Source organism: Puma concolor, chromosome B4 (genome assembly GCF_028749965.1).
Source record: "Puma concolor isolate L17-30 chromosome B4, mPumCon1.1.hap2, whole genome shotgun sequence".
Classification (NCBI taxonomy): domain Eukaryota; kingdom Metazoa; phylum Chordata; class Mammalia; order Carnivora; family Felidae; genus Puma; species Puma concolor.
The window spans coordinates 103,390,594-103,662,966 of record NC_141673.1 but is presented as its reverse complement, the minus strand read 5'-3'; the positions used below and the strand labels follow the sequence as shown (position 1 = coordinate 103,662,966).

Below are 272,373 nucleotides of genomic sequence, written 5' to 3'. Positions count from 1 at the left end.
AAAGAAAATTCTGTCAATGTAGAATTTTATATTCAGCAAAATATCTTTTTTGTTTTATTTTATTTTATTTTTATTAATTTTTTAATGTTTATTTATTTTTGAGAGTTAGAAAGACAGACTGTGAGCAGGGGAGGGGCAGAGAGAGAGAGAGGAAGACATGGAATCCAAAGGAGGCTCCAGGCTCTGAGCTGTCAGTACAGAGCCTGATGTGGAGCTCGAACTCACCAACCATGAAATCATGACCTGAGCCGAAGTTGGATGCTTAACCAACTGAGTCACCCAGGTGACCCATCATTTTTATTTTATTTTATTTTTTAAAATATTTATTTATTTTGATAGAGAGAGCACGCAAGAGTGGTGGGGGGGGGCAGAGAGAGAGAGAGATGAAGAAAGAGAATCCTAAGCAGGCTCTGTGCTATCAGTGCAAAGCATAACGTGGGTCTTGATCTAAAACTGCAAGATCATGACCTGAGCTGAAATCAAGAGTCAGACACTTAACCAACTGAGCCACCCAGGTGCCCCCAAAATATCTTTTTTTAAGACAAAATACCATTATTTTCAGCCAACAAAGGCCAAAAGAATTTATTGCTAGCAGACTCATGCTACGAGAAATGTTAAAAGAAGCCCTTATGGAAGAGTAAAAATGATACCAGATGGAGGTATGCATCTACCTAAAGGAAGGAAGAACATCAGAAATGATAAATATGTTGATAAATATATGAAATTTTAAAAATTTTTATTTAAATCTCTTTAAAAGATAACTGAGAGATTAAAATAGTAATAATAACAAGAGAGTGCAGAGTTTATAATAAATGAAGAAATAAAATGTATTACAATATCAGAAAGACCAGGAGGAGAGAAATGGCATAAGATTCTTATGCTAGACACAAAATAGTATATATCACTTTAAGGTAGAGCGTGTCATGTCAAAAATGTACTCTATAAACCCTAAAGCAACCACTAAAAAATAGAACAAAGAGTTATAGCTAATAAGCTAACAAATGAGTTAAAATAGAATCCCCCAAAACATGCAACTAACCCAAAGGAAGGCAAAAAAAAAGCCCCACAAAAAACAAAAACCACAACCAACAAAGCAAAGACAGTAAATAGCAAGTCACTAGATTTAAAACCAAACTGTGGCAGGGATGCCTGGGTGGCTCAGTCAGTTAGGTGTCCAATTCTTGGTTTTGGCTCAGGTCATAGTCTCATGGGTTCATGAGTTTGAGCCCCACATGGTGAGTTCTGGCCTCCTTGGGATTCTCTCTCCCTCTCTCTCTGCCCCTCCCCTGCTCATCCTCTCTCTCTCTCTCTCAAGATAAATAAACAAACTTAAAAAAAAAACTGTGTCAATAATCACATTAATGCAAATAGTCCAAATATGTAAATTAGCAGGGACAGAGTATCATATTGGATAAAAAAGCATGTTAGCTAATAAGCTAACAAATGAGTTAAAATAGAATCCCCCAAAACATGCAGCTAACCCAAAGGAAGGCAAAAAAAAAAAAAAAAAAAAAACCCACAAAAATACTGCCTAGATTAAAATCATTGTAAATGTACTGATGTAAATACATTAAAAATAAAGTAAAATAACTCTTATATGTCTATATTATTATCAGTCAAATAGACTTTATATCAAAGAATAGAATAAAAAACATTTTAAGTTCATTTCATAATGAAGAAGGGACAATTAAGAGGATATAACTGTCCTAAATAATTATGCATCTGATATTAGAATTTCAGAATACATGAAGCAAAACCTGATATAACTACAAACAGCAATAGATAAATCCACAATTACAGTCAGATATTTTAATTCCTTCTGTCAACAATTCACAGAACAAGGAGACTGAAAATAAGTAAGGATAGAGAAGTCCTGAAGAACATTATCAACCAACTTGACCTAGTTGACATTTGTAAAACTATCCACTCAAAAACAGAATATCCATTCTTTTCCAGGGCACATGGTACATTTACCAAGACAGATTATATTATGGGCCAGAAATCCAATATTGATAGAATTCAAGTAGTATGAAGTATGTTCTTTGACAAAAATAGAATTAAAAATCAATAACAGAAAATATCTGGGAAATCTCCAAATGTTTGAAAATGAAATAACCCACTTCTAAATAATCTGCAGGTAACAGAAGAAACCTAAAGGGAAATAATAAGTATTTTGAACTTTGGACACCTGGATGGCTCAGAGTTAAGTGTCCAACTCTTGCTTTCAGCTCAGGTCATGATCTCACAGTTTGTGAGATTGAGCCCTGCATCAGACTCTGTGCTTGAGATTCTTTGTCTCCTTATCTCTCTGTTGCTCTTCTGCTCTCTCTCTCTCATAATAAATAAATACACATTTAAAAAATACTTAAAAAAGTATTTTGAACTAAATGAAAATTATAATACAACTTAGCAAATTTTGTGAAATGCCACTGAAGTAGTATTTAGAGGAAAATTTATAATTCTAAACATCTATATTAGAAAAGAAGAAAGACGTCAAATGAATGTCCTCAGCTTTGATTTTAAGAAACTAGGAAAAAAAAAAATGGGGCACTGGGTGGCTCAGTTGGTTGAGGGTCTGACTCTTGATTTTGGCTCAGGTCATGATCTCATGGTCATGAGATCAAGCCCCATGCTGGGCTTCATGCTGGGCATGGAGACTGCTTAAGATTATCTCTCTCCCTCTCCTCTTCCCCTCACTTCCCCAGTAAATAAATAAATAAATAAATAAATAAATAAATAAAAGAAACTAGAAAAAAGGAATAAATTAAACCTAAAGTAAAAGAAATAATAAAGATTAGAGAGATCAATAAAATAAAAAAATGGGGAAAAAAGAGAACATTAATAAAACCAAAAGCTGAATTTTTAAAGAAGGTCAATAAAATTAATGACCTCTAGCCAGACTGATCAGGAAAAGAAATAGAGAAGATGAAAATTACCAATATTAGGAATGAGAGAAGCAACATCCCTACAGACTCTACAGATATCAAAAGAATAATAAAGGACCATTATGAACAACTCTAAGACAATAAATTTGGTGACTTTACCAAATGAATATACTCTGTGAAAGATCCAGACTACTAAAACTCACTCAAGTAGAAATAAATAACCTGAATAGCTACCTATTAAAGAAATTTATAGTTAAAAACTTTCCCAAGGAGAAAACTTCAGACCCAGATGACTTTACTGGTAAGTTCTATTAAGTATTTAAAGAAGATATAATATCCATTCTCCATCAGCTCTTACAGAAAATTGATGAAAGGGAAACTCATTCAACGAGGCCAGCATTACCACTTACCAAAACCAGATAAAGACATTACAATAGAAAAAAAGAAAGCTCTGTAGATCAATATCCCCATGAGCATAGATGCAAACACTCTCAAGGACATTTTAGGAAATGAATTACAATATGTAAAAATAGTAACTCATTATGATAGTGTGGAATTTATCCTAAGAATGTAATTTTGGTTTACCACTCAGAAATCAATCAGTGTAATTTAACAAACTAAAAAGGATTATAATTGTCTCAAGCAGAAAAAAATATTTGTCAAAATCAATAGCATTTCTGATAAAAATTCAGAAAATCAAGGATAAATTGGAACTTCTTCAACTTGATAAAGGACATCTATGAAAAAATCTATGAAAACTTTATATTTAATACTGAAAGGCTGAAGGCTTTCACCCTAATATCAGGAACAAGTCAGACATGTTTCTTTTCTCCTTGCAGTGGAAGTGTCAACCAGTACAATTAGGCAAGAAAAAGTAAAGGGCAACCAGGTTGGAAAGGAGAAGTAAAACTGTCTTTATTTGCAGATGACATTATATTACAGAGAGAAAATCTCGAAAAGTTAACAACAAAAAAACTATTAAAACTAATAAATGAGTTCAATAAAGTCAACATCAATATACTAAAATCAATTTTATTTTTAAGTACTAACAATAAACAACCTGAAAATGAAATCAAGAAAATAATTCCATTCACACTAGTATCAAAAATAATACAGTACTGAGGAATAAATCTATCTAAAGATGTTCAACTGTAGATTATAAAACATTGCTAAAAGAAATTAAAGAAGGTCTAAATAAATGGATAGACAATCCATGTTCATGGATTTCAAGACTCAACATTATTAAAATGGCAATCCTTCTCAAATTCTAGGTAGATTGAATGTAATCTCTATAAAAATTTCAGCTTTTTAAAAATAGAATTAGGCAATAAAATTCTAACATTTATATGAAAATGAAATGAACCCAAGTAGAAAAAAATGGAGGACTTCTTGATTCTAAAACTAACCATCTTGATTATTAAGATTAAATTTTTAGTAAGTTTTTAATAAATCTTTTACATAAGGATAGAAATACAGATCAATAGAACAGAAATGAGAGTCCAGAAATAAACTTGTACATTTATGATAAGTTGATTTTTAAAAAAAAAATTTTTTTTTTCAACGTTTATTTATTTTTGGGACAGAGAGAGACAGAGCATGAACGGGGGAGGAGCAGAGAGAGAGGGAGACACAGAATCGGAAACAGGCTTCAGGCTCCGAGCCATCAGCCCAGAGCCCGATGCGGGGCTCGAACTCACGGACCGCGAGATCATGACCTGGCTGAAGTCGGACGTTTAACCGACTGCGCCACCCAGGCGCCCCCATGATAAGTTGATTTTAGACAAAACTGCAAAGGAATTAAATGGGACAAAGAATCACTTTTTCAACAAATAGTTCTGAGACAAATGGAAGTCCATATACAAGAACAAGGATTAAGATCGTTGCCTCACACCATACACAAAAATTAACTTTAAAAACTGATACATTAGCTCTTTCCCATCTTGCAAGATGGTGGGCGAAAAATCTGAGAAGATTGATACTAAGGAGAAGAAACTTGAAGCCAAAAAGGCTGATGCTGGTGGCAAGATTATGAAGGGTAACCTCAAGCCTAAAACACCAAAGAAGGGGAAGCCCCACTGCAGCCCAAACCCTGTCCTAGTCGGAGGAATTGGCAGATATTCCCAATCAGCTATGTATTCCAGAAAGGCCACGTATGAGGAAGTGTTCAGCAGCCAAATGCAGGGTTGAAAAAAAGGAGAAGATTCTTGCTACTGTCACAAAACCCATTGGTGGTGAAAAGAATGGTGGTACCAGAGTGATTAAACTTCACAAAATGCCTAGGTATTATCCTATTGAAGATGTGCCTCAAAAGCTATTAAGCCATGGCAAAAACTTGTCAGTCAGCATGTGAGAAAACGGTGAGCTAGCATCACTCCTGGGACCATTCTGATCATCTTCACTGGGCGCCACAGAGGCAAAAAGGTGGTTTTCCTGAAGCAGCTTAGAAGTGGCTTGTTTCTTGTGACTGGACTGCTGGCCCCCAATTGAGTTCCTCTGCATGGAACATACCAGAAATTCATCATTGTTACTTCCACCAAAATTGATATCAGCAGTGTGAAAATCCCCAAACGTCTTCACTGATGTTTACTTCAAGAAGAAGTTGTGTAAACCTAGACATCAGGACAGTGAGATCTTCGACCCAGAGAAAGAGAAGTATGAGATTATAGAGGTTGATCAGGAAGTTATGGATTAAAAAATTCTGCCAAAAATCAAAGCTGTTCCTTAGCTTCAGGGCTACCTCCACTCTGTGTTTTCTCTCACAGATGGAATTTATCCTCACAAAATGGTGTTCTAAATTTCTTATACAGAACCTAATTAAATAACTGATCCACTTCCAAAAACATAAAGCAAACAAATGATAAATAAAAAATTGATAAATTGGACTTCATCAAAATTAAGTGTTTGTGCTTGATTTTGCTTTTATTTTAGAAAGTCAAAGAAGCCACACAATGGAAAAAAATATTTGCAAATCATATATCTGATAACAGACTTATATCCAGAATATACAAAGATCTCTTATGACCCAATTATAAGAAGACAAACAACCCAAGTAAAAAATGGGCAAAATATTTTAATAGACATTTACCAGAGAAGATACATGAGGGGTACCTGGGTGGCCCAGTCAGTTAAGCATCCAACTTCAGGTCAGGTCATGATCTCACAGTTCATGGGTTCAAGCCCTACGTCAGGCTCTGTGCTGACAGCTCAGAGCCTGTAGCCTGCTTCATATTCTGTGTCTCCCTCTCTCTCTCTGCTCCTCCCCCATTCACACTCTGTCTCTCTCTCTCTTTCTCTCAAAAATGAATAAACATTAAAAAAATTAAAAAAGAAGATACATGAATAGCCAATAAACAAATGAAAAAGTGCTCAAAATCATTAATCTTAGGGAGATGCAAATTCAATCTAAAAATAAATATGCTTTCACACCCACTAGGATGACTCTATAATCAAAAATACAGACAAAAACAAGGGGGTGTGAAATTATGGAAAAACTGGAACCCTCATACACTGCTGGTAGGAAATGTAAAATGATGCAGCCTCCAAAAATAGTTTGGCAGGTGCTCAAAAAGTTAAAGAAAAATGAAAATGCAGGTCTATACAAAGATTTATATATGAATGTGCATGGCAGTATCATTCATAGTTACCCCAAAATGGAAACAAGCAAATGTCCATCAAACTGGACATTTTGCATAAACAAAATGTGGTATATTCTTAAGATAGAATACTTTCTGGCAATGAGCTGTTACAGAGTACTGATACATGGTATAAGATAGAACCTCAAAAACATTATGCTACATGAAAGAACCCAGACAAAAAAGATTGCATATTATGATTCTATTTACCTGAAATGTCCCTAAAAGGCAAATCCACAGAGACAGAAGTAGATTAATCATTTCCTAAGGCTAGGAGTGGAAAAAGAGAGTTACTGAAAATGGATGCAAGACCTTTTTAGGATAATTGAAATGTTCTAAAATTGAATTATGGTAATGGTTGTACAAGTCTGTAAATTACTGAAATTCTTTGAATTTTATGCTTACAATGAATAAATTTTATGGTATGCAAATTTCACCTCAATAAAGCTGTTCAAAAAAAATAAATAAACCAAACCAGGATGGCATTTTATAGAAATTGATGATTTGTCTCTAAAATTTATAGGAAATATAAAAGCCTTAGAACAGTCAGAAAAATTTTTGAAAAAGAACAAAGTTAGAAACTTACACTATCTGATTTCAAGATTTCTATAAAGCTACAGAAATCAAGAAGAGGTTATGGTATGGCTTAAGACAGTCAATGGAACTGACTAGAGTCCAGAAATAGATTCACACATATGTAAAAAACAAACAAAACAAAACAAAAACAACAACAACAACAACAAAAACCTGACTTCAGCAAAGATGCCAAGGTAAGTTGGAACAGTCCATGAATGTGGTAGGAAGAATAATAACCCTCACCCCCAAAGATGTCTATGCTCTAATCTCTAGAACCTGGGAATATGTTATCTTCCATCTTCCATGGCAAAAGGGACTGAGTGAAAGATTTGAGGAATTGGGGCGTTTACCCTAGGTAGACCCACTGTAATGATAAGTGTCCTTAAACATGGAAGAGAGGCAGAATAGAGTCAGAGAGTGATGTGACGATGAAAGGAAGATACAGTGCAATGCAATGTTTCTGGCTTTGAAGACGGAGAGAGTAGATCCTAAGTCAAGGAATGTGGGTAGCCTTTGTAAGCTAGAAAGACAAGGAAAGAGATTCTCCTTAGATCCCCCCAGACTTTCCTTGAATGCAGCTCTGCCGACATCTTGATTTTAGCCCAGTGAGACCCGTGTTGGACTTTGAATCTACAGAACTGTAAGATAGTAAGTTTGTGTTGTTGTTGATTTAAATGTTTATTTATTTTGAGAGAGAGAGAGCATGAGCAGGAGAGGGGCAGAGAGAGAATCCCAAGGAGGCTTTGTGCTGACAATGCAGAGTCCCATTTGGGGATCCATCTCACAAATTGTGATATCATGACCTGAGCTGATATCAAGAGTGAGATGCTTAGCCGACTGAGCCACCCAGGTGCCCCATGTTTGTGTTGTTTTAAGCTATTAAATACACAGTAATTTCTTATTGCAGCTACTTTGATCCACACCTCATACCATATATAAAAACTACCTCAAAATAGACCTGAATGTAAAATCTAACACTGTAAATCTTCTAGAAGAAAACATATGAAAAAACACTTGTGACTTTGGTTAGGAAATGATTTCTTAAGCATAACACCAAAAGTGGTATCAATAAAAGAAAATAATTTTAAACTGTATCTCCTCTAATTAAAAACTTCTACTCTTCAAAAAGAATGGTAAGAAAATGAAAAGCTAAGCCACCGCACGGGAGGAAATATTTTCAATACACATATCTGAGAAAGGACTAATAATAAGAATGTATAAAGCATTCTCACTCATCAATAATAAGATAAACATTGTGAGTAAGCAAAAGATTTGAACAGACTCTATGTAAAAAAAAAAGTACGAAAGGGGTCAATACGCACATGAAAAGGTGCTTCACATCATTATATGTCAGGGAAGGGTAAATTGAACCAGAGTGAGATACCACTTCACATCCAGTAGAATGGTAAAATAAAAAGTATCATAATGCCAAGTGGTGGTGAGAATTAGGTGAGTAACTTAAGACTCTCAAACCGGGCTGGTAGAAATGTAAAATGATACCACCACTTGGTAGTTCTTACAAAGTTCAACATACATTTACTGTTCAACTCAGCAATGTCACTCAAACATCTTTACCCATGAGAAATGAAACCATATTCTGTAAAAAATCTATCAACTTGTATGTGAAAACTGTAAACTTACATATGGAAATTCATAGCAGATTTATACATAACTGCCTCAACTGGAAACAACTCAAACGTATATCAACCCAAGAATGATTCACAAACTGGCATATCCGTACAATGGAAAAACACTGAACAATAAGAACTGTTACAACCTGGGTGAATGTCAGAAACAATCTGTGGAGCCCAAGCTAATTTACACAGCAGAGTTTATACCTTATGATTTTATATTTGAAATGAATGCTTTCATAGACAAAAAAATAATAATCTAAAATGACAGAAAGCAGATTAGTGGTGCCCTGAACCAGGAGTGATGGGAATTGGCTGCAAAGGGGCATTCAGGAGCTTTTTGGGAAATGGATATCTTGATTGTGATGGTAGAGGTTGCACATTTTCAGAACTTATTAGATGGTATACTTAAGATGATGATATTTTATTCTATGCAAATTCTATTTTAAGAAAGTTTATTCAAATATAACTCAAAAATTTCTAATCATATAAAAGGAAGGTCATAAAATATTTATTCTAAATTAATAGGAGCTCTGACTCAAGACATAAGAAATAAAGTGATATACAATCTCTTACATCATATCAATTCTGATATTCTATGACTTCATGAAATACACTGAAAGCTCAACAAAAGAAGCTTAATCTTAACATCATGAAGAAATTCGCAGTAAATATAGAATCATTGATTTTGAAAAAAAAAAAAGAATCATTGATTTTGGAGTTAGAAGGGAAATTGGGGGTTGTGTTATGCAAATTTTCCTCCTGTAGAGGAATCCCCATTAGCAAATCGTGTATTGTATTTGTTGAAAATGTGTTTTGCTTGTATTGAATTGGAAGTCTCTCTCCTGGGTCTTAGTTATTCAATTTGGGGTTTTACTGTTATGAGCAAATGTCATTTAGCGGAATGTGCCTCTTCTGAAAGTCATTTTAAGGGCAAGAGAAATACCTATCTACATTGATGGTCAAAGCATGCTAAGGCAGGCCTTGATAAAAGACTCCACTAGTGCTTCCAAAGTTCCTGCTACCAGTGAGGGGCTCAGGGACTGTCTCCTAAATAGGTTGGCCTCAACTTTTTACATTTATTACAATTCTGCACTTTGACCAGAAGCCTCTGTCATATATTCATGAAGCCCAAGCTATTTTACTACAGTGGAAGGAAATCTTGGTATATGGCAATGTTCCCTGGATCTGATAGAAGGGATGCGAGCATTACATGGGAACCAGACTTAGTCATCGCTAAGATCCTGTGGTTCTAAGAAAGTTACAAGTACACTGTTCATATTACTCAGTTCAGAGGGTCACAGCAGTTTTTGTGGCAAGTGGTATTTGCTGGCTACCCAATAGATATTTCTTTCTTTCTGCTTCCACATGCAACTGTGTAAACATGTAATGTGGGCTGTAGCAACCATTTTGTGACCATGAAGGAAAAGCCAAGAAAACCACAGAAAGGTTGAACAAGAACCTGATATTGTTGAGCTACGGAATTAACTAACCCTGAAAATTCCCAACTGTGGACCTTTTCATAAGTGAAATCAATCCTGTGGTTTAAACAACTTGAAGTTGAGTGTTTTGCTCTGTTTTCTTTCTCTAGCCAGATGCATTCTAACTAATACAAATTCCTAGGCCATCTTAATATGCAGATCCTAGACTGGGACCACAGATGCATCTTTTAGTTCTCTCTGTTATTAGGCGGCAGATGGTCAGTCTCTAAGATGGACCTCATTGATCCCTGCTTCCTGGTATTTGCACCCTGGACTAGCCTTCCCTGACATTTAATCAGGGCTGGTCACTGTGACCAGTGAAGTATGGTAGACATCATGGTGTATGACTTCTGATACTGGGTCATGAAAATATTGCACCTTCTGTCTTGGCCTCTTGATTTACTTACTCTGGAGGAAGCCAGCTTCCATGTTGTGAGAACACTCAAACATCTCTGTGGAGAGGCCCATATGGAGAAGAACTGAGGACCCCCACTGAACAGCCAATGCCATCTTATATGAGTAAATCAGGTCCTTCGGGTATAGTCAAGCCTTCAGATAATAGCTGTTCTGGCTGACCTGTCTTTATTTTATGAAAAATCATGAGCCGAAACAGCTGGCCAGACTATTCTTGACTTCCTGATCCACAGAAACAATGAGAGTTGATAAATATTTATTTTTGTCTTAAGTCACTAGGTTTGGGGTTAATTTGTTACACAGAAATGGTTAAGTAATACAGGGTGATAGTCCTTTTATATTAGAACCAAAATTCTACTCTTGAGTACTTGGTCACAACTGCTTTCCTTGCCAGTACTTACAGCCCACTTGAAGATTTCCAAAACAAATGGCTTAAAGAGTTTGTTCTTCCCTTTGCACACAGCCCATAAGTTCAGATGCTCCAAGTTATCTTTATTCTAAAAACAATCATTACCCATTCTTCACCTCTTCCTTTTCTTCCTTTCCTTCTCCATCATTTCTGTCTTTTAGTCTTTACCCTCAAAGTATCGAGATTTTTCTTTTTTTTCTTTTTTAAATATAATTTATTGTTAAGTTAGCTACAATACAGTGTATACAGTGTGCTGTTGGCTTCAGGAGTAGATTCCCATGATTCATCACTTACATACAACAGCCAGTGCTCGTCCTAACAAGTGCCCTCCTCAATGCCCATCATCCATTATCCCCTCCCCCACCATCAACCCTGTTTGTTCTCTGTATTTAAGAGTCTTTTATGGTTTGCCTCCTTCTCTATTTGAAGCTTTTTCCCCTCTTCCCTTCACCCATTGTCTTCTGTTAAGTTTCTCAATTTTCACATATGAGTGAAAGCATATGATATCTGTCTTTCTCTTACTGACTTATTTCACTTAGCATAAAGGCCTCCAGTTCTATCCACGTTGTTGCAAGTGGTAAGATTTTTCAAAACAAAATCCTCATAGTACTAAATCACTCAGTGCGGGAGTCAGCAAACTACCTCCCACTGGCCAAATCTCGCCGTCTGCTATTTTTGTAAATAAATGTTATTGTATGTTATTGGAACATACCCATGCCAAATTGTTTACATATTGTCTAAGTCTGCTTTTTCACTATAGAGCTGAGAAGTTGTAACAGAAATCATATGGCTCATGAAGCCTAAAATATTTACTATTTGGCCCTTCACAGGAAATGTTTGCAACCCAGACTTCGGGTTTCTAATATTTTATTGTGTACCACTTTCCTCAGGGCTTCTAACTTGGGGAGAGCACCAGTCACAACTTATATCCATGCAGAAGCATTCACCTTCACAACCTAGGGAATCTGTTGTTACTCTCAGGTTTTCATCACCTGGACGGTAAGCAATCAGTACATCTCAGCTCAATTCACTTCAGTTTTTCTGCTTTGTTGATACTGGAGTTCTCAATTCACACGTAAAGTTGTGGGGTGAAAAGATGATTCTAATTTCCTTCCCTTCTTACTTCTCTGCCTCCCTTTCCAGTAAGGATGGGTGAAATGGCAAAAGCATTTTTTAAATTAAAATAATTTTTTAATGTTTATTTTTGAGGGGGTGGGAGGGGCAGAGAGAAAGGGGACAGAGAATCCAAAGCAGGCTCTGAGCAGACAGATGTGGGCTCGAGCCCATGAACCGTGAGATCATGACCTGAGCCGAAGTTGGATGCTTAACAGACTGAGCCACCCAGGCACCCCAAAAGCATTTTAATTCATTATTTATGAATTGAAAAACCATGCAGGGATGTGGGGAAATTATGTTCTGGAAGCATGCACACACACACACACACACACACGTTCATGCATGCACACACACGCGCACGCACCACACCAAATCGGGCTGAGCAAGTTTGGCATGGAGATGCCGTACCCTAACACATAATCACAGAGCACTTCTCAGCTCTGGCCCTTCAAAGAGGAAGAGGAACAAGGGTAATTCCAGCTATTACAGGCTCCTGGGCACCAAATGAAACACTCTGCTGTAAATTGTATATAATCACCGAGGAAGACTTTTATTTCTCCGTGGTTACGAATGGGACTTTTCCTTCCTCTTGTCTAGGAGGAAAGGAACGGGTTTAGATCAGTATGGGGGAGTTTCATTTGGCTGAGATGACCAGAACTCTCTCTGGATTCTAACAGGCCCTGGGCCTATATTCAGGACCTGTGTAAACAGAGCTTCTTAGGTCTCTTTTCTTATATCAGAATTTCTCTTCTGATGACGAGATTTCTGCCCTTAGGACCAAGCACATGAACCACGAGGTGGTAGAAATTTTCAGATGCTTGGAAGTGGTAGATACAGAATATAAAGCTCTTGCTTATTCTGTAACATTTCTGAAACTTTTCCCATATAGTCTCTGCTCTCTGGCAGCTCACAGTTTTGTAGGGGAGACCAATTATTTATAGGAAAATGCTGAGTTACAGATGTCTGGATTCTTGAGAAGCAGTAAGGGAAGGGATCATCAGATACTGCATACATTTTTATTGTGCTAGGGCAAGCTAGTTCCCTCCAAGTTGTTTTTAGATTGTTTTCCATGGGTGATTGGTGATGTCCTACAGGATGGTGATACTGGTAGTTGGAGATTGGCATGGCCCTCCTATTCCCACTTCTATACCAGGACTGGCCTCCAACACATTTTCTCTCCTCCTCATACTGGGTGAGATACCAGGAAAGTGGAGAGAGTGATAGACCCACTCCCCCTGGGCACACAGTCTTTTGGAATGGAGACAAGAATTGCATACACAAAACAGTTAGAAAACCAGACTGGGGGCGCCTGGGTGGCGCAGTCGGTTAAGCGTCTGACTTCAGCCAGGTCACGATCTCGCGGTCCGTGAGTTCGAGCCCCGCGTCAGGCCCTGGGCTGATGGCTCGGAGCCTGGAGCCTGTTTCCGATTCTGTGTCTCCCTCTCTCTCTGCCCCTCCCCTGTTCATGCTCTGCCTCTCTCTGTCCCAAAAATAAATAAAAAACGTTGAAAAAAAAATTAAAAAAAAAAAAAAAAAAGAAAACCAGACTGAAGAAGGTAATTTCTGAAGTGTACAGAACAGAGAACAGGAAGTTCCCAGAGGAACATGGTCTAGAAGTCAGAGAAGATGAAGCTAAGCTGTGTGGGAGGGGGTTGGGGTGCAGGGCTAGGCAAGGAGACAGCAGTCTCCTCCATCTCACAGACTGGAGGTCATTGAGTCCATTGTGACTGAGTCCCACCCTCCCTTTCATCTTTCCTTTCTGACCCCGCTTTTTTCCATGTAGCATCTGATGCTACTTTCTACATTTCATTCTGAGTTTATCATCTATCTATATTAGTTGATCCTTCTCAGTTATGTCATCTTATCAGTTACTTTTTCCCACCATTTTTCTACTTCTGTGATGTTTTAATTATGTGATGTATGTATTTCTTAATCTCTTTTTATATCATATCTATCTAATGTCTATCAAATCACCTATTTATTCCTATTTATCTTCATCTATCTGTTTTTATTTCACTTTCCTTTTTCTTTTGTGTCTAAATGGCATTTACTTACCTTAAGTCTTTCATCCTTAATACTGCCTTTTTAAAGTCTTCTTTCCCTCTACTTCTTCCCCCACCCTTATTTCCACTGAATAGTTTTCTTTTATAGGGCAACACTCCTCCCTTCCCCCAACTATTTGTTTCCTTCTTATTAATAATAATAAGCAAACATTTACATAGCTTTTTTATGCGCCAGACAGTATTATAACCGGTTTTAAATCTGTCCATTCATGTAACCCTCACAACAACACTATGAGATAGTTGATTGTCATTAGCATTAGTCTGAAGAAATCCTACAGCTAATAGATCACAGTGTGAGGCTTAATCCCAGAGAGTTGGTTTCTAGAATCTGTTCGAATAACCCGTATGTTCAACTACCTCTCAAGAAGGTCCCCAGTACTTTAACTTTTCTACCTGTGACTCTGAACCTGCCAAGCTGGCATTTAATGCAGTTTCCATCATTGTTGGGGCTCCTCATGTCCCAGGAGAGGGCAAAATCCCAGGAATTTTTTGCTGAATAGAATGCTTACCAGGAAACTCTTCTAGTCTTTAGTCCACTTTGTCAGAATTGATATCCTCACTGTACCACACATGGGCGCAGGAGTACTTTATGAGGCTGGTACCCCTGGAGCTCTGGGACCTGGGGTCAAGCATTCTGTCACCCACTCTGAGGTCCCTATGCCTTTCAGAACCAGAAATCACTGGTTCTTCACAGTTTGGGGGATTTCCCTCTCTGCTCTGTTCTCTGCTTTCTCAGCTTCAGCTCCCACTGCCCCCAAAGGGTCTCTTATCTCTCCTCCCCCAACACAATCCCAATATTGAGTTCAGAACTTCTAAAACAGAAGTCAGGAAGGGTGGCTGTCCACAGGCAATTTGCTTTTAGCTTCGCTCCCAAAACTGCTTAAGCTAAGGAATACAAATATCTGCTATCTTCTTGGAACAAGGGAGGGAAAATAAAAGAAGAAAAAGACATAGATTATTATCTCAGTAAATTATCCTGCTGTCAACCTCACCATCCTGGGTGGAGTGAGAAGCCCATAGACAGGCTGTGGCACTATGACCTATTCTGGTCTAGATCTCCAAGCTTCTGAACCTCTTAGCTTGTCTTTGTGTCTAGTTTCTTTCCACACAATCATTCCTGCTCCTGTAGCTGGGTTAATCTGCTTGAAATGCAAATTTATCCCATGAATTCTCTGTTCAGAAATATTCAAAAGAATATTGTCTGTTCTGGAATTCGATAATGGTGATCATTGTATAATTTTGTGAATATACTAAAATACCATTGAATTTTATGGTATGTGAATTACAACTCAAAGAAAAGAAGAAGGATGTTATCTTCCCACTTCAAGTTAAATGTCCAGTCTTCAGGGTTTTCCACCACAACCCTTCATTTTTCCTCCAGCCTTATTTCCCACTCCTCACCTCTCCTCCCCACTCTTGACACTCAGTTCTCTTCCTCACCTCTGGCCATGTCATCTCCTCTAGCTGAAATTTTCTCTTTCCATTCATAAATCTGTACCCCACACTTTCCTCAAGACTAGTTCAAGTTCCACCTCCTTGATGGAACTTTCTCTGACAACTTTAGCCTTTATTGATATCTTTAACTCTAAACCCCATTCATATTATATATTCCTACTGGAAATTGTAGTAGATGGAGAGTATCCTTGAATGAACTTTTTGTCTCTGTGACTTAGCATCCCACACAGTGACTGGCATTGAGTAGGCACTTTAAAAAGTGAGTAAGTAAATAAATACATGCATTTTACTAATCTCTAAATGGTTCAAACATACCTATCTTATTTTTTTCAAATGAATTATAAGGTTCTGTGGGAAGGGCCCACGTCTTTGCCTGAGATTTAGCAATAGTTGAGAGTAGGACACATGGTTGATCCCTGAGATACTTAATTACCTGATGGCTTGGCAGAGAAAGTTGCCCTTTTCCCACTTTATTGGTAATGGGCTGAAAAGGGAAGACACTGAACAGGCAGGGAGAGTCCCCAGGATGCCTGGCTGAATGGTGGTTGCTCCACCCTTAACCACAAATGGTTCATTGTCCACCGCCTTTGGCATCTACAACAGCCTTTGGAAAGAGATGTAGCAATTTACCCCCTCGGGGCTTATTTTTAAAATCAGTGGCTGAGAATGCTTGCCGAAAGTGGGGTCAGATGGCTCTGAGCTGCCTGGTAGATGGGATGGGTGCTGTCTGAGAGGAGATACAGTGGCTGGTCCTTAATTTTGGACCTCTTTTCCCTGGGAGAAGTCAGGCCAAAGGAAAGGGATGGCTTGCCCAAAACAGATCACAGCTTCTATGGAGATACAACCATCGAGTTAGGCAGTATTTTCCCTGCCCTGAAGTTTTAAGACAGGGGCTGGGTCAGCCAGAGAGCTATTGGCCTTCCCTTCACTGAATAGAAAAACTGAAAGTTTTATTGAATGCTTGTATGTGCCAAGTATTCTGCTAGGTACTAGGGATTAAAATGTGGACACGACGTAGTTTCTGCCCTCCAGAAGCTTATAGACAAGTGGGAGAAGACAGACAAGGAAACAGGTAAATATATCAGTAGGTAAATATATTAATGTGGTATGTGCAATGTAGAGGAATAGGGAGTCTAGGAAAGAATTTGATGAAGTGGCATCCAGGTTGATACCTGGTGATGGAAAGTAGCCAGACAAAGGAGAGAAGCATTCCAAACAGACAGTATATTGTGCAGTACTCAAGAGCTAAAAAAAAATGCCATGTCCACAGATTTGTAGGTAGTTTAATTGTCTAAAGCAGGGGTCACCACATAATGGCCCATGGGCCAAATCCAGGCAGACACTTGTTTTTATAGTTAAGGTTTTATTTGCAAATAATTCTACCCATTTATTTACATATTGTGTATGGATGCTTTTCCATTACAACTACAGAGTTAAGTAATTGCACCAGAGAGCATAAGGACTTTAAAACCTAAAATGTTTACTATGCTAGTCTAGGGAATATAGTTAGGGGGAGAGATTAGAGAGTGGCAAGAAATGAGACTAGAGAGATGATCAGGAAGCATGCTATGAAAAGCCTTTTAACCAGGCTAAAGAATTCACTATTTTAAAAGCACTGAGGGAGGAATTTATGTTTTAAGCCAAAATATATAATGACATTTGAATTTTAGGTAATTGGAGTGAGATGAAGAAAGAAGTAGGAGGCAAAACTGGAGTTAGGGAGACAATTTGGGGGAATGGTATATAGATCAGAAATGATGCCCTGGACTATGAAGGGCCCATCAGAATGGAGAGAAATATTTGAGATTTGAAAAAAGGAAGGAGGCTTCAGTGATTGTTTACATATGGGGGTATGTGAAAGGACTGAGGAATGAGGCAAAATTTCCATTTGGAATCTTTCTCACATGAGGAAGAAGCAGTCAAGAGCCAATGGCCCTTTGGTACTGTTTGACTTCTTATATATTTGAATGCATTAGACACATTTCTTGTCTCAGAATTTTCACTTATTTATTTATTTGCTTGATTATTTTCATGGCCTACTTAAGGCTTAATGTTGCCACTTCGGTGGAATGTAGAAACCTGATCAACATATAGGCCTCTTTACTCCCTCTCTTTATTTTGTAGTTGCTAGGTAGTTCCGTCTACATACACTGAAATCCTCATTAGACAATGTTATAATTTTTGCTTCTAACTGTCCAGTATAGTTTAAAGAACTCAAGAAAAAAACAATCTATTATATTTACACAGACATTTACCATTTCTGTTGCTCTTCCTTCATTGTTGACATTCCAGTTTTCTTCCTGGAAGTCATCTTCTTATGTCTGAAGAACTTCCTTTAGCAGTACTTTAAATTCTCTTACTTTTCCTTCAGCAGAAAATGTCTTTATTTCATCTTCATTCTTGAATCTGTTTTCACAGGATTCTGGGTTGATGGTCCTTTTTAGCACTTAAAAAGTGTTTTCTACTTCCTTCTGGCATCTACAATTTCTGACGAGAAATCTGCTGCCATTCAAATTGGTGTTCTCTATAGTAATGCATTGGTTTCCTCTGGCTGCTTTCAAGACTCTTTTCTTTGTCTTTAGTTTTCAGCAATTTGATTAGGATGTGTTTTAGTGTAAGTTTCACTGAGTTTATCCTGTTTGGGATTTGCTGAACTTCTTGGATTTATAAGTTTATATTATTCACTAACTTTGGGAAGTTTTCAGACAATATTTCTTCAAATACTGTTTCAGCACCATATCCTTTCTCTTCTTGGGACTCCAATGACATGAATGTCAGAATTTTTGTCAATATTTCCTAGGTCCCTGAGTCTCAGCCCAATTTTTTTCTTCCATTTTTTTTCTCTCTGTTGTTTAGCATGGAGAATGTCCATTGAGCTATCTTCAAGTTCAACAACTCTTTGTCACCTCTATGATGTTTCTGATTCTTACCTAGTGATTTTTTTTAAAATTTTAGAGATGGAATTTTTTAGCTCTAAAATTTTCATGAGATTCTTCTTTATATCAATTCCTTTGCTAAGAATTTCTATTTTTTATTCATTTCAAGAGAGTTTGTACTTAGTTCATGAAGCATTTTTATAATAGGTGTTTTTTAAGTCTTTGTTATATAAACCTGACATCTGTGTAATCTCAGAATTAGCATTTGTTCATTATCTTTTGGGAGTTGAGATTTTTCTTGTTCTGTGTATGACAGATATTTTTAGATTGCATCTAGGGCATTCAAAATATTATGTTATAAAATCATGGATTTTGTTTAAATCTTATGAAGAATGTTGATATTTTCTCTAATCTGGCAGTCAACTGAATTTCTTTCAGTCCATACATTCAAAACAAACTTTTGTTAGTTATGGTTTCAATGTCAGGTCCATCTTCAAAGTCTTTTCAGTGCTATTTAAATTTTTCTCACATGTATGCTGGTCAGTGGACAGTCTAGAATCTGCATAGTGGTTTATCTCATGGTGGATCCATGCCGACACATCCCTGGAGTAAGCCCAGGAGTTCATAAACAACTTTATGGGGTATTAAATCTCTCACATTCTATGGTTTCCCTGTGTCTCCCTATTTTTAATCTTCTAGTCAGAAATATGAGGCTTTAGTTCTTCACTCAGTTGTGTACTTCCTGAAGCTGCTGAATTTTTATTTTTAATTTTATTTGTTCTTTGTTTTATTTCCTCAGCATAGGAAAGCCTCTTCCTCAACTCTTCATCTGGATAATTACTATTAACTGTACAGGTCTTAGCTTAGATGTCATTTCTTCCTAAAAGCCTTCCTGTATTTCCATATCAACTATATTCTTCTTATAATTTTCTCATAGGAGTCCTAATAATTTATAATTACGTATGTGTTTACCTCTTGATTTATTACATCTCAAATACTAGGCAGGGTATGGGATCATAGATATCTTTTTTACCAGTATGTAATATTTCTAGCATTTAAAATAATGTATGACATGGAACAGATACTCAATAAATATTTAATGGATAATTTTAGTTTTTCTTCTGTCCAGCAATCCCCTATAAGAAATAAGATTCTCATATTCAAATGTGGTCCTGGTTTTTAAGAATCAAATTAAATCTTACCCTTTTTTTTAAACTTTATAATTTTTAAAGCATTCTCTCATCTCATTTTTTTCTTGCCTGATTGTATGAAGTTGAGAGGGAAAAAGGTATTAATTGTACTTTCTAGACAAGTAAACTGAAAGTCAAAAAGATAAGCAACTTAACTTTCACCTCAAAGAACTAAAAAAAAAAAAAAAAAGGAACAATCTAAGCTCAAAGTTAGTAGAAGGAAGGCATTAACAAAGATTAAAGGAGAAATAAAGAAAACAGATACTAAAAGGACAATAAAAAACTCCAATAAAACTAAGAGATAGTCTTTTTAAAAATATAAACAAATAAAAAAAAACTTCAGCTAGACCTACCAAGAAAAAAAGAGGACTCAAATAAATAAAATTAAAAAATTAAAGAGGAGACATTACAACTGATACCACCAAAAATCATAAGAGACTACTATGAAAAATATGCCAAAAATTTGGATAACCTATAATAAATGGATAAATTCCTAAAAACATGCAGGGTACCAAGACTGAATCATGAAGAAATAGAAAACCCGAATGGACCAATTATTGGTCCTGAATGGACCAATGTAAGGACATTGAATCAGTAATAAAAAAAAATCTCCCAAGAAAGAAAAGTTCAGGACCAGATGGCTTTACTGTTGAATTCCACCAAACATTTAAAGAATTAACACCAATTCTCAAATTCTTCCAAAACACAGAAGAGGAGGGAATACTTTCAAACTAATTTTACAAGGCCAGCATGACCCTGATACCCAACCAGACAAGGACAATACAAGAAAAGAAAGTGATAAGACAACATTATTGATGAACATAGGTGCAAAAATATTTAACAAGATATTAGCAAACCAAATTCAACAATATACTAAAAAGGTCATACATTATGATAAAGTGAGATGAAGGGATTAAAGGATGGCTTAACATCCAAAAATCAATGTTACACACTACATTAGCAAAATAAAGGATAAAAATTATATGCTTATCTCTGTAAATGCAGAAAGAAAAGCGTCTGACAAAATTCAATACCCATTCATGATACCCACAACAAACTGGGTATAGAGAGAATGCCTCACAAGATAATAAGGGCTATACATTACAAGCTCATAGATAACTTCATACTCAATGGTGAAAAGCTGAAAGCTTTTTCTCTAAGATCAGGAGCAAAACAAGGATGCCCATTCTTCCCACTTCTATTCAACATCGTACTGGAAGTCCTAGCCAGAGCAATTAAGCAAGACAAAGATATAAATTTAATCCAAATTAGAAAGGAAGAAATAAAACTGTGTTTGTAGATGACATGGTATTATATATAGAAAACCCTAAAGACTCAACACACACACACACACACACACACACACACACACACACACACCCCTGTTAGGACTAATAAATTCAGTAAAGTTTCAAGATACAAAATCAATACACAAAAACCAGTTGCATTTATATATACTAACCATGAACTATCAGAAAGAGAAATTAAGAAAACAATCTCATTTACAATTGCATAAAAAGGAATAAAAGACCTAGGGATAAATCTAACCAAAGAGGTGAATGATCTCTACACTGAAAATTATAAGACAATGATGAAAGAAATTGAAGAAGATAAAAATAAATGATAAGGTATTCCCATGCTCATGGATTGGAAGAATTAATATTGTTAAAATCCCCTCACTGCTGTCTTTGGTTAGGTTTATTCCTAGGTATCCTGCACTCTGAAAACTATAAAACACTGAAGAAGAAATGGAAAGACATTCCATGCTCATGGATTGGAGGAAAAAACAGTGTTAAAATGTCTATACTATCCAAAAACAATCTACACATTTAATGCAACCTCTGTCAAAATACCAAAAGCATTTTTCACAGAGCTAAAACAAACAATCCTAAAATTTGTATGGAACCACTAAAGACCCCAAATAGCCAAAGCAACCTTGGAAAAGCAAAGCAAAGCCAGAGGCATCACAATTCCGGACTTCAAGCTATATTACAAAGCTGTAGTCATCAAGACAGTATGTTATTGCCACAAAAACAGACACATAGATCAATGGAACAGAATAGAAAACCCAGAAATGGACCCACAACTATACAACTATATGGTCAACTAATCTTCAACAAAGCAGGAAAGAATACCCATGGGAAAAGATAGTTTATTCAACAAATGATATTCGGAAAACTGGATAGTAATGTGCAGAAAAATGAAACTGGACCACTTTCTTACATCATACACAAAAATAAATTCAAAATAGATGAAAGCCCTAAATATGAGACAAAAAAACCATCAAAATCCTAGAGAACACAGGCAGCAACCTCTTTGACATCAGCCATAACAACTTCTTATTAGACATGTTTCTAGAGGCAAGGGAAAAAAAAAGCAAAAATGAACTTCATCAGGATGGGACTTCATCAAGATAAAAAGCTGCTTCACAGTGAAAGAAACAATAAAACTAAAAGGCAACCTATGGAATAGGAGAAGATATTTGCAAATGACATATCAGATAAAGGGTTGGTATCCAAAATCTATAAAGAAGTTATCAAACTCAACACCCAAAAAACAAATAACCCAGTTAAAACATGAATATACATTTTTCCAAATAAGACATACAGATGACTAACAGACACATGAAAAGATGCTCAACATCACTCTTCATCAGGAAAATACAAATCAAAACTACAATGAGATATCACTTTACACCTGTCAGAATGCCTAAAATTAACAACATAGGAAACAACAGATGTTGGTGAGGATGTGGAGAAAGGGGAACCCTCTTACACAGTTGGTGGGAACGCAGACTGGTGCAGCCACTCTGGAAAACAGTATGGAGGTTTCTCAAAAGTTAAAAATAGAACTACCCTATGACCTAGCAATTGCATTGCTAGGCATTTACCCAAAGGATACAAAAGTACTGATTCAAAGGGACACATGCACCCGGATGTATAGCAGCATTACCAACAATAGCCAAATTATGGAAAGAGCCAAAATGTCCATCAACTGATGAATGGATAAAGAAGATGTGGTATATATACACAATGGAATATTACTCAGGCATAAATAAAAATGAAATCTTGCCATTTGTAACGATGTGTATGGAGCTGAAGTGTATTATGCTAAGCAAAATAAGTCAGAGAAAAACAAATACCATATGATTTCACTCATAAAACAGACTCTTAACTGTATATAGAGAACAAACTGAAGGTTGCTGGAGGGGTGGTGGATGGGGGGACAGACTAAATGGGTGATGGGTATTAAGGAGAGTACTTGTGATGAGCACTGGGTGTTATATGTAAGTGATGAATCACTAAATTCTACACCTGAAACTAATATTACACTGTCTGCTAACTGGAATTTAAATAAGAACTTAAAAGAAATGAAAATTAAAATATCTACACTACCAAAAGCAATCCATAGATTCAATGCAATCCCTATCAAAATTCCAGTGGCATTTTTTTTACAGAAATAGAAATAATAATCCTAAAATTTGTGTTGAATTACAAAGCCTCCAAATGGCATAATCCATTTTGAGAAAGAAAAACAAAGCTGGAAGCACCATACTTCCTGATTTCAAACTATAGTACAAAGATACAGTAATCAAAATAGTATGGTATTGGCATAAAAACATAGATCAATAGAACAGAAGAGAGTACAGAAATAAACCCACACTTATATGGTCAATTGATTTATGATAAAGAGCCAAAAATAGGCAATGGGGCAGTTGAAGGACAATATCTTCAATATATGGTGTGGGAAAAACTGGATAGCCACATGCAAAAGAAAGACACTGGACCACTATCTTACAGCATACACAAAAATCCACTCAACATGGATTAAAGACTTGAACATGACACCTGAAACCATAAAACTTTTAGAAGAGAACATAGTTCCATGGCAATTTTTTGGGGGGGGAGAGGTTGACACCAAAAGAAAGGCAACTAAAGCAAAAATAAAGAAGAGGAACTACATCAAACTAAAAAGCTTCCACACAGCAAAGGAAACCAACAAAATGAAAAGGAAACCTATGGAATGTGAGAAAATATTTGCAAATCATGTATCTGGTAAGAGGTTAATATCCAAAACATGTGAAGAACTTACACAACTCAATAGAAAAAAAAAAAAAAAAAAAGAAAACAATCTGATTAAATATGGGCAGGAACTATACAGGACTTTTCCCAAGAAGACATACAAATAGCCTACAGGTACATGAAAAGGTGCTGAATATCACCAATTATCAGGGAAATGCAAATCAAAACCACAATGAGATATCACCTCAGACCTGTTTGAATGGCTATTGTCAAAAAGACAAGAGATAACAAATATTTGTGAGGCTGTGGGGAAAAGGAAACTATCGTGCACTGTTGGTGGGAACGTAAATTAGGCAGCCGCTATGGAAAACAATATGGAGGTTCCTCAAAAAATTAATCAAACTATGATATGATCCAGCAATTACACTTCTGGGTATATATCTGAAGGAAATGAAATTGTGATATTGAAGGGATATCTGCATCTCAATGTTCATTGCAGCATTATTTACAGTAGCCTATATATAAAAACAACCTAAGTATCCATTGACAGATAAACAGATAAAGAAAATGTGATATGTATATGTGTGTATACATACAGTATAAAAGGAACCCTGTGTACTCTTGGTAGGAATGTAAATTTGTGCAGCCACTGTGGAAAACAGTATGGAGGTTTCTCAAAAAATTAAAAATAGAACTATCATATGATCCAGCAGTCTCACTTCTAGGTATATATCCAAATGAGAAGAAAACAGGTCGAAGAGTTATCTCCATTCCCATGATCACTGCAGCATAATTCACAATAGCCAAGATATGGAAACAACATAAATGTCTGTCAACAGATTAATGAATAAAGGAGATGTATGTATGTATATAAACACACATGTGCACACACACACACACACACACACACACACACACACTAATTTCAGCTATGAGAAAGAAGGAAATCCTGTCAATTTGCAACAACATGGATAGAACTTGAGGGTATTATGCTATGTGAAATAAGCTAGACTAAGATGAATTCTGCATGGCATCGATTATACCTGGAATCTTAAAAATAGCCAAACTCTGAGGGGTTGGGGGAAATAGGGAGAGGTTGGTAAAAGGATACAAACTTCCATAAAATATATTAAGTTTTATGCATCTTATCACCATGTAATGTAAAACATAGTGACTATAGTTAATAACAATGTATTATATAATTGAAATTTGCTGAGAGAATGTAAATTTTTTCACCAAAAAATAATAGTCATAATAATAGTAATAGTAATAATAATTGAGTGGTCTGATAAATATATATAATAAATATATCTCAAATGATTAAAGTCATAGAATATAAAATATAAGAATAAGACACTACAAAAAAATACCAGGCAGATTTACAAAGAATTTTTAGAAATGAAAATAATGTAGAATTTCTATATAAAAAATACATGGTCCTTGACACTGAAGTTAAATGAAATCAAAATAAACAGTAAGTTAGATACAAACTGAGAGAAAAAGTGAACAGATAACAGATAAAAGGTATTGACTTACAGTGTAGCATAGGTGGAAAGTATGAAATAAAAGTTTAGGGATGGAGAAATTCTGTAAGGGAAATGGTATCTTGATTGAATAAGGTGTATATCACAACAGAAGGACACTGGAAGGCATTACACGGAGACAGCCTGCCATGCTCCATGGCTAAACTCTCAAGGCATTTCAGAAAATCCATAAATAACTAAATATTTTTGTTGATTACCTGGTCAACTTTATCTTGGCCCTTTGCTTTTTATTTAAATAAACCATATGTTCTCTCATTTGAAATATTCTCCCTTCCTTTGAAGATAAGTTTCCTTTTTTCTGAAGTAAAGCAGTTTCCTTGAGATTTTTTAGAGTTCTGCTAACACATATGCACCACAATACCTGTGTAAGAATGTGGTTACTGCAGCACAATACAAAATGGCACAAATGTGAAAGTAACCTCATTGTGCATCAATAGGAGAATGAATAAATAAACTGGGTTGCAAGTGTATAATTTAGAGCATTCAAAATAATATATAGCAGCTAGAATTAATGAACTAGTTCTATTCTGTATCAACATAAACTTAAATGTGTTTATGTAGATGTATGTCTTGAACGATAGTTTAGTTGGGTATAAAACTTTTAGGTAGTGGTTATTTTCTCTTACTCTTTCATCATATTCTGTTGTTGTATCTGTATCTGTTGTATCTGTTGTTGCTGCTGAGGAGTCTGCTCTTTTTGAGATTGTAATTCAAATCTCTCTTTGCTTGGTTTTAATTTAAAAAATTAAAATACTTTTGGGATGTCTGGGTGGCTCAGTCAGTTGGGTGACCAATTTCAGCTCAGGTCATGATCTCACAGTTCATGGGTTCAAGCCCTGCATTGGGCTCTGTGCTGACAGCTCAGAGCCTGGAGCTTGCTTCGGATTCTGTGTCTCCCTCTCTCTCTGCCCTTCCCCCACTCTCTCTGTCTTTCTCTCTCTCAAAAATGAATAAACACTCAAAAAATTTTTTAAAAAATTAGAATACTTTTAAAATTTTCATTTTCATTTTGAGTGTCCTACAGTTTTACCATGAAGGGTCTAGATGTAGATTTATTTTTGCTTTTCCACTCAGATCTCAGAGTGATAAATTATATTATTAAAATTTAAAACTGTGTGGAAAATAAAATATAAAAAAAGTGAAAAGAAAACTATAAAGTGGGAAAAACATGTGCAAGAATAATTTATAAAGGTTTAGTGTTCAAAATATGAAAAAAAAGTCTAAAAATCAATATGAAAAAGACAACACAATAGAAAAAATAGACATAGTATTCACACAGGCAACTCATCATCACTAGTAGCCACAGAAATGTAAAACAAAAGAGCAATGAGATGCTATTTCATACTTATCAAAATAACAAAAGTTAAGATTTCTGAAAATTATTGCCTAGGTTATATGGGATATGGAGAAAAGGGGATAAGGATATACTGCCAGTAGAAGGAGAATTTGGTACTACTTTGGGAGTAATATTTGGAATTATGAAATTTGAAGATGTCAACACTCTATAATCCAGCAGTTCCATTCATAGATACATACTCTGGAGAAACTAACACATATGCACAACACCTGTGTGAGAATGTGGTTACTGCAGCACAGTACAAAATGGCACAAATGTGAAAGTAACCTCATTGTGCATCAATAGGAGAATGAATAAACTGGGCTGCAAGTGTATAGTTTAGAGTATTCAAAAATAATATATAGCAGCTAAAATTAACAAACTAGCTCTATCTGTATCAATATGATTAAATCTCAAAAACATGATGTTGGATTTTTAAAAAGCAAGTTGTTGAATGATATGTAGAAAATAAAGCTTTCCATATGATCTTTTGGCACATTTCAATATGACACCTTTTATGGCTATACTGTATAGACAAGGCTACACTACACAGATACGAGTTGAAACTATAAATAAACCAATAAGAATGAAAAACAACAACATCAAGAAAGTGGTTATAGGAGAGAGTGATACATTAATAGCAAAAATATTCCCAATTCTTTTCCCCATCCTATGTCCATGTTCTTTACAATGTGACTCCTATAGCCCTTCTCATCAAAATGTGGAGTCTACTACCTCACTCCTTGAATAGGAGATGGCTTTGTGACTTGTGTTAACCAGTAGAATGTGGTGGCAGTGTTAGTGTATCAATTCCAAGTCTCAAGAGTCATTACATGATTCCACTCTCTTTTCTAACTTCGCTACTGTTACGTGAAAAATTCTGGGGTAGCCTCCTGGAGGACGAGACCCAGTGAAGGCATGTCCAGTTGCCCTAGCTGAGATCATTCAATTGCAGCCTCAGAACTGACTATTTGACCTACTGAAGTAGGTCTGAAGACTCATGAATGAGTCCAGGTAAGATAAGAAGAATTATAGAGGTGACCCATAGAGCTATGACTAGAAACTGCTTACTGTTTCAGCCAGTAAATTTCAGAGAGGTTTGCTATTCTGTTAGCCAAGATGATTTTTAAAATAAAGAGATGTATTTATTACCCCTTCCCCTGTCACTGCCACCACACGCACAAAGTAGACTAAGTAAACGAGTGATGTCTAAGTTCTAATCCTCTCATCCTCAGGACCTTTTCCCTGTAGCTTTCTAGCATTTAGTCCTTTGCCAGCACTTAATCCTCTGGCTTCAGTCATCTGTAATATAGGAAACTTCTGGTCATCTCACTGACAAGAGAATCATAAGAGATGAACCAGAGAAGCATTATAGGAGCTCTATATGGCTGCTACAGGGCTAGGAGAGTTTAAGTTTTATAACTACTTTATACCATTGCTGTCTAAAATCTAGATTCACCTGATAAAAATGTAATAGTACTTCCTGCTTCACTCAAATACAGGGTTACTTACCTACCTTGTGACTTCCTCCTGACATTATAACCTGCACTGTCCTTTGTTTCTGAAGTTGTTGCTGCCACTGGCACAGGTGGTGTTCTGTCTGCCTGCCAGAAGGATTTGTGCTTGACCTATTGAGTGTAACAAGGGCTCCCAGAGGATACTTACTCAATGCCAGAGAAAGGCAGGGCTAAGCAGCTCTCAAGGGGCTCAACATCCTTCTCAGCCCAATGTATTGCTCATGTTTCTATTTTGACTTCCACAGTACTCTGTGTACACTCTATTTGGCACTGACTGTATACCCTTACTATATGCTGGATAATACTGTGAGTTACTATGTGTTCCTTTCTCAACTCAGTAAGGCTGTAAAGTACTTGAGGACATGATGTTTTAAGTGACTTAGTATCACTACTATCTAGTGAAAGGAAGGAAGGAAAGGAGAAAGGTCAGACAGGAAGGAAGAAAGGAAGGAAGGGGAGACAGGAAGGCATGAAGGAAGGATAATAGCAGCAAATATTTATAGAATGACTATATGCCAGGTAGTATGTGCTTTCTTACTTCATCCTTCCAACTACTCAATGAGGTAGATACTATTATTAATTTTTCAGAGCTTACAGACAAGGAAACATGCTTACGGGTGTTAGGTAATATGCTCAATGTGAGAAGCCACAGCATGTCAATCAGGGAGTTGGCACTTGAACCAGCTTTGTTTAACTCTAGAGACTGTGCTCCCCCTCTCTGATGCCATACTGTCATTCTGAGTAGTTTTGAGCACATATTTGCTAATAAAGAAACTAGGAATTCATTATAAAGAAAAAAAAAGGAGCAAAGGATAGAAAGCAGGAGAGAATGAAAGAGGGCAGGAGAAACCCACAAATACAATCTCCTCCTGCAGATATCATATCTAATCTGTGACAGCAGCTTCTGCTTAATTCCTAAACACCCCCAGAAAAGATCTGTTTGCTTCTCTGGTAATACGTTCCATGTTTCATTCCCCATGTGCCAAAGATATCCACAGGTAGCTCTTTACGTGCTCTGGCCTGGGAGAGAACACACACATACAATTGATTCTAGCACTGTGAACACTAAAGGAGGAAATATCGAGCCATTGCTCCTAGAAATACAGGTTCAGGTTCCTGCAAGCCTCGCATTACATTTTTGTGAGTTAATAAACATAAAACCTTTTAAAATGTTTCTTTTTAAAGACACCTTATTTAATATAGATTATTGATGCATTAACAATGAACTCACGACCAACAGTGTTGTAGCTTATGCCTGGACAAAGCTTATGGAACACACACATTTCCTCCATTAGGTACATCACAACCTTTTTAGGCTTGGGAACACTAGATAGTACTTCAGCACTGCACTTGGGGGCCACTGAACAGCAAAATCAGCAGCAAAATGCATAAAGGTGTGAAAAACATGACACTAAATAGACCATGAAAAGGACACTTGTTTACGTAATGAGAGCTGACACCAGAAGGCAGAGTGTTAGTGGCCTTGTTCCTCTCAGCTGGGAAGGTGTGTGTCTACTCGAATTTTTCACTCGAGTGCTGCTCAAGTGCTGCCGAACGTTCTCCCTTTCATTGTGTGGGCCAGTTACAACAGCCACATGACTTGGATTTGATAAAAACCATTGTTTTTGTAAATGACTATGTGCCTTGGCAAGTGCTGTTAATTTTAGAGTTACAAATTTGAGCAAGCAGGTGAAATCATATAGAATCCATGATTAACGATGAGTGGCATGAAATTCAGCCAAATCTTACATTTAGATAGATCAGGAAAAGGACAGCAGGAGAGATCTGGATTGTACTGCACTAACTAGCTGTGTATACTGAAAGGACATGAGCCAGTATTCTTAGTTCTGTAGGTCATTTCAGGAGGCTACTCATCCCTTCGGCTTCACTTGGGATTTCGGCTTGGTCATAGGCATCATCACGGATCACAGAAAAGCTTGCAAAGTCTTATTACCTTAATCAAATAGTTCCTCAAGTCCCACAGCCTTTGTATAGCCTTCTAGAGGCTGAATCTTGCTTAGCACCATGCCTTTGTGTATGGGAGAAACTCAGTAAACACTTGGCATTTATTGAATGGGATTCTTGGGTCAATCTGTCACTCATGTTGCCCTTATCTCTGCCCTCCCTTTGCAATGCACTCATGTAAATATTTCTGCCCAAAGTTGTGGTTCTCAGCTTGAGGTTCTTGGAATTAGTGGTCCTTTGTGATGTTATTGAGCTATAAAACAAAAAACAAAAAACCTCTCCAAAATACATTTCACTGGGATGAGACCTAACAGGTTAAATAAAACAGCAAGGTTTTTTTGTTTTGTTTTGTTTTTGTGAATTTGCCTGGAACTACACGATAATTCTATGTATTCTATGTGAAAAAAGTATGTATGGGAATTATACAATGATACCTATGTGGGAACACTATGTGTTGCTTGCTAATACTATCACTCAGCTCCACAGATCTGTCTGTTACAACAACAAAGACTACTGCTCAGATGACTTTGTTTGCTAAGTAAACATTTTCAAAACATTTCAGAGAAATATGGGGGAGCTAATGGAAAGGTTCTTTGATGGTTAAAGGATAGAAAACCAGTGATCTCAGTGGTTCTGAATACATGGCACTTTTGGTAAACAGGTGTAAAACATGTTCTATTCCGTAATAAAACAATTTCTATTTCTGTAACTACTTTTGAGCAAAGCAATCCAGTTTCATCTAAATGGGAGAATGAAGTAACAGAAAAGTAATCGTTTTCACCTAGAAACTGAGAAATTGCCAAGACTCCACTCTCTAGGTTGTATCTGTTCTTTTGGACACAGCTCTGCTGATTCTCCTTGGGGCCTCTAGAACAGGAATGTTGCCATGAGTTCATCCTTCCTTTGTGGAACATTTTTTCTCCTTGTGAGAATGAGCCAGCATCTAACCAAAGTGGCACAAATGATGTGTGTACTGTGCCAGTAAGAGATCTGCCAGCTCCCAGGCAAGTGAAGTTGGGTTTCTGTTGAAATTCTTTTTCATGCATTTCTTCCATTCCGGTCACATGGTCGTGCTGAGAACATGACCACAATCAATGGTGAGGTTATAGCTTTACTTGGTTTTGTGCTTTGAGAACAAAAATTGGGGAAGGGGAAGAGCAGTATGGAATGGAGACACCAGGCTCAATGCCTCTGAGTGATTTCCAAAGCATATTTTTAAGGCCTTGAGGCCCATGTTGTCCATCTGTCTTAGGAATACTTAGCTGTTTATGCAAATAGAAAGCTTCATGCTCACTGGAACACTCCTCGCCCATGTTTGTGTTGAGGCCCTCCACCCCTACCCCTAAAAGGCTCTTGTGGTCAGCTTCTCTCAATTTACTGGCCATTTATCAGTGCCTCCCTCATTCTGTTTCTGTTCTTATCTTATCTTAGATCTAGAATTCCCCTTCCATTCTCAACCTAAGGTACTTTCTTCACATCACTCAGGAAGTGCCTGAAACCCCTCCTCTCCACAAAGCTCTCTAGAACACTCAGAAAAAGATCATGATGTCACCTTTCCTGGTCCAAACACAAAACTCCAGACTCTCACCCACAGTTTCACTAAAATCCCCAATAATTAGTACTTTGAATTATATATTTGTTATTAGCTTAGGACTTGGTATGTCTTCATAGCAGTAGTGTATAACATCATAAGCATTTTCCCAATCTTAACCACTTCCATATATATCAAATTACAGTACAGATGAGAAAAGGATACTTAATATATTTATCTTGATTTCACAGGCCAAATATTACCTTTAATTGTCCTGGGGTGAAAGCCACTACATTATATGGTGGAAAAGGAATAAGTGGGCATTAGCATTCACCAAGTTTCCATAAATGAACACTTACTCCTACCCCCTGACCTCTGGCTGCGCCCCTGTTAGCTGTCCACTTAGCTTAGTTACAGGACTACAATAGAAAGATTCTCAGTTCCTCTTTTTGAATGCCTTTTATTGATCCGACTCCACCCACCTCCAATTTGACCTTTGATATTATGAACTAAAACAGTCTCTGATACTGCTCTAACACACCTCTATTTTCCACCCCTGCCTACCTTGCTTTGCATTAGAATCAGTCTCAGTGATACCAGTGGCGCCTGGAACACAATTTTTTGCTGTGAAAGCAGAATTCCTACCTTTTTCTTGGTGGGATCATCAGGTTCCCTGAAAAATGTGGAAGGATGTTAGTGTGTAATGGACAGTCTGGAGTGGGTGTTCTTAGCGTTGTTACTTGGGCAGTCATTTCCTTGAGTAGAAAATCAAGACACATTCCATGTTATGGGAAAGCATTTTGTGTGTCAGAAGAGTTTCTGTAAGTTACTACATTTAGGTCTTTAGGTATACTAACAAGAGTGCTTTATGTTCCTTGGAATCAAGATATACCATCTTATCATGATGTCAAACATCCTCCATTTCATTTCACTGGCCGGTTACAACATCCATATAACTTGGATTTGAGGAAACTATTGCTTTTGTAATTGTCTTTGCTTAATGTAGCCACTACTCATAGCAAATGTGTTACAGATGTTATAAAAATGTTGTAGATGGGAGAAATAAGTGACATGTGGCATCTAAGCAGGTAGGAAAGACAACAGAAAAGGAAGACAGAGCAGAGAAAGAAATGGGCATATAGTTATCAAAAATGGAATGCAGGAAGTAGAATGGTTAAGGAAGCTGAGAATGCAGGAAGCAGGATGGAGAAATAAAAATGATCCTTGTTGTCTGTCATAATGTTGATGAGCACTAAAATCCTGCCAGGTGCTGGTTTAGACTAACTTTCTATTAGGCTTGCAAATAAGCATACTATTTTCCTAGCACATGAAATGTTATTAATAGACAAGGGCAAGGTCAATAATATAGAGAAGATGAGACAGAGGTAAAGAATCCAAAGTCTTTTTCTGACTCATTTCTTTTTCTTCTGAATCTTGTAAAACTTTAGGAAGAGTACAATAAAAAGTTTTACAAACAGGAGAATTTAAAAGAATAAGCATGTCTGTTTCATAGGCTTGTGTTTCCACAAAGATTTTCATGAGAAATCCATACTTGAAATGTGTATCTCAATGTCTTTTAATTTTCACTTGGCAAATAAGGTAAAGGGAAGATTTTATTTATATGGCTGATTAAGTCTTGCACTAGATAGGATTCAAACCTTTTGGAAAAGTCAAATGTCTTCATGAAAATGTAATCAACAATCTCCTACATCAAGTGTCCAGATATGATATATAGGATGTTTTAACTTACTAATATTCACAGAGAGGACATAACAGTAGAAAGAAAGATTTCTTTCAAAAAGGCATTTTAAGAGTAAATATATAAGTAAAATGCTGATCACTAGACTATACAGTATATGAATTTTTGGAAGGTTTCACAGACATACATCATGATTTGATTTGTGGCTTGGATTGCAAGTTCTCTTTCCGGGCATCTTTTGCTTGACAGAAGCCCAGCACAGCTCAGGTTCCTGGAGAGTTTGGCAGTCTTCTGCCAGAGTGTCAGTCTCTAAGGGTTCAGTGCTTGGACGTCAGAGTAAGCGTTGATGACACTCGGAAGATCTGGGGGAGCATGTTACTAAGTTGATAGAACATTTCTTCAGAAATACTCTAAGAGGTAAAAAGAAAAGTTCACATCTGTTAAATCATCACTTTTAAAAAAAATTTTAAAGTAACTTAAAATATGGAACTAATCTTGGATATGGAGAGAGATATACGAAAATTCTCTTTCATGACTGAGTTAACCACAGGGTCATGGGGCAGGGGGTGTTTTTCTGGCTCAATCTTCTGAGAATCTATGTTGTTTCTGTCAAATAATAAGTTTGATTGCCAGAAAAATTCCTAGATAGCTCTAGTGTAATCAGTAACAAAAGTACCACTACCTTTGCTAAGCTCAGTACAGAATACAGAATCATTTTCTGCTAATGCCCTTTTACATGGACTCTTCAAGATCTATATAACATAAATGTGGGGAAAAAAAACAAAAGATGAGTCAAATACATTTTTGGCATTAAATAAAAGATCCCTTGAGTGGTAGATGCTGACATCCCTGACAATAAACTAAATGCCTTTATGGCATCCAAACACTTCTCTTAACAAATAGAAAGCTGTTAGTGTTTTTATATTATGTTGAGTTTAGGGCAGTGTGCCTAGCTATATCTAGGAGCAATACTATAGCAAAGATCTATTCACATAACACACCTGTGGTACCAGAAACTGCACCGTCCTGGAAATACCTCCATCCCAAGAAGCCATTTCCATCATGAAACCTAAAATAGAACAACACTTTGCTGAATTATGAATTTTGGTCTTCAAACCTACAAGTCCCTTATGGAAATAAACTGAATTATCATTGTGGGGCTTTGTGTCCTTCTTTTTCAGGTAGCCACTTGTGTGTAGGCGAGCCAAGATCCAAAGACCAGATAAATTTCTACAATCCTTAATTCTCCATGCCAGAGAGGTTTAACATAATTTTGTCAACGTATTCTCATTTAGGATTTCTCAAGTCCTATTTAATCTCCATACAATGAAGCTAAAGCAGGTTATTAAAGATTAATTGAAGATGTGGTTCTATTTTTTTCTTTTTAAGAAAATAAAAAGGCAATAGAGAGCAAGCTATAATCAGAGCAAAATATAAATAACATCCAAATATTCCTGTATTTCAAGAGGGCCAGAGATTTGTTTATTTTATGACTGGAAAAAGATAAGTAAAACATATTTGTTTGTTAAACCACTTTTAACTGAGGTACGAGATGACAGAGGTAATGTTCATTCTTTCTCCTGGGTTGATCTTGTTTCAATATTTGGGAGTAAGAAATACAGATCATGTTGTTAAATATAAGGTTATGCTCACCTTTGACACACTTGAACACCAGTTCTGCTCTCCTTAAGCACCATGGTATAGTCATTTCCTAAAAACAGAACCAAAACATATCATATGTTTTTAACAGAACTCGGTAAGAAAAAAAAAATCAGATATTAATTTGTCTATAACATTGACCATTTACTTTACGAACAGGATCAGGCAACTTTTGGCTAACGTAAGCTGGATTTCTTCTGGTCTTTAGGTATATAACTCCTTATGGCTGTTAGACTATATCTGTGGAATACAAACCAATTTAATTATCCTAGTAAGTGTAATTAAAAAAATTAAACATACCCTTAAAACTTTCTAGAGAATTAATTTTATTTATTTATTTATTTTTTTAAATTTTTTTTTTTTCAACGTTTATTTATTTTTGGGACAGAGAGAGACAGAGCATGAACGGGGGAGGGGCAGAGAGAGAGGGAGACACAGAATCGGAAACAGGCTCCAGGCTCCGAGCCATCAGCCCAGAGCCCGACGCGGGGCTCGAACTCACGGACCGCGAGATCGTGACCTGGCTGAAGTCGGCCGCTTAACCGACTGCGCCACCCAGGCGCCCCGAGAATTAATTTTAAAGACAAATATAAATGACATAAGAACTCCAACTACTCTGAACTTTAGCACGAATAACTCCATTAAATTGTATTAATATTTGAACAGTGCATTAAAATGCTTTTATTGTATACATATGAAAGTAACAGAAATAAACATCCCATTCCAGCCACCTACCAAACCAAATGCATCCATTTTTCTAAAAAAAGCCCCCACCCCACGGCTCCATTTTAACAACCGACATGAAAAGACATTTTACTGAGAGAACCTATGACTTTATTTTGAAATGTTTCCTGACCAAATATGGGCTTTCCCCCCTATCATTTAAGGAACTGGATGAATTAGAAGCCTTAAAGAGAGGCAGCTATAGAATCTGATCTTCCAAATACCCCATGTACCTTTATTGAATTTAATCATAATGCTGTCAAATTGTCATGATCTCAAAAGGATTTTTATTTGCTGTCAGTTCAAAATAAACCCTGAATACATTTTTAATCTTTCTACTGGGTGCATTAAATGCAGTACAATAAACAAATAATTTAATAACAAAAAAAAAAAAGAGAAAGAATCATTATTGATACCTTATTATTAACTAAAGTTCACAGTTTATGCAGATTTCCTTTGTTTTTACCTAAGATGTTTTCTGTTCCAGGATCACATCCAGCATACTACCATATATTGAGTTATTATGTCACCTTAGGCCTGTGAGTTTCTCAGACTTCCCTTGTTTTTGAGGAGTCCTGGTCAGGTAATTTATAGGATGTTTTCTACTGGGATTTGTTTGACATTTTTCTCATGGTCAAAATGAAGCTATTGGTTTTGGTGGAAAGACAACAGAGGTAAGGTGCCATTTTCATAACATAATTATGTTACGATCTCAGAGTTTGTGGGTTCAAGCCCCGTGTCTGAGCTGTCAGCTCAGAGCCTGGAGGCTGTTTTGGATTCTGTGTTTCCCTCTCTCTTTCTGTCCCTCCTCTGCTTGTGTTCTCTCTCTCTCTCTCTCAAAAACAAATAAATAAACATTAAAAAAAAAAAAAAAAAGGAAACAATCCCATTTGCACCACAAACTGTAAGATACCTCGGAATAAAGCTAACCAAAGAGGTAAAAGACCTGTGCTCTGAAAACTAGAAAACACTGCTGAAAGAAATTGAAGAAGACACAAAGAAATGGAAAGATATTCCATACTCATGGATCAGAAGAACAAATACTGCTAAAATGTCTATACTACCCAAAGCAATCTACACATTTAATGTAATCCCTACCAAAATACCACCAGCATTTTTCACAGAGCTAGAACAAACAATTCTAAAATTTATATGTATACATATATGTAATGAAACATTCCTCAGCCATAAAAAAAGAATAAAATCTTGCCATTTGCAACAACATGGATGGAGTCAGAGAAAGACAGTCAGAGAAAGACAAATACCATATGTTTTCACTCATATGTGGAATTTAAGAAACAAAACAAATAATCATAAGGGAAGAAAAGAGGCAAACCCATAAACGACTTTTTAAAATAATTTTTTTAAGTTTTATTTATTTATTTTGAGAAAGAGATAGCATGAGTGGGGCAGGGGGAGAGAGAGAGAGAGGGAGAGAGAGAATCCCAAGCAGGCTCCACACTGTCAGCACAGAGCCTGATGTGGGGGTCAAACTCATGAAATCATGAGATCATGAAACCAAGAGTTGGAGTCACCCAGGCACTCCTCTTTTTTCTTTTTTTTTTAAAGTTTATTTATTTGTTTTGAGACAGAGAGATCGGGGGAGAGAAGGGGAGGAAGGGGAAGAGAGAGTGAGTCCCAAGCAGGTTCTGCACTATCAGCTCAGAGCCCAACATGGGGCTCGAACCCATGAACCTTGAGATTGTGGCCTGAGGCAACACCAACAGTCGGATGCTCAACTGAATGAGCCACCCAGGTGCCCCAAGAAAGACTGTTAACTATAGAGAACAAACTGATGGTTACCAGAAGAAAGGTGCGGGGGGATGGGTTAACTGGGTGATGGGTATTAAGGAGAGCACTTGTTGTTATGAACACTGGGTGTTGTATGTAAGTGTTGAATCACTAAATTGTACACCTGACTAATATAACACTGCCTGTTAACTAGAATTTAATAAAAACTTAAAAAATTTAGAAAAAGGAAACAAAATTCCAACAGCATTTCTCACAGAGCTAAAATAAACAATCCTAAAATTTGTATGGAACCACAAAAGGCCCTGAATAGCCAAAGCAATATTGAAAAAAGAAAAACAAAACTGGAGGTATCACAATTCTAGACTTCAAGTTATATTACAAAGCTGTAGTGGTTCAAGACAGTATGGTATTGACACAAAAACAGACACATAGATCAATGGGACAAAATAGAAAGCCCAGAAATAAACCCACAACTATATGGACAATTAGTCTTTAGCAAAGTAGGAAAGAATATCCAATGGGAAACAGACAGTCTTTTAAACAAATGGTGTTGGGAAAACTGGACAGCTACATGTGAAAGAATGAAACTACACCACTTTCTTACACCAATATGCAAAAATAAACTCAAAATGGATTAAGGAACTAAATGTGAGACCTGAAACCAAAAAATCCGAGAAGAGAGCTCAGGCAGTAATGTCTCTGACATCGGCCATAGCAACATCTTTCTAGATATGTCTCCTGAGGCAAGGGAAAGAAAAGCAAAAATAAACTATTGGGACCACATGAAAATATAAAGCTTCTGCACAGCAAAGGAAGTAACCAACAAAACTAAAAGACAACCTATTAAATGGAAGAAGATATTTGCAAATGACATATCAGATAGAGGGTTAGTATCCAAAATATATAAAAAACTGATATAACCCAGCACCCCAAAGAACCAATAATCCAATTACAAAAGGGGCAGAAGACACAAATCGATATTTCTCCAAAGAACACACACAGATGGCCAGCAGACACGTGAAAAGATGCTCAACATCACTAATCACCAGGGAAACGCAAATCAAAATCACAATGATACCAACTCACACTTGTCAGAATGACTAAAATTAAGTTCAAGAAACAAGTGTTGGTGAATAGATGGAGAAAAAGGAACCGTCGTGCACTGTTGGTGAGAATGTATGCTGGTGCAGTCATTGTGGAAGACAGTATGGAGATTTCTCAAAAAATTAACAATAGAATTATCACATGATCCAGTAATCACACTACTGGGTATTTACCCAAAGAATACAAAAACACCAATCCTAAGGATATATGTATCCTTATGTTTACTGCAGCATTATTTACAATAGCCAAGCTATGGAAACAGCTCAAGAGTCCATTGATTGATGAATGGGTAAAGAAGAAGTGGTATATATACACAATGGAATATTATTTAGCCAAAAAAAGAATGAAATCTTGCCATTTTCAATAACATGGATTGATCTAGAGAGTATAATGCTAAGTGAAATAAGTCATAGAAAGACAAATACAATATGATTTCACTCATATGGAATTTAAGAAACAAAACAAATGAAAAAAGGAAAAAAAAAAACCCAGACAAACCGAGAAACAGACTCTTTAACTATAGAGAACAAAGAGATGTTTACCAGAGGGGAAGGCAGTGGGGGTGAAATAGGTGAAGGTGATTAAGAGTACTTATCATGATGAGCACTGAGTAATGTATAGAGCTGCTGAATCACTATATTGTACACCTGAAACTAATACAACACTGTATGTTAACTCTGCTGCAATTAAGATAACAAAATGTCAACTGTGGTTACAATTACAGACAATACTTTCTAAAAAGAAAATGGCCATACTTCGACTACTCAACTTGAATCTTCTGATTAGGATAAGGTTGAACTGCAATGGTGATTAAGATTTAGTTGGTAGATGTCTTGAAAGTTAGATATCAGAAATATTTTCTGAGTTTATGCACCCATGGGAGAAACTGAAAAACTATTCTTTACTCTCAAGTATGTGCCTCTGAGGTATCTGACCTACTCCTATTAATCAGTTTCTCAGCCATTACCTGAAGGTGAGGAACAGTCTGGCTATCTCATTTTTCGCATTCAAAAACAATCACTTTGGGAAACTATTTGGTTGTATATACCAAAGATAAACATATGCATGCCATGACATCTAACAATTCCATCCCTAAGTATATATCTAACAGAAATATATGTACTAGAATGTTCATAGCAGCATTAGTAATAATAATCAAAACCTAGAATCTAACCAAATGTCCATAAATAGTAGAATGGCTAAATAATTGTCTAGTCACACAGTGGAATAATATATAACAGTGTGAATGAACAATCTATAACCACAGACAATAATATGAGTAAATTTCACAAACATAATTATTGAGCGAAAGAAGCCAGATACAGCAGTATGTACTACAGAAACAAGCCTAAGTAATCTATGCTTTTCAAAATGAAAAAAATGGTTACCCTCATGGAAAGAGTGTGGTTTATGTGACTGGAAGGCGGCATGAAGGTGGCTTTTTGGGTGGTGTAATGTTCTGTTTTATGATCTGGGTATTGGTTACATGGGTGTTTAGTTTGTGAAAATTTGAGCTATATGCTTATGTATACTTTTCTATATGTGTACTATATTCCAATACAAATTTAAAAACAACACCTTCATCAACCACAGTTATAATAACTAAACCCTAAGTCCCAAATTATTCAACTGGTTAACAGTAAAAAATAAAAGGAAATCAGGAACTCTGGATTCTTGGCCTGCAGATTCATTGTACATCTATTAGGTTAGATTGGTTCCAGTACCTTCAGATCACAAAGATCTACAGAGATAAACTGGTGAAATCAGGATGTCTTTCTTCCCACTGATAGAATATTTGTTCTTTTCCTTTTTTTCTTTTTTGAACACTGCAATTAATTTCTACAGCTCTACCACAGAACATGGGCTGTGGCAGACATCATCCTCATTCCTGTGCACACACTAAAATGTGGTAACTGAGTGTCTAGAAACTGTTTTGTTAGAGGAAGTAAACAACACTTGAAAATGCTCTGGGGCCCTTGCATGAAAGCTAAAGCAAAGATTAACTGTATATCCTGTGCAGTGTTGTCTGAGTTCGTAGAATAAACCTCCTGACCCGAATGGATGTTTAAATACAACAAATGGGAGGATCGTGGCTCAATATACTTTTGTGAATTAAAATGGACACTTTGGAAACAAACTTAATGTCCTGCAGCTGGCTGTCCCGATTTAAAACATGTAACTTTTGTAACATTGTGGGAGAGGGAATGCTAGTAGTATCAGATGTCTGGAAGTAAATCCAAACTTAGTGACTTTAGGAAATACTGTTTTTGAGGTTGTTTCCCACCTACATATAACCATTTTTATAAACTGGTTAACCAGGAGTCCAGCTGCAGGAATGTTTGGATGTTTCCTTGCAGCTGGAATTCATCACAAACTTTTTGTTATTCTCCAAAGACTTTTATAGATGGACTAGTTAGTGACGATAACTTAACAGTGGCTAAAAATTCCTGATGGAATTAAAGCTTTATAAAGTGACAGTCGAAAAAATCCCAAACAAACCACGTTTGTCAATCTCTCCTGATACCATATTAGGTATAACTGAGGCTACAGAAGTGAGCGGAATGAGAAGTTAGGCAGTCTGATGCAGCTCTCAGGATGGAGCCAGAATTCTCTTCATCGAAACAATGTGTCTGATGAAAATAAAAATGGGCTGAAAGGGGAAAATCATGTAAAATCACCTCATCTTACCTGGAATTGATTTTGTGTGCTTACATAGGGTATTGCATCTAAAATGAAGCCTTTGCTAATGAGTCTAAGTGTTTTGCTCTAAAAAGTAGCATTTATACATACCCTTTACTTTGGGAAATACCTTTTAATAATCAATGGCCAAACTTCCTTCCTGGCATTCAGGATTTGCATTAAGCCATTTTGCTTAAAAAAAAAAAAAAAAAAGAAGCCACCTCAAAACCAGCAGGCACCAAGTTGATGACATGGGCCTTTCATCACCAGGTTGACCACTGGCTCTCCGTGAAGGACTTGCCTACATCCACTGTGCTGAAGCTACTTTGTTTCTCCACACTATTGAAAGTTGACCTTTTAGTCTTTGTATTATCTCTTCAGCTTATCCCCTCTAACCAGTTTGTATGTGGATGAGAAGGAAAACCGGAGAGAAAGCAAACAGTCATGGAAAGATTTTTTTTTTTCAAAATATACAATAATGCACAGTACATAATAAAACGAGTGAATGGTTATGCCACATTTTAATTGTAGAAGCCAATACTTGAACTGCCCAAAGAGCATCCTTGGGAGAATGTTAAAACGAGGCTGGCTTCTTCTTGTCATCTAGCATCTCCTTCTATTGCCTATTAACGCATACTCAGAGAATGCAAACTAACTTTTTAAAATTTATTTATTTTGAGAAAAATAGGGAGAGTGGGAGGAGCAGAAAGGGAAAGAGAATCTCAAGCAGGCTTTGCACTGTCAGCGCAGAGCCCGACATGGGGCTTGAACTCACACACCAACTGTGAGATCATGACCTGAGCCAAAATCAAGAGTTGGACACTTAACCAACGGAGCCAGTCAGGCGCTGCAACCCCCACCCCCAAGAATGCAGACTAATTTTAATCTTAGTGTAAGCCAAATATAAATGTGGAGAGAAATCTAATGCCACCTAAGACAAAAATGGAGGAGGAGGGAGAGAAGGGGGAGGAGTAAGGGCATATGCCTTATCCAAAGCTAAAGATGACTTTATTTTCTCGTTTGTGTACTGTAGGATAAACCCAGAATTCTCTGAACATAAATGGTTAAGGATTATTCATTGGTTTGTATCATCTGTCACTCAATGCTATTAACCAGATAGGAGATACAAAAGTGCATTAGTTTTTAAAAAGTGCTTTTAAAATATAAAGTGGATTTTATTATTATTACATATTAAGGGTTAACATATTTATAAAATTATGGTATTTTTGTATCTGCTTACCTCTGACATATCATGCACCAGCAAGAGAGGTATGCTTATTGTTGTGATGTCATGGGTACAGCAAACCTTGAGTATATTTCGGAGTCCCATAATGGCAGGATCTCGAGCAGTGATGTTTCCCGATTTCACATTGTCATCCACACAAAGGTGGAAAGCAACATGTATTTCAGAGAGATTAGAATGCCGTGTAATATAAAATTCTCCTGTGAACACCAAATGCAATCATGATTTTCAAATGCATCAATCGCTTTCAGCAATAGGGTTTATAAATAACTATAATTAGGGAAGTCAATGAGCTGAACTAGTAGAGATATATCAGGAACCTATATGTTGAGCTCAGGAAACAAATATGGCCATTGCTCCTTAATTCTTGGAAAGAAGGTGATAAAAAAAAAAGAGACAATAGCCAATTTTGCATAGGTTCATAAACTGGTATGAAGTGATCACCAAGTAGTAAGTAAATCAAATGAGTACTCACATCTATTTTGATGTAAATGCTCAAAATGTCCTACTTAACTCAAAGTGAATATGTAAAAACAGGTTGATTACCTGTCTTGCACATACCCTAAAGCAGCAATTCTCCATCTCAGTTTATGGATCTAACCTCCCTCCAGTTAGTGGCACGGAACAGAAACATAGAAATTGCCCTTAACTACTTTATCTCAGTATCTATTCCCTAATCCACAATACACTTCACCATCAACTACTTTCAGTAATACCTCCAACAATTTTCTCAAATCTGGGATACTCAATTTATTGCTATTACCCTAGCTCGAGCTACCATCATCTCTCACCTAGGTTTTTGTCATAGCCTCTTAATTAATCTCTCTGCTCTCAGTCTTGCCTACCTACAAACCATTTCCACATTTGCGGCCAAAACAATTTCAGTAGAAATCAGATTATATCGCTCATCTACTTCAAATCATCCAACAGGCTCACACTTCATTCAGAAAACAAGCCAAGCCCCTTACTGTGATCTGCACAGCCTATATGATCTGAACACTGCCCATCTTTCTGACATCTATTGTCTCACCCTCTCTTCCTGCCCAGCCACACAGGCTTTTGTAAAGTTCTTCAAACACATAGAACTTGTTCCCAAATCAGGGCTACCTCATCGAAGTTTTCCCCCAAGATTCTTATATGGCTGACTTCTTTTCACCAAAGATGCCTCAGATCAAAGATCACCTCCTCAGAAAGATCTTCTTTGACAATCCTATCTGATAGGATACTTCTCACATATTCTCCTTTACATTGTTCTGTTTAATTTTCTTCTCAGCACTGAAATTCTTTATTTGTTTGAGATTAAAGAGACCATTGTTTATGCTCAACAACTACAGGGATTTTGTCTATCTTGTTTAATGTTCTATCTCCAGCACATAGAATGGTTCCTGGTACATAGGAGGTACCTAATAAACAATTGTTGAATGGCTGGATGAACAAATGATTATAGACTGAATGCTGGAGCAGCATTTATCAAACCTTAGAATTCATGCTTCCTATAATTACTCCATTTTGTATGGAGCCACACTAGCCATCAGCCTGTACATTCTGCAGTTTCTGTCAAAATAAATATATAAAATATACAAGCATATGAAGAATATGTTTTTACAAATACACATGCTTCCTTGGAAACTCTGATATGAAAATTCTAGGAAAGCTTTGCTCTTCTAAGTACTACACTTTCATCACTAACCCATGCCTTCACAAATTCTGCTTCCACTTGCTTCAAAGTCATTACCTTAGGATTTTATTTATAAATACATGTATGCTTAAAAGTATTTGATATACTTTAGCATAGTGTTAATTCATTTGTAGTTACCAGTGTTGGTAAGCTATACCTATAGATGCTAGTGACAGGTCCCATGCAAAGGTCTTTTTTTTTTTTTTGACTTAACTAGACAAAAAAATAAATAAATAAAAAATTTAAAAAAGGAAAATTGTGTGGTGGCAAGTATAGTTGTGATTTCCTTGGAAGGTAATATAAGAGGCAGACTGTTTATCAGAAACCTGGCAGACTGTATGAGACAATATCCTTCCGGGCCCAGTGAAGTGCATTACCCCCTCAACTCCTACTGATAATTTAGATGAGGGAAGTCACAGCATTAAATATGGGCTGCGGTCCAGCAGTGAGGCAGATGACTTAGTGAACAAGTCAGGTGCTCCTAATCCCCAAATTGGCACTGCTTTGTTTGACCTTACATGACTTGTCTCTTGGCCTCATTTTACCCAGTACTGAAATGGGGGTCATGGAGCGGGCAATGGTAATCAAAATAAGATGATATAGAAGAAAAAGGACTAGACTGGGTATTAAGAAGATCGGATCTCTAGCCTTTATTGGCTGAGTTGATCTTGGGCAAATAAATTCAATTTCAACTCTGTACTTTGTATAAGAAATGCAAAAAATTATGCCTGACTGCTTTCCTTATAAAGTTGTTGTGAGAATTAGAGGATATAAACTGTAAATACTTAGGTAATGATCAAGTAAACCTACTGGTGAAAATATATATAAATAAAACTATTTTCCTTTGCAACTTAAAAACTTAAAAGCATTTGTGACTTGGGTCTTTCTTCATCTCCTGTAAACTTTCTGGCTGTGCAGGCATCCCCTAACTACATGGAAATTCAGATGCTGTTAGCATATCTAACTGAATAGTTTGATACCCGTTTCTAATGCGGACTATGACATAGTCTCCTGATTTGGTAGTAATAATGCAATACTAACTTATAGGCTTTTCCCAAAAAGGAGCAATGAAGGAAATAAATATAGCAAGAAAGAAGTAAGTTGAAAAAACCCCCACACATCAGTACCTCCGGAATAGATAATAAGATTGGCACATTTTAAGAAAGCCACAAAATATGGATGATTTAAATTAGGGATCTGTGAAGAGAAATATAATAAATCCTGTCTCAATGAAGGTATTTTTAGATAGAGAGGAGGACAGTTTCCTGTTCCACAAAGTGGAGGAAACAGCGTGTGGTGATGCAATCCTGCCTCTAACATTACCCACGAAGGTAGGATATCTGAAGGTGGGAGGAAATTCGGAAGCTGATGACCACAAGCTAACTGCCTGGGACTGACAAGACGAATACCAGAAAGGGGCGTGCTACCTGCTTACATTAAATGGAATGTGACCTACATGGGAGAAAATCTGGGGCAGAAAATGTGAGGAAACAACCTATTGAGGAAAATGCAAGCTTGAAATGATGAAAAGCTTACAAGATTTCATGCTTGTGAACAGATACGTCTTCCTTGTCATACCCTGTCATATAAACACCACTAAGCATCATCAGAATGAATTCAATCTGGAAGAGGGCCTGAATTTCCAGTTGATAAACAATATGCCAAAAAATAATAAAGGAAATCAAAGAAATGGGAAACAGGAAAATTTATGGGGAAGTGGAAATAAGAAATTATATGACTCATGTTCTGTCTACAAGTTCAACTCTTTATATCTCTAGTATTGTTTGTATTTCAGAATAAAAATGACTTCTTGGTTCATTTAAGGAACAATATATAACAGAAGAAAAAAATAGCAAATATGAGTAAACTTTTGCAACTTTGAAAAATTTTTCTTGTATGGATCTAGCAAGTCAGTACTAGTATGAGAATAAAGATTTAAATTGCAGAACATCTGTGAAAGCATATTATGTAGATACAATGTTGTTTCAAAGTAACACATTGACAAACTTTTTATAAGAACTTAAATTTCAGAACTTGTATTTCAAATCTACGATCTCCATGTATGTGATTCTTAGAAAACTGCAATTTCAAGTAAAATACCACTTACCAGGTAAAATATTTAAATAGTTCCTGTCAGAATTTTTAGCCTTATCGTCACTTCCTCCATTTCGGTTTCCAGAATCTATTCATAAGATAATGCAACATGAAAGAACATACAACATATGAGAACACATTACTTCTAGTACTCCCCAATCAATCACAATAACAGCAAAAATGTTCTAAGGATAGCTAGTTGCCAGGCATTCTGACATACGTTTTACATGCACAGTCTCATTTAATTCTTACAAAACCCCTAAAACCACAGCCTTACAAGGTAGGTACTATTACTGTCTTCATTGTATATGTGAAGGAACAGAGGCTTACATAAGTTAAGTAACTTAGCCAAAGATTCACAGTTAAGTGGTAGAACCAGGTCTTGAACTCATATACCCAGAGTCCAAATCCTATGGTCTTAACCACATTATACTTGCCAGGGCACTAAATTTTTCATCGGGAGGTTCAGGGCACTAAATTAACTACACATAAAACAACTTCGTTAAATAGTTGTAGTGTGGCCATCTTTATTTTTAGATTCTGAGTCACTGTTGTTGATATAACTTGTCCAGGACTCCAAGCAAATGGCGAGTAGTACCAGGAATCACTTGATATATAGCCCATTCTGCAATCTGGGGTTACTTCTTATCCACACCATATACAATGTATTTCAAACAGATATGTGAGACTTTGTTTCAAATGGAACATTTTTTAAAATATAATTTATTGTCAAATTGGCTAACACACAGTGTGTAAAGTGTGCTCTTGGTTTTTGGGGTAGATTCCCGTGGTTTATCGCTTACATACGACACCTAGTGCTCATCCCAACAAGTGCCCTCCTCAATGCCCAAATGGAAGATTGTTTATTAGGTATTCAATAGTTAATCTTTTTTTCTAGAAGGCATGATATTATTTAGAAGGATAAATATTGGTAAAATAAGACATTGCAATTGACCGTACATTATTATACTTGGACACACATTATTTTATACACGTACATCTATTTTTAACAGATTTCTTATAAAATTCAGGGCACCTGGGTGGCTCAGTCAGTTAGGCGTCTGACTTTGGCCCAGGTCATGATCTAGCAGTCTGTGAGTTCGAGCCTAGCCTCAGGCTCTGTGCTGACAGCTCAGAGTCTGGAGCCTGCTTCCGATTCTGTGTCTCCATCTCTCTCTGCCCCTCTCCCTCTCACACTCGCGCTGTCTCTCAAAAATAAATAAACATTAAAAAAAATTTTTTTAAAGATTCAGATGTATCTTCTACCAAAACTTGAAAATGCAGAATCAATATTAGCATTCAAAGCAGCTATCTTTAAGAAGGTATCTGTGTATTTCAATTAAATACAAAACTATTTTGGAAAGGCTGTCAGCATCAGAAAATCACTTGAAAACAGAACTTCAAAAGGGTAACTGAAAATATCAAGGGGAATTATGCTTTCAAAAGTGTTCTGAATGAAAGTAACTTCATATAATCAGTAATGAATAATTGGCCCAGAAAACAAATGATAAAAAAGGACTCTAATAATTTTGTTCACATGGGGTATGAACAGACAGAATTCCTACTAAGTGAATAAGAGAGAACAGTTCATAGTCTATTCCCCCTCCATGTTTTCACTAACACCTTGCAATACTAAGAAAATGACTTTTTCACTTAAAAAAATGTACATAAAATGTGCACAGAAAACTAAATTGCTTTTGGCTTGTTATAATGGACTGCAGAAACACAAAGATTCTAATATAATGAACACAGTAAAAACAAGTGATGGAGTGCCTTAGAATAAACAAGTACTTGAGTATCGGGATGTAAATGGGTAGAACAAATATGTGGGCATGCACAGAAAAGGAAAAGATGGAGAAAGCATTTTCACAGAACTCTTCTATGACAACATGTGGGTTCCTTTAAGAAAGTTGTGTTTTATAAACCTACTTGTTTCACTGACTCACTTAAACCACAAAATAGTTGCTTGAACAAGAGCAAAATAATACCATGATTTACACACAGTGCCTTAACCGTATGTGGTTTGAAAACTTCCTGTCATTTGCTACACACTTTGTATCTCTCATAAATATACTTAGAATCCTCCTCCTTCTCCCACACCTGTCATGATCTCAATCTTCATGCTTTTAGTCACTACTAAGAATAATATTAAAATGTTTCTGATCACATCACTGCTAGTTTGAATGAGATAGAGGAAGAAGATGGTAGAAGAATAAGAGGACATACTGGAACTTTCTGAAAGGTCCTTTGTTAGGATACATTTCTGTATGATTTCCTGACACGTGTCATATGTAACACACAGTGCCACAGCAAAGCTACAGTTATCTGGAGTGGGAATATAAGCTGGTGGCACTGTTATGGAGGGCAACTGCGAACACTATCAATATTATTATAAATGCATGTCTCCTTTAACACAGTAATTTCTCTTAGAAGTCTATTCCTAGAGATAGGTTCACACATGCGTGGCACTATATGTGTAACATGATTCATGCATTATTTGTTATAATAGAAAAAATGTTGGGATGGATTAAGTGTCATTACAGAACTGGTTAATAACTGGATACCTTGCAATGGACTACTACACAGCAGAAGGTATAAGGATGCTCTTTATGCACTGATACAACATGATGGCCAAGATAAATATTCAGTAAAAAAAGTCAAGTGTGGAAAAGTGTGCAGAGAAGGATGCCACTTGTGTAAAAGGGAAAATTAAATAAATACACACACACATGCACTGATGTGTACATAAACATATGTCTGGAGGATACTGGGCAGCACTGGCTGTCTCTGGGGTGGGAAATGAGTGCCTGGTGGACAATTATGAAGACTTTCACTGTATGCTCTTTTATACAGTTTGAATTGGGAATCTTGAGACTGTTTTACCTATTTAAGAAATGATTAAAAAATAAAACTTTTTTAAAAAAAGGTCTATTGAATAAATACGGAAACTATAGTGAATGCTTACCAAGGTTAAGTCTAGAAAGCTACATTCTAGCATCAGGAGAAAGTGAGAAATTCTACAATTAATACGGGAAGAGGAACAAAGACAGCAAGCAAAGATAAAATAGTATCTCTTTGCTCACTACAAAACACAAAACATAGGAACCAAAAGTACTATCAAATGGTTTCTTTTAAACACTGCAGTTGCAAAATAAACCAACAAAAAAGACATCCAAGTACATAAGCTGATTTAAAAGTTTGACCAGCCGTACTTTAAAAACCTGCCATATTTTGGGGCGCCTGGGTGGTTCAGTCGGTTGAGCGGCTGACTTCGGCTCAGGTCATGATCTCGTGGTCCGTGGGTTCGAGCCCCGTGTCAGGCTCTGTGCTGACAGCTCAGAGCCTGGAGCCTGTTTCGGATTCTGTGTCTCCCTCTCTCTGACCCTCCCCCGTTCATGCTCTGTCTCTCTCTGTCTCAAAAATAAATAAACGTTAAAAAAAAATTAAAAAAAAAAAAAACCTGCCATATTTTATTTCCTGGGCAAGACATCAAGTTTTTATAAAAAAAAATAAATTAAAATGCTGACTATGCATTCCAGCCATATGAGAACGTGCATTGTTATTTCCAGCCTGTTACATAATATGAAATGTCTGAAAAATAAGAAAAATGGAGCTTACGTATATTTCTTATGAATATTACCCTTATATTTAGCTCTTAACTAAACGAACTTATGATGCCAATTTAACTTATAAAGAAACCACTTTTAAAACTTATATTTTTCAATTAAAAAAACAGAATTACTCTGTAATTTGAGTTAAAGATTTTTCTTTTACCTCTATCTTCCCTTAAGTCTACGAATAGAGATCTTACACAGAAAGATGTCGTGAATGTTTTCTATAGTTTTAAAAATAATTTCCCAAAGAGTTAGAAAGGATGTTTAAATTGTGGATAAATATGAAAAAAGCAGGACATAGTTCTGGACATAGTGATTTTTTTAAAGAACAATCAAAAACAATTCTTATAATTGACATCCTGCTACCTAGGAGGAATCAAGATGAAATGTATAAAAAGTGTGTATTTTGTGCTACTATTAATTCTATGACTTCAAAACATAGTAATTATGTCCATTTTAGAGATATAGAACTCAGACCAAAAGATCACTGGGGCCTCTCTGTGGCTCAGTCGGTTAAGATCCGACTTCAGCTCAGGTCATGATTTCAGGTTCGTGAGTTTGAGCCCTGCATTAGGCTCCCTGCCGTTAGCACAGAGCCTTCTTGGCTTTCCCTTCTCTCTCTGCCCCTTCTCTGCCCCTGTGTGCTCTCTCTCTGTCTCAAAAAATAATCTTAAGAAAAAAAAAATCATCAACTTTACATTGAGTGCCTACCTCAAGTATAATTATAGAATTTAAATTTAAAAAGTTTTTGCTAAGGCTATTAAACAAAATCATGCAAAAAAGAAAATTTAGAACAGAATTCAACCTTCTAAAGATCCTGAGTTTTTTCCTTAATTTCTTTCCTCCACTTTTCCACCAACACAACTTTCTATTTTAATAACGGTCCATATGCTATTAGAGTGCTTAGGGACAAAATACACTGAAAGTGAAACTTTGAAAAGTTTGAGTTTTACTGACCATGTGATTCTTTCAACTTACTCCTTCGTTGGGTTCTAGCATAAAGTACCACCTGCTGGACAACTTCCAGTTGCTCTTCGATCCGGGGAAAATGGAAGTCAGTACATTCTTGGCAAACTGTGGCAAAATCTAAGGGACCCAAAACATTTACAAACTTTTAAAGGTGGGCTATCAAATATTTAGTATTTACTTAAGGATAATGAGAGCTAGCAGAAATAAAATACAAAATTCACAAGAATGATTTCTTATACTTTTCCTTTTAATAATTATGTCTTAAGTTAGGGTATATCAATTTTGTTTGAATCAGAAACTTAATCTATCACTCAAAAGAGTAAATAATTAATAAACACGGAAATTTTTATATAATTCCAAACCTGCTTTAAGTAATAGATACTTTAATCATAATCAAGTCCCAGAAAGTGTTAAAAAATACAAGAAAGTTCTCATATTTATGGTGGGAAATAAACTCTATTCAAGCTTCTTTAAAAAGTTACACAATTCAATATACTTTATATATTTAAAATTTTTAAAAAAATCATAAAAAGTGAGATTTACAGAGGGAACATAGATTATTACCTAGCACATTTAAGAAATAGGCTATCTAAAAAAAACAAGGAAGAAAGGACAAAAGGATGAGCTAAAATTCACTGAGCCAGGATCTGCTTCTGAACTGAATACATTTACATCTTGATTATTCTTTTTGTTATGCCTTGAAGCAAGAATCCTATAAGAGCATTACTTATGAGATAACACAATTTTAAGAAACAGTAAATATCCTGAAGCACTTTACCCATGCTGAAGTATGACAGAAATCTAAAATAGCCAAGGCTGGGGATGTGTGTTGCTTGGCTACCAGAATACTAGGGTTAACTAAAATTTTTGTTTTTCTATAATCCCTTTCTTTGTAAGAATGGTATTCAAAGGAGAAATTTAACGAAATAAATATGTAATGTTAACTTACCTCTTTTAATACCACTATATGAATTGATTCGATTGTCTACAAGTAAAACCAGGCCACAGAGAGAGGTGGAATAAAGTGACAGTGCAGTCTGGAGTCGATGGAGTTTCACGCCACTTCGGTGATTTCTTTTGTGCTTACAGAAGTCCAGCATATCTGCTCTCAGCAATCTCAAATTATGCATGGTCTTCAACTGGGCTCCTAGGGGGTGGGCAACAGTCCCAGAAAGAAACTTAGACAGCTGCAAAAATCGAGTATAACAGGATGTAAATCTCTATGGCAGGAATTCAGATAAATCTGTGCTACAAATAATTAGAAATAGGTTTTGCAATTTCCCAACCTAATAACTACTCAGATTTCACCTTTATTTTTTTAATTATTTTTTTCAAGTTTATTTATTTATTTCAGGCAGGGAGGAGGAGTAGAGAGGAAGAGAGAGGAGAGAGGAGAGAGGGAGAGAGAGTCTAAGCAGGCTCTGTGCTGTCAGTGTGGAGCCTGACACGGAGCTCGATCTCACGAAGTGTGAGATTGTGACCTGAACCAAAATCAAGAGTCAGACACTTAACTGACTGAGCCACTCAGGCACCTCTCAGATTTCACTTTTCTATTTGTAAAAGATAATATATTAGCGAATACAGAAAGCATACAGCCAACAAACTTCAGGAGCAGGACATTGTTCGTAATTAAAAATAACATGGGTACAGTCTACTCATATGCTGGGGATTTTTCTCTTACAACATAAAAAAAAGCTTCAGAAGTTACAATAAATTACGCCTACAAAAAAATGAGTCCACTTACCTAAGTGAATGGTAAAACTTTCTTCCAACTTTCTCTGCTCCTCATAAATCCTTCCATTTGCTTCTACGGATTCTCTGAACTGACTCGGTTGAACTTTAATTTCCTCACTGCAATTAATAAAATTATTCATATGCTTTTTTCGTCTCTTTGTCAAGAACTTTTCTTGAAGGAAAGAAAGCTTTATAATGAAATGAGGCAAAGTGAAGTCTGTAAGTACCACTTAACTATTCCTAAACTTATCCTTAATCTATGGTAACAAGTAAGAATCATATACACCAATAGGTTTTAAAATTCCTACTTGTTCTTTCATTTCCTCACAGCAAGTAATGCATATTATTCTTTCCAGTCATTGCAATATCAGCTCATATATTACCATTTAGTATTTCTTAGTGGTCTAAGAAAATGATTAAATGAAGTGATTAACTTACTACTTTAAAATGGCATAATGAAAAAATATATAATATATCCTGTATCAGGGTTGGCTCTAAGCAAAACTAAAAAAGGTGACGTGATAGAAATAAAAATTGAAAATTAAAAAGTCAAATAAAAGGAATAATAAAAAAATAGAAAGATCATTTTGATGTATTCATATCCTCTATTTTTTTAAAACCATTTCCTGCTTTTTTTCCGTCAACAGCCTCCTCCCATTGAAAGACTTCTCTCTTTGCTCTACTCCATTCTTGTGTTTGCTGAAAAGGTTTCCATGGAGGCATTCAACAACTGTACAATTGTAAATTCAAATTTCATGGTATGTGGAAGATGATATAAGTCTATAATAGTCATTCTGGACTACATTTTTGGGGTTGTTCCAAACAGTCTCTTAGTCTCACTGATTGACTTCATTAGTATATACGGCAAATTTAAACCTAAAAAATTGATATTAACAAAACATCCTCACTTTAGGATGTGAAAAGCCACAAGAGACTGTTGCTCCCACTCTAACAACAAGAAAAAGCCAGATAATCTATAAAATCATAACTTTCCTGAAATTTGAGGTAACGAGGCAACCAATCAATTCTAAAGTGCAACACACCCCTCAAGGACAGACAGGAGACACAGTTTTCATCTTTGGCAGAGCTTGGTGGAAATGAGTTGCTGCAATGTAAGGAGATAGGAAGAAATGGCTAAAAGTTTAACAATCCTTAAAGGACAAGTGTGGGTTAGCATGTAAATTTAGAATAGCTATGAGCCTCAGGCACAAGGGAAATTTGCATGTACTTACAAAATCTCTTTCATCAGCCTCCACCAGGTGTTTCCAAGAAAACACCGGAGGCTGTGCAGGAGACAAGAGAGCCTCCTTTGTGGCACAGGTAGAAATGCTAAGAATGCCCCAAACCCAAGCCCTAGATATATATGGCCTGCACACAACTGAAGCTGGACAAAGACAACGGAGACCTATTTCCCACCCCCAATATGAGCCTAGCATCACATCACAAACAACCATGGTCTACTCCTGAGGGGTAGAGCAACAGCATAGAGACCTCATGCTTGGCACAGGACTGCAAACACTGAAAGCTGAGGATGGAGCAGAATGACAGGGAAAAACCCTCTAGAACCCAAAGCCCCACTCTAAATACAAAGTGGCAGCAGCTTACTATGGTAGAAAATGCAGCCTGTGGTATCATTGAAGGAAAAAACCAAACTCTGCTCAACTGCTGACTAGGTTGGCATGACATTCACAATAATGGCCTGTTCGTTTCTGGACATAAATATTATCTACCTTAGTCTCTTCTTTACAAACACACACAATGCCCAGCATTTATCTTTTTAAAAAGAGAGAGAGACACAAAAAAAGCAAGCAAAAGAAACAAATAACCCATTGTCAAGAGATAAAGCAATCAACAAACACAGACTGAGAGATGACCCTGGTACTGGGCCTAAAGGAAAAAGACTTTCAGGGCACCTGGGCTCAGCTGGGTAAGCATCCTATTCTTGATTTTGGCTCAGGTCATGATCTCATGGTTTGTGAGATAAGCCCTGCACTAGACTCTGCACTGACAGCACGGAGGCTGCTTGGGACTCCTCTCTCTCTCTCTCTCTCTCTCTCTCTCTCTCTCTGCCCCTCCCCTGTGCTTGCTCATGTGTTCCTTGTCTCTCTCTCAAAATAAATTAATTTAAAAAAAAGACTTTCACATAACAATGACCAATATGAAAGATCTACTGGAAAACAACACACAGGATGCACAAAGAATTTCAGCAAAGAGAGAAAAGAAATGAAAAGTGCTAGAAATAAAAACATGATACAGATTGATGATCACAGATACCAATTCCTTTGACAGGCTCATAGGCAGACCACCAACTTATTTTATGCTGTCATTACCCAGATGCCAAAACCAAATGAATATATTATAACAAAACTATACACATATATATACACATATACATATACTTATTCATTATCTTATAGTAGACATATTCACTTATATTTTCATATATAATGTGTATGAAATAATACATTATGACTCATACATATACATTATAACTATAAAATTTCTAGAATACAACTGAGCAATAAAAAGAAAACTACTCACAAATGAAGCAACATGCATAAGTCACAAATGCATTGTAAGTAAAAGAAGCAAGACACCAAACTGCTACATAACAGTTTGATTTTATTGATAAGACATTCTGAAAAGAATAAAAACTGCAGGGACAGAAATCAGAGCAGGTTGACAGGAGAAGGGAAAGAGAAAGGAATGGGTTATAAAAGTATACAAGTGAAATGCTGTATCTTGGTTGCGGTGATGGTTTCATGACCAGTTAAGTTTGTCAAAACTCATCAAAATGTAAACTTAAAAGACGTAAATTTTAATTTATATAATTTACCCTTCAACAGACTTTTTTTTTAAAGAGAGAGAGAGAAAGTGTGAGCAGGGGAGGGGCAGAGAGAGAGAGGGAGAGAGAATCTCAAGCAGGCTCCATGCCCAGTGTGGAGCCCAATGAGGGGCTTGATCTCACAACTGTGAGATCATGACCTAAGCCTAAATCAAGAGTCAGATGCTTAACTGACTGAGGCACCCCAAGAGAAATAACTTATTTATTTATTTATTTATTTATTTATTTATTTATTTATTTTTTAATGTTTATTTATTTTTTTTGAGACAGAGAGAGACAGAGCATGAACGGGGGAGGGTCAGAGAGAGGGAGACAGAATCCAAAACAGGCTCCAGGCTCCGAGCTGTCAGCACAGAGCCCAACGTGGGGCTTGAACCCATGGACCGCGAGATCATGACCTGAGCTGAAGTAGGCTGCTTAACCGACTGAGCCACCCAGGCACCCCGAGAAATAGCTTTTTTAAAAACACAAAAATAATGACTAAAAAAGATACCACTTTAATCAATTTCTTGTAGGAAATCTATAGGGAATTGTGTTGAAAACAGGTTTCTGCTGCCCAAGGAAACCCCTACTGGAAAGAAAAGCAAACTAACAAAGTCACATTAAAAACATTTTTCCTAGGAATATTTAGTTTTTAAAAGCAGCACCAGCTAGAAGCCAACAGGTACACAATGGAACTGATTCTATAGATTGAACTTCTGAAACTATAGTAGCAAAATGAGAGATAATGTTTATAATAAGGGGCTTTCTCAGCTTCCTGAAATCAGTGACTCTCCACTTTTCTGACCACAACATACAGTATATACTTTACATTTTGGCTTAATACACACATTTATTTATAGGAAGCTTCATGTATGATGTGCTCTCATATTTTCCACCTATTCTACTCTAGTCTCTTCCATTCCAATTCATTCCATTCCATTTTATTGTTATTTTTAAAAGTCTGAGTGGAAAGTAAAGAATCTAGAATGATCCTAACAGATTGAAACCAACAGTTTGAGAAACACCATTTACATTACGGTAAACAGATGTTCCCAACCCATCTTTCCACCCACCCCTCCCTTTGTATTGTGTTAATATTTTTATTTGAAATGAGGACTATAGTCAAATATGTAAAATATGTTAGTGCCAAGGATGCTATCCCATTTCTAATCATAAAAATTGTTTAAGTATTTCTAAGGTGTTGTCTTGGGGAAAATAAGGCAAATGAAATATTATGTATATGGATAAAAGGTGATACAGGTATCAGGTTAAGAGTTTAATGACAATCCATCCACCTGCCTATTTGTCCACCCATCCCATCAATATGTATTGAGTATGTTTTATGTGCCAGTGTTAAGAGCTAGACACTTGGCAACGATCAGGGTATACAACAATAGAAAAAACAAACATGGCTTTTGTCTTCAAAGCGAGAATAGTAGGGGAGACTGACATTATACAAATAAAATGCTATTTCTAACTGTTTATACCAAATAACAGGCAAAAGCTGAGAATAAGATTATTATACTGTACTAAGTACATTTCCAGTTGAATATACTTTAAGATTGGAAAGAAAGAAATTCTCAAACACACAAGTACACAGCCAGGAAATAACACAGGTACTGTCAAAGCTCTAGGGCAATATATGAAATACATCAGGTACTGTACAACTTACAAATTGTAGACAAATTGTAGACAAATAGACTATTTTTGTACCTGGTACATGCTTATATTACTGCATGTATCATTCTATACAGTACTGTTTTATTTATAGGTCAGTCTCTCTAGAATATAAGCTCCACATGGGTAGGCATCTTCTTTGTTTTTCTGCTTAGAGAGTGCTTGGCATTTAAGATGCATTCAATCAATGCATATTGCACTGAACAGAAACCAATTTAAAAAAACAAGAGATACACAGTGCCTGGGTGGCTCAGTTAGTTAAGCATCTGACTCCTGATTCTGACTCAGGTCATGATCTCTGAGCTGACGGTGTAGAGCCTGCTTGGGATACTCTTTCTCTCCCTCTCTCTCTCTGTCCCTCCCCCACTCACATGTGCATGCATGTGCATGCTCTCACTCTCAATATAAATAAAAACCCCAAGAGGTAGTAGTTGGGGTATTTAGATATACACACCTAAGAGATTTATAGCTAAATTTTAGGGGGGGTAGGAATCACTATTTTAGGCCAACCAATTAACCCCCCTCCCTAAATAATCCACATAAATCCAAATTACACCAAAGGTGTTAGAAGCATAAAATTATCTTGAACTGTCATTGCTAACTTAAAAATATCTACAACTGAAGGGGGACCTGGGTGGTTAGGTCGGTTATACATCTGACTTTGGCTCAGGTAATGATCTCACAGTTCATGGGTTTGAGCCCCAAGTTGGGCTCTGTGCTGACAGCTCAGAGCCTGGAGACTGCTTCAGATTCTGTGTATCCCTCTCTCTCTGCCCCTCCCCCACTCATGCTCTTTCTCTCTCTCAAAAATAATAAACAGTAAAAAAATTTTTTAAATATCTACAACTAAAAATGTTCAATTTTACAACAAATACAAACTCATACCCACAACGAACTTTCATCTAATAAGAACCATACATGATTAATACCTGAGGGAGCTGTTGTTGGGGTTTTTTAGGTCTTGATGAAGTTTTATCACCCATTCCTGATATTCTTGTTTTTGGATGGCAGTTGATTGTTTTAATTCATTTGACCATTTATTTTCTAAGTCCTAAAAAGAGAGAGTACACCAAGTGGTTAATTTTTTTACAAAAATAAATAAGCAAAAGAAAATGCAATTGTGTATCTAAAAGTCATTCTACTTCACTTACTTGCTGGGATTCAAAATGCTGAGCAGCCAGTGAATTTACATCTTGATCTGTCAGTGATTTCCCCAATTCCTGCATCACTTTTTCCATTTCAATACCTTGTCTAAAACATAAATAAGAAGATAAAATATGGTCATAAAATCTTTAAGGTATATGGCCACTCCAGAATCACTGAACAATCTCTATAAAGCAAAAATAAAATTTTTATTTTGGGGCGCCTAGGTGGCTCAGTCAGTTAAGCGTCTGATTTCTGCTCACGTCATGATCTCGCAGTTTGTGAGTTCGAGCCCCGCCTCAGGCTCTGTGCTGACAGCTAGGAGCCTGGAGCCTGCTTCAGATTCTGTCTCCCTCTATATCTGTCCCTCCCTGACTCTTTCTCACGCGCACTCTTTCTCCCTCTCAAAAATAAATACACATTAAATTTTTTTTAAATAATAAAAAAAAAAGAAAAGAAGAAATTTATTTTAAAGGAGTATGTCCAGGAATGGCAACTATAATACCAGGAAAGCACTTTGAAGCCTTGGAAATGCAGATGTGGAAATAATGATAATGTCATATAATACCAACGTCATTTGTACAGCTAAATTTTAATCTAAATTTAACCCATAAGTGAATGTGGTCAAAATCTAGGTAATCTTTCAATTTCTATGGCTAATGTTTAAAGTCAAGACTCCTTTCCATTTGCAGATTTCCTCAAAGATGATACTCTGCAACTCCAGCTTTAACATATTTTCTACTTCTATTTACATGAGTTAAAGTGACTTCAAGGTTTGGAAGTCAGCTTATATAGTATTGCCCAAAGCTACCAATTAGGTTCTAAGAATAAAACCGGTATTAAGTCATAAAGCTCTCATTACAGAGGAATATAAGATACATTCTAAAGATACGTTTTAGTTATACCTTCTTCATTTATCTAAATAAACAATATGCATAAATTAAACATGGTTTTCCCACAGGAAAAACTAATCAATGGTGTTAGAAGTTCAGATAACTGAAGTTTCTTATGGGAGAGATGGGTTGTGACCAGCTGCGCCCGAGGGAGCCTTCTGCAGTGCTGGAAATATTCCATTTCTTGATCTGAGTGATGATTATATGGTGTGCGTACTTTAACTGTACACCTACAGTTTGTTGTCTTTTATGTGTGTATATTTTAATAAATAAGTTCGTTGAACATTTTCGAATCTAAAAATTATTTTCTAATACAATCATATTTTAAAAGTTTGCTCTAAAATATATTGCAAACACATGTGGAAAGAATAAAGATGTGAACCAAAAGGATTTTACTATCATTCTCATTAATTTAATTGCTCTTAAAAGAGAATTTATACTTACTTATAACAACTGATTAAGACACTTACATGTATATGGTAAATAAAACACATATATATTATACATTTATACATTTCTATATATACTTTCTAGTATTAAATATGCAATATCATTTAGTCTCCCCCTAATTCTAATGCAGGTGACCCCAGTAACTTTTTGTAACTACTGGGGGCCATGTGCTTGCAAGTAAGATTTTATTTAAAACATAAATAATTGCTAAACATTTATAAATATAAAGTTCAATATAAATAGATTAATATTAGGGGCGCCTGGGTGGCGCAGTCGGTTAAGCGTCCGACTTCAGCCAGGTCATGATCTCGCGGTCCGTGAGTTCGAGCCCCGCGTCGGGCTCTGGGCTGATGGCTCAGAGCCTGGAGCCTGTTTCCGATTCTGTGTCTCCCTCTCTCTCTGCCCCTCCCCCGTTCATGCTCTGTCTCTGTCTGTCCCAAAAATAAATAAACGTTGAAAAAAAAAATTAAAAAAAAAAAAAAAGATTAATATTTTACATTACACATGTTCCCTCTAGTGGATAAAAAGTATCATTGCCATTTTTAAGTTTTAGGGATTCAGTATCTTTAAATATCAATATATGAATATTTTTAAATATTTATATTTTATATCTGGTTTGCTAACAACAGCAAATTAACAGCGAGGAAAAAAAAGACAAATAATTCAACAAATGAAATTTCATGAACATTTATTTCATTCTAAATGTGTCAGAAATGCAAGTAGCTAATGATACAGTTAATGATACAATATACATTTTCTATGATTAAGATAAAAGGAAATTTCATTATATTTCTAGCTATACCTAACTAGATATTGGCTTAGTATGTCAGGTGTGACAATTCTAACAATGTGAACATTATCTTGAAGACATTTAGAAATAAAGGATTATAACAGTCTTGATGCTGTGGTGAGAAACTGTCTTTTAAAGATGTAAAGTGGAATTAAAATGAAGACAGAAATAAGAAAATGTGTCACTTCTGCTCATGAATTGGGTAAGTGAATTGGGTGAACTTCCAGATACCAGTGAATTCCAACTTGCCTTAAGTTACACTGTTCACCTTTACACTATTTACCTACCTCAGGAGGAACACAGCTTGTTTTTCCTTTCCAGCTAACAGTTTGGATATGTGGAGAATAAATTGCAAAGCTGTTGTCAAAATAAATGTATTCCAATATTGTTTATGTTTAGAAAGAAAAAAAGAAAGCAAAACTCTATCAAGAAATTTGTCCAAAGGACATTTCAAAAAATAACATTAACCCAAACAAACTCCTACTAAAAAAACTATTACACAAAAGAAAAAAAAATGTATGAAGTATCAGTAAATGCAGATAATTAGTAAGTTAATTCAGCTTCCCAAAAGGTGAAGAATCATGTGGAATAGGAATCTTCTTCTGACTTAGAAAAAAAAAAAAAAAGACGGAATGCTGGTGGCCAGATGTGGGATTTTCTGTGAGGTGTAGTGAGCAGATAGCAAAGTCACAATTCAGAGTAGCTTACCACCTGAATGAAAGTCCTACTCATAGCTATTGATATGGACTATAGAATACATTGATACTGACTATAGCCAAGCTGGGATTTTTTTTAATATACCTAAATAGGAGAATGAGGATAGTCCCAGAAAACCTGAGAACCAAGAGCAGATTCAGAGTGAGCTGAAGGTTATATTATTTGAAGCCTTGGTAGGAAAAAAATCAAATAAATGAAGTTCAACAGAAAGTAATCAATTAGTATTAGGTAATTATACTTTCATATATTTATATAAATTGAATCTATTTCGTTAATTCTAAAAATATATTTACAGTTTTACTGGCTACATCATAAAAGACTGGGAAAAAAAAAACCCATCAAATTTTCATCTCCTTTGGGAGACAGCTTCAACTATCTACCTGATGGCAACTACCTATACTGCAGGTATCCTGTCTATAAAGGAATAAACTGCCTCAAAACAGCTAATTACATACAGAGTAACAAATGTCAAGACATCAAGTTCTTTTCGACAGGGACAGTTCTAATATTTTATTAGATAGGGGAAAAAAAGGCTGAGTGGTGTAGAATTGTTACAAAAATGTACAAATCTATGCAATACAGTAAAAATGCTGATCTGGTACACAAAAGAGTATTTCTCAGGAAGAATTATTAAATTCAGTTGCTTATGATTTTTGTGTTTTACATATTCTTAACTATGACAATCATCAAAATAACAGTTTATTCTCATCTTGCTAGTCCCAACATTTTCTAATACAAAGCAAATGAGAGCCAGGAGCAAACCAGTATACGTTATTTTAAATTTACTACTTTGGGACAGATTATGAAATTAGTCACACAAAATACATGTGATTTGGTTCTAATATACTTTCACAATCAAGGAAATTTCACATCAGCAACACTGAAAAAATTATCTTAATGCCATGTATACCTAAAGTCTTAAGTATATATTTTAAGGTAATAAATTTTATTAGATTCTGCTAGATCAAAATGGATTATCTAGAAAAAGCATGTCTTGATTATTACATTTTATGAACTGCCAGGAAGCAATCTGGAAAGTCATGTTTTAAAATAAATAATGGTAGCAATTTTTTACTTACTTACTCTGAAGAAAAAAATGAAAGACAAAAAGACTGCTTGCATACTGCTTGCAATGAATTAAAATCTAATTAAAATTTCTTGGAATAAGACTAGTGTTATTTTTTACTTCATGTAAATAAACTTACAAAATGAACTGAGAGAGACCATGAACATAGTAATGGCAGGGTTTTAAAGAGGTTCTGAACAGGGAGAGAGCATTGTACAGTGGTTAAGAGCTTTGGAGTCAGACTCCCTAGTTTCAAATTCCAGCTTGTCCTTAGACAAATTACTTAACTTATTTAAGCCTCAGTTTCCTCATCTGTAAAAGGTGGTAATAATAGGATTCTGGTAAGAATTAAATGAGATAGGGCATCAGTTACTGACTGCATGTTTGTGTCCCCCAATTCATATGTTGAAATCCTAATCCCCAATGCGATATTTGGAGGTGGGGCCTTGGGAAGTACTTACGTTTAGATGAAGCCATGAGGTTGGAGCCTTCATGACAGAATTAGTGTCTAGAGCTCTCTCTCTAAAAGATATGCACCAGGAGGGCACACTGAGGAAAGGCCATGGCAGCACACATCAAGGCATGGTGTAGAAGCAGATGGGTCTGCCAGATACCAAATCTGCTGGCACCTTGATCTTGAACTACCTAGCCTCCAGAACTGGGAGAAATAAATCTCTCTTGTGTAAGCCACCCAGTCTATGGTATTTTGTTATAGCAGTCTGAACGGATTAAGACATCATCTAAAGCACTTTGCACTGTGCCTAGAATAAAGCCTTTGACAAGAGGTGCCTTCAACAAGATGTAAGCTATTCCTCTTACTAGAAATAATATATGAAGCTACCATAATTTATTCAGGTAGATCACTTGAGAAGTTTTATAAACCTATGAGGACTTCCTAGTTGAAATTACAGATTGAAACACACAAAAGACTAATTTCTAATATTAGAGAATTTTTTCTATTTTATTTTTCAATTTTACAATTGAATGAAAATTGTTCTGCAGCCATCATACCTGACAATGTAACATTTAATTATGATAACGCAAGAAATCTGAAATACCTCTCTCGTAACTTTTTCAGCTCCACGTCTCTTTCACCAATCAGTTCTGAGATACTAACAAAGTAATTATGTTCCAAATTTAGAAGAGTTTCAGAGGCCGGAGAATGGATTAGGTCATGGTATACATCTGCAAAATCTTCATCCCAGCTGGGCTCTTCAGGCCTCGCATGCTCTAATGTGGTCTACAAGATGATACACAGACATTTATGATACGGTAAATCATACGCACATAAATCATGATACAGTATTTTTATTTAATACACTCTAGGTACATATAATATGATTCCATTTTTGTACATCAGACAAGGAGAGAAAGACCTATTTATGTATGTGCATATATGGGTTATATAGGATTATTTTAGTATACAAAAAATATGGGAAGATACAAACTAAGTTGTAATAGCAGTTACCTGGAGGCAGGGATGAGGAGGGGGTGCTAACATGAAGGAAGGGATAGGAGGTACCCACGATGGAAAAAAAACTAAGGATGCTATGATCTCATTTCTGTAAAACCACACACACACACACACACACGAAGGGATGATGAGCAAAACGCTAATGGTGGCAATTTCGCAAGAGTGGCATTTCCGATAATCTTTACTTATATTATAATGTATTATTATAATCAGAAAAAACTACTCATTATAAATAATACATTGCTAAAAAAGGATATACATTTGGAAAATGAGGTTATGTATGTAGTTACCTATTTAGTGATGCAATGACTCTGAAAACCCAATTCATGCATAGGATTTTATATCAAGATAAACATGTGATTTCCTTATTTTGACCTTTTCTAGTATTTTAGTATTCTTCTTAAAATGTAAGCATGCTCAAGGGCCCCTAGGTGGCTCAGTTGGTTGTGTGTCCGACTTCAGCTCAGGTCATGATCTCACGGTTTGTGAGTTCAAGCCCCGCATCGGGCTCTGTGCTGACAGCTCAGAGCCTGGAGTCTGCTTCAGATTCTGTGTCCCCCCCCTGCCTCTGCCCCTCCTCCACTTGAGCTCTGTCTCTCAAAAATAAATAAATGTTAAAAAAAAAAAAAAACTTAAAAAAATGTAAGCATGCTTTTAAGATTAGGAAAACAGCAATCAAAATGATAAGGGACCAAGTAAACACTGATAAACAAGAAAAACAGAAACAAGGAGAGGCAAAATGGGGATACCCTCAGCACATGCACAGATACATCCAGGGAAGTATACACACAAATCCAGGGAGGTACAGATGCCTGTCCCAGGGACCTGTGGATATGTCAACACATCAGACAGATACAGCGCTTTATAGGTGAGAAAACTAGCTGATCAGTCCCTTGTCAAAGATCATACAATTTAATGGCAAAGGTGGAAATAACACAAAGAATTCAATATTTTTTCCTTTATTGATCTTTGTAGACAGACATCTGTGAAAAAAGAACAATCTGAATTCTTCCCTTTTCTTACCAATATTAAAAACTAATCAATGACATAACTCCAAGTAATAAATTACCTAAAATAAAACAAATGGACAAATCTCAGAGACAGGTATCTTGAATCCAGTCAATCAATACGTAAAGTTTTCCCCCTTGTTTTCTTTCACCTATATTCCAATCAATTGCCAGATCACAAGGGAAGAATTTAAGGTGACTAAAACATGGATTTCATCTGTTCTAATGACTCTGAAAACTTGAAAGCACATTCTGATAACTGCTGTAGGAATTATAACCAGCCCACATGACTTAAGCTCCATTCAAAATTCACTTCAAGTTCAGGCTAAAATTTTGTAGAAAGGAGCTAGTGAGAGATCGTAGGGATCTGTTTGCCCATACATAATACCGGACATCCAGTCACCCCACTAACCAGATTGGTTACTACAATAACTGGCAACATCAATTTAAAAATCGGCCTAGAGCAAGCCTTATGAATAGGCAGAAACTACCTACATGAGAAACACTAAACAGAGTTTTCCCTTAACCTAACTCATACCACTCCCTCAGGAGAGACCATACTAGAAAGGGAACTGTGACAGGTGAAGGGAATGGGGCACTGAGGAAAGGCCTACAGAGAGAAAACTAATGTCCCGGCCATTATTTTTCCACTTCCACCTTCCCACATAAAACTTTGGTGCTGAGTTCACAGACTTCCTCTCATTTCCACCTCCTGTCATCAACCTGAGTCACTTGGATGTCCATGTGGATAACCCAACCCGATGCCCTGCCTTCTTACTTCCCCGAATCCTTGTCTTTACTCAGTCCTCCGCCATTGTCTAACCACTGTCTTGCCAAAATCCTCAACTACCTTGACTCATGTTCCTTCTCTTGCCCACCTAACAAAACTCTAATCTTATTCCTTTTCTTTATGCCTGCAGTTGGGCTATAGAATGCTGCAGCAGGAAAACTACAAAACTGTAAAGTTTATGGTGGCAGACTGGTGTCAGTCTAATCTTTCCCTTCAATGATGCAATGCTATCTTTCTCTGGTCAGTTCTCTCCTCAAACATCCAACTATGTTATCAGTTCCCCACCTCATCTACAAGTGGTCTGTCCTTATTATTTCCCAGATAAACCAGAAGCAGTTAGAAGAGAATGTCCTCAACTTCCTGCTACCAAAGTAGTACAATTTTCAGAATCTATGTCCACCCTTTCCTTCCTCCTTTCTGCCATAACAGAAGGGTCCCTCTTCCCAGTTAAGATTAACTCTCTACTTGAGTTCTGAATTCTGTACCTTCTAGACTTCCTCTCTGCCACTGTAAATAAATCTTGGACCCTGTGCTCTCATTTTGCAAATGCCTTGTCTCTCTTCTCCATGCAAACAAGCTTCTTGAGTTATCTATTTCCACTCAATCTATTTCCACACTTCCACACATTCTTAAAGTCATTGAAATCTAGTTTTGGCCCCCACCAATCCATTGAAACTGATCTTGCCACAGATAAGATTACCTGATAAACCCAATGGATATTTTTGAGTCTTTTTCTTACTACATTTTCTTGGCAGAATCTGACACTACTGACCATTCCCTCCTTCTTGGCACCTCTCTTTTCTCAACTTTCATGAAACCATAATCTTCTGTCTTCCTTCCACTTCCTGGGCCAGTTCCTCTCTTTCCTTTGCAGGTTCTTCTTCTGCCGTTCATCCTCAAGTGTTAGTGTCTTCATTTACTTGTATATTCACCCATCTTTTTTTTTTTTTCTTCCATCCATCTACCCCATCTATCCAACCCATACCAAAGCCCTGTTCTTTTCAGAGACTGGGCTAGGTACCAGAGTTATAATAGAGAAAAAACTAAACATTTCCAAGTGGCTATCCATAAGTAAGAGATATAGATAAGTCAATAGATAATTATATACAGGGTTTCATTGGGATTCTGTGCAGGCATCTACTCTTCTCATTCTACACAGTCACCTTGAACAATTTCATTCCTTCTATGACTTCAAAATTCATCTATGTACAAGTGACTCCAAAACCTTTATCTCCAATCCAATAATCTTTCCTGAGTGCCAGGTGTAGATAGCTAAGTGCTTATGAGACATCTCCACATGGATGTCTTGTAAGCACTTCACATGTAATAGATATAAAACTGAAGCCATCACTTTTATGCCAAACCTTGCTTCTCAAGTGAAGGGAGCCACTCTTCTACTGTTCCTCCAGTTGTCCAAGCCAGAAATCTGGGCCAAGTGATCTTTTATCTTTCAAGTCTCAGCTTAAATGTTACCTCCTTAGAGAGGAGATCTCTAACCCCATACAAACAGGTCTTCCCATCCCACTTCTCCCCCTCCTCCTATGATGGTACCCTATTTATTTCCTTTATTACATGTTTATGATTATAATTTATATACTTGTTTATTAACTGTCTTCTTCACTACCATTAGTGAAGGTAACACGGACCAGATTTGTTCTTTTGATATATCTTCAATGCCTAGCACAGGATCCACAACAGTATTTGTTGAATAAACAAATGCATGAATGAAAAGTCATTTGTTATCTTCTCTTCAACTCCATTACTGCTATTCCAGACAAACCTTTCATCATTTCTTCCCTAAATAGTCTTCCAACTTATTCGAATTTTTCCCCTTTGCAGTATAAATTCTTTACACTAATGCACTGAACTGATGTTCCTGAAGTGCAAATATGATCATCTCACTCTGCTAAACTCTTTCAAAGCTGCTCATTACCTTTAGCATAAAGACAAAACTCAAGGAAGGGGACTGTCCTCTCCCAAGGCGCCCCTGAGATTGATACTGAGCCCTGGGGCTGGCTCCCTCCCCCACAGGCAGCAGCTCCAGTCTGGAGAAAGTCGAGCAACCCTGAAAACTCTGATATTCACTCCTAAGGCTATTTGCAAAGTAGACACTGGCTCTCTCTGTATTTTTTGTTCCCCAGTCTGTGGTCCAGGGAGGTTTTTCTCTTGTCCAAATACAATCCCACACTGCCACAGCCTCTTTCTCTTCCTTTTGTTTCTCTACCAAAGGGGTTCCCCCACTCCTCTGTGCCTACACCGCCTGTTTTATGTCTCCCAATTCACAAATACACACCTCTGTCCTGCCAGGTTGTCTCTTTCCACCTGTGGATATTTTTCTGTCACTCTATAGCCTGGATTCCTGGTATCCCAAGTGTTCTGACCTCAATACTGCTGTGTTTGAGTTGAGGGTTAAGGGACATTCCGACCCCTCTCTCTCCACCATCTTAACTCACACCCAAATTGGCAAAGAAGTCAAACTTCCAGTTTTCACAGGTGACATGATACTCTACATGGAAAACCCAAAAGACAACAAAAAACTGCTAGAACTGATACATGAATTCAGCAAAGTTACAGGATATAAAATTAATGTACAGAAATAAGTTGCATTTCTATACACCAATAATGAAGCAACAGAAAGAGATATCAAGGAATTGAGCCCATTTACAATTGCACCAAGAACCATAAAATACCTAGGAATAAACCTAACCAATGAGGTAAAAGATATGTGTGCTGAAAACTAAAGGACGCTTATGAAAGAAATTGAAAAAGACACAAAGAAATGTAAAAACATTCCATACTCATGGATTGGAAGAACAAATATTGTTAAAATATCAATACTACCAAAAGCAATATACACATGCAATGCAATCCCAATCAAAATAGCACCAGCATTCTTCACAGAGCTAGAACAAACAATCCCAAAATCTGTATGGAACCACAAAAGACCCCAAATAGCCAAAGCAATGTTGAAAAAGAAAACCAAAGCTGGAGGCATCATAATTCTGGACTTCAAGCTATATTACAAAGCTGTTATCATCAAGACAGTATGGTATTGACACAAAAACAGACTCACAGACCAATGAAATAGAATAGAGAACCGAGAATTTGAACCACAAATATATGGCCAACTAATCTTTGACAAAGCAGGAAAGAGTATCCACTAGAAAAAAGACAAGTCTCTTTGCAAATGGTGCTGGGAGAACTGGACAGCAACATGCAGAAGAAATGAACCTGGACCACTTTCTTACACCATACACAAAAACAAATTCAAAATGGATGAAAGACCTAAATGTGAGACAGGAAACAAAATTCTGGAAAACAGGCAACAACCTCTTTGACGTCAGCCACAGCAACCTCTCACCTGACACATCTCCAAAGGCAGGGGAAATAAAAGCAAAAACAAACTATTGGGACCTCATCAAGATAAAAAGCTTCTGCACAGTGAAGGAAAAAAATCAACAAAAATAAGAGGCAACCAATGGAATGGGAGAAAATATTTGCAAATGACATATTGGATAAAGGGTTGTATCAAAAATCTGTAAAGAACTTACCAAACTCAACACCCAAAAAACAAATAATCCAGTGAAGAAATGGGCAGGAGACATGAATAGACACTTTTCCAAAGAAGACATCCAAATGGCCAACAGACACATGAAAAGATGCTCAACATTGCTCATTATCAGGGAAATACAAATCAAAACCACACTGAGATACCATCTCACACTGGTCAGCGTGGCTAAAATGAACAACTCAGGAAACAACAGATGTTGGCGAGGATGTGAAAAAACAGGAACCCTCTTGCACTGTGGTGGGAATGCAAACTGGTGCAGCCACTCTGGAAAACAGTGTGGAGGTTCCTCAAAAAATTAAAAATAGAATTACCCTACAACCCAGCAACAGCACTACTAGGAATTTATCCAAAGGATACAGGAGCGCTGATTTGTGGAGGCCTATGTACCCCAATGTTTATAGCAGCACTTTCAACAATAGCCATATTATGGAAAGAGCCCAAATGTCCATCAACTGATGAATGGATAAAGAAGATGGGGTATAATACAATGGAATACTACTTGGCAATGAAAAAGAATGAAATCTTGCCATTTGCAACAACGTGGATGGAACTGGTATTATGCTAAGTGAAATGAGTCAGTCAGAAAAAGACAGATATCATGTTTTCACTCATATGTGGAATTTGAGAAACTTAATAGAAGACCATAGAGGAAGGGAAGGAAAAATAAGTTACAAACAGAAAGGGAGGCAAACCATAAGAGATTTTTGAATATAGAAGACAAACTGAGGGTTGATGGGGGTGGGGAGTTGGGGGGCGGGGAAAATGGGTGATGGGCATTGAGGAGGGCATTGTTGGGATAAGCACTGGGTGTTGTATATAAGTGATGAATCATGGGAATCTAGTCCCGAAGCCAAGACTACACTGTATACATGGTATGTTAACTAACTTGACAATAAATTATTAAAAAAAAAAAGACAAAACTCAAGATGCCTTGTAAGACTCTTTCCTAGCCATTCTGAACTTCAGTTTTTCTTTAAAAAAAATTTAAAAAAATTTTTTTGAACATTTAATTTTTGAGAGACAGAGCATGAGCAGGGGAGGGGCAGAGAGAGGGAGACACAATCTGGAGCAGGATCCAGGCTCTGAGCTGTCAGTACAGAGCCCAATGTAGGGCTTGAACTCATGAACTGAGAGATCATGACCTGAGTTGAAGTTGGACACTTAACTGACTGAGCTACCCAAGCGCCTGCCCCCCCCACTTTTTTTTAATGTTTATGGGGGGGGGGGCATGAGCCGGGGAGGGGGAGAGAGAAGAGACACAGAATCTGATACAGGCTCCAGACTCCAAGCTGTCAGCACAGAGCCTGATGTGGAGCTCGAACCCATGAACCGCGATATCGTGACCCGAGCCGAAGTTGGATGCTCAACTGACTTAGCCACCCAGGTGCCCCTCTTCCAGTTTTTTTAATGTGCCATGGGCTCCCTCACCTCCAGGACTTTATGTTTTACCTTCTTCCCAGGACATTCTTTCTCCACTCTCCCACCATATACCTTTCACCCACCTATTTCTAACTAATCTTTCAGGTCTTAACTCAGTTTCTCTTTCCTGTGGGAAGCTTTCCTGAAGTTCTGTAGACTAAAATAGGTGTACCTGCTTTGTGCTTTCCTCACATTCTGCCCCCTACCATAGCACTTAATATATTCCACTCCTTTTAATTTTACATATCTATCTGTCTGCTGTCAGCCTGTAAACTCTATGAAGGTAAGAATTGTGTCTATGTCTATTTTGTTTTTGCTAACCCCAAGTGCCTAACACAGTATCTGATATCTAACAGATGCTCAGTACACATTTGATGAATGGATGAATACAAAGAGACTTAAGAAGAGAATACTGAAATGGAAGATAGGGCACCACCAAAAATAGCCAACTGTACAATTTTGTCAACAGTTTGCTCTGTTTGGCTTTCCTGATCTATCCAGGCTTACTTCCCATTATTTAAAAAATTAATGCAATAGCAAAAGATGCTGCAGTGATTAGGAAAAGCAATATAATAAGATGTTTGGAGGCTGGAAGGAGAACAAGATGACCAGGAACTAATCCTGACAGTAGATAAGAAAAGGAAACACAGAAGAAAATAGAATTACTGTATAAAGTAGGACTTACAGTCACACACATTTTGGTAGACCATCAGAACCTCCTCTACCAGGTAAGTACATATGAAAGCACAGCTGTGTTATCAGGGGCAATGGTCCCCACTGTGAAAATTCCTTTTATAACAGCAGCATGTTCAGTACATCTGTGCTGTGATAGGACACACAGTCCTCTCTTGCAGCAATGCCTCATGGTATTCCCTACAGGGAATTACTTACATTTATAATGATGACTCAGAGTCAACAAGAAGTTAGAGCTGAATTTTATATACTGTGCTTAAGAAAGCACAAGGAAATGTGTACTACGCTTTTTATTAAAAATTTTTTTAAGTTTATTTTTTTAGTAATCTCTACACCCAAAATGGGCCTCAAACTCATGACCATGAGATCAAAAGTCACATGCTCTACCGATTGAGCCCACCAGGCACCCTTGTACTACATTTTTTAAAGATCTTTGTCAAAAGGTGGTTAATGTAAAAGTCTCATGATTTAAATATCTCCGCAACTGAAATATCTAGTAAATCCATTCACAGTAAATGCAGTTCATTCCTTCATAAACCAAAGTAACTGGTATTACCATAAACATTTGGCCACTTTATCTCTTTATTGATGGTCCAGTTATTCTTCTCAGGTTACTGAAATAGTGTTTACCCATATATGGCAGAGATGCATTAGCCCCCATCTGTCCCGTCCTCTACTCCATTCTGCTTCCACTATCAGAGTCACGCTGTGATCCTTCTGGTCTCCACAGTACTGAGGCTTCTAACCTCTGCAGGCCCTTCGGCAATCTGCAACATAGTTCCCCTTTCATTTTCAGTTCCTTCTTTTTCCTTGCTGATACCCACATTTCTTGAGCTTGTATTGAGCTGTTTGGCTTATAATTTTCACAGCTAGTGACAGCCCAAATACATCCAGTGGGTATAACAATATTTGGGTCTTCTCACTTTCCTGTCAATACTTCCTTTTTTTTTCTTCTTTTTTTACTGTTAGAATTAGCTTCTTTTCTCTATCTTTCCTTAATTCTTTAAAAACAGGGGCGCCTGGGTGGCTCAGTCAGTTAAGCATCCTACTTTGGCTCAGGTCATGATCTCACAGTTCGTGGGTTTGAGCCCCGTGGTCAGGCTCTGTGCTGACAGCTCAGAGCCTGGAGCCTGCTTCAGATTGTGTCTCTCTCTCACTCTGCTCCTTCCCTGCTCACACACTCCCTCTCTCAAAAATAAACATAAAAAAAATAAAAATTAAAAAATAAAAACAAGCAACTATACTTCTGGAAGTTTGGCATTGCTAGAAAGCTGAACTCTATATAACAAGAGGTGCTAGGTATCTACTCAATTTGCACAGGGGGAGAACAGAGTACTTGCTCAGTTGAGGCTTGTTGATTTTAATTCAATGTAAATCTGAACTCTTGTGATTAAATGAGTCAGTATAAACTGTTCTTATTTTCTTATATTAATATTACTGTTGTTATGATCATTCACCTGGAAGATAGTCAAATTCCTGTTTTTAGAATGGCTAATGTGCAGAAGAATAAGATTAAACCATAAATTAGTAAATATGGTAATTTTTAAAAATAGTAATATAAATTTCAGGGCACCGAAGTGGCTCAGTCGGTTAAGTGTCTGACTCTCAATTTCAGTTCAGGTCAGGATCTCACAGTTCATGGCACTGAGCCCTGCCTCAGGCTCCACGTTGATAGCACAGAGCCTGCTTAGGATTCTCTCTCTCCCTCTCTGCCCCTCCACCGATCATGCTCTCTCCCTCTCTCTCAAAATAAATAAAAATAAACTTTAAAAAAATAGTAAGATAAACTTCAACACATAAGCCTATTGACTGACCATTGGGAAGTTTTCTCTTTAGTTACACAAAATCAGGGATAGAAGAGGATCTGCTTCCAGATTTTGTATCAAACCAATAGTAATCCTAGTGGAGAGATTGACTGCTTTCTTCAAGAACTCTTGACCACTCATTCCTCCCCTAACTTCCACACATGCTCTCACAGTATTTATCCTAACACTGACTGCACAGCGTTATAGGCTAGAGATTTCTTTGTCTCTTCTTACTAGATTGTAAGCTCCTTGAAGGCAAAGACTTATCCTCAGCTGTGTATCCAACACATTTCAGACATACAAAAAATACAGCTTGAACAAGTTTAGTGGGACTACTCTTTTTATTTCTTTTTTTCCTTAAAAGTTTTTTTTAAATGTTTATCTTTTTTTGAGAGAGAGAGAGAGAGAGAGAGAGAGAAAGAGAGCATGCAAGCGAGGGAGAGGCAGAGAGAGAGGGTCACATAACCTGAAGCAAGCTCCAGGCTCCAAGCTGTCAGCACAGAGCCTGATGCGGGGCTTGGACCCACAAACTGCGAGATCATGACCTAAGTTGAAGTTGGACACTTAACTGACTGAGCCACCCAAGCGCCCCGAAATTATTCTCTAAAAAAAAATTTTTTTTAATATTTATTTTTGAGACAGAGAGGCAGAGTGTGAGTGGAGGAGGGGCAGAAAGGGAGGGAGACACAGAATCTGAAACAGGCTCCAGGCTCTGAACTGTCAGCATAGAGTCCAACGTGGGACTCAAACTCACAAACAATGAGATCATGATCTCAGCTGAAGCTGGACACCCAACTGACTGAGCCACCCAGGCGCCCCCAGAATTACTCTTTTAATACACCTTACAGCTTTATCCTTTCATCAGCAGAAAGATTAGGTTTCTTTAAATAATACTTATTACTGGGGCGCCTGGGTGGCGCAGTCGGTTAAGCGTCCGACTTCAGCCAGGTCACGATCTCGCGGTCCGTGAGTTCGAGCCCCGCGTCAGGCTCTGGACTGATGGCTCAGAGCCTGGAGCCTGTTTCCGATTCTGTGTCTCCCTCTCTCTCTGCCCCTCCCCCGTTCATGCTCTGTCTCTCTCTGTCCCAAAAATAAATAAACGTTGAAAAAAAAAATTTAAAAGTAAATAATACTTATTACATGCATATCTTTTTATTTTTTATTTAAAAAATATTTTTTTTTAACGTTTATTTATTTTTGAGACAGAGAGAGACAGAGCATGAACGGGGCAGGGTCAGAGAGAGAGAGGGAGACACAGAATCTGAAACAGGCTCCAGGCTCTGAGCTGTCAGCACAGAGCCCGACGTGGGGCTTGAACTCCCGGACCGCGAGATCATGACCTGAGCCAAAGTCGGCCGCTTAACCGACTGAGCCACCCAGGCGCCCCTGCATATATTTTTTTAATGGAACAATTCTTAACATTTAAAATAATACATGTAAATAGCGTCATCTTTTAAGTAAATTAGGACACCATAATGGGCATGAAGCAAACTGGTTTGAGTAACAAAACATGACCCCATAAAACTGATTTTCAAATTCTCATAGACCACATTACTTACACTGGGATGTAATTCACTCATTATACTTTACAATTATTGAATTTATCTATATACATAGTTGTTTCTGGCTCTCTAACTAAAACAGAAATTTCATTTTGTGTCTGCCTTGTGCACTGTTTTATGTCTGATAGCTGGCACAGCACCTGGCATAGGGTAGGTTCTCAACATACTATACCTCATCAACTCCAAGGTGCATATGTTTTCACATTACCACTCTCAGAAATCAGAATGCATCTTGCACTGATGGTATGTTGTTACCCTATCATAGTGTAAGTGGTCCTGGTGTTCTTTCTCAGTAGTAAAGAAGATAATAGTGCGTGCTATGATCCGTGGCATCTTAAGACTTTATGAAAATAAGATATATTATTTAAATGGAAAATGATGACGTTATGTAACACAACAGTGAGGATAAATGAAAAGACAAAAGTAAATCAAAGCTTAAAAAAAAAAAGTAAATCAAAGCTTAAAATGAGCTACCCCTGTTAGTTTAAGGTTGCCAGATAAAATACAGGTTACCTCTGTTAAATTAGAATTTCAGATAAGCAAAGAATAAATTTTACTGTAAGTATGTTCCATATATTAATGGGATATACTTATACTAAAAAGTAATTCATTCTTTGAGATTCTGATTTAATTGGGTGCCCTATATTTTTTTTAATTTATTCTTTTAAAATTTACAAGTTGGGGGGCACCTGGGTGGCTCAGTCGGTTGAGCGGCCGACTTCAGCTCAGGTCATGAGCTCGCGGTCCGTGGGTTCGAGCCCCGCGTCGGGCTCTGTGCTGACAGCTCAGAGCCTGGAGCCTGTTTCAGATTCTGTGTCTCCCTCTCTCTGACCCTCCCCCGTTCATGCTCTCTCTCTCTCTGTCTCAAAAATGAATAAATGAAAAAAAAAAAAAAATTTACAAGTTGGCATATAGTGCAACAATGATTTCAGTAGTAGATTCCTTAACGCCCCTTATCCATTTAGCCCATCCCCCCTCCCACAACCCCTCCAGTAACCCTGTTTGTTTCTCCATATTTAAGAGTGTCTTATGTTTTGTCCCCCTCCCTGTTTTTATATTATTTTTGCTTCTCTTCCCTTATATTCATCTGTTTTGTATCTTAAATTCCTCATACAAGTGAAGTCATATGATATTTGTCTCTCTCTAATTTTGCTTAGCATAATACCCTCTAGTTCCATCCATGTAGTTGCAAATGGCAAGATTTCGTTCTTTTTCACTGCCATGTAATACTCCATTACACACATATACCACATCTTCTTTATCCATTCATCCATCTATGAACATGTGAGTGCCCTGTATTTTTAATCACTAACTCTGCCAACCCTGTGCTGGTTAGAAATACAAAAGTAGTTCCTCTTTTACAAAGGCATTACATAAAGTATTGTGTCATAAGTGCTCACCTGATACAGAGAAGAGGCACATGACCATCAATTTATATTGTACATTATGAAATAAAGTGTTGTATATAGAGATAAAAGGATTCTACAATTGTTTCAGTATTACTTTAGCAATTTAATAATCTTCATCAAAGTCCAGATAATCCCTGAAATTTGCAATCTGATCTATTTTCTCACCTCAGCATAAGCTTTGGCCCACGTACTGGCCAGCTGATGTAAATCAACTTCACCTGATTTCACAGCTTCCAGGGATGCTTCAGCATCTCTATCATAATCTCTGAGGGATTCTTCTTCTATAAACTGGCTCAGAGCTTCTTTTAAGTCTGCAACATGGACAAAAAATACCAACATAAGCAAAATCCAGACATGAACAGGGAACATTTTACTTGGTTAGGTGTTCCAACATGAAATTTTCTTTTATCAAGCTTGCATCTGAAACCAAGCAGGTAAAAGCATATAAAGGAAAATCTACAGATTTTGAGGGTCTGAAGGCTACTGTATTTAAATGAAAAACATTTATATCCTATATAGTTATATTATTTGAAAGAGAAATTGAATGATTAGCATATTAAAACTAATTTAATTGGGATGATCTGTAATTTCAATTTTAGAGACACTACTTAGAGATAATATAATGGAAACGGAACAGGGATAGAAATCAGGATACCTGTGTTCTGGTCTTGACTCTGTCATTACGTTTGTAACTGTAGACCAGTGGTTCTCAATTTTTAGCACGCATCAGAATTCCCTGGAGGGCTTACTGAAATAGACTGCTGCATGCCACCCCCAGAGTGTCTGATTCTACAAGAATGGGGTGAGGCCCAAGAATGTGCATTTGTAACAAGGTTCCAGGTGATGCTGTAGATTCTGATCAGGTAACAGCTTTTGAGAACTACTGCCTTAGGCAAACAATTTAACATTTCAATGCACCAGATTCCTTATTTGTACAATGAGCCTGTGCTAGATAGTTCCTAGGTTTCCTTTTAAGTCTAACTTTTCATGATTCAACATATTCTCAATTTAAAATTTTTTCCTCATCTGTGAGATAGAACACAGACCTTTTAAAATGGTTTAATACTGATGGCTATGGGATTAATTTAGGTAAGTACAAATTATTCAAAGATTAGTATATCTTCTCTCCCAAGACATCTCAGGAACTGAGGACCAGATCATTAAAAGGGCAATGCATTTGGGAATACAGTTCTATATTATAATCAGGGATAGCTGAAATGAATCCACCCAACTAAATTAAGATGTGAAGCATTCTAACCCAGACTTTGTAACTGTGTTTTCATTATATTATTTTTTTTAATTAAGAAAAAATGTTTAATGTTTTATTTTTGACAGAAATAGAGAGGGACAGAGAGAGCAAGCAAGGAGAGGTGCAGAGAGAGAGGGAGACACAGAATCTGAAGCAGGCTCAGGCTCCACACTGTCAGCACAGAGCCCGATGCGGGGCTTTATTAACTCATGAACCCTGAGATCATGACCTAAGCCGAAGTCGGATGCTTAAGAGACTGAGCTACACAGGTGCCCCTTAATTTTTTTTAAATATTTATTTATTTTAGAGAGAGAGAGACATGGCATGAGCAGGGGAGGGGCAGAGACAGAAGGAGACACAGAATCTGAAGCAGGCTCCAGGCTCTGAGCTGTTAGCACAGAGCCCGATGAGGGGCCAGAACTCACCAATCGCAAGATCATGACCTGAGATCATGACCTGAGACAAAGCTGGACACTCAACAGACTGAACCATCCAGACACCCCTGTAAATTAATTTTTATACTAAACTGCCTTTTAAACAACTCAAGGGGTACAGAAAAAAACAATAAAACAAAGATCTGGGGAATATTCTTATTCTTAGAAGCAGTTAAACACTTCATATTTTATTGCGGTTTCAAGCTTCTCAGGCTTATTCTTTCTAATATGAAATGTCAAAGGAAAGAGATAATAGGAAAATAAAGTTTTATTACAAAAATCAGTCCTCACCTTTTTCTATAAAGCATGGTAAACTGTGCAGCAGCATCAGACGTCCATGTAAATGACTCGCATTCTCTTGAACAGGAAATTTGAGAGGTACCCTCAGTTCTAAGCATTGAGTTCCTACTTTGAATTTATACGCAAATTCCCTCTCTCTGTTGTAGACTCTTTCTCTGGTTTTCTTCATCTTCTTTCGCAGGGTTTCTATAGAACAAACAAACCAAAATCCATCAGATTGTAAATCACAAAAATCATGTTTCATTATATCATACTACCTCTAAGAAAATATTCCACCACTCACTAATTATGTTTGTGTTACTTGGAGCTTATTATTCTAGGTTTTCCTACCTTTATTCCTGCATTTTCATCTTCATGAAGAAAATGATGTGTTTCTTTTTTTTTTTTTTTTTTAAGGAAAAAAAGCTCCTTTTAAACTTCACTTAGGGGGATAAAACCATTATGCCAATAAAGTATTTTTCATTCTGAGGCAGGGTTCTCAAGAATAAGGGAAGAACATGGAGAGAAGAGCAGAGAAGATGCTTAGAAAGAGATGAATGGGTAGACAGAGAGCTTATGAAACAAGGGGAATACCAAGTCAAAGAAATAGATCAGGGACTAAGAAGTGATCTTGAAGATCTTAGATATGTGATCTTATTGGACATAGAAGAAAGATGGTGTTGCAAAGATTTCCATGTAGAAAAGACATACAAAAAAAAAAAAAAAAGGTACAGGATATCCCAAAAGGCAAACTGGACACTTTTCAAAAAGAAGAAAATCTGGCCAAAAAAAGTAAGAATCAACACCAATTAAAGATTTCTTTATCAGCCTCCTTACTAGGCTCCCTATCTCTAGGCTATTCACCATCAGAACAATTTTCACACTATCTCTATGCTAAAGTTACAGTAATTTTTCCAAAGCGCCTATCTGATTGTGTTGCTCATCTGCTTAACACCCTTTGATCATATTCTATTGCTCTCAGGATAAAATTCAAACTCTTTGGGGCGCCTGGGTAGCTCACTCGGGGGAGCAGCTCTTAGTTTTCGCTCAGACCATGATCTCCCTGTTCCCAGGATCAAGCCCTACCACCCAAGGGTTCTCTGCAGATAGCGAGGACCCTGCTTGGGATTCTTTCTCCCCCCTCTCTCTACTCCTACTCCACTCGCATGGTCGCTCTCAGAATAAATAATTACATTAAAAAATGCAAACTCCTTAATCCAGTTTACCATGTCTCTGCTTATATCTCCAGACTTTTTCTCCCAGCACCTGTACCCCTCCTCACCAACACACAAATTCACAATTTTCCAGTCATACTGAACTCCTTTCAATACTAAACCTCTCCTTCCACTTCCAACCTTTTTGAAGTGGAAAAAGTGACACCAGAGCACTCTTACCGCTTTTCTTTCCTTGGATAACAACTAATCATTCTTCAGATCTCATCTTGGGCACTGAGGAGGCTTTTAATTCGTAGATTATAAGGATTAATCTAACAATAAATACGAAGCATCTGATAAACATAGGATGATCAGCAGATGAAAACTAGTAATAATAAAAGAAATTCTTCACGAGCATGTTAATAAAAACAAAAACAAACACAGGTTGCTAACTGAATACACACGATGAAGACAAAGAGTAAAGGAACACTGTAGCAGGGAACTGAAAGTTACAGAAATAGGTTTACGGCCTAATCTTATTTAAATTCAATATTTTCGGTAAACAAAAACCATTAGCTCTGGTATCAATCGGCTCAACATTTAAACTCATTATGTTTCAACAAACCGATAATTTAGTTCTCTTTCCTCACTTAAAAAATTTTTTTTAAATCAGGGGTGAAACTAAGGAAGGCTTCCGAGGCAAAACTGAAATGGGAAAATGTGGGCTGGACCGAACTCCTGCCGCCAGAGTGGAGGTTCTGAGGCTCAAATTAGGGAAAGGAAGGGGCTGTGGGCACCAGAAGCTCCAGACGAGTAAGGAAAACACCCTCTTCATTAGCCGCTTTCAGTCTGAACACTTTCCGTCCCTCCCTCTTTGTGTGGGCTCACCTACCCTAGTGCCTAACTCCCGAGCAGTCCACACACCGGAGATATCAACGAGCTGGGGCGCCGGCAACATCAGCTGACTTACAGACCTGTTTTTACAGCCAGCAGATCTGCATGAGCAGATTCGTCCATACCTTTTCCTCTTCCTCGACACTCTATAAGAAAATTCCAGGTCTAAGTGCCCCATTTTCCCATATCGCTTCAATTTAACCATTTAAAAATGTAAAAAAGCGTATTTCTACTATTATTGTGAATTTCAGAGAAGGCTCAAAAAAAAAAAAAAAAAAAAAAAAATCCACTGTCGTGACGAAAGTGCATTGGCAAAGCTTGTGCTCCGCTTTGGTAGACCGGATGCGGAAGGGCAATATCTTGGGAACTGCGAGAGCCAGCAGTTCTTCTCAGTGCGCATGCGCCGCAGCAAGGATGGCTGGTAATCATTGGAGGGCTGGTGGCAGGGGGCGGAGAGCTCTAGTGTCTGGTTTTGGGCGGGAATTGAAACAGCCACTGCTGCCAACAAGAATTTGAAAGCTGCAAACTTTCAGCCTTGGAGGGGGCCATGGTGCGGCCTGTGAGGTGGGTAGTTCATGACATCTGCGGGGATGGGAAGAAGCAGGAAGACGCCGTAGGCAACTTGGCCTGCACACGATTGACGGGAAAGGGCCGAATAGAACGGTGGGTAGCGAAGGTGGGATGGACGGTTTCTGTGGAGCTCTCCAGCCTCCACTGAGAGCCGCCCATTCCACAGCAGTATCCTAGCATCCTACCTTTATCCTTCTATGCCTTCCTTTGCAGCAATTGCCGATTCTTTTACTGCCCCCCACCCAGCCATTTAAATAAGCCTTTGGTCTGTTAGCATTCGAACAGCGCTTTACATTTCAACCATCTCCTACTCACGTGTTACTTATTTATTTTATCACTATAGTTCTTTGATATAGCAGTCTAGATATTCCTGTTTTATCGATTTAAACTCCCAGGCATAAAGGCCAAGTTAACGGAGTCACACAGCTAGTGAGTGGCAGGATAACGCTCAAACCTAAATCGTACTGGTTCCAGAGCCTCTGTGTTTTCCATTATGCTATTTGAAACTATTGCTCTACTTAACCACAGTGGAGTGCTATGGAGGCCTACAGTCAGCCATTTATTTAGAAAGTTATTGTAATAAGGATTAATATATCCCACTAGGTGTGGGAGGTTACAGGGGTGAGGGTAGGGGGCCACAAATACCGCAAAGTGATACTGAGAAGGAGGAAAGTCTTTCTGTAAGTACTGTAGTTAGGATGTGCCTCTTTGCGGAGATAATACATGATCTGAGACATGAGTGATGAGAAAGAGCTAGCCAGCGAAAATCAGGGGCAATCCATGTAGAGGGGACAAAAGCCAAGGCCCTGAGCTTGACTTTGTTTGAGGAAGAGAAAGAAGGCCTCTAAAGCTGTAGCATTAACAAGCAGTGGGGAGAATTGTAGGGGATTAAGGCAGAGAAATAGGCAGAGGCCAGAGTAGGTAGGACCTTGCAGGCTTTAAAAAGGAGTTTGGATTGTATTCTACGAACAATGGGAAGTCAACAGAGAGTTTTAGATAGGGCAGGAAAATCTAATTTTGGTTTTATAAAGTTCACTGGCTGCTGGTGGAGAAAGAATGGGAGATAAGGTGACCAGAATGCAACAAGGAAACCACTGCATCATTAGATAGCGGTTTGGAGTAGGATGTTATCATTGGACATGGAATGGGATAGATGGATTTGGGGTATATGTTGGAGATACTGCTGACAGAACTTGCTGATGGAATAGATGTGGAGGTTAAGGGGAAAAAAGGATGATTTCACAGTGTTTTTGGCCTGAGCTACTGAATGGTCGGTCTTTGTACTAACCAAGATGAGGAAGACTAGGAAAGGGAACAGGTTCAGGAGGTGTGGGGGATCAGGAGTTCCATTTTGAACATATGAAGTCTGAAATGGATTTTCAGTATGTCCACCCAAGTAACGAGGACATAATCCCTTTGTCTGGAACAGCAGTTGTCAAAGTATGGTCTGAAGACCCCCAGGGTTCCCTGAGGCCTTCTGAGGAGGCCCATGAGGTCAAAACTATTTTCACAATAATCCTAAGACATTGCTCACTTTTTTCATTGTTCTATCATCTGCACTGCAATGGTGGTGTAACTGCTGACACCTTAGCATGAATCAAGGCAGTGGCACCATATTGCACAAGTGTCATTGTATTCTTTCCTGCTGCACATTCAGGGTACAAAAAAAAAAAAAAATACCAGTTTCACTTAAGAATGTGCTTGATGAAGCAGTAAAAATTGTCATCCTCACTGTAGCTCAATTACTGAGCATATTCTTTTTTTAAGAGTTTTTATTTTTACTATGACTCAGTTTCAGAATTTCTAAAGAGGCTTTCATATTTTATTCAGCATTTAAAATTCGTTAACTCCAAAGAGTAGGAGAATAACAAGAGTATTCTTCATTTTAATATTCTACATGAGGAAATGAAATACATACATAAAGTACTTCTATGGTGGTTGTCTTCAGGCAAAGCACTTGTGAGATTGTTTGAGTTGGGAGCTGACCTGACCTCTTTTTCGTAGAATACCCATTTTCCTTGAAAGAACAACTGACCTACTAGGTTATTCACACTTGGGTGTTTGGTGGAAGGTAGAAAAGAAAACTACAAGGCCATTTCATTTAGTGCTTAGAGGAAGAAGGAAGAAAGTGAATTTATTTTTTTTTCACTTTGAATATCACTTTCTTCTAATGGTTTTCTAAAGTAGTATGAAGATACATTTGAGGTGGTAGGTACAAAGTCACCATTGTTTCAACGTCCGTTGCATAAAGAACATTATTTAGTATTGTGGGGAGATTAAAAAGAGAGAGAAAATATCTTTAAGTGTCAAGTTTATAATCTAGTAAGAAGACAATGCATATATAAAACAAAAGAATAAATACAACAGGAACTTATAAATGCCCCACAGCAATTAAACAGTATATAAATTGTGCTAATGATATTATTTTTACTTTGAGGGTTATCTGAATTATTTTTTTTCCTTATCAGGTATATCAAGTATAGTTATAACTATTTTAGCTAATGCTAAGTCCCTACTGTAAAATCCAACTTCTTTTTTAAAAAAATTTTTTTAATGTTTATTTTTGAGAAAGAGAGACAAAGAGCACGATCAGTTGGGGAGGGGCAGAGAATGAGGGAGACAAAGAATCAGAAGCAGGCTCCAGGTTCTGAGCTGTCAGCACAGACCCCGATGCGGGGCTTGAACTAATGAACCATGAGATCATGACCAGACCCAAAGTTGGTTGCTCAACTGACTGAGCCACCCAGGTGCCCTGTCAAGTTGAAGTACTCTTAAGAGAATCGAAACACATTTTCATTTACTCAGACTGTCAATGGTCTTAAGGATTAGAGGTGGGAAATTAGCATTTGTGTAATTAAAAAATTGTCTTGCTCATAGGCATAAGAAATCGGTCAATTACTCACAGTTTGAGGACTCTGACAGTGATGGTAAGTAGAGATTCATATTTTTGCTTTAAAAACTTGGAAATTTATTTTCTCAGAATTCATATGACATATAGAACTCTAATATTGAACATATTACCCAATTGTATATGAGCTAGGGCTGCAAAAGTAATTTTCTAAGCATTTGGGATAATTCTACTGATAATTACACTGACAAGAATTATGTAGGTAAGTGATAAATGAACAGGACCTAGTGAAATGGCTCTTTAGATCTAAACTACTCTAGGTCCATGTTTCTCATAGTGTGGTTTGTCTCCTCCTATCTCTTTCCCTAAGAAGGAACACATTGTCTTTTGAAACACAAATGTGTTACAGAATATAATGTGAAATCCTCATTAACTGTACAATAAAATGAGACCTTCTATACCACTTTTTTCTTTCTTTTTAATGTTTATTTATTTTTGAGTGAGAGAGAGAGAGAGAGTGTGAGCGGGGAGGGTCAGAGAGGGGGGAGACACAGAATCTGAAGCAGGCTGCAGGCTCTGAGCTGTCACCACAGAGCCTGACGCAGGGCTCGAGCTCATGAACTGTGAGATCATGACCTGAGCCGAAGTTGGACGCGCAACCAACTGTGCCACCCAGGCGCCCCAACCTTCTATACCACTTCTTTATCCAGTCATCCGTCGATAGACATTTGGTGCTTTCCATAGTTTGGCTATTGTAAATAATGTTGTTATAAAAATTGGGGTGCATGTGTCCCTTCCAATTAGTATTATTGTATCCTTTGGGTAAATACCTAGTAGTGCAATTGCTAGATCGTATATTACTCAGCCATAAAAAAGAGTGAAATCTTACCATTGGCAACAATGTGGATGGAGCTAGAGGATAAGTGAAATAAGTCAGTCAGAGAAAGACAAAGACCATATGATTTCACTCACAGGTGAAATTTAAGAAGCAAAATGAACATGGGGTGGGGGAAGAGAGGCAAACCAAGAAACTGAGTCTTAACTATAGAGAACTGATGATTATAGAAGGAAGTGGAGGGGGGGTAAGTTAAATAAGTGGTGGGAATTAAGGAGGGTACCACTTGTGATGAGTACTGTGTGTTGTATGTAAGTGTAGAGTCACTAAATTGTACACCTGAAACTAATAAATTAATATTACACTGTGTGTTAACAGGAATTTAAATAAAAACTTGGAAAGGAAAAAAGAAACAAAAACAAGACCTTGAAGAAAGGTTGGGCATAGGCTATAGTCTATTGGGTTATATATTTCTTTGTCTCTGCTGTTAAGGAAACTTTGGTCAAAAAGTGTGAGAAACATTTAGTTAGATTACATCATATTTCGAAATAGGTTTTGTATTTCTCAGAGCTTTCTGTGAGTCAAATGTTCAGTTATCCAGAGGTTTGAAGGAACCTGTTTTTTGCATTGGGCTCAACTGTAAATGTGTCTAAGACTTGGGAGAAAATAGTGTAGACTCTGACCTGTAGCTTTTTATTACTGTTATCAGTATGTCACCAAATATTTATAAATTGACAGTAGTGTTCTAGACATTATGGGGTGGACGTGGGGGTAAGTCACAAGTTAACATATTCCAACATGGGGAAACTTGGCAGAGACAACATGTGTTAATAAATGCTAACGCTGCAATCAAGACTACGTGTACCCTGAGGGTATTCATCCATGTGCTGCACATGTGTGTAAAAACTATCGCAGCAAGGGGGCGCCTGGGTGGCTCTGTCGGTTGAGTATCTGACTTCGGCTCAGGTCATGATCTCACAGCTCGTGAGTTCAAGCCCTGCGTCAGGCCGTGTGCTGACAGCTCAGAGCCCGGAGCCTGCTTCTGATTCTGTGTCTCCCTCTCTCTCTGCCCCTCCCCCAGTCATGCTGTCTCTGTCTCAGAAATAAATAAACATAAAAAAAAAAACTACCACAGCAGGTTTATGTTGAGTGTCAATGGAACTAGATCACATTTTGTAGTGAATTGGCTTTTGATAGACTTATATTTTAATAAACAAAGGCCACTAAAACAAAGTTGAAAAGCATGAGTGAGAATAAAGACAAATAATACGCCAACATTTTTTAAATGATGGCAATTAAACAACTTTCTTAACGTTTAAACCTTGAACACACACTGTAGTGAATTTCAGCTGCTAAGAAAATGTTTTTATTTCTTAGGAAAAGCAGTTTCATATTTTATTTTGTTTAATTAATTTATTTTTTATATATTCTTTTATTTTTGATTCACACACGAATAGATGACTTTATTTCTGCAACTGCACCTTTAAATAAAAAACCCAGAACAACACCAAAGGAGTTAAAACTAGAAACAAGGAAACCTAAACTGAAGAATCTCCAGAAAGAAGATATCCCATTGCAAGAGAAAACCCCTAAAAAAAGGTGAGAGGTAAGACATACAGTAAATATACATTCAATGTGTTAACTTAAAAGAGGGACAGGGGTGCCTGGGTGGCGCAGTCGGTTAAGCGTCCGACTTCAGCCAGGTCACGATCTCGCGGTCCGTGAGTTCGAGCCCCGCGTCGGGCTCTGGGCTGACGGCTCAGAGCCTGGAGCCTGTTTCCGATTCTGTGTCTCCCTCTCTCTCTGCCCCTCCCCCGTTCATGCTCTGTCTCTCTCTGTCCCAAAAATAAATAAACGTTGAAAAAAAAAAAATTTAAAAGAGGGACAAATTTGAACTCTTGGTTTAATTTTTTTTAATGCTTATTTATTTATTTATTTGAGAGAGAGAGAGAGAGAGAGACAAAGCATGAGCAGAGGAGGAGCAGAGAGAGAGTGAGACACAGAATGTGAAGCAGGCTTGAGGCTCTGAGCTGCCAGCACAGAGCCCGACATGGGGCTCAAACCCACCAGCCACGAGATCGTGACCTGAGCCAATGTCAGACACTTAACCGACTGAGCCCCCTGGGCGTCCCTTGAACTCTTCATTTAAATTAGAACTTGAGCCCAGTCGTAGGTATAATTTTAGTTAGTGCATGTAGGAGAACAGGGATGTACCATTAATCCCCTTCTGACTTTCTGCCTTAAAAAAGAAATTCACAAACATGTTAGGAAATATTCATTTAAGTATTAAGACAATCATTAAAGACAATTACAAAGTTTAGGAGGTACAGCTTACTTTATAGGACTGTATTTCTGTCTCTAAAGTCTTCAAGTCTTACAAGACTACTTTGTTTAAAATTACAATCTGTAAAGATAGTTTTATAAAAATTGAAACCATGTATTTTTCTGCAGATAAAAGATATTTTTTCTTTATATTGTTTAGACTGGTCCAGCACTGAAAAGGTCCTATAGTTTCTAGACGAATTCTGGATTTCCACTAGTTCCAAGAGAGAAGAGAGAATGAGGGAAGGAAGTCCTGAGAGGCCCCAAACCTGAAGTATGGAGAGGAGATTGGCAGAAGGGGACTATTAACAAATGGAACATGGGGGATGGTGTGGTTCACTGCTGCAAGCTGGAGAAAAGCTCATTAACACAGAGAAAGTTACCCCATGTCCTGCTCTTTACTTTTTTCTCTTTTTTTGTTTTTGGTTTTGAGATTCTTGTGCTAGGTTTAAGTACGGTGGAAAAAAAAAAAAACAAAACACCGACAAATGAGAGAGAATATTTGCAAATCATATAATTGATGAAGGATTTGTATTCAGAACATATAAAGAAGTCTTACAATTCAACAGTAAATAGATTAATAACTCAATTTACAAAATGGGCAAAGGATTTGAGTAGACATTTCTCCAAAGAACATCTCCAAATTAATAATAAGCACATAAAAGATGCTCAGCATCCTTAGCCATCAAGGAAATGCAAATCAAAACCATGGTGAGATAATACTTCACACCCTTTGGGATGGCCATAAACAAAAAGACAGACAATAACCAATGTTAATGAGGATGTGGAGAAACTGGAATTCTCGTACATTGTTGCTGGGAATGTAAAATGGTACAGCCACATTGGAAAGCAGAGTAGCAGTTCCTCAAAATGTTGAACATGGGGTTATTTTATGACCCTGCCTAGGTATGTACTCAAGAGAAATGAAAACATACACCCACACAAAAACTTGGACACAAAGCTTCACAGCATTATTCACAATAGCCAGAAAATGGTAGCAGTCCAAATGTCTGTCCAACTCATGAGTGGATAAATAAAATGTGGTCTGTCTATACACTGGAATATCATTCAGCAGTAAAAGAAGTACTAATACATGCTACAACATGGATGAACCTTGAAAACATGCTGAGCAAAAGAAGCCAGACATAAAAGTCCGCATGTATGATTCCATCGACTTGAGATGTCTAAAATAGGTGAGTCCATAGAAACAGGAAGTAGATTAGTGTTGCCAGGTGCTAGGGGCGGGTAAGCAGGGAGTGACTGCTAATGGATATAGGGTCTCTTTGGGGGTGATGAAAATATTCTGAAAGTAGGTAGTGGTGATGGTTTCTCAACTCTGAATATACTTAAAGACTGCTGAATTGTACAATTTAAAAGGGTGAGTTTAATGCTGTGTGAATTATATCTCAATAAAACTTATTTTTAAAAAATAAATCCTTCAAGGTGCATCTCAGTATTTCGTCCTTTATATAACTTTTTTCTTAAATCTGTCTTTGATTTCTTTTCTTACACACCCTAACACTCTGACCACCTTTAATAGGAGACATAATAATCTGCTCATATAGGAAAATTATCAGTACGTCTTATTTCCCTACCCTCCTCATTAATTGCAGACTCCTTCAGGGTACTTTTAGTATTCTATTTAGTGCAGTGCCTCATACACAGTAAGTACTTGGTGACATATTTGTTAAAGTCTAGATTGGGAGGAACAGTTTAATAAAAGAGCTATAATACCTGTCTAAGGAGGTGTGAGTGAGGTCAAGGAAGATTTCTAAGTGGATTTTTGAGGAAAGTCTTTATTCTAGGTTGAGCAGGCGCTTGGCATTGGTAACAAGGACTGACATTACCCTGAAAGGAGGCAATACGTACAACAGCACAGACTGCTGCTCTTTCAATCTCGTATGCACCTGTAACATGACATTACTTCACATTAGCAGTCTTAACCATTAAAGTCAGTTATGATCACGATTACTGTTTAGAAAACATTTTTGTGAGGTTAGCAGCTCTTAAATAGTGATTCAGAAAAATCTCATTTTGCTGTTTGGTTGAGATTGATATTTTTAAAAACTCATTTTTATTTTTTTGCCTCCCTTTAGGATAGCTTTAGATGACAAGCTCTACCAGCGAGACTTAGAAGTCGCACTTGCTTTATCAGTGAAGGAACTTCCAACAGTCACCACTGATGCGGAAGAGGCTCAAGATAAAAGTAACTTTACTTTCTATATATTTCTTTTTGTAACCTCATTGCTTTTGTAATTGTGTCTCCGGATGAGCCTTCATAGAGGAAACAATAAGAGTTTAATACTTAGGATAGCAAATGGAGCAACTGGCATAATTAGATTCCGTGCTTTATTCTGCATGAATGTCGTTCATGCACACACATCTCTCTGCTTAACACCTGATGCCAACTCTGGACTAAGTCATGGACTATGAGCTTGGATGCAAGTCACTTTTGTTTACAGTGGAAATTTAATTTCTTAAGCAAATGAATTAGTCTATACAGTCCTAATAACCCATCTCTTTTCTCTCAAAATTCAAATTAGTTAAACATGATCTGGTGAGGGTAATTTTTATTATTTATGAAGGCTGAAGGTACTAGTTTGGTTAGCAGGCTCAGTGGACTTACAAGATGTAGGACTTCTGGATTTCTCTGGGTTTTCCTCCTTCGATTTTTCTAGCAACTGTGTAGCAGATGGCAATATTGATACTCTGGAGAGGCAGAAATCATTATTCTTGGAAAAGACATTCAAACTGTTAGCGTGCTTTTTGGATGAAATTGTTTTGACTTAGCTTCTTTTATGTTGGAGGATATTTTTAACTCATTAGCTCATTTAGGGGTATAGATGTTTCAGTCATTATTGCCTCCTATTTGACAGTAAATAAAACACTGTTGATTGATTAGGGAGCCATTTACTAATCAGGAAATCAAAGAAACAGAATTATCTTATATCCAAAACTGAGAAAATGGAACTCATCTCTCTCCTGTAAGAGCTGGTAGAATATATAGCAGGATTTCCTTGGAAGTACCACTTCTCATAGATTAATATACTTTATAGCACTGGGATTTAATAGTACAGTTACCATGACTCAAAGTCCTCTTGAAATACTTTAGATCATTTTAACGTTATTATAATGATTGAAAAGTCTTTGTTAGTAAAAGCATGTATCTATTACACAGAAATGATAGTTAGTATTTATTGACTGTTTCCTATGTGCTGGGCGCTACAGTAAGCAATTTCTACATGTGACCCACTTTGATCCCCCACAATACACCTAATTAGTCCACGCTCTATTTTTTCTCTCCACAATATAGATGAGGACATTAAGTCTTAGGATAAGCCATATTCCCATACTCGTGTAGCCAGTTGGAGGGGTAGAGCCTGAATTTCAACTTAAGTCTAAGTGTGTTTGATTTCAGAGCCCAACTCCTAAACCGTATGCTGACCTTTCCAAGGTAAGTCATACTAGCTTGAGCTTGGATCATGCATCTGTATCCGAATGCTTTTACATTTGAACACCAGTTTTCCTATTTCTACCCATTGACTAAGGTGCATCTGTATCTTTTTCCTTCTTCCTTATCTTTAGGCATTGAAAAGTGTGACAGTCGTGGAAGTGAAACAATGAGTAAGGCCCCTCATATCTCCAATTGCAGTGTAGCCAGTGATTATTTAGGTAAGCTTTGATATTAATAATAATACTAATTTTTTCTATCAACAAGCTATTTTTCTAACTTCTATTTCAATACCTGACACTGTAGCTAGAACCAAGATATTTAAATTTGTCAAGGTTCTCTTCACCTCCTCTCCTTTGTTTCTTTGTGTTTTAGTCTTTTTCTCTTTTACTGCAGACCAATTTTCCTTTTCTTCCCTGGTGGAAGGTCATGACTACCTGTGGCTTCTAGTTGATAGCTGTTGACCACTGAAGAAAGGGGCTGCATCTTCCCTGCTCCACTTTTCAGATTTCTTGGGGAAAGCCTCCTCAGTTGGGTCTCACACTTATCCTTAAACTGGACTCTGTTGTCAGGATACTGACATTTATCATGGTTGTGCCATATTGGACTATGTGATCTATTAGAAGCAGCGGAGGAATGAAGCTGGGCAGATAAAAACAACGGATGTGATAGAAGTCTATTTTGCAGTTCTTTCAATATTATCTGTCACAAAAAGTTTTCTGTTGGTTTTTATGCCTCTCCTGAAGATTTGGATAAGATTACTGAGGAAGATGATTTTCCTGGTGTTCAAGGGAAAAGAAAAGCAGCATCAAAGGCTATGGTACAACAGAGGAAGATTCTTCTGGAAGGCAGTGATGGCGATAGTGCTAATGACTCTGAACCAGACTTTGCAACTGGTGAGTTATATCCTACCTCCAAATTAAGCCTATGGAAATTCAGTAAAAAGTTCTTAAAGACCATTAGTGGATGCAAAGCACTGTGCTAAATGTTTGGTATATGCAAACTTGAACTTACCGGACAGTTACATCCAGCTCTGCCATTTGGGGAAAAAGCTTCATGTGGAGGTGACCTTTAAGCTGTACCTTGAAAAATAAGTAGTATTTACACAAACTAAAAGGGTAAAATAGCGTTCCTGACTGATAGAAAAAAGCATCAACAATGGCATAGACAAGCACACATAGAAGAAAGTGATCAGGAAGCCTGGGGCAGAGAATGTTCTAGAAGAGGCTAAGGAGGCAGGCTGGCACTTTCTAAGAAGTGTACACTTCTTTCTATAATACTAGAAATCCATGAAATATCTTGGGGATGAAGTGATATGAAACCTATATTTTTATTTGTGACTTTGTTTTTCAGATTCATTCAGAAATTAGGACAAATGGGAAGCATAGTGACCTGGACAGAGCATCATAATATATTAATTAAAAATTAAAATGAATAAATCCATAAATTTGTGCCAAATCGGATGCTATATTTTTTTTTTTTTAATTTTTTTTTTTTTCAACGTTTATTTATTTTTGGGACAGAGAGAGACAGAGCATGAACGGGGGAGGGGCAGAGAGAGAGGGAGACACAGAATCGGAAACAGGCTCCAGGCTCTGAGCCATCAGCCCAGAGCCCGACGCGGGGCTCGAACTCACGGACCGCGAGATCGTGACCTGGCTGAAGTCGGACGCTTAACCGACTGCGCCACCCAGGCGCCCCGGATGCTATATTTTGATAGATTTTAACATGCTATTGACAAATGGATTTGTTCATCAACATTTTATAAATATTTGAGCATCTGTTATGTACATTATATTGAAGACACTACAAATATAGCAGTGAACAAAACAGAGCTCCCTTAAGAAGCTTAAAGTTGAGTGAGGGGACACAGACAGTAATGAAATGTAGAATGTATCAAGTGTCATCGTAGAAGAGCTATGTAGAATCCCCAGACGTCTGCCTTTTGAACCAGTACCTGCCCCTTTATATGACCTGGGTCATCCTAAAGCAGACAGTCTAGGGATCTTACTTTGAGAAACACTGATGTAACTGGAGCACCGGAAAGTAGGAGCCACGGAAAGAAAATGCCCTGAAGAAGCATAGTAGAGCATGGACTGAATGTTTCCCAACTTAAGGTTACTTAATACAAAAAAAGCCCAAAATAAGAAAATAACTCCTTGTCAGTTTAATTGTTTCTTCGGGGATATGATTGTAGCACTTCCAGAATGTCAGTATCGTTATTTGACACATGCTTGTCAGAAAAATCAGTCAACAATTTTAAAGTTATAAATTGCAAGTCTACTTAACATGCCAATGAAATTAATTTGTCTTTAATAGTGGTTAAAAATGTTTGTGTGGAAATGAAATCACTTGCTTTGTTTGCTGGGTTTATGTAATTAATGGGTTATGTTTCTAGAGGTATGATAGAATTTAAAAAGAATAATATTCTCTTATTTGCATTCCAACCTCATATATTCTCTCTCTAATAATTTTATAAAAGTAAGTTTTTATCGAGATTATAATTTGGATAGTGACTTTAAAGTCGCCTCTATGCCTTTGAAAGGAAGTTGTTAAAATCTCCAAAAACACAAATGGCCAAAAAGCATATGAAAAGATGCTCAATATCAGTATCATTAGGGAAATACAAATCAAAATCCCAATGAGGTGTCATCTTACACCCATTAGGATGTCAAAAAAACAGAAAATAACTAGTGTGGTAAGGATGTGGAGAAATTAGAACCCTTGTTCACTCTTAGTGGGATTTCCGCCATGGAAAGCAGGGTGGCATCTCCTCAGAACATTAAAAATAGAAGTATCATGTGATCTAGCAATCCCACTTCTGGGTATATATTCAAAAGAATTGAAGCAGGGTCTCAGATATTTGCACACCCATATGTATAGCAGTGTTATTCACAGTAGCTAAGGGGTGAGCAACTCAAGTGCCCATCAACAGTTTAATGGATAAACACCATGTGGTCTATACATACAATAGAATTTCAGCGTTCAAAGGGAAGGAAATCCTATCATGCGCTACAACTTGGTTGAACCGTGAAAACTTTATGCTAAGCAAAATAAGCCAGTCACAAAAGACAAATGGTGGGTGGTTCCACTTATAAGAGGTATCTAAAATAGCCAAATTCATAGAAACAAAATAGAATGGTAGTTAGATGAAAAGAGAAAGGATCATTTGTGACCTTCAGCACGGAAAGAAAAATGAAAATTGGAGAGAACATAGACTTTTCTTAAGGACATCTAAAGATTCACAGAATCCGTAACCCATTGTTTGGGCCTTTCAGCTTCACCAATTTGGTATGCTAATGACTTGGAATTCTGGGAGCTCCACTTACCACCACCAGATGATTTAACTGCTTTCTCTGTTGACTGATGATGGTCAGTTGGACCTTACCATTAGATAAGTTTGATAAGTAGAGTTTAGCCAGTTGCTACCATTTATCCTCTCAGGCCAAGAAAAGAACACATGCACTACCAGAACTGTGGGATACATAGGAAGTTTTGTCCTTCTAGAGTCTATATTATGAAACTTTGGAGAAACTCCACTACTTGCCCTCCCTGAACCTAGGTCCTTTTGGGACTCCAGAAATAATTATTTGATTTTTCTTTTTTCTTTTTTTTTAATCTTTATTTATTTTTGAGACAGAGAGAGACAGAGCATGAATGGGGGAGGGTCAGAGAGAGAGGAAGACACAGAATCCGAAGCAGGCTCCAGGCTCTGAGCACAGGCTTTGAGCCTCAGTACAGAGCCCGACATGGGGCTCGAACTCACGGACCGTGAGATCATGACCTGAGCTGAAGTCGGACACTTAACCGACTGAGCCACCCAGGTGCCCCAATTATTTGATTTTTCAAAGTACTATATATAGCAGCCTTCGTGTGGTCTGCTGGCATTATATAACCCAGTAATCATCATGTGAATATGTGGGTTGATTACTCTCATGTGTTTTTAAGTTTTTATTTGTATGGAAAGACAGAATAAGGAAATAGTAATTTGAAGATCATAATGACATTGTTAATTTAGGCAAAGGCCATCAATGGAAAGCTGACGAGGATCTTCACGATGAGAATTCAGGCTGGCAGCAACTGTGCCAACCAAGAGTGGGACAACCATATGTTCTATGCTTTCTGATCTAATAGGAAGTACAGAGCATTCTTATGAAGTACATTCTTACAAAAAAATAACAAGGTGAGCCTGATTCTAATTGGGCCTTGAGAAAATTCCAGCTCACAGAATAAGCAAAACGCCATGAGGAAGAAAGCAGACAACAAATGCAGAATGTCAGAAGTTCTATAGGACAACTGACTTGGTTACTTCAATAGCTCTATTTTAAAGTGATTAAACGGTACCTGGGTGGCTCAGTCAGTTAAGTGTCCGACTCTTGGTCCCAGCTCAAGTCTTGATTTTGGGGTCATGAGTTCAAGGCCCCATGTTGGGGGCTTAAAAAAAAAGTGGTTAATGTGGACTGGATAGAAGATTATACCAAGAAACTATCGTGGATACTGTAAGATATGATAATGACATTGTTGTGTTTTTTTAAAAAAAGCTCATGTTTTCTAGAGATGCAGTGTGAAGTATGTACAATTGTAATGACCTGATGCCTCAGACTTATTTTAACATACTTCCAGAAGAAAAGGAAGAAGATGAGAGAGAGAGAGAGAGAGAGATGAAACAGATGTAGCAAAGTATTGATGAATATTGAATCTGAGTGCTGTGTTACTGTTTCAGGTTGTGTATGCTTGAAAAACTTTATGGATATTTATTTTTATATAAAATATTTCCTACAGATAGGTAGATATTATATGTGGTGGGCATAACAGTTATCTCTGAGTGGTGAGATTAGGAGATTTTCTTTTGCCTTAATACTTTTTTGTTGTGGTCTACATTTCCTGCAATAAGCATATACTGCTTTTATAATTAAAAAAAAAGTAAAGTTTTTATGAATATAGTACTAATAATCCTTATTTACACTTAGCATTCAGAATTTATTATTTACAAGACATGGTTTTCTGACCCCCTCCCCCACCTTGGCCCTCCCCCACCCAAAATAGAAGAATCGTTGCTTGATTATCAGCTATTCTTTGTGCTTATTCCCAGAGCAGCTGTAGCTCCTTAATCTATTACTTCTCTGGCTTGTAGCATCGCAGTACAGAGAAGGGTTTGTGGGAAATAACAGGTGTGCCCAAATGAAATCATATGTAGGATTCTAAGTTAAGATGTTGTGGTATGGTTAGTCTGTTCTAGATTCCCATTGGGTTTCTATTCTAGAATGTTGAAGTTTCCGTGATTAAGGGAAGGTATAATGTTACTATCACCATCAAGGTCATTGTTTTGAAAGAGTTGGTAACGTTGTACCCTATCATTCTTTCTGAAAGTCACTGAATTAAACTGGAAATATTGGAAGCAAAGATTACTGATGGGAACTATAATGATAATAGTAAGAGCAAACAATTCTGTTTTGCTTGTTGTCTGCCAGATGTCATTCTAAAGGCTTTGCCTCTATTAACTCATTGAATCCACACAGCAACCCTATGATGTAGGTTTTATGGTGATCCTCATTTTATAGATAGAAAACTTAAGCCGAGTGAAGTGAGCGCCCTAGGGTCACACAAAGTGTGAGCCGAGGGGCCAGGATTCAAACCCAGGTGACCTCAGTGACTGCAGTGGCATAGCATAGCAGGAGGCGCACAAGACTCTAGTGCAAAGGCTGTAAATTCAAGGCCATAGAAGCCCATTTTTTGTTTAATTGAAGTAAATTGACAAGCAATGTTGTGTTAGTTTCAGGTATACATGAAAGCCTCACTTTTTAGAGCAAAGATCAAGTATATGCAATCCTCTTGTTTTAGGTGAAGAGTCCGAGGATGACTCTGATTTTAGTGAGAGTGAAGATAATGATGAAGACTTCACTGTGAGAAAAAATAAAGTGAAAGAAATTAAAAAGAAAGAAGTGAAGGTCAAATCCCCAGTTGAAAAGAAGGAGAAGAAACCTAAATCCAAATGTAATACTTTGGGTAAGCTTAATCCAAAACACTAACTTTATAAAACATATTTGGTTTATTTGTGTTTTTCTTACCTTTGCCTTTGTTCTCCGTAACATTTTGCCAGTGTTCATTTCTAGCTAAGATATGTAGATGGAAGGAGGGATGGGGAAGGGAGAAAAGCAGACAAGTTCTGCCCACTGTCTACTGCCTACCAGCTCTTACTAGAATTACCCTCCACTAGCACTGATGGCCACCCTCTGAGGTAGCTATTATCACCTGCATTTGATAGTGAGAAAACTGAGGCTCAGACAGGTTAAATAATTTGTAGGAATTCTTACAGCTAATTAAATGAGGAGCTAGAATTTGCACCTAGTTTTGTCCATTTAGAGCCCAAGTTGTAGCCACTGGACCACATTTTTTCCAGGCAGTTAACAGGGAAGTTTACATGATTCTAATTTCTTGCTTTCATGCTGGACTTAGTCTTTGATTTGAGAACCCTTTTGCTATGTGTTTTAGGGCTTTTTTGGTTTTTCTTGAGTTCATAATATATAATAGATTATTATAAACTATAACTTACATTAACTTGATTTTTCTTTACTTATCGATATATATATATTTTTTTTAATTTTTTTTTTTTCAACGTTTTTTTATTTATTTTTGGGACAGAGAGAGACAGAGCATGAACGGGGGAGGGGCAGAGAGAGAGGGAGACACAGAATCGGAAACAGGCTCCAGGCTCTGAGCCATCAGCCCAGAGCCCGACGCGGGGCTCGAAGTCACGGACCGCGAGATCGTGACCTGGCTGAAGTCGGACGCTTAACCGACTGCGCCACCCAGGCGCCCCTCGATATATATTTTTCTGTCTTCATTGTTTGAAACTAAGATTTCCATTATTCAGACTCCATTTATTGGTGCTGGGAGCTGCTGTCACCTTAACTAGTGTGGTGCTGAGTACTTACTGAGAAATAAGGACTAAATACTGATTCATATTCCTCCCTCTACTGTATTCTGAATTAATAAGGTTTTAATTAGTGTCTTTTTAAATTGACAAATTCATCTGGTTTTCAGAAATTAGGTTTTAAGTGCAGTGAGTTTTAGACATAAAACTGTATATTAGTTTCCAATTGCTGCCATGACAAATAACCACAAACATAGTGGATTAAAACCACAAATTTATAATTTTATAATTGAGGAGGCCACAAGTTCAAAGTGCTTCTCACTGCACTACAATCAAGCTAGTAGCAGGACTGTGTTCCTTTGTGGAGGCTCTGGGGGAAAATTCCTTTTCTTGACTTTTCTGGCATTTAGAGTCTGCCTGTGCCCTTTGACTGGTGGTCCACAGGGGTCCATTTCCACCTTCAAGGCCAGAAAAGGCAGGGACTTTCTCACATCACATCACTGATTCTCTCTCTCTCTCTTTCTCCTGGTTCTCACTTTCATTTATAAGGACCCTTGTGAGTACATTGGGCCATCCAGATAATTCAAGATAGTCTCCCCTCTCAAGATCCTTAACTTACTGACATCTGCCAAGTCCTTTGCTGTGGAAGGTGACATACACATGTCCTGGGAATTAGGATATAGACATCTTTGAGGGTCCATCCTTCTGCCTACCACAAACTGATATGAAAAAGTCATTGACAGTATGAATGTATTTTATATTTTCTTTGGATGCTTGTTTATGCTTCTTCACCAAGACATACTAAAAATTAAGAATAAAATGTTAGTTTACACATTGGAATTTACCATTTCAGGTCTACTGGATTGGAGCAAGTTGTTTCACAAGGAAGCTTAAAATATAATTTTAGTAGTGAAATTTAACTGCCAAATAATGGGGTTATGAATTAGGAAATATGGAATATATTACTAGTCCCACTAGTAACATATGGAATAACCATTGAGAGTCTTTTCATCAGGCACATGTTACAATTTTTCCCTTGATAGAGAAAATTTTTGAGAGCTGTGCTGTCCAATATGATAGCCACTGGCTGTATACAGCTATATTAGACTTAATTAAAATTAAATAAACTTTAAAAGTGAATTCAGGTTTTGCTAACCCCATTTCAAGTGCTTAATAACAACATGTGGCTAGTGGCTATCACACGGATAGTACAGAATTTCCATCACAGCAAAAAAGCTTCTGTTGGACAGTGCTGATCTAGGGAATATAGAGGTTAACATTAAGAAGAGTATATAGTGAAAATGTTCATCTTCAAATACCTTTAGATATCCTGAGGTATATCACAGCAAGCATTATCTCAGAAGTGAATTTATATTCTACCTCTCCTCCCTTCATTTCCAGCACATCCCTCTCTCCCCCTACCCCAGACACCAAAACCTAGTCTCATTCTTGTGTTCATCTCTGGGTAAATGATACCATCCAGCAGTGTGCCCATGACAGGAACTTGCAAGTTATGATTATTTCTTCATCTCCATCGCTACCTCCCCCCCATCTAATTCCTAAAAGATCTCCAACTGCTGTTCTTTCCTTCATGCTCCCTGGGTTCAGGCCTTTATCACCTCCCACCTCTTTATAACCTGAAGAGCCTTCTGGGTGGTCTGCTTGCCATACGCTACCATCAGAAAGATGTGTTCAGAACACAAGTGTTCCCAAGAAAAACCAGTACATGACTGTGACTAGCCAGACACCTTCACTGGTGCACACAGCTCTTCATCAGTGATGTGCATCCTGTCCGTGTCTCTCTCCTTGACCTTCCTGCTCCAGCCATACTGAACCAGAGGCCGGTCCTGGGACCTGCTGCATTCTCCAGCTTTGCATGCTCTACTCCCGCTGCCAGGAAAACTTCCCTCTGACTCATCTTTCCTCTTCAGCCTTGATTTGGCTCAAACTATCTTCAAACAACTTCCTTGTAACTTTTACCCCATGCAGGTATGCATACAGATTGTAGGTTCCCTCCTGTGTATACCTCTAGACTTTGTCTTATCTCTTATCCCCACTGCATTATACACATGTCTTTACTTTTTTCCCCTTTCTACTAGAGTCTAGTGACCAAACCGTAAATTCCTTGGCAGCAGGATCTGTGAGCTCTTTGTAACCCTAGAGCCTAATATATTGTCTCACTGACACATACTGATGAGACGCCATTATATAATGTATGGACTATGGAGCCAGACCTGGCTCCTAATCCTGGCTTAGGGACGCACCAGCTGGCATACTGCAGGCAGACTGCTCAGCCTGTCTGTTTCCTTATCTGGCAGTGGGGCTAGGAATATCGGTATGAGAGCTGCTCTAAGGGTTAAAAGTGATATATATGGCATGCTTACCACACTGCCTGGCATATAAATGCTCATTAAAGATGGCTGTTCTTAGGCTCTCAATAAATGTTTGTGTATAATTAGAGTTTCTCTAATTGATAATCTTGCCTTTTTAATTTTTATGAGATTATGTAACTTTATAATTTTTATACCTACCTGCCAGACTTATCCTTCCTCTGTGAAAACCTTTTTCTATGTATATTTTTTAAAGTGACTTCAGGAGACTCTGCTCCAGCTTCTGTGAAATCAGAACTTCAGCCTTCACCAAAAAAGGTTTCTGGTTCTTCGGAGGTCACTAGGAAACCATTACAAATACGCAGTCCTTTGGCTGAAAACAAAAAACCTAAGTGGGTCCCACCAGGTATGGTATATTTATTGATTAAGGGCAGAGGCTTGGAAAATTATCACTGTCAGCTTTTTTTCCTAGTTGCAAATGTTATACCATATTATTATGTATTCTTCAAAACCAAGGTTTTTAGTTGCTGCATTTATTTGTCATTTATCATTCCCTTATACTGAGCATCCAGATTGCTTATTGTTTTTTCAGTGTCATAAATAAGGTTACAAGAAGCACAGACATCCTTATTTTAGAAATCTGTGGGCACATCCTTGATTATTTTCTTAGGATAAATTTCTAGTAGTGGAATTACAGTGTCAAAGAGTGTCCACATTTTAAATTCCTGATATTTATTTTTGGCAACAAGTCTGTTTGCTCAAGATCCATTGATCATAGTCTGACTGAAGCCTCAGGACCTGTACGTGGGACTTCTAGCATTTCACAAATGCCCTAGCAGACTTGACTTCTCTTCCCTTTGTGTTCTTTTGTTCCACAGCCAAGCCTTGCTGATCCTTCAAGAATTCTTTGGCTTTCACCCTTCCTGACATTACCAAAACCCTAGTCCAGGCCCCATTCATTTCATGCCCAAGCTACCTGTGGCTTCATAACTGGTCCTGTGTCCACTTCCTAGTCAGTGAAACTGATACAGTTTTTCTTCCTTAAACACAATGTATATCTTCTCTAAGAGCCTCTCTGTATACAGTTTCCTCTGTCTGGTATGTCTCTCCCCCTTTGTCCCCTTTCCTTTTCTAAGTCCTTCCAAATCTACTCAGGTTTGGTTTACTTCTTTTCACTGACATTTCTTTTTTCTTTTTTCTTTTTTTTTGAGAGATTGGGGGAGGGGCAGAGGGAGAAGGAAAGAGAGAATCTTAAGCTGGCTTCACACTCTGCTTGGAGCCCAAGGTGGGGCTCAATCTTATGACTGTGAGATCATATCTGAGCTGAAATCGAGAGTGGGATACTTAAATGACTGAGGCACCCAGGTGCCCCTTACTGACATTTCTTGATTGGTCCATAGTGGTCACTCCCTGATAACTAGATATTAATAGACAGATTTCAGTCTGAGTCAGTATTTTTGTATCCTTTGGGTAAATGCTGATTCAAAGGGGCATGTGTACCCCAAGTTTATAGCAGCATTATCAACAATATCCAAGCTATGGAAAGAGCCTAAATGTCCAGTGACTGATGAATGAATAAAGAAGATGTGGTGTTCACACACACACAATGGAGTATTACTCAGCCATGAAAAAGAATGAAATCTTGTCATTTGCAGTGATGTGGATGGAGCTAAATGAAATAAATAAGAGAAAGACAAATGCCATATGATTTTACTCATATGTGGAGTTTAAGGGAAAAAAAACGGAGCAAGGCAAATCATAAGAGACTCTTACTATAGAGAAGAAACTGGGGGTTGCTGGAGGGGAGGTGGTGGGTAGGGGGATGGGCTACATGGGTGATGGGCATTAAGGAGGGCACTTGTTGGGATTAGCACTGGGTGTTATATGTAAGTGATGAATCACTAAATTCTACTCCTGAAATTAATATTACACTATATGTTACTTACTAGAATTTAAATAAAAGCTTGAAATATTAAAAAAAAAAAAGCATTAAAAGGAAAGGGTTTCAGTCTGAGACTCCATAATTACTTAATGTCTCTTAATTACTTCATCTTCTGAAATATCAGGCATATCTTAATTCAACAATTCCATACATTACTCAGTGCTCACCATGATAAGTGTAGTCACCATCTGTCAACAAACAACATTATTATAATATTACTGACTATATTCTCTGTGCTATACTTTTCATCTCTGGGACATTTCTTTTATAACTGGAAGTTTGTACCTCTTAATCTCCTTTATCCCCCCCTTATCTATTTCACTCACCCACCCCAGCCCCAGTCAGAGAAGGCAAATACTATACGATGTCACTTAAAAGAACTAGTATAAATAAGTAAAAAGAGTATTGGTCGTGTTTACAGTTATTTAATATTTGAAAAAAAATAGATTCAAGGAGTATTTGGAAAAATATGGGATTTTTAAAAAATGCATTAGATTTTTCTACTACTAGAAATTATAACCGCATGCATTTCTTTATTCTCTATGCCTCTGCAACCAATGTTATTTGCTCCCAACTTACCAACTTCAGCTTTCATGCTTAAAGTTTTGGTGTCGTTACCTTGCCTTCGGAGCATGTTTGAAAATAGGCAGTACTATATTCTTTCTAATCTTTAATACTGTTCATTCTTTTGATCTTGTTTGTAGCTTGAATAGAGCTTGTATACCAGAGTAATCTCTACCTACCTTTTTTTGCATCTTCTGTTTTGTAAGTTGATCTTTGTTAGGAGATTTCTAACATCATCAGCATCAGGTGCTATGTTTTCTTTCAGCGATGTCCGGAAGCAGCAGCATCAGGAGCCCACTGGCAGGCGTGTCTGTTAAGTCTCCAAATCAGAGTCTCCGCCTGGGTTTGTCCAGATTAGCACGAGTTAAACCTTTGCATCCAAATGCCGCTAGTAGCTGAGTGTGATAGTAAACACATGTTTGATTAAGAGAATCACAGTTTTACAAGTGTGTTTATATTTCATGTGTGTTTATATTTAAGGAGGGTATCATAAGATAAAGGAATCCTTTAATGTCCTATAAATTGCCTCTACCCATTCCATGATGATGTTCTCTGAAGCTATTCAAGATTTCAATAAGGGGTTTGTTTATCAGAATTATCTTGTAATGCCCTTTCCTTCTGGAGAATGTGTTCTATTTTTCCTGTGTATAATAAGTCATTGTCATTCAGTGGTTGTCAGTTTGACATGGAGAAAGTCCATGTTGCATGCTATTCTTTCCTAGAAACATGATGCTCCTTTCTAGCTTTGTCTAATTTATGGCACCTTAACTGTAACTATTCAGAGTTTAAAAGGAAACATTCCCACTTTTTCCAGGAGACATTTCTGAAATCTTACTTAAGCTACATTGTCAGTTTAATTGCAAAAATGTTTCATATTTTAGTCAAATACTAAGAATTCAGAATTCATTTACCCATTAAAATGGTTGCTATAATGACTTATGTCGCCTACTCAGAAATAGATGTTTATTGTATAGCAAATAGAATTTCATGACATTTTATGAAGTTCCCATCAAAGCCTTTAATAAAAGTGAAAAAGTTTTGATATGCTCTTTCCTTGAGCCCATTGCACCTGTCTACATTTGTCTACATTTCATTAGGTTGTCTATATTTCATTAGATTAAATGAATCCTTTATGAAAAAAAAAAAACTTAGTCTGTTTGTTGTGAATATAAGGGGTGGGGGCTGGAGGGAGCTGTTTCTTCAAATCATCACTTTATGTTAAGCCGGTACCTTAGACGATGGCTGTCAAGTATCTGGTCATCTCTATTATGATATTAGATAATCCAGCTTTTCAGGAAGCTTAGCTCTGAACTTGTTATGAATAAAAGTAGTTATGGATATTTTACATTTTGTGGTGAGAGTTTCAGCCAGCTCCTGATCACTTTTTAATAAAAGCTCTTCAAATCATGTCAACCATTTAAACATGTATAATATTACTAGTTCAGTTTTACATGTTTGTAGAAACATCTATGTTAATGTGAAAATAAGTAATTTAGAATTATGACTGAAGTGAGCATTTGCCTGTTGCTATTATACATTTTTTTTCTTGCATATGTTTTTACACTGTCATGTACCTCCTAACCTACCCCGCGACATCCACTTCTGAAAACATATATTCAGGTACAACATATTGAGATGCATGCTGTCTGGTGCTGTTCAACAGGAAACATTTATTAAGAGCCTGCCATGTATGAGGTACTGATGTCACTGATCAGTCATCCAGAGGCACCAGCGTGATGAACCTGTTTTCTCTGTGTCATTCAGAGTAATAGTTTGTATTGAAAACGACTTTAAATTATGTTTAAACTGGCCTTGCAGACAGCACTAATGGCCTTTCATTGTCAAATGCAGTGTACATTTTTCTTACCTAGTCTTATAGGCCCTATTCATCACATTTTATTTCCTGGTCCCACGTGACACTATTCTCGTATAATTTTCTCCCCACATCTCTGCCTGTTCTTCATTGTTTTTCAGCTTTCCAATGTTTTCTGTCCCCTACACTCACTCTTCCCACCATAATGTCCTATTTTGTGTGATTCCATTCTTTTCCCCTGCCTTTCGTTTTTTTTAAAGCTTAGGTGACTTCAAAGTCCAGTGGTAGACTGTGTCAGTAGTTTTAGCCCAGATCTTGTTCTACACAAGAGCCTACCTAGTCCTTTGATAATTTGATGCAATAAGGCATCACTGGATCAGTAACTTCCCCCTGCCCCCCAGCGTTTCCCCTCCTGTATTTTCTGTTAGTGGCACCACCATCAACTGGAGGGCCTCAGGCACATCCACCCCTCACACTGGTCACTGAGCTTCTTCCATTCCATAAATTACGCAGAGCTGTCCTCTCTGAAATGTCACTTACTGCTTCTCACAGGCATCCTTGCCTTGATTTTTAACCTCCTCTGGCCTATCCTTCATACCATATTGCCAGAAAGTTTTCTAAAATCTGAGCATGGACATTCAGTTCGCAAGATGTTTCCCATTTGGCTGTTCCCTGCCTGCTTCTTCAACCTGGTCTCCTGCTCCGGACTGTGCCAGCACCTAAGATACCATGTTGTTACCCCTCGCTCTGGGCTTTTACCCTGGCTCTTGTTTGCCTGCTTGACATTGCTAATTCCTATTTGGCCTTGAAGAATCCAGTTCAACTCTGCTCTTTCAAAAAGCTTTTTTTGAATGTTTCCTCTATGAAGCAGACTGTATTCTTCCAGGCCCTGCTACTGTCATTCAACTATAACTTACCTTAGTTTTCATGCACTTAAAACCTGATGCAGAGCAAATGCTCAAGAAGTGTTCATCTGAATATATTATATCCAGAACTTTTGCTGTGAGCTTCTGGTAACCACAGACTTTTGAAGAGGGAGAAAGTAGGGATACTTTCAGGAGCCTAGGGCAATTGGGTGAACTCTAATCTCCCCATCCTTGGGATGTCCTTCAACTCTGGGGCGATTGAATTGGAGCAAAGGGAAGAGAGGTGTCCTCTAGGATCTGGTGTGAAAGGTGGTTTGGACCGGTCCAGAGCCCAAGTCCTTTCAGGTCCGGAGTCACAAAAAGAGTGGACAGAGTTTCCCTAGCGACGGGAGGAGGGCGTGGTCCCCGGCCCGCGCGGGCGGGCCTGCGGGCGGGGTGTTGGAGTGAGTGTCCCGAAGCGGCCGCCCGGCAAGTCTGCGCTAGCCCGATGCAGCTCCTCCCACCTTCTGCCCGCGTGGGGACCAAGTAAGGCCGGGGTGGGGGTGGGGGTGGACGCTGGCGGGCCAAAGGCTCTGGGGCTGTGGGGAAAGAATGTGGTGCGGAGCGGGGTCAAGGGAGGTGCAGAGCAGAGAATGCATGTAGTAAGTGTGGTCAGAGGAGAGAGAGAGGCTGAGTGTGAGCGCGGACTGGAGGAAAGTGCTCTGAACCGCTCTGTCCTCACAACCCAACGTGGATACAGCTTCCTCCTAACAGAATGTTGCATCGCTGACCTCGGCTGAATGCGTGGTGGAGAGAGGTGGATTTTAGGGAGGTCATAAGACCTCTCCTGAAATCGCTTCCAGCCCTGGCCTCAACAACGTGGGGCACAAAATTTCTTCCCCTTTTATTTATCTTCACGTCCTGGCTGGTCCTCCTGGAGGTCAAAAGTGAGCCCACGACCCCACGCCTCACGTGGACGCCCTAGGATCTGGCTGACACGAGCCTATTCTGACCCTGCACGCCTCCGTGTTCAGCCAGAGCCCAATGCGGGGCGACTCAAAGCGGTGGGTGGATCGTACGTCCAGAGCAACGCTTTCCTTTTGGTGATACTTGCCACTCCAGGGTGATGCTCCTTTTAGCAAATATTTTCCCCAAAAGAGGGATGAAGAATACAAAATTTGGGTTTTTAAAAAATCTGATTTAAGTTGATTTGTGCTACTTGCTACGTTTGAAATGTCCATCAGTCAATTCAGGGCTTAAGTAACTTGTGAACCCTCAGACCTGTTTTAAAATGACTGATGGTCAAAAGTGCAAGGCCATTTATAGAAAGTTCAGACTATGAAAGGACAAATGGGTCCTTTGTTGCCAGTCTTGCTTGAGGGACTTCATCATTTATGTGTGTTGGGTACGTAAAATCGAGAAGTTCTAAGGAATTCTCCAAACCTGGACTCTGCTAATTGGTCTGTTATTTCCCTTGTCTGTTTTAGTCCTTACCGAGAGGGTAATGATAAACCCGAAGGCAGTCTCTAGTAGTGTGCCAGCCATTCTTTGACTTCGCCTTCCCCGACTCCGTACTGTTGTCAGGAACTTGGCTGGAAAGATACTTCTCAAACCTGCCGAGGACCCAGTCCTGGGAGTCATTGGTTTTAGCTGATGCCAAATCCAACATGAGTGTGTTGTGATGGCTAAAAAGGGAAAATACTGGTCTAGGCTTCATTAATAGAAATATAGCAAACAGATGAATGATGTAAAGGTCTTCCTGCCTGAGTTAGCACTGATCAGTCCATAACCTAGACTCTAGAAAACCGTAGCCTCTTAAAGCAAGGTCATCAAAAAACTAGACAGTAGAGAGGAATAGTTACAATATAGGTTCTCTCCATCATGCCTGGATGCTGTATCATATGAAGAGGCGTTTGAAATAAGACTCCAGAATGCCTGGAGATGAGTAGGTTCCAGAGAAGCAAAAGCCACTGTTTTGAATAGTCAAGAACTCTTGAGTAGAAGAGAGGGTAGATGTGATCTTTGTTGTTCTGCAGAAGATAACAAGTATCGGTGGAGGGTATGTTGTTCAATATCATTTCTTCCAACCAACATTTGCTGGGCACCAATCATATGTATCAGCAGCTGGATGAGAAATGAGTTGCCTGGAAGAACAGTGAGCTCTGTCAGAAATATTCAAGCAGAGACTGAGTGATTGCCAGGGATACCCTAAGGAGGATTTCTCCCAGGCAGGAAATGGATGAATGGCCTCTAAAATCCCTTCCAGCTGTGAGAGTCCACAGACCATGAAGGGTTTCAAGGATAATTGCAAAGGGACCCAAGGAGTTTTCTTTGCAGAAGTGACAGTAAGTTAAATGCATTAAATACATTGTCTCTTGTTCACAGAAATGCAAAGGGAGTCCCTGCAAAGTTCTTCACTGCCACAATTTCTGCCCCAAAGGTAGCTCTCCAGGGCATAAAGAACTAGCTGCTGAACAGCTACAGTAAAAATACTAAAACCATACCAGGTAAATCTCAAAAGATATATATCCTTTCTGGGCATCGAAGATTGGTGTACATAGATAATGCATTATGTATAAAATACTGTGTCTGCAGTCCACTGTTTATGGGTCTGTCATGCCCACAAGACTGAACTCCATGAAAGCAAGGATTCTGTTCTATTTATCTCTCAATCCCCCATGCTTAGCACAGTTTCTGACATTCAGATGGTGATTTCAATTTTTTTTGATGAATTAATCTAAACTGTCTTAGATTTCTCTTTCTTCAGAACATTTGTACAAAGGCCTTTCAGTAGACAAGTCATTGTCCATGCCCCTATGAAAAATATAAAAAATAAAATAAAGTAAAATAAAACAAAATCCAAGTTCATCATTCCTGCCCCCAAGAGATTCACAATCAAGATGAGATGAAGTGTCTACCCCTAAAATAATTAACAATAAAGTTGTTGATCAAGTAACACAAGCAAAAATGCTGAAATCCAGAGGAAAGAGATGGGTATATAAGCTGGAGAGGTAGGGAAACTGATCTTCATGTAAAATAATAGGAGTAATTTTTAAGTCTTAGTTTCAGTTTTCAAAGCAATATTTACTCTAGCTCTGAGATGAATTTATTTGTTTTCTCTAATCCTTCATGCAACAGTTATAAACAAGCTATAAAACATACTCTACATAGTTCACCACTTATTTTGAGGATAAAACGTGGTATTTGTGAAGCTTTGAGTGTGGACTAAGTGTCATGGATTAAATGGAAGTTAGATTGAATGCATTCTTAGGGGAAAAATGGCACAAAATAGTCTTTGAGAACCACAGAATTATCCAAAGTCACAATAGAATTTTTCCCCCAATGTGACAATATTTAATAAAGTTAGAATCAAAGAAGCTTAGAACTGAAAGGGACATCAGAAGTCATCTGGTCCAGTTTTACAAATCTTACAAATGGGGAAACTGAGTCTCGAGAAGGCACATGACTTGCTCAGAATCTGTCTGGGGGCAGCACTGAGATGAGACTCCAAGATCCCTCAGCATCTTCTTCAGGTCTTTGTGTAGCCTTCACCGACAGGGCACCTGAAGCTGAAATGAAGAAAAAGCTCCACTTGCCAGGAAAGAGGCACGTGGACTTGTATGGTGTCCCACATCCTTGGGAAGTAGATGGAGGGAACATTTGATACAGAGCCCTGGCAGAAAGAATTATATTCATTCTTCCCCAGTGTTCAGATTTTACAACCTCCACATCAGATTGATGGCCCAAATTCTACCGGTTCTGTCCCCCAAATTATCCCAGGTTCCCACTTGCACTCTGTCCTACTATCATTGCCTTGGTTGAGGCCCGCATCATGTCTTGCGTTAGATGCTCCAGACAGCTTCCTACTTGAGCTCCTCCAAACCTTGCTCCATGGCATTGCCAGAGAGATGATCCTAAAGTACAAGTCTGATTTTTTCAGGCTTAGAATAAACCATGCGACCCTTTCTTTACAGTCTAACCAGCTCTCTGGTCCTCCACCAGCAATGTCCATGTACTCACACTTTCTGGAGAAGGCACTGCTCTTTCATACTTTTTGTGCCTACACAGTCTTCTCCAACTGCCCTCGACTCCATTCCTGTCCTGTTTATTCTGCAAGGACAATTCTACTCTGCTTAAGTGCAGAGGCTTCCTCAGCTCTTCCAACAGACGTTAGTCATCCCTGGAAGTGTGCTCCACTAGCTCTTTGCACAGGCCTCTATTAATGCCATGATCACGTGCATTGTAATGATCATGTACGTTGTAATGTCCATGTGTCTCCCCTCCTAGATTACAAACTCTCCTTGAGGGCAGAGGCCATGTCTGGTTTGTCAGAGGAATTATCTCAGCAATGTTTGTAGAAATGAAAGAAGGAAGGGAAGAAAGAAGGGACATTATGATCATTTGAAGAGAAGCAACTATTACTTTTTGTTTGCTTTTGCATAGGACTTTTAAATCAATTAATTAATTAATTAATTACATGCAAGTTAGTTAGCATATAGTGCAATAATGGTTTCAGGAGTAGATTCCAGTGATTCATCCCCTATGTATAACACCCAGTGCTCACACCAACAAGTGTCTTCCTTAATGCCCCTTACCCATTTAGCCATTCCCCCCACCCCCAACCCCTCCAGGAACACTCAGTTTGTTCTCTGTATTTAAGAGTCTATTATGTTATGTCCCCCTCCTTGTTTTTATATTATTTTTGCTTCCCTTCCCTTATGTTCATCTGTTTTGTATCTTAAAGTCCTCATATGAGTGAAGTCATATGATATCTGTCTTTCTCTGACTAATTTTGCTTAGCATAATATCCTCTAGTTCTATCCAAATGGCAAGATTTCATTCTTTTTGATTTGATCTAGTTGCAAATGGCAAGATTTCATTCTTTTTGACTGCTGAGTAATACTCCATTGTGTATATATATATGCCACATCTTCTTTATCGCTTCATCCATCGATGGACATTTGGGCTCTTTCCATACTTTGGCTATTGTCGATAGTGCTGCTATAAACATTGGGGTACCTGTGCCCCTTCAAAATAGCACACCTGTATCGCTTAGGTAAATACCTAGTAGTGCAATTGCTGGGTCATAGGGTAGTTCTATTTTTAATTTTTTGAGGAGCCTCCATACTGTTTGCATAGGGCTTTATTTATTTATTTATTTATTTATTTATTTATTTAATTTATTGGCAAATTGGTTTCCATACAACACCCAGTGCTCATCCCAACAAGTGCCCTCCTCAGTGCCCGTCACCCACTTTCCCCTCTCCCCCATCCCCCATCAACCCTTAGTTTGTTCTCAGTATCCAAGAATCTCTTATGGTTTGCCTCCCTCCCTCTCTGTACCTTTCTCTCCCCCTTTTCCTCCCCCATGGTCTTCTGTTAAATTTCTCAAGATCCACATATGAGTGAAAACATATATAGTATCTGTCTTTCTCTCACTGACTTATTTCACTTAGCATAACACTCTCCAGTTCCATCCATGTTGCTGCAAATGGCCAGATTTCATTCTTTCTCATTACCAATTAGTATTCCATTGTATATATAAACCACATCTTCTTTATCCATTCGTCAGTTGGTGGACATTTAGGCTCTTTCCATAATTTGGCTATTGTTGGAAGTGCCACTATAAACATGGGGGCACAAAACAGGAACCCTCTTGCACTGTTGGGGGGAAGGACTTTTTTTATAGTGTGTGTGTGTGTGTGTGTGTGTGTGTGTGTGTGTGTGTTAAAATTAAAGTCCCCACTCCCCTCTCTCAGCTCTGTCCCTCAAAGGTAATTAACTTTATGGTTTAATTATCTATATTCCTCAATATGCCTGTGTAAAGTCATGCAGACATCTTGGTTTTCCTTAAATAAATATGGAATCATTCATATTATTCTGTTTTATTCAATATATTACAGGCATACATAGAAATTTGCTTCATTTTTTAAATGATCGCATCATAGTCTATAATACATATTGCTGCATTTTTAAACTTCTCCTTATATAGAGACAAGTAATTTCTGATTTTCCAACATTATGCTGCAAGAACAGTGGACGTGACTTGTCTTCAGTCCTCTGAATAATTTCAAAATTGTGATGCTGTCAGTATTATAGTGTCTGTAAGAACCTAAACAATGGAATGGTAGGCAGAAGCCAGGATAACATTTGCACTGATTCCCTTTCTGTCCTTATTCATATATTCCCGATTCCCTTGGCTCTTGCTAGAGTTGGAGGCTGACAAGGGACTTCCAAGGGACACAAAGCAGAGTTCCAGCATCCATCTGCTTGTGGAACAGGTGTGTAGCAGTGGCATGAGAGCCTCTAAGACTCTTCCACTCACATAAATCACCACTTTGACTAGATGCCATAAACTTAAGTTGAATTAGTTCTTCCTCTTGCAGCGAGTTCATTATTCATGGAGCTGTGCCCTGAGTAAAGAAGGTGCAAAAATGGCTAAATGAGATCCAGGGAAAGCATTTCTACCAATTGTCCTTTTTTTCTCTTTCTATAGGCATTCAGCTACCAAGTAACTGCTAATGTATGTATCTTTCAGAGTGTAAGGTGTGTGTGGCAAGAGAATGTTTTGCTTTGCAGTGAGCTAGAGGAAATGGGTCTTTTTGTTTGGTGTCCTAAACTGCTGGCCACATTATTAGCTCATCTTTCTTCCTTGGCTGCCGTCTCCCTCTGCTCTGAGCACCCAAAGTCTCATGCCAAGACGCCCCCTCTCCTGACATCATCAGTCACCAGAAGGGAAACAAAAGGAGTAACAGAGACTCAGTCACTGTTTCAGGCCCGCCACCTACTTCTGTCTCCAAGCCTGCCCTGTGTTCTTCCCGCCTTGGGTGTTGGGGCCGTTACCGACACTTTGCTCCTACTGCCAATTTTCTTTCTACCCTTCCTCCTGTAGGACTACAATGGATGCTCAAAAGCCAAGGAAATGCAGTTTAACATCCTTCCCGGTTTTGAAAACAAGAAAGAAACAGGATGTCAACCCTGTGAAGGTAAAGATCCTTGAATTTCATTTGGGGAGTAGGGGTATCATTATGAAGACTTGGGGACCCTGGACCCAGTGGTGACCACTGTGCCCCAAGCACCTCTGATGACAGTGTGAGGGGAAGGGAACTGTGGGGGGACCAGGCTGGTTGGTAGAGCCAGGTCTGGGCGGGCTTGGAGGGAAATTGGCTACAGGGCCAGAGTGTAGTGTCATGAACTCCAGAACTGCAGGGCCTTCATTGAACAGGTAGCCTGAGGCTATGTCTCTTCTACAGTGCCTTGTATTGCGCTCCGTATTTCTGGAACCACACTAGAAGTGTCCCAGAATGTTCCAAACATGTATGCAAGAAATTTCCAGAAAACGTCTGTGTGTGTGTGTGTGTGTGTGTGTGTGTGTGTGTGTGTGTTCCCTAACACAGACATGGTGCCTTCCTTTTTACCTCAAAACTAGTAAAATGCCACAGCACTGAAGGTAATTTTGTGATGTGGTGACTTTGTGATCACAAGATCTACTTCTAAATCAGGCATACTTTTTCATCTAATGCCCTCAGTTTGAATTTCACACTTTCCTCAAAAGATCGTATTATTTGGGGTCCTTGCTCTGAAAATTCTGTGGCAAACTTGAGTCCGGGGCATTAGGCTTGACCTTGAGTCCTGCTCGTGCAATGCTTTGAAGAACTGGAGTTCAGCAGCCTATCTGAGGCCTGGTGAAAGTTTTCCTCCCTGTAGATCACACACCACCTCCTTAAAATTATGACTATTAGGTCACCTCCTCCAAGCAGTGTCTGATTTAACCCTGGCCTTCTCCCCCTCAGGGTTATAACTCATAAAAATGAATCCTGATGTCCGTTGTTCCCCATCCCTATCCCTGCCATTATCACATTCAACAAAACCATTATTTTATAATTCATAGGTACAAAAATTTATTAATACCTAAAACATTTCTTTTGACAAAGCAAAAATTAATATTTAATTTAAAATAGTAAATCTACATCAAACAGGATAATAAAGACAACATTCTGTTCACATTTAAAACTATTATACAAACAAAATGGTCTTGGTCATGACTTAGAAAAATCACCATGAGTTTTGCAACTTACATTTGTTTTAATCTGCTTGAGCTCCTGTTTACTGAGTGCTTGGATGACTCTCACATGAATCTTAGAGGCAAGTACAATTATTATCCCGATTTCTGAGATTCAAGTGAAGTTAATTAGCCATGGCCATAAACCATTGAGTGGCAGATGGAATTCAAATCCATATTCTTTTTTTTAATGTTTATTTATTTTGAGAGAGACAGAGCATGAGTGGGGGAAGGGCAGAGAGAGAGAGGGAGAGAGAGAATCCCAAGCAGGCTCCAGGCTACCAGTTTGGAGTCCAGTGTGGCTCTTGAACTCACAAACTGTGAGATCATGACCTGAGCCAAAGTTGGACCCTTAATCCACCGAGCCACCCAGAGCCCCAAACCCATATTCTTAACCACTCTATTCATTGCCTCTTTGCTGAGTCAGGTCAACTCTGTTAAATGTTGTCCTATAAAATTCCTTCATATATTTATATTAATTTTACGGAAAACCTATTCTGCTATAGTTGCCACAACAAGAATTGTCAAAAAAAATTTAAAAATCATGCTGAATAAAAATTCATTTATGTTGTATTTTTTGTAACTGCCAGCAATTGACAATACCATTTAGAAATACTGTCTAGGGGCACCTGGGTGGCTCAGTCTGTTAAGTGTCCAACTCTTGATCTCAGCTCAGATCTTGATCTCAGGGTCATATAAGTTCAAGCCCTACATTGAGCTCCATGTTGGGCTCTGCGCTGGGCATGAAGCCTACTTTAAAAAAAATCAATAATAAAAAATACCATCTAAACTTATAACTATTGTCTTTACATTGGTAATTATTCTTATGGGCCATAAATAAATGTCATTTCACCATCTGTTCATTTCCCCCAATGGACTTCTTATCCAGTTGAGCTGAATAGGCTTAAGTAAGGAAATGAAAACAAGTCAATAACCATCCACAGCATGTGAAATCTTGGGTTTCAGTGGATAATCATATTAATTGGAGGAGGAAAAGAAGGAATTATAATCTCTTGACCTAAAAACACATGGAAGATGAGAAGAGTGCTCTGAATCTCAGCCTATCAACTGCCCCAAGCAAGTGTTGGAAAAAATATTTTGAATTTTTGAATGAATTGATAATAATGTATATTTTTTTCACAATATTTAATCTTCTAAGTTATAACTATAATATTTATAAAAATAATTAAATATTTATTTTAAATATGGATCTTGGTAGTATTTCAGCTAAGGGAGTTTTTTTTTTTTTTAGTTTATTTATTTTGAGAGAGAGAGCATGAGTGAGAAAGCAGGGAAGGGACAGAGAGAGAGAGAGAGAGAGAGAATCTGCAGTCAGCACAGAGCCTGATGCAAGGCTCAAACTCACGAACCTTTTGAGATCATAATCGAAACCAAGAGTCGAGCGCTTAACGGACTGAGCCACCCAGGTGCCCCAGCTAAGAGAGTTTTAAAATGTTGTTTTTAATAATTGATTTCACCTGGATTTAAGACAACAGGGTGATCATTGGATAGTAATGTAGGATGCTTTAAAAAATGCCCCCATTCATTTGACTAAATATTAAAGAGCCATCTGCCACAGAGAGATCTCTGCAGGAAGTCATTTGCCTTGGATGCCTGTGGAGAGTCCCTGTCCTCTCCACTTAGCTGGCAAAGGTCCCAGGGCTCTCACAGTGGCTTCCAATGACACAGGATCTCTCCGCACTTGAGGAAAATGCTCCTGTATTATAGTTTGTCCTGACTGCTAGCAGAGGGAACATCCTCTCTTCTGGACCACAGTTATCTCAGCTAGTAGGTTGGATGATATCTGGCTCTTCCGTAACTCTGTTCATAGAAAACGTGTTGCCTAACGGCCAGCTTCTGGGCCTGGAGGACCTAGCAGCACTCCGGGGTCTCTCTTAGACCATTTAGGAGTAGAACCTGGGAGAAGTCTGGGGAAGGGAACTCTGTTAATATAGAGTGTTACTTTACAGCTTTTCTGACAGTTGATGAATTGGAGCTACAAAGGACTTCCTAACTAAGCCCTCTAAAGATACATTTTCTATTTTCAGCACTGGAAGAACAGGTTCTGTTATTTATCCTCTATCCTTCCAGTCACTTGATTTCTGAGTACCACCTCCTTAGATAAGCCTTTCTCAACACCCTTTCTAATTGTATTCTGTATTTGTTTGTGTACTTGTTTACTGTCTGCCTCGCCCTGTGGAACTACACTGACCAATAGTGCAGCCACTGGCCATGTAAGGCTACGGAGCCCTTGACATGGGTCTTGTCCAATTGGAGGTATGCTGCCATTGTGAATGATACACACCATGTTTCACAGACTTGGTGTGAGGAAATGAATGTAAAGTAACTTACTGATAACTTTTTATAATTGGGTGGGTTTTGTAGCATGTTAACACCTTGATAACACTGTAAAAATTTTTATACTGATTACATGTTAAGGTAGTGTTCTGCAAATGATGTGTCAAATAAAATACATAACAATTAATTTCACCTGTTTCTTTTTATTTTTTTAAATGTGGCTACCAGAAAATTTAAAATTTCACACGTGGCTTGCATGATGTTTCTATTGAATAGTGCTGTTCTCGAACAGAAGTGCCGTAACAGCATAGACATTGTCTGGTTCAGTGCTAAATTCCTGGAACCTAGGACAGTGCCTCACACAGATTAAAACTCAATGTGTACTTGTGGAATAGAAACCAGGAAAGTGTTTATTTATTTTTTCTCTCTACAATTATTTATGGAGTGCCTACTCATTCCAGGCACTGTTCTAGGTGCTGGGGATGTGGAGAACAAAACAGATCAAAACAAAACAAAACAAAACAAAAAAACAAAACAATCCCATCTCTCCTGAAGCTTAAAATTGGAATTCTTTATAGAAAGGTCAGATGTTGCAGGTTAATGCCGAGAATGGTACAGACCAGCCCTTATTTTCCTCATCAGTGAGAGCTGAGATGGAATTAGACCAGTGGTTCTCAATGTTGATTGGATATTTAAAATCATTTGGGAAAGGTTTTTTTTTTTTAATTTTTTTTAACGTTTATTTATTTTTGAGACAGAGAGAGACAGAGCATGAATGGGGGAGGGACAGAGAGAGAGGGAGACACAGAATCGGAAGCAGGCTCCAGGCTCCAAGCCATCAGCCCAGAGCCTGACGCGGGGCTCGAACTCACGGACCGCAAGATCGTGACCTGAGCTGAAGTCGGATGCTCAACCGACTGAGCCGCCCAGGCGCCCCACTTGGGAAAGGTTTTAAAGGCCACTGAAATCAGAATCTCTTGGGATCATGAACACTTTTTTTTTTAAAGTTCTTTTCTATCATGTGGGGACAGATGTCTATTTAGACACCAGCTATGAGACCTTGGTTAGATTGTTAAGGCTCTTTCTTGGTTGTGAAACTTGGTATAGTTATTCCTACAAACCCCCTCTCCCGTTGCGGTGGAAATTAATGAGATAAGAGGATGAGCTTGCCGGCGGAGGGCCATTCAGTATTGATTTCTTTTACCTTCCCTCCTCTTCATTGAACAGAAAGGGGTTTCATGTAGCAGACAGACTTAGTAATGAGTCTTCCACAGTGAAAAAAGATCTGAGGGTTTACACCATCTCATTTCTTTATTGGTGCTCCATAGGAAAAACAAGCATTCTGACCATTGGGTATTGTAAAGAAACAGAAGTCACAGTCAATTATAGCTGAAGAGAGAAAGAAAGCCAACACATCCATTCCCAAAGGAGAGTGCTTACTTACTTTTTCCCATTTTCTCATTGGGACCCATGCTTCCTTCTGAGATCTACATAATAAGTACCAGTTCCTTTGTTTTGCATTCCCATTGGTGCTCTTGGTTTGGAGAGAGAAAGACTGCAGATTGCCTTCTGTTGCTGTGACAAGGAAGTGAAACAGACAGACATGGAGAGTTTCTCTGAGTATCAGAATTAATCAGACTGAATAGGCAACTTCCATTGAAAGTGACATTGGAGGTGGAGATATGGATATGTTAGAAATACGACCTCCTCCCCTATGTATGTTTAGCCTTTTACCTTTGCTTCTTTCAGCAATATTGAGGCAGTTATCACCCCCACTTTATAGAGGAGGAAACTGAGATACAAAGAGATTAGATTAAGCAAGTTACCTAAAACCATTCTACTAATAAAAACTGAAATCGGGATTCAGATTTTATCTATAATTCATTAATGCTTTTTAAAAATTATTATTAAGTATTGAATATCTAAAAGAATATTTAAGTATGTGTGTAGGGTGTAAAGAATAATAATGCAATGAACACCCTTGTGGGTATATATTACACAGTTTAAGGAAGTTTAAGGAAGAAGTCTCCTATGTGTCTCTCCCCATCTTACGTTACATTGACCCCTCTGAGGTAACCACTCTTTTACATGTTATTTCATTTCTTTCTCTACATGTTTATAATCCTTCTAAACTATGTATTGTTTAATTTTGCATGTTTTTGGATTTATATACATGGAATCGTGCTGTTCATTTTTTGTTCTACAGTCACTTCTCAGGCCGAGTACTAAGTCAGCATACCCTGGTACAGCATCTGGCTTGGATTGATCAGGTCTCCGTTCTGATTGCTCAGTGCCTATGTCCCTTAGGTACTGTCCATATCAATCCTTCTGTTCACAGGAACCTGTTTATAAATCAGTTTCACTGCTGTATTCAATTGTATGGGCATATCACACTTCTTGAAGTTTTGCAGGTGATGGCATGTGGTTATTTGCTGGTTTCTGCTATCAAAAATGGTGCTGCTATGAATGTTGTTGTGCACATCTGCTAGTGCATATATGTAGGGTTTCTAGAGTAGACACTAAGAGGGAAATTGCTGGGTATTAGGGTATGTAGATGCTTAACGTTACTGGATAACGCCAAACTCTTTTCTAAAACATTGGTATCAAAGTACTTTGCGGCCAGCAGTATGTGTGAGTTCTAATGGTTCCTCATCCTTTCTATCACTTGTTATTGTATGGCTTTCTATGTGCTAGTTTGGTAGATGGGTACCAATATCTTAATGTATTTTGATTTGCATTTTGATGATGATTAATGAGATTGAGTCTTTTTTTGTATGTTAATTGGCATTTGTGTTTCCTCTTCTGTGAAGTGCCTGGTTCTGCCTTTTTTGCTTAAATATTTTTTATTAAGTCCATTCATCAAGGTTTAAGTTTCAATTTTTATATATATTTTTTATTTTTCCAAGTTCTAATTTATTTATTTTTAAATCTGGTTATTTGCATGGTAGCTTATATTTTAGTTTTTTTTTATTTCTTTAAGCGTATCACACATGATTGTTTTTCAGCTTTTACCTGATAATTTCAGTTTTTGGAGCTTTTGAGGGGGAAGGTTTCTGATTCTGGTATCTATAGTCTCTGCTAGTTCTTACAGTACCTTATTTTTGTGTGTGTCTGTGTGCATGCGTGCTTTGTTTTTGTTTTTAGTTTTACTGTAAGGTTACTAGTCTTATTTTACAGAAAAGGAAACTGAGCCTGAGAGAAGACAAATCGCTTGCCAAGGTCACACTATTGGCAAGTAGCAGAGTAAGAATTCCAGTGAATATCTGACTTTAGAGTCAAGTACTTTTTTTCTCTTCTGTGAAGCTTTAAAGACCTTTGATGGATGAATTCTTTCATAAACCATCCCACAAGTGTTTATTGAGAGCTAACTTTGGGCCAAGCATTATCCTCAGTGCTAGGACACAAAAATAAACATGTATATCTCCTTTTTGTGTGTGCATAGTATAGTGAGGGACATAAACATGTAAAAAGATACATGACAATAGGGCATGGTTAGTGTAGTCACTAAAGTAGAAACAAAATTCTATGAGGGCCTAGAGAAAGTTTTCTTAAGATGTTGTTACTGCCCAGGTACATGATCGTGCTTCAATGGCATGCCAATCAGCTACAGTCCCATCAAGGGGTACAAGTTATAGGGCTCATTATTCACATTTTTTTTCAAAGTGAATGATGTCCTGCTGGGGTTATGCAAAGAGGCTGTGTGGTGAGTTGGAAGGCAGGCATTTCAGGCAGAAGGAATAACTTTTGCAAATGCATTGGATGAATCTGAATCAATGGGAATAGAACCTTAGAAATCAGCTACTCTAACTCTTAGAGGATGCATAAATCTACTTTTTATTGGCAAGAATTTAGTGTCTAATTTATAGAATAAATTCTTGCTTTCTGAATGTTTCTATCTATTGGCAACTTTATCCAGGCACCATCAGAATAAAGGCATAATCTTATTTTGTATTTAGAGACCTTTGGAGGGGAAATGCTTTATAATCTCTTCCCATTCAGTTTCATGGCAGAACACAAAAGAGGTCAGACATCATCTGATGGCAGCATGGTACAGTAAAAAGGCACTTGGTGGCATAGATTCTTGGCTCAGGTTTGCTACTGCTGTGTTATCTTGGACAGGTCACTTGGATAGCCTCCTTAACTTCCCTTTCTCCATTTGTGAAATGAGGGCATTTGATTACAGATTCCTAAGGTGGCTTCCAGCACCATAAGTGTCCAAACTTCATTTATCAGAAGATCAGAAGGGATATGTCTCCCCCTAGGCCATGCACTAAGTCCATTAGAAAAGGGCACCAAGCATCTGGGCTTTCAGACTCAAGCTCTTGCCCCTCCCTCAAGCCCTAAGGATGCCAAGGCTCTCCTTCCTCCACCTTCACCAGGGACACAGCCTGGTGGGCAGGACTCCAGAGAGGATACTGGATCAGTGAGATCAAAGTCTGGCCCTCCCAAGTGGTTGGCTGTGTTCACTCTTCTAATGGGTCTCCTGAGTCCAGGCTTGGCTGTGAGTATAAGCAAGAGGCTACTCTTTTCTGTCCAGGCATCCTGGGCTTCTTCACACACCAAAGGGGCTTTCAGGGCAGAAGCTTAGCTAGAAGTAGCCAGCCATGGGAGAGATGCTGCAATTTGCCTAAGCTCTGTGCAGTGATAGTAGCTTAATGCCTTAGCTGGGGATGTGAGGAGCCTAGCAACCGCCTCTTTCTCCCAGCTCTCATGGTGCTCTGATGGGCCTAATTGTCAAACTTGTCGTGCTCTATATAGAATCCCCAAAGATTTTTTTTTCTCTCTTCTCATCACACCCTTTCTCTGCATTAATGCATTTGTTTTGAATTCTCAGTTGTTCTGGCTTCTGGGAAGGGATTATGGAGTCTGCAAGGAGGAAGCTGTGATTTGATATCATCAAACTTGAGCTTCATCCAACCCTGGCCATGCACTGGGGGATTTTTTTTTTTTTTTTTTTTTTTAAGTAACAGGGAAGAGGAAGAGACAAGGAGGAGCCAGCTGAGAAAATAGAAAAATAGCCTGTGAGGTATGATCAAGGTGGGGTGGTATGATGGAAGTGTGCCTTTCGGCAAAGGCTGGGTGGCCCAGGGGCAGGAGACCAGGGTGGCCTTGATGCCTGCTGAGAGTCCAGTTGCATTCTCCCCTGAACTTTGCCAATGAGGGGGACACCCAGGGCCCTGTCCAAGGTAATAAGATGAGACAGTGAGCCTTGAGGTTCTGTTCTAATGAGCCCTGTAAAGGGACCTGACCTATTATCCTTTAGCTATCTATAAAGGGGCAGAAAATATACTCCCCTGTGATGGAGGGGTAAACCACACATGTTGTTGTGGGGGCTTGGCTTGAGGAGAATGCAAAGTAGAGAAGAGGAAGGCACAGTGCCACCAGGGAGAGGGCACTGATGCAGGACATGGGATTTCTCTTTCATCTAGTTCCCCAGCACCAGGAAGTCTTCTGTGAATAGAGATTCATTCATTTGCACCAAAATATGTTCTTTTCTAGGCTTTCTCTTTGAAAATGAAACTACCTTTGAGAAGAGGGTATGGACAGGGGAATTCTCTTGTGTGCATTTGCTGACTAGGAGGCATTCCTTCCAAAAGGAAGTGCCAGGGAGCAGGAGAGCACTGGCCCCTGGTGGGAGAGGAAGCCACTAGGAGAAGGAATGTGGTGACATGGGGGAGAGAGTGGACTATCAACAAGGCAGAGACGCTGACATCCAAGCTCAACTGCCTCCCTGATGGGGTTTTGGGGTGATGGTGGGATTTGGAGCCAATGGCCAAGAAAGAATTCTTGAAGACATCTTTGGTGCAAAAAAAGGTGATTTTCTTAAAGCACAGGGACGGGACCCATGGACAGAAAGAGCTGCACTGGGGTTTTGAAGAGTGATTATATACCTTCAGGATGGGGGGGGGGGGTTAGGGACAGCATAATTATCTAAGGAATTTTGGAAGCAAGGTTTCCAGGACCTTGAGGGGCTAGCTGTTGTTAGAAAGACGTCATTTATTACTGTTTAGTAAAACCTCCATCATGGGATCCTTCAGATGTATATCAGGGGGCTATAAGCTTGGAATATGATTCTCAGCATAAATCTTGGGGGAGTTGAGATAAAAGAAGTTTCCAAAGGAATTTGTATATGTTAAAGTAGATTTACAGGATCCTGAGGGGGTGGGGTGTCAGGATAATATTAAGCCAAGGTTCCCTTTTGCCCCTAGCAAAGCGTCATCATCGAGTCAGCTGAGCTCCTAGAGGAAGGTCACTCTGCTTGTTTCAAGAACTTGTCCATAGGCTGTAGGCAGTAAGGAAATTTAATTTTTCATTTGTCTTTGTTTCCCATATCACTATGGCAAGCACTTAACCCCCCCTTACCTCTTGATGAGGGTGATATTAGGGCTCCAGGAAACAGAGTCTATAGGTTTCTGGATATTAGGCTATGGATAAAATTGCCTTTTTCTTGCAGTTTACTGAGTTATCTGTAAACAAAGGAGACTCCCATCCTGCATGACTGTGATCTCTGTCAGTCAACCATTTACTTTCCTTTCCCCTATTCTTGGGAAGCCATGGGTGTTTGAGGAATATCACATACATCTCACCTGGGTGTGGAAGGGTGCTGTTAGCCTGTACTTTGTCCTCAGCTCGTCTTATTCTCCCTCATCATCCCAGGTGACTGAGAGTCAGCTCAAGTCTTTGAGAACAAGTACTAGGGATTTCCTGCTCCTTCAGTCTGCCCCTTCTCCTTCCCTTCCTTCCTTTAGCAAATATTTAAGTGACTACTATGTGTGAGATGCCATGTTAGGCTTGGGATTCTGAAATAAGACTCAGATTTTTTATTAAAGGGTCTCATAGTCTGGCAGAAGAAGGCAGATGTAAGACAACCTTGTGTAACAAACCTTTGCAGGTGCTGTGGTCAGAGCAAGTATGAAGCATGGGGTAGTGGGAAAGTTACACATGCAGTGGCTATGGAGGCTTCATGGAGAATGTGGCACTTTGGCTGGGACTTGAACTTGGAAGTTCAAGGACAATGACAAAGTTCAATGACAAGGACTTGGAATGGAGGAAGGTGACAACTGGGCAATGAGAGAATATTCCAAGCAGAAACAGCAGGAGCAGAAGTGCTGAGATGTGAACCAACAAAGTGTTTGAGAACTGCAAGGCATTCATTATTTCTGGAGTCAAAAGGTTAGGGCCAAGGCCATGACAAGGGATGAAGCTGGGAAGGTTTCTATGCCAGGACATCCATGCCCTGGGAAGTCATTGGGGAAGTTTAAGGAGTGCAGCAACAAGATCAGAGGTTCATGTTTAATTTATGAGGTCTTAGGCAGTAGAGGATGGATTGGGAAAGGGGCAGGGTAGTGCTTAGGAGACCATTACAACAGGTGCCTAAACTAGGGATATGGTGGGCAGAGTCTTGGAGGGATATCTCCATTCTCACACAATTATGCCACCCATGGTAGGAAATCATAAATGATAATTTGCAAGTTTCTGAAAATATTTTCATTCAGTCCTGCAAGTGGGAGGTTGTGCTTACTGCAGTCAGCTTGTGTTGAATAATCCACATTTATAACAAAGGCACGCCCCTGTGACAACATACGAAGAGGCAGCCTTCATTAGAAGCAGCCTATAGCTAATCCCACTGTACCAGCAAGGAAGATGACATGCGCTGCCCCCATCCCAGACACCCAGCAAATGCAAGATTGTCTCTGCAGGTGGTCTCCGCTCAGTCCAGGCTCTTGTGACTATGGGTGCCATGGATGTTAACAGATGGCTAGGCACTGTGGGGACCCCCTACACGAACCATCCAGAGGGAAAACTCTTGAGGGGCCTCATGTTTGTTGCCGTACACTCTTGCTGAGGGGAGATAAGAATTCACAAAAAATAAGGAAGGAAACATAAACATCAAGGACATAAAAGAAAGCCAACTTCAAGGCAGGAAGAGATGACTTCCCAAGGAGGGGATGGCATTAGATTGTGGCTCCCGTTCTGGCTGCACATTACTCACTTGGGAAACTTTTTAAAAAATACAGGTTTCTAGGCCCCACCACTGAGGAGTCTGGGGTCAGGATGGAGATTCTACATTTTAAGAGCTTTTCAGTAAATTTGAAACCTCTGGACTGTGTGATCTGTGCTTAGCACACTGCCTGACACATAGATACGCTCAGTAAATATGTTAAAAATGAATGCATCAGTAAAGTCCACCCCAACTCTGTGATTCTGTATATCCTCCTGGCCTGGGAGGCAGGACCTAGGTGTTCCTGGAAGAATCCTTGAGAGCAAGTCACAGGAATAAGCAACTGGAATGGTTTAGCACCTGTTACCTCTTTTGCCTGAATGTTGGGGATGTGGGTGGGGGGTGGAGCTTTCAGCTGGGTTTCAGCTTTCCCACCTTCCTCGAATTAGCTTTTAAGCCAAACTCAGCTTTTATTTGAGAAAGGTGAGGTGGCTTTTGCAAAGTAGTGAGATAGAACTTGCCTTTTTCTTTTGCTGAGAAAACAAAAGAAGTGTGAGAACCTAAGAGTCTCTAGCTCAGAAGACAGAGACACAAGAGAGGTAGAGGAGGGGCCCAGGGTCAGGATTTGAGACTCCAGGCTTCTGATCGACCAGCCTTCTCACCATGCATGTTGGGGCAGTGCCTAGACCCTCTGGATCATCACCCAGTGACAGCAAGAATAGCTGGAGACCCCAGGAGAATCCCAAGATTTGAATATGGGCCTAGACGTGGGGGAATCTTAGCAACCTGAGCCCACTTGTGAACACAGGGGTCTCCTAGCAACTTGAGCCCACTTGTGAACACGGGGGTTCCCCTCCCTTCTTTCGATCTATACAGTGCAGTGTCCATGCTCTGAGGCTCTGAGTCCAGGTTCCTTGACAGTGTCTTCTCAGGTCTGATTCTGTTTCAGGCTCTCACGGAAAGAGTGCCCCCTGCCATTGTCACTGCCTTTCCCTGCTAGTGTTGCAATGAACCATTTAGAGTTCTTTGTTATAATATTGTTTTTAAATAACGGTATTTTTAAATTATAAAAGCAGTACATGTTTGTATAAGAAATTTGGAAAATAGAGGAGCTTCATAGTTCAATCCTGGCTGTTGAGAAGGCCTCCAAAAACAGTGATGCTCATAACAAGAAGCCGTGAAAGGGCCCTGGTGGCATCCTCAGATATCTTGTCTTTTTATCTCCTGGCTCCTCCAGAGGCTTCTCTAGTTTTGGGCCAGTGCCCAGGTTTTAGACAGCATAGGAGTCACTGCCTATGCTATGTACCCTGTGAATAAAACATTTTTTACACTGAGAACGCTAAATTTGGAGATAGATCTCATGACTGTTAGAGATTCCTGTTACATTGGCTCAGAGATTAGTCAGGGATCATAGAACAGTGCCACAAAGCTCATGGTCTTAAAGGAAAAATTCTGCTTTGCCACTGTGAATATGGGAGATCACACCCTCTTCTTCCTGCCTCCTGGGGATACCACGATAGAATGAAATGTTGTTATGGGCCATCATGTGTCTCTTGAGGAAGCTGCTGGAGACAAACAAGCAGAAAGTTTGTAAACTTGTGGGACACACTGGTAGAGGTGTGCACAGTTGTAGAGATCAGCAGCCCTCAGGGCAGATGAGCCTGAGGCAGCTGGAACCCTGTGTTGGTAGCGTCTGTCTATGAGCTGCCCCCTCTTTTTGCCCCAGAGTGTCACACAAATATAATTTTTTATGTGTGGTGTGGTATGACAAAGTTGGGAAACATTGTTCTATACGATGGTCCTCAACGTTGGTTCCATGAGAGGATGACGGGTGCACTCAAGATGCACTCCTAGGGGTCACTTGAATGAGTCTTGAGACAGATAGGACTTTGGAGGTTACATCTTGCCCACTCATCGAGTCCATGCACATTTCTCACAGGTGCTCATTAGGTGGACTTGGCACTTCCAGTGATGGAGAACTCACTACCTCATAAGAACTCCCGTTCCATTTAAGCTCTAGAAAATCCTTCTTTTTATTGAACTCGAAACTACCTCTCTATAAATCCCACACTTTGACCTCATTCCATCCTTCAGATCACGTAGAGCAAGTTCATACTGAGTCATAAGCAATAGCCCTTCTGATATCACCCCTCCCCTCAGGGGTTTTGTTTGTTTTATTAATATACTTATTTAAGATCAGTTTTAGACTTGCAGAAAAGCTGAGAAGCTACTACAGAGTTCCCTTATACCACTCCATACCTCACACCCAGTTTCCCCTACTATTAAAAATCTTGTATTTGTGTGGTATTTTAGTTACAACAATGAACTGACAGCGATACATTTTTAACTAAACTCCACACTTTAGGCAGATTTCCTTAATTGTCACTTAATGTCCTTTATCCATGTTCCTATGCAGGATGTCACATTACATTTCACTGTCATGTCCCCTTAAGCTCCTCTTGGCTGTGATAGTTTCTCAGACTTTGGTTGTTTTCAATGACCTTGCGAGTTTTGAGGAATACTGACCACGTATATTGTGGGTTGCCTTTCTATCAGAATTTGTCTGTTTTTCTCATGATGTGATTGGGGTTGTAGGCTTTGGGAAGAAGACCACTAAAGCAAAATGCCATTTCATCAAATTATATCAATGACACCTACTATCTACATGCTTCATGGTTGCTGATGTTGACTAGATTACCTGGCCAAGGTAGTGTTTGTCTGGTTTCTCCTGTAAAGTTGCTTTTGTTCTCTTCTTTCCTTGTTATGCTTTTGGGAAACCAGCCACTATGCACAGCTTAAGAAGTGGGGAGTTGTGCTCCCACCCTCTGTGGTGGAGTATCTGTATAATATATTAGGTACTCTTCTGCATGGAAGATTTGTTTCTTTTCTTCTGCCAATTTCTTTATTAAATCATTCATTTATATCTGTATGGATTCATAGATATTTGCTTTAAAGTTTGTGTTACAAACCAACACTATTTTGTTGCTACAATTGTTCCAGCTTTGGCCATTGGGAACTTTTTCAGCTGGTTCCTATGCCCCTTTGACACACTCTCATCAATGTGTTTTTTTGTTTTGTTATTGTTTTTGTGTTTTTTTTACTCCTTCCTTACTTTATGTCACTAGAAGATACTCCAGGCTCATCTTGTACATTTTTTCAGTCCTAGAACCAATCATTTCTCTAAGGAGCTTGGTTCCTTTTACTGGAGAATGGTATTAAAAACCAAGCTGTGAGTGTTAGGTTCCCTTGTTTCTACTGGGGTGTTATTTCTTTTAGGACCTCTCAAGCTAATAAAACAAAGAAATGTGTGTGCATGTGTGTGTGTCTGCACACACACACGCACACACACGCACATGTATTAACCCTTGCATATACACATATTTATAAATATAACTATGTGTAACCATTTGTATGTACATTGAGTTAAACATGAGTTCCTACTTATGTCTCCAACTCTAATCTATTATCACATAGTGATAATGTTGATGTTGATCTTGATTATCTATAAATTCCAGTCCACCATTGGGAAACCTGGTTCCTGTCATCTGTAGTCCATTTATTTAGTCATCTGATTCCAGTGTATATGATGGCAGTATCAGAATTGTTAAACTCCCAGATATTTTATTTTATCTTCTCTCATGTTAAACACCTTCAATTCCTTTAACCATTTTAAGTTCAGCATCATCTTGCTCATTCTCCATCATTTCTAAGTCCATGATTTTCTTGTTTCATGAGAAATAACCAAAATCACTCTTCATTTTACAAAAGAGGAGAATGAGGTCTAGCACACACTTACCCTTGGCTTATACAAGGCACTGGTTTAAGCACTTTATGCATATGAACTCATTTAATACTTACAACAACCCTAGGAAGATGGTACTGTTATTATCTCCATATTACATGAAAAAAAGGTTAATAACTTGCCCCAGGTTAAACAACTAATCAGTAGTGGAGCTGGGATTTAAAACTAAGGTCTGATTTCAGAGTTTGTCTAATCGTTATTTTATGCCACATTGCTGCTAGAAGGGTCTTTCTGAAATACTGCTCTGCATATGTAACTCCCAGCCTTGCAAACTGTCAGTGATTCACTATTGCCCATTAGATAAAGATCACATATCTTACCTTAGCATTCAGTGCCTTCCACAATCCAGTGTACCCTCTGCTCCAGCTTACCCAGCATGAGCAGTGGAAACCCTCAGAGCATTCCCAGATATTGTCTCACCTAATGAACATGCTCTCTACCCTTCCTCCCAGTTAAAGCCCAGGCCAAGTGACACCCTTTCCACAAAGCCTCCTCACATCCACTTGGGAAGACTTTATTTACAGTGATCTCTTCCTTCTTTGTTGACACTCAATCTTCATGCCCTTTGTTTGGTATTTAGTTGTGTTTTGTTAATATATTTTTTTCTGTCCAGTCTCCCCAACTTGTTCTCAATGCTAGCTTGTCATTGTTGGTGATTGTTATAAGTTTTAGTCCCACAAACTTATTTGATGAGAAGTTGGGACTCTGAGATTTGTGACTGCAGTATTTTCTCAGATAGCATCATTGCCTTTTCAATAGACAATCAAATCCTGCATTAGTATATGTTAACGAATCAAATTAGTTTGGTGTAAGGCTATGCAGCCCATTCTCCCTCAGAGCATGTCCCTATTCTAGGAGGTCAAGATGTACTATTCTAAATGGTTCCCTTCATTATAGCTCTGTAGAGTGCTTAGCTATGCTGGATGATATTAAAGTACTATACCCAGTTCCTATTTCAATGTGGCCAGTATACCAAATTTTGTAGAAGTGGATCTGGCACCAGCTTGTCTCAGCTTTGGGTAAGTGTCATTCAGTTCCCTAAGAGACGGCTGGAAGGAGGGAACCCATGAGTTCTGCTTCAAAGAGCAGAACCTAGATTCAAACTGTAGCCTGTTTTTGCCAAACTTTAGTCATTTCAGTGCCACCTTCATGGTTTTTGCCATATCTCCATAACACTCACACTTTGTTTTTGTTTTTGTCTTTGCCTTAAAGTTTAATATCATTTTACATAGTAACAACTACAATATTACAGGTTTAATGTGCTATAGTTTTTACGTGGATACTAAAATAAATGCATAACCATTAGATAACTGTTATCTTGTATTATATACAATTATGTCACACACTTTCCTTGTGTGCTTGCCACCCTTTGGGGGACACAGCTCTGCTGTTTTGGTCTTTTTCCTCCAGACCCCTTTCTAGATGTGAAGTCTCTTCTGATCAATTACTGGTGTTCAGGCTGGTCTTCTGTATTCTAGTGGGTTCCACTAGGGCACCTTCAGAGCCACTCTGAGGGCATAAAGAGTCCCTTGGCAAGACTATGGGCATTTCCTTCTCTGTAGAAAGAACCGCTCAGCTTTTACTTCTTCCCCTATCCAGGGTGCCTAATTAAGATTTTATTTGAAGAAAGGCTTCTATGGATTTTTTTAAAAAGTATGAAGACCATAGTAAAATTCAATCCAGGATAAGCACTGTGAGAAAGAACACTTGTTTCTATATGCATTCATTCGTACATTCATTCAGTACTTCTTGAGCCTCTCTTAGCTCTTCCTAGCTTTGGGGTCAGGAGAGCTGGCTTCAAGTGTATCTTGATTGTGATAATGAAGCAAAACATATGTCTCAACAGCTTGAGGTAATAGCATGCTAAGCACTATTCCAATACTGTTGTACTTGATCTAGGTTGAGTGTAAGCCTTTGGTTCAAGTCCAGAAGCCACCTCCCAAGATCAAGAACCTCAGAATGACTCGACTCTTGCCTAAGGTAGGAAGTGATACTTAGTGTGTTTTCTCTAGGGAAGGATGAGGATAGGTAGGATAGCTTCCCAGCTACAGGGTAGCTTTTCAGAGGCATTTTTGGTCACCTCAGCATAATATGATGCATATGCTCTATCCACATCACCATTGCCTCATCTCCACACAGTTTTAAATGTTGCTATTCACTAGATAGATAGATAGATAGATAGATAGATAGATAGATAGACTACCTCTCATAATCAGTAAATCAGTCAGTCAATGCATGGGGGCAGGGGTCCAAGTGAGGTCAAATCAATAATGCAGAGGAGGTGGGAGCTTATGTTATACCAAGGAAGATGTAAATTATATAGCAGGAAGAACTGCCCCATATTATGGTGGTAAGATATTGAAATGATGATAATAATGGCTAACACTTATGGAATACTCTACATGAGTTGCCTCATTTACCTCACAAAACCCTTATGAGGTAGATCCCATTTTTGTCCCCATGGTAGTGAAGAGATAACTAAAACTTAAAGGAAGAGTTGTGTCACCCATTCAAGGTCTACAGCTGTACGTGATGGAGAAGGGATTCAAACCCACAGCCCATATGCTTTTCCACTCTATTTTCTCCACAAGAGCTTTGAAAATAGATTTAGGCCTGTATTTGGTTTAGGCTCATTCTTGCTCTGGTGGGAAACCTGGGAGAAATGACTCCCTGAAGACATAGATTTCTTGCCTGAGGCGTCTGTACCTTATCCACTTCCTTCTTATATAGAATACAAACACCAGCATTACTTCACTCCCTTTTGTGGATACCAAGGGGAAGAAGAACATGGTTAACCTCCCACACATCAGCAACAAAATCTTGCTAAAGCCACCCTTGCTGTATCAGGTAAGTACAGGGCAATGGACCTGGCCCTGAGCAGGCAGGTTAAAGATGTGACTTCAGTCTACAACCAAGTTTATGAAGGCCTAGGATGGTGGGGAAAGCACAATGGCACCTGAATATTTGGGCTCTAGTCCTGTTCTCACCCCTTACGATAAATGCAAACCTTATCGAATAAATCACTGACCTTCTTTAATCAAAATGGGCTCTCTATAGGATTGTCATGAGGATTCTTTGTGGAAAGGAAGAATGAAATGTCTGATGTACAAATGGTAGAAGAATACAGAATAATTGTTTTCCTCCAGTGTCCCCTTTTTTTATGTAAGGGCCAAATGAGATGTGAGAAAGTGCCAAGTTAAAGAGGTATTATAGACACATAAGTTCACGTGTTCGTGCCCTTGGTCAAGTCACTTTATCTAGTTAGGAACTGGCCTTCTCCAGAGCAGCAGTAAAAAAAAAAAAAAAAGCAACAACAAAAAAACTATTCCATTTCTTCCTGCAGTAAGATGTCACTGGGGTAGTCAACTACACATGGTAATGTGCATGGGCCTCACAGAGAATCATGAGATTGATTCCTTTGAGAGGAAGATTGAGAAAACCTAATGTCTCATAATTACCATTTTCTCCATGGGAAGGAAGGAGAAGAGTCTGGCTGGATGTGGGTGTCCTTGGTCTGATAAATGGTTTGTGACACCCCGGAGAAGTCTAAGCAGTCCTTTATTTCAAGTCTCTTTGTCTGGACAGGAGAATCAGACTCACAATCAGATGTCAGCTTCTGAGCTCAAGACTTCAGAAATGCCTTTCCATTCAAGCATTAAAACCCAAGATCCCAAGCCAGAGGAGAAACCACCAAGAAAGCACAAGGTGCCTCTGACAGCAGCAGGTATGTCTCTGGAGTGGTAGCAGAGTATAGTGGGGGCTTGTTCTAGATGGCCAAGGTGTCACAAGATGAACTGGGTGGGGAGGGCTAAGCTTCCAGGTGTTGGGCCAGAAAAATCACACATCAGTTTTTGGCCAGGAGCCTCACTTCTCACAAGGTTCAGAGATTCATCCTCTATTAGAATTCAAAGGAGGAGAACCAATATCCACTATGCCGACACTATCCAATGCTTAGAGCTCTTTACTTGCAGCTTTGAAATTATTGTCCTTCTTCTTAAACAATCTCGGGAACCATCCATGACCACATCACTTCAGTTCTGAGCTAGTTCTGCCTTTACAGAGCTGATATCTGCTCCTAGTGCTCTTAGGTCATGGTTCTGTCTTCTGAGCTAAGAATATGCCATTTTCAGCTTTCACATGACTGCCCTTCACACAGGTTTTCTCTCTCATGTCTTGTTTCCTTCCAGCAGTTCCCTCTCCTACCCCACCTGCCCTCAGACCAAACACCAAACACCTGATGGGGTTTGGCAATCAGTGAGGGTTAGAGAAGAGTGAACACACATTCCTTCCTTGTAGTTGGAGGTACTCATTGGCTTAGCTGCAGATTTGAGTGGGAATATCTCCTGGGCCCCTTTAAAGTGGCATTTAAACTACCTGTCGGGTCCTTGAAGTCATTATAGTTTGCAAACCCTTCCAGGATAAACCATTTGTGTAGCCCCAAACCATATTAACTTGGAAACTGCTGCCATAACTACATACTATTATTGACACTAGGTTTATGTCTGGAATTTTTACCATGCTGCTGCAACTCATAGCTTTTTGAGGTCTAAATTCTCCCTTTCCCTTCCCTTGTGTTTCCCTCCTGATTTGTTGAAATGAATATGACACCTTAGCATTTATCCTTTACATTTTTATCCTGTGAGATTAAAGACACATGATCCTTAGTAAGCCATCTAGTTGAGGAAAAGGATGACTGACTCATGAGCTGGAAGGGGTGCCATCATCAGCCCTCTGGGAAAATCCCCTTGTTGCCTCAACTGACAATGATAGTGTCTTTCACACAGAGGCCCTAAAGTTTTTTAAGAACCAGCTGTCTTCTTATGAACAAAGTGAGATCCTGGGCTACACGGAGCTGTGGTTCCTGGGGCTGGAAGCAAAGAAGCTCCACGTGACTCCTGAGTTCAGCAAAACGAGTTTTGATGATGAACATGGCTCCTATATGAAGGTGACAGGGGAGTAGATCATGGTATCTCCAGGGGCCTAGGGCTTGGGGACAAGAGGTAATCTGGAAAGGAAAAAAGTGTGGGGTATTTTATAGCATTTGGTGCCAATATACCTTGGACTAGGCATCCTGAAGGATTCTAGTAGGTTCTAAACCAAAGAAATGCCATGTTTAAAAATGGGAAATGGGAACATGCCATGTTTAAAAATGGGAAAACATGCAATTAATATAACAACTACTCTGCTAACAATACTGATTTCTCCAAGAGTATTTGGGGTAACAGATTTGCATCCTTGGCAAATTCCCACAGGCTCTTCTTGTGCACAAACCTGGACCCATTGGAAAGGCCAGACTCCATGGAATAAGATGCATTCTTCCCAGCATTCTCTTTTTTGGGTCTTTCATACAAGTCCACACATGGACCTCTTTCAATTTTATTTTAATTGCCATTTACTCTCAACCAAAAAAAAAAAAAAAAAAAAGTTCTTGTCACTGTAGCCCCTGGTCCCTAATGCTCAACTTTCTTCAGTTTTCCAAAGATGGATCCTAGCAAAGATGAATCTCTCCTCCTTTCTGATTGTATCTGAGAATTCCTCAGGACAGTGCCTCTTACCAGCCTGAAGGTGAAATCTGGGCGGTGAAAAGTGTCTCTTTTGCTTTGGAAAGAAATGTCCACTTCCAAAATGTCCAGATGTGTGTGATACTTAGTCCATTAGGTTTTTGGGCTGCTGGGAATTTCCTTCTCTGGTCATTTTTTCACAACTCATTTACATTTAAAGGAGACAAGATTGGTCTGTGAGGCTTCATAGAAGAGACATACTTCTTAAGAGTATTTAGAGCTGTGTTTCTCAAACTTTACTATGTACACAAATTACCTAGGGATCTTGTGAAAAATGTGGGCTCTTATCCAGCAGGTGTGGGATGGGACCTGAGATTTTGCCTTTCTCAAAATCTGCCAGGTGATGTCCATGCTGCTGGTTCTTGGGCCACACTCTGAAAAGGATGGATTTAGTTTCTAGCACACATCCTCTATCTAGTGCCCTGGTTCTCAACATTTTTAGGCAAAGGATCCCTTTAGGAGTCTGACAAAAGCTATCAGTCCTCATCCCAGAAGAGGCACCCTGAACACACACAAAGTTTCAAAGAGGGATAGGTTAATAATGGATCCTTGGTCAAGAATCACCAATGTAAACCTTACCTCCAATTCATCCAGATATCCTCAACCCCTTCCCTGCCCACCCTCCTACCCGGGCATAGAATCTCTGGGAAATTCCCCAGCAATGCCAGCACTACCTTTAAGTTAATTCACTGAAACTCAGTTCCTCAGTCTTAAATCTTAGGCAGCTATGTTACTGGTGGAGGCAGGAAGGGGGATAACATATGCTCACTGTACACTCAAAATCTCCATCTTCATTACATTCTGCACATACAAATAGACAATTCACTGAACCAAATTCTGAAACAAGCAGCCCACTGCATTCTCATTTCTATTCTGTCAGCAAGTGTTAATTTAATACCTATTTATTGAGAGAGAAACTACCATGCTGGGGCATCTGCTAGACTCTGGAAATATGAAGGGAACAATAAAAATGAGTACAACTTGATCCTTGGCCTCAAGTGATGACAATCATTGTCAAAGTTGACATGTAGACAAATAATTATGATATATCCAAACTGGTGGCCTGTGTAAAATATATACCAAATACCTTTACACCAGCATGTGCAGAACCTGTCCCTTTCCCTTTCCCTGTACATTTTTATGACAGACCTTTATAGGTGGAGTAGTCCACTTCCACATATTAGTAAAGTTGTACCTGTTCATATTCATGATCTTGATTCCTGCTGTATGAACAAATCACCACCACAGAATCACAAGCACATCCTGAGAACTTGTACACAAACATTTGTCTTTCACCTCTCCCAAATTCATGAATATAAAACTAGGAATCAGGGATTCTCAGAGCCTTAGAAGTTCTTTTTTATAAATAAATAAATAAATAAATAAATAAATAAATAAATTTTTAAATTTACATCCAAGTTAGTTAGCATATAGTGCAACAATGATTTTAGGAGTAGATTCCTTAATGCCCCTTACCCATTTAGCCATTCCCCCTCCCACAACCCCTCCAACAGCCCTCTGTTTGTTCTCTATATTTAAGAGTCTCTTATGTTTTGTCCACCTCTCTGTTTTTATATTATTTTTGCTTCCCTTCCCTTATGTTCATCTATTTTGTATCTTAAATTCCTCATATGAGTGAAGACATATGATATTTGTCCTTTCCTGACTAATTTCACTTAACATAATACCCTCTAGTTCCATCCATGTAGTTGCAAATGGCACGATTTCATTCTTTTTTGATTGCCCAGAAATACTCCATTGTGTGTGTGTGTGTGTGTGTGTGTGTGTGTGTGTGTGTGTGTACCACATCTTCTTTATCCATTCATCTGTTGATGGACATTTAGGCTTTTTCCATACATGCCTATTGTCAATAGCACTGCTATAAACATTGGGATGCATGTGCCCCTTCAAAACAGCACACCTGTATCCCTTGGATAAATACCTAGTAGTGCAATTGCTGGGTCATTGAGTAGTCCTATTTTTAATTTTTTGAAGAACCTCCATACTATTTTCCAGAGTGAGCCTTAGAGGTTCTTATCCAGAACCTTCAGTTACAGATGAGGGCACTCAGCTCAGAGTGAGTAAGTGACTTGTCTGAAGACACACAGATAAAGTCTTTTTAATTGAAGGTTTCCTGTTGCTGTGAATAAATACCTGTTCTCTAGTTTGCAGCCCATGAAGGGACATGGGTGATTCTGGGTCTTGGAAAATGCTCCTCCTCTTAGTTGAGAAAGAGTCTAGTTCTGTACTGCTAACTCCAAGTTAGAATTAAATCTGGATGAATCAAGAGGAGAACCAGATCTGACCAGAAGGAGGCAGAGCAGACATGAAGCCTTCTCTGATTGGTGGAGACACATCAGGGGAAAGAAAGAGAACTTCCTCCACACTGAAGCTGCTGCTCAACTGCATTCAAGAATCAGGAAATGTCTAAACTGGAAGCGACCTTAGAGCCACTTTGTTTAATCCTCTTGCTTTATAGGTTTCCACACATGTGGAAAACTAGAGGTGGTAGCAGGACTGGGACTAGAACCCAAGTTTTCTGAAGACCATCCAATGTTCTTTGCACTGTATGACAGATAGAACCTGTGGGATTTTCCTGGCACCACATGTGGAGCCTGGGATCTAGGCAACAACCTAACCACTGCAGCAGCAATGAGAGGAGGGTGGGAGTTGCACCAATGCCTGGCAGTTCAGAAAGTTCCCTCTAGGAGTCAGCCCTTAGCTGACTCAGGGGCCCCAGTGTGAGGGAAGTCCCAGAGTTTATGGCTCTGTTCCTCACTCTGGCCTGGCTTCTGCAGGTCCTGCATGACCACATTGCCTACCGCTATGAGGTTTTGGAGATGATCGGGAAAGGGTCCTTTGGACAGGTGGCCAAGTGCTTGGATCACAAAAATAATGAGTTGGTGGCCTTGAAAATCATCAGGAACAAGAAGAGGTGTGGCTTGGCAGATGGCATAGACCATGGTGGGCGGGGGTGGGGGGGTTGCCTGCATGACTCTGGCCCCTTCATAATGCCAACCCTTCCTGACTCTGCCTTTTCTTCTGATCTTCCTCATCTTTTTCCTCTTTCTCTCTCTACCTATCTGATTCCACGATGGGGCAAAGAGGGGGCAAGAGTGTGGAGCTTTTAGTGCTTTCTGCCCCTCTGGACAGTCTTGCTGGGGAGATGGGGAGAGGCTCGGGAAAGGGGCTTACTGCTGCAGCATGACATAACACTGTGTCCTCTGTCCCCATTGTCTGCCCTCCTTGCCACTCCCTGACCCCTTCAGATTTCACCACCAGGCACTGGTGGAGCTGAAGATCCTGGAGGCTCTCAGAAGGAAGGACAAAGACAACACCTACAATGTGGTGCACATGAAAGACTTTTTCTATTTTCGCAATCATCTCTGCATCACCTTTGAACTCTTGGGGTCAGCTGCTTTTCATCTTTAATTCATTTTCTTTTGAAAAGTTGCTTAAATTGACAGAAGAAAAACTTTGAGGTCAGAACACTAGATTTTTCTGGGTGTGAATATTTAATGACTAGAGTGGACACAATGGCCACTCAGTTATCTAGAAAGCCAAGGAGCAAAGAGCTGGACCTAAAGCTACCCATCTCACCCTATCCCTCAGTCATGCCTGTCAACTGCCAGCATACCCTGGCTGTGCTGCACAAGCTCTGGGTGACAAACTGGGTGACATAACCAATACAAGGTCTCTGCCCTCAAGACTGAAACTTAGATATGTTGGAAGGGACTGTCCTTGTCCATGTCTCCACTCACTGGCTTTATAATTCTGTGGTGCAGTTGTTGGAAACCAAGGGGACAGGCAGCTAGCTTCTCAGCATAGGGAAAGAACTATGATTTTGAGAAAATAAGGATACGAGCAGATATTTTGGGGCAGGGAACAGAACCTGACTGAAATAGACTGGCATCACCTTGCTGAATATTGGAACTGGAAGGGTGTGCTAATTGGAAGGGCATGCTAGTTTGATTACTTTTCTCTCTGAGAAGACCGTATTTCACAATCTGAACAAAATCAGAAACCCAGAGTGCATTTAGCAAAAGGGGATAATTGGGGTAGGCTCTCAGAGGCCCAGTGTTATGGGATTCACTGAGCTGGTAGCCTGGGGCTCCCAGGACACCATTGCTGTCAGTGAAATTCTGGGAACCAGCTAAATTTGAGTCGGAAGGATGACACCCTTCTCACCATCTCTGATGAGTGCAGAATGTGCTCTGCTTTCCAGTAGGCAGAGATGAGTTATCTTCCATGCGTCAAAATGGACAAGCCAGGCTGCCTAGAAAGGCACAGTACACAGTTAGATGCCATTGTTCTTAAAAGAGCCCTGAGAGGTCGGGAGGGGCAGGTGTGCAAAGGGAGAATCCAAAGACCAAAGGGGCTGGGAGTTTCCCAGGGTCACACAGCCAGTCAGGATGAGGCTGGAGCTTCACATCTTCTCTGTACCCCTCAAGAATGAACAGCTTCCTAAATCCTGCCAGTGTTAGAGAAGGCTTAGGAATGGAAGATTGGAAACTAGGAAGAAGTTGATGCAGAGTTGTTTCTGGATCATGCCCTTTCTTTCCCACCTCTCCCCAAATCACTGAGGTTTGCAGAGTCACAAACTAGCAGCCCGTGGATACTCTTTTCTTGTTAAAATGCTTTGCATTTGTTTCCAACATTTGTAAGTCAGCATATTTCATATAATAGAGCAGACTTCCATACAGTAGTGCAGGCTTCTGCCTGTCTAAAAACTTTAGGGTAATCTAGCAAGACTAAACCCTGTCAGATGGGACCAAGCAGCCAGGCTCACTTTAGATGGGGTCGGGCTTCTCCATTTTGCCTCAGCCCCCATCTGCCCACTCTCTTTTTCCCTTACTTGTCAGGAACCTGATGTCTTTAGATAGCCTTGTCAATTTGGGGCAGGAGTGGCCACTTTGTTGGGTGTTGGACTTTCTAGATCCCTTCCAAGGGCCTAAGAAGCTATGAATATTTCAGAAGTTTGGTCCAACCTTTTAACACCCACATGTGTAACAAAGTGGTTTAATGACCTTGCCACATGAGAAACAAGGGGGCATCAGAGAGGCCAGCACAGTTGGGCTTCACATTGGATCCACCATGAATCAAAGGGAAAATTGAGGTTATACGACACAAAAGTCTTGCCTCCTGGTCTGAGACTTGCCTACTACCAGAGGAAATCAAGTGATATGGGATGGTTTGTGGGTTCAAAGTAAGTATTAGACCTTTTGCACTGATACATACACATCACTCTCTCTCTTTTCCAGAATCAACTTGTATGAGCTGATGAAGAATAATAGCTTTCAAGGCTTCAGTCTGTCAATAGTTCGGCGCTTCACCCTCTCTGTTTTGAAGTGTTTGCAAATGCTTTATGTAGAGAAAATCATTCACTGTGATCTCAAGCCTGTGAGTACAAGCTCTGTCCTGTCGAGGGAGCTGTTTCCCACCCTCAGAAACTTCCCTGTTCTATTCTCCAGTGGAAACTGGGAAGCTGTTTGGCCAAGGTTTCAGGGTGGAAGCCAAGTAGTTATGTTTATACATTATGTAAACCAAGAATGATGCAGTAAAGATTAAGGGACAGGTATCAAGGCAATGCAGAGAGATGTGGCATCACTGAGACAGGAAGGAACAGGAAGGTCTGAGGGCTTTCCTATGAAAGGCTTAAGGGTGTACAGAGATGTTTTATGCAGAGAGATGGAGCACTGCTGTACTAAATCCTGACTCTGTCCCTTCTAGTCTGAAGTGGTCTTAAGGGTACAGCAAATCTCTGACCACTTCCTCCGTTCCAAAAGGATATGCCCTTCTCACAGGTCCTGCTGGTATTCTGTACTTAGCTCTACTATTGCACTGGTTGCTATGTAGGAATGGTTTCTTTATCTTCCACTGACTGCAAGCTCCCCCAAGGTCAGGGACCATGTCTTCTCACCATTTTATTCCCAGGCTCTGACATGGTACCTGACAATAATAATGGTAGGCAACAAATTAATGCTTGTTAGAAGAATTAATGATTGCAAACTGGAGGAGTACAGGTAGCTAGGGGAAAGGTATAAGAGTGTGAAAATGTGGGGTCAGGAACTGGTTCCAGAAACAGCATGACCCTCACAAATATTTAAATATCCCTTAACTTTTCCTCATTCCCTTCTCCTCACCCACCCCAAAAATTTTTGAGTTTTTAATTTTAATGCCAGTATAGTTAACATACAGTGGTATATTAGTTTCAAATATACAATGTATTGATTCAACAATTCTATATATTACTCAGTGCTTATCATGATAATTGTGCTCTTTAATCCCCATCCCCTATTTCACCCATCCCCCTCCACCTCCTCTCTGGTAACCTTCAGTATGTTCTCTATAGTTAACAGCCTGTTTCTTGGTTTCTCTCTCTCTCTCTCTCTCTCTCTCTCTCTCTCTCTCTCTCTCTCTCTCCTTTCCCTTTGCTCATTGGTTTTGTTTCGTAAATTCCACATATGAGTGAAATCATATGATATATGTCTTTCTCTAACTGACTTATTTCACTTAGCATTTTACTTTCTAGTTCCATCTATGTTGTTGCAAATGGCAAGATTTCATTCCTTTTTATAGCTGAATAATATTGTATTGCTTATATATACACATCTTCTTTATCCACTCAGCTTCCATAATTTGACTGTTGTGAATGATGCTGCTATAAACATAGGGGTGCATGTATCCCTTTGAATTAGTGTTTTTGTATTTTGGGGGTAAATACACAGTAGTGCAATTAGTGGATCATAAAGCAGTTCTATCTTTAACTCTTTGGAGAAACTCATCAGGTAAATGTGAGATATTTTTAAAATTAAATATTGACAAGATAGGGTTGTTCTTTCAGGGTTTACTGGTGGAGTCTCACAGGATAGTGATACATTGATTTATTCTCCATATTCAAGCTTTGCAGCTTCAAAGGGTTACAACATCCATGGTCTTTGGGCTTAGGGTACTGACGCTTACTAACGAAATTGACATGACATAATAGGTTTACTTGAGAAATAGTAACCTAGAATATATGTGCCCAGTAGAAAAGTACACATGCAACCAGGAGAGTGCTTGGTGTGTGTAGATCAAGAATCAGGGAGTTAATTCTTATGTACTCAAAGGTTAGTTTCAATGACCTGTGATGCATCCATCCCTTATATAGAGCTGTTTCTGTCAATATGGTAGGAAGGCCTGCCCCATTTAGTTAAGGAGACTTTCCATTGGGATGCAGACACACTGGAAATGTCTGCTTCTTAAACACTTGCTGATTGAATTCTTCAAGTTATATAGATATTGTCTAGAAAAGATATTATGGACTAAGTTTGTACTTTCTTAATTTGTGGTGCCAGAGGCTTTAGACCAAGCCTGCTATGCCATATCAATAAAGTTAAGGAACTCAGTAAGCAAGCAATTAATCTGATATTCATAATCATCAATCCATCTGATATTGAGAGCCATGAAGCCATGACTGGGACTTTAATCTTCTAGCCTTTAGGTAGTACATCCTCATGTTCTAAGAGTCCATGAGCTCTGCTTGCTTAACCATGACTATCCTGGGATGTTGGTTTCACATTGCCCCCGAAGTTAGCAAAAGAATCACAACTCGAATTAAATTATTGCCCTTTTTTTTTGTCCATTACTGACATATCAGTATGTTGGTGGAGCACTTAATGGAAACATTAAATTGTCAGTGATATTTCTAAGACCTTATGCAAGCAAGGGATAGAAGCAGGTGCCAAGGAGAGAAAAATAAACCACAGTGTTCAGGAATTACACATTCTATATGCAGAAAGAGACAAAATCTATGCAAAAGAAATACTTCAAAGCAGCAAATACTGAGTCCAAACAAGAGGTGCAGACCACAAATTGAATAGGAAGTCAGAGGAATACGGAGAACATGGTGTTTGGAGAAGGCATGGGAGGAGGCCCACTTGGAGGTGGTCACATTTTGAACTGGGTCCCAGAAGATGGCAGGCATTCAGGTAAACAGAGTGTGTAGAGCAAGGTTTTTAAAACCTAACTATGTCTTTCTTCTTCTCTCTAGGAGAATATAGTGTTATACCAAAAGGGCCAAGTCTCTGTTAAGGTCATTGACTTTGGATCAAGTTGTTATGAACACCAGAAAGGTAAGCCCATTCTGGCCCCTTTGTCTGAATTTTTCTAATGTGAGTTCTTTCCCTTACTGAAACAGTACTTCCCATGCGAGGTCACCTGGGCTCTAGTCTGGGCTCAGTCACAACAATTGCAAGAATGATTTTGGACAAGGTGCTTCACTTCTCTAAGTTTCCTGATATACAAAATGAGAAGATCGGACTCAAATACCGTAAGGGTCCTTTGCAGCACTCAGATTCTGTGAATCTGGAATTATCCTAGTGCCTTGGGTCCCCAAACTAACCAGATGTATATCTGAATCACTTGAGGCCTCTAAAAAATTACAGCTCCCAGGGCCTCACCTCAGATGCACCGAACCTAAGTTTCTGGGGGAACACCCAGGGGTCTGCATTTTAGAGTACACAGCCATTCTGAGGTTTGGGATTCACTGCCCTAGGCTCTGTAGACTATATATTTTCCAGGTTAGAATCCAGAAAGCATCCCTGGAGCACATTTGCATAAACTTCACTGAACTTGATTTAAGTGTCTCTTCTTTTGACTTTTATCAAATTTGATGGCAAGAACATGTACCATTTAACAAACACTTAGAGTATCTTCTATGTGTCTGTTACTGTTCTGGACACAGGAACAACAAAATAAACCCAACATGTTCTGTGCTCTGCTTGCTTACAGTTCAACGGAAGAAACAAAGATACAGGTAATATGACAGGTGCAGTGATTACAAATATGTACAGACTGGGTTAAGGGCCCACCAAAGAGGGACTTTGGGACCAGCTTTCATGGTGGCAGGGGATATCAGAGGACCCTCTTCATCAGAGGCTGAAAAAAAACCCTGAAAGATGGCTGTTTCCAAATATTTTGCAGCACTACTTTTGAAGACACATGTTCTTTACAATTTATGTATGGAACCCCAAAGAAATTCCAGCTAGAAAACAATATGCCTCCCACAAAGCACTCATCTGCTTACTCTTCTCAGCTACAAAAGCATGCAACCTCTTGTCTTGGCTGCCAGGATGCTCCAAATGGAATTTATAATGATCCTATCCTTATTTCAGATAGTCATTTCCCCTTTACATATTTTCTGACTTCCTTTTATCTTTATTTTAGCCAGTATAGACTCAAACATCCCGAGCTCAAATCCCAGCTCTGCCACTTACAGCTTACTGACTCTAATTATTTCTTGAATCTTTGTATGCCTCAGTTTTCTCATTTTTAGATGGGAACAATAATAGTATCTGCTTCATAGGGTTGTTGTAAGGACTGAAAGGGTTCTCTGTACAAAGCACTTGGAATAGTGCCTGGCACATGTTAAGGATTATATAACTGTTCATTAAATCAATTTTTAAAGAACTATGCTGTGCATATATGTACTTTGATTGCAAATTACATCAAATCCATTTTGGAAGCAGGCAGAGTATAAAAGTCATTTTTATTATGTATTTATTTTGTTTATTTTTTATTTTTATTTTTATTTTTTTTTAATTTTTTTTTCAACGTTTTTTATTTATTTTTGGGACAGAGAGAGACAGAGCATGAACGGGGGAGGGGCAGAGAGAGAGGGAGACACAGAATCGGAAACAGGCTCCAGGCTCTGAGCCATCAGCCCAGAGCCTGACGCGGGGCTCGAACTCACGGACCGCGAGATCGTGACCTGGCTGAAGTCGGACGCTTAACCGACTGCGCCACCCAGGCGCCCCTGTTTATTTATTTTTTAATGGCTATTTACTTATTTTTGAGAGAGAGAGAGAGAGAGAGAGAGCACAAATGGAGGGGCACAGAGAAAGGGAGACAGAGAATCCCAAGCAGGCTCTGCACTGTCAGCACAGAGCCTGATGTGGGGCTCAAACCCACGAACTATGAGATCATGACCTGAGCTGAAACCAAGAGTTGGATGCTTAACCAACTGAGCCACCCAGGCACCCCTATCTTTATTGTATTTTAAATCACAAAATTATTACCTGTTTTCTCTAACCAATGCAAACAACAGAGAAGTGACTGCAGAATCCCTGTCCCACCCCTATAACAGCATGTGGAAATCACTATAACATCCCATTTCTCCTACCACTGTAAAATCTAGGCTTCCCACAGTACTGTCTTCTTCTGCTGGCTTCATTTGCTCAGATTTTGTTGGGGTCTTCCTTCTATACTTTATGCAATGCACATAATATATTCAATACACATTAGAAGAGTCTGCATTTTGTATTTCTTTTTCCATTTTAATATGCCTCTTCCCTTGCCAAATCACAATACTTTCAGAAAGTTTCTACCCCAGGGGCACCTGGGTGGCTCAGTCGATTGGGTGTCCAACTTCAGCTCAGGTCATGATCTCACAATTCATGGGTTTGAGCCCCACGTCGGGCTTTGTGCTGGCAACTCAGAGCCTGGAGCCTCCTTCGGATTCTGTGTCTCCCTCTCTCTCTCCCCTCCTCCGCTCATGCTCTGTCTCTCTCTGTCTCAAAAATAATAAACATTTTTTAAAAATAAAAAAAAAAGAAAGTTTCTACCCCAAATTCACATGATAGTTGAAAATTTAGCTTTATATTAATTTTAAGTTTATTTATTTATTTTGAGAGATGAGATTAAATATGCAGTGTGACTCAGATGTGCTGGTTGGCTGTCCTTCCATCTCCCTGCCAAGCTGAGAGAGTGAAAAGTGGTAGGGAGTGTTAGTTATCCTGGGCCCTCACATGAGAAGGTGCCCTGGAGGAGCGTGTTTTGGAGAGGAGGATTTTACATGGTGGCTCTCTTTCTTTCCTCACAGTATATACCTATATCCAAAGCCGGTTCTACAGATCCCCAGAAGTGATTCTAGGCCATCCCTACAACATGGCCATTGATATGTGGAGCCTGGGCTGCATCATGGCTGAGTTGTACACGGGCTACCCTCTGTTTCCTGGGGAGAATGAAGTAGAGCAGCTAGCCTGCATCATGGAGGTGAGGAGGAGGACTGAGGTCCCACAGGGTGGTCAGCTTACACTCTGAAACATGGGGCTGCATCAGACTCGCTGTAGGGCAGTGGCCTGAATACTTCCTATTGCTGTTGCATGTTCTCTAAAATATTTGTGGAATTACGTGCCCCTCTGTACATTTTTGAGTTGACACCTAGCATTTTTATCATAAATTTAAATAGTTGCAGAGAATGAAATTTCCAGCATATTGTGAATAGTGACATTTTATTTATGTATGTATTTATTTATTTATTTATTTATTTATTTATTTATCATTAACACTTTTTTAAATTCCAGTATAATTAACATACAGTGCTATATTAGTTACAGGTATACAATGTAGTGATTCAACATATTTCTTAGTGTTCACCATGATAAGTGTATTCTTAATCCCCTTCACCTATTTCATCCATTCCCCTTCCCACCTCCCCTCTGGTAGCCATCAATTTATCCTCTATAGTTAAGAGTCTGTTTTTGTTTTTTGTTTTTGTTTTGTCTCTACTTTCTTTGTTAATTTGTTTTGATTTTTAAATTCCAAAAATAAGTGAAATCATATTGTATTTGTCTTTCTCTAATTTATTTCACTTAGCATTATACTCTCTAGCTCCATCTATGTTGTTGCAAATGTCAAGATTTCATTCTTTTTATGGCTGAATAATATTCCATTATACACACACACACACACACACACACACACACACACACACATATATATATATATATATATATATATATATATATATATGTATATATCTCACATCTTTATCCATTCATCTATTGATGGACACTTGGGCTGCTTCCATAATTTGGCTGTTGTAAATAATGCTGCAATAATCATCAAAGGGGTGCATGTATCCCTTTGAATTAGTATCTTTGTATTCTTTGGGTAAGTACCCAGTAGTGGAAATACTGGATCTGTGGTAATTCTATTGTTAATGTTTTGGGGAATCTTCAAACTGTTTTCCACAGTGGCTCCACCAGCTTACATTCCCACCAATAGGGCATGGTGGTTCCTATTTTCTCAACATCCTTGTCCACACCTATTGTTCCTTGAGTTTTTCATTTTAGCCATTCTAACAGGTATGGGTGATATCTCATTGTGGTTTTGATTTGCATTTCCTTGATGATAAGTGATGTTGAGCATCTTTTCATGTGTCTGTTGGCCACCTATAGGTCTTCTTTGTTGAAATGTCTGTTCATGTCTTCTGCCCATTTTTAATTGGATTATTTAGTTTTTGGGGGTTGAGTTGTAAAAATTTTTTATATATTTTTGGATACTAACTCTTTATCAGATATGTCATTTGCAAATATCTTTTCCCATTCAGTACATTATTTTTTAGTTGTTGTAGTCCCAATATTTTATGTTTGCTTTTGTTTCCCTTGCCTCAGGAGACATATCTAGAAAAATGTTGCTATAGCTGATGTCAGAGAAATTATTGCCTGTGCTCTCTTCTAGGATTTTTATGGTTATAGGTCTCCCATTTAGGTCTTTTATCCATTTTGAGTTTATTTTTGTGTATGGTGTAAGAAAGTGGTCCAGTCTCATTCTTTTGTATGTTGCTGTCCAGTTTTCCCGATTCCATTTGTTGAAATGACTTTTTCTCATTACATATTCTTTCCTACTTTCTCAAAGACTAATTGATCATATAGTTGTGGATTTACCTCTGGGCTTTCTATTTGGTTCTATTGATCCATGTGTCTATGTTTGTGCCTGTACCATACTGTTTCGATTACTACAGTTTTGTAGTATATCTTGAAATCTGGGATTGTGATACCTCCAGGTTCATTCTGCTTTTTCAAGATTGCTTTGGCTATTCAGGGTCTTCTGTGAGTTCCCATACAAATTTTAGGATTATTTGTTGTAATTCTGTGAAAAATGCTGTTGATGTTTTGATAGGAATTACATTCTGTACATTGCTTTGGGTAGTATGGACATTTTAACAATATTTATTCTCCCAATCCATGAACATGGAATATCTTTTTTGTGTCATCTTCAATTTCTTTCATCAATGTTTTATAGTTTTTAGAGTACAGGCCTTCCACCTCCTTGGTTAAGTTTATTCCTAGGTATTTTATTATTTTTGGTGCAATTGTAATTGCAACTGTTTTCTTAATTTCTCTTTCAGCTAGAATAGTGACATTTTAAAATTAAACTGTTATATCAGCCTTTCAAATATGCTCGGAAGAATCTAAAAACCAAAGATGACACCTATCCAAATCTATATATTTTTCAGTCATTAGTCATTCATTATCCTAACTTTCTGGGAAGAATATCTTCCAATAAGAAGGCTTTACTAAGGCTCATTGTATATTATTTATCGTATATTTTTCTTAAAGTCTTCTTGTTATGGAAGATAAAACAGGAGAAAATAACCCTAAAAAATGGAAATTTCACATTTTACTATTATATCAGTAAACAAAGATATTTTGACTGTGAACAAAGATCTATCTAATTTACCTGTTTGTTTTTTCTGTCTCTGTTCTCTCTCTCTCTCTCTCTCTCTCTCTCCATGTATATATTTATGTTACTCTATTTAATTATCTGTCTGTCTACCCATTAATCCAAAAATTCTATTTTCTAGATTGCCTCAAAGTTATAGGTGCTCAGAGGGATACACACACACCCTTGAGAATTAGTAAACATAGTTTCATTTCATGATTGAAAATAATAAGTATTAAAATAATTTAGGTAATTGGGGCACCTGGATGGCTCAGTCAGTTAAGTGTTCGACTCTTGATTTCGGCTCAAGTCATGATCTCATAGTTTGTGAGTTCAAGCCCTACATTGGTGTCTGTGCTGACAGTGTGGAGCCTGCTTGGGACTCTCTCTCTCTCCCTCTGTCTCTGCCCCTCCCCTGGTCGTTCTCTCTCTCTCTCTCTTTCAAAATTAATAAACATTAAAAAATAATTTAGGTAATAATAACGTTTACACTTTTCTTTTCAAGAAGATATTTTGTCAAATAGTAGACTGATGCCCATCTGGTGATTTCCACCTCTTTTTCTCCTCCTCCCTTCCCAGGGAGGTCATTCCTTAATTCAAGGGTGGCTAGCATGTACACTGGTTTATTTATTCTGACAATGAGATCTGGCTGCCATCTAGAGTGGCCTACCTCTAGTTGGTGCTAATGCTTATTTAGAATAACATGGCTAATATTGATCCTCAGGATACTGAAACAGCCCTAAATTAGGAGTCAGAAGATCCATGCTCTGGGCCTTTTTGCCACTGACTTGAGGTTATCACTTAATATCCTCGGGTCCTTGTCTGTAGAAGCAAAGTTTGGCCAAAGTCCCACCAGCTCTAATGTGTGAGTCCACAAGAGTGAACCCACTGCATTGTATTTGTTGAAGGTGCTGGGCCTGCCGCCAACCCACTTCATTCAGACAGCCTCCAGGAGACAGACATTTTTTGGTAAGTCCCCAGGTCTAAATCTCTTTCTCCCATTGTGATGATGAGCTTTTACAGACCTTGAAGATATCTTCCATACTCTAAACCCCATTTAGTTCTCTTCCCATGGCTCCATCCGAAAGGGCAAGCTGTGATTGGGAGTTTCTGTTAGAAAAGTAAAAAGATGCTGAGAAGTGGTACCAGAAAGCATGATGGAGATAGGATGGGGCAGTCACATTGCAAAGGAGGTCTTGGCATAAAAATAACCAGGTTCCTGTTCAGAAAATCTATCAGCAGATCTTGAAAACTTGAAATATTATAATTATGTCATCTCCTGTAAATTCTCCTTATGTCTGCAAGCAGTTTCCCCTTTCATACTATGTACTGTTCAGGGAAATCAAAGAGCAGAAGTTTCTTTTCCAGAAGAGTGGGAAATTTCTTTGTTATATAAATAATGGAGCATTTCTTTCCTGCTGAAATTCTCTTAAATCCCCATATCTTTACTATGCCAGGATCATTGAAACTTGGCTATGAAATGGGTAAATAAAGGTTGTCAGAACAGTTTGGCTGTGGGTATGTTGTGGCTTGCCAGTTATGTGGAGGACATCTGCCTAATTGTTGGAATTAAGCCTCATCGATAGCCCCATGCTGTTTCCAGGCTCTGGATTTTCTGACCCTCTGCCTTTCTATTTGATTGGTGCTGTACAATGTGGACAGGTAGATCAATGATCTACCTCAGGTCCAACTGAGGCAGGGTTTCCAGGGCACTATGCACCACAAAGATGAACTCAGTCCCATATCTAAAATCCTTTTAAAGAATCACAAGAACCTAAGGGATTCTTATGAAAAAAAAAAAAAAAAAGCCATAGTGAAATGGAAGTTCAGCCACATGGAACGAAGCCAGATGTGAGGGAAAAGGGACTCCACAATTAGGGGCTCTGCGCCATCTGGAATGACATTTCTGATGAGCCATTCTTGTCAGGTCAATTTACAGGCTTATATTGGCTGTGGAATCTCCATCACTCTTAGCCATCTCACATCTTATTTCCACCCAAGAGGGCCCCCCAAAATTTGGGGGGGAATCCTCTACTTTCTTTAACTTGCCCCATCAACAAAAGAGTTAAAGATACCCTAATGGGGGATCCTTCTGGACTAAAATGTTTTAGTCATGTTAGTGATGAGTCATATACACTGGTTCAATCATGTGGGGGGTTAAAATGTAGCCTCCATCTGCACAATTTGGTAAAAAACCACTGCCACAGCTACAGGCTCCCTGGCCCCTTTTCCAGGACTCATTGGACTCTGTGATCCAGAAACTAAAATTTTAAGGCCTGGCAAGCAGACCTCATGATCTTGTTTCAGTGCCAAAGATGTCATCCTTTCTGATCGGTCAGTCCCATGCCACTCCAATGGTTAAATCGTTGAGATGTCACCTTGTAGTCAGAGCTTTGAAGACCTTCCCTTTGGGCATGATCAGTGTCCTGGTTGCTTTAGAACAGTGCCCATGCACTAACACTTCTTCTAGAGCAGTCTGATGGCTAGGTAGGAAGATCTGGCTGGCTTGTTTGTATAACTTATACATAGAGCAATGGAATTGGTCTTTTAACCCCAAATATATTTTTCCTATCCACCATATTTAATTCAGCCTTTTGGATTTCAAAGGATTTAGGGAAAGAAAAGTAGGGATAGTGGTGTTCCCTGAAGTCAAAATTATAGTGGGGGGCACTAAAAGGAAAGTAATATAAGGCATGGTAAGAGGGTCTGGTTCATAGAGTACTGATTTTTACCATCAGTATTGAGGCTTTAAAATAATGATGTGTTTTTGGTGGCAACATCCACAGATCTTCACTTCCTGCATAAGAAAAGGCTTTATTGGGAGCTGCATCCTCTTCAGTGTTTCCCGAACTTTATCTGATTATAAGAATCAGAGCTGGAGAGGAGAGCCTGGGTGGCTCAGTCCGTTGAGCATCTGACTCTTGATTTCTGCTCAGATCATGATCTCATGGTTCATGAGATTGAGCCCCACATGGGGCACTGTGCTGACAGCATGGGGTCTGCTTGGGATTCTCTCTTCCCTCTCTCTCTGTGTCCCCTTACATCCTAAAAATAAACTTAAAAAAGAAAAGAATCAGTTAGGAACTTGGCAAAAATGCTAATTCCCATTATCTTCCGATATAACCTATGATATAGCAGATTTGAGGTGGAACTCAAGAGTCAGTTTCTAACAACAGCTCTTTGTGATTCTTATGATAAAGTAAGTTGGAGAAACAATATGTTCACCTCAATTCTTGGCTCTCCCTTGCCCATATTTGGGCTGCCAAAAGCTCCTCAAACCCCAGCAACTTGTAGTTTATATGTTTGATTAGCAGAAAGTGATGTTGCCTCAAGGGTAGTAAGCTACTTAGATGCTCCAGGCTGCAAAAAGGAGATGGAGATAATAATTAAATATTGGGGAGTGTCAGAGCAATGAGAAAAACTTGAACAAGAAAAACAATTACATACTGACAACTTCATGAACTGTTATTTTTATAAGCCTGTGAGCCTGATTCTTCGGTCATTTGTAAAAAGAGAAATATAAGATCAAATGGGAGTACTAGTGCCACAGTAAAAAAGGAAATGGGGTTTGAACAAAGGAAATGGGGTTTATATGAGTTCACAAGACCTATATACCCTGTGCAATGTCCCCAATTTATTTTTATGTCTGTAGATACACATGCCCACGTATGTGTATATACACATTTGTGGTTTCTTCTAGGAATTCAGTATGAGCAGATGTTCTTTTTGAGGACCCACAAATTGTATTGATTACAAAAGTAATAGAAGGGCTTCACTATACACCTTCCAGAATGCCCATCATGTGAACCCCACTGAGTTTTTGTGAGAGTTCAGTTTAGTATGCAAAGTGTATGTATCTGTTCATGTCCATCCTTATGCAGATTTACAAGGTATGAGCAAAAGTGGTCTTTTCTGAACATGCACACCAGAGTATAGATATCCAGATGAGTGGCCTCACCTTCAAAGCACTGCACAGAGCATTTTAGGGAAACCTCTGGAGATGTCTTCAGGGCTTCTTTTCAGGCATGACAAATACCTTTGGTAAGGGTTTTAATCAGTGAAAAATGACTGAAGAAAAGAGACTTCCAGACTGTGTCTTAAGCAACAAACCAAGTTTGGTGATTCCAATTTATGGAGAAAATTTTGATGTGACTATAGAAAGTAATGCGATTTATTTGCTTGTGTGGCTTGTAAATGAGTTCTGAAAGCAGATGATTCTCCTACAATAACTTTCTTGTTATACTTTAGGCATATCCCAAATTCTCATTTTATTGGGCTAGTGAGAAAGGAGAGAGGGCATAGAAAATCCAAGAATAGACAACATCTTTTTCTGTTCAGAGCTGATGTTTTTGTCACTTTAGATTTATTATTATTGTATTATCATTATCATTATTATTTTACCTTGGTTAATGTTAAACCATTTAAGTCATTTGATTTGGGGAGGAGGAGGCAGGAAGGAGGCTCAGAACATACTGGATAGTAGGGAGTATTGTTTGTAAAGGTTAATTGCATTCACTGGATAATCTACATGTGGCTCTTTCTGTCTGACTGAGACTGAGGGCATGTTCGTGTGTATGGGAGGGGTATGGTATAGGACTGAGATAGAGCTGCAAAGACCATTCCAAGAAGCAGCATGGTTGAGTAAAAAGCTGTGATGTGACCAATGGATATTAACACCTGGAACTAAACACAGAATGTTGTATCTCCAAAGATTCCAAAGGTTTTCCTAAAAATATGACCAACAACAGGGGGAGAAAAAGATACCCAGATTCCAAGGATCTCACGATGGTGCTGAAAACCTACGATGCCAGCTTCCTGGACTTTCTCAGAAGATGTTTGGTGTGAGTTTGTCATGGTGTCTTTGCCTCTAGGTGTCCTCTTAAACACTGTACTTTCCCACTCATTTGCTGGTGAAAGTCTGGGACTTGGACACAGTTATAAAAATAATAATAAATACTGACCATAGAGCTTGAAGTCTATATAATGCTTTCCCTCATCAGACTGCTCTCTTCCCTTCCTGTGTGATTAGCAAGTAGATGATTTGCTTAATTTTGAGATGTGGAGTCTGAGGCTCAAACAGTGACTTGCCCTGGATTACAGTGTGTGGGTAGAACTTGCCTTCTTGGCCTCAAACTGCCGGGCAGCAAGGTGTAGGCAAGTTCTGAATAGCTTTTGCTTCATGAACTGAAGTCAACCTCCTCTATGTTGTAACTGTTTACATACATACCCAGTGTATGTCTCTGGTTCCCTCCCTATTTCCCTAGGAAATAAAGCCTAAATCCTCTTTGTATTGAGGAATTAGGGAAGGGGTTATCTATAAACCATTTGTTTTGTACAGCTTTTACAAACCTATATGCTTATTTTGACTCTGAGAAATTAGGTTCTGTACTTCAGTCAAGTCACAGTGAAAAAAAGACCAGTAAAAAAAGCACTCAGAGCAGTGCCTAATTTAGAAGGTGTTTAGAACATGTTAGCTCTTGTCATTATTTTAAAAGAAGTTTTGCAAGTGTGTTTCCACTGAATGGCAAATAGATTAGCTGCATGATATTTGATAAGTCATTGTCTCTCTGTGGGCTTCAGTTTCCTTTTCTGTATAATACGGGTATTCCTAAGGTGCCTTCTAGTTATATCAGTCCTATAAGTGTTTAGCATTTTTAGAGACCATAGGTCTATGGCCTCTCATTCTTCCAGTGGGATGGAGTAGTTTTAGCAAAATACTCTTCTGGCATTTGTGCACTAGCTCAGCGGATAAGCCGTCAAGTACTTCTGAAGGTTGGGGGTCATGCTACTCATCTGTAGAATGGAGATAGAGAAGGATCCTGTACTCCATCATTATCTCCATGTCACCACCCACTGCCAGCTTCTTGCTGAGGCTATAAAATGAATGTGCTTTAACAAATGACAAAAACTCACTACTGAGACTGAGGTGAATTATCCATAAACCCCAGCCATCCAGAACACAGCTCAGAACCAAGAAAGAAATTATTTTCTTTTTTAGAGCAAAGGGCTGGCTGTTCACAACTTGCAAGAAGCAGTCACGCTAATGGGCCCATTATCTGAGCATTCCTTTTTCTTTCCCTTCTTCTTCTTCTTCTTTTTACTAATTAGCAAATTTTTGGAATGAGAGACTAGAAGTTTTGAGTCAAATTTAAGAGAGGTAAATGTAAAGTCCTGTGGGGAGTTGTAGCTTAACAGCAGTTCATTTGAAAAAGAACTGGGAGATTGAGTTGTTTATGAGCTTGATGAGTCTACAATATTAATGCCATCTACCTGCAGTTAAAAGCTATCCCCAGCATGGTGGACACCAGTAAGACAATAGCTGGAATCTCCTATGCAGGAAGGTGGCAACCATATCATATGAGCAACACTTAGTAGCAATGTAAGTGTTTTTGGATAGTTGGAGGATTGTACCATAAAATACAGGTGGGTTGTCCCATTCTCTATACAGTGGCTCCCCCTTACCCGCGGTTTCACTTTCCGTGGTTTCAGTTACTCACAGTCAATCGTGGTCCAGAAGCAGATGATCCTCCTTCTGACATCTCGTCAGAAGGTCATTGGTAGCCTAGCACTACATCACACTGCCTGTGTCATTCACCTCACTTAATCCCATCACATATGCATTTTATCATCTCACATCATAAGAAGGGTGAGTATGACACTAGAAGATGTTTTGAGAGGAAGAGACCACATTCACATAATTTTTCTTATAGTATATTATTATACTTATTCTATTTTATTATTAGTTATTGTTGTGAATCTCTTACTGTGCCTAATTTATAAATTAAGTTTTATCATAGGTATGTATATAGGAAAACACATAGTATATACAGATGTTTGTGCTGTCCAGTTTCACGCATCCATTGGGGGTGGAATGTATTACCCTATGGAGAAGGGGGGGACTACTGTAATGTTAGTAGGTAGAATTAGAACCTGGGTCTGTTATTAGTGTGCAAGTTCCTGGGAAGTGTAAATTTAGGCTCAATTAAAATGAAGAATTTTTAAAGAATTAGTTTTATCAATACTGGAATAGCTAATTATGTGAGTAAGTGCCTTGTCACTAAAAATACTCAAGAATAGCAAGATGAACCCATAACCAGCGAATAAATTGAATCAGTTATCAAAAATATCCAAACAAATAAGAGTCCAGGACCAGATGGCTTCCCAGGAGAGTTCTACCAGATGTTTAAAGCAGAGATAATACCTATCCTTCTCAAGCTATTCCAAACAATAGAAAGGGAAGGAAAACTTCCAGACTCATTCTATGAAGGCAGTATTATTTTGATCCCTAAACCAGACAGAGACCCAGTAAAAAAAGAGAACTACAGGCCAATATCCCTGATGAATATGGATGCAAAAATTCTCAATAAGATACTAGCAAATTGAATTCAACAGCATATAAAAAGAATTATTCACCATGATCAAGTGGGATTCATTCCTGGGATGCAGGGCTGGTTCAACATTCACAAATCAATCAACGTGATACATCACATTAGTAAAAGAAAAGAGAAGAACCATATGATCCTGTCAATTGATGCAGAAAAAGCATTTGACAAAATTCAGCATCCTTTCTTAATAAAAACCCTTGAGAAAGTTGGGATAGAAGGAACATACTTAAACATCACAAGAGCCATTTATTAAAAGCCCACAGCTAACATCATCCTCACTGGTGAAAAACTGAGAGCTTTTTCCCTAAGATCAGGAACAAGACAGGGATGTCCACTCTCATCACTGTTGTTTAACATAGTGTTGGAAGTTCTAGCATCAGCAATCAGACAACAAAAGGAAATCAAAGGCATCAAAATTGGCAAAGATGAAGTCAAGCTTTCACTTTTTGCAGATGACATGATACTATACATGGAAAATCCGATAGACTCCACCAAAAGTCTGCTAGAACTGATACATGAATTCAGCAAAGTTGCAGGATACAAAATCAATGTACAGAAATCAGTTGCATTCTTATACACTAATAATGAAGAAACAGAAAGACAAATAAAGAAATTGATCCCATTCACAATTGCATCAAGAGCATAAAATACCTAGGAATAAATCTAACCAAAGATGTAAAAGATGTGTTTGCTGAAAACTATAGAAAGCTTATGAAGGAAATTGAAGATGTAAAGAAGTGGAAAAAACATTCCGTGCTCATGGATTGGAAGAATAAATATTGTTAAAATGTCAATACTACCCAAAGCTATCTACACATTCAATGCAATCCCAATCAAAATTGCACCAGCATTCTTCTTGAAGCTAGAACAAGCAATCCTAAAATTCACATGGAACCACAAAAGGCCCTGAATAGCCAAAGTAATTTTGAAGATGGCCAAAGCAGGAGGCAGGAGGTAAAGTAGAGACGTTAGCCTCTACTACAAAGCTGTAATCATCAAGACAGCATGGTATTGGCACAAAACCAGACACATAGACCAATGGAATGGAATAGAAATCCCAGAACTAGACCCACAAAAGTATGGCCAACTAATCTTTGACAAAGCAGGAAAGAATATCCAATGGAAAAAAGACAGTCTCTTTAGCAAATGGTGCTGGGAAAACTGGACAGCAACATGCAGAAGAATGAAACTAGACCACTTTCTTACACCATTCACAAAAATAAACTCAAAATGGATAAAGGACCTGAATGTGAGACAGGAAACCATCAAAACCCTAGACGAGAAAGCAGGAAAAGACCTCTCTGACTTCAGCCACAGCAATTTCTTACTTGACACATCCCCAAAGGCAAGGGAATTAAAAGCAAAAATGAACTATTGGGACCTCATGAAGATAAAAAGCTTCTGCACTGCAAAGGAAACAATCAACAAAGCTAAAAGGCAACCAACGGAATGGGAAAAGATATTTGCAAATGACATATCGGACAAAGGGCTAGTATCCAAAATCTATAAAGAGCTCATCAAACTCCACACCTGAAAAACAAATAATCCAGTGAAGAAATGGGCAGAAAACATGAATAGACACTTCTCTAAAGAAGGCATCCAGATGGCCAACAGGCTCATGAAAAGATGCTCAACGTCACTCCTCATCAGGGAAATGCAAATCAAAACCACACTCAGGCATCACCTCACACCAGTCAGAGTGGCCAAAATGAACAAATCAGGAGACTATAGATGCTGGAGAGGATGTGGAGAAACAGGAACCCTCTTGCACTGTTGGTGGGAATGCAAACTGGTGCAGCCACTCTGGAAAACAGTGTGGAGGTTCCTCAAAAAATTAAAAATAGACCTACCCTATGACCCAGCAGTAGCACTGCTAGGAATCTACCCAAGGGATACAGGAGTACTGATGCATAGGGGCACTTGTACCCCAATGTTTATAGCAGCACTCTCAACAATAGGCAAATTATGGAAAGAGCCTAAATGTCCATCAACTGATGAATGGATAAAGAAATTGTGGTTTATATACACAATGGAATACTACGTGGCAATGAGAAAGAATGAAATATGGCCTTTTGTAGCAATGTGGATGGAACTGGAGAGTGTGGTGCTAAGTGAAATAAGTCATACAGAGAAAGACAGATACCATATGTGTTCACTCTTGTGTGGATCCTGAGAAACTTAACAGAAACCCATGGGGGAGGGGAAGGAAAAAAAAAAGAGGTTAGAGTGGGAGAGAGCCAAAGTATAAGAGACTCTTAAAAACTGAGAACAAACTGAGGGTTGATGGGGGGTGGGAGGGAGGGGAGGGTAGGTGAGGGCATTGAAGATGGCATCTTTTGGGATGAGCACTGGGTGTTGTATGGAAACCAATTTGACAATAAATTTCATATATTAAAAAAATAAAGACAAGAATATTATAGCTAAAAAAAAAAAAAGAATAGCAAGATGATTCTGTGTTGAAGTTTCTGTCAGATGCTTTGTCACTGCATTGGAGGTTTGACTAGATTATACCCAAATCTCCTTATAAGCTTAATATTCTAGCATTCTATAATGTTCTGTGTGATATAATTGAAGTCCCAAGTTTTGGGAATTGAAATTAAGCATCTCTTTGTTTTGATCTTAGTTTACTGAACCCTAAATCCCAAGCAGTTAAGATTTTCTATAATATTATAATATTTCTTTTGAGGGAATTTCCAGGAAGTCTGGAAGATTTGGGCTCTCATATGTTCCCTGGTTTGTCATGCAAATTTCCTAAAAAGATTATTTTCATAGTTGTTTCCAGGTACTTTATATGTTGTTATCTTTGATATCTTTGATATCTATGATATCTTTGAGGTATAACGCAGCTTAGATTGGTTAAGAACGAACTACTTTTATTATACCTTATTGAGGTTGTCAGGGTCTTTTTAAATATTTTCAACATTAGAAAGGGAAGCAAAACAATAACCCATGCTGGGCTTTGTTGGTGTCTAGATGGGAACCTTCTCTTCGCATGACCCCTGACCAGGCCCTCAAGCATGCTTGGATTCATGAGCCACGGAATTTCAAACCACGGTCCAGGCCCCAGACCCTGAGGAAACCCAGTCTCTGTTTCCCCTCTGAGGCTCGGAAGGAAAAGGTTCAAGGGCATCATCCCTTGGGCAAAAAAGGTACAGTCAGTCCTCTTCCTATAGTCCAGGGATCGGGTACCTCTGGAGAATTGTATGTCAATTTCTCTGACCTCCACCTTGGATAATTATTCTGACTACATCACCAGGAGCCTGCCATTTCTCACTTTTGAGTATAACCTCTTTCAGGAGTCTTGCTTCTAGCTGGATTTGCCCCCCTTTTTGCCCTGTTATCATTAGGATTTTCCATTTTTCTCTGTCTTCAATTCTTTTCTTGTCCTTTCCTTTTCTTTCACTGTGTCCTCCTCTGGCTTGCCTATAATTAGCTTTTGAATTTTTATCAGACTGATTATGGCATTATGCAGATATCTTTTATATGCAATATAGCCTCATGGTTATGTACATCATCCCTGGGGTCAGGTTGCCTGGGATTAATTCTGGTTCTACCATTTACCAGGTGTAGGCCCTTGGGCAATTTAGTTAACTTCCCTGTGTCTCAGTTTCTTCATTTATGAGAATGAGAATAATGCCTATTCTCTATGGTTGTGAAAAGGCTCAAAGAAATTAATAAATGTAAAGTGCTTAGAATAATGCCTGACACAGAGAATGCTCTTTACAAATGAATTGTTTTTATATCATTACTACCAGGATTTTCCCAAAGTGATTTATGGTCTAATAGAATATAATTCACATTTGAACACTTATTCCTTCTGTCTTCTCTCTCCTTTGGCAGAGGTGACCATCAAAGAAGAGACCATAGACAAAATAAAAGGTGGCACTGCTAAGCAGGTTCAGAATTCAGGTGATCAGCAGGGCATTCTCCAGCACACATCTGAAGTTGTCCAGTTGCCTCAGCTAACAGAAGCTTCCAGAAAGCCAGAGGCATTTGTTGGACCAGAGGAGTCCAAAACCTCCCCAGGGCATCAAAGTAAAAACTCCTCATCCAAAAACATGAATATTTTACCACCTATTTTATGACCTTTGCTGAAGGTGTGTCCTGTTCCTTTCCACCAAGGATTTTTATTAGAGACAGCACTTATATTGTACAATATTACAGAGATTGTTGTTTTTTAATGCATAAAGGTTTTTTTTTTAAAAAAAAAAAACTTTATTCATATGGCTAGTTAAGCATGATTCCTATTATGAGAGATGCGGGAAAATGTCCTTGCACCTACACTCCCTTCTTATGCCCTCAATCAGATAAAACAATGTATGTGTGGGGTGGGGGGGAGGGGTAAGTATTCAATGGTATAGTATCACTAATAGAACTCTAAATAAAAGAATTTTTTTTCTTTTCCCCACAAGACAGCTAACCTGTTAGGACTCTTATTTGAAAATGAAAATGAAAAACTAGTTTGAATTCAGCTATTAACTAGTTTAAGCAACAAAGGACATCTATTGGCTTATGTAATTGGGGAATCAGGAGGTGTAAGTAAGTGTAGTTTCAGGCACAGCAGAATCTAAAAGTTCAGACAAGGTCATAGGGCTCAGACTCCCTCATCACCTGTTAGTTTTGCTTCTTTTTGTGGTTTTCATTCTAAAGACAAGCTCTGCCAAGATGTTAAAGTAACCACCATTATCCAGTCAAAAGATGCAGTGCTGGCAGGAAAATCTCAGAAATTATTGGATTTGAACCAAGCACTATGTCTGAGATATTGGGATCCTGTGGTTGGCCAGCCTGGGTCACAAGCCTATACTGTGATGGTGGTAGCACCATGACTGATGCCTCTCTTGGAATGTGGAGTAGGGGACAGAATATTTCCCAAAGGAAGGGAAGTCGAGTAAACAACAGGATATGTTCATTCATCCAGCATCCTCAAAATCTAATCAGGTTCTTTTGGTTTACTAGTCCTTATCTACATGAATACATAATCTTTATATGATTGTAATTATAGAACAGATACAATTTTACAAGAAACTTAAGATCATAACCTCATAAACAACATAGAAAATATACCTGACTTTATAGTTTTCCTTTTAATCACTGTGTCATATTCCATGAAGGGAGACACCTTTTACCCAGGAAAGGTGAAACAGAATGAGAATAGCAGAGGGTCCAAAGGAAATAGGAAAGATAAATATTCCAGGGGTTGACAGAATTGAGTAGAGCCCCCAAGAGATGGAATTAATACAGAAATTAGGAACCAAAGGAGAAAGTTTCTAGCAAGATCAAAAATATAAAATTTCACAGAAAGTTGAGGGTAAGAACAGAGAATGCCTTAGGTGGGAGAAATGTCCTAACAGGTGACTTGTCCCAGGTCCTATAGCCAGAAAAGTATAGACGTGGCAATAGAACTCAGGTCTTCTGACACCAACTATGAATAAAATTGAGGAAGACCATTGTTCTACAGAGATAGGAGAAGAAGCCAAGTCCTCCATATCATAATGAGAATGATTCAGGTTGAATAGAAGATACTTTGTGATTTGCATGATTATAAAGGCTAAATAGTCTTATTCTTAGGGAACATTTTAAGGCCAGAGATCTGCAAGTTGTAGCACAGACAAGATACATAGAAACACCTTAGCAGGCCTCTCAGTCCAGCACTATTTTTCTTCTTGTTATCCATCTGATTATTTTTTAATTCCTGAAATTTCTTGACCTTATTGTCCATTGGATCCCAAGGAAACCAAACACCTGGAGTCCTTTCATTGTAATCTTTTTAATTTTGTGTCCTTGCTTGCATGGACGGGAAAATCTGCAAAATCCAGTGACTAGCATAAGATGACGTGTCTTTGATGTGAGTGGTATGATAGGGCTCTGTAAGGATATGGAGAGGAGAGCTGTGGAAGTAAGAAGGGATGGGGAGAAGGGAAAGCAGTGGGTGGGCGCCGATCACAGGTTCACCATCAGCCAGTCCAGCAGCTGCAGCCGTGTAACATTTCCCACCGCCTCGTCCAGCTGTCGCTCCTTCTCGTAGCGCAGCACCGACTGCAGGACCTCACCTACACTACGTCCTTTGTCCACAGCAGCAGCCGAGAGCTGAAGTAGCTGTGGAAAGGAAAGAAAGCAGTAGTGTAAGGACAGAGCATCCCAGGGGACCAGAAAGGGCCTGACAAGGCTGGAACAAAGAGGCTGGGCAGAACTTGGAAAACTTCGGAAGAAGGGGCTCCAATTAGATGCTGAGAAGACTTCCATAATTGGAAAGAAGAGATGTTAGCATCCACCTTACATCATATGGAAAGTACAATCTCCCACTAAGACTAAATCTTGCTTCCTCCAGTAGGTATTTGGTCAAGAGTGATCTTGTTTTCTAAGACTTTTAAAGTTCTTAAGCTCACTGTAATATCATAAAACAGTCTTCCACCATTGTCCTAAGACCGACAAGGGCAGGGGTGAAATAACCAGAGGACAAACGGACATGTTGCTTTCCATGTCCCACAAAACAGAGAGCCTAGAATGCTAGAGCACAAGAGCAACTCAGAGATCCATTCAACCCTCATGAAGACATGGCTCAGAGAGGTGGTGAGACTTGTCAGTAATACAGTGCTAGAAATTAGCAGAAGCAACATGCATATCCAGATCTCTGAACCCCATGTTCCTCTCTCTTTCCAAGCTCGAAATGAGAAAAATTAGCCAAAGCAATAATTCTGACCATATGAACACAGTACATCACCATTCATCTAAAGTAACCAGAGTTTTGGGCACCCGGGTGGCTCAGTTGGTTAAGCGTCTGACTCTTGGTTTCAGTTCAGGTCATGATCTCACACGGCTTCTTCATGGGTTCGAGCCCTGAATTGGGTTCTGTGCTGGGAGGGTGGTGCTTGCTTGGGATTCTCTCTCTGCCCCTCCCCCACTTGCACTGTTTCTGTCAAATAAAAACAACCAGATTTTTATTTTGTGTATTCTGCATCTGACTCTCTGAGAAAGAGTTAAAAGGAAAATAAATAGGCCAAGTATCAGGAGCTTTTCCAAAGGGGGAAATTTCCATGAGAGAGAATAAAGTAACATATGGATATTCTTAAAACAAATGGAAGGACCAAGTCAACAGAGAGAAGCTATAATTTTAGAACTAAAAACATAAAATCTAAATGAAAACTTGTCAGATGGGCTAAATTGAATGAAAATGAGAGAGAAAAGTTAGTTAAAGATGGATTCATAGAAATAAACTGCATTGAACAACATAAGAAATTGATTAAACTTTCTTCAATAAAACCTCTTTGAAAAAAATAAAGTGAGCTCAGGGACCTGTGGAATAATGCCAAAGGCCTTGCTTTTATGTCATTAGAGTTCCAAGAGAGGAATAAAGAGTTTGCAGAAAAAATGCTGCAAGAAACAATGGATGAAAGTTTCCCCAACTTGCCAAGAGATATAACTGACAAATTCAAAAAGCTCAGTGAGCCTAAAATAAGATAAACCTAATGAAATTCACTTTAGGACCTGTCAAAATCAAATTGCTGAAAATTAAAGAAAAATCTGAAAGCAGTCAGAGAAAATGCTGAATTATTTTTAAAAGAATAATTCAAATGACAGCATATTTTGGTCAAAAACCAAAAATGTCAGAAGGAAATGGCACAACACTTTTAAGCACTAAAAAGAACTGCCAAATCAGAATCCTGTATCAAAAATTATACATCAGGAATAAGGTAAAAAATGTTTATTTATTTATTTGAGAGAGACAGAGTGCACACAAGCCAGGGAGGGGCAGAGAGAAAAGGAGGGAGAGAGAGAGAGAATCCCAAGCAGGCTCCATGCTGGCAGTGTAAAGCCTGATGTGGGGCTTGATCCCACGAACTGTGAGATCATGACCTGTGCTGACAGCTGAGCCTGGAGCCTGCTTTGGTTCTGTGTCTCGCTCTCTCTCTGCCCCTCCCCTGCTTGCACTCTGTCTCTCTTTCTCAAAAATAAATAAAACATTTTTTAAAAACTTAAAAAAAAAACCACAAAAGAAGTCATGGCCAGAAATTGTGTTCTAATTCTTCAGGCAAAAGGAAAATTATGTCAGAAGGAAACTGGGAACATCAGGAATGAATGATGAACAACAGAAACAGTAAAAATCTCAATAATAAATTTTCTCTGTTCTTTAAAATACTGGCATACCTTGAAGATATTGTGGGTTCAGTTCAAGACCACCATAATAAAGTGATATCACACTTTATATAAAGTGAGTCAATTTTTTTATCACAATAAAGTGAGTCAAACCAAAAAAATATAATAGTATTGTTTACACTATTAAGTGTGCAACAGCATATGTCCAGAAAACAATGTACATAATTAAAAAATACTTTATTGCTAAAAAATGTCAACCATTATTTGAGTTTTCAGTGAATTTTTATCACTGATTACAGATCATCATAACAAATATAATAGTGAAAAAGTTTGAAATATTTTGAGAATTACCCAAATGAGACACAGACACACAGAGTGAGCAAATACTGCTGGGAAAATGGCACCAACAGACTTGGCAGATATAGGGTTGCTACAAACCTTTGAATTTGTGAAAAATGCAATACCTGCAAAGCACAATAAAGTGAGGCACAATAAAATGAGGTGTGACTTTATTTTTTATAATTGAAAGTAAAAATAACATTGTCTAAGGATTTTTCTAATATATGTAGATTACATTAAATAACTACAACGTAAGGGAGAAGGTAATGAGACCTATAAAGTAGTAAGATTTCTACACCACAGTTTAAGTGGCAACTATTGATTCTACATAGACTCTAAAAAGTATGTATATTGTAATCCTTAGGGAAACTACTTAAAAAACAACACAGAGATATAGTCAAAAACACAATAAATTAAAACAGAATACTAACAAAAAAAATTAAATAATCCAAAAGGTGGCAACAAATGGGGGAAAAGGAGGTAAATTAGAACAGTTGACCCAAATCCAAACATATCAATAATTAGGCTAAATGTAAATGATGTAAACATACCAACTGTCAGAATGGATTTAAAAAAAAACATGACTAGACTATATGTTACCTACAAAAAAGAAAAAACCTCTTCAAATGATATAGGTAAGTTAAAAGTAAAAATATTGAAAAAAATGTATCATTGAAACATCAATTGAAAAAAAGTTAGAATCTCAACATTTATGGACAAGTGATTTTTTAAAAAGGGGAAAGATAATTCATAAGGGCCAGCTCTCCATTTGTCTTTTCAACAAATGATACTGAGACAACTCATATCCACATGCAACAGGTGAATTTCGATGCCTTCCTCACATTATACACAAAAATGAACTCAATGTGGATCACAGACCAAAATATAAGAGCTGAAATTATCCAAGAAAACAAAGGAGAAAATCTTCATGGCTGGGTTAGGTCAGGGTTTCTCAATCTGGTCCTATTTACGTGATGGGCCAGGTAATTCTGTGTTGTGGGCTGTACTGTGCATTCTAGGATGTTTAGCAGCATCCCTGGCCTCTTCTACTAGACCCAAGTAGCAACTCCCTCTCAGCTGATGACACAACAAAATATATCTCTAGATACTGCCAAATGTCCCCTGGGGGCAAAACTGCTTCCATTTGAGAACCACTGGGGTAGGCAAGGATTTATTAGATATAACATCAAAAAGCACAAGCAATATGTTTTCATTCTTATGTGGATCCTGAGAAACTTAACAGAAGACCATGGAGGAGGGGAAGGAAAAAAAAAGTTAGAGAGGGAGGGAGTCAAACCATAAGAGACTCTTAAAAACTGAGAATAAACTGAGGGTTGATAGGGGGTGGGAGGGAGGGGAAAGTGGGTGATGGGCATTGAGGAGGGCACCTTTTGGGATGAGCACTGGGTGTTGTATGGAAACCAATTTGACAATAAATTTCTATTAAAAAAAAACCACAAGCAATAAAGGCAAAAAATAAATTAGATTTTATAATTGAAAACTTTTGCTCTTCAAAAGACTCCATTGAGTAAGAAGACAAACTGTAGACTGATAGAAAATATGTGCAAATCATTTCTATCTGATAAAGGACTCGTATCCAGAATATATAAGGAATTCTTATAACTTGGTTAAGAAGAAACCAACCCAGTCAAAATATGTGCAAAAGAGGGGCACCTTGGTGGCTCAGTTGGTTAAGTGTCCAACTTCAGCTCAGGTTATGATCTCACGGTTCATGAGTTCAAGCCCTGCATCAGGCTCTGTGCTGACAGCTCAGAGCCTGCTTAGAATTCTCTGTCTCCCTCTCTCTCTGCCCCTCCCCTGCTTGTGCTCTCTAAAATAAATAAACATTAACAAAAATATATGGGTAAAAGATTCACGCAGACAACTCACCAAAAAATATATATGAATGGTTAATGAGCACATAAAATGATGTTTATCAAATTAAATCTACAGTGAAATACCATTATAACAACTATAAAAAAATAATGTTGACAAAAATATGGAGAAACTGAAACCCACATACACCACTGGTGGGAATGTAAAATGGTACAGCTATCTTGGAAAACAGTTTGGAAGTTTCTTAAGAATTATGCTAACCATAACATGTAGCAATCCCACTCCTTGTTACCCAAGAGAAATGAGAACATGTGTCCACACAAAGACTTGTATGTGAGTATTCATAATAGCATTATTCATAATAGCAAAAAAGTGAAAATAATCCAAATTTCCAGTAGCTAATGAATGGATAAACAAAATGCATTATATATCCATTTCATGAAATTCAGCAATAAAGAGAAATGAACTACTGATACATACTACAACATGGATAAACCTCAAAAATATTATGCTTAGTGTGTGTAGTCTTTTACAGATGTAAAAGACTGCATATTTTATGGCTCCATTATAGAAAATGAAAGAAAGGTAAACCTATGATGATGGAAAACATAAATGTTTACATGTGGCTGGGGGACAGAAACAGAAATGTACCCTAGAAAGTTCTGAGATAGAGAAGTAAGGAGTTCCTAGACTTATCAGATACTAAAACACATTACTGAATAGCAGTAATTAAAACAATATGCTAGTAAAATACTAGGAATGGACAATTCAATGTAACAGAACAGAACATTCAAGAAAAGAACCAACAACCTGTAGCACCTAGAAAAAAATAAGAGATTGCATTCCTACCTCATACCTTATGTACAAATGAATTGAAAATGGATCAAAGTCTTAAATATTTTTAAAAATCATGAAAGTACTAGAGAAAAACATTGGTAATTTTTGTTAACATCCTGTAGTGAGCATGTTTTCCAAAATATGACATGAAACTCAGAAACAAAATTTTAAAATGCCTTATATTTGACTACATAAACATTTAAAAAATTTTATATGGCAAAACAAACTAAAACAAAACAAAAACACCAATCAAAAGACAAGTGACAAAAAATGTATTTAATATCATAAAGGCTAATCTTCTTGCATATATAAAACTCTTATAGGTCAATAAGAAAGGGAGTAGCAGCCAAGTAGAAAAATGGGCAGAGGTTATGAACAAAATTCATCCATGAAAAAGGAAATTCAAGTGGCTCTCAAATTTTTCTAATGAGAAAAGTGCAAAGCAAGGCAACATTTGGCAAAGATGAGAAGTTTGGCACTTACTATCGGTTAAAGCATGGGAAATGGGCACTCTCATATTGTTTTAATAGGAGTGCAAATTGGTACAAGCTCTATAGAGGCAATTTGGAAATATATATCTAATATACAAATACATTTCTCTGAGACATCTTGAAATTCCTTTCCTAGGTATTTAGCACATACAGATACATTTGAATCTGTATGTTTAGCATTATTTTTGGACAAAATATTAGCAACTGAAATGTCCATATATAGGAGAGTGGTTAAATATCCTTATACAATAATATATAGCCACTAAGAGAATGTGGCAGGTAATATGTTGTGGAAGAGAATATATATATATATATATATATATATATATATATATATATATACACACTGACTTAAGGAAAAGATATATACCTATAAGCATTTGCTTGTATATGCATATGTATTTCTGGAAGGATAAAGAAGAAATTAATCAGAAAGGTTTTCTCCAGGGAGGGCAATGGGTTGGGAGATAAGGATAGAAAAAAATCCTTAATTTCACTGTGCCTTTTGTGACTTTGGATGTAGTACTATACACATATTATCTATTCAAATATGGATACAAATTTGTTTAAAGAAATTGGGTTCATGGGCATCACAGTGTTACAGCATTAGCATGGGAGTATTTCCATATCTCCCCTTCTGCCAAAAAAAAAATCTCAAATAATTTTCAGGTAGTTTCTTTGATGTATACTTCATCCAACTGTTACTAAAAATATACTGATATTCAATGCAAACCTACTTATTAGTTGAGATTTGGACATGCTGTTGCCCATCCTTTCCATTCTTTCCCTTTAATAAAATAGATGATCATCTTTATCTTTACACTGGGCAAAGATGTATGTATGTGTGTAGGTGTTTGTGTGTATAAGAGGAATGCAAGTATGTTGCCTTCATTTTAATTAAGTATATTACAGACATTCTAATTCAAAATAATATAAAACCAAAATGTGTTATGTATGTTATGTATAATGGGTTTGACTTACAATATGGCTATAGAACAAAAGCATTTCACATATCATACACATGAAACCTATGCTCCTTTTTAGATTTTTTTCTTCAGTCTAAAGCTTTTGTGAATATAGGCCCCTCTACTAATTGTTGTGTATCAAAATAGCTGTCTTTATAGACTGGAAAAACTGTAAAGAGACAGAATCTGCCAAGAACTCTTAGGGATATATCTAGGATTAGAACCCCATGTTATATCCTCTAGCCCAAACTTAAATGTACACACATATGACCCGGGGATTTTGCTAAAATTGAGTTTCTAATTCAGTAGGGCAAGAATATAGCCTGAGATTCTGTACTTATAACAAGCTCCCAGGTGATGCCAGTGCTGTTGGTCCACAGACACACTTTAGTTCCAAGTTTATAAATCACAGAGTTTCTTATATAGTATAGCCTCTTCTGTATGTTATACAATCCTGTGTCTTCTCAGTAATCAGATAAACAAAGTAACCCAGTTACAAGGGTTACCAATACCACTTATTCTTCCACATCCTCTGGTTTCTATGAGGATGAATTATTTTTATAAATAATTCCAACCTCTTGTGCCATGCTTACTACTTACTTGGTGCTATTCTATTTCTCTCAACTGAAATGAAATTATCAAAAGCCCTAAGTGTGTGGTGTGTGTGTATGTGTATATGTGTGGTAGGGATGGTCTCTATTCCTTAATTCCTCTACATTACCATGAAGCAGCAACTTGAATAAGTATTCATGCTTTCCAGCCTCAAAATTTGATTTCAGGGAAGGATTCCAGATAACAGCATGAAAAGATCCTGAACTCACCTCTGCCCACAAACACAACAAATCTATAGCTACATATGGAATAAGTCCCTCTGAAAAGGACCCCAAAGCTAGCTGAACAGTGCTTCCACAAGAGAATATAGAAGAACCACATCAAGATGGGTAGGAGAGGCAGTTAGACATGGTCTAGCAAGAAAATGCACAGTGAGTTACACTCAGGAGGAATCTCATAATATGAAGATTGTCCCTGAGAAGTGAGGGGTTTGTGCCCCATATCAGACACCCAACCCTAATGAACTGTGCTAGAGAGGTAAGATCTTAACATGTCTGGCCTTAAAAACCAACAGTGTTTACTCCCAGGAGAACCAAATGGCTATAGGGAATGAAAAATCTGCTCTTAAATGGTTTGTATACAAACCCACTCATCCTGGAACACAGCACAAAAGCAACAGTTTGAAAGGCTCCTAGACTATATGCAAAGGAGACTCATTTCTTAATCTTAAAGCATCTGCCACAGAAGCAGAAACCTACTGGGACTCTCAGGATGAAGGCAGGTGCTATTTTTGTGTTTTCCTTCTGCCTTGTTGGTGCCAATACTGGCAGATATCATTTTCACACCACCCACAGGCCTGCTAGCTCCAGTGAGAGCACGCTGTTCCTGCACACTGCAGCCATGGCTCACCATGCCACAGCCAATGGATAGGCACAAACCACAAAAGGGATGCTCGTTGAGCACCTGGATCTTGGGGCCAAGGGGAATTGCATTTCTGGGCCCTATGGGTCTGCCACAGTTTGTTGATATCTCCTAAAAAGGAGCTTGAGCACATGTCTAAATACATGAATTTTGCAACTATTGCCCAGGAAGACCTCCAGATCTCCTGGTCTGGAAGTCTTCAGGGATTACAACTGTGGGTATATTTACATACCTTAAAAGTTGCTGCCTGAGGATCTGGCTTACAATTAACCTGAAACTAGGCAATGTCTGAGATCCCTCCCTTTGGAACACTGACAGATGTGGGCACACCCTCAACAACTGGGACCTATTAAGAACAATTCAAGTGAGGTTCCAGTCCACATGGTGGTGAAATAGGGGAACCCGAAGTTCCCTCATCCCTCAAACACAGCACTGTTGAGGCCAGAGGACTTGGAATTCCAAGAGTACAGGCTGTGGAGTGGCGGACATCTCCAAGAGCCCACGGGGACAACTTGGCAGACCATAGGTATGTGATTGCAAACTGGGAGAGAGAAAATGGGTGGCATAGGAACAGAGGGGAGGGATCCCCTTCTGTGGAGAGACAAAAGGAAGAGAGAGGCTGTGGAAGTGTAGGATTGTATTTGGATAAGAGAAAACCACGGACCAGGGAATGGACAAAATGGAGAAAGAATCAATTTCTAACGGCAGGGCTTTCTCTGGACTGGGGCCAGCAGCCCTGTTCATGCACCTGGGGAGGAGGGGAGCCAGTCCCAGGCTTGGTAACTAGCTTAGAGGTGCAGTCTGCAGTCAGAGAAAGCAATTCCCTCCCTTAAGTGCTGTGGGAAGAAGGCACAGAGCCATTCCAAGGACAAAAGACCCTGCAGGTGCCCGCCAACCAGAGGCCTTTGTTGGCTGGCTGAGTGGAGTGGCACTACCCTGGAACGGGGGCATGCAGAGTGGGATCCTTTAAGACACTGGGGTTTGAATCCAAGCCGAGCACCTGGGAGGTACAGGAGACTGCAGACTGGAACAAAACAGCCCGCTCACACACACATGGCACTGTGAGGAGCCAGAGGCCCTTTGTTGGCTGGCTGGCTGGAGTACTACTTCCCTGAAACCAGGGTGTGCAGAGCAAGATCCTTTAATACATTGGGGTTTGAATCCCAGCCAAGCACCTGGGGGGCACAGGAGACTGTGGAATGGAACAAACTGTCCTGCTCCTGCCTGCATGGCACTGTAAAGATGGTCTGAACAGAGTGGTTTGGGACACCCAGTCTGGGGAGGAGAGAATGGGGTTTTGCCATTTTTCTCCCCATCACCAACAAGGTGGGATTTCAGGGAATGGACAAGGGGCCCACAGTGGAGGTGGGACATGCCTATGTCACACCACACCCATCCATGCCTGGTAACTGTGTACCCACCAGAGCAAGATTGACACTGACTGAACCAGACGGCCCCTCGTCCAGACTAGGGCAGCCACTGGTCCCAAGGGTTATGTCAATGAACAAATCAAAGCACACCTGGTGGAAGGTCCAAACCACCACTACAAGTAGGGAGATAAAGCAATCAGAGTCACAACAACAGCTAGCATGTAACACACTCCAAAAACACCTCCTGAAGGGCCAGGCCCTGGACATCACATGACCCCTCTTTAATATAGTAGTGCTTGCAGGTACAGGACACCTAAGAAGCTACTTAAACACATAAGGGACAGAAAACTAGCCAAAATGATGAAACAGAAGAATTCTGAAAAGAAATTCCAGGAAGAAATGACAGCTAGAGAATTGCTTAAAACAGACATAAACAATACATCTGATCAAGAATTTAGAATAATAGCCATAAGAATAATCACTGGTTTTGAAAAAAACATAGAAGACAGCAGAGAATCTATTGCTGCAGAGTTCAAGGAACTAAAAAACAGTCACGATGAATTAAGAAATGTTGTAAATAAGGTGCAAAATAAACTAGATTCAGTGACAGCAAGGATGGAAGAAGCAGAGGGGAGAATATGTGAAGCAGAAGATAAAATTATGGAAAATGATGAAGCTGAGAAAAAGAGATAAGAAAGTACTAGACCATGAGGGGAAAATTAGAGAACTAAGTAGTTCAATGAAACATAGTAATATCTGTATCATAGGAGTGCCAGAAGAAGAAGAAGAGAGAGAAAGGGGCAGAAGGTTTATTGAACAAATTATAGCTGAGAACTTCCCTAATCTGGGGAAGGGAGCAGACATCCAAATCCAGGAGGCACAGAGAACTCCCTTCAGATTTAACAGGAATAGGTCTTCTCCACAGCATATCATAATGCAACTGGAAAAATACAAAGATAAAGAGAGAATTCTGAAAGCAGCTAGGGACACACGGGCCTTAACCTACAAGGGTAGACACATCAAGGGTAGTAGCAGACCTGTCCACTAAAACTCGGCAGAAGGGAGTGGAAGGAAATATTCAATGTGCTGAATAGGAAAAATATGCAGCCAAGAATCCTTTATCCAGCAAGACTGTCATTCAGAATAGAAGGAGAGATAAAGGATTTCCCAGACAAACAAAAACTAAAGGAGTTTATGACCACTAAACCAGCCCTACAAGAGATCCTAAGGGAGAAGTTGTGAGTGGAATGCTGCAAAGACTACAAAGGACCAGAGACACCACCACAAGCATGAAACCTACAGATAATACAATGACATTAAATCCATATCTTTCAATAATAATGCTGAATGTAAATAGACTAAATGCTCTAATCAAAAGACATAGGGTATCAGAATGGATAAAAAAAACAAGATCCATCTATATGCTGTCTACAGGAGACCCATTTTAGACCTGACGACACCTTCAGATTGAAAGTGAGGGGATGGAGAACCATCTATCATGCTATTGGAGGTCAAAAGAAAGCTGGAGTAGCCATATTTGTATCAGACAAACTAGATTATAAACTAAAGGTTGTAACAAGATATGAAGAAGGGGATTATATCATAATTACAGGGTCTATCCATCAAGAAGAGCTAACAATTATAAATTTTTATGCCCCCAACTTGGTGACTTCCAAATATATAAATCAATTAATCACAAATATAAACAACCTTTTGGATAAGAATCTGGTAACTGCAGGTAGCTTTAATACTCCACTTAGAGCAATGGACAGATCATCTAGGCAGAAAATCAATAAAGAAACAATGGCCCTGAATGATACACTGGACCAGATGGACTTGACAGATATACTCAGAACTTTTTATCCAACAGCTGCAGAATACACATTCTTCTCAAGTGCACATGGAACATTCTCCAAGATAGATCACATACTGGGTCACAAAACAGCCCTCAAAAAATAGAAAAGAATTGAGATCATACTGTGCATATTTTCAGATCACAATGCTATGAAACTTGAGATCAACCACAAGAAAAAAATTTGGAAAATCTCCAAATGCATGGAGGTTAAAGAACGTCCTACTAAAGAATGAATGGGTCAACCAGGCAATTAGAGAAGAAATTTAAAAATATATGGAAGCAAATTAAAATGAAAACACAACAATCCGAACCCTTTGGGATGCAGCAAAGGAGTCCTAAGAAGAAAATACATTGCAACCCAGGCCTATCACAAGAAACAAGAAAAATCCTAAATATAAAATATAACTTCACACCTAAAGGAACTAGAAGCAGAACAGCAAATGAACTCCAAGGCCAGTAGAAGAAGAGAAATAATAAAGATTAGAACAGAAATAAACAATATAGAATCCAAAAAAAAAAAAAAAACCCAACCCAACCAGTAGAACAGATAAATGAATCTAAGAGCTGTTTTTTTGAAAAAATAAAGTTGATAAATCTCTAGCCAGACTTCTCAAAAAGGAAACAGAGAGGATCCAAATAGATAAAATCACAAATGAAAAAGGACAGATCACAGCCAACACCACAGAAATACAAACAATTATTAAAGAATACTATGAAAAATTATATGCCAACAAACTGGAAAACCTGGAAGAAATGGACAAGTTCCTAGACACCCACACACTACCAAAACTCAAACAGGGAGAAACAGAAAATTCGAACAGACCCATAACCATCCAAGGAATTGAATCAGTTATCAAAAATCTCCCAACAAATAAGAGACCTGGGCCAGATGGCTTCCCAGGGGAATTCTCCCAGACATTTAAAACAGAGTTAATACCGATCTTCTCAAGCTGTTCCAAAAAATAGAAATGGAAGGAAAGCTTCCAGACTCATTCTATGAAACCAGCATTACCTTGATTCCCAAACTAGACAGAGACTCCACAAAAAAGGAGAGTTACAGGCCAATATTCCTGAGAACACAGATGCAAAAATTCTCAACAAGATACTAGCAAATTGAATTCAAGTGTATTAAAAGAATTATTCACCATGATCAAGTGGGATTCATTCCTGGGTTGCAAGGTTGGTTCAAAATTTGCAAATCAATCAATGTGTATAGCACATTAATAGAAGAAAGGATAATAACCATATGATCCTGTCAATAGATGCAGAAAAAGCATTTGACAAAATACAGCATCCTTTCTTAATAAAAACCTTCAAGAAAACCGGGATAGAAGGAACATACCTTAACATCATGAAAGACATATATGAAAAGTCCACAGCTAATATCATCCTCAATGGGGAAAAACTGAGAGCTTTCCCTCTGAGATCAGGAACATGGCAGGGATGTCCACTCTCACCACTGTTGTTTAACATAGTGTTGGAAGTCCTAGCTTCAGCAATCGGATGACAAAATAAAAGCCATCCAAATTGGCAAAGAAGTCAAACTTTCACTTTTTGCAGATGACATGATACTCTACATGGAAAACCCAAAAGACTCCACCAAAAAGCCACTAGAACTGATACATGAACTCAGCAAAGTTGCAGGATACAAAAATCAATGCACAGAAATCGGTTGCATTTCTATACGTCAATAATGAAGCAACAGAAAACCAAGAAATTGATCCCATTTACAATGCACTAAGAACCATAAAATAACAAGGAATAAACCTAACCAAAGATGTAAAATATCTGTATGCTGAAAACTATAGAAAACTTATGAAAGAAATTGAAGAAGACACAAAGAAATGGAAAAACATTCCATGCTAATGGATTGGAAGAACAAATATTATTAAAATGTCAAGGGGCGCCTGGGTGGCTTAGTCGGTTAAGTGGCCGACTTCGGCTCAGGTCATGATCTCGCGGTCCATGAGTTCAAGCCCCGTGTCGGGTTCTGTGCTGACAGCTCAGAGCCTGGAGCCTGTTTCAGACTCTGTGTCTCCCTCTCTCTACTCCTCCCCTGTTCATGCTCTGTCTCTCTCTGTCTCAAAAATAAATAAACGTTAAAAAAAATTAAAAATAAAATAAAATGTCAATACTACCCAAAGCAATCTACACATTCAATGCAATCCCAATCAAAACTGCACTGGTATTATTCTCAAAGCTAGAAAAAACAATCCTAAAATTAGTATGGAACCACAAAAGACCCCAAATAGCCAAAGCAATGTTGAAAAAGAAAACCAAAGCAGAGGCATCACAATGCTGGACTTTAGCCTCTACTACAAAGCTGTAATCATCAAGGCAGTATGGTATTGGCACAAAAACAGACATATATAATAGAGAAACCAGAACTGGACACACAAATATATGGACAACTAATCTTTGACAAAGCAGGAAAGAGTATCCATTGGAAAACAGTCTCTTTAGCAAATGGTGCTGAGAGAACTGGACAAGCAACATGCAGAAGAATGAAACTGGACCACTTTCTTACACTACACACAAAAATAAATTCAAAATGAATGAAATACCTAAATGTGAGACAGTAAACCATCAAACCCTAGAGGAGAAAACAGGCAACAATCTCTTTAATCTCAGCCACAGCAATTTCTTGCTCGACATGTCTCTGAAGGCAAGGGAAATCAAAGCAAAAATGAACTATTGGGACCTCTTCAAAAAAAAAGCTTCTGCACAGGGAAGGAAGCAACAAAACTAAAAGGCAACTGATGGAATAGGAGAAGATATTTGCAAATGACATATCAGATAAAGGGTTAGTGTCCAAAATCTACAAAGAACTTACCAAACTCAACACCCGAAAAACAAATAACCTGATGAGGAAATGGGCAGAATGGAATGTCACTTTTCCAAATAAGACATTCAGATGGCTAACAGACACATGAAAAGATGCTCAACATCACTCATCATCAGGGAAATACAAATCAAAACCACACTGAGATACCACCACACACTGGTCAGAGTGGCTAAAATGGACAACTCAGGAAACAACAGATGTTAGTGAGGATGTAGAGAAACAGGAACCCTCTTGCACTGTGGGAATGCAAACTGGTGCAGTCACTCTGGGAAACAGTGTGGAGGTTCCTAAAGAGATTAAAAATAGAACTACCTTATGATCCAGCAATAGTACTACTAGGAATTTATCCAAAGAATAAAGGAGTGCTGATTCATAGGGGCACATGTACTCCAATGTTTATAGCAGTGATTTCAACAATAGCCAAATTATGGAAAGAGCCCAACTGATGAATGGCTAAAGAAGATGTGGTTTATATATACAATGGAATACTACTTGGCAATGAGAAAGAATAAAATCCTCCCATTTGCAACAACGTGGATGGAACTGGAGGGTATTATGCTAAGTGAAATAAGTCAGTCAGAGAAGGACAGATATCATATGTTTTCACTCATCTGTTGAACTTGAGAAACTTAACAGAAGAATATGGGGGAAGGGAAGGGGGAAAATAGTTGCAAACAGAGAGGGAAGTAAACCTATAAGAGACTCTTAAATACAAAGAACAAACTGAGGATTGATGGGAGGGGCAGGGGAGAGGAGAAAATGGGTGATGGGCATTGAGGAGGGCACTTGTTGGAATGAGCACTGGGTGTTGTATATAAGTGATGAATCACAGGAATGTACCCCCAAAACCAAGAGCACACTGTATACACTGTATGTTAGCTAACTTGACAATACATTATATTAAAAAAAAGAACAAATCAAGCTAATCAGAAAATCACTAAGATCTGAGAAACAGCCAAAAGCTAGGATACAGCTGAATAATAAGTTTCATCTCCTATATAAGGCCACTCCTTCAAGGCTAGGAAAGAGCTGTTTCACCTAATACATAGAAACAAACAAAGAGTTAAACAAGATGAGAAGACAGAGTAATATATTCCAAACAAAAGAATAAGACAAAACTTCAAAAAAGAGACCTTAATGAAATGGAGATAAGTAATTTACCTGATAAAGAGTTCAAAGTAGTGGTCAGAAAGATGCTCACCAAACTCAGGAGAAGAATAGATAAACATGGTGAGAACGAACAATGAGATGGAAAAGATAAGAAAGTACCGTACAGAAGTCACAGATCTGAAGAATACAATAGTTAAACTGAATAAAGCACTAGAGAGGTTCAATAGAAGACTAGATAGAGTAGAAGAACAGATCAGTGACCCAGAGACAGCAGTGGAAATGACCCAAACAGAGCAGCAAAAAGAAAAATGAAGTTTTTAGTGTAGGAAAACTTCAAACAGAAGTTTGCATTATAGGAGCCCAGAAGAGAAGACAGTAGAAAATTTATTTGAATAAATAATGGCTAAAAACATTCCTAACCTGGGGAAGTAAACAGACATCCACCTCCAGGAAACAATGAAAGTTCCACATAAAATGAACCCAAAGAGATTATTTAATTTATAATTGAGATGTTAAAAGTTAAAGATAAAAAGAGAATATTAAAAGCAGCAAGAGAAAAACAACTTGTCCTATAGAAGGGAACCTCCATAAGACTATCAGGAGATTTTTCAGCAAAAATTTTGCAAGCCAGAAGGAAGTGGTATGATAAATTCAAAGGGCTGGGGGAAAAAAAATCTTCCAGTTGAGAAGAGTCTACTGGCAAGGTTATCAATCAAAATTGAAGGAGAGATAAAAAGTTTCCCAGAAAAGCAAAAGCTAAAAAAGTACATTATTATTATTCTACCCTTATAAGAAATGTTAAAGGAACTTCTTTAAGCTAAAAACAAAAGGCACTAACTAGTAACAAGAAAACATATGAAAGTAAAAATCTCTTTGGTGAATGCAAATGTTAGTAAAGGTAGTGAATTAGCCACTTATAAAGCTAGTATAAAGGTTAAAAGACAAAAGTAGCAAAATCCAGTGTAACTATAATAACAGTTAAGGGAATACAAAATAAAAAGATATAAACTAGGACATTAAAAATACAGAACATGGGGGAGGTGCAAAAATGTAGAATTTTAAAAATGTGCTCAAACTTAAGATGCTATCAACTTAAATAGACTGTTGTAAATATAGGATGTTATATGTAAACCTTATGGTAACCATAAAGCAATAATCTAGATACACATAAGACAATGAAAAAGAATTCTAAATGTAACGCTAAAAAAAATCACCAAACCACAAGAGAAGAAAGCAAGAGAAGAAAGGAACAGAGAGGAACAACAAAAACAGAAAATAATCATGAAATTGGATTTAAAAAGCCCACAAGACCCATTTGTTTGTTGCCTGCAAGAGATTTACCTCAGATCTAAGGACACACACACCGGGCTCAAATAAAATCAGAAATGAAAGAGGAGAAGTTTACAACTGATACTACAGAAATACCAAGGGTTATAAGAGTGTACTATGAAAAACTACATGCCAGAAAATTGGACAACCTAGAAGAAATGTATAAATTCCTAGAAACATATACTCTTTCAAGGCTGGATCATGAAGAAAATCTGAATAGACCGATTTCTAGCAAAGAGATTGAGTCAGTAATCTGATTCAACAAACAAAAGTCCAGGACCAGATGGCTTCACTGGTGAATTCTACCAGACATTCAAAGAAGATTTAATACCTGTCTTTCTCAAACTATTCCAAAAAAATTGAAGAGGAGAGAACACTTCCAAACTCATTGTACAGGTCAGGCATTACCTTGATACCAAAACCATATAAGGACACCAGAAAAACAAATCAGAGGCCAACATCCCTAAATGAACATAGATACAACATCCTCTACAAAATATTAGCAAACCAAATTCAACATTACAATAGAAGAATCATACACCATGCTCAAGTGGCATTTATTCCAAGGATGCAAGGATGGCTCAACATTTACCAATGAATCAGTATGATATACCACATTAACAAAATAAAAGATTAAAATTATATGATCATCTCAATAAATGCAGAAAGAAGCATGTGACAAAATTTAATACCCACTTATGATAAAAAGCACTCAACAAAGTGGGTATAGAAGGAACCTACGTCAATACAATGAAGGCTTTATATGACAAAGCCACAGCTAATATCATACTCAATGGTGAATAGTTGAAAGCTTTTCCTCTGAGATCAGGAACAAGACAAGAATGCTCTAGCCACTTTTATTCAACATATTATTGGAAGTCCTAGTCACAGAAATTAAGCAAGAAAAGGAAATGAAGGGCATCCAAATCAGAAAGGAAGAAGCAAAATTCTCTCTAATTACAGATGACATGAATATATATATATATCCCTAAAGACACCATCAAAAACCTGTCAGAACTAATTTATGAAATTAAGTAAAGTTGCAGGAAAAAAATCAATATACAGATATCTGTTTTGTTTCTATACAATAATAACAAATTACTAAAAAGAGAAATTAAAACAATCCTATTTACAATTGCATCAAAAGGATAAAATACCTAGAAATAAATTTAACCAAAAAAGTGAAAGTACTGTGAAATGAAAATTGTAAGACACTGATAAAAGAAATTGAAGATGACACAAATAAATGTAAAGGTATCCTGTGCTCATGGATTGGAAGAACTAACATTGTTAAAATGTCCATACTACCCAAAACAATCTACAGATTCAATGCAATATGTATCAAAATCCAGTGGCATTTTTCACAGAACTAAAACAAATAATTCTAAAATTTGTAAGGAACCACAAAAGGCCCCACATAGCCAAAGCAGTCTTGAGAAGGAAAAAACAAACCTGAATGTACCATGCTTGCTGATTTTAAACTGCGCTACAAAGCTATACTAATCAAAAAAGTATGGTTTTGCCACTAAAAACAGACACATAAGTCAATGGAACAGAATGGAGAGCCCAGAAATAAGCCCACACATATATAGTCAATTAATTTACAAAAAGGAGCCTAGAATATGCAACAAGGAAAGAACAGTTTATTCAATAAATGGTGCTCAGTAAACTGGACAGCTACATGCAAAAGTATGAAACTAGGCCACTACCTTACATCATATAAAAAATTAACTCAAATGGATTAAATACTTGAATAGAAGACCTGAAACCATAAAATTCCTAGATGACACAAGTGGTAAGTTCCATGACACTGGTCTTAGTGATTTTTTTTTGAGTCTGACTCCAAAGGCAAGGGAAATGAAAGCAGAAACAAATAGGGACTACATCAAACTAAACAGCTTCTGCAGAACAATAGAACCATCAACAAAATGAAAAGGCAGCCTATTGAATGGGAGAAAATATTTACACATTACACATCTGATCAGGGGTTAATATTCAAAATATATGACTCCTACAACTTAACAACAAAACACAAGCAACCTGATTAAAAAATAATTTAGAGAAAGACAAATATTGCATGATTTCATTTATATATGGAATCTAAAAAACAAAACAAATTAATAAACAAACAGACAAAAACAGACTCTTAAATACAGAGAACAAACTAGGGGTTGCCAGAGGGAAGGAGTGTGGAGGGTGGCAAAACTGGTGAAAGAGATGAAAAGGTATAAGGTTTTAGTTATACAATAAATAAGTCATGGAGATGAAAAGTCCAGCATGGGGAATGAAGTCAATAACATTGTAATAACCTTGTATGGTGAAAGATGGTGACTACACTTATTGTGGTGAGCACTGAGTAATGTGTAGAGTTATAAAATTACTACTTTGTACATCTGAAACTAATACATTGTATGCCAACCTTATTTCAATAAATTTTAAGAATAATGCAACAAAAAATGGGCAGAAGATCTGAATAGATATTTTTTGAAAGAAGACAGATGTTCAATATCTAATTGAAGTAATTATCAGGGAAAAGCAAATCAAAACCGCAATAAAATATCACTTCATACCTGTTAGAATGGCTATTATAAAAAAGACAAGAAATAACAAGAATTGGAGAAGATGTGGAGAAGAGGAAATCCTCACACACTGTTGGTGGAAATGTAAATTGGTATAGGCACTGTGGCAAGTGATATGGAAATTCTTCAAAAAATGAAAAATAGAACTACCCTATAATCCAGCAATTCCACATCTGAGTATTTATCTGAAGAATACAAAAACACAAATTTGAAAAGCTATATGCACCTGTATGTTCATTGCAGCATTTTTTACAGTAGTCAAGATATGGAAACAACCCAAGTGTCCTTCAACGGGTAAATGGATAAAGAAGGTATGGGGTGTGTGTGTGTGTGTGTGTGTGTGTGTGTGTGTGTGTGTGTGTGTGTGTGTGTGTGATGGAACAGTACTCAGCCATAAAAAAGGAGGAAACCTTGTCAGTTGTGACAACTTGAGGGTGGAACTCGAGGGTGTAATGCTAAGTGGAATAAGTCAGAGAAAGACAAATACTATATGATTTCCAGATTTATATCTTGAATCTAAATAACAGAACAAAAACAAACTCATAGAGATAGAAAACAGACTGGTAGTTATCAGAGGGAAACTGGGTTAGGAGTGAGTGAAATAGGTGAAAGAGTTGAATCATGTGGTGATGGATGGTAACTAGACTTACGGTGAAAATCACTTTATAGTATATCCAGATATTGAATTATAATGTTGTATACCTGAAACAGATATGCAGGTATACTAGTTTTATTATACTTTGCTTTATTGTGCTTTGCAGATATTGTGTTTTTAACAAAGTGAAATTTGTGACAACCCTGCATTAAGCAAATCTATTGGTGCCATTTTCCAACAGAATTTGTTCACTCTGTCTCTGTGTTATATTTTGGTGATTTCGCAATATTTCAAACTTTTTCATTATTATTATATTTGTTGTAGTGATCTTGACTAGTGATTATACTTGCTAAGAGCTCAAAAATGGTTAACATTTTTAGCAATAAAGCATTTTTTAAAGTATGTACTTTTTAAAGAAATAATGCTAGTGCACACTTAATAGACTACACTATAATGCAAGCATAACTTTTATATGCACTGGGAAACCAAAAAAATTTGACTTTATTGCAGTGGTGTGGAACAGAACCCACAATGTCTTTGAGGTCTGCCTGTAGTGTTTGTTATATACCAGTTCTACCACACACACACACACACACACACACACACACACACACACACACACACACATTTCTTCAGTAAGCAGTTCCAAGGCCTATACGTGGAGAAGCAAGGAGTTTGAAGGCACAAGGCACTCTTACCTTTACCAGTAATAACAGTGAAAACTTGGGTTTCCCATCTGCCTTATTCTTTACTCTTATTTCTCAATTGAACTTAGAGTATGGGGAAGAGGGATGTTATTTATTGAATCCCTTCAAATCCCCAATACTTCCTAGACAATCAGCTGAGAGAATAATCACAGGTTTGAAAGGGTATGAGCCTGGATTCTTTACCCCACTCCCAACTCCCTTAACACATCCCCGGCATGCCTCCAAGCAGCTCCTTCTCATACTTTGGGAAATATGCTGTCTTATCCAAACTTCAGCCTGAGGCCCAGACCTTTATCTGACTCTTGCTAAACCTCTTAGAGGTTTTTTACCTGTGCATTCCCAACAATACATGCAGAAAAATACATGTATATATATATAGACACACACATACACACATACATATCACATACATGATATGTGATGAATATAAAACTTATCCCACTTATATATGTGATTATATAAGATCTATCCCTCTTTTCCCCATTTGATATGCTTCCTATTGGGCAAAATCTAATTTTACTTTATCCGTTATTTCTTCCAAGAGGCATCTTCAAATTCTTGCTGTCCCCATTCTACCCTTCTTGTGGCTATCTTCCCATTCAGAAAGAAAACAGAACTTAAAACCCTAGTTAACCCTTAATAGATCTCTCCAAATTCCTCTGACTCTACTTCCTTACCTTCTCCTGGATTCCTTCATCATCACCAGCAAAGTACAAAATGGGGACATTGAGTTCAGAGGCGGCTACCCACTGAAGTACAGCTTGGAGTTGCTTGTTCTGAACTGTGTCAGTTAGGTTATGATTGCTGACAATCACTTTGGGTGCTGCATACCCTTCAGGGGGCTGTCCTGATATACCTCTCAATTCATTATGGATAGCTTGATAGGCATTCTGCAGGACAGCCTCTGCTGTCCCTGTGCCCTTGACTGGTAAACACTCATATAAATTATCTGGGAAGGCTGAAGTTGGCCTGCTTGCATCCCCAGACTTATCATCGCCCAGCTCTGCCAAGGGAGAGTCACAGGACTTGGCAATAATGAGACATAATTTCATCACTGAATCCATCAGATATTCTACCATCTGCCCATTCATGTGGCCATCTAGTTGGTTAACAACCATCTTGGTCAGCCCAGCAAAGGTACCACCAGCCTCATCACCTTCACTTAATTTGATGGAAGAAGGGGTTACAGGTCTTTCACACTGGTAGTTATATTCTTCCTTAACTGGCTGTTCTGGTACCTTGGGTTCAGAGCTATGGTCACTCTTGAAAATGGTCTCACCAAGTAAATTCCGGATAAAGTTAAAGAAAACACTCTTTAGATCCTTCTTTTCTGCTTCATCTTGGTCACCTCCCATATGAGGAGACTTAAGGCTGGACTCATCAGAAACTTCAGGGGACTTGTTGGCAGGCAGGTTGGTGCTGCCAGCAGCTTCAAGGAAGCTCTGTGCATCCATGCTTCCTCCCTGTGCCAGGTGGTACTGAATCAGAAGTAAGGCTGATACGATCAGGTCCTTGGCCAAGGAGTCTGAATCACACATAAAATTCTCAGGTTTCTCTCGGCATTGTATAGGGGGGCTGAGGTTGCAAGTATCCAGAGGATATCCCAGGGGAATGTCTGGTACAGGCTTATACTGTTTGTTGGGAGCTGCAAATGTTGCCTGTTGGAAACCCAGAGATTTTCCTTCTTTTTGCTGATTTTTATGCCAAAAGCTCAATCCCTCTTTGATAATGTGTTCACCCAGAGTTTCGGCACAAGTCTTCTTTTCTGGTTTGGATGCGGGAGAGTACATTTTTTCCCTCAATTTACCTTCAGATTTCATTGATGCAAAGTTTACATTTTGTTTCTTAGGGTCACCCATTCCTTTCATGGAGACAAGGGAGTAACTCTCAGACTTGTCCTTGGTTTTCCTGATAATTTCTGGAGGTTTCTTTGCAAACATCACAGTGTATAGCTTACCCAGCATGGCATCCATGATATCTGTGGCCTTCTGGCTTCCGTGAGAGAATAAACTTCTTTTCACAGCTGAGACAAAATCTGAATCAGTCATGAGGGTCCCTGTGACACTGTGGAGGTTCTTCATGAAGGAATCAATGAGATCTGAGACGACCTCTTTTGCATGCTTGAGCAGTACCTTCTTTAGCAGGATGGTGGCAATAGTTGTGTCCTTCACTTGGATCTTCAGTGTCTTCATAATGGAAACCATCATATCAGAAACCACACTGTTAGCATAGGTCATTATCCCTTGACTAACAGAAGCTGTAAAGTCATCGGGCCTTTCTTGCCCTCTGAACATCTTTCTCTCCCCAGATAACCTTCCACCCTCTTTGGCATCACCTGCGTTACGAGATTCAAACACCTCCTTATAGAAGAAAGACTTCTTAGAAGCAGGCTTGTCATCTGGACCCTTGCTTTCTTTGGTGCTCTCCTTCATCTTCAGAGTGGTCTTATATTTCAAATGTGGGGGACTCCGTAATAATCCTGAGGCTCTGTCACCAGAGCCAGGAGTCTTATCTGAGGTAGCATTCTTGGAACATGCAGAGACTGTCTTGTTCACCAGATCTGATGCCACCTTACTCAAGCTTTTGTTGGGTATGGGCTCATCTCCTATGTACAATGACTGGTGGACACATTTGTTTTCAGAGCCATCTATCCTCTCATTGATCTCCTTGCGGGCCATGGCTATGACTAGATTTGTGAGGCGATTAGCATAGAAGGAAACTTCATCTACTGAACTCCCATTACCAAGTGGGACACTGGGGCCCTGGACAGGGTTTTCTCTGTGCATCATCTCAAAATGCAATCTTCCTGGACTGCCCTTGGTTGTGGTATTGTAATAGTCCACAGAAAAACCACTGTGGGGGTCTCCTCCTGGGTTGCTCATTTCCCCGCCAAGTGAGGATTCTCCAGGCTTGAACCTAGCATCTTGGAACCCTGCTGTACTTTTTTCCAGGTCTCTGCGGAGCCAGCTGAGCACTCTGATAGGATCAGTTGAGGCTTCCTTAAAAATAGACAAGGATTCATCCGACTATAACAGAGCAAAGATATGGGACATTCAGAACAACCTCAAAGATTAGTTACAAAAATGGTCACCTCTCTCAAGCCTTAACTGCTGCATCATCACAATAAAAGTAACCAACATTTATGGAGTACTTAGTATGTATCAGGCACTGTTATAAGTATTTTAATACTATTATCTCATTTAACATTATTTTGCAGTGAACTTAAATGTTAGCTCTCTTATTATCTGCATTTTACAGAGGAGGGAATTGAAGAACTGAGAGATTCAGTTAGTTACTTATCTGAGGTTATACAGCTAATCACTGATGGAGCAGGAATTCCAACCTAGGCAGTCTGACTCTTGAGTCCCTACTGTCAGCCACTACATGATATTGCTTTTAACAACATACATCCTTAAGATCTGAAAAGTCAACAGCTACCCAACAGAGTTAGCATTGGAACTGAATCCAGTTTTTATTATATTTATATTACTTGCTATTTCCTATGGTTTATCTATTTTTATTTAGGTCTCTTACCACAACTATAGTCTTCAGAAAATTAGAGAATTCAAGGACAATTGTACATAATTGATCACTCTGCCAGGTACACAAGCACAATTTTTATATGTTAAATGGCTTCCAGTGAACTATTTGATATCACTGAAGTGAACAATCTAATTTATAATAGAGGAATTAATATCTGTGGATAATTTATCAGTTTTGAATGAATACAGATTCTTTAATGCACACTAGCTGTGATAAGCACATGTACATATAGTATATGTTTACATATTGTAATCTATAATTTTCACTTGGACACAGGCTAAAATAATATGTGAAAGTGTCCTATTTACTATCAAATGTAAAGGAGCAGTGTAATAGAGTAATGTCTGTCTAGGAATGACTACAAGTATCACCCATCTTTAAAGAATGATTTGGTTCATAGTAGTAACCACAGAAAGGTAGAAATATGAGTGATCTAAACATTTTCCTTTTTTGACATACCTTTTGTTATTTGTTTTGTTGTGTTTTTAACTAACTCTATTAAAGTTTCTTAAGTTGGATACTTTATTATCTGAGTTTCCAGTTTCTTATCTGTCAAATGGGAATAACAGCAAACTCTTCATAGTATTATTATGAGGATTAAATGAGATAATTTATAACCATCAAAAAAAATAATGATTTGTCATTTTAATTACCAAGTGTCATATAGTTACTAGATACTATTTCTTAAATACTTGTGTTTTCCGGGCACTGGACTAGGTGCTTTACACACATTATTTCACTTAATCTACATATATGCTCTACACTGGCTGTATTACTATTCTAGTTTCATAGGTGACAAAATTGTAGCTTAGAGAAGATACATAAATTGGCTAGTATCTCAGAGCTACCATATGATGGAGTTTAGTATCCAAATACAGTTCTGACTCCAGAATTGGCTCTCCACACCTACAGTACACCGCTGTGTTTTAATGACTTGGAAAGAAGAGAAAAGCAGTTGTATCAGTCTGCTATGGGGCTGGTTTAAGGGATCCATGGGCCATGGCAGTTGGTGTAAAGTCCTCCTAGATGGTTCTCCTAATTTGAATAATAGCTGTTTCAGGGAAATTTTGTACTTCAGTGGAAAACTATGCATAATCTTATAGCATAGTCTTCCACATCTTCTGATCCTCTTGGAGCTATTTTGCAACTCTGTAGATAAGTGATAGCAATTCAATAGAATCCTTATTTACACACGTTAATTCTCAGAGAAGGTTCCACTGACTTCCTCCCCCACTGTGGAAAAGGTCAGTTTTGCTTACATTTGCACCTTCACTTCAATATCCCTGATCCATATATGTGGTTCTTTTCTTTGATTTTCCTTTGAACCTCACCAGTTCCTTGTCAATGATTAAAGAAACCTTTAATGTGAGTTTATTTTTATACATATATGAAGCTTATTAATTCACCCTTCTCTGAAAATGATATTTTAATAGTTTTGGAAGTCTTTGCCAAGATGTCCAAAAGATTCATCTTTAGAGAATATTGAGGGAAGTATACCAGGTACATTTTTTCTTTGACCCCAGAGATGAATTCAAGGTGGCAATAGAACTTTGCAGACATTTTCTTTTTTCTAGTTTTAATTTTCCTATGTACTGATTTTGCTTTTGGTTTTCATTTTGGTTCTTTTATGGCCAATAACCATTGGTGGCAGCAATGATCAAGAACTTGGTTTTATTGCTTAACCATTTTGTGATTCTTTAATGGAATAATTGTTATAGAGATTTATTTTCTATTGGGCAATAGACAACGTATTTTTTTGCTCCTCTCAAGCTCAAAGTAATTAAGAATTTTGTGCCCACTTGGAAGGAGAAGAGCTCTTTGATTTATGCACATGTGATTTTTGTGTTTCTGTTTACTTTTGATGCATGGCCGAAAGTTCATTATTTTTTATTGAGATTTAATTGACATATAACATTATATTAGTTTCAGATTCAAATTATAATGATCCAATATTTGCATTATTGCAAAATGATCACCACCATAAGTCTAGTTAACATCCCTCACCATGCATAGTTCAAAATATTTTTCTTGTGACGAGAACTTTTAAGATCTACTCTCTTTGCAACTTTCAGATATACAACATAGTATTATTAACTATGGTCACCATGCTATACATTAAATCCCCAGGATTTATTTATTTTATAGTTGGAAGTTTATACCTTTTGACCCTCTTCACCCATTTTGCTCACTCTCACAACACCCACCTCTGGCAGCCACCCACCTGTTCTCTGCATCTATGAGTCCCTTTTTTTTTTTTTTTTAAGATTCTACATATAAGTGAGATCATATGGTATTTGTCTTTCTCTGTCTTATTTCACTTAGCTTAATACCCTCTAGATCCATCCATGTTATTGCAAATGGCAAGGCTCCCTTCTTTTTATGGCTGGATAATATTCTGTTGTGTATTTTCTTAGGACACTTAGGACACTTAGGTTGCTTTCATGTATTGGTTATTGTAAATAATGCTGCAATAAACACAGGGGTGCAGCTATCTCTTAAAAATAGTGATTTTGGGGGCGCCTGGGTGGCTCAGTCGGTTAAGCCGCCGAGACTTTGGCTCAGGTCATGATCTCACAGTCTGTGGGTTCAAGCCCCACATCAGGCTCTGTCCTGACAGCTCAGAGCCTGGAGCCTGCTTCGGAGTCTGTGTCTCCCTCTCTCTCTGCCCCTCCCCTGCTCATGCTGTCTCTCTCTGTTGAAAAAAAAAAATTAAAAAAAAATAGTGATTTTGTTTCCTTCAGATATACAAAGGAATTGCTGGATCATATGAAAATTATTAATTTTAATAATTTCCTCGTGTGGTTACAATTAGTATTAAATGACATAATATGCACAAAACTGTGTAATCTTATGGTGGTGGATATGATTAATACTACTCCAACATTTCATGTTGAGATTAGATTTCAGAAGAGATAAGAGAAGATTAAGAGAAGTCAATAAGCTTGATAATACAGTGAAACATAGCTGGCCATCTATGGGAGTACTAGGGAATAAAACTTGACTTCCTGGGGTGCCTGGGTGGCTCACTCGGTTAGGCGTCTGACTTCGGTTCAGGTCATGATCTCACGGTTTGTGAATTAGAGCCCCATGTCCAGCTCTGTGCTGACAGCTCAGAGCCTGGAGCCTGCTTCAGATTGTGTCTCCTCCTCTCTCTGCCCCTCCCCTACTCATGCTCTGTTTCTGTCTCTCAATAATAAACATTAAAAAAATTGAAAAAAACCCCTAACTTGACTTCCTGTATATATGGGAAGTACTGCCCTGGATGAAAAGCGAAGTACTGGAAGACAGTATGGCTAGGGATGTGTACTGTGATTCATTCCTATCAGACCAGGTAGGAGCTATGGGAGATTCATTCCTATCAGACCAGGTAGGAGTTCAGCTACTTGCTGAGCTTCTGTGATGAATTTTTTTTAACATTTTTTTTCTGGGGTGCCTGGGTCACTCCGCTGGTTAAGTGTCTGACTCTTGATTTCAGCTCAGGTCATGATCTTACAGTTTGTTAGTTCAAGCCCCACGTCAGGCTCTGTGCTGACAGTGCAGAGCCTGCTTGGGATTCTCTCTCTCTCTCTCTCTCTCTCTCTCTCTCTCTCTCTCTGCCCCTCACCCACTCGTGCTCTCTCTCAAATAAACTTACAAAAATTGTTTTTCTGAACCAAAGATCAGTAAAAAGTGGGAAATTCTATATGGACATAATTTAGCTTTAAGAAGAAGTTTTAAGAAAGAGTGCTGCCTATAGGCATGTCCAAGAAAGGGACAGAGAAAAGGTGGTGGAGTCAGAGAGAGATAGCATTCAAGAATGGAAAAATCAGGTTCCAATACACAAACTATCCACCAGTAGGACCAACTTGATGGCCTTCTACTGCAGAGGTGATTTAGGGATTTAGGGGAGATGATGTGTAATACAAACTATCCGCATAATTCAATATGTATACAGTGTTTGTGTACAACACACTCTACTAGAAACTGTGGGACATGTAAAGATGAAATAAATATGATCTTGCCTTTTGGAAGCATAAAGTCCACTGTAGAGACAAAATATGAACACAAATATTACTAAATACTATGTGATCAGTGTTATAAAAGAATAAAAAGAGAGATGCTTAATGTTACACAAGGGGCAGATAATTTGGGGTGGGTGACTAGAAAAAGTATTGGCATTTGAGATGGACTTTTAAACATTTTGGTAGTCAGATATAACAGGGTGGGCGTGGCAACAAAATGACATATGCAAAGTATAGTATTTGGGATAATGCTAGGTTTAAATCAAATAGCCTCTGAAGTGTCAGTGGTAGAAGAAAGTAGAGGTTTATTTCTCAATCACTTTGCTTACAGAGGACATTCAATGAGAAGCTTTCTTTGCAGTGATTCAGGGACCTAGGCTCTGCTTTTGCATAGTTTCACTCTCCTCAAAATCTATTCTTCAGGTTTATGGGGAAATATCAAGATCACAGAGAACTGAATGGGAGACTTTTGTGGTCCAGGCCTGGAAATGTCAAACATCACTTCTACCGATATTCCTTTTGTCTTTGTCTTTTGAAAGTTTGATTGTAATGTGTCTCAGCATGGGTTGCTTTGAGTTCATTTTTCTTGGAGTTTATTGAACTTTTTGGATGTTTATATTCATGCCTTTCTTCATATTTGCAAAGCTTTAAGCCATTATTTTCTCAAATATCCTCTCTGCCCTTTCTCTTTCTCTTCTCCTACTGGGACTCCCACAATGTGCTGTTTGTTTGATGGTGTCCTGCAGGTTCCTTTGGCTCTGTTCACTTTTCTTCAATCTTTTTTCTTTCTGTTCCTTAGAGTTGATAATTTCCATTATCCTGTTCTCAAGTTTTCTGATTCCTTCTTCTGCCTGCTCAAACCTGCCTTTGAATCCCTTTCGTGAAATTTTCAATTCAGTTATTATACTTCTCATCTCCAGAATTTCTTTTAGGTTATCTCTAGGTTTTCTATCTCTTTTTGATATTTGCATTTTGTTCACACATTGTTTTCTCAGTTTTCTCCACATGTTTCTTTTAGTTCTTTGGGCATCTTTTAGACAGCTGTTTTATATATAGTCTTTGTCCAGTGGACCTGCCATCGTGTCTTTTTCAGACACAGTTTCTGTTGACCTACTTTTTTTCCTTTGAGTGAGCCACACTACTCTGTTTCTTTGTATGCCTTGTGATTTTTGTTGAAAACTGGGCATTTGAATCTAATGGCTGCAAGTTTAGAATTGAGGCTATAAACTATCAGTATTTGTCATTCAAAAGAGCATTAAGTGTAAGCAGTAGTATCTTCATACTCCACATGATGCTATATTAGATTATAAGGTCTTAAATTAAAGGATCTCTATTCTGATTGGAAAAAGTATTCTTATAAAGGAATCTTAATCAGGTTAAGATTTTAGGAGCTTAAGTTCACATAAGTTAGGATAATCTTTGACAAACAAATTGAATTAAATAATTTTGAATTCATAAAAACAGCTATGTCTTTTATGACTCCTCAGTATTAAGTATAATGGAAGTATGCATTTTTATTTTACTTTGATATGTTATTCATAAACTTATACAGGTTATAAAAATCCAATAAGCTATATTACTTCTACTTAATGTTTAAGATCATGAAAAATATAAATTTGTGTTTAATCAAATTGAATGATTATTCTGACAAACTTTATTACAACAGTTATTATATTTTATGGTATTGTTGGCTTGATTGTAAATTTCCAGCATCTTTAATGTAACTTAAAACATTGGTATTAAATTGAGTTAATTCATGGATATTAATTGGATACCTTGCTCATTTCTTTTTTTTAATTTTTTTCAATATATGAAATTTATTGTCAAATTGGTTTCCATACAACACCCAGTGCTCATCCCAAAAGGTGCCCTCCTCAATACCCATCACCCACCTTCCCCTCCCTCCCACCCCCCATCAACCCTCAGTTTGTTCTCAGTTTTTTTTGTTTTTTTTTTTAAACGTTTATTTATTTTTGAGACAGAGAGAGACAGAGCATGAGCAGGGGAGGGCCAGAGAGAGAGGAAGACACAGAATCCGAAGCAGGCTCTAGGCTCTGAGCGGTCAGCACAGAGCCCGACGCGGGGCTCGAACTCACAGACTGTGAGATCATGACCTGAGCCGAAGTCGGACGCTTAACGGACTGAGCCACCCAGGCGCCCCTGTTCTCAGTTTTTAACGGTCTCTTATGCTTTGGCTCTCTCCCACTCTAACCTCTTTTTTTTTTTCCTTCCCCTCCCCCATGGGTTTCTGTTAAGTTTCTCAGGATCCACATAAGAGTGAACACATATGGTATCTGTCTTTCTCTGTATGGCTTATTTCACTTAGCATCACACTCTCCAGTTCCATCCACATTGCTACAAAGGGCCATATTTCGTTCTTTCTCATTGCCCTGTAGTACTCCATTGTGTATATAAACCACAATTTCTTTATCCATTCATCAGTTGATGGACATTTAGGCTCTTTCCATAATTTGGCTATTGTTGAGAGTGCTGCTATAAACATTGGGGTACAAGTGCCCCTATGCATCAGTACTCCTGTGTCCCTTGGGTAAATTCCTAGCAGTGCTACTGCTGGGTCATAGGGTAGGTCTATTTTTAATTTTCTGAGGAACCTCCACACTGTTTTCCAGAGTGGCTGCACCAATTTGCATTCCCACCAACAGTACAAGAGGGTTCCCATTTCTCCACATCCTCTCCAGCATCTATAGTCTCCTGATTTGTTCATTTTGGCCACTCTGACTGGCGTGAGGTGACATCTGAGTGTGGTTTTGATTTGTATTTCCCTGATAAGGAGCGACGTTGAGCATCTTTTCATGTGCCTGTTGGCCATCCGGATGTCTTCTCTAGAGAAGTGTCTATTCATGTTTTCTGCCCATTTCTTCACTGGGTTATTTGTTTTTCAGGTGTGGAGTTTGGTGAGCTCTTTATAGATTTTGGATACTAGCCCTTTGTCCGATATGTCATTTGCAAATATCTTTTCCTATTCCGTTGGTTGCCTTTTAGTTTTATTGGTTGTTTCCTTTGCTGTGCAGAAGCTTTTTATCTTCATAAGGTCCCAGTAATTCATTTTTGCTTTTAATTCCCTTGCCTTTGGGGATGTGTCGAGTAAGAGATTGCTACAGCTGAGGTCAGAGAGGTCTTTTCCTGCTTTCTCCTCTAGGGTTTTGATGGTTTCCTGTCTCACATTCAGGTCCTTTATCCATTTTGAGTTTATTTTTGTGAATGGTGTAAGAAAGTGGTATAGTTTCAACCTTCTGCATGTTGCTGTCCAGTTTTCCCAGCACCATTTGTTAAAGAGACTTTTTTCCACTGGATGTTCTTTCCTGCTTTGTCAAAGATTAATTGGCCATACATTTGTGGGTCTAGTTCTGGGGTTTCTATTCTATTCCATTGGTCTATGTGCCTGTTTTTGTGCCAATACCATGCTGTCTTGATGATTACAGCTTTGTAGTAGAGGCTAAAGTCTGGGATTGTGATGCCTCCTGCTTTGGTCTTCTTCCTCAAAATTACTTTGGCTATTCAGGGCCTTTTGTGGTTCCATGTGAATTTTAGGATTGCTTGTTCTAGTTTCGAGAAGAATGCTGGTGCAATTTTGATTGGGATTGCATTGAATGTGTAGATAGCTTTGGGTAGTATTGACATTTTGACAATATTTATTCTTCCCATCCATGAGCAGGGAATGTCTTTCCAATTCTTTATATCTTCTTTAATTACCTTCATAAGCTTTCTATAGTTTTCAGCATACACATCTTTTACATCTTTGGTTAGATTTATTCCTAGGTTTTTTATGCTTCTTGGTGCAATTGTGAATGGGATCAGTTTCTTTATTTGTCTTTCCGTTGCTTCATTGTTAGTGTATAAGAATGCAACTGGTTTCTGTACATTGATTTTGTATCCTGCAACTTTGTTGAATTCATGTATCAGTTCTAGCAGACTTTTGGTGGAGTCTATCGGATTTTCCATGTATAATATCATGTCATCTGCAAAAAGCGAAAGCTTGACTTCATCTTTGCCAATTTTGATGCCTTTGATTTCCTTTTGTTGTCTGATTGCTGATGCTAGAACTTCCAACACTATGTTAAACAACAGCGGTGAGAGTGGGCATCCCTGTCGTGTTCCTGATCTCAGGGAAAAAGCTCTCAGTTTTTCCCCATTAAGGATAATGTTAGCTGTGGGCTTTTCATAAATGGCTTTTATGATCTTTAAGTATGTTCCTTCTATCCCGACTTTCTCAAGGGTTTTTATTAAGAAAGGGTGCTGGGGGTGCCTGGGTGGCGCAGTCGGTTAAGCGTCCGACTTCAGCCAGGTCACGATCTCGCGGTCCGTGAGTTCGAGCCCCGCGTCAGGCTCTGGGCTGATGGCTCAGAGCCTGGGGCCTGTTTCCAATTCTGTGTCTCCCTCTCTCTCTGCCCCTCCCCCATTCATGCTCTGTCTCTCTCTGTCCCAAAAATAAATAAACGTTGAAAAAAAAATTAAAAAAAAAAGGGTGCTGGATTTTGTCAAAGGCCTTTTCTGCATCGATTGACAGGATCATATGGTTCTTATCTTTTCTTTTATTAATGTGATGTATCACGTTGATTGATTTGTGAATGTTGAACCAGCCCTGCATCCCAGAAATGAATCCCACTTGATCATGGTGAATAATTCTTTTTATATGCTGTTGAATTCGATTTGCTAGTATCTTATTGAGAATTTTTGCATCCATATTCATCAGGGATATTGGCCTGTAGTTCTCTTTTTTTATTGGGTCTCTGTCTGGTTTAGGAATCAAAGTAATACTGGCTTCATAGAATGAGTCTGGAAGTTTTCCTTCCCTTTCTATTTCTTGGAATAGCTTGAGAAGGATAGGTATTATTTCTGCTTTAAACGTCTGGTAGAACTCCCCTGGGAAGCCATCTGGTCCTGGACTCTTATTTGTTGGGAGATTTTTGATAACCGATTCAATTTCTTCGCTGGTTATGGGTCTGTTCAAGCTTTCTATTTCCTCCTGATTGAGTTTTGGAAGAGTGTGGGTGTTTAGGAATTTGTCCATTTCTTCCAGGTTGTCCAATTTGTTGGCATATAATTTTTCATAGTATTCCCTGATAATTGTTTGTATCTCTGAGGGATTGGTTGTAATAATTCCATTTTCATTCATGATTTTATCTATTTGGGTCATCTCCCTTTTCTTTTTGAGAAGTCTGGCTAGAGGTTTGTCAATTTGTTTATTTTTTCAAAAAACCAACTCTTGGTTTCGTTGATCTGCTCTACAGTTTTTTTAGATTCTATATTGTTTATTTCTGCTCTGATCTTTATTATTTCTCTTCTTCTGCTGGGTTTAGGCTGCCTTTGCTGTTCTGCTTCTATTTCCTTTAGGTGTGCTGTTAGATTTTGTATTTGGGATTTTTCTTGTTTCTTGAGATAGGCCTGGATTGCAATGTATTTTCCTCTCAGGATTGCCTTCGCTGCATCCCAAAGCGTTTGGATTATTGTATTTTCATTTTCGTTTGTTTCCATATATTTTTAAATTTCTTCTCTAATTGCCTGGTTGACCCACTCATTCGTTAGTAGGGTGTTCTTTAACCTCCATGCTTTTGGAGGTTTTCCAGACTTTTTCCTGTGGTTGATTTCAAGCTTCATATAGCATTGTGGTCTGAAAGTATGCATGGTATAATTTCAATTCTTGTATACTTATGAAGGGCTGTTTTGTGACACAGTATATGATCTATCTTGGAGAATGTTCCATGTGCACTCGAGAAGAAAGTATATTCTGTTGCTTTGGGATGCAGAGTTCTAACTATATCTGTCAAGTCCATCTGATCCAATGTCTCATTCAGGGCCCTTGTTTCTTTATTGACCGTGCATCTAGATGATCTATCCATTTCTGTAAGTGGAGTGTTAAAGTCCCCTGCAATCACCACATTCTTATCAATAAGGTTATGTTTATGAGTAATTGTTTTATATATTTGGGGGCTCCCGTATTCAGCGCATAGACATTTATAACTGTTAGCTCTTCCTGATGGATAGACCCTGTAATTATTATATAATGCCCTTCTTCATTTCTTGTTACAGCCTTTAATTTAAAGTCTAGTTTGTCTGATATAAGTATGGGTACTCCAGCTTTCTTTTGGCTTCCAGTAGCATGTAAATAGTTCTCCATCCCCTCACTCTCAATCTAAAGGTGTCCTCAGGTCTAAAATGAGTCTCTTGTAGACAGCAAATAGATGGGTCTTGTTTTTTTATCCATTCTGATACCCTATGTCTTTTGGTTGGTGCATTTAGTCCATTTACATTCAGTGTTATTATAGAAAGATATGGGTTTAGAGTCATTGTGATGTCTGTATGTTTTATGCTTGTAGCGATGTCTCTGATACTTTGTCTCACAGGATTCCCCTTAGGATCTCTTGTAGGGCTGGTTTAGTGGTGACGAATTCCTTCAGTTTTTGTTTGTTTGGGAAGACCTTTCTCTCTCCTTCTATTCTAAATGACAGACTTGCTGGATAAAGGATTCTCGGCTGCATATTTTTCCTGTTTATCACATTGAAGATCTCCTGCCATGCCTTTCTGGCCTGCCAAGTTTCAAAAGAGAGATCAGTCACGAGTCTTATAGGTCTCCCTTTATATGTTAGGGCACGTTTATCCCTTGCTGCTTTCAGAATTTTCTCTTTATCCTTGTATTTTGCCAGTTTCACTATGATATGTCATGCAGAAGATCGATTCAAGTTATGTCTGAAGGGAGTTCTCTGTGCCTCTTGGATTTCAATGCCTTTTTCCTTCCCCAGTTCAGGGAAGTTCTCAGCTATTATTTCTTCAAGTACACCTTCAACACCTTTCCCTCTCTCTTCCTCCTCTGGGATACCAATTATGTGTATATTATTTCTTTCTAGTGTATCACTTAGTTCTCTAATTTTCCCCTCATACTCCTGGATTTTTTTATCTCTCTTTTTCTCAGCTTCCTCTTTTTCCATAATTTTATCTTCTAGTTCACCTATTCTCTCCTCTGCCTCTTCAATCTGAGCCGTGGTCATTTCCATTTTATTTTGCATGTCGTTTAAGGCGTTTTTCAGCTCCTCCTGACTGTTCCTTAGTCCCTTGATCTCTGTAGCAAGAGATTCTCTGCTGTCCTCTATACTGTTTTCAATCCCAGCGATTAATTTTATGACTATTATTCTAAATTCACTTTCTGTTATATTGTTTAAATCCTTTTTGATCAGTTCATTAGCTGTTATTTCCTGGAGATTCTTTTGAGGGGAATTCTTCTGTTTGGTCATTTTGGATAGTCCCTGGAGTGGTGCGGACCTGCAGGGCACTTCCACTGTGCTGTGGTGTATAACTGGAGTTGGTGGGCGGGGCCGCAGTCAGACCTGATGTCTGCCCCCAGCCCACCACTGGGGCCACAGTCAGACTGGTGGGTGCCTTCTCTTCCCGTCTCCTAGGGGTGGGATTCACTGTGGGGTGGCATGGCCCGTCTGGGCTACTTGCACACTGCCAGGCTTGTGGTGCTGGGGATCTGGCGTATTAGCTGGGGTGGGTAGGCAAGGTGCACGGGGGCAGGAGGGGCAGGCTTAGCTTGCTTCTCCTTAGGTGATCCACTTCAGGAGGGGCCCTGTGGCAGCGGGAGGGAGTCAGACCGGCTGCCGGAGGGGTGGCTCCACAGAAACCCAGCGTTGGGTGTTTGTGGGGAGCAAGCAAGTTCCCTGGCAGGAACTGGTTCCCTTTGGGATTTTGGCTTGGGGATGGGCGAGGGAGATGGCGCTGGTGAGCACCTTTGTTCCCCGCCAAACTGAGCTCTGTTGTCGCGGGGCTCAGTAACTCTCCCTCCCTTTGTCCTTCAGCCTTCCCACTTTCCGAGCAGAGCTGTTAACTTATGACCTCCTAGATGCTAAGTCCCGCTTGCTGTTGGAACACACTCCCTCTGGCCCCTCCGCTTTTGCAAGCCAGACTTGGGGGCTCTGCTTGGCCGGCAGGCTGCCCCTCTGCCCTGGCTCCCTCCCACCAGTCCGTGGAGTGCGCACCGCTTCGCCGCCCTTCCTACCCTCTTCCGTGGGCCTCTCGTCTGCGCTTGGCTCCGGAGACTCCTTTCTGCTAATCCTCTGGTGGTTTTCTGGGTTATTTAGGCAGGTGTAGGTGGAATCTAAGTGATCAGCAGGACGCACGGTGAGCGCAGCGTCCTCCTATGCTGCCATCTTCCGACGATCCCCCCCTACCTTGCTCATTTCTAAGATAGAATACTGAAACATTGATGGCTAAAAATAGTTTGAATGCTTTTGTTTCTTATTTTTTATTATGATAGAGAGGCTATATCTTTGGGTCTGTTAATGTGTCTACTTCTGCCACTTGGTTATGTGAGGGATGTAAATGGCTGTGAAAGTTGTCTTATGTGTGTTCATGAGTTTGGCTAGTCTGCACTTTAGCTTGTGTGTAACGGTTCACAATTATATACCTACCCCTCCCCACATTTTGTGTGTGTGTGTGTGTGTGTGTGTGTGTGTGTGTGTGTGTGTGATAGAAAAAAATGGAAAGTACTTGGCCTAAACATTTTTATTAGTATCACTTAAATATTTTTATGAACAATGGTTTCACGGAAATCCAGCTGTGTACAGGTGAGTTTTTCTAGGAACTACAGGTGAAACCTGGTAGGAAGAGTTTGTTAGTCTCGACTTCCTAGTCTCAGGATATCAAATGATGGAGGTCTTTAAAAGTCCAACCTGAGATTCCTTATGAAAACTTCCATTAAAGCAAACTTAAGGCCTATCTGGTTGCTATACCTATGTAAATAATCAGACCAAATCTGGTGAAATTAGCCTTGTTTTGTGAGCAAAAGTTACCTTATTTTGAGATTTATCAAAATGTAGGCAACTAAGGTAAAAAAATTTGTCCTCCAGTAGAAAATGATGCATTCCCTATAGTCTATAGTTTATAGACTAAGCATTGTTTACAGCCCTCCACATAATCTGATTCTGATCCTATGGGAGCTATTTTACAACTGTGAGCTGTAGGTAGTTGAACGACAATGCAGAATAATTCTACATGTCTGTGGACACATAAATTCTGTCTAGTGGAGGTTCAGCTGATTTCCCTTCTGCACTGTGGAACAGGCCAGTTTTGCTATTCATTTCAATATTTCTGATCTATAATACATCTCTTTTTTTAATTCTCCTTTGAACTGGTTGTAACACCTCACCAATTTCCTCATTAATGAGTTAAATAAAATCTTTAACATGTGTTCATTTAAAATTTTTTTTTTCAACGTTTATTTATTTTTGGGACAGAGAGAGACAGAGCATGAACGGGGGAGGGGCAGAGAGAGAGGGAGACACAGAATCGGAAACAGGCTCCAGGCTCTGAGCCATCAGCCCAGAGCCTGACGCGGGGCTCGAACTCACGGACCGTGAGATCGTGACCTGGCTGAAGTCGGACGCTTAACCGACTGCGCCACCCAGGCGCCCCAACATGTGTTCATTTTAATATCTGATTGGGAGTCCTGATTTTACCTTTTGAAAATTATCCTTCAATATTACCTACTTATTTAAAGATAGGCACACTATCTGCAAATAGACATGCTCCATAATTGGGCTGTAACATGTACAGGGAAGTCTTATAATGCAGATGTAAAGTTTATTTCTCTTATCTTTTTCAATTCTTTTCACAGAACATTGAAAAAATTATAGCATAGCATACAACTTTATGATAGAGTATAAAGAACTGTTAGCTGGCTGTGTTTATAGGTTTTTATTGCCTATTTACATTTTTAAACCTAAAAAGTGTGCACCTTATATCTATTATTCCACTCTATCCAGAACTTTGCAAAAGTGGTTGATGAGGCCATAATGACTGACTGAAAGACTAATCACATGACTTTTTCTATCAATGAAGTCTACAATCAAACATCTATATCTTCCAAACCCCATTGCACTCTTGCAACCTTTAATTCTTTCTCTTCTTATACAATAGTATCATGAACAGGTGGGAAGGTGGATGCCAAATTATTTCTGAGTCTTTCTTTTAAAAAAATTTTTTTAAAGATTTATTTATATTTGAGAGAGAGAGAGAGAGAGAGAGAGAGAGCAGGGGGAAAGGCAAAAAGAGAGGGAGACACAGAATCCGAAACAGGCTCCTGGCTTTTGAGCTGTTAGCACAAAGCCCAATGCAGGGCTTGAACTCACAAACTGTGAGATCATGACCTAAGCCAAAGTCAAATGCTTAACCAACTGAGACACCCAGGTGTCTCATTTCTGAGTCTTTCTTTTTTTTTTTTTTTAACGTTTATTTATTTTTGAGACAGAGAGAGAGCATGAACGGGGGAGGGTCAGAGAGAGGGAGACACAGAATCTGAAACAGGCTCCAGGCTCTGAGCTGTAAGCACAGAGCCCGACGCGGGGCTCGAACTCACGGAGTGCGAGATCATGACCTGAGCCGAAGTCGGCCGCTTAACCGACTAAGCCACCCAGGCGCCCCTCTGAGTCTTTCTTAATCAAGGCCAGGGAAAATTTTCACATCCATGAAAGAGAACATAAAAAGGGTTAAGGGTTTTAACTTTCTCTCCTCAGCCATCTTCTGCTCCAGTACTTTAGTTTGAAGTTAACATATATAGCTCCCATTCTATTCTTCTTCACCTCTAGCTCTGCTAAGCATACTTTATGAAATTTTCCTTGACAACCTCCGACTTGGATCTATTCTTTAAAAACCTATAGCAATTACTGCCAGAAAATCCATTTGGCAAATGGATAATTTGGGTCTACTGGTTATTTAGATATAATTAGGGGCTACTGGTTATTTAGAACTTTTATATTATATTTATATTTCACATGTATAGTTTTTATTTCCCCAAATTAATGGCAAGGTCTATGAGGGCAGAAACTGTTTTTATTTATTTATTGTTGCATACCCCAGAGTGTTCCTTCCTTAATGATAAATTGTGACTGTTTTTTTAATTTGATTTAGTATTAAAATTGATGTATCTTTTGTTTTTCTACAGGAAAGAGCAAAGGTAAAGAAAAGATCTAATAGAAGCAGTTTTGATTGGCACTTACTCTATAGTAACTGGATATTCATTATCTATATGTCTTAATGTTTTGTGCATATTTGTTAGTGTTTTCTCTCTTAGGCTATATAAGATAGACCAAATAGATTTTGAATAAATAGATGGGTCATGCAACATTACATGCAAATAGGTGTTTGATAAATATTAATACTAAGGATGAGAATCACCATAGTGATTCCATTAGATTATGAAACCCTTAAATTAAGAAAAAGAATTCTGTCTAACCTGTTTTTATATCTCTGACCCTAGGACTAAGCACAGAGTCTGTGCCAGTTATCCACACTGTCTCTCAACTCCAAGTCTACTATCCTTTGCCTTGCTCTGTGACACTGGAATTGGACCCCTTTTACCATTTTTTCTTTGGCAACTGGCTTTGTTAGTAGAGGGCACTGGAGAGACACTGAACTTCTGGCCCACTTGCACCTTCTGGCAAATGTATTCTGCACCAGCAGGCTAGTGCTCCTGTGGCAGCCACACTCTGTCCAAAGAAATCTGAAGCTGCCTTGGTTGAAGGAGAAGGAGCTTCTGTGAGTTCTTAGTCTCTTCCTGTTCACTCTCTTGCAGCCTAGGGGTAGTGGTTTCTCTCTACACTTGCTACTTCTGGAACTCTTAGACAGTTTTCTTTTACAGCTTTTAGTGGTTAACTTAGTTAATTACCTTTCATTAAATTAAAAAAAATTAATGTTTACTTATTTTGGGAGGTGAGGGGCAGAGAGAGAGAGAGAAATGGAGGATCTGAAGCAGGCTCTGTGCTGACAGCAAGATCACAACCTGAGCCGAAGTCAGATGCTCAACCAACTGAGCACCCAGGAACCCCTCACTAAATTTTTTAATATCAAATTACTTGATATGGTTTCCATCTTCTAACTAAACCCTGATTTATAGTGCCTGACACTAAGTACTTAATAAATGTTTGTTGGCTGATGAAGGCAGAATGATAATGTTACTTAGATGAGAATTTATGCTTTTGAGAATTTTGAGGTGTTCTACATTTCGGAAAATAGTTTGTGAACTTTTGAGACATTTCTGTTTGAAATCCAATCCCTTTCTGTTTAAAAACTAACAAAATTTTACAGCTGTAATATATGTTTTGCATTAATTATATTTCTTCTATGAAATTACCATATTATAGAATTTACCCCCAAAACAATATGGATGGTAACTTTTTGTTCTACAGGAATTCATATTTTTCCCCAAGAATTTCACCGTTGAAAATAAGAGGTGGGGGGGCGCCTGGGTGGTTCAGTCGGTTAAGCGGCCGACTTCGGCTCAGGTCATGATCTCGCAGTCTGTGAGTTCGAGCCCCGCGTGGGGCTCTGTGCTGACAGCTCGGAGCCTGTAGCCTGTTTCAGATTCTGTGTCTCCCTCTCTCTGACCCTCCCCTGTTCATGCTCTGTCTCTCTCTGTCTCAAAAATAAATAAATGTTAAAAACAAAAATTTAAAAAAAGAAAGAAAATAAGAGGTGGGGTAGCGGTGGTAGAGAGAGTAAGCCTACTCTTAATAGCACTCCACTTATTCCTAATTTAGTATCTATAAAAAGTGGTTGACCCTTACCATTTTCCAGTCTTGGGCTTGGCTGTCTCCAGGAGTATAAACATCAACTTTGCATACTCCATTTTGGCTTTGTAGCCAGTCAACCCTATCCGACATCTGGAAGTAGAAAAAAAATGAGAAAGGGTCATCAAAGGGACAGGTTACATGAACATAAAGAGAAATAGGCAAATGGCTGAGGTGTGGAAAACAGCAATGCTTTCAATAGAGAGACCTATCCCAAAAGCTACTTCAACCCACCGAACTCTGGATCTCTTCATCCTCAGCTGTCAACTGCAGGAAGATTTCTTAAATATATGTGTCTCTAGTACGGAAGCTGGTGCTTGGTATATGTAGACGTGCTTAATACAGATTTGTTCATAAATGAACCTATGTAGCCATGTGTTCTGCTCTATGTGTTCTTGCTTGATAACCCTTCCACATCCTGGATTTTCAGTAGACACTCAAAACTCAATGTGATCAAAATAGAATTAATTTGTGTCTTTCTGCCTGTTGTTGTCCCACCAACTTTTTTTTTTTGCCCACCAGCTTATTTTTAAAGTAATATATGCTTAATTTTCATTAATTTCTAGAGCACTAGCTTAACTTACATTAACAATAAGTCTAGTAGATCCTCCTTAAGACCAATCTCTCCTCCAAGTAGCCAAGGATCCTAGGGGAATTCTTAGTTTCCATAGTTCAGCCAATATTCTTGAGGCCGAGAGAAAAGAGATACCACATGCACCATCCAATGGGCCTTTGCGTGGATGCCCTTGCTGATACTGACTGTACTATAGCTCTCCCAATACTTTGCTCTACTCCCTAATCTCAATAATGGCACTGCGATCTAGCTAGTCTTCCAAACCAGAAAGCTGATAATCATTTTAGTTGTTTTCTCCCACCACAAGCCTCCATCTAGCTGCTACGACTGTCTTCTTTCATTTGTTGCCATTTGTCATGAAAGAATTGCTTATACTTGCTTTTGGCTCACCTCAAAATTTAATGTAATAGCCCCTATTCTTATATTCCTTGCCGTAGTCTTGTCCACTTTCCATACCATTGCATCTTATTTGATAGTCTTCAAAAATATGGCCAATTATCATAATATTTGTCCACTGCTAATCTACAAGTATGAGAAGCTTATCTTTGACCTCTTTTTCCATGCCGGATTTCCATTACCAGGCTTCCATACTGAAGTTCCCTGCTTTCATTACAAAGTTTGCTTACATCTATACTTCTCAATAAGGTATAATAAGCCAATATTTCCTCTCTAATGTGCCTAAAAATTTTTATTAAGCAGATATACAGATTCATATTTGATTTGCACAAAGCAAAGCAAGTATTTAAAATTGTTATAAGTTGTTTTAAACTGTTACAGTAAAGTCCAAAAGCTCATCCTAATTTTTTTTACAGTGAAATTGCATTTTATAAAAATTTGCTTGAAATAAGCATTATTAGGGGTTGAATAGCTTGTTAATTGGAAATATTTGTTTTAAAGGACTTTGGGCAGTGGTGGGGGTTGACATCCTCCCTCAAAATTAAACCAACACAAATAAAATACAGATTACACACATGACTTAAGCTTACTTATAAATGGATTTATTATTATTGTCATATAGAATATTATGGGTAATTATTAAAAAGAAAATAGGGGTCCCTGGGTGGCTCAGTTGGTTAAGCGTCCAACTTCTGCTCAGGTTATGATCTCGTGGTTCAGGAGTTCGAGCTCTGCATCGGGCTCTCTGCTGATAGCTCAGAGCCTGGAGCCTGCTTCAGATCCTCTGTTCCCCCCTGCCCCCCACCGCCCCTCCCCAGCTCATTCTCTCTTTCTCTCTCTCTCTCTCTCAAATAAATAAATAAATAAATAAATAAATAAATAAATAAATAATAAAACAGAAGACCTTTTAAGAGCTACTTGTCTTTTGCTCCCACAAGGATTTGTACGTATTTTGATACCCCAATCACTAATTCAGATTCCTGAGTTAGGGACACAGTTTCTCTTACTCTTCCTGACACTGTAATACAATAGATTCCTTGGGTAAGCAATGGGTTCTCCACCCTGATTAGACCTTAGAATCACTCAGAGAGCTGTTTAAAGATACTGACACACATACTACCTTCCAAAGAATCTTATTTCCTTTTTTAAGAAACATTTTTAAAATGTTTATTTATTTTTGAGAGAGAGAACACAAGCAGGGGAGGGGCAGAGAGAGAGGAGGGACATAGGATCCAAAGCGGGCCCTGCACTGACATCAGAGAACCTGATGAGGGGCTTGAACCCACAAACCGTGAGATAATGACCTGAGCCAAAGTCGGATGCTCAACTGACTGAGCCACCCAGGCAACCCCCAAAAATCTTATTTCAATGGTTTTGGGGTGGGGAAACTTAGACATTGAATTTTGTAAAAGCTCGCTGGATGATTCTAATATACATCTGCATAAGAATGAGAATCCCTGGGCCTGGGTTTATCTGGAGAGATTCTCTCTGAGAAAGACTGGCCAGCTCCAGAAAGATAAATATTTATTCTTTTCGTTAAAAATTTCTACAATTTCCTAAAGTTCTTTGGTATCTCATTTTAATAGTTTTCTTTTAACCCTAACAAGGGAGTTTTTAAAGTCTATGAAGTTAAGCCTAGTATGGTCTCTCAGCAGCTATTATATGCTAATATCCTTATGCTTGAGTCATTACCACGAATAAAGGAATGGATATTACTATTACTTGGACAAATAATGAGAAGACTTAGAAACAGGTTGCTCTGGACTGTTGACAGAACAAGTGAGAGTCAATAGCTTACCTCTCAATCTCCAGTTGATATTTCATCCTAATGAATTGCTTTTAATAGAAAATGACAAACTCAACAGGATCTCCTAACTTATTTAAGCTATATGTCACAATTAAAAAGTAAGAGTGAAAATTAAGTGCAAAAGCAAGGAAATTATGTGATCACTTACTCTTACTGATGACAGGTTCTGAGATACGAGGAAAGCTCTTGACTAATTTGTTGTCTTCACTATCCCTAAATTTACCCACCCCTCCTGCCATGAAATATAAGGGATCTGCAATGGAAAGACACAGATAAAAATGACTAATTTTACATATGAACCCAATTGCCCTTATTACCAAATAATGATTTTGACTTGCACATTATTTTTCACATGTAGCACACAAGTCATGAGCACAAAATGACATTCAAATTTCAAGTCCAGATCTTATTCTGGGTGCAGTCTGATGGTTCCCAGATGACAAAAAAAGGTTCTATCTTTTGGCCAACAGTTCCTGAAATGACTATTATTATTCTCCACTTCCAAATCAGTGATTTATAGCCTTAAATAACAATGACGAAACTAAAAGTTTTTAGGTTAATCTCAAACTTGCTTGATTAGTAAGTCAAAAAATAAATAGCTAGAATGAAGAATAAGTGCCCTGAATTAATTCATGGATCTCAAAACACTCTGTAAATATTCTTTTGAGGACTTAAGAGAAATATACATCTTCATGTTGTAAAGGGGATTTATAGTTAGTTAGATATAACTTCCAGATCAATGATCTTCCTTACACTACCTCTTATAAGACATTTAAATTAGGACATTAGGGCACTGTACTTTAAGACATTAGGGCATTGTACTCTCATACTGGAATATCCACCCAACCTCCTAGTGATGTCTCTCTAAATACCACCCTTGCTTGATAGTTCAGGACAAAGCTTACCCCATCTATGAAATATTTCCTAAATACCTAATTCAATGTGATTGGTCCTCCATCAAGGTTTACGTCATATTTTGCTTCAACCTTTACATCCCATCTAGTTTTTTAATTGCTCACATATAGTTCATCTCCTTTATTAGATGGCTAAGGGCAGATGCATTTTCTTACTCATCTTGGTATCCCTCATAACTAGTGTATTAAAGTTGGTGCTTAATAATTGTCTGCTGAAAGAATGAATATATGAATAGTGCCCATTTCTAATTCCAGATAGTGTCAACTGTTCTTTCTTTAATAGGAGAATCTGAGAATAACTCTCTATCCCTCTCTCTCTTCATATATATATTTACACATATATATGTATATATATTTACACATATATATGTATATATATTTACACATATATATGTGTATATATATATATATATATATATATATATATATATATATAGTGGTTTATTAACAGACTCTCCTATCCCAATAATACAAATAAATCAGCACTTCAAAAGTGCTCTTGAACTTCTTTCACAAACAGAAAGAACATATTTTAGTCACATGTATCCAGCAAACACTTCCACCTAGATGTACTAGCATTTTTTATTGTATTTTCTATGTCTTCTTCCGTGTTTATCTGCATCCATGGACCTTTAGACTATATATATAGTACTAAATATATTACTATATATAGTATACATATATACATGTATATATGCATACATATATACATAGTATACACATATGCATAGTATACATATACAATAAGTACATTATATTACTATATACACAGTGCTATATATATATGTATAGTGTATATATATGTATAGTATTACTATATATATAGTACTATGTATATAATAATATATATGGTACTTAAATATCTTTTGATGGTAATATTCAGACTTCTAAATCTGTATATATTTTTCATAATAAGATGGAAAAGAGGGAAGGAAACTCTAGAATTTTTTTTTTTTCAACGTTTATTTATTTTTGGGACAGAGAGAGACAGAGCATGAACGGGGGAGGGGCAGAGAGAGAGGGAGACACAGAATTGGAAACAGGCTCCAGGCTCTGAGCCATCAGCCCAGAGCCTGACGTGGGGCTCGAACTCCCGAACCGCGAGATCGTGACCTGGCTGAAGTCGGACGCTCAACCGACTGCGCCACCCAGGCGCCCCAGGAAACTCTAGAATTTAATGGAGCCAATGAATGGTGTCATAAATTTCTTACGCTTAAAGTTGGTGAACAATACCCTGGAGTTAGGGTAGGATGTAAAAGACAAAACGAATGCTTTGTATTATCTATTAAATTTGATGAGGAAAGAAAGATAACTGTATACAATGTATAGACAAATGGACCCTAGAAACCATTCTAACAACCTCATTTTACAGATTAGGAAACTGAGGCTCAGAAAGGGAGTGTTAAAAACAATGGACATACTACTTTAAATTATACAGGTTAGCATCCTGCAAGCTGTGAAATTTTTCTATGGCCAATAGAGGGATCCTGCAGCCAATAGAAGGGATTTTTCTTAAAAGTGCCAATGTGATTGCTACCTCAATACTAATTGAGAAGGAATGCAAATCATGAATACCAGCCAGAGAGGGCATAACACAGGGGTTTGGTTATGGTTGCTGTACTCCAGACCATAACTCTATCTCAAGACTGTTTTCTTCTGTATCCATCATAAGCAAGAGGCTCCTGTTTACTCAAGGTTCTTAAAGTCACAGAAAAGCCCAAACTACAGACAACATATATGAAGCAGGGCTGATACATATCATATTAGGTTTTAAAGTTCATTCAACCAAGTTTCGTAACTAGTTTTAAAAAGGAATATATTCAATTATATATATTCTCTTTTTCTGTCTTGCTGCCTTCCTCTAAGTGCCTGGTGCATTATACACACTCAATAAATTTGGTTATTGTTGACATCAGTTACAATTGATTTTGTTTAAGGATAAGAAGTATGTGTGTGTGTGTGTGTGTGTGTGTGTGTGTGTGTGTGTGTGTGTCTTTTTCCCTTGGTGATACCATTCAGTGTTAAGCTTCTCTGTGAATCTCCTCCACTTTCATTTTCCCTTAGTTTCTTCCTCTATTGCACCATAAAGTACAGACACTTCCTCCACATGGCTACATATTGTCTAGCCAAGGCTTCAGAAATAATAGTAGAGAGAATGAAAGTAGAGGAGATTCGGGACTCAGAGCTACACCAGTCTGATTTTGCTATTAGAGCACTGGGGTTAAAAAACAAAAAACAAAAAACTTTTGGAACAGCTACACAATGAAAATAAGGCAGCAGGTAGTCAAGCTTCCAGTCTCATTGTCAAATTGGGAAGCAGGGAGTAAGAGCCCCTCATGATCCCAAAAAGATGGCCAAGGAGATCTGGTCAAATCTGCAACAAAATAAAAATTTCAGCAGTAAAGATGGTAGCTTTAGCTGTAATGCTACTGAGTGAGAGGCTTATTTATTCCCAGAAAACTGATGCAAAAATTAAAACTGTGCAAAGAAGGAGGCTGGGTTGAATACTAAAAGTTAACCATCGCTTGTCACTGAATTCTCCTTTTTAACCACAGAGGCTCAGAAAATGGGCTGTTTTATCAGTCCAGTGGAATTTCTTACCTCTGTAGCACTGGAATAGTGAACCACAGAAGACTCCAGTGATGCCCAGTGAAGATGCTGGGATGTTCTTGCTCAGCTCAAGATCTTGTTTCCTCCCCCAGCCTTCCATGTACCTCCCCCTTGTTGGGACTGAAGAGTGACATCAGAATCACAACTGGTGATATCATTGTCTCTATAGCAACAGTAGTGAAGCTACCAGAAACTGAGTTGTCAAAGGACAAGGGGGATAGGTGAAGATACACTTCAAGGCTCTGATGCTTAGTTTGGAAGGACTGGGCTGGCTTGCTTCCAATTATTTTTCTCCTTTAAGTATCTAATTTAGGAAGGGAATACGGGACGGGGAATTTTACCAATGGGTTGCACTTAAAACAACAGTGTTATGTACAAACAAATTCAGATGGGTACAGAGAAGAAATAAAAACTGAGCATCTGCTAATTTTTTTATACAAAGCCCATGGAATCATTTCATTTTGTGGACTCAGCCTTAACTCTAAGCATCTTACCTTTTGTAATAATAATAATAAATTTGCAGATATTTTGCCCAAACTGACCATTTCTGGGTTATAATTTTGTTTTTGATGGTCAGATACAATAGCACTAATCCTTTCTCTACAATGCCTTGACCTGAGAATGAGCTGGGATAAATCAGACCAAGAGGCATTTGATTGGCAATTTCTTTCCTTGAGGAGGACTTTATTTTTAGTACATCCCCTTTAGAAATGTTATCCTAGGTACTCTTAATTAATGACTCCATATAGGACTGATATGTAGTTTCTATGAAACAAGAAGAATCTTGATCAAGGTCACAAGATAAAGTTTACAATTGTTAACAAATTCAAAAGTGACTGACTTGTTTGTTACAGGCTTTCTTCAACAAGGTTATTTATCTATTGATGATTTTTTTATACTGCCTCAGTTTTTTCATCTTTAAAATAAAGAAATTGGGCTTACTCATGTCTTACATCCCTTCAAGTTCTAACAGTCTAGGATTTTGATACTTCAGTGATATTTAAATAGAACTTCATTTACATGCATACAGTATTCTGCAGTTGAGAAAGTACCTTCACACCCATTATGTCATCTGATCCTCACAATAACCTTTTGAGGTAATAGGGCAGGTATTACTTTCCCTGTTTGACAGGTGTAGAAACTTGCCCAGGTCACAACTATTAACTGGTAAAGCTAGGACTGGGATCTAACATTCCAAGTTTTAAGTCAGTGCTTTTTGAAAAATATGCCACCTTGAAACTAGTATTGAGAACATCAATCAGTGTTTGACTTGGAAATGTAAAATACCATACTTGGCATGTTACACAGGTGTTAGGAGGATGGTGATGATAATGGGGTCTGTCAACTTTTCAGAACCAGTTTTTTATAATCATATTCACCCCAGAATCAAATATCAGAAAATTTTAAGCGCTGGGTGAAAACTGGACAAGGCCAAGAGATTTAAGACTGTGTAGCATTTTTAAACTTCTCTGATTTTCTTCAAAAGTTTCTTTCCTCTTGCAATTCAATTTGGTAGATTGAATTTTACAACCAATTTTACAAGCCTAATAACCTCTGCTCATTATGGGACTTTTGTCCATCCAAGCAACTCACACTGCTTTCTTCCTAAACACACACACACACACACACACACACACACACACACACACCAAAAAACAAACAAAACCCCAAAACACTGAAAGAATTACCAATCTAGAAAGATCCCCCAACTAGTTTGTTCTGATAAGCCCAAGGCAGATGTCTCACAGCAGTTTGCTGTCTCCTACTCTGAGATCTTGAACGACCAAAATAGACTAGTTAAAAAAGCCAAGTACTTAATCTTTCTGGAATCTCCTTGGGATCTAGATACCTCTTTCTAAAACAGTGCAGATTCTCAAATTGGTCCACAGTTAAAAAAAAAAAGAACCACTGTTCTAGAGTCATCTTGAGTTTCCTTCTAGAAAAATGTGCAGTGGCATACGTACCCACTAGATTTTACTTAATATTTCAGGAGGTTCACAGACTTCCTTAAGTCCACTCATGAATCATACACCAGGATAAGGATACCTGGATTCACATGTCAGTTGGTGGTAAGTGCTTTCATATATAAAATAGCAACGAAGAGACTGATGGAGTGATGACCACCTTGGGTGTCTGAGAAGTTTTCTTCAAGCAGAAACTTGAGCTGGAGTAGACATCTAAGTGAGCCTGCCAGGCAAAGGGTACAACAAGAGCTAAGTCTCCGGGGAGAGAATGTGCACGAGTTCGACGTGCGCATCCTCATTTCTATTTTAATTCCTCCCTTTCTCTTCGTCCCTGCTTCACTCCTTTCTTTTCTGACTTCTCCTCTAGACCCTGGTTCTCTCCTTCGAGAACTTCCCGAGGGCAGGGGCCGCGCCTCTACTTTCCCCTAGTCTCACCAGAACTTCTCTATCTGACATTTTCAGGAAATAATGAACTGAACTGAGTCAGGAAAGCTTGGCTCAGGCAGCTCGGGTTGTGCCATTTTGCATGCCCTCGAGCCAGTCACTGGCAGACTCTGAACTTCACATTCCTTGGTAATGAGATTATCTTTACGGTCGGCTCCAGATCTGAGATTCTGACCCCAAAATTCTTCACTTTCTATTTCCCCTTTTTGCCCTCTTTTCCACGTACCCTCCCCTGTACCTTGCTCTCCTCCCCAGTTCCCTCCAGTTTACACCCTATCCTAATCTCTGACCCGCCCCTTCTTTTTCCGTTGGCGCCTGCGCAGCAAGGCGTGGAAGATTACTTTTGGCCCAGCTTAGTAGCCGTAGCCAGAGCGCCGGTTGCGGGGGATTGTGGGAGAAGATGGCGGCCGCCTTCCACCCTAGGGTTGTCCGAGCCCTGCCAATGTCACGTAAGTGTCACCGGGAGCTGGGGCTCCCTATCGGGATTCCGAGAAGGGGATCCGAAGTGTTGGGAGTGGTGCCGTGCTGCAGCGTTCATGCCTACTCCCAAGGCACCTCGGTTTTTCTAGGTCCGGAACTGCCTGTAGTTTCTGCTTTCCTTTTCCCCTCCCCGGCTCACATATTAAATTGTACACTTGGAAAGGGGTCTGTGCTGAGCGAACATGAGCAACGGGAAGGGAAAAGGAGAACGTGGCGGGGGGGGGGGGGTTGTAAAGGATCGAAAGAATGAGTTCTGGTAGAGTTGGAACGGTTTGAGGTTATGAGACAAGTGTGTGTGGCCGGCAGCGGGCCTTTTGGGCCCCCGTGGGGTGAAGAATCAGAAAAAGATGGGGGGAAAAAGATAGTGAGAGAATGTTCTTAATGGATTGACTGTATGATCTTGTGCAAACCCTTAATCTCTCTCAAGTTGAGATTCTTCCTGTTACAGTGGCGGTAATACCACAACGTCAGGGAGTTTCTGAAACGGTTAAAGTAACATTTATAAAAGCATTTTCTAAGTCCGAGGCATTTCTGCGGATGTAGAGTGTGTTAGGTCGAGGCACTGAGGTCTGGGGGAGCGAGGGATGCTGGAGAGAGAACCAACAGTCAGGAGTTTAATGAAAAGAAAAGGGAAGAAGAGTAAAGGATATCTAGTGTTTGTCTAAGCGTTGTTTATTTTTCCTTCTATTCTGATTGGATCTGCTGTCACCGTCCTCAGTTTGAGAATACAGTATATATTTGCTCTTACACACACAAAAGGAGGCAAGAAAAGCAAGGAAATTGGAAATACAGTTACGGTTCATTATCATTCTTCTGCCTCCATCCTTTCACAAATTTGACCCAATCAGCCTCCAAAAGTTGTATTTTTTCGTAGTGTATTCTAGTCATTGCCAAATATTGTTTGTTCTCAAAATTAGCTGCATGTTAGAATAATTTTTAATGCTTTTAGAAAAAATAGAAATGGGGACTCATTGCAGAGGTATTAAATCAGAATTTTTGAGATCGGCTCCTTGCACCTTAAATTTTAAAAAGCTACACAAGTAGTTCTGATGTTTAGGCTGAGAAGCAAGTCAGAAGTATTTGGAGGACTTTTTTAGTTTTACATCTTGGGTAGGGCTTCTGCATACTACTGGGAGGGAAGGTAATTGGTTCACATCATTTATAGTGATGGTTTTGTAGTCATGACTTCTTTGCAAGACATTTGTTGGTTCTTGTCAAAGTATTACATTGGTGTGACATAATGTAGATCATGCATGATAATAACTGCTATTGGTTGAGTATCTGCTACCTGCTATCCACAATCCTAAATATTTCCATAAACATTTTCACTGTAACGTACCCCTTTTAAATTGAAGCCATTGCTTGTGCTCTTAACCAGTATGCTTTATTGTCTCTGGTAAAATAAGCTTTTTTTTTTTTTTTTTTTTTTTTTAAATTTTTTTTTTCAAACGTTTTTTATTTATTTTTGGGACAGAGAGAGACAGAGCATGAACGGGGGAGGGGCAGAGAGAGAGGGAGACACAGAATCAGAAACAGGCTCCAGGCTCTGAGCCATCAGCCCAGAGCCCGACGCGGGGCTCGAACTCACGGACCGCGAGATCATGACCTGGCTGAAGTCGGACGCTTAACCGACTGCGCCACCCAGGCGCCCCTAAAATAAGCTTTTGCATAAACTCTGGAGAGGCAAGTCTAGTGTGTAACATAATCAAAACACTATAGAACAGAACTGTGTAATACATTATATATGGTGAAATGTGGAGAGACTATTAAGTACCATAGGAAATCAGAAAAGGGAAATATTGTATCATTTGAAGTAATTAGATTGGAAGACCAGTAGAGAATTGCAAAGCTTCCACCGATTTTTTAGGGTTGTTACAATCTAGAAAGTCAGAGAAGCTGGGTATTTTCCCCGCACGGGCATAGGCAAGGACAAGGTGGAATCACAAGAATTCACAAGAATGGAATCACAAAGTACTTAGAAGGGAGTGAAATGACTACCTATAGATCCGGAGTAGTAGAAAAGAAAGTTGAATACATTAGATGGGTTTAAATAATGGAGGCCTTTGGAAGTCCAGCAGTTTAGACCAGTGGTCTCCAAAGTGGGTTTTGTAAGAGGAATCAGTGGCATACAAAAAAGTGGTTTCACAGGATGCCTGGGTGGCTCCAGTTGACTAAACATCTGACTTCTGATTTTGGCCCAGGTTATGATCACATGTTTTGTGAGATTGAACCCCGTGTCAGGCTCTATGCTGATGGTGCAGAGCTTGCTTGGGATTCTCTCTCCATCTCTCTCTGCCCCTCTGTGGCTCCCAGGCGTGCTCTCTCTCTCTCAAAATAAATAAACATAAAAAAAAAAAAATATGGTATCAGAACTTAAGAAACATATTTAGTAATAATAACAACAATAGCTAACATTTCTGTAGTTCAAACTATATACCAGCTACTATTCTAAGTGCTTTAGTATGTTTTATAATGTACACAACATATTGGTACTACATAGAATGTATATGTAATTTATAAATAAATAAACCAATGCAGTGTGCAAGCAAATGTGTTTGGAAAGATTGGTTTAATATTACAGTAATTTAAATATTACAGTAAGAAACCAATATAGGTTTTTGAGCAAAGGAATATAATGGATAAAGGATATTACTCTCCTAATGGTGTTCATAATATGTGGAAGAAAATAGGCTGGAGCCAAACAACTTATATTTACTTATTGAGCACCTATTAGTGCAAAGCACTGTGACAGGTACTTACTCATATATTAATTTTCATGTCAACCCTCTAAAATGTAATCTCCCTGAGGCCAGGCACTTTGTCTTTTTTACTGTGCTAGTTACAGTTTAGAATAGTGCTTGGTCCATAATTTTTGGAGAAAAAAACCCCAAATAATTAGATGAGGTTACTGTAATATCACCTCAGGGATTTTGAAGTAATAACAAATGAAAGCATCTGTTACTCATAGAGAGCTTAACATGTGCTAGATAATGTTCTAAATACTTTATATACATTACTCTAATCCTCATAACAACCATTTGAGGCATTATTAATTCCTTGGCTGCAGTCATTTTTCACAATTTATTAACTGTCCTTTGTCCAGTGTCCTCATTTCCTTCCTTACTCATCATTTTAATCATTCCCTTTTATAAATTCTCAACTTCCCAGTGCATCTGCCTGTGGCATTAAAAAAAACAAAAAAACAAAAAAAACAAGCTTACCACATATTTCTTGCTTACCCCTGAGCAGTAGAGAACTGAACTAGGGAAAACTCCAAACTGACTTATTTTAAATTCATGAATACAAACATCAAGTAGATTTTCAGTACTACATTTTTTCAAAGACATTTGCTTTCCCTTTCTCTGTAATGATTATTTACCATTGCCAATCTCCTAAAACTTCTAACATGTGCTTCTCTCTCATTCTCAACTTAACCTAGAAATCAGCAGTGTCAGGGGCATGGGGTGGCTCATTCGGTTGAGCATCTGACTCTCCATCTTGGCTCAGGTCATGACCCCAGGGTCGAGGGATCGAGCCTCATGTTGGGGCTCACACTCAGCATGGAGCCTGCTTGGGATTCTCTCCTTTCCCTCTGCACCTTTCCCCTATTCTCTATCTCTCAAATAAAAAAAAATAAAAAGGAATTAGATGAGAACAATCTTTTTCTCCATCATAAAAATCTAATAGCTGAGCTGCAATAATTTGCAACTTTCCTTCCTGTTAAAGTGGATGAGCGCCTTTCGTTTTGATCTGAGGCTAGTTCCTTTGCTTTGCAATCCATCCCATCCTCAATTACCTGTGCATTTCCTCCCCTGAATCATTAATGTTTCCCCTCTACCAGCTCATTTCCATCAGCGTGTAAATATGTTATAATAGCTCATATTTAAAAAAAAAATCCTTCCTTGTCCTCATGTTCTAGTCCTTTTTTCCCCATATCTCCTCAGAAGAATCATCGATACTCTTTTTCCCACTCCCTTGCCTTTCATTCTCTCTTGCCCTCTCCAGTAGACTGTCATCCCCACTGCAATAAAATTGCTCTTATTAAGGCCATTCAGAACCAACATCTTCTAGATCTGGTCCTCTGTCCCCATCCTACTTTACTTTTCAACATTTGACAGTTAACTCTTACCTCTATCAATCACTCTCTTCGTTTGGCTCCTACCATTTCCTTTTTTTTTTTTTTTTTTTTCTCCCCTTCCCTTACTGGACTGCTTTTCATTCTCCTTTGCTGGCTTTTCAGGCAAATCACTTAACCTCTCCGAGCCTGAGTTTCCTCGTCTGTAATCTGACAGTAAAAATTGTATTAAATAAGACAATACCTACTAAGCACATAGAACAATGCCTGGCATCGGGTAACAGCTTTGTAAGTTTTGCTGTTACTATGACAGTTATTGTTGTGTGTCTGATCTGCAGTGTTTGTTTTAACCTTTCAGATGCATGGTTTCAGACGCTTTTCAGTAAGCTAGGTTTGTTTTAATCTTTTTAGTGTGGTTTCAGATGCTATTCAGTAAGCTAGGCTTTTTGTGTAATTTCATGCTTTTGCATAGGGAAAAACCATGGTTTCTGGGCAGAGTGCCACTGAGGGTCTGGTGCAGAAAATAGATACAGACTTACTTATTTACTTTCCTTCCTCCCTTTCCCTCCCTTCCTTCCTTCCTTTCTTCCTTCCTTCCTTCCTTCCTTCCTTCCTTCCTTCCTTCCTTCCTTCCTTCCTTCCCAATACAGAGCCCAACTTGGGGCTTGAATTGACTTTTTTTTCCTCCAAACACAGATTTTCTAAAGCAATTTCTATTTGTTTCTTTTAGCTTTCCCCAAGTTTACAAAGCACTAGTGCTCTTGGTAAGCAGTTTGTTGATTGGAGCAGACGTTTATCAGCACTTTAGACCTTTCAGTTGTTTTTTTACTTACTCCCTGAACATTAGGTAACTTGCTCTAAAACTGCCCTAATGAGTTTCAAGGCACTTGAAAATTGACATGTATCCAAAGGAGGAGTTTTACACTTCTGCCAAATGAGGAATAGTTAACAGAACCTAGGATGTGTAACCTGGAGAAGACTTAGTATGAGATATCGTTGCTACACTTAGGTGTAGAAGAGGGATTAGATTTGTTCTTTGTCATTCCAGAGGAACATAGGGATCAACGCTACTGGGAAGCAGCCACTGATCTCCCATGTGGTGGAACTTGCTCACTATTGGATGGAATGAGTACGGTCTGCCATGGGAAGTGGTGTTTCCCAGCCTGGCAGACGTTCGGGCTAAGGCCACGTAGTCTCCTTGCACATATAGACTGGGGGGAGAAGGTGTAAAGCACTGATGCAGGAACTTTGAGGATCAAGAACTTGAGTGTATGAAAAAGAAATAGTGAGAGGTTTGACAAATCACTATTAACCTTTCCAAAGTTCAGAAATCTTTTCTCAAACACTCCTTTTGTCATTACTTTTGATGATTTCCAGTAGTTTTATATTAAGTCTGAACTGTACGCTTTTTAAAAAAAATATTCTATACGAACCGTCCTCTACCTCCAGCATATATCATCAACTTTATTTTTCATTCATCATCAGTTTCAGAATCTGTTCCAGGTAAATCTTCTGTTACCTGCACTAGGCTTATTCATTTCCATCTCTACATTGTTGTATGTGTTACATGTTTCACATGGAAATCTGTTGTTACTCCTCTTTAAAACCTTTCTCAAAATAGTTTATTGCTCAGTAGGAAAAACCGACAAATAACCCAATTAAAACATGGGCAAAGAAAATATACGGAAGGCCAACAGGTACATGAAAAGGTACTCAACATTACTAGTCATCAGGGAAATGCAAATTAAAACCACAGTAAGCTATGACCTCACACCTGTTATAATCACCATCATCAAAAAGACAAGAGATAACACGTGTTAGCGAGGATGTGGAGAAAAGTGAGCCCTTGTGCACTGCTGTTGGGATTGTAAAGCAGTGCAGCCACTATGGAAAGCAGCATGGAGATTCCTCAAAAAATTAAAAATAACAACTGTACAATCCAGCAATTCCACTTCTGCTAATATATATTCAAGGGGAGTGAAAACACTAAGTCAAAAAGATATCTGCATTCTCATGTTTATTGCAGCATTATTTACAGTAGCCGAGACGTGAGAACAACCTAAGTGTCCATTAGGGGATGAACAGATAAATAGGTTGTAGTGTGTATATATGTGTGTGTATATGTGTGTGTATATGTATATATATATACATATACACACACATATATATATATATACACATACACACACACACACACACACACACACACACACACACACACACTGGAATATTATTCAGCCATAAAAAATGAGGAAATCCTACCATCTGCTCCAATATGGATCGACCCTAAAGGCATTATCCTAAAGTGAAATAAGTCAGACAGAGAAAGACGTATACTGTGTGATCTCACTTATATGTGGAATTAAAAAAAAAAAACCCAAACTCGTAGAAAAAGAGCTCAGACTTGTGGTGGCCGGAGGTGAAGGGTTGTGGGAGTGAGGATTGGAGGAAGGTGGTCAGAGGGTACAAGCCTACCATTATAACGTAAAAAAGTACTCGGGATGTAATGTACAACATGGTGACTTTAGCTAATGCTGCTGTAAGATACATAGAAAATTTAATGCTGCTGTAAGATACATAGTTCATGCTAAGAGTTCTCAATGCAAGGAGAAAATTGTTTTTTTCTTCTTTCATTTTTATTGGATCTCTATGAGTTGGTGGATGCCAGCTGAACCTAGTGTAATCATTTCATTATATATATATATATATATATATATATATATATATATATATATATATAAATCAAACCATCATGCCATATGCCTTGAACTTACACAGGGCTGTATGTCAGTTCATTCTCAGTAAAACTGGAAAAAAAAAAAAGGCCCCCCAAACCTACTTTATCCAGGAATACTTCCTCATAATTATCTGATTTATTGCTCCCTTCCTTGCATTCTCTCAGTGCCTTTCACTGTGGAGGTTTCTACTCTCTTAATTTTTAACTGTTTAATTTTTTTAATGTGACTTAAATATTGTATCACAATATATTGTATATTGTATCCCATAGGGCAGGGAGTTTATAGTTGACCTTTGAACAATGCAGTAGTTAGGGGCACTGACCCCCTCCCCTCCCCATGCAGTAAAAAATTCATGTATAACTTTTGACTCCCCCCAAACTTAATCACCAATAGACTACTGTTTACCAGAAGCCTCACTGGTAATGTAAAGAACTGATTACCATATTTTGTATGTTTTATGTGTATGTATTATATGTTGTGTTTTTACAATAAAGTAAGCAAGAGAAAAGAAAATGCTATTAAAGAAAATCATAAGGAAGGGAAAATACATTTATAGTACTGTGCTATATTTATCAAAACAAATCCTCATATAAGTGGACTCATGCAGTTAAAACCCATGTTGTTCAAGGATCAACTGTACTTTCTAATTTTTATATATTTCCTTATGACGTATGGATTTTTTGTTGCAGCTGTTTGTGTTTATTATTGCTGTGGGCACTTACATTATAACTTTTAGTTTAAAAGTTCATTTTAAACTTAAGTATTTGGAAGTACTGATAGCAAAATAATGTTACAAGTTTCTAGGAAAAGAGGTTATTCATACTCACTTTTATATTAACGTTTGCCACTTTTTTATACTCTGGGGTTTTCTTTAAGGTTCTTCTATTACTGCGAGAGCCGTAGCTGTGTTTCATGGCCCGCCTCGTCGCCAGCTTCATCATTCACTCATACCTCATGGGAAAGGTGGGCGTTCTTCAGTCAGTGGGGTTGTGGCCACTGTGTTTGGAGCAACGGGATTCTTGGGCCGATATGTTGTCAACCGCCTTGGTAAGTAAAGTTCCTTGAGTTCAGTATGCTCAGTGCCACTTATTAGGGTTGCCTAATGAAAACCATGAACCATGTTTCTTTAACAGTGTTACAAATTACTTGTATCTTGGATTTATGTAATTTTGATCTGCTGTATGTTAGGAAGCATTATCACTCTTCCTTTGTAGGATGTTGAAACAGGAATAGGGGTCTCTGAAAAGTTATGGCATCTCTAGCAGGGCAAAATATGTTTTTGTGAAACATGATTTCCATTTACTTGTCATGCTGTAATTTAAATATTTACCAACTCACTGTTGTATAAAGTATTCATATTATGTTAGTATTGATCCTTGTTTCAATCCGTTCTTTTTTAGGACGTATGGGGTCACAGGTGATCATACCCTATCGGTGTGAAGCATATGACACCATGCACCTTCGTCCCATGGGTGACCTGGGTCAGATTATCTTTCTGGTAAGAGTCTGTGTGACTGATTGCTGATTACTGGAGTTGACTGATGTAAAGTACTGAGGTCATTTTTAGGAGAGAGAGGCAGTATAATAAAGCAGCAGTTTCATCTCAGAGTGAACCAAGGGCATCCTCCATTTACCTCATTCTTATAAACTCTTATCTAGCAGTTGGCAAATGTCATTTTCTGTAAAAAGCCAGTTGGTAAATATTTTAGCCTTTGTAGGTCATAGGGTCTTTGTCATGATTACTCAGCTCTCCCCTTTTGCCTGAAAGTAGCCATAGATAAAATATAAATGAATGGGAGTGACTGTGTTCTAATAAAAGTTTATTTACAAAGTTAGACTATAGGCTAGATTTGCCCATGGGTCATAATTTGCTGATCCCTGCTCTAGGCCCCTGCCATCCACTATGGTAGCCATTAGCCACATGTGGCCACTGAACACTTGAAATGTGGCCAATCTTAATTCAGATGTGATGTAAGTATAAAATACAATCAAATTTCAACGACATAGTACAAAGAAAATAATATAAGTCATGAATAATTTTTTACACTTACTAAATATTAAAATAATATAAGGGGTATATTTGGTTAAATAAAGTATATTATTAAAATGAATTTCGCCTGTTTCATTTTACTCTTTAAGAAAAAAGTTTTTAAAATATTTATTTATTTATTTTGAGAGAGAGAGACAGAGAGAGAGAACATGTGTGTGCTTGGGGGGAGAGGCAGAGAAAGAGAGTGAGAGAATCCCAAGCAGGCTCTGAGCTGTCCGCGCAGAGCCTGATGTGGGGCTCGAACCCACGAACTGAACCATGAGATCATGACCTGAACCGAAACCAAGAGTTGGATGCTTAGGCAACTGAGCCAGCCAGGTGCCCCTAAAATTAAAAAAAAAAAAAAATTTAATGTTGATTTACTTTTGAAAGGGAGAGAGAGAGAGAGACAGAGACGGAGACAGAGTGTGGGTGGAGGAGAGGCATAGAGAGAAAGAGACACACACACAGAATCCAAAGCACTCTCCAGGCTCTCAGCTGTCAGCATAGAGCCCAACGTGGGCCTCAAACTCACAGACCGTGAGATCGTGACCTGAGCCAAAGCTGGGATGCTTAACCAACTGAGCCACCCAGGCGCCCCTCATTTTACTATTTTAGATGTGACTAGTGGAGAGGTATCTGGGTGGCTCAATTGGTTAATCATTCAACTCTTGATTTCGGCTCAGGTCATGATTTCCAGGTCATGAAATAGAGCCCCGCATTGGGCCCCTGTGCTGGGAATGGAGCCTGCTTAAGATATTCTCTCTCTCTCTTACTCTCTCTCTCTCTCAAAAAAAAAAAATTAATAACAATAAATGTGAGAGTAGAAAATTCAGAATTGCCTATGTGCCTTATGTTATATTTCTGTTGGACAGTGCTTCCGTAGACTGAAAATCACACATACGGTGTTTTATGACTTGCTTCCTTGGCACAGACTTAGCTTAGAACACTGCTTGCTGTGCCTTCCCTGTTGTTACTCTTTAATCTGAAGGTTCTTTCTTTGGGCCAGTGGTTGCCTATGGGGCGAGGCAGGGGATACAGGGTAGGGGAGACCCTTCAGTGCTGTGATTAGAAATGTGTGGGCCTTTATGGTTGCCACAACGACTGGTGATCATACTGATTTATTAGCTAGGGACCAGGGATGCTAAGTAGCATACAGTGCCCAAGGCAGTCCCTTTCCACAAAGAGCTCTGTTGCCCCAATGTCTACAGTTACCCTATAGAGAAACACTCTGGGTGCTTCCTCTCCTATTCTTCTGCCTAAATTTTCCTGTGTTTATCATCCTGTATGGAGTTGAGCTCTTCCATTTACACACTTTCCCCTCTTTTTTTTTTTTTTTATTTTTTTTTATTTAAAAAAAATTTTTTTTTCCCAACGTTTGTTTATTTTTGGGACAGAGAGAGACAGAGCATGAACGGGGGAGGGGCAGAGAGAGAGGGAGACACAGAATCGGAAACAGGCTCCAGGCTCTGAGCCATCAGCCCAGAGCCTGATGCGGGGCTCGAACTCACGGACCGCGAGATCGTGACCTGGCTGAAGTCGGACGCTTAACCGACTGCGCCACCCAGGCGCCCCCCCTCTTTTTTTTAATTAATATAATTTATTGTCCTCAGTTCTCAGTATTTAAGAGTCTCTTATGGTTTGCCTCCCTCCCTCTCTCTTTTTTTTCCCCTTCCCCTCCCCCATGGTCTTCTGTTAAGTTTCTCAAAATCCACTTTCCCCTCTTAAAAAATATTTGGTAAACATCCTTAAGATCTCTGATACATTCATTCAGAGTATTTGTGATCTCTCTTACATTTTTACTTTTAATAGCTTTTCATTTATTCTTTACTGAAAGTTCACAAGCTAAGTATAATACTATACTGGAAATTTCTTGTTTCTATAAAGTGTTTTTCTTTTCTAAAATCTTAATCTTCATGGTGTTACAGTTACAGGAGCTTAGCTTTTCTCCTGTTTCTTTGTGACTTGAGATTATGGGTCGCCTTGTCAGTCCTCAGAATTAAAGTATTTCGCAAATAATAGGTGAACACTTTGACTGGCTTACACATGCAGAGTCATTGGAATGGAGCCATATGATGTATATTCCATTTTTACCACAGGTATTTAAGCTTTGATGAGTAAGACCACAGGGAGCTCTCAGTCTTAAAAGAGAGTATGGAGACTAAACATATAACTTTGAATGTAATAATGTTTACAAAAGGGGAAGTACAGGAAAGGTAAAATGGGAGACTTCACTGTTGTTTATTTTTGAGAAGGATGGACCATACTGGGTGTGGAGCCCTGATTTCCCTGCTTTGGTCTCCATTGGAAACTTCTGTCTTAATGGCCACTTGGTTTGCTAACCTGAGTGCGCTCCCTGGGCCTCATCCCTGGGAATTTGGTTTCCTTTTAGTTCTTTCTCTCCAGGCATCCCTCTTGGGCCTTTCATGCAGTTATGCACCAATCTCTTCCACTGTGAATCTTCTTGGATTCTTTTTCTTCTCCCTTTGCCATCTTTTCTAAAAAAGTTTCAGCTCTGTATGTGTAGAACTGCTGTTTTTGTTGGGTATGTCACACACCGTGCAGCAGATTTTATGTCTCTTTTACATAATCTTCATAACAAACACATGAGGTAGGTTGTATTTTCAAATTTTTTATTTTTTATTTTCAAATTTTACATGGAGGTTGGAGAATTTGTACAGTTTATAAAAAGGCAAATGGAATTTGCATTCCTGTCTGACTCCACAGCTATTACTCTACACTTCTCTTGTTCCCTCCCCCCTCCCCCGCACTTCTTCGCTTATAACTACTTCCTCCTTCTGAGAGCTTCATCTTTTGCTCTGGAATCGGATTTCTGTAGCCATGGCTCTCTTTTCTAAATTGCACAGGGATGTTAGTGCACCCCCTTCTGCTAACTTCCCCCCTCACCTCCCTCCCCACTCACTCTTACGTACACCTTAGCATTTGACCCTAAGAAACTTCTTACTGCTTATTATTTCCCACTCAAATGCTTAAAAAATCCAATTTCATTTTAATGTAGAAAATGCTGTACCTTTGCTAGGGGTTATTTCATCCCCGGTTTCTATTTTGGACCCGAATCGTCAGTCTGACTATAGTCTGAATCACTCAGAACTTTAGTTCTACACGAAAATCTGCCATGGGCTCAGCCTGCACTTTGGGGCAGGTCACACCTCCCCGAGTGCGCTTGACATGTCTTTGAAGTAGAAATGACTAGATCTGGGATTGTGAAGAGGAAAGAGTTGAAATAAGAAAATAGTCACGAAGGCTCCCATTTTAACATTAGCCTTTAGGAGATAGTCCTCCTGTCTTTAGTCTGTAACTGGTTGCCACCAAAAGGGAAAGTCCATTTTCCTCCCAAATAATCCTTGGTCTTTGGCTGTGTTTCAGGAAGGGAGATTTGGTAACTAGAATCCCTTACAAACTTGCTGGGGACAGTTGGGTGGCCAAAAATGGATATGCCCCACTAGAAATGAATATTGTCTTTTCCAATTCTGTCATTTCATTACCTGAATGAAATAGATGTTCTTTGACCTATTTGTCTCCAGGAGAGCTAGAGAATCAGCAAGGAGTTCAGACCTCATGACCGTTTTTGTTGTAATAAATGGAGCCTATATAAAATGGTACTAAATTCTGACTATATCAGATGGCCTATTTTGAAACGTGCCAGGGGAGACCCCTTATGTTTTCATCTGACCGGCTACTGTTTTTCTAGGAATGGAATGGCAAGGACAAAGATTCTATCCGAAGAGCAGTGAAGCACAGCAATGTGGTCATTAATCTTGTTGGGCGAGAATGGGAAACCAAGTAAGTCTTTGGCTTGATTTTTCTTTTTCTTTTCTTTTTTTTAAATTCAAATTCAAGTTAGTTAACATACAGTGTACTATTGGTTTCAGGGGCAGAATTTAGTGATTCATCACTTCCATACAACACCCAGTGCTCATCCCGACAAGTGCCCTTCTTAATGTCCTTCATCCATTTAGTCCATCCCCCACACCGCCTCCCCTCCAGCCACTCTGTTTGTTCTCTGTATTTAAGAGTCTTTTACAGTTTATCTCCCTCTCTGTTTTTATCTTATTTTTTCTTCTCTTCCCCTATGTTCATTTGTTTTATTTCTTAAATTCCACATATGAGTGAAATCATACAATATTTATTTTTCTCTGACTGATTTATTTCATTTAGCATAATATATACTCCAGTTTCATCCACGTTGCTGCAAATGGCAAGATTTCATTGTTTTTGATTGCCAAGTAATATTCCATTGTGTGTGTGTGTGTGTGTGTGTGTGTGTGTGTGTGTGTGTGTGTACACACACACATGCACACACCCTCTTTATCTATTCATCAGTTGATGGACACATGAGCTCTTTCTGCATTTGGCTGTTGTTGATAGTGTTGCTATAAACATTGGGGGTGCATGTGCCCCTTTGAATCAGCATTTTTGTATCCTTTGGATAAATACTTTGTAGTGAGTTGCTGGGTCGTAGGCTAATTCTATTTTTAATTTTTTGAGGAACCTCTATACTGTTTTCCAGAGTGGCCACTTTGCATTCCCACTTGCAGTGTAAGAGGGTGCCCCTTTCTCCACGTCGTCGCCAACATCTGTTGTTTCCTGAGTTGTTAATGTTAGCCATCTGACAGGGATGAGGCAGTAATTATGGTTTTGATTTGTATTTCCCTGATGATGAGCAAGGTTGAGCATTTTTTCATGTGTCTGTAACCATCTGGATGTCTCTTGTTTTTTCTTTGCATGTGATGACTTAAGTTTCAGTAGACATTCACTGGGTACCTTCTACTGTCAGGCATTGTAGTTGTCACATTTTTTATTAGTCCATCATTAAGCATTAATATTGAACACCCGTTTATATACCCAATAACACCCTTTCAAGAGGTTTAGTCGGCGGTAAGTCTGGTATGTAAGCAATGTGATATGTTACCCATAAAAAGCTAATAGAGATTGTGTTAGTATGGTTGGTGTCATCAACTTGACGGAACCACCGGTTGTTCATGAATTACTGATGCTGTGTTTGGATTTGTCCAGCTGGGATGGATTAGGTAGGAGGATTTTGCCTATCCTGCTGTTCGTCAAACTGAACATTGGTTTTTCTTGTGTAAACAGTGTTCTAGATCTGTTCACACTGTTAAAGATAACATGAATATTGGTTTGAACAGTTCTTTTTACCTTTTGTGTGGGTTGTTCATCAACAAATAGTGTTTTAATCTCACAGTTCCGCAACACTTTGTTCACACCATTTTCTTAATATTTATTAAGTGTGATTATCTGTGTCTGCCTTAGCACATATTTTTAAGTTCTTTGATTACTTACAGGGTTTTTTTGACTTTATATCTCCTGTAGTGACTTATAGAAGTGCCTTGTACAGAGTAAGTATTAATCTTATTATGTAATGTTAACGTTATTGTATTAAATTGGTGACTGATTTTTTAGTTTCTTTTTTTTTTCCCCGAGGGAAAAGGATAAGAAGGCCCAAGCATAAGAAGTGGTTCCTTTTTAGCTCCCAACACTTCCCCCCTCCCTACCCAACCACTGCAGCCAGATACCCTTAAAGGGTCTCAGCCTTGGGATTCCTTGAGGACAGAGAATATTATGTGTGCTGATTTATAACTTATGGTGAGGTTTAAATTATGTACAGTAATGACAGCGAGCAGTAAAGTTAAAAAAAAATACATATATACTATATACATATATATATTTTTTCTTACATACATATTTTGATTTTGGGTTAAATCATTGCCATTTAAACATTTAACTATTGGGGCGCCTGGGTGGCGCAGTCGGTTAAGCGGCCGACTTCAGCCAGGTCACGATCTCGCGGTCTGTGAGTTCGAGCCCCACGTTGGGCTCTGGGCTGATGGCTCAGAGCCTGGAGCCTGTTTCTGATTCTGTGTCTCCCTCTCTCTCTGCCCCTCCCCCGTTCATGTTCTGTCTCTCTCTGTCCCAAAAAAATAAATAAACGTTAAAAAAAAATTAAAAAAAAAAATAAATAAACATTTAACTATTATGAGGGTGCCTGGATGGCTCAGTTGGTTGAATGTCTGATTCCTGATTTCAGCTCAGGTCATGATCTTAGGGTCATGGGATCTAGCCCCATGTTGGGTTCCATGCTACGTATGGAGTCTGTTTGAGATTCATATTCTCTCTCTCTCTCTCTCTCTCTCTCTCTCTCTCCCCCTCCCTCCCTCCCTCTCCCCCTCTCCCCTCTCCCCCCTCCCTCCCTCCCTTCCTCCCTCCCTTTCTCTCCCCCTCTCCCTCTCCCCCCCACTCTCCCTCCTTCTGCCCTTCCCTCACTCATTCTCTCTCTCTCTCTGTCTCTCTCACACACACACACACAAATTAAAAATAAATAAATAATAAAAGTTTAACTGTTATGAATTCCAGCAATAGTATGGAAAACCAGTTTATCACAGAAAACTTTGAAATCCTGAGTCAAGTGTTCTTAACTGATCCTCCTTTTTTCTTTCTTTCTTTCAGAAACTTTGATTTTGAGGATGTTTTTGTGAAGATTCCCCAAGCAATTGCTCAAGTGTCCAAGGAAGCTGGAGTTGAAAAATTCATTCATGTTTCACATCTGAATGCTGATATTAAAAGCTCTTCTAGATATCTGAGAAATAAGGTAAGTGACAAGTTGACCTGGGAAGTGGTTCACAGAGCCAGAGTTTCTTGGCCCCTTTGAAACATGAGTTAAGTGAGAAGGGTTTCTCACTGACATTTCCAGAATTAAAAGGGGCTTCTGATTCTCTGTATCCAGAACTAGATTGACGTGTGTGATATGTGTGTGTTGTGTTCTGACAATTTGGTTAAGTGCCCTCTGTTTGCAGGGAACTATGGTAAGGGGCTTCAGAGAAAGACAGAGCATTTATTACCTGTTCTCAGAGTTCTTTGACAATGGCTCCAGCTTTTTGACCCACTGCATTTTTTTATTGAACAAATTATTTATTAAGTACCTACTGCATGCTGCATATTGAATTAGGCAGTAGGCATACGGTAGTGAATAAAACGGACTTGGTCTTAGCCCATATCTCATTTCTAGTCCACTGAGGAAAATAACTCCAGTTGTGCCTGGTGTTGCAAAGTAGAGAGCTGTGCCATAAGAGCGAACTGTGCCATAAGAGCATATAATGGGGGAGAGAGGACATCTATCAGTCAGGTGCATTTAATTGCTAGCATCCGAAAACCCAATGTTAAAGGCCCCATGTTTCTGAAAAATCCAGCAATTGGGATAGGGAAGCTTAGCCACATTGGTGCCAAGGTACATCAGGGTTTCAGCTTTGTTTCTCTGTGATTCTTTCACCTCTTTCTTTTTGTGTAAGCTCTGTTTCTGTAAGAAACAGAGCTGGCTAGCAGCACATCTGAGCCTCACCATTTTCATACTGCATGGATGAAGGAGAATGGGTGTGTGCACTCTGTGCCTGCCTCTCCCCTGGCATTCACAGAATCCTCTGAATCCATGGTTATTTGGAAGGGCAGGGGCTGGGACTGGAGTCAGTGGTGGGGCAGAGAGAAGACTCCAAGATGCCCAGCCCTGTAGCTTACACCACTGGACAGATGGTGGTGCTGTTGAATAAGGTGAGAAACACTTGAGAAGGACAAGGCTTTTGGACAGTGGTTCTTAGTTGTAGCTGCTCATTAGAATCACTGAGGAAATTTTGAAAAATCCTGATGCCCAGGCTTCACCCTGGCCAAAGAAAATAGAATCTCTGGGGATAGACCTTGGGTATTTGGTATTTTTTAAGTCTCCCTAGAGAGTTCCACTGTGCAGCAAAGATTGAGATAGAATATTTACAGAGAAGGAAGAGGATGATCTAGTTTTGTACTCAGGTCGCATTTCAGGTATGTGTCAGTCATCCAAGTCACAATGGGGAATGGGGTTTATGATCCTAGAGCTCAGAAATGAGGTCTGGTTTGGAGATACAAAACCAGTTAATTGAAGCAATGTTTGGGAATAAGATTGCCTAGTGAGGAAGCATAGATTGAGAGAACTTTGGACGGGCCCAGAGGAGTACCGATGATTAGTGTGCTTTGGTAGACAAGGAGACACCTGTAAAAACCCAAACAAGTAAAAAGGCTGAGAAGGAGTAGATGTGGTGAGGTGGGGAAACCAGGAGAGTACAAGGTCATGGAAGCCAAGGGAAGACCGTCGCAAGGAGAGAGTAGTTGCTTACGAACGCCATTGAGAAGCTAAGGGAGGTGAGAACTAGAAAGTCACCTTGGATCTGCGGACATGGAAGTCATCTGATCTGACCAAGAATGGTTTGGGCGCAGGTGTTAGGGCAGAATCCAGAGCACAGGTGAGCAGAGAGTGAGCAGGAGCCGAGGCAGTGGGGATTGGAAGGGCAGGCAGCATGTGTAAGTGGTTTGGTAAGAGGATGGAGGGAGGCAGGCAGCTGGAGGAGCATGTGGAGTTGGGAATCTTTGTCCTTTTCTTTTCTTTTCTTTTCTTTTCTTTTCTTTTCTTTTCTTTTCTTTTCTTTCTTTCTTTCTTTCTTTCTTTCTTTCTTTCTTTCTTTCTTTCTTTCTTTCTTTCAAGGCCTTGACATTGTTTAAGTGCTGGTGAGAAGGTTCTGGTTAAGAGACTGAGGATAAAGGAGAGAGTCAATTGGGCAGGTTCCTGAGGAAGGGCAAGTGAGCCCTGGAGCATGGGAGGCAGGGCCATTTCCCTGTGTGGTAAGAAAGGAGGAGAATTGTAGGTTTTGTGGTGGGAACTTGAGGTGGTTTTTGTCTGCTGCTGTATTTTCTTTGAATTAGAAGGTGAAGTTGGTTACTGGAAGGAAGAAAAAAGTAAGGGAGGAATCTGAATAGGATAGAGAGTGTTTGAAACTGTCATGAGACAATACCTAATTAGAAGAAAGCACTACTTGTGGGAAATGTTGAAGATGCAGTTAAAATGGGTGACATGAGTGTATAGTGGTACCAGTTTATGATTTTTTAAAATTCAGGTGTCATTAACATACATTACATTACTTTGGGTATATAACATAATGATTCGACATAAGTATATATTGAGAGATGATCTCCACAATAAGTCTGGTTAACATCACCACGCATATTCAAAGATTTTTTATCTCAAGATGAGAACTTTTAAGATCTACTCTTTGATTAGCAACTTTGAAATAGTATTTTCCTTACCTATAGTTGCCATGCTTTATGTTACATCCCGAGACTTATTTATTTTGTAACTCCCAAGTTTGTTCCTTTCACTTATACCTTGTACCTTCACTCATTTCACCCACCCTCATCCCCTGCCTCTGGCCATCTGTTCTTTGTATCTAAGAGTTTGGTGGCTTTTTGTTTGTTTTTTGTTATTTTTTATTCCATGTATAAGTGAGATCATATGGTATTTGTCTTTCTCTATTTTGCTTAGCATAATGTCCTCAAGGTCCATCCATATTGTTGCAAATGGCAAGGTTTCCTTTTTTAATGGCTGAGTAAAATATTCTGTGTGTGTGTGTGTGTGTGTGTGTGTGTGTGTGTGTGTGTGTGTGTATGTGTGTGTGTGTGTGTATCACATTTTTTTCATCCATCATCCCCCGATGGACACTTGGGTTGCTTCCATGTCTTGGCTGTTGTAAATAATGCTGCAGTGAACATGGGGATGCAGATATTTTTTCAACTTAGTATTTTCATTTCCTTTGGACATATTAGCAGAAGTGGCATCACTGGATCATATGGTAGTTGTATTTTTTAATTTTTGAGGAACCCCCGTGCTGTTTTCCACGGTGGCTGCACCAATTTACATTTCCACCAATAGTGCACAAGGGCCCCCTTTTCTCCACATCCTCACTAACATTTGTTATTTCTTGTCTTTTTGATAATCGCCATGCTAATAGGTGTGAGGCGATACCTATTTGTGGTTTTGATTTGTATTTCCCTGATGATTAGTGATTCTGGGCACCTTTTTATACATGTTGGCCATCTGTATGTCTTCTTTGGAAAAATGTCTATTCAGATCTTCTTCCCATTTTTTAATCAAATTGGGGTGGTTTTATTTTTTATTGAGTTGTCCGATTATGATTTATTTTCCTCCATCTCTGAAGGCAGGAGGAGTGCATGGCTCAAAGGAGGCTAACAGGGTTCTTTCAGAATTGGGATTTTGCCTGGTGGGTGGAGTCAAGACAAAGGGACAAGGTAATTTACAATATTGGTAAGAGAGTGATTAAAAAGTTGGGCCATGGAATCTAATCTGAGGCAGGTTAGGAGGGCTTGATGAGTAGGAAAGCAGCATCAGAGGGCTAGAACGCCTGAGAATTCAGGTGAAGGCCAGATATCTCAGGAAGAGATGAATGAAGCACCTGGAGGTATGGGAGGTTGCCATCTGAGAGCAGGATGTCTTCAGTTAGTGTTTCAGAAGACAGGCACTTGTAGTTGTTGATATGGACTGTGGCCTGAATGAGTTGAGAGGGGCAGAAGTGGAGAGAAGAGGAGGTCATTGGAATTGAGAAGCTCAAGAAACTGAGAGGTTCAAGCCTACCTGGACATATAGGTCACTCACAGGAGTCATGCAGGTGGAGAGGAAGGCTGGACTCGGTGCTGATACCTGCATTGAAAGAGGCCTTGTCTAGGAGGAGATAGATGATAGGCAAAGGTGTTGAGGTTCGGGAGGTTCCTGGCCCCTCCCCGACTCCTCTGGGTATGTATGTGTGCTGCCACTTCCATATCGTGGCCTCCCACCACGCTATCCTTTCTCTGGCAGGCTGCTAGATTGTTGACACAAACTAGAGGACCTGTAAGTAGAAAGAAAAATGGAAGCTAGAAAAGTTCTACTCTGATTTTTCTCCTTTCTTCTTCAGCCTAAGCTTTCCTAGAATAAATACGGGAAGGAACCCAACAAGAGCCATATGAGGCAGGACATTTTTGTGTATTATTTAAAAACAAAAATTCTGGGTAACTGACCTTTATGAATCATACCGTAATCTGCAGAAACTGACCTTTGAAATACCAGTAACGTCCTAATAGTAGAAGGAATTCGAGCTTTGTTCTCTCCTCTCAGAACTCTGCTTTGTTTGGTTGCTTGTTTAGGCTGTTGGAGAGAAGGAAGTGAGAGATGCCTTTCCGGAAGCCATTATCATAAAGCCGTCGGACATCTTTGGAAGAGAAGATAGATTCCTCAATCATTTTGCAAGTATGTATGCTTGTGTTCTGTCCTAGTCATAGAAAAGAGGATACGAGTTAACCAGGTTGAGGTGAAGCATAAGCTAACAGTGTTCTCTGATTTGACAGACTAAGGTGTATTTTCTCTCCCCCAGTTGCTTTTTTTCTCCCCAGAGGTCCTATTTGCCTAGTGTGATCTTCGTTACAGCCTGTGAAAAGAGCACCTTAGATTCACAGAAAGGTCATGGGAGTTCTGTGAGGGTGGCAAGTCCACAAGAGGCAGCTTCCTTATCTGTTGCAATGGAGATGATAATGTCTGCCTCAGGACTGGCGTGTTACTGGAATGCAATAGCCCCTGTCACAGCACCTGGCCCACAGTACCTGCTTAAATGTTGGCCTTACTTATTTTTCCTATGAAGCCCCCGTTTCCTAACTACTTTCTCACATTAGTCCACATTCAGTCAAGTCACTTAGATGTTGATCTGAAAGACAGAGAGGTAGCATCATATTTTGTAAGGTGCGTGTAATAGGTCTTCCTTATAAATAGTCATTTCTGTGGAATGGGATTAGGGATTGATAAATATTAATTTGGCCATTGGTAAACTGGAAGTAGTTGGTATGTAAACTGCTTTCATGAGCTGGGCATCATGTTATGCTTACTCAGGGTTTTTGTTTGTTTAATAATTAGACTTGTCTAGGCAAAGGAAATCAGTCTCCTTGACTAAGTGATGAGGTTTTGAGATTCTACAGGAAAAAAATGATTTCCCTGTACATTTGCAGGAGTGGCAGGGGAGAATACATTTTTTTATTTATTATTTATTTTGAGAGAGAGGGAGAGAGAGCACGTGTGTGAGCGGGGGAGGGGCAGAGAGAGAGGGAGAGAGAGAGAGAGAGAGAGAGAGAGAGAGAGAACCTCAAGCAGGCTCCATGCTGTCAGCACAGAGCCAAGTGTGGGACTCAGATTCACAAACTGTGAGATCATGACCTAGGCCAAATCAAGAGTCAGTTGCTTAACCAGTTGAGCCACCCAGGCACCCTTGGGGGGAGAATATATTTTTAAAGTCTGTGATAAGAACCCAGCTTTAGTTTCTGATTCTATCAAATTACCAGGTACCTGTCATTTTATTCACTTATATATTAGGAGACGATTCTGCCTCTCCTAGGGAGTAGTAGGATGGTTAGTGAGGCACAGTTTTATCATTAGCTTTCTATTTCTCCTCATTAGCTATTTATATTATTTCTTTCAGTTTTCTTTGTCCTTTGTCCATGTATGTTTGGGTTTTTTTGAGAGGTGTTTTTCTTACTAATTTGTCTAGACTCTTTGTATATTAAGGGTACACATCTTTGGTTATATTTGCTGCAGTTTTTTTGTTGGCATGTTTACTTGAGTTATTTTAAAATTAAATAGGCTTTACTTATTATTTTTTTAATGTTTTATTTATTCTTGAGAGAGAGAGAGAGAGAGCATGAGTGAGGGAGGGGCAAAGAGAGAGAGGGACACAGAATCTGAAGCAGACTGCAGGCTCTGAGCTGTCAACACAGAGCCCCACGTGGAACTGGAACTCACAAGCTGTGAGATCATGACGTGAACTGAATGAAGTCAGATGCTCAACTGACTGAGCCACCCAGGCGCCCCGCCCCATTTGATTTTTTTTAGAGTAGTTTTAGGTCTGCAGAAAAGTTGAGTGGAAAGCACAGGTTCCCATATATTCTTTAATCCCTCAGTCTTTCCCCACACTTTTCTCTATTATTAACATTTGGCATTAGTGTATAGTATGTTTGTTACAATTGATGAGCCAATATTGATACATTATTATTAACTCAAGTCCATAATTTACATTAGGATTCATTCTTTATGTTGTACATTCTGTGTATTTTGACAAATGTTTGATAACATCTACCATTAGAGTATCATAGAGAATAATTTCATTGCCTTAAAAATCTGTGTTCAGGGTGTGCCTGGGTGGCTCAGTCAGGTAAACATCTGACTTTCGCTCAGGTCAGGATCTCAGGATTCGTGAGTTCAAGCCCTGCATCAGGCTCTGTGCTGACAGCTCAGAGCCTGGAGCCTACTTCGGTTCTCTCTCTCCCTCTCTGCTGCTCCCCTGCTCACATTCTGTCTGTTTGTCTCTCTCTCACTCACTCAAAATATAAAACATTAAAAAGAGTTTCCTTCATGTCTTTTCATGGCTGAGAGCTTATTTCTTTTTATGGCTAAATAATATTCAATATAATATTCAATTGTATGGATGACCACAGTTCATTTGTCCAATTTAGATATTTTTATCATGTGTTTTTTTGTGTTTTTTCCTCCTGATTGCTCATGTCGTTTCACATTCAGCATTAATTTCCAATTTAAAAAATTGTGGTAAAATACACATATAAAATTTACCATTTGCTTTGGACTGAATTATGTCCTTGTCTTCCCTCCTCTCCCCAGATTCTTCTTGAAGCACAAACTTCTAATGTGATTGTATTTGGAGATAGAGCTTTTTAGGAGGTAATTAATGTTAAATAAAGAAATAAGGGTGGGGTCCTTGGTGGCCTTAAGAGAAGAGGAGCTCTCTCCCTGCACATGTGCACTGAGGAAAGGCTGAGGGTGAACATAGCTGGCTGACTGCAAGCCAGGAAGACAGTTCTCATCAGGAGCCAAATCAGTTGACACCTTGATCCTGGACTTTGCAGCCTCCAGAGCTGCAAGGAGATACATTTCTCTAGTTTAAGCCAGCCCGTTACGGTATTTTGTGATGGCTGCCTGAGCTGACTTCTAAGTGTACAGTTCAGTACTGTTAATGTGTATTCACGCTGCAGCTATTCTGTGCAGCTCCTTTCTTCTTGTAGAACTGAAACTCTGTCCAGTAAACACCTTCCTGTTCCCTCTTTCCCCCAGCCCCTGGCAAGCACCATTCTGCTTTCTGCCCCTCTGAATTTGACTGCTGTAGGTATCTCGTATATGTGGAATCACACACCATTTTTTGTCATTGGTTAATTTCATTTAGTATAATGTCCTCATTTATTATGTTTCCTTCCTTTTTTTTAAAATGTTTATTTGTGGCGCCTGGGTGGCGCAGTCGGTTGAGCGTCCGACTTCAGCCAGGTCACGATCTCGCGGTCCGGGAGTTCGAGCCCCGCGTCGGGCTCTGGGCTGATGGCTCAGAGCCTGGAGCCTGTTTCCGATTCTGTGTCTCCCTCTCTCTCTGCCCCTCGCCCGTTCATGCTCTGTCTCTCTCTGTCCCCAAAATAAATAAACGTTGAAAAAAAAAAATTAAAATGTTTATTTGTGTGTGTGTGTGAAAGAGAGAGAGAGAGAGAGAGAGAGAGCACACGCATGCGCAAGTGGGGGAAGGGCAGAGTGAGGGAGAGACAGAGTCCCAAGCGGGCTCTGTGCTGTCAGTGCAGAGCTGGATGTGGTACTTGAACCCAGGAACCGTGAGACCATGACCGGAGCCGAAACCAAGAGTTGGACCGTTAACCAATTGAGCCACCCAGGTGCCCGGTGGATTTTCTTCCCTTTTTAAGGCTGAGTAATATTCCACCGTATACACACACCGCATTTTGCTTATCCGTTCATCTGTCAGTGGACGCTTAGGTTGCTTCCACTTTTTGGCTATTGTGAATAATGCTGCTATTAACACAGATATACAAGTCTCTCTTTGAGACCCTGCTTTCAGTTCTTTGGGGGATATACCCGAAGTAGAATTGTTGGATCATATGGTAGTTCTATTTTTAATTTTTTGAGGAGTTACATACTATTTTCCATAGTGGTTTTTCCAGTTTACACTTTCACCAACAGTGCAGAGCCCAGGGTGCGAATTTTTCTGTATCCTCACCAGCACTTTATTTTCTGTTTTTTGGTTAGTAGCCATCCTAATGAGGGTAAGGTAATAGCTCATGATTTTGATTTGCATTTCTGCAATGATTAGTGATGTTGAACTTTTTTTTTTTTTTTTTCATGTGTTAGCCATTTGTGTATCTTATTTGGAAAAACGTCTGTTCATATCCTTTGCTTATTTTTCAATTGGGTTGTTTTTTGTTATGGTTGAATCATAAGAGCTCTTTATATATTCTGGGTAGTAACACCTTATCAGATATATGACTTAAAAATATTTTCTCCGGGGCACCTGGGTGGCGCAGTCGGTTAAGCGTCCGACTTCAACCAGGTCACGATCTCACGGTCCGTGAGTTCGAGCCCCGCGTCGGGCTCTGGGCTGATGGCTCAGAGCCTGGAGCCTGTTTCCGATTCTGTGTCTCCCTCTCTCTCTGCCCCTCGCCCGTTCATGCTCTGTCTCTCTCTGTCCCAAAAATAAATAAACGTTGAAAAAAAAAATTAAAAAAAAAATATTTTCTCCCACTCTGCAGGCTGCCTTTTCACTCTGTCCTTCAGTGCACAGAAGCTTTTAATTTTGATGTAGTCCAGTTTATTTGCTTTTCCTTTGTTGCCTATGTTTTAGTATCATAGTCAAGAAATCATTGCTGAGTCCAGTGTCATGAAGCTTTCTCCCATATTTTCTTAGGGATTTTGTAGTTTTAGCTCTTATGTTTAAGTCTTTGATCCATCTTGAGTTCATTTTTGTGTATGATGGAAGGTAAGGATCCAACTTCATTCTTTTATATGTGGATATTCAGTTCTCCCAACATCATTTGTTGAAAACGCTGTCATTTCCCTGTTGAACGGTTTTGGTTCCATGTCCAAAAAATTCATTTGACCATACATATAAAGGTTATTTGTATCTGTTCTATTCCACTGGTTTATATGTCTATCTTTATGCCACTGTTTTGATCTCTGATAACTATAGCTTTGTAGTAAGTTTTGAAATCAAGAGATATGAGACCTCCAACTTTTTTTTCTCAAGATAGTTTTGACTAAACAGTAACATGAAAAGATGCTCAACATTATTCCTCATCAGGGAAATACAAATCAAAACCACACTGAGATACCACCTCATGCCAGTCAGAGTGGCTAAAATGAACAAATCAGGAGAATGTAGATGCTGGAGAGGATGTGGAGAAACAGGAACCCTCTTGCACTGTGGTGGGAATGCAAACTGGTGCAGCTGCTCTGGATAACAGTGTGGAGGTTCCTCAAAAAATTAAAAATAGATCTATCCTATGACCCGGCAATAGCACTGCTAGCAATTTACCCAAGGGATACAGGAGTGCTGATGCATAGGGACACTTGTACCCCAATGTTTATAGCAGCACTTTCAACAATCGCCAAATTATGGAAACAGCCTAAATGTCCATCAACTGATGAATGGATAAAGAAGTTGTCCAATGGAATACTACTTGGCAATAAGAAAGAATGAAATCTGGCCATTTGTATCAACGTGGATGGAACTGGAGAGTGTTATGCTAAGTGAAATAAGTCAGGCAGAGAAAGACAGGTACCATATGTTTTTATTATTATGTGGATCCTGAGAAACTTAACAGAAGACCATGGGGGTGGGGAAGGGGGAAAAAAAAAAAGAGAGGGAGGGAGCCAAACCATAAGAGACTCTTAAAAACTGAGAATAAGCTGAGGGTTGATGGAGGGAGGGAGGGAGGGGAAAGTGGGTGATGGACATTGAGGAGGGCACCTTTTGGGATGAGCGCTGGGTGTTGTATGGAAACCAATTTGACAATAAGTTTCATTAAAAAAAAAATACCAAAACAAAAAGATAGTTTTGGCTATTTGGGGTCTCTGAAGACTCCATATGAATTTTAAGGTGTAGTTTTGTGTACTTTGCAGAATACATCATTGGGATTTTGACAGGGACTGCATTAGCTCTGTAGATTCTGTGGGTAGTTTGATATCTTAACAGTATTGTCTTCCATGTGAGATGTGTTTCTATTTGTTTGTGACTTACTAATTTCTTTCAGCAGTGTTTTCTTTTTTTTTTTTTTAAATTTTTTTTTCAACGTTTTTATTTATTTTTGGGACAGAGAGAGACAGAGCATGAACGGGGGAGGGGCAGAGAGAGAGGGAGACACAGAATCGGAAACAGGCTCCAGGCTCTGAGCCATCAGCCCAGAGCCTGACGCGGGGCTCGAACTCACGGACCGCGAGATCGTGACCTGGCTGAAGTCGGACGCCCAACCGACTGCGCCACCCAGGCGCCCCGATTAAGTTTATTCTTGAGTGTTGTATTCTTTTTGATGCTCTTATAAATAATGTCTACCTTAAAATTTTTTATAAGGTTTTTTTTAATCTTTACATTTAATCTACTTTGGTTTATGGTAAGAGATGAGGCTTTTCTCCCTCCCTTTCTTTTTCCCCAATTAGTAGAGTAATTGTCTCAGCACCATGTAGTATAAATAATCTTTCCATTTCTCACATATTTGTGGTAATGCATTCATCATTTACTAAATTCCCATACTAAAAACCCAGGGTCTTTTTCTGGGTTTCCTATGTTGTGCCACTGATCTATTGATTCCTATGTGCCTCCTTAGTATGGGGTGCAGTTTAGACTCCAGTCTTGGGAGTGGCCATGCATCAAGTGGCCAAGCCATTTGACCACTTTCCCTTGCTGTCCATGTTCTTAAAGATTTGGCTTTTTTTACTTTCCATCTTTGTTATCTGAAAAACAAGTGACTGCCGACTAGCTCTCTCAAAGTCAGCTACATCTATTCCATTACTTCAGTTATGCAAAGTGATTATGCTAACCTGGAGCACCTGGAGATTGGGGGGGTCTTCCAGGACCTTAGGCCTTCTAAGAATACTTCTCATTCTTCTGCCAGATATCCGTTGGTTTGGTGGTGTACCTCTTATTTCCTTGGGCAAGAAGACAGTGAAACAACCAGTCTATGTAAGTACCCTGGGTGGAGGGGCTTTGGCTGGATTCAGAGTCAGGTCATAGTATTCTGGTTTTATCTTAATCCTGTAACTCCATCATTCTTCTTTTCAGCTTGCATCAACTGCTTGCCTCTCAGTTTACTTAAGAGCTACATGTATTCTCTGTGTGTTCACTTGTTTGCTCATTTAAGAAAATACGTTGAGTGTACTAGGCACGCTGTACCTGTCACTGGGCATATAGAGGTATGAACTAGACACACATTGCTATCCCCAGGCTGGAAGGGTAGGCTAGCAAAGCAGTTGCCGTGCAATGTGGTAAGTGCTATGATGGGGAGAGGATTTATATAATTACAGCAGAGAGGGACACCTAATCCAGACTTGAGGGTCAGGCACAGCCTCCCAGAGGAAATGACATCTACGGTGAGGTCTTAAAGATGACTAGCTGCAAGTCATATGAGAGGGGGTTGGGCAAGAACATTTCATGCAGAGGGAACAGCATGTACAGGGGCCCAGAGGAGAGAGCGTGTTGGGTTCCATATTATGTTGAATCAGGGTTTCTCATCTGGCACTATTGACAGTTTGGGCCAGGTAATCGTTTGTCAGAGGGGCTGTTGTAGAATGGTTAGCAGCATTGCTACCCACCAGATGGCAGTAGCACTACCTCCCCAGTTGTGACAACTAAAAACGACTCCAGGCATTTGCCAAGGTTCCCTGGGAGCCAAAATCACCCCCAGTTGAAAACCATGGGATCTGAAACCATATAAAAGTATTATTTTGGAGAGGCAAAATGGTAGAATGTTGGCAGTTCCATGGGATTCAGCCTACTTGTTTGTGATAGCATGGTAACAGCATTAGAGGAACGAGTGGTAAGGTGTGAGATTGCAGAGACGGTAGGCAAAGTCAAATCAGACAGCCTCGACAGCCGCCTGAGCGTGAATGTGCTCTGACTAGAAAAAATATATAGGTGAACCTTCCAATGTGCAGATCATTTGAGCTTTTGAGGAGTGGGTTCTTTAAGGGGCTTTCTGGAAACAGACAATGCCATTTTATCTTTTTTTTTTTTTTTTTTTTTTGGTTGTGATTGTTGTGGCCTGTTTTCTGACCTCCCTCCCTTCTTTCCCCCCTCCCTCCCTCTCCCATCTCTCTGTTTCTCTCTTTCAAGGATTGCTTAAACGTGTGTTACAATTTCTTATAGGTTGTAGATGTATCAAAAGGAATTGTTAATGCCATTAAGGATCCAGATGCCAGAGGGAAATCTTTTGCCTTTGTTGGGTAGGTGGCTAGAGTTTGACTTTAAACTACCTGTTAAAATGAATGAATTGTAATGATTTACAGGAACAATAAGATCTAAACCTACCACTAACAGATGTATTTGTTGCATTTTTAGTGTCTTTGTTCAACTATTTTTATTCCAGAAATTTTATTCCCTTAGCCCTGAGGCCATTGTGTCTCAAAGAGCTGTCCAAAAGCTACCACTGTCAGGATCTCCTGAATGGTTCTGTTGCATCAGGATTTGAGTGAACCACGGAATCGGATTTAATAAGTGATTTTTCTGTCAACCAAAGTCTAAGCACCAACTGCCCTAGTATATTACATATACTTAGTCCAGTGATTACCAAGGATGGTTTTGTACTACTCCAGTGATGTTTTTAATAAAGGCTGTTACTATAAATTCAGAAACACAAACAGAACACTTTTAGGGAGTAAGTGCAGTTGCAAAATCAAATTGCTTTTGATAGAGTGTTGCAATGTCCCCCAAAGGTTGGAAATGGCCTGGTTTACGATACAGTTGTTAGTGCTGCACAAGACTGATCATTTATGGTGTGCTGTCTTTGCACTTAGGACAGATAGGAAACAGTTAAACTGTATAACTTACCTGATTTTATTAAATTTTGTCACAGCTGGGTTTAGGACCTTTTTTCTGGCTTAACTAAGACTAAAAAATTAAGACTCAGTCCGCCAAACCAAAAAGTACCAAATCCACTTAATAATTGGCCCAGAACCCTGTCATTCAGTGAAGCAAGCTAATGACACCTGATGTTCCATGAAAGGTGGAGATCTGATTCAACAATTAAGTGATAACTTTAATTCCTAGGAAATATTTGTTTCCAGAGAAAAGACACGTTTCTCTCTAAGCCAGGAGGCATAGTATACATTCCCAGGATTGTGAATTCATCCATTGTTATGTTTCACTATTATTATAGATTTCATTTAGTAAAATTTTTGTCAGTGCAAATGATTGTATTGTATTTCTGAATCTAGTGGCTGCAGGCTAGGCCTCTCTTTGAGTTCCCTAGTTCAGTGCAATTAGTTACATACTCTAGGAGAATTAGTCACAAAGTGTGTTCAGCGCAGAGCCCATACATCACTAGACTCAAGCCATCGGGCTCTAGTCAAGAGGTACTTAGACTAGGATTCTAGAGAAGAGAAGAACAGAAATGGCTTTACAGACTTTGCTTCCTACTCTGTAGAAATAGCTCTGTGATGAGTTAACCGGTTTCCTCTTTACCGCTTCCCAGCCCCCTCCAGTACGGTCATTGGCTGGGCTGCATTACGTCTTAGTTGTTTGGCACACATGGAAACGCAGGCATTTTTTTGTGTGTGTGAAACTGGATACGTGTCTGCATTTCTCTTTTTGTCTCGTCAACTCAGAGGAAAACTTTGCTTATTTCCCAGACACTTTGAGGCTAATACAAAGAGGCATAAGACCTTAAATTTTGCTCCTAGTTTTTTCAGTTATTAATTTTATGATGTTGGTCCATTCTGTCATTCATTCATTAGGTACCTATTGATAATACACATAAAACTGGGAGCACTAATTCACAAATTCAGTGAGGTCACAAGGTACAGGATCAGATATAAAACTCAGTTTCCATATATTTGCAAATAAACGATCTGAAAATAAAACTAAGAAAATAATTGTATTCACAGTAACGTCAAAAGAATAAAGTATTTAGGTATAAATTTAACAAATATAAGACCAGTATCCAGAAAATTACAAAACATTGCTGAGGGAAATTAAAGAGGAGTTAAATGAATGGAAAGACATCTTATGTTCATGGACTGGAAGAGCCAATATTGTTAACATGGAAACTTTCCCCAAATTGATCTCTCTACTCAAGCCAGTCCTATCCAAATTCCAGCAGGGTTTTTTTTTTTTTTTTCCAGAAATTGACAAAGTAATTCTAAATTTATATGGAAATGCAAAGATCCACAACAGCCAAAACCATTTTGACAAAGAAGAATAAAGTTGGAGCACTTAGGTTTCCTAATTTCAGAACTTAACTCTCAAACCAGAGTTATCCAGACAGTGTGATGCTGGCATAAGAATATTCTATTCTAACTAAACTGAATCAATAGTCTAGGTAGTCTAGAAATCAGCCTTTGTGTTTATGGATGGTTGATTTTTTTTTTTAATATTTTTTTTCAACGTTTTTTATTTATTTTTGGAACAGAGAGAGACAAAGCATGAACGGGGGAGGGGCAGAGAGAGAGGGAGACACAGAATCGGAAACAGGCTCCAGGCTCTGAGCCATCAGCCCAGAGCCTGACGCGGGGCTCGAACTCACGGACCGCGAGATCGTGACCTGGTTGAAGTCGGACGCTTAACCGACTGCGCCACCCAGGCGCCCCAAGGATGGTTGATTTTTAACAGAACTGTCATGACACTTCAGTGGGGAAAGGATGGTCTTTTCAACAGGTGGTCCTGGGAAATCCACATGCCAAAGGATGAACATAGGCCCTTAATTTCACAAAATACATGAAAACATTAACTCAAAATATATCAGAGACCTAAATGTAAGAGTTAAAACTAAAAACTTTTGGAAGAAAAATAATGTTCTAGACCTTGGGTTAGGCAGAGATTTTTTAGATGTGGTATCAAAAGCATACTTTGTGAAAGGAAAAATTGATGTTAGACTGCACCAAAATGGGAAACTTTTGTACTTCAGAAGGCACCATTAAGAAAATGATGAAAAGACAAATGGTGGGTGAGATCATCGGCTAAAAGGCAGGATGGGGTGGGTGAGAGAGGTCTGTGGAAAATTTGAGGACCGAGTTGAAGATAGGAGGTATTCTCTGGTAGAATGGACAAACACCTCTTAGGAGAGCATGGCAGGGTTGCAAAGCAGAACTGAGTCTTCCATTTGAAGTTAGTGATCAGAAACATAGGTGAAGCCAGGTAGCCCAGCTGTTATTTTCTCTGCAACTCCATCTTGCTGGTGGTTCAGGCACAAAGAAGGCAGATACTCGCTTGAACCAGAGGAGGGACTTTGCTGCGCTAGTATAGTGGAGAGGCGGCTGGGGGACAAGAGCAAGTACATTACGTGTAATTAGTTTACCCATGATACCAGTATTGCCTGTTGTTGTAAAGATTACAGATTGTTTTTTGGCATAGCATGCGTGCTGAGCAGTGATCCTTACACGTTCTTCTGGTACTCGAAGGAAGCTGTTTGAGGGCTTGGTCTGATGTTCCCCTAGCTGACATTTTCATGTTTTTTGTTTTTGTTTTTGTTTGCTAAAATGTCAGAATGTTGAGTTTCTCACTGAATTGTGTGAATTCAGCTCTCAGCTCTCACAGGCTTTTTGAGGCAAAGGGGACTAGGAAAATGGGTGAAGAGATACCAAAATATATTATAAACAATAATAATTATTAAAGCTAGGTTGTACCAGTACAAAACTATTCAGATTTGTGGAATAGAATAGAAGGTCCAGAAGCCATCTCAAATATATGTAAGAATATAGTATGTGATAGGGTGACATTTCAGAATATGGGGAAAGGGTAGATCAGTCAATAAACATTGTTACATCTTTTCCTTATATCAATATAAAAATACGTTATCCACAAAATTATGGATTAAAGAACCCCAAGAGCATTACAAAAAAATATGTGGAAATTTATGTCACTGGTGACAGTAGAGGGATTTTCTAACTATAAAGGCAAATCATAAATCAGAACTTTTGCTTAAGTGAAATGTTTAAACTTATGTATGACACAAAACATTACAAAGCAAAATACAAACAGTAAAAAATATTTCCAACTATGTCATTAAAACATAAAGAATTCTTACAAATTATTCTTTATAGACGGGACTTTAGGAGGAAAGAGAGAAAAGAAAGAAGCGTAAGTAGCCAAACCTATAGAAAAAAACTTAATGTCTAGAGTGAAATTTAACACAAATTAAAAGGTTGAGGTACTTTTCTTACCTTGCAGATCGGCAAAGTTTTGTTTGCCTATTTTTTATGACTAACCTCATTGTTGGTAAGGGGGCTAGTAGCATCTTATGCGAATTAATATGACCTTTCTGGAAGGCAGTTTGGAAGTATCAGTAAAAGCCTTAAGATTTCCAAGCATATTTTGAGCCAGTTCCACCTCTAGAATATATTACAAATACATAATTCTGGATAAGTACAAATGTTTACTGCAGGAATGTTCATTAAGGCATTATCTTATAGAGAAAAAATATTTTTAATAGCTTACATATCCCTCAACCTGGGAATTTATCGAATAGTTACAACTACATGCATTGCAATATATGCAGTCATTAAACATACACTAGAATTTTGAGAGACACAGAAAAGTGACCATGATAATGTTAAATGAAAAAGACATTACAGAATAGGATGCCTGTGCAATCTTACATTTATAAAAATAAAATCATGTGTATGTAAGGGGATGAGAAGTAAGGATATATAAACATACTAACTTTGGGATTATGGTTGATTTTTCTTTGTACTAATCTGTATTTACTGCAGTGCCTATGTGTTTCCTCTTTCACTGAGAAAATGTTATTTTGTTAAATTTAGGAAGAAAGTTTGTAAGGAGCAAATAATTTGAAGAACTATGAATTTTCTTTTTGTAGGCCCAGTCGGTACCTCCTTTTTGACCTGGTGCAGTATGTCTTTGCTATGGCTCACAGACCTTTCCTCCCGTACCCTCTGCCACATTTTGCCTATCAGTAAGTAAAGTGCTTCTTTTTATGCCTTCTAAAATAGACCTAACTTGATACATTTGTTTGTAATGCTCTCTCACTTAGGGTTATAGGGAGTATGTTCATTACAGTGGAGTCTCTGAATCTCTAAGTAGGAGGTGCTCCTGATGTCTTGATCTTAGTCTAGGATGGAACCAGAGGTGTCTAAGAAAGGGAGTGTGGATTACTGTGGATGAGAAGTACAATGTATGTTGAGAGGTAAAATCTATAGTTCTTCAAATTCTCTCCATAGAAACCACTTAGTTAATTTGTAGAAGTGTCTTGCTTAGGAGGTTGTGTAAAGGAGCAATGAGATTTCCTTCTGTTTCATACCACTCACCCAGACGTCGAAAGGGGATCCTTCTTTATTAAACCAGTCTGATCATGTAGTTGGGGGAAGGGGAAGAAGCCAGGTTGATTTGGCCTTGTGGTCGCCTTATCTTCTTTCTTCTTGCCCTGCTTCTTGGTTCATTCACTTCTTCCTTTTGCAGGTTTAGGATCTCAGAATTATGTCACTTAACAGTGGTCCGGTCAGGGAGACTTTCAAATCCAGTCTGCCAGAGATTGACTTTTCAAAAATTTTTTCCATTTTTATTTTATATATTTTTTTATTTTTAGAGAGAGAGAGAGAGCATGCGAGCAAGGGAGAGGGGCAGAGGGAGAGAGAAAGAAAGAATGTTAAGCAAGCTCCACACTCAATGCGGAGCCCAACACAGGTCTCGATCCCACGACCCTGGGATCATATCTGGGCCCAAATCAAGAGTCGAACGCTCAACCGACTGAGCCACCTAGTACCCCATGCCAGAGACTGACTTATAAACCAACATGGCAGTTCACTTCTGCATTCATTCAGCAAATATTTATGAAATGCGTCCTATGTCTTAGGCAGTGCACTAGGAACTCAAGATACTATACTAAACCCTCAGAAAGCTTGTGACCAAACAGAGGTGTCAGAAAAGTAGAATGCAGTGTGATGATAATATTTATTGAGAGTGTTCTGTCTTTCAAGCTGCCTACTTCATTCTCATTTGATACTCAGTGACTGATACCAGTAGGGAAGAGCACATAATGTATGTGAAGGAGGAGGGTTGAGGATGTAGCTTAGAGAATACTGCCATTTGGAGGACCTGCAGGGTGAGGGGAATTTACCGAAAGGCCCAAAATGAGTAATCAGACATTTAAGTGAAACAAGTAGAGTGTTTGGAAGCCTAGAAACCAAATGGAAGGGGGTGTTTTAAAGAGGAAATGACTGTTTCAAGAAGGGGAGCCTGGCTGTTTCTTCACATCTGTATCTCCTGCACCCAGAACAGTACTTGACACACAGGAGGCGCTCTGTCAGTATTTGTCTGATGAAATGCTGCAGAAAAGTCACATGAGGTAAAGGACTTACAAATATCCACTGGGGTTGGTGGTGAGGTCACTTATGTCAGCGGCTTCGGCACAGGGCAGGGGTGTCAGCCAGATTGCCGGGCGCTGTCTCCTCGGCAATGCATGAAATTGAGAGTTACCTTCAGCTGGATTTGGCGTATGCACACGGAGTGGCCCACTGGGGACACAGAAATAGACAGCGGAAGTCGTCTGTCAGCGTAGAAGCAGAGCACAGACAGTCGAAGGTTTGTCTGAGAGTTTTAATTAAGCTGTGGTAGCCCAGTAAAGTGCCCTTTTCTGCCACTGGGACACGTGGTCTGGAATCTGAGGTTTTATATGTTCCTGGAGAAATTTTGGCCAATCTTCAGCTTCCTTTTTCATTTTTTTATGCACACTGGAATGATGTTAAGTTTTTAAAAAGCTCTGGAACCCCGTGTTCCGTGACCCACTGAAGGCCCACTGGATCAATCAGATAAAAGCAGAGCTGGTCTGGCTGTACTGACAGGTGATACTCCAAGCATGGACTCCCAGCCTGTGCCCCAGTTCTCTGTGGGGGCCCTGGGGAATTCCTGGGGGCCTCGACGCTAGCTGAAACCCACTGCCCTGAGTGTACTTGACAGGATCTTGGTGGCAGAGATAAGGAGAGCTCTATTTTGACTAAGAGTGGAGAGATGGCACTAATTGAGGCAGGCAGCTCTCCTGTCCTGGGTGGCTTCCTGGTTTGTACCCTACATCTTAGGCTTCTCCTTACTTTTGAATTATTTTGGTTCCTTTTGGGGGGGGGCCCTGCTTTTAAGTATTACAGTTTACATCTAGCATAGTACTCAGCTTGCCCTGCATTCTTAACAGAAGCATATGTGGATGTTTGAGGTTTAAATTAGATTAGATAAGTTAAATGAGATTTGAACGTTGGATCGTTTTTGTTTTGTTCATAGTAATGGCTTTATTTTAGTTTTCATTTGTTCAGATTTGTTGTATCCTTCGTGAAGAGTGAGAGTGCCACGAGTTACGGCAGTCAGGCTGGGGTAGCTTGAAAGGGAGGGGAACCTCACAGGTAGTGGTACCAGGATGTTGGTTATTTTCTTTAAAAAACAAAACAAAACAAAAACCACAAAAAACAAAACACCCAAAAAATCAGTGAACTCCTGTCTCTACAGCAGCGTCTCTCCTTTTGCTTCTTGCAGGCTCGCTTGAGTATTGGCTATGGAGATACTTACCACATATGCCCTATTTATTCCTTTTTCCAGGTGGGTAGCACGACTCTTTGAAATGAGTCCGTTTGAGCCCTGGACAACGAGGGATAAAGTGGAGCGGGTGAGTGTGAGTGTGGTGAACATCTGCCTGGTGGGCAGGTGCCGGGCCGAGAGCTGCAGAGTTGGAGGAGTTAGAACCGATCGTTGTTTGCTTGCTGGCATGGGTTATTTTCATGCTCTTGTCTGTTATCCTGTCTGAGGCCAGCTCCGTGGCTTGGGCCTTGTACCTCACGCTGTCTTGGCCTGCTCCAGTGCGTGCGTCCTCCCCAAGCTTCTCTGGGATGTGATCTGATTTCCTTCTCTGCTGGAGCATACCCAACAGCACACAAACATGCCTTTAGTGCTCCATTTTTTTAAAGACAAAACCCTCCCCTCCCTCACGTCCCTTCTGGCTACCGTCCTGTTTGTCTGGGTCCCTTTTAGTCATAGCCCTTCAGGAGAGCTGTCTATTCCTGCTGTTAACCTCAGCAAGAGCCCACTCCATTCAAGCTTTTATTCCCGTTTCTCCCCCACAAACTGCTCTTTGCAAGATTACCTATGATCACCCCTTCTCTCCTTGAACCCCTGGCTGCCAATCTGTTTTCTGGCCATCTCCATGTTCCCTTGCTTTTCCTCCTCTCACTAGGCCATGCTTTTCGGTTTCTCTTCCTGACTTACCCTCTCTTCCCTGATCTGTACACGCTGGGGGACCCACGAGCTCTGCCCTCAGCCCTTTGTATTTTTGCTCATCCTCTGAACAACCTTCAGCTCATCCCATGCTCCAGCTGCTGTCTGTAAGCTCGTGGCTGCATTTTTATCTCCAGCCTTGAATTGCGCCCCTACCCTACCCAGCTGCAGACTCTTCCATGTATTTGGGTATATTACAGTTTTCTGAAACTGAACGTGTCCACAAATAGAAGTGCAAACCTGCTTCTCTCCTGGCTTCCCTCATCTTAATTAACGAGGTCACTCTTCTCTCTGTTACTCAAGCCAGAAACCTAGGCATTCTCCCCTGATTTATTCCTTTCTTTTTCTGGATCTAAACCAGTATTGTCCAGTATAACTCTCTGCAGTGATGGAAATGGTTTAGAATCTACAATGTTCAAAACATAACCCCTAGCAGCATGTGACTGTTGAACATTTGAAATATGGCTAATGCAGCTGCAGAAAGAAGATTTGAAATTTATTTACTTTAATTAATTTAAGTATAAATGAGAATTACCACATTTGGCCAGTGGCTACTGTACTGGGCAGCACAGCTGTAGACCATCAGCAAGTATTATTCAGGCAGCCCTCAGAATACATGCCAGATGTTACTACTCCTGCCTCTCCCTGCCTTTTATTTTTCTTCAACTTTTTATGCTGAAAATGCGTGTAATAGTAGTGAACATTTTCATCTTCCAGAAAGGTAAGAAAGGTCTCCACTCTGCCCGCTGTAATCCAACTCGGTTGGTTATTTCTTTCTCATTCTCTTTTTTATTTTTTTAAATATTTTTTTAAGGTTTATGTATTTATTTTGAGAGAGAGAGAGAGAGAGAGAGAGACTCCCAAACAAGCTCTGAGAGAGAGAGACAGAGACAGAGAATCCCAAGCAGGCTCCACACTTTCAGCACAGAGCCCAGCCCAATGCAGGCCTTGAACTCACGAACCATGAGATCATGTCCTGAGCTGAAACAAAGAGTTGGATGTTTAACCGACCAAGCCACCCAGGTGCCCATCTTTTCTCAGTCTCTTGACCAGTGTCTGGCTGCCTCTCTTGTCCCTCTACATTGAGTTGGACTCCAGAGCTCTGGCTCTTCCTGTCTTGCTGTCTCCCATGCTAGTCTTCCTCACTGTGTGTAGAAGTGTTTCTAGGGAGGACATGAAATAAAATGAAAATACGATACTATCTCTACTTTTGAAGGCCTGTTGACCGTTTCTCAACCAGAACAGTCAAATTATCCTCTGAATGTTACCTAAAACTTAAAATGCAGACAAGATGAGAAAACAGTCTTCAGGAAACAGATGTGAATGGGCAGGCATTATCCTCCCCTCTGACACGCTGTGTCTGGAAAGAAGATCTATCCCGTCTACGTTCATGACAGATGGGACTGGAGGACCGACTGTCAGAGCACTTCAGTGTATCTTATGCTAATGTGCCTCTTACACTGATAATGGAGCCGGTGTTGATACAGTAGGCTGAATGGGCTTTGGATTTGGTTTGGAGGCTGTCTCACAGCACTCTAGTAAAAGGATTGCAGACTTTGTCAGGTGGGTGAAGGGGCATGCTGCTCTATATGCAGATTGATTGTCTTCATACGCTTTTGGATGGTCTAGGATCATGGAAGTCTTCCAACTCCTTCTCCTTCTCTACAAACAAGATGGGTTTGGTGTTTTAGATCTGTGGTGAGCATCAGTCTACCAGACTAAGTATAGCAGGAGCACAAAGGTTAATGGATTATCCCTTAATGAGCAAGGAACAAATGCTAATTATCTCCCGAATTCAGGAGTGAAAACAGAAGCAGAAAGGAGAATTGGGGAATGGGCTAGTTCTGCATTTGCCCCTATTTTATTTTTCTTCCTGAACCTCCTGTAAAGCTACCCTGACAATGGTGACTGGCGCATCTCCATTGCAGACTGATTTCTGTTTCAGTCTGTAGAATGGCTCATCTAGAGCCAGTGTTCTGCGCTCATGGGTTGTGCTGGGGACCTTTGTGCTGCTGGATGGTGACCTTGCCTTTTTTCCCCACTTACAGTCTTTCTCTGTGGTCTGCTTTTAGTGAGGTCCAGGAACCAAAAACAGCCACGTATCCTTTGAAAACAAGTCTTGGTAATGGGACTCAGGCCAGCTTGAGTGTTGAAGTGTTGGTGGGATAGCACTTCATGTTTGGGTCAGTTTTCAGTGTTCTCTGTGGTTCTGTCTGTCCAAAGCTTCACGTCACAGACATGGTATTGCCACACCTGCCCGGCTTGGAGGACCTCGGAATTCAGGCAACACCCCTGGAACTCAAGGCCATTGAGGTGCTGCGGCGCCATCGTACATACCGTTGGCTGTCGTCTGAAATTGAAGACGTGAAGCCGGCCAAGACTGTCACCTTCTAGCGGCCCCTGAGCTGCTCTGGGGTTTTGGTGCTGGTTGGGTCACCTGGCAAGCGACCGGCCCACTTTCTTCGGAGAATCCTGTACATAGTGAATGTGATGCCTCTATTAAACCATCTGAGGTTAAATTCTGCTGCAGCCCTTTCTCTCTTGGCTTATAAAACGAAAAATTCAGTCATTTAGAATTTGAACACAGTTTCTTTAAATATATGTATTTAATGACATATGTTACTTATTCTCTGAAATATGGAAGGATTTGAGTTTCTCTATGTCAGGCTATTTCTGGCATATGTTTTGGAAGATGAGGACCCCTTTTTAATGTTAAGGTGGTGTGATCACCCCAAGTGATATGTGATTGTCTTTTTAACATCCATTAGTTGAGAAAATATCTAGTGTCCCATAACTAATCCGAACTTATTCCACAAGGTATTTAAAAAAATGTATCTTAATGACATCCACATGCACTTAAAAATAGTCAGTACATGTAAAAACAGTGTCTGTAGATATGGATTTTCAAACTGCTTGTGGTAATTCCATAGTCCTCTGCTTGGATCTGAACTCCCCGAGGCCTCTGTCCCGCTGCTGTTTGGACGACATCTAGGTGATTTCAGATAATGGTTGTGGATGGATTTTCTCCCATGCAGAGGAAGTGCCATGTTCTCTCTTTAGTAATGCCAATGCTTAAGGATTAGAACTTTTTACATAAGTTATTAATATTGCAGCCAAATCCAGATGAACAGTTGGTACAGTGTGAGCAAATCCCTCCATGCAGTAGGATTAAGAACTCCTTGTAATTTGTGGTGAAGCCAAGGTGACCAACTGCATCCCCCTGCAGTGTGACCCCTTGGTCTGTAGGAGGGGAATGTCCGTGAAAACCCTGTCCAGTTCTGGCAACGCCCATCTCATCCTCACAGAGTAAGGTACATGAGAATTGAAGGTGAGTTCTCTACCTGCCCTCTGTGTGCTCCAGAATCTTTGGTCCCCAGATGGACAGAGGTCGGCTATTCAGGTGTGGTCATGGACCAACGGCATCAGTATCACCTGGGAGCTTGTTGGAAGTCTAGAATGCCAGGCCCTACCTCGGTCCTGCTGGATCAGGAGCTGCATTTTAGAAAGGTCCTTGGAAGATCTGTGTGCACATTAGTGGAAAGCACTGCACCGAGTGGTGCTGTTCCCGTTACTCAGGTGGCTGAGTCCTACCCAGACCGAAATCAGAATCTCTAGAGAAAATGCCCAGCAATTTTATTAAACATGCCAGTTTATTCTCCTGCATGGTAATGTGTGAGAGTCGTGTTCTAGGGAAAGGAGCCCAATTCCAAGCTTCACTTTTTGTCTTCAGCTAAGATAACTTGTTATTTCGGATGATACCCTGGTTGGTCACAAGCCAGTCGGTAGGCACACAGATGGGTGGGTGTGATCTGAAAAGAAATCATAATTCTATAATGTACAGTGTCTTTTCTTACAGAACCTGCATGTTTCAGCAGTGCTGTTTCTCATCTCTTTGGAATCATAAGTCATGGTGCCACATACTTGCTTTCTCTAAAGCCGTAATTCAACCCTTTTCTTTCCTGTCATAACCAGTGCCGCCTTTTTTATTTTCTAATGCATCCTTTATTATCCTCATATGAAAGTCATAACTGCTCTCACCTAACATGTGACCAAAATATAATAACAGACAAGAAATGAAAGTAGGACACAATACAGTAGCACGTACTCCAATATACTGACGTGTGCACAGCCATACTGAAGGCATTGTGAAGTCGTCAGCTGCTTGCATCCGCTGGGCAGTCACAATGGCACAAATGTAAACTGGCCTTATACGAGGGGCAGGAGTTGTACTGCCACCAAAATACCGTGAGCGCTGTCACTGTTTGTGATATCAGCTTCTGTATTTAGTGAACACCTTGTGAAGTTCAGAGCACAATATAATCCCTTCCTAGGTTTATATGGTAACTGCATTCTTAGAAAATGCAGCATATATTAAACCCATCTGAGAAGTTCCTTAGATCTGTAAAACAGAGTTGGACTCTAAGTTCATATGATTACAAATGGGTTTTGGGAAGTCATATGAGATATGTTTCAGCTCTTCACTTGCGTGTTCTGACTCACTGTGGTAAGCCTGCCACTCCTGGTTTGTGCCCCCTAAATGCTCATGGTGCCCCTCAGTCATTGTGATAACCAGATATACCCACAGCTTTCCCCAGATGCCTCTAGGGGGATTTACCACTATTGCTGTGATCTCTGCCGTGGAAATAGTTGAAAAATATGTTGCCTCGGGGGTCAAGGGATAGTTGAAAAATATGTTGTCTTGGGGGTCAAGGGATAGATTTAGGCAAGATGATGGTTTAATTTAAAAGTCTAAAACCCCATTTGAGCAGAAGTATACTATTTCCCTCACTTTCCTGCCAGTCGCGCAACACAAGCACCTAACATTGTTTGTTGGCTTTTCTGTCAGGTAGGCCCAGGGCATACCATGGTTCACGCTTCTCACTTGACTTCTTTCTTCCCCTGCAGTACACTCCTCAGAAGAGCGTACATTTGAACTTCAGAATGCCTAAAGCTCCCATAGCACCTCTGGTGCTGATTCTAGTTAGGTCAATTAAAAGAATAGACTCGTTAGTCATAGTTGGCCACAAATTAGAACAATAACCAAACTTCTGTGGGTGATTTTGCTGGGTTTCACTTCCTGGTCAGCCAACCCCTCTGATACTGTTCCTTTGTTTGGGCTGCCCTCCTTTGTTTGTCCTCTTGTACTTCTTCCTGAGACCAGTGCCAAAGTTTCTCTTTAATCTTCCTTGACTCCTAGGAATCTTGTTTGCTTAATCTGGGTTGCCTGGCATTGCTCCTCAGCTCCAAATCAAAATGCCAACTGCCCGTGAAGGAAATGTCCAGTGGGCCTCCATTAAATAAATCACCACCAGGCAGCAAGCACTTTTTCTGATCCTTCTGCATGCATGAAGTCAAACTGCTTTCTTTTTCTCCATTGCTTATCTCCTCCTCTCCAGGCTCTATGGTTTTCTGTCTCTTAGGGAAGATAGCCTTTTTACTCTTCTCATATTGTTCCCAGGAAGGTCCACTTGGATTCTGGTGACTTGTTCCCACAGGACAGTTTATGTCCATGTCTAGCACATGCATATTGTGTCCTCAGCTGAAATAATACTGTCCTAAGTCCCACCATTAAAGATTTTCACCCATTCAACTAGTGACAAAAGGTAAGGGAACATGCAGCCCCTGCAGTCAGTCTGGATTCAGCCTGGGCTTCAACTCTCCCCAGTTGTGTGAACTGGGAGCGTTCAGCCCTTTCTGGGTTGTCATTGTTCCCTCGCTCAACTGTGTAAATAGGTTGTGGTGAAGATTCCTTGAGAGCGTATAGATAAATCGCATATTACAGTCATGGCAGAAAGCAGATGATATCAGCTGCTGGATAACTTAGCCTTCTGGGTACTCTTGTGCTAGATGATGGGAATATAAGGATGCTTTCCACTCAATGAATTCATAGTTTAGTAGCAGGAAACAGACATAGAAGTAGTAATTATTGTGCCTCGATACTGATTTTTAGGTTTCTAGGAGGGCAGTTTATCAGTATAGAAATTTTCAAATTATAATTTATTGAAATAACCATAATTTAAATTTTTTTATATTCAACCCACAGTTCTAATTTTAAATTTATTGAATTTCACAATTTATTTTAAGGGGTTCTTACAATTTAGTTACTTAAATTTCCGTGGATAGTTAAATTCATTTAAAAAGATAATTTAAGGGGTACCTGGGTGGCTTAGTCAGTTAAGCATTTGACTCTTGATTTCAGTTTAGGTTTTGATTCACGGTTCATGAGATTGAGCCCCATGTCAGCCTCTGTGCTGACAGCATGGAACCTGCTTGGGATTCTCTCTATGCCCCTCCCCATTCACTCTGTCTCTCTCAAAATAAATTAATTTTAAAAAATTAAATAAAAATAATTTAGTAATTTAATAAATTATTTTTTTCTGTTAAGTTTTATAACTTAAGTTTTGCAATATACAAAACCTTTCCATGTACTTGAACAAATCTAGTAAAGCTAATAATTATATAACTAATATTAAAGTCTGGTAATCATGATACTATTTATAAACTTTGCAAAATTCTCGTACCTTTCAACTTGAAAACCAAACTCTAAATTAATAAAATACGCATTTGAAACTGGAATCATAAGATGAATCTTAGACTCTAAAATGCTAAATCCTTAAATATTATAAATACTTTCCATACCAAATATGTCCAGGCTATTCCCAAATTAGACCTAGAATATTAATCAAGGTTTGAATTACCTCATTCTGTATATTTAGTTTTAAGTCTTTTACAGGTGGAAGACCTTTAGCAACTAAGGAGGCAATTATACCATCCCAAGCTTTTTGGAATTCCTTTCTCAGTGCATGGAGATTGCAGGTGACTAGGGATAGTGCCCTGGGCATAAAATCTGGGCCACTCATATCCAGGTTGGTTCTTTTCATGGTAAAGAAGGATGAGCTGAGTGTTAATTTATAGGAGCTTTATGTTGTTGTTGTTGTTGTTTTTGTTGTTGAGACTTCAAATCATGCTCTCACAGGGGTGCACTTAGAGCCCATGTTCTCCGGATTCAGGTTGCACATGACTTGATTGTCACAGCTGATTTCAGCCCACAAACTATAAACCCATCCTATTTGTCATTACATTGTCATTTATAATTTACCTACACTTACCATTACACCTCTGTAATGCAACAAATGTATTTATCTTCTGATCCTACTGTAAATTCCTTTCATCATGTTCTTCATGACCTTTCTGTACATCTCCCTCAGGTTTGCTTTGCTCTAAGGTCACCTCATATACTTTATCCTAATGACAAATGTGAATTCTATAATGGAAGCATATATGGAGATCTATGTGACAAGCTCTGGGAGTATGAATAAAATGCTGTTTCTGAAAGGGTTGGGAAAATTCCACAGAAAATGGATTTTAAAGCTGCCTTGATAACCAGGAGGACCATGTGAGTGTGCGTGAATTTGTTGTATGTGTGTTTGGGTGAAGAGGAAGCAATCTCTTGGCATAAAGAGAACAGCATGAGCAAATGCACTGGGGCATAGAGAGTAGGTGGTTAGCAGTGGGAGGCAGAGTCCATGTGTTGGGAGGGGAAGGGAATGGGGAGTATAACCTTTACCTTGGAGGTTTAGCAGGTAAGCTCTATACAGACTTGGGTTCAAATATGAACTCCAACACTTCTCAACTGGAAATTTGGACAAATTACCTAATCTCTCTTTTTCAACCTCAATTTCCTGGTCTATAAAAGGGAGATGATGGTGGTAATACCTACAAATATCTACATCATAGGATGGTAGTGAGGAATTAAGTGAGATAATACATGTAAAATGTTGAACGTGGCCCATAGTAAGCACTAAGTAAAAATTAGCTGTGGTCATTTAAGTAGGAAATACCATGGCTGTCTTAGTCCATGCATTTGTTTCCTGACTTCATAAGTAATGGCTCCCTTTCCTGAGGGAAGGAGTAATCCCTGTTTTCCAAATACTGGAAACAGGGGCTTAGAGAAGTCCACATTAATGAATTGCCACATTAGTAAGTAGCTGAGCTGGTTTTCTGATCAGCGTCTCTCTGGCTACACAACTGGAGACTTGTTCCAGGAAAGGTTTAAGGATGCTCAAGAGAAATGAACATAGACCGATTTACGTTCTAGAAGGCTATGGAGTGAGTGGGAGATGTAAAGAATGGAAGGCATATTTGAAGAAGCCTCTCTTGTGAAGGAAAGACCTGAGAGAGAATGAGCAAGAGCAAGACTGAAGTTTGAAAGGTGTCAAATAGCAAATTCAGACCTTGGGGGAGATTTTATTTGAAAAGATTTTTGCAAGGAAGGGAAAGAGACTATTACAATCAGAGAGAGACCAAAACTAAGTCTGAGCTCAGCTCTGCTGAAGCAGAATGGGGGAGGGTTCTTAAGAGCTGGGGTGAGCTGGAGGACAAGTCCTGGGGGTCATTAGGCCATCTGGATTCTGTGAGGCCTGGGATGAAAGGTCATGGGTCATCTGTGTTTGTCTATTGGCTTTATCCAAAGGAAAAATAAACTGTTCATAACTGTATGAGAGGAGGTGATGCTACAGATTGGAGCAAGGTGCCCAACTTAGGCTCCTACTCCCCTACAGAGACTGGCACCTAGGGCTGCTGTCACCTTGATGATTGCATTTCAAAGGGATGGCTGTCAGGTCCTTGAGGAAGACACTCCTGGCTTATAAAATTGACAAAAGCCTTTTTTAAATATTAGGTACATCTCAAAGGGAAATGAAAGACTTCACAAGGTTTCTAAAGAAAATGCTCTATGGGAGGTCAGGGGCCTAGAGTCAGGAAAAATCTTGTCCAAAGTTTAGTCATGCTGAGAGAGCGGTAAGAACCTCTTGATCAGGAGGTACACAGATGTAAGTCCCTCACGTGCTGGGGTGACACCCCAGAATCTGTGGAGCCTGGTCCTGGGGGAAGTGGAAGGGATGGAAGTCCGAGCACAGGTGGGGGATTAGCCTCAAACACCAGGATAGTGTGTGCTAACCATAATAGTAGTACAAAAGTGTACATTCAATAAAACCTATTCCCAAAGTATCCAAAGTGCAATGTCAATTTTTGTCTCTCCACTTTTTAAGAAAATCTCGACACTAGAATGTAAACACATGAGGCTGGGACTTTTTATTTGTCGTGTTCCCTGCAATGTGCCAAACACCTAAAACAGTGCTAGAAATCTAGTCAACACTCAGTAAATACTTAATGAAGTAGAGGGCTTCTCACTTTATTCTTGGGTGAAAACTCCATCTAACTGCAACTTGTTTTCTGGTCTTGTTCACATAATTTTTTTAAGTTTATTTACTTATTCTGGGAGAGACAGAAAAAAGCATGAGTGGAGAAGAGGGAGAGAGGGAGAATCCCAAGGAGGCTCCATGCTGCCAGTATAGAGCCCGACACGGGGCTCGAACTCAGGAAACTGCGAGATCATGATCTGAGTGGAAACCAAGAGTCAGACAACCAACTGAGCCATCCAGGCGCCCCCACATAACAGCAATTTTAATTTTGTAATAAAATCTCAGGCTTAATTTCATCATGAGGATGCCCAGTCTCAGGTAGTAATTAAAATCCTAGCTTCATAACCTAAATCTTTTCTCTGTCCCTCCGCTGGGGTCCAGGAAGATGGTGTGGTTGGCCTTCACTCATCATCATCCTCAATCAACAGATTTTCTTTCTCCCAGGACTGGCCAAGGGTGAGGGAGTCGCGGGAGCCGGTGGGAGGGTGGGGGGAAGGCATAGTCTTATGGGGCAAAGGTCTTCGCTGGCAGATAGATGTCTGGGCCTTCTTGGCAGCAGATGTTTGAAGCTGAATGTCATGGGGTGCTTTCCGGAAAGTGATGATGGTTTGCAATGGTAATTGAAGCTATGAAAGCAGATGCAGTGGAAGATAAAGTATCACATAATTCAACCACCTGTTAACACACATTGAAATAGCTACACCTCACTGATAAGGACCCGAATGGCCGAGTAAGGATGAATAATTTATGGAGTTGATATGTGTGTGTGGAGAAGGGTGTCAGTACTAAGAAATGTGAATTAGGGAGTTGTAAGGGAAGGTAGAGATATCAGGTCTAATCTGCACACATTGTAACTGAAGAAGAGTGAAAATAAGAGAAATGACGGCTCTGTAGGATCTGGGTAAACAAACACTTCTGGGGTCAGGCAGTCCATAAATATGACAACCGGAAATGGAAGTGTAAGGGAGAATGTGTACTTCCATGGAAAACTGCACTGTCTGGAGTCTAGGCTGTAGAGAGCTCATCCTGCCTGGCTATCTGCTTCAGATTCTATGGTGGCTGTTTCACAACTCTGTAAGCTGGAGGTAAGTGATAACAATGCAAAGTTAATCTTTGCTTGTAGACACGTGAATTCTGTCCAGCAGAGATTCAGCGGACCTTCTTCCCTAATTGTGCCTCCAACAGCACCTTTATTTCAGTATTCCTGATCTTTGGATGCTCCTTTGAACTGGTGGTAATACCTCACCACTTGACTCATTAATGAATGAGATACAGTCTTTAACATGTATTAACTTTTAATCTGTATGAAAGTTGCAACTGTTACCTTTGTTTCAAAATTATCCTTAAACTAAAGGGACTGTACTGATTGGGGCAGTCCCCATTTGCTTTCTCCAGATGACTATTTCCAAACGAGGATGTTGGTCAATGTTACTAGCTCTCCATGGTTTTTCAAGGGAAGCTGAAAATCTAAATTTTGTGCACGTGCAAAACCTCTTTATGTTTAAATATGGATGACTGAATTTTTTAAAGAGCGAACAAAAATCCGTATGTGCCTCAAAATCTCAGTGGCCCAATCCAGCCCACAGGCTGCCTTGTTGGGTCAGGAAAGCAGGAGAAACCTGGATCCAAGGAGTACCATATGCTGGCCTGAAGTAGACCCAGGACTCCCCCTCACCATCAACCTGTGAAGCAGGTAGCACTCCATGTTACAGAACAGCTGGGAGGAAGCCAGGGGTCTGAGAGCACTTTTCTGCCTGGCACTGTTTTCCCTGCAACCAGGAACAGCAGGTGTTGGAGAAGGAAAGGAAAGCTGATCATGCTTTATAATTTTGCTGGGACCAGCACAAGCCTGAGCTGTGAGATCATCGGGCTCACAAGAAATGTCAGTAGGGAGATCCTTTTTTTTTTTTCAACGTTTTTTTTTTTTTTTGTTTTGTTTTTTATTTATTTTTGGGACAGAGAGAGACAGAGCATGAACGGGGGAGGGGCAGAGAGAGAGGGAGACACAGAATTGGAAACAGGCTCCAGGCTCTGAGCCATCAGCCCAGAGCCCGACGCGGGGCTCGAACTCACGGACCGCGAGATCGTGACCTGGCTGAAGTCGGACGCTTAACCGACTGCGCCACCCAGGCGCCCCATTAGGGAGATCCTTTAACAGAGTGGCCTGGGTGGGTTTTCAAAGAAGCTTTCATAACCCACCACCTTCTCCAAGTGATTTCTTTCAGTGCCAACTAAAGAAGTATTCTTAGGTTCTTTAAACCTAATACCTAGATTGTTTTGAATTACAGAAAACTGGCAGGATCATAGGATGGATAAAAAGCAAAGCTTCTGCACTTTTGAGTTTCCTTAATAAGTGTCATGACCAGAGTGCGTAAAGCACTCATTCATTCATCTCAAAAATTACTGACCTACCAAACGTGACCAGCACCATACTAGAGTCTACTTGGCATATCACACACGTGTGAGACTGTCTCTGCCCCTCCTCATTTCACTTACTCTGATACATGTACTCTGATACAGGCAAGACCCTGTGTTAGGCTCACAACCACTCTGAAAGGAAAGTATTATCTCCTTTTTGCAGATAAGGAGAAACAAGGTAGATTTACATAAAGATGCACAGCTAATATCCTAAAAACAAACATGATGGTAACATAAATCATCATATAATTCTACATCCAGAGCTCTAAACTTGGGTTATATCGTTGTGGGGCTCATAATCAGACTCTTTGAAATAAACACAAAAAAAGCAGAATATTTAAGAGTCTCTTATGGTTTGCCTCCTTCCCTCTCTAACTTTTTTTCCCCCTTCCCCTCTCCCATGGTCTTCTGTTAAGTTTCTCAGGATCCACATAAGAGTGAAAACATATGGTATCTATCTTTCTCTGTATGACTTATTTTACTTGGCATAACACTCTCCAGTTCTATCCACGTTGCTACAAAAGGCCAGATTTCATTCCTTCTCATTGCCACGTAGTATTCCATTGTATATATAAACCACATCTTCTTTATCCATTCATCAGTTGATGGACATTTAGGCTCTTCCCATACTTTGGCTATTGTTGAAAGTGCTGCTGTAAACATTGGGGTATAAGTGCCCCTATGCATCAGCACTCCTGTATCCCTTGGGTAAATTCCTAGCAGTGCTATTGCTGGGTCATAGGGTAGATCTATTTTTAATTTTTTGAGGAACCTCCACACTGGTTTCCAAAGCGGCTGCCCCAGTTTGCATTCCCACCAGCAGTGCAAGAGGGTTCCCCTTTCTCCACATCCTCTCCAGCATCTAGAGTCTCCTGATTTGTTCATTTTAGCCACTCTGACTGGCATGAGGTGGTATTGATTTGTATTTTGATTTGTATTTCCCTGATGAGGAGTGATGTTGAACATCTTTTCATGTGCCTGTTGGCCATCTGATGATCTTGACAGGAAATGGAATTACGGAGCTGAAGGGAATAAACATCTTTAAGGTTCTTGGTAACCATTGAGAAATTGGCCTCAAGAAAGCTTGCACAGGGGCGCCTGGGTGGCGCAGTCGGTTAAGCGTCCGACTTCAGCCAGGTCACGATCTCACGGTCCGTGAGTTCGAGCCCCGCGTCAGGCTCTGGGCTGATGGCTCGGAGCCTGGAGCCTGTTTCCCATTCTGTGTCTCCCTCTCTCTCTGCCCCTCCCCCGTTCATGCTCTGTCTCTCTCTGTCCCCAAAATAAATAAACGTTGAAAAAAAAATTTAAAAAAAAAAAAAAAAAAAAAAAAAAAAAAAAAAAAGAAAGCTTGCACAATTTACATACTCGCCAGTGATAGCCCATTTTACCAATGCTGAAAATACTCCTTGTTTTTGAAATGTTTGTGTATTTAATAGGGTATAAAGGATATCTTACTATTTATTCGTGTGCATTGTTTTGATTATAAGAGGGATTATTTTTTCTAAGTTTTTTGATCATTTTACTTCTTTTGTGAACACAATTTGCCTAAGTTTTTAAGTTTATTTATTTTGAGAGAGAGGGAGGGAGAGAGAGAGAATCCCAAGCAGGCCTGACAGGTCCCTGTCAGTGCAGAGGGGGCTCAATCTCACACCTGTGAGATCATGACCCAAGCTGAAATCAAGATTCGGACGCTTAACTGACTGAGCTATCTAAGCCTCCCCTCAATTTGCACATTTTTAATTAAGATAAACCTCCCTCTCCCTCTCTCTGTCTTTTTTTTTTTTGCCAACATGTAACTATATTTTATATAGTAAAGCTATTAACCATAGATTATACAATGCAAATATTTTTTCCAGCTAATTACTTGACTTTTAACATGTAGAAGTTAAATTAAAAAAAATTTTTTGTAACATTTATTCATTTTTGAAAGACAGGGAGTTAGTGGGGGAGGGGCAGAGAGAGAAGGAGACACAGAATCCGAAGCAGGCTCCAGGCTCTGAGCTGTCAGCTCAGAGCCCAATGCGGGATTCGAACTCATGAACCACGAGATCATGACCTGAGCTGAAGTCGGACACCCAACCGACTGAGCTACCCTGGCACCTCTTAGAAGTTAAATTTTTATTTTGTCAAATCTATTAAATGTTTTCATTTGTGGATTCATCCATAATTCTTCCCTTTCTCAACATCAAGTATCAATGCTGAACCAAGTTTTCTTATTTTTTTAATGTTTAAAACATCTGAATTTTATTTGCAAAGTATAGAGTAAAGCTATTATGTCCTTTCCCTTTTCTATTATTTACTTTAAAAAATATTTTCTTTAATCATTTGTGATGCCATCTTTGTCATAGGATAAAGTTTAAATACATGGATTACAGGACCAGCCTGCCTGGTTTCAAATCCCAACTCCAATAATTACTAGCTTGGTGATCTCAGGCAAGTTACTTAACCACTCTGTGCCTCTGTAAAATGGTTATAATAATGTTTACTCATGTAATGGTCATGAGAATTAAATGGATTAATGTGCATAGAGCAATTAAGAGTGCCTTACACATGATTACCTGCTATGTGTATGTTGGCTATTATTACATACCAGGTTCTGTCACTAAGAGGGTCTGTTTTGGAGCTTTACTGTTTCATTAATATCTATATTTTGTGCCAAGTTAGATTCTATTTTAATTACTGTAGCTCTATGGTACTCTTAATATCCAATGAAGTACACCTAAAGTTCACCTTGGTACTTGATGGATCAAGACCTTGGATGAAATGAGGAATTGGGTTTAGAAAGGAATAGCTCAGGTGTTTTGAAACCCTAGCCAAGGAGTGGGTGCTCCTAGGGCAACCTCAAATGCATGACCTACTCTCCCCCAGTCTAGCTACTCAAATAAATCCAAAATGGGCAGCAAGAGGTATTAGCAGGGGGCCTGGGAACCACTGGGAACCACTCTCTGAGGGCCAGGGGTGAAGGGAGCAGAGAAGAGCTGACTCAGGGCTCAGTGAGGGCCCTAATGAAGAATCAGTGGTAACTTGGGTACCTGATGCCACTCTCCAAGTGGAGAGTGGAAGAAAGAGGGTGCTTGACACCCACCATCATCACTGCTTCCTAGACGGACTGCATGGAGATCCTGTAGAGGGAACCAAAATATTTAAGTGCTGACAGTATTTTTTGTGGTTGTCATTATTACATTAGAGGCATATAGAAAACTATGTGGAGAGTGGCTTGTGTAAGTGTCTTGGCCAGAGAAACTTCTTGGGTTATTATTAACTTAGGAACTCAGGCAGAATACTGATTCCCTTGGGCAAAGTATGGGTACTTGCCAAAGGCCTTTCCCTCTGACCAGTTCCTGAGAAACAGAGCTGCTATAAAGCTGACTCTTCTGCACCCTGCCTACCACTTTGTACTCAGTCCCTACCCTGGAGGCTTTGGAGACTTGCTGTAAAGCCAAAATAGTTGTAAAGTATTTTGCCTATGAAAGTCTTGACCGTTTTAAGGATAAAATTGTCCACTGCCCTTACAAGTAACTAATGCTGATGACAGATCTGTATTTCCTGGTGGGATAGGCAGAGCTGTGACACTGACCTTTAACAAGTATTTTGTTCATCACATGAAGTCTTAGAATTCACAACTATAAACCCCATAGTGCATCCTTAATCATGTTGACTTATGACATGGTGTGGTCATTGTTAGGGTAGGTGATATAAGAAACTGGAAGAAGCATTGTTCAGTCCCAAAGGTGTGACTAAGTATGTCTTTTGGCTGTGTTATGAGAGCAGAACTGTGGTCATCAGCTCAAATCCAATAAACATATAGGGATGTGCATGCAGTTTCTGACAGATTGGACTACAGGGCCAAAATGTGGACTTTTTAAGAGAATTTTGTGTTTTATGCAAAAATACTCCCGAGGAAGAAAGAATACTGTGGCTCCTATAGAGACTACATCAATCAATGTACTTATTTATATCTTTTAAACTTCTTTTGGATTATGGTTGGTAGTGGGCATTGAAAATGGCAATGTTGACATAGAGGCTATTTTAATAACTGTCATTACTGGGTGCACACTGGGTGCCAGCAAAGAACAAAGTTCACCCTGGGGATTTAAATCTAAGTTAGAAAAGACATTAAAACTCAGATATAAAATATAATAAAATGAGGAGACCACAGTATATTCCATTTGGGATTACTTTCCCTGACTTGCATTTATCTTTTAGGTCCACTGAGCACACTTCTTGGTATCTTTGGACAACGTTTCACATACTATAGGTATTCAGTAATACTTACCGAAAGGATAAAGGGTGGATAATTTGCTGGATAAGTTGCTCCTCCTCAAGGAGGGGCCCTGACTGCTACAAGTATGATGAAATCAATATTTGAGGAAAAATGGTTAAACAATTATTTCATGACAAAACAATTTTTAGAAGTTTTAACGCTGTATCTTCTTAGTTCCAGAGCAGACATGCATTTTCCCTGCTGGTCTCTCTTCAGCTATTACCAGTAGTACTGCAGCAAATATTTCATGACTAAATATATCTGTCTTCAGAGAATGGACCTCTAATTGACAAAATAAGTGATTGTTAGATAAAAAAGCCAATTGCTGCCCATTTTTAAATTTTGATATTGGCATTGTAAAGGGCAAGCAGGGTGGAAGGATTTGAAAGGCCAGGAAAAAGAAGGCATTCGACAGCAGAGGATGTTTTTGGTGTACCTAAAAAAGAACAGTTGGAGAGATGGAGATGTAATAAGCTATCAGCAAAATGCCCTTTTTTACTTCTGAGATCTCCAATGTGTGAGAAGCCAACCATAAAACTCAGACATAAGTGAGATATGAATATTCTCCAAGCTGTCCAGGTTTGAGAGTAATGAAGAGTACCAATTTCTTTTTAGAAATTATTTCTTATCTTTATAGACTCTACGCAAACTTCTCGGGAGCAAAATATGTTTTCTTATGACTTAAAAAGACATTGAGAATTGATGCTCAGTAAGAATAAAACTGATTGTCATCTTCTGCACACAAAGCTACTGATACATATGTGGTAGATATCCCCAGTTTGTAATTATGTGAAATTAAACTCACAGGATGAGTCACTTTCTGAAGGTCATAGGTAGGATAAGATCCTAGATCAGATTATATTCTTCCTAATTCAATTTTCACTTTATTCTCTTTCTCTCTCCCTTCTCTATCCTCAAAAGTTGACTAGTTAATTAGAACACCTTCTGTTGTTTTCACTGTAATAACCACATGGCTTCACGTGGTAGTAAAATCAATAGCAGAAATATTATTTAAATTACCATAGTTATCCAAATCTGAGGACCTCTGAATTGGGTTTTCTTTTTCATGAGCTGATAGTTGAAAGTTCTGTTGTATCTGTCAAAGAGAAAATGTCAAAGACATTTTCCTCACTTCTTTTTTTTTTTTTTAAGGGAAAATTTCTACAAGTAAGCTCTTTGAAGTCAGGAAAGTCTTATTTTCTGTGGAATCCCTGGCACCTACACCAAGTACATCAGAACTGAATAAGTCTTCATTGAGTTAAAAAAAAAAAATAAAAAACAAGAAGAGAAAAAAAAAGGAACACATTTTCCTTAAGAAAACACTTGGAGACTCATTAGTTCACTGTTTTATTCATTCATTCATTCTTTTATTTGCCATTTATTTATACCCCACTATGTCCAATTGTATGCTAGGCTTTATAAATCAGAGATGAAGAAGATATTTTTTCTGTCGTTAAGAAACTAAAGTCTCTTGGGAAGACAGGTATGTAAAAAGATAAATTAACACACAGCCACACAATGCTCCTTCAGATATTCAACCAATACACCATAGGCCCACAGGGAGCACTTTCATGGGTGAATGGAGAGTTGGGGAAAGCACTACCTAGAAGGAAGTGTTTAAATTGGACTTAGCGAGATGAGTCGGAGTTTGCCACACCAAAGAGATGAGAATGCATCTGATGGAGTCTCTAGACTTTTCAGAGGTTATTGGAAAGACTCCTGGCTTAGAGCTATAGGGGTAAAAATCCAAGCTCCCTGGAAATGTAGAACTAGCCTTAGTAGCTGGCCAGGGGAGTGTTTAGGCAAGCTGCCTAAAATAGGGCAGAATAGACCAGGAAGGCTTAATCTCCAGCTGCATGGAATGGGAAAAAAAAAACACAGGGGAGGAGAACTGAGTTCTTTCCCAAGATCCACCTCAACCCTGAAGCACAGACAGAGCCTTTAGTAGAGCAACTATACCAGTTCGAAAGTTATGCCAAGCATGCCATTACTTGCCTGAATGAATTGGCTAGATTTAGAATGAAGCTGAGAAATCAATCATACACACACATACACACCTAAAACATATACATAATACGGGGCGCCTGGGTGGCTCAGTTGGTTGAGTGTCTGACTTCAGCTCAGGTCATGATTTCACCACTGGTGGGTTCAGGCCCCGCGTCCGGCTCTGTGTTGACAGCTCAGAGCCGGAGCCTGTTTAGGATTCTGTGTCTCTCCTCTCTCTCTGCTCCTCCCCCACTCACGCTCTGTCTGTCTCTGAAAAATGAATAAACCTTAAAAAAAAACATATACATAATAGGCTTTCTCCTACTTTGGTTCATACTGCCTTCCTGAAGAGGTATGACAACACTTATATGTTGTAACTGCAGAGGGAAGGAGGAAGAGTCTATTCCCAGAAAACTGGAATAATGAAAAAAATCACTAAGTTCTTGCAAACATTTCTCCCTCTTACCCCCAAATAATCTTATTGTGACAACATTAAAAATGGCTGATAGAAGTCATAACAGCAGTAATAGCTGCCCCAGAAGCATCCCACAGCCCATGCTGCCTCAACCCTTCGTGGAAAAAGCAATCTCTACTCATCCCATGACACAAACACATAAACACGATCACTACCACCACTACTGATGTGAGAAACAAAGGCAAATGAAAAATTAAATTTCCTTACTGCCTACAGCCAATTGACAAGTCCTTGAAACAGGCAGAGTGACCTTCCTCTGGGAGCTCAGCTCAGCTGCCTTGATGATGACACTTTGCTAAGGGCAGAAAGCAGTCTTAGCTTAACAGTATCCTAACCTCCAAAATCCTCTAAGTCTACTTAAACAATTATAAAAATTCCTTTGGAAACTTTCTTTATGCCCCCCAAGATATATATTGGCAATCATACTCCAAGCTTATGGCCCACTGATATACATCTGAAGGGTCTCATGACTGAGCTGAACAGTAGTAAATGACCTTTTCCTAACAATAGCTAGCCTCCTCAAGGTCCTGGAAACTGTTTCCAAAATACCTTAGAGACTTACGCTATCCCTAACCCCCTCCCAACCTGAAGGTATATAAATCAATCACTCTTCACAACCCCAGTAAGATCTTTCTGCCCATGGATCCTGTCCCCTGTACTTTAATAAAACCACCTTTTTACACTGAAGACATCTCAAGAATTCTTTCTTGGCCATTGGCTCTGAACTCTGACACTCCAAAGCAAATCAGCACCACCACCACACATGTGTCGAATCCTTCCGTTCCCAGTGTATGTTTACCTCACCATCTTTCCTACCTTCATATGTTGTGCACCATCACAAATTTGGATGAAACAATAGATCTTTCTGGCGACTGCTAGACCAAACTCTGTAGCTAAGAACTCCCAAGGAAGGAGGAAAAGAATGCTAGAACATGATTTGGAACATTTATTTAGCAGCAGCATCTTTGGCTCTCTCACATTTCTTCAGTGACCTCAGAAAAAAATTATTGACTTTCTAATTGCCTCTGTTTTTATTATGAGGAGGCATATGCTTTAATTGTGTTATTAAAACTTTCTATTTTGTTAATTATACAGTATCATGAATATTCACATAAAAATTTTTTTATGGACATAGGTTTTCATTTTTCTTGGATCGGTACCCAGGAGTAGAAGGTTGGATCATAGTGTAGGTCTGTAATTAACTTTATAAGTGAGTGTTCTAAAAATGCTAATTAGGCCATGTTGGTTATGTTGTTCCATCTTCTATATCATCAATTCGATAGGAGGGATTCTAAGATGGGCCCTATGATCTCCACTCTCTAATGTTACTCCCACAATTAAATTATGTTATATGACAAAAGAGGATTTTACAGATACCATTGTAAGAGACCAGAATATCCCACTTCGAAATACGCCTCTTTGGCTTACAGATTGTCTTGAACTGATTATTTTGAGAAACCACAGACACAGGAGAAGCTCTGAAAATAGAGTAGAAGCTACCCTTTTGTAAGGTACATTTACATTTATAAAGGAAATCTCCATTTGTAAAGGGTATCTCCTTGTCTGTACTGGGAAGAGAAGAGTGACAAGAGACTTATATCAATAGAGGAGGCATCAATTAACATTTGCATAATAAATATTCCTCTTATTTACCATACTTTTCTGAGCATTCCACAAACTGGACTTCTTATAGCCTTTCCACTCAGTTTTTAGCTGAAGGTGATAATTAAGCCTGAATTCTAAGCCACCACATTGAGAGTTACTCATTTCCCTTGGTATCTTCCAAGAGGTACACATGTTAATAAACTCCTGTTTGCTTCTCTTTGATCTGTATTTTGCTAAAGGAACCCCAAAACATAGAAGAGTAGAGGAAAGATATTCTACCCCTTCCAGCTGCTGCAGAATTAAAATTATTAATCAGTTGACCTTATGATAGGCAGATTATCCTAGTGGACCTGCTACATTCATATGAACTCTTTAAAAGCAGTTTTCTCTGGCTGGTAGCAGAGAAGGAAGTCAGAGAGATTTCTTCGAGCATGAGAAAGATGAGAAAGATGTGATGCTCCATTGCTGACTCTGAAGATGGAGGGAGCCAAGCAGCAAGAGATGCAGGTAGCTTCTAGGAACTAAATGACCGTGGCTAATGCCAACAAACAAACAAGAACCTAAGGCTATAGCTACAAGGAATCGAATTCTGCTAACAGCTTGAAGGACCTTAGAACCAAATTCTTCCTAGAGGATATAGAGCCCAGATTAGCTGATGATACCTTGATTTTGGTCTTGTGAGACATGGGGGAAAACCCATTTAAGTCCACCTTGGCTTCTGACCTACAAAACTGTGTTGTTTTAAGCCACTATTTTTATGTCAATGTGTTATGCAACAATAGAAAACAAATACTAACTTTTTTTTTCTAATTGTTTTATGATTTATTCTTTCCCGGGTTGTAGATTTGCCTGTTTATCTTTTAGTTCTGACACTTTTTGCTTTATGTGCTCTCATTATTTGTTATCAGTTTCATAAACACTTAAGATTGTTATATCTTTCTGATTGGTGATTTTATTATTTTAGAAATTTCTTCTTCATTTTTGGTAATACTCTTTGTTTGGAAGACTTTCTTGTCTGATATTGATAGAGCCATGCCAGTTCTCTTATGCTTACTATTGCAGAGTATTTCTTTCTGTTAATCTTTGGCTTTCAACACATTTGTGTCTATATATTTAAAATGTGTCTCTTGGAGACAGAATATAGTTGACTCCTGCCTTTAAATCTAGTCCAGGGGTCAGCAAACATTTTCAGCAAAGGGCTAGATAGTAAAAATTTTAGGCTTTCTAGGCCATATGGTTTCTTTCAAAACTACTCAATGTGCGTTGTAGCACAAAAGCAGCCATTGACAATCCATTTATATATTCCACCCAAATCTTATTTACAGAAATAGGTGAGGTTTCTGGTTCCTAATGAAACATGCAAAGAACTTGGAAGTTGTCATTTTGTCCTAACAAGTAAAAAGCTGAATAAAATGAAAACAACTCTGCTCAGATCCTTCAGAGAATTGAGATCACATGGCAAAACTCTGCCCTCAAAATTAAAAAGACAGGCAGATACAGAGAGTCACACCTTATTGGAGCCAGGAGCAGAAATTTCCTCAGGAACCAGTACCGGGATCAGAAAACCTAAACTGTAATTGATGAATTGCTGGAGGCTCAGTGTGAACAATTATGAGGTTAAAAACTCCTTGGGGGATCCAGTCTTAAGAGGGTGCCCACACTTTTGTTTTACGTACAGGAGTTTGACCAGATTTTCATAGGAAATATTAAAGAAAAATCTTCTTGTGCTTCCAGCAGTGAGAAGAGAAAATTAATCATTTTGAAATATGCTACAGTATTCTGTTTTTACCAGAGCTTCTATTTTACAAGAGCTTCATCTGATGGGGCTTTATCAGAGCCTAACCTACTTAGAGGGAAATATCCAACTATAGCCCCCTCAAGTACTCTTGTTCCACCTAAGTGTGTGGGGGAAACTGAGAAACATTTGTAAAGTTCACAGTCCCGGACACAGGCTCATTAAAAGACTGAGACCTGATCATAAGATTATATAACACTTCCCTTCCCCACACACCACCTTACCACTACATCACTATCATGGTTCTTTTTACCCAGTACATTATGTGCAGCTTTCTTTTTTTTTAAGGGAATCCTTTTTTTTTTAAAATGTTTATTTATTTTTGACAGAGAGAGAGAGACAGAGCATGAGCTGGGGAGGGGCAGAGAGAGAGGGAGACACAGAATGGGAAGCAGGTCATGACCTGACTCGAAGTCGGACTCTCAACCGACTGAGCCACCCAGGCGCCCCCATTATGTGCAGCTTTCAACAAAAAATTACAAGCCATATTAAAAGGCAAAAAGCACAGTTTGAAGAGGCAGAGCAAGCACCATAGCTAGTCTCAGAAGTATCGGGAGTGTTGGAATTATCAGACCAGGAATTTAGAATAACTATGATTAATATGGTAGGTTCACTAGGTAGACAAAGTACACAAAATACAAGAACACATGGGTAATGTAATCAGAGAGATAGAAATCCTAAGAATAAAAAAGGAATGCTAGAGATCAAAATTACTGTAACAAAAATAAAAAATGTATTGATGGGCTTATTAGTAGAGTGGACTCAGCTGAGGAAGAATCTCTGAGCTGGAGAATGTTAGAAATGTTAAAAGCTAAAATAAAGAGAAAAAAACTAACAAAAATGGAGTAGAATATTCAAGAACTGTGGGACAATATACAAGGTGTAACATATTCATAATGGGAATACCAAAAGGAGAAAACAGAGAGAAAGGAACAGAACAACTGAAAAATTTCCCAAATCAATGGCAGACATCAAACCACATATTCAAACAGCTCAGACAACACAAAAAAGGATAAATGACAACCCCCAAAAAACAACAACACGCCCCTCCCAACTACACCTTCACATCTCATGTACAAACTTCAGAAAATTAGAGATAAAGAAAAAGTACTGGAAGAAGCCAGGTGGGGTGGGAGAAAGAGTGCTTACTTATAGGGGAAGATAAGAATTACATCTGAATTCCCTTCAGAAATTATGCAAGCAAAAAGAGAGTGTAGTGAAGTATTTAGAGTGTGAGAAAAAAACTCCACCAATCTAGAATTCTGTATCATACAAAACTATTCTTTAAAAGTGAAGGAGAAACAAAGACATTCTCAGACAAATAAAACTGAGGAATTTTTGCCAATAGACCTGCTTGCAAGAAAGAAGTTTTTCAGAGAGGAGGGAAATAATATGGGTCAGAAACCAGGATCTACATGGAGAAAAGTAATAGAGAAGGCAAAAATAAAGGTAAAATAAAAACTTATTTTTCTTATTCTTAGTTGATCTAACAGATAACAGTTGTTTAAAAAATAATAGCAACAATGTATTTGATAATTGTATCTTATGAACAAGTGAAATGAATGGCAATAATGATACAAGAGATAGGAAGGAGGAATTAGGAATATTTTATTAATATAATGTGCTTATAGTACTTGTGAAGAATTATAGAATTATTTGAAAGTGGACTTGAATTAGTTGTAAATGCATATTGTAAATTCTAGAATAACTAAAATAAAAATTTAAATATAATTGATATCCTAAGAAAGTAAAGAAAATGGAGTCATATAAAATGCTCAGTTAAAACACAAGAGACATAAAAAGGGTGGAAGACAAAAATAGGAACAAATAACAAGGCCAATAAGTAGAAAACATTAGCAAATATGGGAGCTGTTAATCCAAAAGTATCAATAATCATCTTAAATATCAGTGGTTTAAAAGAGATTGTCAGAGTAGATAAAAAAAACCCTAGACGTTATGTTGTTACAAGAAATCCACTCTAAATATAAAAATGAACATAGATTAAAAGTATAGGGATGGAGAAAAACACACCATTCTAACACTAATAAAAATAAAGCTAGAGTAACTATATTAATTTCAGACAGAGAAGACTTCAGAAAAGAAAAAAATATCAGAAATAATGAGAGGCGTTACATAATGATAAAAGGGTAAATTCTTTGAGAAGATATAACAATGCTTAATGTGTATGCACCTAACAACAGGAGGGTCAAATTGCATGAGGTAAAAACTGATAGAACTGCAAGGAGAAATAGATGAATCCACTATTATCCTTGAAGACTTCAGCACTTCTGTATATACTGAACATATCTAGCATGCAGGCAATCAGTCAGGACATAGCTGAGCCCAATACCATCAATCAACTGGATATGGGTGACATTTATAGAATATTGCATTCAACACCAGCCGAATACACATTATTTTCAAGTTCACGTGGGCTACTTACTGAGGTGGACCACATTCTGGGCCATAAAACTGACCTTCACAAATTTGAAAAAATAGAAACAATACAATACATGCTCTTAGACCATGATGGAATTAAAATAGAAAGATAGCTGGAAAATTCCTAAATACATGCAGATTAAGCAACACTGTTCTTAATAATACACAAGTCAAAAAAGAAATCACAAGTGCAAATTAAAAATACTTTTAACTAAGTTAAAATGAAAATAAAATTTATCAGAGTTGTGAAATGCAATGAAAGCAGTGCTTAGAGGGAAATGTATAGCATTGAATGCACATATTAGAAAAAAAGAAAGACCTAAAATCAATAATCTCTTTCCATTTTAGAAATCTAGAAAAAGAAGAGAAAATTAGATCCAGAAGAAGTAGAAGGAAATAAATAATAACAATTAGAGCAGAAATCAGTAAAATTGAGAACAGGAAATCATAGAGAAAATCAACAAAATCATAAACTAATGTTTAGCTTTAGATTAATAAAATTGATAAGTCTTTATCCAGGCTAAGTAAGAAAAAGAAAAAAGAGAAGACACAAAATAATGATATCAAAAATAAAAGCAGGGACATCCCTATAGTTCCCATAAACATTAAAAAGTTAATAAAGGGATGCTATGAATAACTGTATGCCCACGAATTTAATAACCTAGCTGAAATGGACCAAATTTTTGAAAGACATGATCAGCCAAAACTCACACAAGAAGTACTCAATCCAGATGGGCCTATATGTATTAAAGAAATTGAATCAATAATTATTAGCCCTTAAAAGTAGAAAGCACAAAGCTTAGATGGGCTCACTTGGGAATACTACCAAATATTGGAGAAAAAATTCGTACCAATTCTCTCCAATCTATTCCAGAAGATAGAGGCAGAGGAAATACTTCCTAACTTATTCTATGAGGCCAGTATTACACTAATACCAAAACCTGACAAAGACATAACAAGAAAAGAAAACTGAAGACCAATGAACATTGATGTAAAAATCCTCAATAAAATATTAACAAATTAAATCCAGCAAGTTATAAAAAGACTCATACAACATGATCAAGTTGGATTAACCTCAGCTATGCAAGTCTGGTTCAACATTCAAAAATCATTTAATGTAATCCATCACATCAACAAGCTAAAGAAGAAAAATAACATGATTGTATTAATGGATGTGGGTAATACATCTGACTAAATCCAATATCCATATGTAATTAAAAACTCTCAGTAAACTAGGAACAGAGAGGATTTTCTTTAATTTGATAAAGAACATTTACAAAAACCCTAAAGCTAACATCATACTTAATGGTGAGAAACTAGAAGTTTTTCTGCTAAAATCAGGAAAAAGACAGGAATATCCACTCTCACTACTTCTTTTTAACATAGTACTGGAAGTGCACCTAAGGCATAAGACAAGAAAAGGAAATAAAAGAAGTACAGTTTTGGAAGGAAGAAATAAAACTATTCGTTCACATATTCGTTCACAAATGATGTGATTGTGAAAATGTCGAAAATCCCCCCAAATCAAGAAAACTTCTTGAAGCTAAGAAGTTATAACAAGGTTGCAATATACAAGGTTAATATATGCAGAAGTCAATGGCTTTCCTATATACCAGCAATGAACAACTGGAATTTGAAATAAAAAACACAATACAATTTGGAACCCACCAAAATGAAATACTTCAGTACAAATCTAACGAAGTATTATACAATCTATAAGAAGAAAACTATACAACTCATGGACAAAATCAGATATCTAAATAAGTGGAGAGATATTTCATGTTCATGGATTGGAAGACTTAATATTGTCAAGATTTCAGGTCTTCTCACGTTTATGTGTAGATTCAGTGCACTGTCAATCAAAATACCAAGTTATTTTGTGAATATCAACAAACTGATTCTAAGGTATTTATAGAGAGGCAAAACACCCAGATTAGCCAACATAGTAAGAAGAAAGTTAGCGGATTGATACTACCTGAGTTGGAGACTTACTATAAAGCTACAGTAATCAAGACAAAGTGGTATTGGCAAAAGAATAGACAGGTGCACCTGGGTGGCTCAGTCAGTTGAGCATCCACCTCTTGATTTTGGCTCAGGTCATGATCTCATGGTTCATGAGATTGAACCTCGTGGTGGGCCATGTGCTGATGGTCCAGAACCTGCTTGGGATTCTCTCTCCCTCTCTGTCTGTCTGTCCTCCACTTGCACTCTCTGTCTCTGTCTCTCTCTCAAAACAAACATTAAAAAAACCCAAAACTATTAAAAAAAAAGAATAGACAAATAGATTGATGAAACAGAACAGAGAGCTCAGAAATAGACCTACATAAATATAGTCAATTGATCTTTGACAAAGGAACAAAGACAATACAATGAAGAAATGATTTTCAACAGATGGCACTAGACAGTTAAGTGTCTAACTCTTGGTTTCAACTCAAGTCGTGATCTCATGGTTCGTGAGTTCAAGCCCTGCATCAGGCTCTGTGCTGACAATGCAGAGCCTGCTTGGGATCCTTTCTCTCCCTCTCTTTCTTTCCCTCCCTGCTTGCCCTCTCTCTCTCTCTCAAAATAAATAAATAAACTTAAAAAAATGGCACTAGAACAACTGGGCATCTACATGCAAAAAAAAAAAAAAAAAGACTCTATTTACAGAGTTTACATCCATCACAAAAAATTAACTCAAAATGAATCATGGACCTAAATATAAAATACAAAACAGGAAAACCTAGATGATCTTGGATTGGGTGATGAATCTTTAAATAAAACGCAAAAGCCATGATACATGAAAGAGATAATTGATAAGCTTGGCTTCATTAAAATTAAAAACTGCTATTCTGCATAAGACATGTCAAGAGAATGAGAAGATAAGCCACAGACTGGAAGAAGAAAATATTTGCAAAAGATACATCTGATAAAGAACTGTTATCCAAAATATACAAATATACTTAAAACCCAACAGTAAGAAAATTAAAAATCCTGTTAAAAAATGGACAAAATAACTGAACAGATAATTCACCAGAGAAGATATACAGATGGTAAATAAGCATCTGAAAAGATACTTCACTTAAATGCATTAGGGAATTGCAAATTAAAACAGCAAAATACCACCACACCTATTAGAATAGCTAAGATCTGAAACACTTTTAGCACCAAATGCTGGTGAGGATGTGGAACAACAGGAACTCTCATTCATTGCTAATGGGAATATAAAATGGCATAGCCACTTTGGAGGACAGTGGGCAGTTTCTCAGAAAACTAAGCATACTCTTTACAAACTACCCAGTAATTACACTCCTTGATATTCACCTAAAGGAGTTAAAATTTCTTTCCACACAAAGACCTGCACATAGATATGTATAGCAGCTTTATACATAATTGTCAAAACTTGGAAGCAAACAAGATATCCCTCAGAAGATGAATGGATGACTAAATTATGGTATATCTATCAATGGAATATTATTCAGCACCAAGAATAACTGAGCTATCACTAAAGATAGGGAGGAAACTTAACTTCATATTACTAAGTGCAAGAAGTCTATCTGAATATGCTTCATAGTATATGACTCCAACCATATGACATTCTGAAAAAGGCAAAAACAAGGAGACAGCATAAAGATCAGAGATTGCCAGGGTTTGGAGGGAGGGAGGGATAA

General features: G+C 38.8%; 5 protein-coding genes and 1 pseudogene across 19 annotated transcripts; 4 read left to right on the top strand and 2 right to left on the bottom strand.

Moving 5' to 3' along the window:
• The first annotated feature begins 4,832 nt into the window (after positions 1–4,832).
• On the top strand, positions 4,833–5,679 carry LOC112867646 (large ribosomal subunit protein eL6 pseudogene; annotated as a pseudogene).
• A 27,522-nt stretch (positions 5,680–33,201) lies between these two features.
• Positions 33,202–80,000, bottom strand: FERRY3 (FERRY endosomal RAB5 effector complex subunit 3). 5 transcript variants are annotated; one of them, XM_086714277.1, is made up of 14 exons: positions 79,893–80,000; positions 77,859–78,053; positions 76,050–76,195; positions 63,213–63,394; positions 58,247–58,346; positions 58,025–58,146; positions 52,602–52,708; positions 51,807–52,004; positions 50,846–50,974; positions 46,288–46,362; positions 42,500–42,702; positions 34,996–35,053; positions 34,344–34,411; positions 33,202–33,752 (listed from the first exon to the last, which is right to left on the bottom strand). In XM_086714277.1, the coding sequence occupies exons 2-14, from the start codon at positions 78,034–78,036 to the stop codon at positions 33,660–33,662; spliced, it is 1,659 nt and encodes a 552-aa protein (XP_086570403.1). In that variant the 5' UTR covers positions 78,037–78,053; positions 79,893–80,000; the 3' UTR covers positions 33,202–33,659. The 5 variants fall into 5 exon arrangements, with proteins under 5 accessions (XP_086570403.1, XP_086570405.1, XP_086570404.1 ...); XM_086714279.1 differs by having other exon boundaries at positions 50,867–50,974; XM_086714278.1 differs by lacking the exon at positions 79,893–80,000 and adding an exon at positions 78,198–78,562.
• A 278-nt stretch (positions 80,001–80,278) lies between these two features.
• On the top strand, positions 80,279–102,688 carry RAD51AP1 (RAD51 associated protein 1). Of its 3 annotated transcripts, none has more exons than XM_086714276.1 (9): positions 80,279–80,557; positions 83,342–83,391; positions 85,605–85,746; positions 88,566–88,675; positions 90,055–90,141; positions 90,667–90,816; positions 95,762–95,926; positions 99,381–99,530; positions 100,003–101,110. In XM_086714276.1, the coding sequence occupies exons 1-9, from the start codon at positions 80,442–80,444 to the stop codon at positions 100,014–100,016; spliced, it is 984 nt and encodes a 327-aa protein (XP_086570402.1). In that variant the 5' UTR covers positions 80,279–80,441; the 3' UTR covers positions 100,017–101,110. The 3 variants fall into 3 exon arrangements, with proteins under 3 accessions (XP_086570402.1, XP_086570400.1, XP_086570401.1); XM_086714274.1 differs by lacking the exon at positions 100,003–101,110 and adding an exon at positions 101,896–102,688 and having other exon boundaries at positions 80,280–80,557; XM_086714275.1 differs by lacking the exon at positions 100,003–101,110 and adding an exon at positions 101,896–102,688 and having other exon boundaries at positions 80,282–80,458.
• A 2,043-nt stretch (positions 102,689–104,731) lies between these two features.
• Positions 104,732–156,987, top strand: DYRK4 (dual specificity tyrosine phosphorylation regulated kinase 4). Of its 5 annotated transcripts, none has more exons than XM_025930549.2 (16): positions 104,732–104,834; positions 106,674–106,795; positions 111,181–111,274; positions 128,292–128,372; positions 129,123–129,239; positions 129,978–130,116; positions 131,177–131,337; positions 134,752–134,888; positions 135,223–135,363; positions 137,215–137,353; positions 139,986–140,067; positions 142,815–142,987; positions 146,350–146,410; positions 150,153–150,282; positions 155,800–155,975; positions 156,667–156,987. In XM_025930549.2, exons 3-16 carry the CDS (start codon positions 111,188–111,190, stop codon positions 156,909–156,911), a joined length of 1,869 nt encoding a protein of 622 aa, XP_025786334.2. In that variant the 5' UTR covers positions 104,732–104,834; positions 106,674–106,795; positions 111,181–111,187; the 3' UTR covers positions 156,912–156,987. The 5 variants fall into 5 exon arrangements, with proteins under 5 accessions (XP_025786334.2, XP_086570399.1, XP_086570397.1 ...); XM_086714273.1 differs by lacking the exon at positions 156,667–156,987 and adding an exon at positions 151,931–152,087 and having other exon boundaries at positions 155,800–155,893; XM_086714270.1 differs by lacking the exon at positions 104,732–104,834 and adding an exon at positions 105,081–105,352.
• Positions 156,988–158,574: 1,587 nt separating this feature from the next.
• On the bottom strand, positions 158,575–208,357 carry AKAP3 (A-kinase anchoring protein 3). 5 transcript variants are annotated; one of them, XM_086714266.1, is made up of 6 exons: positions 207,642–208,357; positions 205,669–205,797; positions 202,302–202,406; positions 199,374–199,469; positions 179,929–182,277; positions 158,575–158,922 (listed from the first exon to the last, which is right to left on the bottom strand). In XM_086714266.1, exons 4-6 carry the CDS (start codon positions 199,467–199,469, stop codon positions 158,767–158,769), a joined length of 2,601 nt encoding a protein of 866 aa, XP_086570392.1. In that variant the 5' UTR covers positions 202,302–202,406; positions 205,669–205,797; positions 207,642–208,357; the 3' UTR covers positions 158,575–158,766. The 5 variants fall into 5 exon arrangements, with proteins under 5 accessions (XP_086570392.1, XP_025786553.1, XP_086570393.1 ...); XM_025930768.2 differs by having other exon boundaries at positions 179,929–182,250; XM_086714267.1 differs by having other exon boundaries at positions 207,724–208,357.
• A 51-nt stretch (positions 208,358–208,408) lies between these two features.
• Positions 208,409–247,057, top strand: NDUFA9 (NADH:ubiquinone oxidoreductase subunit A9). Its single transcript, XM_025930517.2, has 11 exons — positions 208,409–208,534; positions 216,255–216,425; positions 216,779–216,876; positions 221,120–221,211; positions 223,894–224,035; positions 228,439–228,541; positions 235,228–235,295; positions 236,478–236,554; positions 241,144–241,239; positions 243,867–243,933; positions 246,762–247,057. Exons 1-11 carry the CDS (start codon positions 208,486–208,488, stop codon positions 246,930–246,932), a joined length of 1,134 nt encoding a protein of 377 aa, XP_025786302.1. The 5' UTR covers positions 208,409–208,485; the 3' UTR covers positions 246,933–247,057.
• The last annotated feature ends 25,316 nt before the right edge of the window (positions 247,058–272,373 follow it).

Bases quoted from the DNA above. Each gene is read 5' to 3' on its own strand.
- NDUFA9 (XM_025930517.2), top strand. From the start codon at position 208,486: ATGGCGGCCGCCTTCCACCCTAGGGTTGTCCGAGCCCTGCCAATGTCA. The intron at 216,877-221,119 runs GTAAGAGTCTGT...CTGTTTTTCTAG, and splicing joins TGGGTCAGATTATCTTTCTG to GAATGGAATGGCAAGGACAA. The intron at 228,542-235,227 runs GTATGTATGCTT...TTCTTCTGCCAG, and splicing joins ATTCCTCAATCATTTTGCAA to ATATCCGTTGGTTTGGTGGT.
- DYRK4 (XM_025930549.2), top strand. From the start codon at position 111,188: ATGGATGCTCAAAAGCCAAGGAAATGCAGTTTAACATCCTTCCCGGTT. The intron at 137,354-139,985 runs GTGAGTACAAGC...TCTTCTCTCTAG, and splicing joins TTCACTGTGATCTCAAGCCT to GAGAATATAGTGTTATACCA. The intron at 140,068-142,814 runs GTAAGCCCATTC...CTTTCCTCACAG, and splicing joins TTGTTATGAACACCAGAAAG to TATATACCTATATCCAAAGC.
- RAD51AP1 (XM_086714274.1), top strand. From the start codon at position 80,442: ATGGTGCGGCCTGTGAGGTGGGTAGTTCATGACATCTGCGGGGATGGG. The intron at 85,747-88,565 runs GTGAGAGGTAAG...GCCTCCCTTTAG, and splicing joins GAGAAAACCCCTAAAAAAAG to GATAGCTTTAGATGACAAGC. The intron at 90,142-90,666 runs GTAAGCTTTGAT...CCTCTCCTGAAG, and splicing joins TGTAGCCAGTGATTATTTAG to ATTTGGATAAGATTACTGAG.
- FERRY3 (XM_086714277.1), bottom strand. From the start codon at position 78,036: ATGAAGAAAACCAGAGAAAGAGTCTACAACAGAGAGAGGGAATTTGCG. The intron at 76,196-77,858 runs GTGAGGACTGAT...TCCATGTTGCAG, and splicing joins ACCATGCTTTATAGAAAAAG to ACTTAAAAGAAGCTCTGAGC. The intron at 34,412-34,995 runs GTGAGCATAACC...GTTCTATTTTAG, and splicing joins GGTGTTCAAGTGTGTCAAAG to GTTTCATGATGGAAATGGCT.
- AKAP3 (XM_086714266.1), bottom strand. From the start codon at position 199,469: ATGTCGGATAGGGTTGACTGGCTACAAAGCCAAAATGGAGTATGCAAA. The intron at 182,278-199,373 runs GTAAGGGTCAAC...GCTCTGTTATAG, and splicing joins AAGCCCAAGACTGGAAAATG to TCGGATGAATCCTTGTCTAT. The intron at 158,923-179,928 runs GTAAGGAAGTAG...TCCTTTCCACAG, and splicing joins ATGAAGGAATCCAGGAGAAG to CTACTTCAGCTCTCGGCTGC.